Below are 271617 nucleotides of genomic sequence, written 5' to 3'. Positions count from 1 at the left end.
ATCGCTCATCGTCTGTGGAACGATGTTTGAGTGAAAAGGGCAAAGTTTGATCATCGATGAAATGATTTAAAGCATCGATAAGTTTGCCTAACAATGCAGGACGAGGGTTTCCACCGTTTGCTCTTGATAAACTTGAGATTTTTGTAACTTTTGTGCCTGCCAAGCGAGGATATAAGAAAGAAAAGATAGTTTGTTTCATCAACAATTTATCTCGCGGCAATATTTTCGGGAGCTTCTGAAGTAAATGTGAATAAACAGTAACATTCATCACATACCATGCATACTCGAAAACCTTTCGTTGCGTGTTTTCATGGTTTGTAATGTTTTCTTAAACCGTTTTGTTTCACCGAAGCGCAGGTGAAAAAGAGAAAACACGCTAAACTCCCTGCTCCTGCTCCACTTATTCATTCTCACGAAAGCCTTCGGGTATTCGGATTTTCCCGGCGAGGTTTGCTACGATATGGATACCGCCGTAGCTTGTCAGGTTCAGGATACTCACATTTCGGCTGTGGTTTGCTTTCCGCCCAACCCTGACGCCCCGGGGTTAAAAAGAAAAGCGAACAGAAACAACACAAATGCTGCTGATGGAAAATGGAATCGTTTTTCCATTTGATGTTCGGTGAAGGTAGATGCTGCCGGGTGGTGGGGACCTGGAGTGGTCAGTGGAACGTGCCCTTGGTCGAGAAGAAATGCTACAATTGATGGTATAATTTGTGCACAGATTTTAAAAATGAATGATTTTACCTTTCTCTTAAACATGTCCATTTGAGTGACTATCAAACAGATTTTTTCCATACTTAAAAATCAATTTTCAACCCTCTTCGATGCCATCAATCTGCGTTATTTATTCAACTATGTTTGTTCATTATTTTTTCTCGTTTTTTTCCGCCCATCTTTGCCTTTGCGCGTTAGGTACACTCATCCCAAAACCATCCCAAATATGATAAGAAGGTGGAAGCTAATGAAAAAGAAAAACGAAAGATCTCAATCGATTGAGCAGAGAACAGCGTTACATTCGTACGATTACGTTCCCCGGGTCGGGGAAAAAATAGTAACCGACCGATATTTTCATGCACAACCAGTATTATTGTGCTTCCATTACTCAGGCAGTCAGTCGGTTCCGCACGTTGTGCAACAAGCAAGCAGTGTTTTGTAGCTTTATTTTTACAAGAAAGATTCGAGTGGATTGTGCTCAAATTTGGGTAACAAAAAATCAAAAGAACACATACACCGATAAAAAAAGACTCAATCGTACGCTTTGAATTCGTTTTTAACACACTTTGTGTATGGCGCTCAAACTGAACGAACCACCCGAATGTATGCTTTATTAACCGTAACACACGTACCATTTTTTCATCCGCGTATGATGTTCCCGAGAACAAACGCTGGTTTATGAAGTCTCCATCAAGTGCCCGGGAGCCAAGGGTGGCCATTTTTTGCCCGTGTTACATCGGCAATGTGGTCTTATCATTTTTATTCCTACCGTTTTGGGTACCTTTTTTCCGTCCTGCAATGTGCTCCTCGTTTCCTCTCCGGTGGACTGGTTCCATTTGGCCAATTATGTTGATTTGATTGGCCTGCAAATAGGAGTCGATCAATCCAATGGCGGTTGTGGAACAGTACAATGACCGTTGGTGGGTTGTAGCGGGAGAAAGGATGCTGCTGACAAGACCATGCCATCTTGTCTTTTGCTTGTTGAACTGGTTCGCATAATATACCTTTCAAGCCGAATGTTAAAAATTCCAGTAAACATCGGTTTTCAATTGTTTAAAAATTTGTTCCCATTCGTTCGTTTGTTCATTTAAAAAAAACTTCAAAACTAGCTTACGAAAGTAAACAAAATGCTCTGTTAAATTATCAAAAACATGAGTAATAAACATTGGAATTTTGTGAAAAAATATTCAAAAAAGTACAAAACGATAGTAGAGTCTGTATTCCCGGGAGAGGAGATTTGAATTAAACTTCAAAAGACACCTCAATGCGGAAAACTGGTGTGTGCTGGTGTGGCAAACTCTTTTTCACTACCGAAAGGGAAGGCGAGTTTCCGCATAATTTCACTATCGTTCTACTTGTATGATTTTTTAACTGGATTTTTTTATTACTCAACCAAAATAAAAGCTGCCGGATGCTGATATTTCATTGCTTGGTTTATATGATTATGCTTGGCCATAATATTTTGAAATTTATTCTGTCAATTGAAATGTTACTGGACGAAAAGGAAATATTCTTGTCCACACACCCGAGTGCGAGTATTTGAAGTAGATTAAACTTTGATTGTAAAATGATGAGAAACAGAAGTACGCTAATGAGGCCACAATTGTTGAAATAAATTATTCTCAACGGTCGGAAAGCAAATTGGCTGTAAAAATTATCATTATTTTCATTCCAAATGATTTGGTAGCCGCGAAAAGATGGCCTCGCTGCTGAACGAGCTGAAAATGTGACATCGTAAATTTTGAAGCGCGTGAGACGAATAACTTAAAACACATCGTTTCATACGCTTGCAGCGATGATGGGCAACATTTGAGTCGAGTTTAACACACAAACACACGCTCGCACACTGTTTTGCTGCATTCGTTTACGAGTTTTCCGATTAACGCAGCCGTCGAAGCGACCGAGCGGTTATCTGTTGCCCGCCTCGTGTAAGGTTTTCCACAAATACTCCCCTTCCCGAGCGGACAGGTTTCCCTCGAACAAGTGGTTCCGTTTTAGCAGGCCTTTTGCATTTTCACTTGCACAGGCCCGCATAGTTCCGCTCGGCCGGGACGAATGACGGATGGTGGTGGATGGGCCGCACTTTTACAAGGTTTAGCAAAAATGAAATACATAACCATTGACATCAAAACCACCGACTGCCATCAGCCGGCTTGGAGGTTGGGGGGTTCCGACCGTACGTGCGTGTCGGGGTGGAAAATGTCGTATGTTCGCACTCTCGCACCTCTCGCATTCATGTCGCCCTTCACCAGAGCGCCAACGCAGGACAAGTGGAGGAGTGAAACAAAATTCCAACAAGTCCGTCGACAACGGTCCCGAGGAGCAGAAAACACCGGCGAGGAAAACTCGTCCTCGCCTAAATTTCAACCCTCAAACAGTCGCTACCTTTTCACGCCACGCGGTGGGACGAAGCAAAATTTTTGAAAATAAAAATCAAATAGGACAAAGTGGGGACCGCAAATAAGAAAAAAAAATACACACACAACCGCCAATCCGTCATGCCACATTTCGGTACCGTCGGTGGTACAGATACGCTTGAGTTTGAATATTTTTAGAGCGTAAAATTATGACAAGTAGGAAAAGTGAGGTTTTCTGAAGGAATTTTTAATCAACGATGTCGTTGTCTTTTCGCCGTGTCGTCATTTTGCTTCTGGCCGTTACGGCAGCCACACCAATCGAGCGTCTGTTCCCGCTGGGATGTGGTTGGGTTGTGGTACTTTAAGATACATTTGAAGAGCACTGTGGATTTGAAGTCGCTTTTAATTTTGGATTGTGATATATGTAAAGTTTAAATGTTGTTGTAGGAAGTGGGCTTACATCCAGTGGGGTTTAGGGTACAAGAAAATATTTTTTCAAATAAATATATTGTATGTAACGTAAATTTTTAACCGTTAACACGTTTTTAGCACACTTTTTTAGTACAATCTTTTTAAATAAAAATTGTTCATAACATGTATCAAACCGATGGTTTTTGAAAGCCAAGCAAAGATTAGGCTTGCCAAAGAATGAGATTTTAATATTTTTATTGTTTTTATGCAAGATTTTAATTTATTTATGGGTCAAACACTTTTTAGAACTTATTGCTGCTGTCATCCACTTTTAGGCGACGTGGCAGTCAACGTGTTAAATCTTGCAATTTTAGAACCCACAGACTCGTGAAATAGACACCGCTAATTAATCGTAAGGACCATAACACAAAGATGCGGTAAATTGCGTCTGAAATATATTCATGTTGCAAGACTTGCTGTCTTTGCCGTGCCGGAACGAAATATGAGTCCCTTTCAATTCCCAACAAGCCCGTGGGAGGAGAACTACATATCACTGCGCTAGGCTATACATTTGAAGACTCCTTTGTCAACCTCCTTACCGTTCGCTCGTCCTCGTATGATCCGCATTTTTTTCCGTCGAAGCCTACGCCAACAGACGCCAACAACTCGTCCCATGCATTTTGGTTATTGCCACCATAATTACCCGCCTAACAAGCGTCGGGTTGGCAAACCGGCAGCGCCTTCTTCGGTGGTGTCTGTCGCTAGACGTGAAACGCGCGATAGGATCGTGGCGTGACCCGGGCAGGACATAAAATTGGAGATCACGAGCACGGGCGTCGCGTGAAAACCCTTGTCGGAAGAATAGGACACGTGTATGTCCTCGTGGAGCACAAGGGTGATTGTGTGTGTCCCTTCAGCTGCGACATGGTGTACGTTATTAACACAAGATCCGGCGTTCACCCAGTTAGCTAATAATCAGATAAAATGGTGTAAATGGTGTCGGAGTACCGTTTGAGCGGCGCATGTCCTCTGGGGAGGAAGATTTTAATGCTTGCTGTACATAAAACGGCATGTTTAATCGGTTGCGAAGCGTTTTGTGGAGGACATTTTGAGGATGAACATAACGGTGGGGGAGGAGAGATAAAACTATCTGCTAAGAATGGGTTTATTACCATTTCGGACGATTTTGGGATACGTTCAGCACCAATTTAGTGATGGTACATTAAATTAATACATAAATGACTTGACACCCCCAGCATACTCACGGGTTGAAAACGTGGATTATAAATTGTTGAAATTTTTGAGTTTATTGACTATCTTTCATTACTGACTGTAAAATATTTGTTTATTGCATTGTAATATCGTATAGAGCCGTTGTACTAAATTGTACTAAAAAAGTGTAGTCCATGGAACTGGGAAAATGCTTCTAGGATTTCCATTCCATCAGCAGCAGCTCGACAGCGTCCTGTTACTCATTATCTCCTGCTGGACATCGGACACCCTTTGCGAGCCCCTAACGAGCTGCGACACTGTAAGACCACCTCCGTACGGGCAGAGCAATATGAAAGGATTTATCCTTCAATATATTCCTTATCTTTCCCCTGGCACACGACCGAATGGTTAGACCAACCCGATCGTATGCCATACACCAAGGATCTCTCCAAGGACATACGTCAACCGACGGCCATTACGCACGGTTCACGTGGTTTTCCACCGACTTTGGCCGCTGCTTGAAGAAAAGATCTGACGCTGCATACGTGTCGACACATTTGAAACCACCCAGGCGAAAGTAGGACAATTGGCCCGGCCCTGGCCGACGGTGGGCAAAACATATGACTCAATCGGCTGTCACCGGCGGTCATCTGTGGTTCGTCGTCCGGGCGGGAGCTTGCCATTGCGATGACGCGAAGGCGATGGAGGCGGCCGGTGCTTTGTACCGAGGATGGCCGATGAAATGTCTAATTAGCTTGTTCGTCGTTCATTACGTGCATGGGTGGACGTCGACAGGCAGGATGGCAAGAAAACCAAACAGATACACACATACACTCATCAGCGCTATTAAGCCAACAAAATCTCCGCAAGGAAAACCGTAGCGACCATCGAGTCGCTTGACAAGCCAGCACGAATGGATGAACCTGCTGACGTTTGACTTTTTGCCTGCCCTGTTCATAGCTCACGGTATGGTACTTTGGCTCTGAATAGTAAACGCTGATTAGCAATCATTAGCTGGCAGGGAAGATTGAATTTCGGTACGACTGCATGATGGTGATTCCGTTTCGTTAGCGACTTTAGGACAAATAAATGATAATCATTAACAGTGGTTCTTCTAATAGAGCAAAACAGTACTAGATAGTCGATAGGTTTCTAATCAATAATCTTATTTACATGTTTGCAATCAACTTCAAACGGTTCGCCTTTCCCCTGCGTGGGAGTTTAATGAGAAAAGTTTGCATTCTTTTTCGATTTTTCGCTGTGTTTCGATACCGATACGCTGTAGATGTTTACCACAATTTCAATTTACTCCACGCCAACTCGTGGACGTCTCGTGCCAAAGTGCCATTTAAGCCCACCGGGTAGGCAACACGAACAAGCAAATCCCCCGCCACTATTGGCGGAAAGAACAGCCACGAGCGCAAACAGCCGGTCCGCCGAGGCTGTTTGATAGGCAAATAACTATCATAGAGGGCGAAATGTAACGGATCAGAGAAACTGAATCCATTAATTTACATTGCCTCGCTCATCCCCCCCCACCCCCCACTCTTCCTGCGAGGGTTGGGTTCCCTGGGGTTGGGAAAGTGCACTGTTCCGCTCGGCGAACGGAATGGTGCTCGGGACGGCTCGCCTTTTATTGATTCCCAGGACACACTGCACAGCGTGGTTGCGTGATAAATAGTTATTGTTTTTCTTTCGGGCATTGGGACAGTGGGAGTGAGACGCTCGCACCAGGATCGATGTTCCTAAATCCATTCGGTTTCGGTTTTCTTTCCCGGGCACAATCGTCGTGAAACTCTGAACCAAATGAAGGAGACTTCATTCTATTTTGCGTTTGTTTCAAAAGCGGATTGTGTGTGTGTGTGGGTTTTTAAAGATTGAATTGTCTAGAAACATTTAAAGTAGGTTTTGTGTAATATGTTCGGAGTGTCTGCTTTTTCATCCTAATGTCAGATCCAAAAAAACAAATGGTTTCGCATGTATAGCTCAAAGTGTATCCATAAGATACGTACTTTGCTTTCGTTGAACTATTTAGTGGAAAATGTTTACCTCAACTTGATTCAGACTTATCCGAATCCGGGTGCTGATTAAAAGAAAATTTGTCTAACATATGTCACAATTATTCGTACTTCATTCGTTTGACTTTTCAATGTGTTACGGTAGGGGTTGGGGTTTTTGATTTATACTTGTTTTGTTTCTTTATTGTTTCAAACAATGAACAATTATAAACAGCGCTTTTAAAGTGCTCTTAAACTTTAACATGTTGAGTTTCATGGTACCTATTTGGTGGGTGATAGCAGCAATCAACACATCAGCCTTTTACACTAGCATGGTAGTTCACTAATATAGATGTAAACAAAACTCATTATTAACTTGCATGCTTCAAGAAGTTTAATCTTTCCTTGATTTACAAAAAAACTTTGGTGTTATAAATATTATAACCAAATTGAGTCAATTAAAAGGTGGATTGTACTAAAAAATGTACTCAAGCAGCGTGGTAATCAACGTCCGTAATAAAATTATCCGCTACTGTATTAGTTTAAAGGGCTGATGAGCTTCTCTTGGCTTAACCTTCGAAAATCGTCGTTTTAACAAATGTTATAAACATTTTGTACTAAAAATATGTATTAAAAACGCTTGGCAGTCAACGTTAATTGATGTCATGTATTTTTGAAGCTAAACGTCTGTAAATAATTTAGGAAAATGTTTTCTTTTACTTAAATGCCAAACATTCCCTTATGCTTAAAACGGAAAGTGCGGCTACCGTATGATGAGCGTTTCTTTCGGGATATACCTATCAGATGATTCTTCAATATTGCCGCTTGAGTAGATGCTGCCGATTGGATGGACACGCAGCAAGTGATGCATAAATAGATGGATGGGAAATTTTCCACGTGGAGACTGAAAATTGCTTTCTCATGGCGTCTCCCAAAGGACGGCCAGGCCTACTTTATCCGCCATAGCCATCCGCTTCCGGTAGTAGTTCGGCCTCGGGGTGTATGTGGCAGTGTGGAGGAATCGAACCATGCACACATATGCACACATTTTTGTTGAACGAAACTCAGCCACGTGGAGGAATATAGGCTGCGTGTATGCAAACGGTGGCATCTCTCCTAGTAGGGCGGTTCGCTTTCTTCGAACAAACAAAAAAAAAATGCGGAAGAAAGTTTCTCCGAAAAGGATACATGTAGCCACCACATGTTGCTGTCAGCCGGAATTCTATCACCGATCAATCACACATGCACGTAGGGAAGTTTTCTTTTTTTATATTCATTTGCGCACAATGTTGGCACATTGTGAAGGATAATAATGTGGTTTCCTTTCTGCCCGAGTGTCCTTGAATTTGGCAGGCTCGGCCGTCTGGCATCTGTTCGGTAGACGCTGTCCGTTTTGCGGCAACAGGTGATAGTGACACGCTGCTAGAACGATGTGGAGCGAGCGATAGGCTTATGATTAGGTTGTTGTGTAAGCTGCCTTTCATGCATATTGGATGAATTTTCTTTCACGTCTTTGTATGTCACTTAAGGGTATGAGAATTTTTCAAAACTTCGACTTTTTTCGAGAACGATACTTTAAGGTAAAGGTTCTTGCCAGCCAGAACTTCTTTGGTGCCGCACTTTTGACGTCACGGAATCGGCGATATTCTAAGCGGATTGAGTAGAGGCTAGAAGAGCTCAAAGTCATCTTATCCTACAATGAACAGACTGTCAAACCGTCACGCGTTTTGTTAGTGCATTTATTTCTAGCAATTCTATATCCTATAGCATCGTACAGATGTCACCGAAAGCCTGGCGATGGGAAGATTTATTTGTTACCGAAAACTGGATATTTTCACTCTAACACACACCCCTTGACGTAGCGCCCTCCGTTTCATCCGCAAAAAATGGTACACTTTGCATTTTTTTTTATTTTTTTTTCTTATGGTACCTTTATTGTGGCAGTGGGAAAGGGAAGTTGCAAAAGCAATTTTTTTGATAGTCAAGCTGATACCCTTCAATGTCAATTGAACTTCGTTTAAATTGCGTGAATGGGAAGATTTCTTGTTTTGTACCATATGTTGTCTACGACTAATAGGGCAAATTCTTCGGGGTAGCCTGAAAAGAATCAAGAGCAAAACATGGTTACAATTTTGCGAGACGTGATGGGAGGAAAAGTGACTTCTCGTGCAAAGGATTGTGTAGGATCTATTGGAATCGTTAGATACAAGTACCTATTGAAAGACCTTACTTACGGGAAACGAATACAAATCGATTTCTTTATGTTCTTTTTTCTTGTCTATTGTTTAGCTTTTAACATATCAAAGGACAGAAGTGAAAATGTAATACTTTGGAAAAAAAATTCAATTTTCAAATTTCTCATCTCTCAGCTGTGAAAAGTTAGCTTTTGTCAATGATAAAACAACCATCAAATATATTGAGGTCTTATTTTGTTTATTTTTTTGTGTATTTATTATAGTTATATATAACTCTTGTGATTTTTATAACTATAGCCTAATCAATTCAATAATTGGTGTTCATCCAGCTTTACACCAATGTATATCAATCTATTTTCCTTTAGATTATCACAACATCCATATCTTCATTTATTGCTAACATAATTTTGTATGAACGTCATTTTCGTTTTCGGGGATTTTCCTTCTCGCGACAGGTAATGAAATCATCTTCCATGACGAACTTTTTTCCGTTGCTTCCTACGGGTTTCTTTTCACATTTCCCACCCTCCCTATCCCCATTGCATTCGACCCGAGACAGCCTCGCTAATGCGCACGGTGTCATCCGTGGACGGTGTGCCATATTTCTTGCTAAATCCTGCCTCGCTGTCCGGAGGCTCACGTAGCAGTATGTGCCTTCCGGGAGCCGTTAGCCCCGGATGGTCGCCCTGTGTTCGGTCGCCCGGAGGCTGGCAAGAAGGACAGGCACCGTTTGGTTAACGTTTCTGGTGGACCTGTCGCACAGAGGCATGTAAAGCAAAAATTATGCATTCGCACTGCATACGGAAGGTGATTTTTCAAGATTTTCTGCCGTCTCACGATGCGTCGTTGGAGTCGGGGATTCTTACGTCGGTTCTGGGAGAACTTAGAGCTAGAGCACATGGTGGCATGTCTGGATAATATGTATGAATATATTCATGCATTCAACTTGATACTCATCGTGCAAATATTCTAGAAGGTGTCTTTAAATTCAATATTTCTTGAGTAAAGGCTCTCTAGATATAGAATATGCCACGCTAAATGTACACTTTGAAGATTTTAAAAGTCATATAATGTGCGCTGTTAGTCTATAATTTTACCGTTTTACCAAAATCCCATCCAAAGTCTCATCATCTGGATGGATTACCAATCGTAAACTTTGGACTTTGCTCAATACGTTCCCTGAACGCGTGTTAATTGGTACGTCATTAGCAGCCTTTCTCATGCGTTCGGGTGGGGGGGAAAGAATGCCTACACAATAAGCCATTTGACAGGCCTCCCCATTTTAATCATGTCACGTAAACCACAAAACCCGATTACAACGACATGATGACAGCGAAATTGTCATCAATGCTGCCGACCGGTTTTACGTCATCTGTACGCAATGAAAGCACGGTGGCTTGGCATTTGAAGGGTGATTACTGATCTTCTTTATCTGCTCTTTCTTTTTGTTTTTGTTTTTAATGATTTTTCATCAATTTAGTGTGTTTACCCTGATGCTTGATTTTTTCGTAGTAGCTTGCAGATATGGTTTTGCATTTTATTTTTTTTTACTCACAAGTTTATTAACAAACTTGTTTGACTTGGAAGATTGTTTGACCATTGAATGACTGTTTTAATGCATACGCAATTTTAATCGCTTCAACATTCCACCCTTGTCATGTTTTATCATGTTTGGATTCAATCCATTACGGTATGTAAACATTTATCAACTTTAATTCCACTGCCGGGCGGCATTAGGCTCGTGACGCAAATGAACATTGTTTTCATATCCTTTACACTTTGCATTTATCTTTCACACAACACGCCGCTCGTAAGGTTTGTTTGTTTTTTCTTTTTAAATAATTTTCCAAAAACTTTCCCCGTGCGAGGGTCAGTTGTTGTTCTTTCCGAATTTTTTCTCCCTTTCTTTCCCCCCCAGGTGTTCATACTATAATTTTGGGGAAAGAATTTCCTCGCCACACTCGTGAACCGGCGTGCTCCCAGTGCTACACGCGGCGTCACATGTCTCCGTTGGTTTAAAGATATTTTCATTTTGTTTAGTTTTTGCGCGTTTCGCCGTTGACGATGACGTCAATTGGAGGGGTTTTTGGTGAGACGATCCGTCGTTGTTGGCCCCGCCATATGAGGGGGACCGGGGAGCGGGAGGTGGGCAGTGATTTCTGCTTGATAATCGTATGCTATCACCAAGGGCGTCCGTGCGTCTTTTTGGGCCCGCGAAAGGCGACGAAGTTTGACGTCGCGTCGGACGCCGTATCGTGACTTGCAAAGCACGGCTGTGCGCAATGAGGGCCGGGAGAAGAGGTACCTATTAATCCACCGGTTGAAGTGGGCATTTTCCGGAACTTTGAAGCAACAGCCGGTAGATAATCGGTAGCATAAATGAATGTAAATGATGAATGCATGCGCTTTGAAAAAATGTTGAATGGATCAGGTAGAAGTTTGGTTTAACAAAAATATTGAGTGTTAACTTTTTCAATTTAGCAAAGAAGAATTTAAATTGAACAATTAATTTCATGTTTAACTGTACAATTTGATGATTAAATGTTTGAATGAAAATTATTGGTGCCTTATTTGATACATTGCAGTGAACGGAGCACAATTTGAATTCCTTTCGCCTCGACAACAATGTTGCTAGATGGCATTTTCTTTTTCCAACGCCCGCAACTACACAGGGACCTTTTCATAAAAGTTTCAATTTCAAAGCGTTCATGCTTGACCATGGCAACGTTGCGATTCCAATTTCCCCCCGCCGTCGGATGCCACGCGGCCGTGCTCGGATTCCACTTATTAAAAGGCAACTTCTTCGCTGACATTTTCATTTTCCCGCGAGACTCCGTGGAAGGAGGCAGTGGGTCCGGGCTTTGCTTTGGTGAAGTTAATCCTTTTCCCTCAGACGGGACTCAAAAGGAAGGAAGGCAGCGAACGAACGAACGAACGAACGAACGAACGAACTTCTCATCATAATCTTTCCTAACGAATCGTCCATCCTAATCTTCTCCGGGGCGGCTGGTTGGTCCGGTTCTCCGATGGGCAGCAAACGTTGGCGTCGGAGGAATCTGCGTAAATCACCTGATTATTTCCTGATTGGACCGAGGCGGTGCACGCGCGAGGGGTCAACTTGTGCCACATCTTGTTGCGTCCTTTCATCGACAAAAAGAGGTAAAAAAGTTTCCTCCGATGTCGGTGCTTTTCGCCCGTACGCCCGCGGGCGGTGGTTGGAATTAGATTCGACCGTTGGCGAGAAATTTCCCCGACATCTTCACCCATCCCGTGCCGCTCGCGAACCGGGTCGAATGCGGGTGAAAATGGCTGACATATGCGTTCAATTTGTGTCCACCGTGGGTGCGGAGTAAGTTTCAGTTTTTATTTCCCTCCCCAGTTGGTCAGTGGAAAGCGGTCCCGCGGTTCCCTTCCAGACATCTCAGCACTTGCTCGCTTAAATGATTGTTTCTTGCTCCCCAACCTTGGTTTCTTTCCACCCTACCTTTGCGCCCCCTTTACTTTGGCTGATTGTGGTAAGATTGTTTTTCGTTCATTTTTCTTCCCTACTTACTACCGAAGCTCGCGGTACAGTTTTCCCATCTTGAACGTCCGCCGACCGGGTCCGCGCACGGCGGGAGGCCAAAGTTTTTCCATCACTCTGCGAAGTAGTTTTCCAGCAGCACGTTTACCGCCTACGTACGCAATTGGCAGCAGTAGTTTTTTTTCCGTCCCATTTGTGTGCATGCCCGGGCATGCCCTATGGGAAAAGTTTTTCCTCGGCTTGCTGGGGGAAAGGTTTTTTTTTAACTGCGACGACAATAGAAAAATCCACACCACCAGCAGACAGATGGAAACCATGTTCCGTTTGAGTGTGTGTGTGTCTGGGGGGTGGAGGGAAAACTAAGTTGAGAAGAATAGCACCGAATAAAACTAATAGCCCAAACGTGGATGGACGAGCGCCAGAATGGGGACATCGGTAGAAAAGCACCATGTAAAAACGACCACCGACGGAAAGCAACGCACCGTGGTCTGGTGGAAATTAATTTCCCTTCCCCACCTCTGGGACTGGCTGGGAAGAGGAACGCAACCGGTAAAACGTCTCCGCGGGCAAGGCAGCAAGGAAAACCGAGTCGAGGCTCATCGGGAAACCACAGTATAAATGCGCCCGTTCCGCCCGATGTTGCGAAAGTTTTCCACGAAGAAAAATGGACATCCCACGCCCCACTGTCCGGTGCAGGGGTGTGGGTTATGTGGCCAGCAGAAAACGTGACATTCGGCGTACCGGGAGTGCGCCAGATTGAACTGTTGGTCAACCGTTGAGGTGAATTTGATTACTTTCGCTGCACCGTTCGTGGAGGTGGAAAATCACTTTTCCTTTGTTTTTTTTTTCACTTGCATTTACCGAACACTAAAAACGGCATTGAGTGTGCTAGGTCGCCGTTTTGTAGGCGACCCGCTCTGTACATCTCTGCTGGAAGAACAGAAGTCATGGTGATTAGGTAGCAGTTGGCAATAATTGAATTCACTTCACACCGTTTTGCAGCTGCGTTTGTTCCACGGTTTTCTTGTGGGACATTTTCAAAAGAGGGTTTTGGGAAAAAGGATGAAATTTATGTTTTTAGTTGAATTTTTATTTCATTTCAAAAATGTATTTTTTATCTTTTGGTCCTCCTCTCTAACTTGCAAATAATTTAAGTTATGAGGGTAATATTTTATTTATAAACAAAAGCCATACTTTAACTCAATTGAAATGTCTACCAATGAAACTACCGTTCCAATGTTTTAAAGCAAAAGATCTGAAGTTCTCTTTGCCGTTCCAATGCTCTTTTCGATCGATCAAGTAAAACTTCTCTCCAACCTAATGAACCCACATTAAACCAACCGTTTGTTTTCGCCATTATCGATAGGAGTCGAACAAATTGACACCAACAAGCTGCTTCGTGCGATGTTTACTGCCTGCTTCGGGTGGGAAAAAACTTTCTCTTACATCTCCCATCCACTGAGACGAAGACCGAGAAAATCATCGTAAATGAATTGAACAGCTTTCCGGTGGTAAAAGTTGTACCTTTACTCGCCCACAAATGGTCAAATATCGGTCTCTCTAGCTAGTCGTACCACAAGCAGCTGCCCAGCATGTCTTATCCCAACTCACTTCGGCTAAAGCCCTTCACAACAGGATCGCTTGGGCATTGCAGAACGTTGGCATAAACGGGATGATGGGTAAGTTCGTGGGCAAACGAAAACTTGCTCCGGTCCGGTGTCCAGGCGAAGTCCATTTTAACCCCAATCGGAAAGTTGGTGGAGAAGCGAGAAAATGTAAGAAAAATAAACTGGCCACACGGTGAGCTCTCGAATGCACGCGCTCGTAGGTGAGTTAATGTTTGCCTTGGCCACACTTCTCTGCACGTGCGATGGTTTCTGCTCAAGTAAAATCAATTTATTGCAAATGGATTTCCACCGGACGTTTACCTTCTGGAGTATGTTCCGAAAGAGCAGCTAAAGGCTATGTGAGAAAGGTTGTTCATTGATTGTTTTAATACTTTCTTGAAAGATAAGCAAATCAGTAAAGAATAATGGAAGGATATTTAAAGTATAAGTGAAAACGTTTAAAACATGGATTCGACTGGGTAATTATGAGAAATTTATTGTCTGCGCAAGTTAGTAGAAGTTCTGTAGTATCAGCTTTCTATGTTTTTTTTTAACATTTACATTGTTTTTGTCATTCACCTTCATAATTTTTAATTTATTTTAATTTTTCAAAGCACTTATCATGTTTCAAATGTAGACTTCACGTGTTTTGTTTTATTTATAGGATGATTTTTTCCTTTTTTCGCTCTTTAGTAGTAATATTCTATTTAATTTTCCATTGACGTTCTTCCTATTTCAGTTTTACCAGATTTAATAGATTAAATTAATCTACTATCTAAACTTCCCTGCTTACGATATCGCAGCTGTGCACCATAAAGTAACCTTGTGTTGCAAAAAGTGTGTTGCAAAGCCAAGAAACGCTGTCATAGTTGTGTTGAAAAACATTATTTTAATGTAATAACGTTGGCAAACACTTTGAATGTTCTTTCCAGCTAAAGTGTAATAGTGCCAAGCTGTCCAAGCTGGTGACTATCCTACTCAGGCTATCGTGCTTATAATTTCGCCCGGAAATCCTTGAAGTAGAACCCCTTCCAAGCAAGGAATCGTTTTGGCATCCCATGTGACAAAGCTGAACCACTGCCTGCGTCCATTATGTGGCGGAAGTGTATAACACTATCGTCCTAGAACTGGATGCTGTACGTTTGAAAATGATTGCAGCTTGTACAGGTCCGGTGGTTGAACCATACCACTTTAGGGTTGTGTCATGTGTCCGATGTTAATGAACAAATCGACGGACGGTCTGTAATGCGTTTCATTATGACACAATTTAGGGGAAAGGAAAGTGCATGAGAGCCACATTAATGCGCCAGTATGCCTTTTGTCGGTGGCATCGCATTTTAATTTGATCGTTTATTTTAATGCATAGCAACGTACCTCGTAGCGTGTCATTATCAATTTATGGATCCGTTCGCTCGGTTTTTAACACCGAAAATATCATTAATTTTCGATGGTGAGTCCTAGAATTGCTTCCATCTAGCTTGCCTCGGAACATACGAGGGGAAAAAACAAAACCCAACAGCAGCAGACTATCGAAAGACGAGTGGATACAGAACGAAATAAAACAAAAACAAACAGGAGGAGAAAAGAAAGCTAGAAGGACGCCTCCATCGGCTAAATAAACGGTTTTCGACGGAAAGCTCGGCAATTTTCCGGGAGCCATTAAAAAGGAGTGTCGATGGCTTGTTGAAATTCAATTACGTTGATAATGTTTACCACCGTGTCGCCGTGCGGATTGGTGCGAACGAAACGCAACCCCCGAGACGTGCCTAGAGTGTTAAATGGTTTGAAATGTTTTCTACAAAACTAGGCTACACCGAAGGACTTAAATCCGACAGCAAAGATGTGGTGGTGGTTGGTTTGGGCAGCATAAGCAAATGCATTAAGGTGTATGCAAAATTGAAACATTATCTGCAACTTGCTCCGGAGACAATTTTCAATCTTGCCAGCATATACCAACACACCACGCTTCTTTTAGATGAACGTAGGTAAGTCGTTGACATCATCCTTCTGAGGGGGTGAAGCAAATCCAAAAAGCTATGCAAAAATGCATCGCACGTATCGCATTGAATCCGTAAGGTCGCTAAAAGTCCACCGATATTAGTGGCAAGTTTTTCGAATTTTGCATCAACAATTTTCTGGGCGCGCAAACATTTGGAATGCTGCCAAGGGGGCTCGCATAAACTAGCGGGGACCCGCGAGTTGAAGGTCGGTACGGTCGACAATGACAGCCGGCCGGAGGCCAGCAAAATTGAGTGATAAACGAAGACGCCCGCGCTCGCGCGGGTAGAATAAAGCGCGGCGGAATAAAATAAAATAAATTAAGCGATCGTGGTATGCGCCTCAGCTGGATGGATTCGGTTTAGTGCTGCGACGGCCAGCGAACGCTACCGAGTGTCCGAACAATATGGTTTGTAATTTGAATAAATTACCAATTCGCCGCGCGAGACGGTGGAAGAAATTGGATGAATAATTCTTCTGGCAAACGCGCTCCAGGAACCGGCGTGGCTCGAACGGTCCACCACGCAGGACCTGCCGAGGTGGAGGACAGGTGGTTTCGATTCTTCTTTTTCCTTTTTCTTAACCTTTGTTTTGGCTTGCTTTGGCCATTCAACGAGTGTCCTACCGTTAACGGGCACAACGCGGTACGGTTTGCCTTAGTCCACGAGTCCTTCGAAATTGGGTCACGCGGGTTTTCGTTTGTGTTAAAGCACCGCCTGTCGACACGACGAAAGGACGGATTTGCTACGAATGCGATACGAAAGGAACGATTTTGGTTACAACACGAAGATGGCGTTCTAGTTTAAAGAGCGGGCCGTTTCGCGGGCTTTAAATGTTGGTGAAGTTCCTGCAGAAAACCCACGCCACGTTGCGAAACAATTCCACAGTCGATTGGTGAAGGAGAAAATAATCTTGATGTTTTTTTCGATGTTTACTGTTTTTAATGCTCCGTTCAGCGAATTTTTCGATTGCCTCTAGAGCAAATTGTTTTTACATTACACCAGTGATTGTCGCTGACAAACCGGTGTTACCAAATAGACAAATGACTATATTCCTTGATATCAAGAATATCTTGTCATTTAAAAGAAAAATCATTTATACTATGAAACATTTTATTCATGTTTGCATTCTTTCTTTTTGCTTAAAAACGGATATTTAATTGTTTTAAAACTTGTACCAAACGATAAATCACATCGCGTATCACATCAGAAAAACTTGATTCGAAATTTCAAGCTTAATAGATTTTATATTGTCTGACGCGAACGAATGTTCTTCGTTTTTTTATTTAGTTCACTTTGTTAAGATCAAATACTCATAGCGAGACTTGAAAAAAAACCGACACAAAAACCTTTTCTCAAGCGACTACTGTCTTAAAGACTAAAAACTCCTCTTCTGCTGATGGTTTTTCTTGGAAGGTCATACCGCAACTATTTTTTCTTTCGCTACTTATGCTGCTTAAGATACGAAAGAAAAACAGCGGGTAAACAGAACGAGTGAAAATCAGCGTCTCTTCCACAGGCCGCACTGGAAGAACGATGTCTTTGCGTTGTGCCTAGAAGCGGCGGTGACAGCATAAACAACTCATAATTAAATTCCTGGAAGTTAATCTCCGGGCCCGGGATGGAAAGATTGCGCCTGTTCCAGCCACAAACCGTCAAACGCCAACGCCATCTTGGCTTCCGCTTTGGCGGAGTCTTCTTTACACAGGGTTTTGTGTGCGTGTGTCTTGTGAGTTTATGTAAAACACAGTTGGGATTTTCGCGATCGTTCGGTTCCGTTTTTGGTGCCGATGAAGGGAAAAGGTGTAGGAAAATTTGGGAGAACCACTAGAATGGGGGGAGGCGTAAGCAGCCTAAGCAAATCGTCACGGCATTGACCGTTTATTGACGTTTGACCGTGCCGATTGGTTGTTGAAGGTGTAAACAATCGTGTCGAATCAATCTTCCGACGGCGAGGGTGGTCGTTTGTTACTCACGGAAGGTCAGGGATGTTGAAGAACATGTGTGTTTCTATAAAGTAACGATTCTTTAGTAATGTTGAATGTTTGTTATGTTATAAAATGAACCGTAAAGCACACATTAGAGGATTTTGTTGAACAAATATGGTTAGTTGTAAAATCGCGATATAATCTTATGGATATAATAAAGAGTTGTTGTACAGTGCGTTAATTTACACCGGCAACTTATGCACCGAAATTAATTTGTACTAATGCACTGCCAACGGAAGCATTTGATCTGCGGTAATTCCAAAGTTATCAGCACCCAACAGGCAATTTATCATCGTATAGAATCAATATTTATCCACCGCTTCTCACTGTATGCCGACCTATTTCGTGCATAATAAATCACGATTGGAAATTAATCTCATAAATCACACCGAAACGAGAAGTCAGGCGCATCCTGCCGCCATCCCGAAAAACCCTCCCGAACCGAACGCAACCTGCCAGCAAATGGAGACATAAATGAAGTGTGGCTCTAGATCATGTAATGGATACGTCACGCACGAGGGATACGAGCGGAAACATGGATTTCCTTTTCGGAAAGATCCCCGTTTCAATGCGCGGGACCTCGGAAGTACTCTCAATAACCTCAAAGTGACGCTCAATCATAGCTTATCGAACCGGGTGCATAAAACGGGGTCGATTTGGGAGCAAACCGATGGGCCATAAAGGACCCCTACGGTTGTTTCGAGCTGACGGGCGCATCCATCCCGTTTATCTCGCCCTCGAACGGGCAGCTTCCGGGTGGGACATTAAATGTTTACGAGGCTGATTACAAACGATGGCAGATATTGCGTCTATGTCATTTCTCGAGTGTTCGCTAGAGTGGTAAGGTTTAAATTTGCTTGTGTGAGGCTGCTCAATTTACTGTAGCTGATAGTTGATTTCGTTGAATACAAGGACATAGGGGAACCAGTCGATAGTTGCCTTCTTTTCAGTAATTTGTGAAGTTTCCTTTGAACATGTTCAAGATAATTAAATCAGCAATAACAAGAAGGATTTTCTTCTAGGCATTTTCCAGAAACAATGTATTTCCATCTTTAACACGTTGGCTGCTATCATTGGTTCTAAAAAGTTTTTGTTCCATGAACAAATGGAAATGCAACATAAAAATGATAGGAACATTAAAAACTGATTCTTAGGGAAGCTAAGTTTTAGCTTAGTCTTCGAAAACCATCAGGTTAACAAAATTGATAAGCAAATTTTATTAGAAAAGATTGTACTAAAACTGTGTACTAAAAACACTTAGCTGTCAACGTGTTGATAAAAAGTAATTCGAACGTTGGAAGATGGTTTTAATTTTAAGTACTTAATCCCTTGATCCAGAGATGATAGGTTTAATGAAAAGCTAACAAGATATAAGTGATGCTTGAACGCGAAGTTAATTCAAAACATTACTTCTACAAAGCAATATCAAGATCCAACAATTGAGAACAGGAATTCACAACAGGAACAAGGATTCACAAATAAAATAACAAGTAAACATGAAACACTGGGCAGCTTGTACGTAATAGATCCTTCCATTCATGGTGCCTTTGTCTTGTCTTACGATCCAACCAGCTGAGAACCGCGAACGCCTTTTCTTTTGTCCATCGTCATCCCCGGGAGTGGACAATTCACTGAGGACCATGTTTACTTTGATGACCGCAGTGTCCCACACCAGCTGAGACGGAGTTTATTGTATTCACGCAGCCAAACACGTGACTAATGCTTACCATGTAATACAGTCAACGAACAAAGCGAACCCGGACAGATTTCGTCCGTCTGGTTCGGCTCGGTAATTTCCGCTTCCTAAGGAACACCGCTCCAATGCTGCGAAGAAGCCACGATGGCATGATTCGATTTCGCCCTCGGATGCTTTTGTTTCCCAGCCGGCGTGGAAAAAGGAAGCGGTGGCGGCGAAAGTCCTTGGTCCTTTTTCACTGTGGCGAACCTTCCAATAGACGACAGGCCGTTTGGTGCCATCCGCTTCAAGCACAGATTTCCGTGCGGACAGACCTACCGGATGGCACTTCTTGCGTCGTCCTGTTGCGATTCCATTTCGCCAAAACGGCTGTCGACAACAATTCCAGCACGACGAAGGGTGAAATTATCGGAAGAAAATTGGCACAGATCTGAAGGCGACCGTTCCTGGCGTCGGCAGCGTATCCTTCCCGGTCAGGGACCGCGTTGATGGCATTCCAATATCTGTAACCGAACACCTTCTTCATGCTGTGTGCGTCGGCGAATCGATGACAATTTGTCTCGACAGCGTGGTTGGTGTTCGATCTTTCCTCGGCAAAGTTTGTGTGAGTGGGTTGGGAAATGGGGTATTCCTTCCAGCCGGAACCATCCGCTGACACTTTAGGCGATACGTGACGAAAGGCAACGGAAGGCAAAAGTGTCAAGAGTGTTGAACCGCGTACGAACCTTTCGGGAAGGGAAACTTTACGATTGACCGGCATGGTATGGACCGCAACCTGAAGGGAAAATCGATGGCATCCGAAGGGTTTGGCCTTTGGCCGACATTCGTTCACGGTTCGATGGACGCCAACGGGTTTTTGCAAGGAACGCTATCTTCAGTCGATTGGGGACGTCGGGAAAAAAGTTGCGTCCCACGGTTGGTTTCGATGGTAAATTGCTTGTTGGTTTGAGCGGATGATGTAAACGCACGTTGACGTGCATGTAGATGGGTATTTAAAATGGGTTCATGAGCGGTGAAAGGTATGACAGGCTCGCGGGGTGAGTCTTCCGTTGTCATGTGTGGTTAAGCGTGTACGTCAATATTTAATATTTAACTCGCTCCGGTCAATCGATACTTCTGGATGTCCGTAATTGACTCTTGAAACAATGTCAGACCGTCATCCAACGGCCACCAAGAAGGAAGTTTTCGCTGGTCACGGTTATGCTACGCATTCAAGGACCCAATTAAAACATTGTCGATCCCGATTACGATCTAATGAAGACGCTCTCACTTCCCATTACCAAGGTCAACGCAAACGAGGTCGTTTGTCATCGGCTTCCGAACGCGTGGGTGAGCGCAAGAAAAGTGAACCCCACAAACGACACCAGATGCTTCAAACTAATTGCAGTCGTCCCAAGCCCTTGGAGAATCGAGGACCCGGTCTGCGTTCGTGGGGTATGGATAGGATTACGATTTATCTTCAGCGTACCGCAGGGAGTTTAACACGCTTCTTGATCGCAACCCGGGAGGTAATTACTATCGTATCAATCGGAAGGGTCCTTCGCTCCTGGGAAAGAGCTCGAGCACGGCTGAAGACACGCTGCCTTCTAATTAGTCCCTTCACTTTGTGTTACTTTTATCTTGGTGGATCGAGTCCTTCAGAAGATAATGCCAAGAAGTCAACTGTTTAAACTTGGCTAGGTTTGGAACAGGGTAGGATAAGATCCACAGGAGATGACTTATTAAAGGTAGAAATAGTTTACCACTTAAAAATAATAGCTAAATCAAAAAGCTGGGTTGATATAAGAAGATTTTTTATTTGCGTGGAGTAGTCCCAGCAATGTTATTTTAATTACTTTAAAATTACTGTTGGCATAAACCGCTACATGAACTATTTGTTTCGTAAATAGTTATACTACTTTTATATGGCTGTCATTATGGATGTCAATACTTATATAATAATTTCCAGCTTTCCTGCAAAACTAAGCGCCTCTCGAACCTGAAACGCACGAGCGCCATTGATTCGCTTTGTTTGAAACGCTGAAATTTAATTTCCTTCTCTGAGGTTTCGCCTCAAACGAGAATATTCTTCTATCAGCGCCTTTTTATCGATGAATGCTTTTGGAAGTCTCACTTGTATGCTCAAGCTGTCATGACGTGGTTTCCGATTCCGTGGTCAGCAAAAGCAAAACATGTTTAATTAAGAGATTTCAAATCAATGTTTGATCGGAGACAAGGCAAGGTACGGTTTATGAAATTCCTTACATTTCGGACGATCACAAGCTGAGCACTAGATGTCGATGTTGGAGCACTACGAAGCAAACGATAGAACCGATAGTAGACGACTGTCAGATGATGAGTGAAATTAAATTTCCTTACACATTCCGGTTAGGTGTGATGTTCCCTGACTTTGCTATGGTACGCTTGGAATGATACCTAGCAAGTATATTTTCTCACATGACTGTTGTGATCTCTTTAAAAAAAATTAATTACAAACTCAACGTGTTGAAAAAATTCCAGTCGTCGTTTGTAACATTGTTCGTAATATTTTTAGTACAATAATTGTTGATAAAATTTTGTCAAACATTTATCGAAACAACCATTTTTGTATACTAATCAAAGAATAGACTTCCCAGATGATACATTTTTGTAGTTACTATAGGCTAGTGCTATATAAGTACACTACTATATTAGTGTAAAGGCCCGATGTGGATTGCTGCTGTCACCCGCTAAACGGGTTTTCTATACAACTCTCTGTATATTTTTGTCCCAGATCTTCTGATCTGACTTACTCTTTCTGTGCGGAAGCTATACTTATAAGCCACGGAATATTCAACCTCGTTTCGGGGAAAATCAAAAGACGTACCCCATAAAACACTCACCAGCTAACTGCGCTTGCACCCCATAACCATTCGATGCCGGCATCGAATAACAACAAACAGTGAGCGGGTGGAAAATGAGGTCACTCTCTTTGGTGGAGGTCTACGTGCGTTCCACCCTTCCGAGAACCAGAATTTCGACTTTGGAGAGGGTCACAAAGGGTTTTGGGTTTTATTTTTCCAAGCAGCACGCAAACTGGACGCCGCTTCCATTCCGCGCACCAGCCATTAGCGTTGCTGAGGGTCGCCAAACGGAGCACGTCACCCACCAGATAGGCGATTCAATGTAAGTGCTTGAGGTGCTCTACTATCCTCGCGACCACTCGGTGTCGGTTGAATTGGAAACCAAAGAAACTATTTTCCAACCATCGCGCGTGCCGCAGTGTATGGCCATGGAAATCGGGACGCTCGAATCTAGGCCGGCCGTTTCCGGGCGGTGGGTTTAGTTTTATGTTCTGCTTTGGTAATTAATTGCGCGAGAGGATGAATCGAGTATACGGGTTGCGTCGGTTAGTGGCTGGAGAAAATAAGGAGTTTGTGGTGTTTCTTTAAAGATACGATTTTTTTTTTCTATCTATTTTATTTCACACCTATATTTTTAAAACTTGTTTAAAATGTTATAACGACACTCGCTTCGGAATGTGTAAACTTTTTTTATCTATTTTATTCGAAATAGGGATTCTCGGCCTCTTACGATGCGCGTGTCGTTCGACCTGCCTGTAAAATATCTCTTTGGAAAAGGATCGATCGACTTTCCGTTTTAATTGAATTCCTTCAAACTAATTGATTCTTCCGGTCCCTTTTGCACCGACACCATGCTTGAGTATTACTCTCGAACTGGCTTCCCTCTTCACCAGGGCCATAAATTGCTACAGATTCCCATCGAATTCCAAATTCATCCTAAAATCGAAGGCAAACGAAGCCAATCGAAAGCATCTTAGGCTGTGCTCTTTAAAAAAAAAGAAAAAAAACAGCCTTGTTTTTCCATCTATCATTCCCTTCCACCTTCCCTCGGTAGCCTTTGGTGGGGATGGAAATGGCACCTTATGTTTTCCGCCAACCGCATCGCCGATCGGTCGTGTGCGGTTTTGCAAAAATCGATACGCCACGCGTTGCCCATAAGCCGTTTGGGATGGGTATGATGGGGCTTTTGTTATTAATATTGGGAAAGTTCATTCTTCCGGGAAAGAAAAGCAGGCCGTGACTTTGGTTAATGGGTACTTGTGGGCATTTGCAACCGGGGGCGGTTTTGAGAACGGTGCGAGACCCTTCGGTTTGCGGTGGGTTGAGTGGATCGGAAGATCGTGCTTTTTTGCCCTTGTTGGCACTGTTAGTGTGAAACGTCTTTGAAGGTATGTGTACTTGATGTGTGACTAGAAAACAGCGTTAGCAAAGTAACTTTATCCTAAATTTTTTTTTACAAATTTAAAGTTTCTGGAATTTTAAATCACCTTGTCGCCACAACTTTATCACTTATACTGATTAAAATTTGAATTTTTCCAGAATTTTTCGTTTCTTTAGCGGAAGCATAATTGTAAATTGTTTCATTTTACAGCAAAAAATTATTTTTCTTATAATATTCTTGACTCAGGTTTTGCGGTTGAATGTATAAATCATAATAATGGTGTTGGATGGTCAATTCCCTTATTCATCTGCATTATTATAAACAATCCTGGGCAACGGTGGAAGAATGCAGATTGGTTTGGGATGTGGTAAATACAGGGAATAATTAACATCAGCACTAACTAAATATAAACATCACGAAACACGCTTTTGTGTGCGCACCGAGACGTGGCTAGAGTGAAATTTCCGCTACATAATGATTGCAGCTACAGCGAAAAACAAAACATAGCACGGCTAAGAGATGCACGATGCAGCAGCAGTCGGTTGATGCATGTGCACGTTGCCGTGTTTGTTTGTAAACTGATTAATGCTTCCGGTTTGCAGATCCCGGAAAAGACTTTCGCTGTTTTTGTGTGTACCGTTTGTAATTCCATTTTTCGCTCGTGCTCCGCTCCAGAATGGGCATCCGCATTCTGTTCGTGCACAAGCACTCGTGCCGACACGGAAGGCCCACGTTTTTTTTGTGTGTAGCAGATTTGGGACGACGGAAGCGAAACAAAAAGGAAAAAACCCAAATAGAGCAAATTAATGTCAGGTCCGGAAATTCAGTATTTTGTGACTCTCAGCGGGATGAAAGATGGGTAAGCGCAAAAGATAGAGAGATACATAAGTGGAACGTGTGTGTGGGTTCTGTAAACAATGTTTGGGTAAGCAGAACATTCCCAACCATTTCCGCTGGAGCCATCGTTGACGGGGTTTTCCAGCAACGGAGGAAGCAATCGCTACAAGGATTTTGTTTAGTTTAAAAAAATATTGCTTGAAGTGTAAAATAAAAATCGTTGTAGCAAAGGCATCCCAATCCCAATTTGTTTCCCAATTTAAAAAAATCATTCTAACTTTACGGATGTGGGTAGTTCATTTCAGTTGTTTGAAGTATTTTTAAGTTATTAGGTATTTTGTCTTATTTGTGATTGGATGAAATACGAGTCTGAGCATTTGTTTTATAACCAAATTCCATCAAAAATGTTTGTAGTAAAACATGCTCTAAAAACATCCTCCATTTTGCGGGTGAAAGCAGCAATTCACATCAGCGCTTCACACTAATACAGAAGTACACTATTAAAGTAGTAGGTTACAGTAAATTCCAAAATATATCCTTTGTGAAGCTAAGAGTTTCTTTGTTTTGCGAAAAATGTTGGTTAATAAATTTTATAACCAAATTTAGCCAACAATTGTTGTACTAAAACATGTACTGAAACAGTGCCTCAGTTCACGAGTTAATTAACGAGCAGTATTGTTTGGATTGGATTGTTATCGTACTATTCTCAACATATTTTCTGCTAATGACCCACCGAATGGGTTACAGGCAATTCTGCTCTTCCCACGAAACTCATATCGTATTTAACTATTATGAAAGTAGTCTAGACTAAATGCATCGATTTATCCTCAGGGAAGCTCAGTCTATTTGTAATTTGTTTTAAAACAAGTCGTAGTACTTGTTTGATAAACATATTTCATCTAAAATGATTATAATAAAAAAATGTGTTAATAACACTTGGCAGTGCCTTATCAAAGTAATGATAGATAGGCAGTGATAAGGACACATAAGATTTTGTCCACATGGGCACTTCACACGTTGACTGTCATACTGTTTTACTACAGTTTTTTAGTACAATCAAATTTTTATCAATTTTATTTAACCAACCATAATCGATAACTGAGCGAAAACTAGGTTTCTTAAAGGATACATTTAGGCTTTTTACTGTATTTTGATGAGCGTTGGTGCTGTCACCCGGCAGCAATTAAAAAACCTATCCTACTAACTTCTATAAAAACTACAAAATTCCCACGGTCAAGGTACCTTAATAAATCTTACCCATGATCTTTTGTAAAAAACCTTTCATAAAATTGATATTAGCGCCAACACCATTGCTTTCTTGGATAGCTCGATCCTTCGCACTAATTCAGGAAGCTCATTTTCACACTTGATTTCCATTCTGCAACCATTCCTTCCCCCCGTCTGTATCTAGCGCAACGACCACTGTGTAGTTTTAAAACACGTAAAAAACCAAGTGAAACATATTCCTTTATCTCCACCTTTCCTGGCTTTGTCTTCCTGCTTCGTCGCATGTCGCAGGACTCCATCCCATTATGTCCCATTTCCATCATAACTGCAGCATTCGTCGAGCTGCAGCTGAGCAGCATTGTCTCGTAATATGCAGCTCGAGAGTATATCGAACATCCCCTGATGCGGCTAGTCTCATCTAAGTTTGTTCACGTGAGGGTATCCTAGTATCACGGCACGGTAGTAAAACTGCCAACCGTGTCGCTATGTACAGTTTATAGTTCCGTACTTTCTTTCCCGGAGGGACGGTAAACAGTGCCGTCGGGGATCTCAACCGTGTTCCTGCAGCTCACTCTGGCAGTGTGGTGTTCTGTTTTGAAATCCTTCCATTTGCCCGTCAGCGCTTGGCAGAATTTTCTTTACCAACTCGACGCTACGTTCCGATGATGCACTCAGCATGAACAACGCTCGCTCTGTGGGATGGTGGGAGGAATGCATTTTCTGCACAACTGTCAGAATTATGATGGAGCACACGTCGGTCCGTTGGAGGAGACTGTAGGGACCGGTGGGCAAATGGATCCACTCGATGACTGGAGTTTTCCTGCTGCCAGTTGTGTCGCCACCGTGACAGAACCATCAGCACTCAGGCCGGGACTACTCTCCATATTCTACACTCCATGTAGCACAATGAGGGAAAATTATCTTCTGCTCCGTTTAATGTTGCGTTTTTCTTTGTAGTGCAGACAAGATAACGCGGGGAAGGAAATGAAATTTTTGTTTCGGAAACTGTCGCTTTCTATATGGCGTTCTGTGTCATGCCGTTGCTGACGTTCGTCTTTTCGACACTCGTCTGACACTTCTGGTCAAAGATTATTCCTTCTTGCGGTGACTTTGGAATGTTCATTGTTTCGAAATAAGTTGATTGCCATTGAGAAATTGCGCTTCGTCGTGCATGGGCCGGGTGTGATTTGATTGTTATTTGTAGTCGTTGGAAATATTTCAACTCACTTAAAACTCACTTTACTCACTCACTCGTACTCAGCCAGCATTCCTTTCGAACTGAAACTGAAACACATTTCGTCTGCTTTAGAAATGTTTACTCCAGTACAAAGGGAACCATTACTTGAATTAGCTGTCGAGTGTGTCTGGATTTGGGTTGTCTCTTCACAAAACTCTTCACATTTTGTTTGGGGCAAACTTTATTAGTTTTACACCACGATTTACCGTCGTTCGTGCACGGATTTCACTTGTTTGTGCAGGATTGTGTAGAAGGATACGCTCACATCCAACCGACGACGACGACGAGCAATAATCGAATTAAAGCCAACCCAGTCAACCGGTGGGTTCAGTAAAAGCGCCACTTCGTCAATTTTCGCCAAGGAAAACGCCATTCGCATGTTTGTCGACGCTGGAAAGTAAAGGGTGAGAAGCTAAACCACACGAAAACGCAATGCCACCCGCAGAGTGAAGCGCGTCTACGGTGATGAGTCCCGCTTTGCTTGGCAAGTTCTTCTGGGGCAACCCACCGCTTTTCTTGTGTCAACTTAAAACATTAAAATGCTCAAACATCCGTTCGACGAGCAATGAATGGAAATGAGATTTTGGTTTTACTTTCTGTTCCTCCACCACCACCACCACATTCCGTTCGACAGAGTTCCCTCGGTTAAGGGCTAAATGAGCGAGTGATTGTGTACAAAATTTTCAAAAGGATGGCGCAGCGTTCATTAGCAACAGGCCGGTCGGGTGTTTATCGTGCGATGGAGACGATGCTGGCGCTTGTGAAGGAAGTATGATCGGTTGAGTTGCGGAATTTATCTGAGGAAAACTCTTGGGAGGTGAAGAAAGGTGAAAAGTTTTCGCGAAACTCAACGAACCGAAAGGATTATTCTCTCTTAAAGTGGATAGCGTTTTATGTTATTAAACGCTCGACGATTAAGCTTTAATACGGCTCCATCACTAAACGCGCTGTTATTTCTAACTTAGAGGACATCAAGGTAATGGAAATCGTAACAAGATCGATAAATTTTATTGGAAACGAAAAGGATATAAAAAGTCCTAGAAGCATTTTTCCTTGTTTAATTCTTTTTATTTCTGCCCGAATAGCGTTCTCGTTACGCCGGGTAATTCCATTTGATCATACATAAATGTGATTATGTGACGCCATTAATGTTTTTCGCTTTACGGCACACACTTTCGCTTCGCTACCCACCGGGGGCCATTCGGATCTTCTCTTCCGGCGGAACTGTGTGTTCGAGAGCGTCGTCAAGAGAAACCCTTCGCTACCGGCTCACGGGTTCATGCGTCTTGTGTTTTATGGCAATCTTGTCCCAAACCGTCTTATTGTTATTTGGTCGTAAAATCATTTTCGGCAACAAAATAGCAGTGAGCAAACACCTAGACGACGAGCAAATCGTAACGGAAGGGAAAAATCCGAGCCTCTGGTCTGATTTCGGCGAACGGGGATGAACAGAGAAAGGCTTAGAACGGAGGGAAAGCTCTTGTGGGATAAAGCCGAGGGTGACAATGGCTACACAAGAGAAAAGGTAAGTAAATCGAAGAAGAATCCCGCCACAGTTTGGAGGAGTTTTGGGACGAGCTTTTCCAGCGGGTTGCTTTCGGCTATCTCTAGTCTTCTTTACGATTTGCCGTTGCGGCTTTGGTGCGAAAACGGAAATGAAGTGGATACCGGGGCTTGGTGGAGGGCCCATGGACGCACGCAGAGCGCGAGACGAAGCGAAACCCCCCCCCCCGACCACCCCCGGATCCGGCCCGTCTCGAGTACCTCCGCCGAGGTTCGATTGACTGACGGCGCTGCCGGTTCTATTTGTGCCTCTGTTTCTGTTCATCGACCGGAAAAGCGGAAAAGCATACCAATTGGGCTGATGGGTTCTCGGTGGCGTACTTACGCCCTTTATCTCTTCATCCTTTTCCTTTTGCTCTTTCGTCCCCCGCATGACTTTTCACGTACTCTGGAGAGTGGTTTGGGGAAAACAGACAGGCATCGTATTAAAGTTGATAGAATGTTGTGAAATTTAAAAAAGTGAGCATGAACAACATTAAAACAGTTTTATAGAACCATGAGAAATTAGTTATTTTTGATTAGCATTCTTGCCAACAAAATATTTTTAATATTATATTATGAATATATAATATTCATAAAAAAAATACGTTCTTTATAAATATGATCAGTTCAGTACGTTATTCAAAAGATTTTTGAAAAATAATATTGTGTTGAACTAAATTTAGTTTTTAAATATTTTGTTTTTTGCTTTTTCTCATATAAAGGAGAAAAAAGACACCTAAAGTGTATTTTCGTAATCTCCCACCTAACACTGTTGAAAGTGATTGTTCGTAAGGGTAAAGATACACACCAAAGGATGTGTTCTACATTAATAAGCATTTTCTCTCCTTCTTATGTATTGTCCTAAGCGCAATCCCTTGTCAAAATGCAATCATGAACAGCAAAATTGGTTATTTTATCCAATTTGCAGACCTAATCGTAGGTACGATGTAGATATTAATGGCGTTTTTTTGTGAAAAATGGTTTCCTCATTTGGAAGACGTATCTTATGAACTTTTTGTTTTTTGATAGTCCTTTTTAAACAAAGACATTTAAACTTCAAGCGATAAATATTTCATGCATAATTCTACGAAAAAAAAACGCGAAAAAAATTATGCTTCAAAACGGTTGCTGTAAATGAATCTTTTTCCTATGTTACACAACAGTTACATCTTCTCTAGCCTTTGTCTTTATGACTATCTGCTACACAAAAATCTATACAAAACTTTGACAAGGGTTTTACGACTTTCACACAACTTTAGCAATATATCTCCAAGCTAAATAACGTCCAGAGCTGGTGTAATTTTTCATTCACTAGCCACTAGCAGGCGGACATCCTTCGTCAAACCGGGCACTTAATAACCCATTAAAGTTTCATCACGCTATCTTCCGTTGCTCGGTGGGCGTAGAATAAAATTAATCTACTTATCAAACGGTTGGCAAACGTATGGGTCCGCTTCCGGATTGTAGGAAAAAAAACGAAACAAAACGGACAGTAATAAAAGTAAACAGATTATGCAGCTAAAGTTTTTCTCGCTTCTGGGACCGCTTTCCTATGCTAGGGATTGGTTAAGGTCCTTTTTGGGATGGGGAAAAAATACAGGAAGGATTGTTCAATGTGTGTGCGTGTAATTGAAAGTACACATAATATAGTGGATACAAGAGGATTTGTGGGCTGAAATCCTGACCGAGAACAAAAAAGGAAACGAAGTGGAGATTTACTGGTAACTCATTATCGGCTTTTATCGAACGGTAAATCTGGTACCGGAGGCATTTGTTTTCATCGCCTCGTGGACTACATTTTAAGGGTACTGTTTGTTCGTGGCTCTATCGTGCTTAACCAATTTGGCACGCTGGTAGGTTGATGTTTTGGATAAAGAATAGGCATTGTAGCAATATTGGGGATTACTTTTAAAACCAACATGGATGCAAACAAAATGCTAAAGTTAAATTTCTCGAAGACTACTGTTTATTATCCCTCCCACGCTGTATCAGTTGTATCGATGGCGGTGTTTATTCTTTTCATCCCTCATTAAATATAATAAAGTTAAATCCTTTCTTTGCATTACATGATCTCAACACGAATGATGAATGTCTCATTTCATCCTTGTCATGGAATTGTAATCAACTTATCAATCGAAAAGTTATAAACCAATCGAACAGGCTTACGACATGTTTAGAAGTGCGATGTCGATACATTCAAGCTATTTTTAAGTTACCTTTCAAAAACCTTAGATTTGGATCCTAGGTTACCTTGGATTGTCGTTTTCAGCAAATTATGTTTATTTCCTCTACATTTACATGATATTTATTCTGAAATAGACATTACTCTTTTCAATAACAATGTTACTACGGAAGGATTAAAGCACTATATCGTTGAAACACTACTATCTACACAAGTTAATCTCGGATCACTCGCAGAGTTATTCTATCCACTGCAAAAAGGGTTCAAGTAGTTCACCGCCACCCAACCGAGCATCACACCCCCTCAGTTTCCCTTTCCTGAGAAACCAACCGAGCCCGTCGATCGATCGTGCACCGCGAAGATATACATCGCAGCACACGCATCAATGGCGGTACCGTTTCCATAATAATCTCGGCCCGCGTGCACGGGTGCAAAATTTCCATTGAATGGTTTTTAATTAACTAAAATGCGGTTGTTGGCGTGTGTAAGTACGTGCAGTTGCGGCCATCATCCGCTCGGTTGCCAGTGCTTAACCCCAGAGTGCCAAGGGTGGAGTATTACCAAGTGGTTCTCCTCATAATGGTGTTGGAAGTGTGTTTTGTTTCGGAAGAGTTAAAGTTGACTAGCTTTAAGCCAATGATTTTCTGTTTGGCAATAGTAAGCCAAATAAAATTGTTGCAAGTCCGGCCCACAAACTGATGTTATCCGGCTTGCAAGAATATATGTGTGCCTTTTCCAAAAAACCCTTCTAAATTTTTATCGGATTTGTTCACGAATGCAGTTTTTTTAATACCGAAAAATGAAGGTTAAAATTGTTGAACGAAGTGTTCGTTACCAGGTGACTTCCTCGTATACTTTATGTTTTATTTTTTCTAACGCAGTTGCATTATTGATCGTTCAAAAATTTCCTAGTCTCGAGACTTACAACTCTTTTATCCAGCGATAGAAACTCGCTTACTTTACATTTAAAATAGCAACATTCAAGGAATCAAATTTTCTAGCGAAATAAAATGATGCTCGAAATATTTATAACATCTCAATGGTGATTTATTTTAATCAAAGAGAGCAGTAAAAACAAGATAATTAAAAATACTGTAAGTAAGGAAAAAAGTACAAATAAAGAAATTAATTAACATCACAAAAAATCGAAATTAATAAGCTGAAAAAGATCAAAATTCAACAAAAATAAGAATAAAATTGTTTGAAACAGTACTACTTTGTACAAATGTACCTTTTGTACATTAACTTTGAATACATCGTTTTAGCTATTCGGTCCGCGCTTTCGATTTCGTTTTAATCATCCGGCCCTTTTTAGAAATTGTATGCCGACTCCTGCTTTAGAAGACTCTGTAAAATTCGCAAAGCGTTAAGGATAAGAATGTAAAATAAAAGATTAAACCTTTTTGCAATTTGTTCGATGCATCAAAAGGTTTAACAGATTCGTGCTTTGCTTAATCTCCGTCCGAGCAGCCTTTGCAATCTACTTTCGATCCAGTTGCTTGCCAACCTTGTTCTTGCTTCTAACGAATGTTCCGGCGGGTTCGACGCAGCAAGCTGCAAACGCGCAAAACGACGTTTTAATTTCATTCATCGACTTCGATCGGCGGTGATTGTGGTGGGGCATTGGTTGCTTTTGAACGATTCTATTTCCTCTATTCTTACATCAACCACGATTAAGCTTGTTTATTCATTCATTTTTAATCTTATGCTATCCTTCTTTTCGTTTTTATTTTTCCTACAGGTGGTTGGCTGGAAACTGTTTAGTACACACTCACCCGACTGGAACTCTCGACGGTGCGGGGCAGTACAGGTTCGTTAACGACGACCGATCACGCACTACCGGTTGATCTTGCGCGCAGCTGTTGAGAGCAGTTACCACAAGGGAAATTAATACCGATCGATTCGCAGAACGTGCATACAAAACTTGGCTCGACTTGGAAAAACCACGCGGGTTTCCACTTTTCTGCTGTACTGCCTTTTTTTTATTGTGTGTGCGGAGTTTTGCCGGTCTTTTGAAGTCACTATCGGAAGCCCACTTTGAAGTAACCTGGCCCGGCGCGTTCACCGTTCAAAAGCTGCCCAGCCTCAGGGTCAAACCGGACGGACTGGAATTGACGCATTTATGAGATCACGCGCCTAATGATATGGTTCGTGACTGATCGTGAAAAGAACCCAAGTGAACCGATAGGAGGGAGTCGCAGCGTTTCGAGCACACAAGATCACAGTTTCACGTAAGCATCCGTTGCGTTTACGACGTGTCGAAGACGGGAATTAATCCATCGTTTCGGTTTCATTAAAGTGACAAAGTGAATGTGAACAAAAGTACAATTTTATCTACCGAACTAAAGTTAAGATATTAACGATTGTCTATAGTCTTCTCCCAATACTTCGTTTTTCATTTGAAATTGAACACAATTCGTATCAATACTAGGCGATTTATCGAGTCTGAAGTAGAAGATAATCTCGTTCTACTTTCGTGCTGATTCGAGCGAAGTGAAAAATCAAAACGAAAAAAGATCCGACCCATATTTGTTCTCCCCTTGTTGTTTATCCATTTCCCATCAACGGTTTCCCGTGATCGGTGAACCATCTGTTCGCTGTTGGATTGCTGCTAAAGCTTTTTCTTTTCGTCCCTTATTTACGTTCAATTTCATCCCCCCGCTCCCCCTTTATTGTGGTGGAAAGGTTACGATGATTGGAATTTTTATTCACTTTTTTAAACGCTCCATTATGCGCAACGGTTCGCGAAAGTGGGTTGGGCCCCTTTTGGTCCTTTCTTCGCCCGTGACAGAAGTGACGGGAAAATTTTGGGACGGTCACTTATATTGTCCGGAAAATCCGGACAACAAGGGGCCACAACAAGACGGGTCGCCAATTTTTCACCTTCTTTGTCCCGTCAGCGTGTCCTACCGACCTGGTTTTGAGGAAACGGATTTGCTCGAGGTCGACTACACCCCACACGGACAGAGTGGATGTACCGGTGTATTATCAACGTGGGATAACCCCACTGGGTAACGTTGTCCATCGTTCCGAGGAAAACCGGCAATTTTCGGAAGGCCAGGTCAAGTGATCGATCCGTGGTTTACATGGGGCACATTTTGCGAAAGCCTCTCATCATACGCTCAATTACACCGTATAGCCGTCTCGAGATGTACGTCGTGTACCGAAAGGAACCGTCGGTTTACGTTACGACCTGCAGCAATGTACCATTTTTCCGATTCTTTGCCTCCATCTCGTGGCGTGTGCTACTAGGAGGTTGGCATCAAGTCGTCACCGCTTTAAGGACACGGCAGCCATTGTCGTTTCGGAGCAACGGGTGGCGAGTGGCTGGGCCCAGGTGGGGGTTGCGAGGAAGAAGGATATACTGCTAAAAATAAGTCCGTAAGATTAATGATGTGCAAAGAAGCTGATAATTGATTCCAGTGAGTTCATTTTAGCTTTTCGGCGGTGGCTTCGCGACACGACGCTGGCGAAAGCCAAACGGAAGAGGTGGAAATTTGCTAAATGAGCAGTGAGTGAGTGAGTGAGTGAGTGAGTGAGTGTGAGCGAATGCAACACGCGGCCGGAAGAAAGTAAAGTTGGAAGCGTTATGAGCTGTGGATATTAAGATTGTGAAGAAGAAAGGACCCACCATTAGACTAATACTCTCGGCCGTGTCCAGTTGGAGGATAATTTGCAGTCGTTCCGGCACGGTTTCCCTCACGGCCGACGTTTTCCCGTTCGGGTGCACTACTTGGTTCCAACTAATGAATAAATGATGAGCTGCTTCCGGTGAGAGAAAGTCCGACCCACTGCCTCGCGGGTAAGACACATTCCTATCCCGTTTTCCCCCCGTGCGAGGAAAACAGAAGAAGAAAATGTGCTGGTTCCAGTATGACGGTGTGCTGCGAGGAAAAATGCCAGCTCACGTCGCCACGTGGTCGATGCAACCGGTGTGTAAGGGGGTGAGCCGAGAGAATTCGGTTGCCTTCGTGGTTTGCTGAAGCATCCCCATCCCGAAGGATACGCCAACCCGAGTGTGCGTGCATGTTGTGATTGTGCTGTGCTGGAATGAGTGAAAATTAGTGGAGTTTCTGGCGTGTTACATTCCGGGAGTGGAAAAAAGTAAAACTCAACCCGGTCAACGGTTTGAGACTTGAGTGTTTTGCTCGAGGAAAGGAAAAGTTGTCGTAGAGTGTCTTTTTGAAACGAAACAAGCGTTTGGAAGGTGCTATCGTCTTCCTCTGTGCGAGCTGTCCTTCGGTGATCGGGCGTCGTCCTCCGTGCCCGGTGCATGTGGTTCACTGGATACTGCTGTGGCGTGAACGGTGCGCGCACGGCCGCGACAGGACACGGCGACGACGGCCAGGATCGCGCCGGTATGGGTTGCACGCCGAGCATCCTCTCGAACGGTAGCAACAATCAGCAGCAGCAGTCCCGCAAGGATAGTGGCCTGTACGTCGGCAATGTGGCGGCGGCTGCGGCGGCAACGAGTGGCAACGGGAGCAGCGAGTCCAATGCGGCCAACAACAACAAACTAGGCAGCCACGGCGCCGTCAACGCGACGATGGTCAATGCTTCCTACCCGGGAGCCGGCTCCAAGGATGGTGGTACGGAAAAGGTATGCATACAAAAACATTTAGTACAATATTTTAGTACATCTTTTGGGATTTGTTCCGTCAATTGTTCCATTACTACTTAACACGTTCCGTAGCTAAAATAATAACATCAACTGACCTTTAGTTTAGTTTTACCTCTTTTTTAGAAACGAAAAAAAAAGTGTGCTAAAGAAGAAGAAACGTTGACTGCCAAGCGTTTTTAGCACACTTTTTTAGAACAACCTTTTTTAATTTCATTTGTTTTAAACATTTATTAAACCGACCACTTTTGAAGGCTAAGCTAAAACTTCGCTTCCCAAAGAATTGATATAAAATATTATGACAATTTTTTTGTTGCATTATTATTTATTTATGGCTCAAAAACTTGTTAGAACTGAGTTTTGCTGTCACCCACTTTTGGGTGACATAGCAGTCAACGTGTTAATACAGATTTTTAGTACAAAATCGATCAAATTTGACTACCAAATTCATCAAGCCAACTGTTTTCGTAAACCAAGCAAAAACAAGACTTCCGAGAGGATACATTTTTGAAGTTGCTTTAGACGCATCAATAAATGAAAATGCAACATAATAACTATGTTGATATTAACAATTAATTCTTTGGGAAGAGGAGTCTTTGCTTGGCCTTCGAAAACCGTCGGTTTAATGATAAAAAAAAATGTATTTAAAAAGATTGTACTAAAAAAGTGTGCCCAAAATGCTTGCCTGTCAACGTGTTAATTCCCATTTAACATTTCAAAATTCTCACAATTTCTTTTGAGCGAAGCATTTTGGTTCCAACTCCCGGCAAATCATAAGATAAGAACACGTGCCTACGAAGATGTACATCGGCCAGATGTACACCGGAAACCGCAGCCTAGGGAAAACCAGATAGATAGAAACAAAGACAACTACAACAAAAAACAGAAACAAACATGCCGCCAAAGGTTTTTTGAAATTGAATGTGCACAAATTGAGTTGGGTTTAAATTGAATATGAAATCGCAGTGAAAGCATATTTATCGTTACCCCGTGCGCGCACAAAATCAATCACAAGCTGTCGGGAAACGTGATACGAGGGGGCTCCGGGATCGGCCCGTAGGACCGAAATAAGAAATTGGATTTTATCGCGGCGGGATGGTTGCCCTCGCCGTGGAGCAGGCTGCACACTGCAGAGACATCGACCTGCGGTGAAGCGTAGGATTGTTCGGAGTGCAAAAAAGGCGCCAACAGGAAAGTGGGAAAAAATAATAGAAGTTTAACAAGGTTAGCGCAGGTGAATAGATTTTCTGGAACTGTGAATCGAGTTACGCTAAACGTGTCTTTACCGGGACAATCTTTTTCTTTCTCCACGATCGAAGGGCGTACAAAACACGAACCGTAATCCCATTTGTCGAAACGCGAAGGGAAAACATTTGCCGGAGATGTGTCACTAAAAATAATAATTTATTTTGATTTGTTCTCACCCGCCCTCTGTGTGCTCTGTTTCATTTGCAGGAAAGTGCGAAAAAAGATTCCATCGTTTCAATATCCGCCACCGGTCACATTACAAGCTTTCCCGTCGTATCCACCACCGTGAGAAGACCGACCGCTGGAAGTAAGTAAATATTATAACGCTTCTATTTGGGCACCGTTTAGGGGAGAAGGGACCGTCGTGCCTGGCGTGTAGCTGTGCACAGTTTGTGGATGGGTGTTGATTCAGAATTGTTTAAAAGAAATGAAAGACATAAAACCAAATTGTATTTGCTGACGTCTGTGTTGAAACTTAATATCGAATCAATCGAATCGAAGCGTGTTTACCGTAAATCTTAAACCCTCGTGGGAGACTTTAGAAAACTTTTGCGTAAATCTTCTAGATTAGCGGCGGGAAGAAAAATGAATAGCGGTTGGAAAAGTATCAATGTGGCAGTTGGGTGCACAAAAACAAAATGATTTCTTGAACAAAACAAATTTTAGCAGTCAGTTTAATCAAAAACAAACTAATCAAAACATGTTCTGTTTTTCTCAATTTTTGAAAAGCAGCAGTTAATGCTGGTCCAATTATACTAGTGAAGTATAGAGACATGGAACAATTTTATGATAATTTGACTACTGGCTTGGGATAAGGTGCTATGTTGGGTTCGCTTTATTTCACCATATTTCTTGTTCGAAAACCTCACAAAACTATTTTGGTTAAGGCACGCGATTTCCTCAACTTGTGCATTGCGTTAATAAGTATAAGTAAAGCTAGAGCCTGCAGTGATCATATAATATAACCAACACAAGCGTGGTGGGAAACTACTAAATGTCAACGAGCTGTTTAAAACTAAAAATTTCTGCTTTGAAAGCATTTTGCCCCGGAGGTGCATTTTGTCCCTCGTTTCCCTAATGCATGTAGCGCCCAAAAGTATGCAATAAACACTCCTCAGAAAATTTTGAATATTCGTTAGACAAGCGTGTTCATAAAATCTTACGCTAGGCTTAGTTTGAGTGTATTTTGGGCGTTTGTATGAAACATGTTAGATATTGAATGTGGCTTTGTAGAACGGTAATGTTGCCATGCCATTGATGATGCGCTGTTGCCATTATAGAGCGCAACTTGTCAGATAAAACCTGCTACTTGTTAGTGTTTTGATGAGACTTTGGAATAAAAAGCCGGAAAATGCTATACGAGGCTCGTATTTGTTCTGTAAAGAGGCATGTAAATGGTTGGTGACATCAACTTAATAGACCATCAAACAATCACCAAACACTAACCCAATTCGCAGCGGTGTACCGTAACTCAAAAATAGGGTAATCGATTGCGAGAACCATTGTTGTGGATTGTTTTCGGTGCGCATCAGCAAACTTCCCTTGCCGAGCCTTGCTGTGTTTGTGTGGTGAGAGTAAACTGTAACAACAAACCGGCGAAGGTGTTGATTACACGTACTTATCGCCACACCGTACCGCTAGCCCCCCTGACGACCTCCGCTTCGTATCCAGGCTTCCGGCAGAAGTCACAGCATCGGTATCGGTCGCAACCGCAGTCACAGTGTCCGTCACTCGGTGGGCACATCCGTCCGGAATGCTGACAGCTGAAATACGCAACCCGAGTCCGCTTCGGCGTCCTCCGGTGACATGCTTGCGAGACAATTCACTGTGCGGTGCGGAGGGATTTGATTTGTTGTGGAGCAGCTCCGGCGCACAGTTGGAAAAGTTGTCGCACTGCTTTCCACCCTTCCCCCACCAGCCAACCAACTTGGTCATCAAACTCACACACACACACATACGCTCGCTGGGGCCATCGTGTAGGGGGATGAGGCCCCCGTACTAGAACTACTCGCCATGGCTACTAATGGGGTTGGCTAATTAAAAGTGACGCTTCGCTAACGAGATGAAGCCAAACAGTTGGCAGTTCGGTGGTGGCTTCGGCGAGTCGGAAGTGGTGTTGGTTGGTGCGAGCACGGGCCGGGGTGGACAAACTCGATCTCGTTCCGTCGATTCCGTTGGCAGCTGTCGAACAAATTGATATTCACACATCCAAACAAACAATCGACGTGCCAGGCGCGATGGCGTTTATGGAAAAAGGAAAATAGCAGATCGCTGGGCGGGAAGGAAGCGGCCGAGAATGACAAGTACCGGCTGCAGTTTGTTAGTAGCTAGTGGGCAGGGAATCCGATCCACTCGGTTCTACACTAGTACCGAATGTTGGATGTTAGTCTAGCACTTGTTTTAAGCTGGCAATATTGCGGGAAACTCATTGTTTTTCAATGCACTCAAGCGTAGTTTCAATCAATAGTAATTTAGTGCAAATATTAAATCATTATCAGCATAGGTCGACATAGGTTAAAGATATCTGACCATATTTTTTCCTTCGCCCAACATCTTCAAACATCTCCGAGAAGCTTGGAATTTGTGTTGAGATTGCATGTCTTCGCAGGGGCATCTTTACACAAATTTTTCTGTTATCGTGACGTCACCGGCAATCAAAACAATGGCGGTAACACTTGGGGACCGAAGATTATACGTCCGATAGCGTTGCGCGGTCGCGTTGTGGATTCTTATCTGCTTGCTGGGCGCTGTGTGCTACCACCGACCGTGAGAGGTATACCATGCTGCCCTTGTTCGCGCCCGTGTTTACGGTATTATTATTACCGTGACGTCTTGTTCGACAAGACCGTGGTCGCATCCGCGGTTTTCACTTCCCTATTGCGCTGTTCCCGGCCTCTTACGAACGCTGGGGCAGCAAAGCCAGCGAGAAAATGCGACTCGGCAAAGATCTGCCCTGAACATAACCTCCCTCTCACATCCCAACCATAAATGACGTACGGCGGGGCGCTATCGAAACCGCCAAAATGTTACCCCCGGGCGGCAAAGTCACTCCCTGTCGGCTGATAGTCTACTATAAGGCAAGTTTGGTTCGTCGTTGTTTGTACCTGCCAATCGTGCGTGATATGGCGCCACCGTTGTCAGCTGTCGGAACAATGTTTCTAGCCGGTGAAGATACGTGAAAACCGGTTACATGGAGATTCGCATAATGATCGCACATGTTAGAGCGATTTTTGGAAGAATAGACAGGGAAAATTGACATATTCCAAAATGTTTTCCCGTTATCATAAGTGTTTCAACATCGCTCAAATTTCTTTACACAAAGACAACTTTTTTTTCTCTTTTGCAAGTATATTTCATTGACTAACTATTTGATGAACTACTATCGCTCATCGTTATTTACACAAAGTGGACTGTTTTCCTCTTCTAAAATTGTATTTTATTATTAGATCTTTGATTATCTAACCAAGTCCATCGTCTTTCCCATTTCCAACATCGTTTTCGTGTTTGAGAATTGATTTAAGTTGTCTCCTTAATGTTGACAACTTAAAGGTTCCGACATTTGATATACACTTAACTTGTGATTAGAACCATTCTGATATATTATTTTTATATTTGTTTTTTTTACAACAGTTTTGCTGGGCCCAAATACGACTCAGACAAAGCTGTAAAAGGGTCAACTCGCAATTAAAAGATTGTTAAAGCTCTTATCTGGACTTTATAGACAGATATCATTGTTTCTGGTGCTACCACTGTTGTCAGTATCGGCCAACGTTTATAAAATTAATTAAATATTACACAAAAGCTTATTCTCAATCATAACCACGCCTGTTATGATGTTCGCTACTGATGGAACAGTCGGATGTGAAATCAGATTTCACCAACAAAAGATATTTAATTATTCCTCGATGTAACTCGTACTCGTCATTGCCTTTGGCTCAATCGACAGGCGAGGCGCATTTGTTCAGCCTTTAGTTGACTCTCACAACCAGCCAGCATGAGTGTATGTGTGTGTGTGTGTGCTAAAGCTTAATTATGTAATGTCTTTTAAATTAATTTTGCCTCCATTCACCAACCGAGCGCCTCGGGTGACATTGGGAAGCATAAGCGCGCGCACGCGTCCACGCTCAGCATCGCCTGCATCCAGCCTGTGAAGCGGCTCTAGAAGGAACCCAGAGGTGGGGCTCTCCCTGGTGTACCGGCTGCTGAACTGGTATGACTTCAAGCCGACGCGTTAATTGCATTGGGTTTCGGGCGAGCCCGTTTGACTGACATGTCAGTGGTGCCCTTGAACCGGGCGTCGTAGGAAAGTGAAGTTTTTTACCAGTCCTCTTGTGGCGGGAGCAAAACGATTCGGTAGATTTACTCCAGTTTTGCTAGAGATACTATTTTAAAATGAGATGCTCAAATAAATAGACCAGAAATTTTCCACAAACGAATCGTTTAGTAAGAAGTAACATTTCACTCCGTACAAGATTAACGATCCATAAGACCATAAGGCAATTATAAACTATCCTCAGATGTCGCTGCATGCGGGAGCTTAATGTTGCCACGATTAGCAAATGAGTTCGCAACCCTGCTCCGGCACTGGCTCGCACCCTGGCGTCAAATATAAATCATCCTTTTGGCTACTAATTTGCGTCGCCGCACACGGTCCAAGGTAATCCCGTGCGGCGAGCGTATTGACAGCTCGCCTCATTTTCGTCTCCATCATTTATCTTCCACCGAAAGGGTAGCTCCGGTGGCGTGGCACGAAGCCAGGCCGGACAGAATGTAACCGGCTGCCGAAAGTCATCTATTAAAAGTATATTTATTTAAAACAACCCAGAAACTACACATGTGCGATGAGATCGTGTGCGCGACAAGCAGGGGCGGATTGACGAATGAATCCACTTTGAGCGATAGCTGTCGGATTTCGATCCGGTGGATTTCACGAGTTCCATCCATCACGCCGGCGTATGTGTGTGTGTGTGTGTGTGTGTGCATGATCTCGTTTTGTGGCGCAGGGCACGCTGGATTAGGTCATAATTTATCGACCGAGCAGGTTGTTGGAGTCGCACCCAGTCTCGTTGGCTAGAGAGACCTCTTGCTTAGGCGACGTAAATCTCCGAAACTGCCGTGCACTGATTCGAGCCGAACGTCTACCGTAATCTTTCCCCGTTCACCAATGCCAAGCGTATTATGAGCTGTGGCGATCGCAGGTTGGATACGTTCATCATTTAAATTGAAAACTAATAATGCGTAGAAAATGTGCCACACATCATTTAAGAATAATCTTCCAAGCTAAACCGCACGTCTCAGTGGGTCGAATTAAATTAATCTCATTCATAAATTAAGATCCTGAAGGACTTCAACGGCGAGGGAATTTTAATGCAACAAAAAAACAACATTTTAATATATTTTTTAAAACCCAATCTCCATCACATTACATAATTCACTAAACCTCAACCTCCAACATTGCTGGGAGGTTTAAGCTCCGGCGTATTGGTTGTGGAGCGGATGTGCTTCGTGATCGCTTTCCGGCCCGATTGGAATCCCCGGTCCGGTTTTCGGCGTAAGCCCAATGTGGAAGGACCTCCGGGTGGGATGCTGACCTTCGCCGCCCCCTCACCGGTGGTGCCTTTTTAAAAGCCCAACTTCGACAAGAGGGGAAGAGTATAAGGTAAACACCTAGCAAGCAAGCGAGTAAGCAAGCAAGCTAGCAAGCAAAGGAGATGAATGCAAAAAAGACAAACCGGCACCAAATCGTAAACCCAACCCGTTTCTCCGAATGCTGGGCCGTGTGATGCAATAAAATAAAGATCGCTTCCATTTATGGAATAATTTACTTCTGTCCCGACCGAGAGCCAAACGACAATGGTAGGAAAAAGGGTAAAACACGGCGACAGAAATCGAAGTTTCTCGTGATTCGGTGTTCGTGATTGTGATAATGATTTTTGCCAGCCGCTGCGCGACGGAGCTCCTGCGTTCATCTTAAGCTATGCTTCAAAGGGTTGGGGAACCCGACGCGTGTTCCCACCGATCGATGGTTGCCGGTGCAGCTTATGGAACAGCTGGTCGAAGGATTAAAATGGGTTATTACTTGTGTGTTTTTGCACACCCAACACCCTGTGCTGCTGCTCCTTTTCACCCATCGATTTTTCTCTTTCGTGGGATAATTTTATTGCCATGGAAAGGTTATCCGAAACGTCTATGTAGCCTTCAACGTGCGGTAGAGAATGAATTTTTACGTCCATTTTATGGCAACCGCGCCGTTCCGCCAGAACAGAGCTCACAGTTCATCCGAATAACGATTCAGTGTCGCTTGTATCTGTAGGCTCGGTTCATGGGAAAGATGATAAATTATGTTTCGAAGTGTGGATGCTTTAACCTCTAAGGATTGAATGTTTTATTTCTTGAAATCATTTTTCCATTAACAAAAAATAAATTTAATAAAACCTAAGCACAACGCAATAAGCAATTAATTTCAAATAGTGCAAGGATGTAGATATAAATACAAGCCTTAAAAGTAAAATTTAAATTGCATTTCAAAGAGTCTGTATGTTCCTTATAAAATGGTTATGGCAGTTTCTCTTCATTCCGTCCGGAATTCTCTTTGATGTGGAAGATTTCTTTGATCTCACCAATGCAATAAGTTTCTCACTTCTTTCAGTAGTTTAGTTTCAACTTTTTTAGTTGTCATCGTAAATCTACCATAAGAATATTTTATCAGATATACAAATTTGAGAAAAAGCACAATATTTGACATCAAAATTTATATTTTTTTACCCTGATTTCATATCATATGAGGTTGTTTCTTGCCCCACGAAGGGTTAAAGTTGCTCTCCGTGATTTATGCCATCCAGATGTGCATTTTAGAGTTGAGCCAATTTGACTGCAATAAAAATGCTTCGACGATTTCGATCGTAAATCGAATTTAAAGACCTCCGTTAAGAAGACTTTTCCTCCGCCGGTAGAAAAAAACAACCATACCATAGTTGTGACTTTTGAAGCTGCTTTTATGACGCATGCTTTACTAATCCACTCTCGCTGATAATGCCATAAAAAGGTGTATCTAGCCAGCGCAGCTACCCACTAACCACTGAACAAGCATCCACTTTAACGGCAAGATGGATGAACCGATACGCGATAAGTGACACTGCGTGGTGGTTGGAATAAAGCTTTAATGTGGCGGTCACCCGGTGTCCCCTGACGGCGCTTGGCTGTTTCAGATTTGTGACATTTATCGACATCAGCCAGGCGCATTACGTTCCGATGCCACCCGTGTTTTCTTTTCGATGGCACCTTTAGGGCACTTTATCGGTCGATTTTATTAAAGGTTCGTTCCTCTCCGCAAAGCAGCAATGCGTCCGGTGCGCCGAGGGAACGGTTTAATTAATCGATTCTCATGGTTCATTTTGCAGCAGTGTCCCTTCGACGTCCCTTTCCAGCGTTTATTGGACATAAAAATGCAGTTTTTAACGGTACGTCACGGCCCGCCAGTGCCGGTTTACATTCATTTTATTGGGACATTTTTTCTGCGATGTTTTAATCGCGTGTAGGTAGGGAGTGGTCGATACTATGCAATGTCTACGTTGCCGGCGTTGTCGGGAATTCGAAAAAAAAGGAAGTGCGCTTTGGAGACAGGATATCACATATCCGGACGATGGTTCGTGTCCTGCTGTTTAGTACAATCGATTCTGCCCGGAAATGGCGATGGTGTTAGCCGGAGAGAAAGAACGAGAAAGGGTGTGTGTAGGACATAGCAGGAAGGGCTGGAGATTAGTTCCCGTCGTCGGAGAAGAATGCACCTTTATTGCAATTCTTTTTGTACTCCCTAACATATACTCCTGCAGGTCGTGTTCGCCAGGTCGCGTGTGCCATGCTGGCGATGGCGTCATGGCGACAAAAAGCCATAATTTATCAATTTTCTATTTCCATCCTGCGACCAGCGACGACCACCTGTACCCACAGTATGTGTGTGTGTGTGTGTGTGGTTGACCAGGTTGCCGTGCGGGTCGAGGGTAGAAAATAGTAGTAAGAAAAGCCATAAACAGGTAGGTTGGTTGGTTCAGGTAAGATGTGCTAGTTATTGTGCCTTTTCCCGGGGAAGAAATAGGACGAACGGTAATACTGCCGTGTTACGTTACGCTGTTTTTTCCTAAGCTTCCAGCACTATTTATGACCCCCGGCAACAAGCAGAACGGTTTTAGAAGTATTTCTGGGCGTAAGTAGATACCGGAGCGAGGATGTTGTTACTTGCAGTCAATCCCTGGTTCCGCAAATTACTGTTTGGTTAGAAAATACAGTCTAAAAGTAAATTGATCGTACATTGTAACATCTAGTTTCGTTGATTTTTTTTATTTCTGGTAGAACTACTTACAAATTTGTGAATTGTTCTGATGCAACATTAAATCAACATCTGTTTTTATCGTGCTCGAAGTTTGAAATCAACCAAAAATAGTAACTTTATTTATAATTGTTTGTGTTTTGTTTTCAAACCTTTCCACAAACCAATACTAATTGTATTTTATCAACACAATGTTTCGTTCAATGTAATGAAACGTTTCAATTGGTAGAGGGAATATTTCTAATGCATGGGGAATATTTTCAAATGGTAGAGAGAACATTGTTATCATATAGCGGAATATGCCAGACAGCTAGGAGAAAAGTGCAAACCCACTGTGTAGTTCTGCAACCGGATAGGGGAGAAAGATGGCAATCTCATAAAAAGCCTCGTTTATTGTCATTTGTTTGCATTGATCCGCATCATCCCTTTTATAATAATGATTGCACCGTTTCTCAACTAACGGAATCGATACGGTAAACGTGGAGAACTTCGAAATAAGAAATATTAAACATTTGGCGTGGAACTTCTTTGCTAAGAGCGACCTGTTCTTTGATAGCACGTATCGTAACAAGATAAAACAAGTGCGTGAAACATAGGTAAATATTTGTATTTTTAAGTTGGAAATATTTTTTGTAGAAAACGAAAAATTTAGAAAAATTGGGAAACATTTACCTCCACAAGGCGATGAGTTTTGTTTAATAAAAAAATTATTCCCCTAATCGATTGCAAAGTTTCCCGGTGAGTTTTCACGATTCTGCTTTCTTTTTGTCATATTCTTCTATATGATTGCAAAGTTCCCCGTTACCTCTGAAAATGTCTCCTATGTTGATGACATTTTCTCTCTGCAACTTGATGCATTCCATGGTATGGATCTAAATCCTGTAAGCATGTAACGATCGTGAAGATGCGTCCAACATTTCAGAAGTAAAATCAACTTTGTACTTTATTTCGAAACAGGTTTCTGCCAACTGCGCGTTGCTTCTCCAGTGTATCATTTCCCACGCTGCGGCAGAATACCGCGACACACACACACACGGATGGTTTCTTCCGCCGACGGTTCTTTATTCCCCGGGCGGCAAATGCCTGCAGCGTGACACGTTTTGATAAGATTGATTTAGCGAGCCGTGGAGAACCGCCACCGAACCGAACCCACGCTGGGCGAAAATTGGCGAAGCGCGAGCTACATTTTGCAACATTGTTGCAAACCGGCTGATTCCTTCTACCCGTAGTGGCCGAGCGCACCCCTAGGGCGAGACGATTCATTGTGCCAGCATTTTGGAATTCTTCTTCGTGACACGCTTGCAAACAAAAGCACGCCACCATTTGAAGGTGGAGCCAGCGTGGACCAGCGGATAAAATGGGTATGAAATTGACGCAAATGCATGTAATGCTCTCTTTTTCTTTTGGATCTATCCCGTCCGAGATGCGTCCGGCGAGCGGGTCCTTCGGTGGAGGGAATCGTGCACGTGCTGACGCATGCCGCATGTCCATTTGCATTTGGCGAGCGTCGGCTTAGGAGTGGCCAACCGGTTGTGGCCTTTTTAGATAGAGCCGGTTATTGTTGAGGTGCAATCGATGGAGCGCCTCGAACGCTTCCGGCTGCAAACTATTTAAAAGGAAAAACCTTTTCTGCGTCACAAATCCCAACTTAATTGTGGGTGGTTCTATCAACGGCCATTATAATGATTGTCGTTCATGTTATATATTTTTATGGTAATGGCGTATACAAGTATTACAGTTTTTACCGTAGCTTTCCAGTTTGATTTCCTTTTCAATTGCTTATTTGTCTTCATTTACTTACATGTCCCAAATAAAAAAATATTTTTATAAAATACATCAATTGAAAAGGAAAATGGGAGGATTAAATGAAAAGGCTCAATATAATTTAATTGTTTATGCCCAGTACAATTAAAATGTTTTATTTCACAAAAAGAAGATTTGGTAGGGCGTTTGCTTCCATTCGTTTATTGCCAAAAAAGGGAAAAATGTTCTCTTCCACGGTCGCAATCTTGCGCCGGCGGATCGAAGCAACAATCGGCTTAACACGCGCACGGCTCAGACGCCTACGAGCGTGAAGAGCCCTGCCCCAAGCGGCACGTGTTAATCGTGCGCGACTCTGCATGACGCCCACGATCGGCCTACCAACGCAAGGCCTAGGTCGACGGCGATGGCCGTTCAACTGGTTTGTGCGTGCGTGTGTTTATGTTCCTCGAATCGGCCACTCGAATCGCAGCCCGAGCGCGCGTGGGTGAGCGTGGCACACGCGCCTTGGATCACGATGACCGTGGATCCCAGCTTAATTCAAATGCAATGTGCGACCGCTCAATTCGCGTAGCATCTTGTGCGGGGGGAAATAAAACCTCCATCCTGATGTCATCTGCCCGCTACCAGCTATCGGTGCATCGGGTGCTTAATTTATGAAGATTAAAACTGCACAAGGTGTTTACCGATGCGATGAGTTGTGTTATTTATTGTCGAGAATGGTGTTAAGGTTTTGGATTGATTTGTCGGCTGGATCGGGTTAATTATTTCGTTGCCTTGCATATTGAAGCCGTTTGCTGCTTAACGCATGTTTGAGTTGATAATTTATTAATTTTTGGTTTTACTTCGTTGGATTCACGTGGATTAAGAATCATTTAAAATACGTTTTTTAAATCAATTCAAGTTTTGGTCAAGTAAATTCTTTTCATTTATTTTCAACATGTTCTTCTTATGTCATTATCTTTGTATCACTCCTGGCATTTGCATGTTTTTTTTTATCGTTAATTGGTTTTGTTTGCTTTCTTTATATTTTTCTACACAAAAAAACCAGAAAACTCATAAATTTTAAAACTACCGACGTATGCAAAGCACAAGTACGAAAACGCCCGTCAATGGAGTTGTGAAAGCAAAACAAAATGGCATTTTAGTTTATTCCCCTAATTGGGTCCAATCAAACCGATTGCCAGCGCTTACAAACTGCGTATTTGCGTGGATTCGGTTCTTGCGTATCGTTTGGATGGCGCATCGGCCTCAATTGAGTTGTGTTACAAAGGACGCAACATGGAAGGACTCCACGTATGAGCTGCTCGGATTTTACGCTCTTTACGCATATGGCATTATTTGCACTGGTATGCAATTAATTGTGACAAAAATAATTTTTGATTAGAATTAAAGCCATATCTCAATAATAATAAACTCAACAAAATGTTGAGTTATAATAAAAAGCCTGTGCTAAAGCAAGTTCTTTACAAGTTGAAACAAATGCCTTACGAAATGGAGACGCATGGTGCTCGAGCGCCCGTTTCTTCACGTTGAAGATGAAAATCCTGACGGACGAGATAATTATTTGCTGCCTGAACTCTCGTTTTAATGACTTTAAGCGAATCTTTTCTAGCCTGTGTACTTTTCCTGCTCGGAGCGCGGATATCTGTCGCGCAAAAAATTAATTTCAGTTTTCTGTTCCCCCAAGCATTCCCTTCCGCGGTGGGGTTTGAAATTGAAATGGAATGTGAAAAGTCGGACACTTTGCAGTGGCAGCACAGAGCGAATGATTAAGGATCTGTTAATTCAACAAAACGAAAGCAGAGCGAAGGGAGTGTGCTAGAAAAAAGAGCACACATAAAAACACACACGTCCATTTGTGAAATGGCCAACAGCTAAACATTTCTTCCCGCCGCGCCAAGAAGGGGAAAAAGGTGACGGTCGTCAACGGTCGTTTCTCGGTCAGTGGAAACCAATTAAATTGATTTAATGCTGCTGGCGGCGGCCGGTTCGTCTTGGCGTTTTCCGCAACCTACACCACGCGCCGCCGTGACCGGGACGCCACAGCGCATTTGTGGGTTGTTGGATGGTTGATGAATGGATTTTTATAAAGCACAGCTTCCACCGCCGGCGACCGCGTACTGGAATCGTTCGGGCGCGAATTGAGTTGTCGATGGTTTACTTTCGGGTGGCAGGAGGAAGGAATTTTGCAATTTGGTTTCTGTGAATGAAATGCCTGCGCTCCCAGTCCCAAAAAGGTTAAGCGTCACCTTGAGCATGTGTCGAGAGTGGTAGGATTTGTTTTGCTACTCCTTCGGGCGGTGTGTTTACCTTCGTGTGTGCGTGATATTTCACGCCATCTTAAGTGAGTTTTTGTGGTTGTTGTTGCCGTTATTGTTGTAAATCATTGCCTTACTCCCTAACCTCGGCGGAGGTGTAGGGAGGCGTGAGTGTCAAATGTCACACGGAGGAAATCCTTCCCCGGGTGCTTCCAAAAAATTTATTTCATTCTCACTTGCCGTCGCACGCGCCAAATGGGCAAGCCATAAATAGACATTAAGTGGCCACTTTTATGCGATGATACATTAGCGGTGCAAATTGTGCCAAATGGAAGTCAGTGCAGTTCTGCTACCGATGGAACCGCCATCGGTTCGATATTGCTCGTCGTTCGAATGGTCCTTTCCAATGGTGGTCGGCATGGTCGATTGTTTTTATTACTACGTTAAAAGCGTTCCCAGTGCGTTGTCTTTTGTGCGTGCAGTTTTTCACAACACAATCCCACTAATGGACGTCATCAACGAGTTTTCGTAAAAGGTTGTACAGCGTCAATAAATTATAAATGGTTAGGAACCGAACAAAAACGGTAGTGAATATTATAAATTGACCTATTTAATGGAAACAAAGGCCATGGATGCCACGGAAGCCACGTTGAATATAATGCACTGATACAATGAATGCTATTGACGTTCAAATATGTAATAGACTAAATAGGGAAAACTGACCGATTTATTGGGCTTCAATAAAATAATCCGGTACTACAATTTAAACTGCTATTAAAGCATTATTTAAAGAGTATCGCAAATCATTAGAATATGAACATTATAACTTCGCTTAAAATAATACAGTGTTTTCAGCTATACAGCAAATAACTGGAAAGCCAAATGCTAGCTTTAATCAATTTTCGAACAAAAGTTCTTACCGATACCAATTTTGTTTGATCGTATTTTTATTGAAACAACCAAATAGAAAAATTGATCGAAACAAGTTGTGTAAAGTTAAGCTATAAAGGGAAAAACAATTTATGATCGAAAGAGTAGAGAATGTAGTTATTTTTGTTTTAACAACTTTTAACAACCTGAAAACATTTTTTAGATTTTTTATCTTTCATTCATTTTAGCTATAAAGCATTTTCGAACGATTTGTTAACATCGTCGCTGTCAGTTTTACTTTCATGAGAAAACTTTTAACTTTTTGCTAATCGTTTTAATGATACAGCAATTTTAACGAACGAACGATTACTTAAAGCCGTCGGATTTTCAATTGATACTTCGTCAGACAAGAACAGCATCAAATTTTCTTCTGGTTTCTTAAAAGTCTGTCTTGAGACGTTTTCACGTGTTTGGTTAAATAAACTAATGTTTTTAATGAAACACGATACGATATTGTACCAACTTATAACTTATGTACTTGTGTATCACAAGGCACATCAAAGCAGTTTTACACTTTGCTTACTTCAGCTGCAGCTAACGTCGATGTTGGTAAAACAAAAGTGGGCAGTTAGAAGAAGCTAGAGGTGTATTTAAATTCATGTGATGCCCAAATCAGCTTTAAAATCCTATTTTTCATTTCCCTTTCCTTCATGCATTACTTCACTGCAGGAATTTAAATCCGATTAAAGTGACTTATGATGAATGAAGCAATCAATTAAGCGCGTTCAAAAGAAAATCATAAGCATGTCCATTTCAAGTAAATCTACTTGCAGTTGTTTCCGCACGCAACTCATGTGCAGGGTTTGGCTCGCTAGGACATCGTTTGTTCTTGTATGCCACGCAGCCCAAGGTCCTAGCAGCGTTCACAGTTTCGGCCATCACTCATGCACATCATCACGCCAATAAAGACGGGTGCGGGCATCGTTGAACATGAAGCGGGTCACGTGAGGATAAAAAGAAGGTGCGTCACATTCGCATCTCTTCGCCTTGGTTTCCAAGCAAGGTTGTAAGATTGCAACCCGTGCGTTATGATAACTGCCACCTTACGCATCAACAAAATGTGCGTTGCGAGAGGTGGCCACCCCTTAACCTTACCGCCGAAGGCATCGGTGGCATTAATTTCTTTGACAGACGAATGATGCATGACTCTGCGCCGCCGCATGCACGCGAGCTGCAAATTAATCTTTTCATCGCCGGAGAAGCGCGAGGAATGTAAAATTGGATAAACAATGTCGCCCGTCTGGTGGCGGGCGGGCCACGAGAAGGGCATGCAAGCGGTGGGGTAGGTTGGGCTGGCACATTATGTATGATTATTTCACACCTTCCCGCTGGAAATCGAAACATCGCTTGATCGACCCCGATCGTTCCCGGGGCGAATCATAACGAGTTCGTTGCCAATGGATGTCTTACGAACGAATGGTCAGGTTAGGGCTCCAGGGATGAGGTGGTGCTGATAATTTGTGACAATTTTTTAATCAACATAGCACGGCTTGCCAGGAGCGAACGGAACAATGTACCCTCGATGACGAGGAGTGTTGCATAACGAAGGGCAAAAGCCTCGGGGATGCAGAGACTGTGTAAAGAAGGTAGTTCCAACCTGCTACAGGGAAGCAACATCTCTGGGTTGGCAAAAGAGATCAAGATCCCAGCACCTGGTATATCAGAGCGGTCCTCTCGGAAAGGGTCCCCCCAAAATGGGCCGACCGCCACAACGAGGTCAGACCTGGATGAGAGATTTTGCCCCGTTCGGTTAATTACAACGCTCTCGGCCCTGGGCATGGTCTCGGGTGCGTGATTTCGTGCACCATTTGAGCACGCACCAGGGAGAACCCCAGCGGGTCCGGGTGCGTATCGAATGGCACAATGCAACATAAATTGCTCATGTTAAACGTCGCCCGGGAATAATGTAATTGCACGCGTGGTACTGTTGTTCCACTCGCACAAGCGGCCACTCTGGTCGTAAGCAATGGCGTTCCCGGCGACGCAGAGATATGTGCGACTACTGCTATTTACGAACCCGGCTACCATTGGCAAATGGCAATCTGCGTGCGGATCGTACGCCTTTTTTCGTCTTCCGTCGATTTCAGTTGTATCCTTTCATTTTGTTGCTCCTTTTAAAGAAAGGTCAAAATCATTATCGATCATAACTCTTCGCCGGGAATGTCTGCGGGCGGGTCGACAAGGCTTGTCTCCCAAGCGTTCCGCAAGCGTTTTTCCAGGTAGGGTCGGCCTAGCCCTTGTAGGGTATGTCTATTCCATCGCGGCACTGCGACCCACTGAACAAGGTGCATTCGATTGCCGACGGTGAGGGACGAAGAGTGATACGAGTGGAATGAAATCAATTCCCCGGGAAATTGGATCCGCTTGAACTTGGCTCCTTGCACTCTCGCCCGGGGATGGACCACCTGTGGCTTCGGTAATAATTGATGATTTTTAACGAAATTAAACAACGGTTCGGTGGTCCACCGCATGCCGTGTTACTGCAGTGAGTTATTTATGTGGTTCCTTTACGTGTACGCCGTGAACAATTTGCTGCCAGACTCATGTAATGAGATTTCGTGACTTGCTCTCTTCGGTGTAGTGAAATTGTCATAAGCTACCTTTTAATCATGCCTTTTCTTTGATTGTATTGAAAATGTCAAAATAACTGAAGTCATTTTTGACAATGTTTCGACTGTGTGTTTCTCTTTCACCCGTCACCATAGAATGTATTTATAATGTGCATGTCAATTTATTTTATTCAGTCACAAATTTTTACATACTTTGCAACCGATATAGCTCCCGTAAATTGATCATGTTTGTTTAACAGCGCCAGTCATTAATCGAATATCTAATTTATCAATTAGCGCTACGGCGGTAATGAGATTCAACCCACGTTTTGTGCACCATCGAGGATTACAGCTAAATTTCTGCCCTGACGGGATGACCTCAGATAACAACCCATCGCTCGATGGGCCCGCGTTAGCAGTGGTAAATAATTCAAATAAAATGAAAATTGAGCTCATTGCGGACGGCCCATCGGGGCCCACCTCCCGTGGCTTATCAAACCCACTGTCGGCGCCTGTTTACTAATTAAATGGCTTAATTATGGGGCACAAATCAGTACTCTGCCTCTTTACGGGCTACGCGTTGAGGGTTCTTCTTGTGGTCGAGTTCGGAATTCGACACACCATCGGGGAAAGGGATTCTGATTTCCCGGAATGTTCGTGTTTTATGGTGGCTTTAGTAATTTGATATCGGCCGAGTTACGAGCTAATGGTGCCCAGTGATGCTGGAATCAGTATTTCTACATATTTTTCCGTACTAATTTGTTTGTTCCGTAGATTTGCTCCGTAGCTTTCAATTGAACTATTTGAATAAAAGTCTTTTATGAAAATCCGATATAAATATCATTATTATTACGAATTATTATTTTGTGTTCGACTCCTACGCATAGCCAAAACAGAGCATAAACAAACTAAATTTGAACGTGGTTTTAACTTGCTGATATATATATATATAGCCCCGGCGCTCATGGGCCGATTTTCTAACCGGCGCTACTGCTCGGCGGTCGCGGACCCCCCTAGAATCTAGCTAGTATAATTTAGAGTATTTTTAAAATGCTTAATAGAAAAATTGCTAGAGATAGATTTTCTTACGATGGTTTATAGTCAGGTTAATAATCGATATACAATGTTAAAGTTACATTTCATTACTCGTATTAACTAACACTAGTTACATGTTACATTATAGATTCCACGCAATCTTCGTGCCCACTTTGCTCGCTTAATATATTCTTAAATTTTTACGGATTCAAGAATTAATGTTAAATGAAGATACTTGGCTTCAAATTAATTCCTGAGCTCACAATAAATTATCTTTTTATTAATTGATTTGTTTTCTGGTATAGTTTGTTTTGTTTGATGTTTGAAAAACAAACATGTTTTTATTTTTTATGCGGAACTAGGGGAATTCAAACACTATTTACTTGAAATAATTTCTTCAATGTGTCAAAGCGACGTAAAGTGGCGTTTCGCTTCGGTATTTAGTCATGGCATGTATGATGCGTTCCTACAATGTCGGATTGAGCTTTAAACTTTATTTCAATCGCAGAGTGGCCGGTCAGTCGCGTCCACGCAAGAATGTACCCATTAGGGCTATAATTTTCATGCACTCCACATTCGTCACATCCATCATCATCGTGGCGTGCTCGATGGCAGTGTGAACGACGTGAAACATGATCCTTTCGAATGTTTCGTCAGCTCCTCCCGAAAACGTCCACACACTCCCCGAAGGGTGTCGCCGACCAGGTAGCGTATGATTTGTTGCACCGACTCGCAATTACATAATAATTATCGCCCAACGTTGCAACTTCACGCGGGTCCCAGCCGCGACGGCTGGTTACTCTCCAAGCCCCAAACGACCGAACCTCCGCAACCCGGACTTGGAGGCAAGCGTTTCTTTACGCCCCTCGAGCGATGGGGCAACGCCGTGACAGGCACGTCCAAAGGGCTGCACCGGATGTCCATAGAGAGTCACGAGACGGAACGGTTCGCGCCGTCCGCAGGAGATGTCGCCGGTCGATTCCCAAAGCGCCCTAAATATTCACTTCTCATCGGCCGTCCGGTCCAGGCGCGCCACTGTCCATTTATGCTGGCGGTGCGCGAGCGAGGTTTGTTTTAGTTTGCTTTTTGAGTAGGAGAGTTTTGCTTCGTCGCGAAAAAGAAAACGGCAGTCCAAGTGAACGAATGCCAAACGGCTGCAATTCGCAGGAGACAAGTGCGTTAAAACCCGGTGGGTGCGTTTGGACTGTCCGTTTGATTTAATTTAATGCCGAGTGTGACTTCGTTTTCTATTTTGATGCTGCCGCTCACGTCCGCAAACGTCGCACCAAAACGGTTGCCACGCTCCAAAGGGAAGAGAGCTGTCCTTTTATAAAGAGGCAAAAAAAAAGGGAATCTCGTCTAGACCGCAACCGAACCATAACGATGGCGGGTTCCCTACCGTACCCTTTGTGGACCCAAGAAACCGTGCCACTGCGTCCATTAGGTGCAATGTTTAATAAGCTAACTATCTTTTCGCCATGCGAAAGCGAAAAAGTGGATCGAAAAAATATGTATTTATGCGAAACTATTTGCGGACCGCATCGGCTTCGACAACATATTAGTGCCACTCATATATTCATGCGGTGGTTCAAATCAATAACCATCGGGGTGGCCTTATTGGAGGGAGATAAAAATCGTCTGGCTTTTCGGGCCGGTACGCAACCCATCGAATGAAGGCGATGTTGGGCGGACTGATTCAAGGAAAACGAGAGGATATGCCGGGGCCTTCCAGTGCCTCCTCACGTCACTCAGAGTTCGTACGGTTCGATGGATCGCTTGCTACCGGCGGCGGCTAATAGACGTGACGGCGATCGATCCGGTCATAGAGATCGCACGCTCGCTGCCGATCGGAAGCCGTGGACCGGTTCTTGCGAGAATGCGGGTCGGGTTAAATTAAAATGATTAAATGTTAGAGCATGTGCAAACTTGGAAGTAGCTTTTTTTCATGTTGTGAGAGAGCTGTGGAGGATCGTATCGCCGATTGGTGCACTTGAAGTGCGCAACATGAGCTATATGGAGGTATTATAAAATCAATCACGCCGATAGGCATCAGCTCATGTTAATAGGGCAGTACCTCAGGAAAAAGTGTGCGTGGGTTATAATTTAATTTAAATTTAAATAGACTCTGCCAGCCAAAGGACAGCAGGGAAACGAAATGACCCAGCAAAGGTGACCTAACCATCGGATTGTTTCCTCTGTTAACTTGAAGAGCATGTTCAACTCTGCTTTAGAAAAAAATATATAATTGTGTTCATATTTGTTATTTGTTTTATTATTAATACTATTTTTTCAAATCTTAATTTTATTATAATTTTTTAGAACTATTAAATCAGTTTTGGAAAATATTTCTAAATTATGAGAATTTCAACCATGTACTTTATTTTTATTTTTATCTTTTAATTTAGCAGGTTTCTTTCAGTTTAATTATGTTGGAAAATTACTACTACTTGCACACAAACATTAATTTTGTAAATTTGGATTAGCTAAACAAGTTGTTTTTTTATTATTTGAAACAAATCCTATGCATTTAAGGGTTCAATGCAACGTTTTAATATAGTGGATGGCACACATAAAAAATACATTCTATTATATCGGATCGATATTGATAACAGTGCCGATCAGTCAACCTCTCTGCCTCTCTATTCCTAATTCACCACAAGCCCTCGGCCACGAAACATAATCATGCTAATAGGGCTATCAACTGGGCTCGCGATTGCTTTCCTTTTTTTTCATTCCTGTCTCTCCTACAGCAACCCTTCCCCAAGCGTTCAACGAACAAACCGCCGTCGTCAGGGTGGCTCGGCTCACACCTTCCGGTGCTTAACCAGCCGTCGGCATGAGAATCGGTTATCGATTTTGAATATACTATCATCGATATTGTTATTATAGGTTTTACGTCGAAGGTTTACCCTTTTCGCTCGATATCTTCCGATTACCCAAAGGCCCGAAGGGTGGTACGGCTCTGGGGTATTGTTTTGGATTTTTTTTTCTATAATCTTGCAGGGGGATTTCATAGTGGTTTGATTCAAAATAAATAAACAACTTTCGTTTGACGCTTTAGTGTCCCACAATTGTGGAGGCCACCGGCGTTTGCTGCTCGCGATGAATTAGAACGGACAAACCCAACACAAAGGGAAACGACGCGTTTTGACTCTATTTTTATGACAGAAACAAAACAACAAACCCCGCCAGTGACGTCAATTGCATCCAGCTCAAGTTATGTCAAGTTATGCAGGCACGTTTGACATGCCGGTTAAACGAGAAACCGAAATTCTTTGCCCCCGTTCGTCGGCGGTATCGATCATGACCAAAAAGCACTAAACCACCCCCGTGGGGATAATGGAAACACTTGCGGAGGAGTGTGCCTTCTCCGGTTGATTGGTTTAGTGTTGGTTGGGGTTTCTTTCGCTTTCGACCCCTTCAGCTGAAACGATGGCTTTGACCTGTGACACTCTTTTTTCCCCTTTCGGATCGGCCATCTTCTTCTCCAGACCGCCTGACCGAGGTCGAGCTAATTGGACGTTTAGCGTTTTTCTTCAGTTATTTTCTTTTCGCTTCGAAAACCACTCTCGCTATCGATTGATGGAGTAAGATGTTAACATAAAATTTAATCGATCGCGTAATTAATGAGCACGTCGGTTATCAATTATGGGCAATTAAATGTTGTTTTATTCGCGCTTGCTAACAGAGCGCTAAAAATGGTTTGCGATAATGATAGGCATAATTTTTTCTGGAAAAATCCAGAAACTATTTTCTACAGCCACAGGATCTTTCGGGGACGCTAAGATTAAACGTGATTAGTGCTTGAAATGAAATCTTTTTTGTTGTTTATTGAAATAGTATTCGATGCCCAATTTTTTCTCATTCAGTCTATGGCAACCTTTACTGATGAAAGGAACATATTTTTATTCACGAATTTACCAATTTCCTTCGAATGGCAGTTTATTTAATTGTAGTGGTCTATATTTACCAAATCATTATCTCATCCCCACAATCAACGTCCTTTCGGACCCGAAGCCCGTTCCATATTTAATCCCCCGAGGCGTGCACATGTAGATTATCCAATTATCACGTTAAGGTGAAACTCGAACGATTCAATTGGATGGCCAAGTTTAAGATAAAAGCCTTCGCGTTCGTTTTAACAAAAAAAAAAAAAAAAAAACAACATCCAAATAACAGACAAACCGACGGAGCCCACGAGGGACACGCGGTGGAGGGTGTTCGTTGGAAAATTATTGTCATGTTTACCGTTCCCCAAATATGCCTATCTGATCTCGCCTCGGACAGTCCAAAATACAAACCGCTTCAAGGCTGGAATGATTAAGAATTGAAAAAAATGTATTATGGCCACTAAAATGGAATACAACGTTGACTATGTCACATGCAAAACCAAATGAAAATAAAACATTGAATTGGTGGTTCAGTTTATGTCAGCCTCGATAAGTTTTCATTTTTATGTTTTACCTTTTAAAATCTGTTGGTTGCATTGCTCGTTTATATGAATGTGGGGTTCTCACTTTGTTGTGTTTTTTTTTATTCATAATTGCAGTTCGAAACATACCGCTCTCATTTACGTGAAGATATTCTTTCGATCTCATTTTAGCTGAAATCTCCAGCACTTATAATAATTTTTCTTATTTCTATAAATTTGAAAGTAATCCACGATTACACAATAAAACCCATTAACAAATGGTGTCTTATTTTTGATGACCACAAAATCAATAACTATGTCTTAGTTGCTCTTTGAATGGCTCTGAACTGAACTGAACAATAAAACAAGTGAAAATAATTCTTCTTTATTCCCACATACTTCGTAGATTGTGGTTGAATATAAGGTCAGCTTTTAGTGTCACAATATAAATCATAGCACAATTCATCTAACACCCTGACATTTAGCTGTCAATACGCTGGCCCACAGTTATCGTTCACTTTCGATGCACGCCATCCCGACCGTGGTGCAGGAAATGCACACAACGTCTAAAAATTGTCAACATAGGAATGTGATTAAACGTCGCCATGAACGCCATGCATCGGGTGCAATTTTTTCGAAGACAAAGTTCAACCGCTGGTAGTCGACCAGTGTCGGTGAAGCTGCATCGTCAGCGGGTTTGTTTTTGCCGTGTTGTTGTTTAATTTAGCTTTGATAGAGACACCACGGGACGCGACGCGGTTCAAAACGCGGTGCTGGTGATGGTGAAGGCAGTAACGCTGATGGTTGTTGATAATAGTGGTTACGATTGTTTTCCTAGCTTCTTAGCATCACGATCGGCTTTGCACCGTCGTGTGTGGGTTCTATCGGCAGGGGTGTACTTTTTAAATGTTACCAAAAGAAAAGTAGACAAAATAGACATGAAATAGAATGAGCAAGTCTTGAGGGAGCGAGAGTGAGACGATGTAATGCGAAGGCGGTCGAATGAAAATCGAACCGAGCGAACCCTTTTCGCGGGCAGCAGCGAGCGAAACGGAATCGATTGACGAAACGCCACCGAAACGAACGACCAAACAAGCTCACCATCCTTACTTCACCCCCCGCTAGGAGCGTTCCCCACCAAGAGCTCCAAGCCTCGTTGTTTGATGACGGTGGCGTTGGCGACGTAAAGCCCATTAGCACTAACACTGCCTCTCTTCGAAACTACTACTGCCACAGTAGCGGCTAAGGTCGTGAACGACTAGGACTACTAATGCGCTTGGTAGTATTCTACACTGCTCTATAAGTTTCGGGAATTGTGCAAAATTAGAAAGGTTACAACAGACAAGAAGTAACATATAATAAACTTGAAAAGCGTTTTCCAACAAAAAGTAATGTTTCCAACTTAAAAAGCTTTGTTGTACACTTACTTGCTCAATTGTTTAGTATCTTAACACTTTGACTATTACGTCACCCATTTTGCTGGTGTTAGCAATCAATATCAGCCCCTTATATTAACATAGTAGTGCCCTTAGATAGTATTAATCTATATTAACTAATATAGTATAGTATTTGCTAGGAAGTATAGTCTTTGTTTAGTTTTCGAAAACCGTTGGTTTGGTAAAATTTTTTTCCAAATTTTATCACGCAATCATTGTAATAAAAAACCTGTACTAAAACATTGTAGCAGTCGGCGTATTAACCTACTTCGACTATCAAGCGTGTTTTGACTATGTTTAGTACATGTTTCATTTTTGATACATTTTGTGCGCATGCTTAGACATGTTTTTAAACCATTAACAAATATTCTAAGCTTTCCTAAGGATAATTTCTTACAACTGCTACTGCCTAGTACTATATTAGTTCAATACTAAATGAGTTTCATGGTATGTTCAAAATTGCCTGTCACCCACAATGTCGATCATTGATATTTGAAGTGTTAATCAAGAAAGTCGTGGTTGGGCTTATGGAATGTTTTGAGTTCGTTTTTGATGATTATAATTGAGACTATATCAAATTTTGTATCCAATGAGTTCACTTCGTGTAACTAGGAACGAAAAGCGAATCAAATTAAATGGTAAAATATTAACAATGTTCCACATAGTGGGTTATATACAAACTCATATAGTATTGCACTAAGCATTTGTTTTACAAATGATTGTACTAAAAAATGTTCTAAAACGTTTCTCTGTCAACGTCTTAACTTTATGAAATTACTATAATCTAAGCTTTGTTTTGGTCACGGAGGACTAATCTTTCTTTTCTAGTTTTTCTTACTTTCTTTCCTATTTTTGTTTTCAAATTGACTAATATCTCAGAAATCTTACTATTATATCATGGTTGATCTTAATCCTATATCCAATCCATCCCCATTCATTTGGCATTATTTAGCAAATACTTGATGCTGGATTGAATTGCACCTCCCAAAACATTCGTGGTCATGTCTCTTTCTAAATAATCAGTAGGGCTATCGCCTTCGGCATCGTTTTCGTATCGCGTTTCCACGTGCCTATCAATTCGCTGACTTTTGTTAGTAGCTCAAAAGGGTAGCCGGCGGCTACTACGTGCACCACCTCGGATAAGGACCGCGCAGCACGCTCTCTCTCTCACACACAGAGACAGGACTCGACCGACGTCGACCTACGGGTTCCACCGCCTCGGAGCGTTTCGTTGGCGCGAGCGAGACGCGATAAGGCGCCCTCAAACGTATCGAAGACATATTGAGGGTTTGGTCGACGGAATCGACCGTAGTAGGGGTGGTGTGTTGGATGTTTTAGGAGGTCATATTTTATAACATTTTTCGTTGTTGCTTCTGCTGCCGCTCGGGCGCGCGCGAGAGTGTGTGTTTTTTTCTGTGTGTGGTGTTGATTTATTATTTTACTTGTTCGTTGTAGTTTTACCTTTTCGGTCGCTCCTTGTCCCCTTCGGGGGGCCGGGTGTCCATCGCAGTGTCTCTTTCCAACCGCCGGCCTGCGATTGTCTCGGGTGCTGCGCGACTCGCGGTTTTCTCGCGCGCTTCTTACGACGACGTCGACAACGACGACGCTGGTCTGGTGGTGGCTGCGAACCGTTTGCTGCATTGCTTCTGGCGGCTCGCTGCGTGGTGTGGCTGGTGTCAGCGAGCCAGTCAGTCAGTCAGTCAGTCAGTCAGTCGGTCGATGGGTCGGTCGTTCGGTCGGTCGGTCCGCTTTGGTTGTTTGTGGTCGCTGAAACCGCGGGTGCTGATCAGTCTTGCCACGGCTAAACAACTGTCATAACGCACGCGCTCGGCGCCCCCCCGAATGTACGAATACCATTTCGCAAGTGCAGTGAATTTCCCTGTGTCCCTTTCCGGTTCCCGGTGCTGGCAGACGAACGAACGGGTACTGCGCACTGAGGGTGTTTTTTTTTCATCCGCCCTGAATCCGATCTCGCTGGCGCGGATTCTGTTTTGTTTCTTTTTTTTCCCTTTCCTGCAATTCACGATCGCAACCGACTGCTCGATGGTTGTGGTGGTAGAAAAGTGATAGTGATCGGTGCCAGCTCTGTTCCTGTAATGTTTTGCAGCGAATTCCCCTTCCGCGCGAGCTATCCAAACAATCTTCCTAACCCCGTGAATGTCGTTCGAAAATTAACGTCGTATCTTACGCTCGATCTTATGCCGAAGAACGATCTAGTTCTTCGATTTATAGATTTATTTGAAAAGAAAAACGTATTGCTTAGCTTATTTAATCTTCTACTAAACAATCTATGATGATTTATTTTGTTTTGTTATCTGAATTTGAAGCTGGTGTTCTTACGTAACATTCAGGAATTAATCAATGCACTACAGGCTAAGTTAATACTTTACCCTGATTTGTGATACAATTACTTCCTTTGGGAATTCATTAGCTCACCAGCACACGCCATCTGTCTATTACGAAACCGTCGATGGCCAGTGGGAGGGGGGGAGGGCAGAGAAAAAAAAACCGGAAAGGCCACCATCATTATTCTAAACTAGTTCGTTCGCCATTTAGGAACGCCTCCGTCGGGACTTGAATCCACTTTCCAATCGGCCAAGTTGTGCTTCGTAGATGTATTATAGTGCGGTGTGTACGTGGGTACGTCCCCGTTGCTTGTGCCCAAACGCACTAAAGTGCCCGCGCAATGAATTGTTTCCCCCGCTCATGGAGTTGCGAGTGTCCGTTCTAAAAACGTATTGCCCGGGAAAACAACTGATTTGCAATAAATTAAACCAGAGCCTCCGAGGGCTGCAAGTGATGCCTGCAGAGCTTAGTGAGCTACTCTGTGCGTCGAAAGGTAGTCGAAACTCCACCAGCGTCGTGTTGGAAAACCACTCAAATACAATGAGTTCGCGCTAGTGCATGCCTTGTGGCTACAGTATCTAACTACTAATCATCCTGCTGGAGTGAGAACACGGTCAACCGGCCAAACAAAATACCGTTCCTATCAAAGTCGTGATAATGAAGCACGCTTTTTTGCGTGATAGCTTAAATCGATTATATCCAATAACCCCTCGAGGTGGCGCTTTAGGAGACGGAGCCGGTGGGGCAGACCGCGAAAAGCTTGCCAGCGATGGGAACCATCTGTAATGGACGATAGGTGATGGCCCTATCGATCCCGGTGGTCCTCCGTTTAATCTGTGATCGTGTTTGTGTGCGTGTGTGGAGTTTGGTACACCGTAGCCCGATTTGTGCAATGTGCTCAATGGGGAATCAATGTGCCATGATAACATCTCCATCAATGTTCCATGTGACGCTAAGCAAGGGGGCAAGCTCTTGTGGAGATTTCTAATAACCTTCCCGTGCATTAAATTAATTCTCTTGATTCGTTTTTGTTAAACATCAATGAAACCCAACAGGGGTTCACCGTGAATAGTGCTGTTTTGCGTAATTCATTTCTATGATTCGTATTTGTTGTATTTTGTCTTGCTAAATACACCGGTTTCTGCGTGTGTGTGTGTGTGTGTGTGTGTGTGTGTGTGTGTGTGTGAGTGTATTTTAGTGTGCTTATGATAGTGCAATCAACCTAATTACTTATCAAAGTCAGTGATCGAGTACTGTGCCCCTTCCGGCTTCACGGGAAGATTCCCCTGCCACGCCGGAAAACGGTTGGAAAAGTGATCCGCCAGGAGATAAGGGGTCCGTCTGTTTGCTCCTAGCCGTATGTGAGTGCTTCCCCGGCAGCAGTGACGCAGGCGGGGTGTGGGGTGCGGGTACCGGAAGCTAGCAGAAAACCAGCCCAGTTGTTGCCTCTGCCCGTGTCACTTTAAAAGTGTCGGCTTTGTTGCGCATGGCGCTCGCTGGAAGCTACACCGCATGTTTGACATAATAGAAAAGTTGTGTCGTAGTTTTCCACGCCCGATAGGCCCCCCGAGGGCGGAAGACTAGACAAGACAGCGAGCAAGTACCGGACTGATATCGGAAGGGCCCGAAACATGATTATTATTACGGGAAGTACACCGAACGGTGACGGTGAACTGCCGGCGCTGCCCGGCGAAGATGACGGACGACATCTGGCCACGGAGTACGCCGAACGTAATGGAACGGTGGTGATGATGGAAGCAGACGACGGGGAGGAGGAAGGGGAGGGCGAACAAGGCACATCGCTGGAGCTTTCACCTGTTGAGCCAGGCGTCGGTGGAGACGAGACCGAGAACGACACCGGATCCACCGGTGAAGAACGAAATCAGGGACAATCCAACGGAGACTGCCTGCTGGATGTGGTAGAGCAGCTGGCTAGCGACGACGAGGATCTGTTACTTCTTGATGGTAGGTTTTGTGAAGGGCAACATAGGACAAGCAGTCATCAGTTGTGAAATAGAAGTAAATGCTTGCAAGTGCACATTGGAAATTGGGCAAACGTAAAATTTGTCATGCCGCATCAAAGGTTTTAACTCTTTAGAATTCTAATGTTTCATTCAGCTCTACCTAAGTCAAATTTGCCTCAGTTTCTTTCAGTTTATGCAAACTAATTTAACCTAGCTATAAACATGGTGAAACACTCTACGAATCGATATTTGAAACTGGTATTTCTAATCGGGAGTATGTAGCTTCCGTACATACCAAAAATTATAACATCTCAACTCTGTTCCATAATTTGAATTAAATTTCAAACAAACAACATTACTCTACCGAGGGCTTAACAATTGGACAGCATGTAGAGATGGAAATCTCTATGACGTAACTACGAGAATCAATAGTGTTGATACTGCAGAAGAATAATCCAGTTTCCCATCATCGCAAAAGTTGTAATAAAACTTTTGCATACGTCAATTTCAAAATATTTGTGGAGGTATAAACTTTATCGAATGCAACAGCCTTAAGCATCGAGATTTACTTCACAACGTCAAATTTTCATGAATATGCGATGGACTTCGTTTAACAAAAGGATGACCTAGGTACCACTCTGAACGGTACGATGTAATTTTAAATGTAAAATAGCCATTACAATGTACCTCGTCTGTTGGTCCGTTAGTCCCTCTAGGATAAATGTGGGAATGGGATGTTTCCAATCTGGGTCAGCGTGTGGTGTTTTATCATCGCTTCGAAAATGCCCTTCATCACGAACGGTTGCAATTTTTGGGGCCAAAACTGTTCCACCTTCGCTATGCTTATCGGCGCCATTGTTGAGATTTTCATAAATTACACCACTCCTAAATCCGTGCTTCGTTTGTAAAGCACAATAAAGAACGGAGAGTGTTCCATTCCCGAATGAACTCGGTTAATTCAGGATCGGAACCTTGGTTCTACGGCTTGCCCACCAAAACCTAACAATTTCAGGGAAACTACTGCCGGAAAATATTGCTAATGGCTCGGAGCGGAAATGCTTGAATAGCACGAACTGTGAGTGGCTTTGGGGATTTTCTCAGCTGAAATTAAAGGAAAGGAATAGAAAAACGGGTCATGTAATATTAAAGTCAAAAGAGTTCGACCGGGAAGGCTCGTCTTTTGTACGTAAACCTTTTGTTATGGTGTTTATCACACAAAGCGCAGCTGTTTCTCAACAGGGAATTGACAAATTGGGTTAAATTTCGGGAAGGGATGAATTTTTGATAAACATTCCGAGATTTGCTCGACGCAGCTGAACAAAGAAACGAAATAAAGAAGAATGATAGGTGGTTCATGATTTATATGATTGAATGATACATCCAATTTCTAAATTATTAATTACTTTCTTCCTTCTCATTCCAGGTAAGTTGCGAAATCTATTCTCGTTGTGCCGTAAGTATGATTTTTTATTGTTTTTATTTCGGTTCGAGCCAGCTCGAACCTGTTGACTAACCACTCCATCAATCACATCCCAACAACTAACAAAACAAACAAAAAGTGAGGTAGGAATTTGTACTTTTTCGGTGGTGACTTAATAGGGAATACAGGCTCGAAAATGTTGGAGGCAATGATGACGGTGTCGTCGATCGTCACGTGACCGGCTCGGGCTGGCCCAACTGGTTTGCCATTTTATAGCTCTTCGCCATTCTTTACTGCATCTTCACACTACAAAGCCTTTTTCGGGCTGCGAACGTATAGCCGCTTGCCGGAAATTCCCGGTACTATCCAGTTTTGGCTATCCGCTTAACAAGATCCAACTTTGGAGCCGACTATTTTGTACCAGCAGCTTGTCATTATAGGCTTGCCCGGGAACCTGTCGGGAGATAACTTCTGTCGCGAACGAAAGGGCATTCGATTTTTGGAAGAAAATCAACATTGGACAACAGCTTTTAAATACACTCCCGTTCAACCGCAGCCGTTTCAGTTGATCCCGCTTGAGTGTCTCTCTCTCTCATCACCATCAACCAGAGTTTGTACATTGATTACCGCACGATGGCGGCAATCTTAGAAGTTCAAATAGGTTGGAAGTGTCACGATGTTGCTCTGGAGCTGTACTGTCTTTGGGCATCGTTGGATTTCTTCGGGTGACGTCTGCAAAATGGTGTGAATGAACGGAAAATATTTGAGATACTGTTTTGCATCTTACGAAAATATACTTATTTTCTGTTTTTGTTGATGCATCCAACCGAAATGAAACGCCGAGAAAAGGACACCGCAACTAATTGAATATTTCTGGATGTGTTTGTAAAACCAGTCAACGCTTCTCACATTATAATAATCTTGAAGCATGTTGATCTATAAACCCATAATTTTTTCCCGTTTATTATTACACGACATCTTGTGGTTTGAAGAATTCATTTCGGACGATCATTCAGCGGGAAACACTCCTTTATGCGGAATGTTTCATCTCACAAGTTCATAAATCTCCAAGAATAATTACTCTGCTTAGAATCTTTCGACTAATGCCCAGGAACGCGGTGCATGAAAAGAAACGTTCTGTGTTAATTTTCCGAGTGTCCGATAAGTAAATCAATCCCGAGCGATCGCTCCCTCGTGGAATGTCCTAAACAATGTTTTCGAAAAGATATCCCCAAATCTAAGCAAATAAATCTCCTCCCTCATGATCTTCATGATCTGCGCTTTGCCTTGAGGTGCGGCTGGTCCGGGGGACCCAGTTGGCGACGTGGCAAAGTTGTTTTTCACGAGCTCGAGTTTTGGTACGGGAAATCTGGTCCGGTCGCCGTACCGGCCGCGTACGCCTGCTCACGTGCGCACCAATTTCACACTTCATAATTTATTGAGCAGATACACATTGTGACTCATAAAAACATAAACCTTGCCGAGAGTGGGAAGTGGCGGGCGATACATGCTTCCGCCGACAGGAGAGTGCCCGGTTGTGGACGCACACGCTCCCCCCGGGGGGCATTGGCGTGTAATTTTAGCGCTCAAACCGGCCGGAAAAATAAAATTCCGCTGACGTTATTTATCGCCGTTTCATATTTGCATAATATGTGTTGAGTCAAAAAAAAAAAAAAAAATGAAATGCGGTTGTATGGGAGGACCAAAAATAAGCCAGGTTGTGCTTTTGGGTGGGTCAGTGATTTTTAGACTCAAGATCAACATTTTGAGCCAGTGGGATGAAGTATTTCTTGCACTTTCTAATTAAGGAATGTGCTAGAAATCTGCAAAAATATTTTGGGGGAAGATTCTTTACAAACGGTTAATGGATAGATTTGTCTGAGAAAAGGGGCCATTTTGTCTGAGAAAATGTGCAAATTAAATATAATGTATTTATTCTTATTTGGCTTTAAAATAAGTAATCTTTATCTTTAAATAAGTAAACTTTTCATGAAACTTCCTTGAAATTCATCAATCCAGGAATAGCTTTATCTGCTGTAGAAGTTTTATGTTAGTATTATAAATATAATTGAATACCTTCATGTCCAAAGGCTTTCTGTTCTTTTTTTGTTGAAAAATATCTGCATGCACAAGAGAGTGAATTACTATGGTTTCCGCAAGTGCAGTTCACATTTCCCCAGCCCATGAAGCCATTGACGCACAGGCCGAGAACGCGCCAAGTGGAAAACAACAAGCATAGTAAATCAATAAAAAAATCTTCCCAGCGAGCAACAACAACGAGTCGTAGATAAAATTGTCTCCTTTCGCGTCTTGAAATTGTGAAGAAGGCTCCCTGAGGTCGGTCCCCTGAATGCACTCAGGTGCGACTAAGAATGAAAATAAATGATTTCATAATAATAACCATCCGCTACGGCGATCGTCGCCGATCGCATATTCTATCATTTATTTCCCGCGGGGAGGATTGCAGTCTTGCAGCACGCATAACCATACCATCCGCACCGATAGACGTTTCGTTGCCATTGACGCAAGGCGCACAAAGGGATTTAATCGGTAACGAGTCTTAAAAGCTTCCTAGTGATTTACATTAGTCGGCTCGTATGTACTTTATCTTTCCCTGGATGTCTTTGGGTGGGTGCTTCTTTTTCACTTCCGTCATCACGATGGTTGATCCTTTTTATGGCGTTTTATTAGCTGGTGGTGTGCTAAAGAACGGGGGTTTTGTTTTCAACTCGATAACAAAATTCGTTCCACCGTTAATCCGCTTTTGATGGTGTCATTTTGTCTCACCGATGAACCCTTTGGTAGTTCAAAATTACTAGGGCGAATGCTCTCATATGTGCCATCTCATGTCGAGCATCTGACCACAGATGGCCCATAAAGTCTGGGAATGGGAAAACACTGCGTCACACAGGCGAACAGGTGGGTACAGTACTGTGTCAGTAGTGTGCGACCGGTGCGAACTCGCATCGCCTACTGGCGTCTCCATTTGTCGGAGATGGCGACCGAGCATTAGGTGAGTTAGGAGAGAGCGTGTTTAGTACACCCTGCCATCGAAGGTGGCGGCAGCATCCTGCGTTGTGAATGTCAGTGAGAGTGAGAGTAGACCCGTGGATGAGCACTTCTCACTAAGGGTAGCGCCCACCTGATCTCGCGCCGCTATTAGCAGAGAGATAATCGAGTGAATGAAACGGAGGACATACTCGCGCGTCCTAGCATTAGTATTTCTTATCTGACGGGTTGGTTTGGTGGAGTTCACGAAAGAGTGAACGAGATCACCTGCTGCGTTACGGTATATCGTTACTCCACCGTGTTTTAACGGGTGCGGCGAGGGTTGGACCCTCCGTGCATCGAACCGCCAATGTTCTTGTCCTCACCTCACGTCTCCATTCGAGTCACTCCAATATAAAGCGCAGGGTTTGTGTTGATTGTGATTTCGTGTGTTGCCCCAAACGTCGCACGCCATTCGGTCCCTTCAACGCCCACCCCGTTCACCGGGGGGTGCAGTGGGTAAATTCACCCTCCCCCCAGGTGGTACACCTGTGTGAGTTCCGCGATTCACCACCAGCAATTCTCGCGAGGTGATGTGTGTGTGTGTGTCTGTCTTTGAATCTGTACGCGAAGAGATATTTCGTGCCGTGTGTGTTTTTCCCTTTTATTTCGTTTGATTAATTCTAGGCCGATGTCGCCGTTGCTGCTGCTAGTGCCGTTGGCTGCTAGGGTGGTAGGTTCACTTGTTAGTAGTTCTATCGCGCAGCAACCCCGTCGCTCTCGTCAGTAGGGCGCTCGGCGTTGGAGTGTAACGAGTTACGAGCCAGAAGCGGCAAGCTGCAACCAGTGTAGTAGAAGCTCTTTCGGTCGCTTAGAAGCCCCAGTGACGGCTGACCTAGCGCGCGGTCCGGTACGTTGTGCAGTTCAACGCGGTTCGTTACAGCTACGGTCGTTACGCAGGGCGCGCGAGTTGCCATTTGACGAAACGTCGGACACTCCACGCGGAGCGGTGCATCCGTTTGCCGGTGGGTGGAGCGGGATGGGAAGGATTTAAATTTCGCTTTTCGTGTTTGCCTTGGACTTGAAAGTCGATACTGTGACGTCGAAGGGCTGGTCCGCGTGACGTTTGTGGTAGCGACTGTCTCGATGTACTTGAACTGTTTTTCAAGTTTTCAAGTTTGTTTTTCAAGTTTTGTTTTGCAAATTGTTATATACAGTGCAACGGTTTTTCTGTAATTGTTTCCCACAGTTTTTCCCCAAGTTTTTCATTTGAAATGACATAAAGACTATCTAATGTAAAGCATTTGTGCAGAACTTTATAAAAGGAAAGTTCTTCAGTTACTACTCCCTTACTTATTTTAACAATTTCAATAACTCAAACCCCAATAAGTGATAGTATTTTGCAATCGAGTTTAAAACCGTCTCTCCCCAGACCTCGGCGAACTGCTGCTGATCTTTGTGACATGAAGACATCTGCGTCAGTAGGGCAAACACAAACACGTGCGTACCAATAGGCAAACCACTAAAGTTTGCGGTTAGATAGAGAAGTGTGCGACTCGTAGCTCTTCTAAACACGCTTTCCCGCAAGGCCGTAACGGTTTGGGCCGAAGAGGCAGACGGAATTGCTCTATGGAGCAGTAGTACCATTGTCGGGTTTGTGATTTATTCCGTTGCGGTTTTTGTATCCGGTAGCGTTCTTGCGTGTGAATGTGCCTATTATGTCACCGGTGCAGTGAAGCTAGTGTTCCATACTAGTTCCGGACAGGCTGGGCCATCCGGCCATCTGGTGAGCTGTGGCGCTCTGGATGCATCTGTTCAGGATGCTGAATAAAGCAGTAATTAGTGCCCTCTGATTGCAGTGAAGTCGTTCATGGCCACCGGCTTGCACTCTCAAGGACAATACCCCGGGTTTGACTAGCTAGACTATTCCTGTGACCACCGATCGAGGAAGCTGCGAAAATCGTGGCTTCAATTAATTTGATTGAGTAAGTGGTTGTAAGATGCCGCAACGGCTGTACACCGCTGCACCGTCGTGTCGTGTTTATGTTCCTTTCACACCGTGAGTTTCGCCTTGGCTGCTGCTGGCCATGAAACAGACACCAACGGCCCGAGCAAATCAGTCACCGTCCGTGTGTGGGGTGGATTTCGTCTGAGCTGCGTTCTCCATTATGCAATTTCGGTACAAAAATAAGCCTTAACTGTCGGTTCATGATTCTTTCCATTTCGAGTCCGCACTACCTATACTAAGTGAAATGTCCTTCCGCAGCGCCGTACCCGATGGCTAGGGGTGGCGTACTCTAGTGAAAATGTATGTATTTTTATCCACACCTTTTATAGTGCTCCAGGGAAAATAGAACTGAAAAAAAGCAAGCGCTCGAACCCCTTCGGGCACGATCCTGCCTCCAGCGGAAGAAAACCTAATTTCAGGCTCACCGGGCGTTGGCAGTGGGTAGCCGTGGGCGGAAGTATCAACAGACTTCTATTTCCGCTGCTCTGTCTGGTGTGCGAGCGAATGTTTACCGATCGAAAAGTGTAACAAAAAAAAAAAAACAAGAAGCAAAAAAGTCACTCAAAATCGATCGTACTGCCGTGTTTCGTGCCGCGCACGTAGAGGTGCTAGTTCCGGCAGCGGAGGAAACCATTTCCGGTGGAGTAGAGCACCACATTCTGCACCTTATTGTGACGCGAGGGTAAACACTCGCTGGTACACACACACACACACACTTGGGCACTCCGGTGTTCCGAAAGGAGGTGACAAATCGTTGTAGGAAGTGGATATTGTGGATTTTGTTCGTCGGGCTTGGTGGAAACCCTGTTCCCGACAGGTGAACGCAATCGTCGGAAACAGCGAATAAATATTGCCATAAGAGTGCAATTCGTTTTCACCGGAAAGCAGGTGAACTTACGGCGCTGAACCTGTTGCAGGAATTTGGAAAAGCGAAAATGGCGCACCATAGTTCAGTAATGGATTATTCACGTAAGTAGACTTGTACATAATGCATTGCTATTTAACTTGTTGACTTGTGTTTTGTTTTTACTGCCGAACTAGAGTTAAAAGGAGTTAAAGTAATTAATATATCATTCCTACCAACACAATGCACGCCCGGAGGCATTGAAGTTGCTGAAACCCATTATCGCAATCAACACTTCCCATACGCTGCCTCATCCCATTGGCTCGCTCGACTCGAATGCCAATTGATGATGGTATTGAAGTATAATTCAACAAATCCGCCTCCAACGCGCCGCGTTGACATCCGATTTCCGCTATCGTTGTCGATTGTGTACGTCCGGGCGGTTCCGATCCGGTTGCCATTTATCGATGGACCTACATCTGATCCGCTTCCGGACATCCCGACGGGCGGAACGGATGTGTGTGTGTGTGTGTGTGGCTGCAAGGCCACAGCAAGGGGTTTGCTCCAGTTGTGATTGTTGTTAAACTGGGCAACCGTTTTGTTTGGACATTGTTCGGTCATTTTCACGATGGTGCAATTGACCCAGATAAGCTCCTAAAAGATTGATCATTCCCTTGTTCCCGCGTATCGGATGTGGAGCGGATGAGGAGCTTGTCTTACTGGCAAATGGAGCTACCAAACAGTCTGACACTTTTAGCGCCGCAACTTACCGCCGGTTTATGGCTACGGGACTTGCCGAAGCTCAGGTTCGTCACACGGAATGAGAATCTCTGCTACGTCTATCTTCTTTCCGTTTTCAACGGACCCTGTTCCGATAAGATACGGCTGTGGAAGCCACGTCTGTCCGTGTTCGTGAGGGGCCGACCGTTTTGGAGGTCGCTGAAAATCGCGTCTTCTGTTTCAACGTGAGAAGTTGTCCGCTGTGCTCGTGTGTTTTCTGGCCAGTTTAGTTGTACGGTAGCCATGAGTCTACTCTGGAACTATCGATGGGTGGAATTTGGGGCATTATAGCACGCAATTGGACACATTACGCGGAAAAGGGAATTTGTCTTAGGCCTGTCTGTCGTCGGTTATGCTTCAGTCTATGCCATCTCAGGGCTAGAGATAGCTCAGGATTTCCATGTTTGATAAGTAACCATGATATGCGGTATCGCACGCATCCCCGCAACGTATGCAAAGGTATTTTTCATGTTGGACCTACTATTAAACGGCACTTACCACAAACCTTGCACTTGCACTTCCCCGCGCCCTGTCCTAAACGTTGGCGCGTGACGTCCGCTCGTTCTTCTTGATGGCCCCCTTTTCTTACCCCTCCTCCTCACTTCGCTTCCCGCGGCGTCAACGACGGCTATTGTCAACTATACTAATGAGCTGATGATATCATGTCATGCGAGCAGCGGTTGACATTGACCGATGTCTATCAACATGTCTGGCACGCTGAATGACGATTTTTCTCCACCACCATCACCGTCACCAACACTTGTGGCGCGTACCACCCACCATCGTAGCTGTGCACCGCCGCACCTGTGGCATCCTTGGCGCTGAACTCATGTAAAAGTATCTAACAACATCCATCCGTCGCGGTGGTTCTCTCGCCGCAGCTAAGCTCGTGGAGTTCAGAACAACCCTCAACCCCTGGGGCGGTCGAAGTCACACATTGTATTTCTCCCAAGACGTGCGAGCCGACGGTGGCCTGGAGGCGCTTGATTGTTTGACTGAGCTGGGTGTGTGTGTGTGTGTTACCTTATAGCGACGGACGGACGCTAATTCTCAAGCAACCTACTGGCAATACCAAATCGTAGCTCCGAAAAGGCGCCAAGGTAACGTGCGGCGCGACGTGATAGTGAAGGTGATGACTGCCGAGTGTCCCAATTTGATACACTTCGTGCGTAGTTGGGTGAATGCGTGATTACATGTGCATGATTTCGTGGGGTACTGCTTGAACTTCAGAAATCCAACGGCGATTAGCCCTTCCTTAGATCTAAATGATAATTTTCCGCGGAAGTTACCCTGAAGATTGCTTCCACCTTAATGTCGCTTGAAATGTTTAAAGTGAGGTATTAAGAAGAACTTTGTCCACCAACCCAAGCACTGTTGGCTACGTGATTCAAAACACCTACTCCGCCGGACCAGAAGCCGCACACGAGCGGGGATACGTCACACAAAACAATCCTACAACGAAACCAGGCAAACAAACTCGCCACGTTCGTGGTGGAACATTCCAACATATTACTCTCGTTGGAACTGGCGCGCCAAGCTCTGGTGCGCAAGCAGGTGAAACGTAGTGCAAGATAAGAATTTTCGAGGGGGCATCCCCCGCGCGGACCCCTCCGACGAGGTATGGGGTTATGCAATACGCACCCCAGTTCCCAATTAGCATACCTTCTTCCACTTGCGTGCGAACCGCGAGATGGTGGGAAACCTCCAAGCCCCCTTTGGCTGAGTTTTGGTGTACAAGATTGAGCACGCTTTGTCGCCGTTTGGCTAGACCTCGAACGATGGTTTCCCGAGCGGTACCCTGCGGTTGCTTTCGCATCCGGGAGTCGGGAGCGAAAGGGGTTGTGTCCGTCTGCGGTCTACTGTTTAGATAAGCTGCAAACCCAAAGTGATGTGATGTTAGTTTGTGAAACTTTGCGAAACTTTAACTTCGCAATGCTTTGCCCGAGAATACAAAGAGAATGTCTGCACTGGCAAGCAAAGGAGGAAGCTTACGTTGGACTCCATTTGCAACTTTTACTATGGCGTTGCGCTGTTCCGTTCCCACCGGCATTGGCCCTTGAACTTAGTTCCTAGATCGGAGGACGCTTGCTGGTAAAGTTGGCACAATTCTTCTTTGAAGGAAACTTTCAACAAAAAATAAAAACCAAGTGGTCCTTTGCTCGGGTGCACCAATTCTTACCAACCGTTCCGCCGTTGGTTCGGGTCGTTTTTCGCTCGGCAAGCAGCAGGTGGACGATGTTACTACTCCCATAAACTCACCACGAAACTCACACGGCCAGCGGAACGAAGCATCGTGATAAGTATTCATATAGCCTGCTGTTAGTTTTCCCCTTGCCTTGCGTGTGCCGACATACCCACTGCCCTTCAGCGGACCTGGAGCTTATCAGCTGTGGCAACCGTAGGCAGGCAGTGTATGGGTATTTGTTGCGCAGCCTCAGCGAGATAGCATCTTGGGGCACGTTCGGTTGTGCCCGGAAAGTTTGAGATAGTAAGCTCGATCTTGGTTTTTGCCGTACGCTCGGGCAATGGTCGAGGAAAACTATCGTCGGTGCGCAAGGGATTCCAATTTACATTCCTGCCACATCTACACGCAATCGAGATTATCGACAACATTGACTAGTTGCTCAATCTTACGCACAATCAGATACCGCACCCAGAGTTCGAAGATGCACAGCCTGCTACGTACGGTTTTCTTTTCCGAGTTCAAACTGCCTGTAAAGTTATTTTTCCCAGGGTATTTAATCATCTTTGAGCCAATTGAACGAACAGCAATCATAATTCTTGACGTTCAATTGGTTCCTACATTCAATGAGTATGCACCGAATAATTGGTATCTTATTAGACACCAGCAACAAGAAATAACCAACCGGAATTGGAAGAAATGTCAGAATGGAAGCTCTATAGCCTGCCGCTTACAACCATTACCATATTGTAAGGCATTCATCGTCAAGAGCCTTTCCTCGGAATATACATTATCGTGAAGATCTCGGAAGTTCAATGCATTCCTATCCAAGTTCTGCTTGTATATATCAAAGAAGATAGTCTTGAATGTTAAATTCAATCTGGACTGAAAAAATTATCCATTTATAGTCTCACTAGCAGTAGATACGCCCCATACGATATTATATACACTCACAATATACTGCTTCATAAGTCCGAGAAGAAATTATAAAATCCTCTGTTGACATAGATTTTTCAACACACCACAAACATTTTGAAATTAGATTGTCTATTCACATCGCATGGGATATAGGATTTACCAGTAGGTACAACATACCGTTAATCAATAGGTCACAGTAACTCTCCTTGGAGGACAAGTCCCACTATAGGATATATAGTCATTAAAAAAACACATGGTATAGTAATTTCTACGAATTTGTGATTTAAAGAAGATGCATTGAGAGCGTGACTCTTGGAATATGCTAGACATTTACGAATTGCCGTTCGTGATTACTGCTTTCATATTCTCGTCGGTTTCTGTCTCCTGTGCACCTACGAACTATGATGCCAAAGTTCATCTGGACACCGATTCACCGGAACCACGGACCTGATAAATCCCAGAACCGATCACAATAAAATTACCATGGAGTGACGAGTCTACGGGTCTGCCTGTGAATAAAGGTGAAGGTTGCAGCACACAGATGACGCAGTTGTGGGTATGTGTGTTTGTGGTTGTGGTGAGCAAAAGTCAGTCGCCCTATTTCCCCTAGTGTTGCCGCTGCAGATGCAGCTGCAGGCATCGAAGGGTTAGCGCTCGGGAATTTCTTATCGATACCACCGGCAAAAGACAAGCCCACATCACAGCAGGAAGTCATCGAATGGTGGAACGCTGGAAGCAAGCGTTGCGGGGAAAGGGGTTTGAAGTAAACGGCTCTGACGTAGATAGAAGACTCAAGTACGACGAGCGCGGGAGTTCGGCAACGGTACGGTTCTATAAAAGCGTGTTATGGCTGCATTTAATTGCTTGTTAGCACGCGCAGCAAGGCCCGTTGAGCTGTGGAGCACGAAGCTACGAGAGTATATTTACCGACGGGCTAGGGAACGGATGGCTTCGCCGACCGGAGTCCACGTCCGCAGCCTTGGAATCAGGTCCCGCCGTTAGAGTCTATCTGGCACCGCCGTTCACTGCACGCCCGGAGAGTCGCGTTGTACGTACACCTTTTTTTTATCAGTTTTCACCGTCCCGAGAATGGAGTGGAGCTAAACATGCATATATTAAACCATGGCACCGATTGTTGAGAGCTTCATTCTATCAACGAGCTCTGCCGTTTCGATGAGATCACTTTCACAAAAACTTTGAGCAATACTATACTCCATCGGAAGTTCCCGGGAGTACTCTTTTGTCTTCGTAGAACTTTGCGCGACGCAAGCAAAATACCGTAGACTGTCGTTGTGTAGGATAAACATGGTGTACCATGCTTCCATAACATCCTTCTTAGTTATGCCTCATTGCACGATTGCCATTCTTGCCCTATCATGGGCCCCTTCAGCACACAACCTCTCTGCTTGGTTCCTGCAAATATTTAAACTACCTTTTTTTGCCCGCTTGGCGAAAGTGAATCTTTTGAATCCGAACAGGCTTCTACAATAGCGAAACCATCGGAGGGTCGTGGGAAAATAGTCCTTAAGGGCGGGTTTATATTTTTTCATTTATTTAAGACTATTAGCGTTTCACATGCCGCAATCGGTAGGATCGTACGGCTATGGAAAAGGGCGACGGGGTGAAACCGCCGCTGATATGGTTTGCCTTCCGGTTACACACGGTGGATGTAAGTCAAGTCTTGCATTCAGTTCAGCTACACGCTCTAACTACTTATCGGGAAGAAGGAATCGTAGCGTGACAGCGTCAATGATGTGTGTTAAAAGCCAGGAATAAACATAAAGTGGATGGATATAGCCTTCTAACTTTGGGACCGGTTGAAAAACATACGGAAAATATCTTCTTTAAAAGTTATACCAGCTTTTTAGAGGTGATTTTTAGTTTTGTTTTACTATCAACTAGCCTAATCTTCAGGTTCATCCGATTTTGTGTTGTTATCCTATCTACTATCTATGTCTATCTTCGTCTCCATACTGTCTAGCAGCGACTACACTCTGCTACTTCATACGCCGCTTATGCCCCCACGGGGCCCTTTAAAACCGCTTAGATTTTAATCAATCTACAAGAGCAATCGACTTTCAACTTGAGCTGAACCTTTGGCTTTGTAGCTGCCCTCAAGTAGTAGTCGACGAGACGCGCTGGCAGATTTTGAATCCCAAAGGCTAAGAGCGACCAAGCCAGCGGTTGGTTGGCGTTTAATTTGAACTCTGCGGCTAATCCATTCGTCAGCCATGTGCCCGGACAAGTGCCTGCGTGTCGGGCACTTCAAAGGATGTTTTACTGCAGGAAGTCATTCTAGGACACGCAGGGCGCTCATAAAAAGGTGGTTTGCTTTGCTGGTCGGTTTGAGCTATATACCGAGGATGAAGCAGTTAATTGCATCCAATTTGGTCGTAACAAGCTTTCAACATAGCTTACACAATCCATGGTGACAGGGAGTCGACTTAAGAGTTTTAATGCGCCCGCTTGTACAATGTCCCATACATGCTCCTCGCTCAATGGCAACGTGTTGAATAGCTGAATGTTGGTCGTATGTTGTTAACCTTTTTTGAAAGTTAGACCTCACTCCTGGCGGTTGGGTTTAGTTAAATTATGCACTGCAGAATTTGAACAGATTCCTCAATGTCAACTCACACTTGAAATGCCCCACAAATTCCTTTGTTTTATTCCCATTACATACCAAAATACCTATTCGAAGCGTATCTTTTGATTTGAATAAATATTTTGTAAAAAAAAGGTATTCGTCACATTCCTAACTTGCAAACAGTTTGCTCGTTGGAAATTGATCAAAGCAAGTTCCTTTCGGATCGTTGGGTTTCCCTTTTTCGTTCGTTAGCTGCAATGTACGTTGGTTTCCACTCGTATGTAATTTGTGGTTTTTCGTGCAGGGTACCGAATAACTTGAACCATTTTAAACCGTTGCCAAAGAAACTAGATACTCAAAGGGTAGTTGTTTGTCGAAATAATTCTCCTTTCCAATGAAAAAAGAATCACTACTAATTCCATGCCTATCAGAACTCAAATTTTATAGCTTGCCATTTGCTTAAAATGGATTTACAAACGTAACGTTCGTTTACAATGGCCTAGCTTATTTTTTTAAGCTTTACCTCTAGTTATAATAATTAATTTTAACCGGCCTTCATTACTCCCAAACTGAACTCATTCCATTGAAACGAAAAAAATATGGTTCATTGATGAAAATTTTCGCGGTTTGCCTGAAAGGTACTCCCAGTGCATACCCAGCTCCAGTCAACCGCACAAACGCCTACATTCACACCAACCGCGGGCTGAGCTCCTGCAAATATACTTTCTTCCGACACGCCACAAGCACGACCAACTTCGTAACGAACAAACTTCATGGCGCACGGATCAATCTGTTTTGAGAGGTCTCGTTCAGCTGCGGTCGTTGCAAGAAAGATTGTTACAATGTTGTTGAACTGTTTTTTTTTAATTAAATTTTTTAGTTTCATCTACCGGGTCTCAGCACAAGCAGGTAAAGTTAATCCATCACTTTAAGAAAAAGAAGCCGGGTCTTTGTTGCCTCGAGAAGCTAAAGATTGCAAGGTTTATCGAATATTGAACAAGATTAAAGGGAAAGATTGTTTACCCTTCATTCGAATCGCACCATGTCCAAGCGTAATGGGAGTGTAATCCCTTTTGTATATTTCCACTTTTCCAACCCGGCTCCGTCGAGCTGCCTTTTCCCGCGAATAAGCAAGTGTCAAACTTTTATCTGCTTACGAAAAGCAATCTTCATTTACCGTGAGCTGCTTTCATTCAACTCTCGGGCGCTCTTTTTTACCACTTACCTCTTACTTTGCGTTATTGACAGTGTTCGGCTCTTAAAAGTTTTGCTCAAATGAAATTTATCACGTTCGGCTGGCAGGGATTAATTTTTAAAAACCGAAGCTCTGAGCTCCAACCGAGCTCGTTCTAGGAAAACGTCATTCGGCCTCCACCGATTTATCGATCTTTGTGAAGCCTAAGGGCATGTTTTTTACCGATGAATGGCCGTGTATCGGGCAGATAACAACGCAATCATTAAAAGATACTCGAACTCGGGCAAGACCAGGACACGATGTAGACTCTAATGGGAGTGGAAAAGATATCCTTTGGTGAAAAAAAAATCGCAAATGAAGTCTGTGTCAAACACGACAACACAATACGGTTGGGTTATTAACTTTGCTGGCCACTTTTGTGTAATCAGCCGGAAAATGTTGAAGAGATTAAGGACTTGTCTTTTCTGTCTTGCTTGTTCCGAAAAGCGCACATTAGGAAATATTTATTATCGTTGGTGTCGTTCGCATCTAAATGTTAGAAATCATTGTTTTCAGATTTAGATTATTTAAAAAATGTGGTATACTTTTCTTTTTTTCTGTTATTTTCGTTGAACGAAAAGTTTGTGACCTACAACACGAAGGATCAAACATGGTTGATTGATCCGCTCGGTCCTTTCGGATGAGCGCGAAAAGGACAATATCTCGGACGTTGTGTGCCGGGCAGATAAAAATAAACCCACTCTCGGCCTTCATAAATCGTTCGGTACGATGTTTGCTGAGCTGTGAAAAGGTGTCCCTCTTCGCACGATACATCCGGGCGCATGGCTTTATGGTCGGTCCCTGCAAGGATGTAGGACAATATCCTCAGCAACCGGCAGTGCGGACAATCTACTGCCTCCGTATTGATTCTTTTCGTTCGAGTAAACTTACACACTATCCATTTGCCGTGTGCAGCATCCGATATTGGTCGTACGCTTCGGGGATGACAAGCATTTATTTGTTCCACCGGGTGTGGGGGGCGAAACGATCGGACAAAATCGATTGCGACCGAACCGAAGCAATGCTAATGATGCACATTTCAGCAGGCAATATTGGTGCCCTTTCGAGCAGGAACCTCATCGCCGTCGGTCGGTCGGTGCTTCTATCTGCTAGGGAGGAACATTCAAAGTAAAAGTTGAAGAAAATACTAGCCCTGTTGTTGGATGTCCTCCTCGTCCCTCGATCGCTCCCGCATCTCGTTTCGGGCCAAGTCCTTGCCAGTGCACTTCCGACACGAGCTCGACTCGACATCCAATTTCCATTAAAAAGTTAGCACCGGACCGTGGACTTTGGCACAATAAAAGTAAATGAAACTTCCCTTGGCTACGGGGATGGCGTTTGTTATACCGGAGCAACACGAAAACATCCTCGTGCTGGTGTCTCTTCGGAGCTTGGCAAGCTAGCAAACATCGGGGTGATAGAATTGATAACGCCTTCGAGACGAACGGTGCCAGGATGAGCCAGAAGTTCGGCTTGCCGTTGGTTCCGAGAAGAAAACTTAAAAAATACATAAATTCATTACTTTCCGCCAGCCGTTCGGACGTGGCTGACAGGAGGAAAATTTTGTTTGCTCTCCCGTAAACAATGCCGTACGGCCGGCGGAAAAGTCACCAGTGGATGGTTTTGCATTTTTATGGGGTTTTTCTTTATACCGATGATACGTCCTTTCTCGCCGTCCCCCGGATCCTGCCGCTACCAAGCACACCAACAGTGGTCGGCAGTTGTGTGGATATTGAAATGGATAAAGTTGCTAATTGCAGAATTTAGCGGCCATTAGTGATTGTAATTAGTTCCCGGTAGCATCTCGGTTGCGCCCGACACTGATGAAGATAAGATGATGGTGACCGATGGCCGGCCATTCTGGTTTCTGCACTGCAGCACGGGTTTGCCTCGTGAATTGAGTTAGAATGTCTTCACTTTGCAGCTTCGCACATCTCCAGTTCCGTTTGCTGATGATAGCTGCAGATTATGAGATCAGCGGTTTAGGCGAGTGACTGTAAATTAATGCGAAGGTGATGAACTTTTAATGAGGTCTCGCTGGGCACAGGATGAACTGGGTGAAAACACAACCTCGATAATCCATTTTATTCCATTCCCGTTGAGATTCAAACTTGTTTGGATCGGTAGATTGCGATCAAATCCATTTTTATGTTACCAACCTTTATGTGGTTGGAACTTCATATTTACATTGTCAATCAATGTTAATCAGTTGGTATTCAGAAATCTATTCAATTGAATCAAAAGAAGAAAATCAAAAGAATTAAATATTAATTAACTGAAACAACATACCCTTCTTAGCTAATGGAGAAGCTTTGTAAAATTTGACAACAAAAGAGTTTTTAATAATATCCTTTTACCAGCCGTCGGTAAACAATAAGTCTTTTGTTTCGTAACGTATTAAATCATTCAAAACTCGGGCGTTTTTTTTCACTCAGGGTCCATTAACACCTTTTCTTTTGTGATTTTCACTTTGATTGACACTAAGAAATCCCTTCTTGTTTATTTTAATCGATTTCGCCGATATCCAACTTTCTTCGCAAATGTAGAAAACAGTGAAATTATCACCTTCTGACTCCGACAGGCGATCGATTATTTTCATTCCTTATCCCAAACCGATGTAACTTTCCTGAACCAAGCCAACTTACCCTTCCGAAAATGTTATCACTGCTCTGACGCTGCCAGTTCGGTCGACGTTTAATGGATCAAGCTGGAAATTACCTTCCCCCGAAGGAGGGTTTTCTTTCGGTGAAGTTTTCCGCTCGGTTGGTGCTTGTTTTCTTCGTTCACTTCGGTCAGTTTCGAGTCGGTAGGAAGTGGATTGGGTTTTTGCTTCCCGACGACGAGCCGGTCTCGCCATCTGACAAGCTATGCCGCAATCGGGTCAGTTCACTTCGGCCAACCAATTATTGGATGCTGAACCAGAATGAGATTTGCAATTCGCTCCCGTTAATTACTGATTAGTTTGTGAAACCAAAGTTCGCCACAGATTATTCGAGCAGTCAGAAGGCGGGAACGTGGGTGCCATTGGGCTACGATTGGTTGCAATTATCTCGTTTTTAGCTGAACCGGCCACTTCTCAGGAAAGGGTTGTTAGTGCCCAGCACTTGGGATTTTTATAGCACTGAGATATTTCGTAGGGATGTGAAAATGCTCATCTAACCTTCGTTCTTTTCTCTTCGAATTTCCATCGCTGGCAGACGCCAGATAAGGTCTTAGTAAGTAAAATGAACATTGGAACAAAGGATTCTCGGGATTTTACTTCGGCGGTGAAAACCAGTGACGAAAACCCCTTTTTGTCTAGCCTTTCGTTCTTTAAATTTTCGTTTTTTATACCAAAAGAATGATCGAAGAAGAGAAACATAATTCAATTATAACTGCCTCAGAGTTAATCCCTTTTTTCAAGTGCTTAGTTTTGTTTATTTTTTTTAATAACGTTTTTAACGTAACTCGCACCAAAGTATATGCTGTTACTTACATTTTCAAGGTATGAAAATGAGTAGTATAAAATTATGGACCACAAATTTATTACGTTTAAATTATTCTGGAATTTATTGTAATGTTTGAGTTTAGACGAATTATTTGGATTTTGGTTTTTCTTTCAAAACAATACAATCACACTTTATTACGATCAACGATCACCATCAAGATTAGCGGAGCTCACTGGGCAGCACGATGTGTACGAAAACCGTTCCCTGTTGAGGTTAAAGTTCGCCCGGAACTCGCGGAAAAATGAGAAGAGAAACCCCCTGGCTAGAAAGTAAAAATGATGAGCCGAGCCGACGTGCATCTTGGCGTCGGGAAACAACTACACAATGGGGAAAAATCATAACATAAAGCGACCAACGCATGCACACAAACCGACCCTTTCAAGATCATACCATACAGAAACAGCACAACACAAAACAAAAAAAAGATGCGTGAGAATTCCTTCTTACATTCGCTTTCGATTTCGTTACCTTCCAATAAACGGTGCGTGATGAAAAGGAGTTGGGGCGCTTTTCTTCTCCACCCCGCGGATTCTGCGTTACTCCCGGAGCATTATGATAACCGCCGCCGGACGTAAACAAAGAAGAAACGCAACAGTTCCCATTCAATTTAATTTAATACTTTTGTTTCTTTTATTCGTTTCGGCTTTTCTTCTCCGATGTAAGTCATCGCTTTTCTTTCGCTGCCTCATCGTCGCAGCATCGTTCCCGACATGTTTCTTCGCTTTATTGTTATCACCACTGGTTTCAGTTTTCTTTCACCTTTCCATGGGCACCACACATTTTCCCACACCGATCTCTGTTTACCTTCGGCAAGTTTTTCCGTTTATGCGTGCGTTTATTTTTCCTACTCTCACTGTACGCCTTACAAGTGTGGACCGGTGGAAAACCTTTACGCAACTCAGTGTTAAGTTTTTGTTTTTGTTTCAGTTAAGTGTTTGACTCATGTCACGATTTATTTATACATACACCACTGTACACGGAGTTCACTATAACTTATTCCCTCGAAATTAAGTTAATTCTTTAAATATCTCTCTTCTCCCGCTGCCCTCCATCCTCGTGGAATGAAATAATGTACACAGTTTTCCCTCGACTTAACGATCGATTTGGGGAGGGATTAGGCCATATGAGAGCTTGCCCCAGCGTAATTAGCCTATCCTCCTTAACTCCAACCATCTTAAGCAACCGTTTGTGCCCGCTTGTGTCCGGGGGTTTATAAGGGTTCGATTTTTCCCCCGTCGATCGTTTAAACTCGTCGCTTTCCTTCTTACTTTCTACCACTGATTTTACCCCGCCACGCTATCAACCTACGGCACGTTGCACCTTGACACCTTCCAAACGCCGTACTCTATACAGTTCCCAGGGCACATCGCATGATTGTTTCGCTTATTTTTATTTTTCCCTTTTTTGCACCATTTGCTAATTATCCCTTTATTCAAACGCACTTTCATTGAACCCGCAGCTTGTAGTACCTTGTTTTTTTTTTGTTTCTTCCTAATTTTCTATTTTCTCTCTGCTTCGGTTTTGCTTCTCGCCGGTGATGACCCCGACCATCATCACCACCGCAAGCGGTCAATTAATCATTGGAAAGATGATGGCTCCCCGTAACGATGCGTTTGGCGAACGTAAAATCGTGCGAGGTCACCCTGCTGCCCGTGGGGGAGAAATTGTTTCACTAACTATTTCCACAGGATAGTTACGTTGGGTGGCGCTAACTTCTCATTACATCACCCCAACAAAATCGGTTTAAAATTAACCTAAAGGAATGTGCGTTTTTTCTGTTAAGTACTCATTAAAAAGGTATCGACATCTTTGTTTCTCTTTAACGATACCGGTAGTTTATCTAGTATGAGGTTTTTGTAGCATAAGTTTCCTACCTAACGATCGATCGGAATGCCCCGGGTTATCTAACAGCCAGCTTAGATACTACACCACCGATCGATCACAGACTTGCAAGGGTTTTTGGATGCAGCCTTCCCCAGAGTTTGCGGGAAGGACGCACTATGTTCTCTCCGATATATCAGATCGAAGTTCCAGACCGTGACATGGATGGGGTTACGAAAAAACGCAAACCATGTCCAATGACTCCATTTCCCCAGCCGGTTCGTGTCACACTCCACCGGCCTTCACCGGTGTGACGAACGAGCGCGATAAAGCGGCGTGAAACGACACACCACGCCCGTGACAAATGGCGACCGTCGCCCTCTTTGATACACTGATTTATATTTACCTAGTATTATTTATCTGTCCGCCTAACTCGCCTCGCTTATCTGTGCACATTTTGTTTCGTGCCGGCCTATTTCTACTGTTTCTCCTTCCCGGGAGACCTACTTTCGCCCTTTCTTCTGTACATTTGGGCCAGCATTTGCTTACGGGTGTGTCCGACCCTGTACCTCGTCCTTGCCCTTTACCTTACCCTGGCGAAACCCACAACAGGTATGGTATTGTGGAACTTCCCGTTTTTTTTCTTTCTTTATGTTTTGTTTATTATCGGCCTTTGGTTCCGGTTTAAAAATAATGCCTTCTCCCGACATTGGCGCAACTTCCCGACACCGTACGTTACACGTCATCCTCCCGGCTGGAACCTGGCCGTCCGGTTACGTAGGGCAGTTTCTTCCGCACGTACTTTCGCTGCTGGAGAAGGTGTTGCTTCCCCTTCGTCCCACTGGTTCCGCTCAGGTTCGCTCCGCCGCCGAGGCTGCTGAATCGATGCTTCGGTTTCTGCTCCAGGAGATCGTTCACTGGCGGAGGGAGAGGGAGGACAATAAAAAGGCAATGAATAATCAATTTTTCAATTTTCCGGAAAATACAAATTTCTTGTGGACCTCAATTGGATTGAAATTTATATCAGAAAAGCATTATTCATACGAAAATTTAGTTTGATATTTAATTTTTTTATGTTTTTAATGTCTATTTTAACATGCCCTCTAGCAGGATAAAACTGTCTTTTCAACAGTACGACATCAGACGTAGAACTACATAATTCTCTCCTAACTTCAATTTAGAAAATTTACGAATTTACAAAGTACTGAAGTAACACGGAAATGGTAACTCATGCTTTTTAGTTCACTTTTTTAGTCCAATATTTTTGTTCAAATTTGGTTATAACGTAGGCTTCCCAAAGGACACATTTTTTTCAGTACTTTAGCCTACTACGATATAAGTCCTCTACTTTATTGGTGTAAATGGCTGCTGTTGATTGTTGTAAACACTCGCAAAATGGATGATGTGACAGTTGACGACTTACAATGTGTTTTTCAATCAATTTGTAATTTAAATAAGTCATAATTTGTTATGAGATAGCCAATTTTCCACAAAAAATGGTTTTGAAATGACCATGTCAATGCTGCAAAAGTGAGCAAAAAGTTTTTTTTTGTATTCATGTTGTTCAGGTATTCTGTGCATTTAATCGTTTGTTTATTTAACTTTCGTTAATTATCGTCCATTTACATGTCACTGTGTGTCTATTGCTTGAGTGTACCTTCTCGAATAAAACTCCCTATTTTTGTTTTCTTTTTCTTTGCAGGTAAGTTTCACCAATACTCGTCAGCCAGGTTATGCTGTAAGTTACTGTACATTTTCTTACTGGATGTTAGTCCAAGCTAGTAGTCGTTTTCCGTAGTCACCTGAGCACCACCGTGGAGACCTGTAGTTAAACGGTAGTTCTAACCCCGTAGTAGTAGCAATTGATCATACATTGAGTGTACCTTGAAACATCTACATGGTAGCGTGAACGGGGATTGGACTTACCAGATTCTGGTGAAACATCCACCGTCGACGAGCCGGTCTGGAAGATGCCACCACCTTTGTAGTACAGCGGTGTCGGTCGCACACTGAACCGAGGCGTCAGGATTCTCGTGTCGTCCTGATCGATGTGATGATGGTGGTGATTGTGGTGATGGTGGTTGAGCAACGCCGCCGTCCACGGTTGTGGCGTCACGACGTAGATCTTCTCCTTGGTGATGGGTGATATGGCAATTTTTACGTTGTGCCAGCCGGAACGGGCGCCCGCTTTCCCGGGGCGGTCGTGCAGCGAGGGCAACATGGTCGACGTGAGGAACTCCCAGGGGATAGCCTTCGTCACCCGGTGCAGCGACAGTGTGCTGGACTTGCGCGCAAAGTCATCCGAGCCAAACTCCTGCTCGGTCCAGGTGTCGATCTTGCGCTGCAGCTCGTTCGGATCGATGTCCCAGTCATTGCGCTCGTAGATGGGCTCTACGGTGGACTCTTCCGCAACCGGCTGCTCGGTGGTGGTGGTGGTCGTCGTGGTGGTAATGGTCGTCGGGGTTGTACTCGTGGTGGTTTGTCGTGATGTTGTCGAGGTCGAACTAGAGCCACCTGAGCTGCTGCTCAGGAACGTGGTTCGGCGATGGTGAGCATACGTTGTCGATGCCGGAGATAGCGGAGGTCTCCTCGTCGACTCCGGAACTCGCAGGTCGTTGCCGAACAGCTTCGGACCTTTCGGGATGATCTTGGTCGTACGGAGCAGCTGCGAGATGGTGGTGCGCGTCTTCTGTGCGTACGTCGTCGGGGCGACCCGGATGCGCGTCACATTCACGTAATGTGGCGTGACCGGTTTAGCGTACTTGGAGAGCGCTATCAGGGGCCCGGCGGGCCGTGACGTCCCAAACTGCTCGGCCGATTGCGATTGTGGACCTCGAGTTCCCGGAGGAAGATCCGTCGGTAGCGGGGTTGTGATACGCTCCATACCTCCCCGCACGCTGGTCAAGCTACTAAGGCTCATGACCGGAGGTAACGGTGTCATCTTCGGAACTCGCACCGTAAACGGCTTCGACTCCTTGGAGATCTCCACCGGGCGTACCTTCTTCACCTTGGCCGGCTTAGGAGGCGTCTTGGTGGGAGGTTTCGAGAACGGCTGTGTCGTTTCCCGCTGCAGAATGTCTCGCAGATGGGCCGTACTCTGGAAGTACTTCACTGAGTCATTCTCAATGAAGCGCGTCCCATGCTTCGACGGTTCCGCATGGTCAATGGCGTTCGCCGACTTTGCGGGCGTCGGTCCGGCCAATCGGCCCGTGCTGCTATGCTTCGATGTCACAATGCTCGACTCCTCCGGTGCGTTGTAGTCCAGGTCGTCCAGGTGAACCGAATCCGGCAGCGGCCGGAAGGGTTCCGGTTTCTTGTACGTCTGATAAGGAATGATGATTTGGATCTGTTTCGGTTTCTTCGTCGACTGCTGCAGGTTCTGGTAGCCTCCGAAGGTGGCCGTCAGCGACGAGGGCAGAGGCGTGACCGTTGTGACGGAAGGTGTAGACAATTCTCCCACCGTTTGACTTGCCGGTTCCGGTGTTGATTGGCGCTGGAACTGCGCCGGTAAGCTGGAACCAATTCGGAACGGTTCCGTGTAAATTCCGGTGGGTGATGGGTCCGTCTCCGTAATCGTCGTTCCGGGGGTTGTCGACGATGATGCCATGATGGTCGGTGGACCGAGGGTGTTGGAAAGCACCTTTTGCCGCTCGGTCACAGCTGTCGGTTCTTCGACGTCATCGTCGTCGTGGTTGATGTCGTGATCACTCAATCCATTGCTCACCGGATTGATCGGAGAATTTGTCTGCAAATTGGCCGAGTAAATAATTTGCACACCGTTGCCAAGATCGGACGTGGACGATGGTGGCGGTGGAGGTGGTGGTGGTGATGATGATGGTGCTGGCGATCGTGGGGTCGTTTGGTCTTGAAATGTACTATACCACACCGTTGAAGGTGGTCTCATCGTACTGGTTGTCGTCGAGCCGTAGTACCTCGTCTGCGGCACGATGCTGGACACCTCAACCGTCGTCCTAGTCCGAGGTGGACTTCTCTCTGGTTCTTCCTCCGAATCGTACTCGGTATCATCATCACCGGCCACGTTGTTCGACGGGCGAAGATTGGCACCACTACTGCCATTGCTACTGGTGGCTATGTTTCGCTTCTCGGACGCCTCGGGCTTCGAATCTTCGCCCCCGTTCGAGTACGCCACCGTGGTGTAAACGGAGGAGGACGCTGACGAAGCGAACTGTTCCACGTCGAAGATGGAGTTGTTCTTCTTGGCCGGATCGTGCGGGTAGCGTGTGTAGCTGTCGGACATCGATTTCGACGAGACGGGATAACCGTGGCCGAGCTCTAGGATAGGCTCTACCGGGCGGTAGGGTCGATAGAACTTGTACGGATCGCTGTGGAATGAGCCGGCCGTGTAGAGCGGCGGGATTGGCGTCGCACTCAGGTTGGGCAGTGGAATCGGGGCTAGCGGTTTACCCTCGTCCTGGATCGGCAGCAGTTTGGCTGGCGGCACGTACTCCTTGTTGGTGAAGTACGATGCCGACACCTGCCTCAGCGTGATCGGTTGCAGCGTCGTTGAGGGGCCAACGATGTCCGCCGAAGCTTTTGTGATGAAGTGAGCCGCAATCGGGGGAGCACCTGTGTGGACGATGGGTGCCCCTGAGGTGGTAGTCGTTTTCAACTGCTGAAGCTCCTGATGAAGTTGCTGCTGCTGAAGCTGAAGCTGCTGTAGTTGGAGGTTTTGGAGTTGACTTTGTTGCTGCTGCAGCTGGAGTTGGATCAGCTGCTGGGCGTGCGGTGCGGCGGTGATGATGGCCGGCTCCGGTCCTCCTGCCGGTGCTGAAGGTCCGCCGTACGGACTCACCGACTGCACTTGTCCCTTTGACGCTACTTGGAGTTTGATCGGAGGACTCGGTCCACTTGGTGCCACCTTCGGTGGTGGTGCGACTCCAACCGTACCGCCGGGGTTCCGCACGGGTGGATACTCCGGTGGAGCCGCTATCGGCACCCAGGGAACGTTGTTGCACGGGTGGTATTTTACATCGCCAGGTCCCGCACCGGTTGGAGGTCTGCCGGTGGTCGGTTCTGGATCTCGGAATGCACTTGCCGGTGGAACAATCTGCTGCTGAAGCGTGGAAGGCACAAAGGGCGGCGCATGAGGTGGGACGGCCGCACCATGGTAACTCGAGCCGCTCTCCAATATCGGAGCACTCGGTTGAAACCCTGCTTGACCCACTATCAGCTGTGGTGAAGTCTGAACTTGAACCGGAGTTAGCTGAGTTGCGCGACTTCCATTACGGATCTGGAAGGGATAGGGAAACGGTTCTTGTTGTGGTTGTTGTTGAGGCACGTGCACCGGTTTTTGTTGCTGAAACTGCTGCTGCTGCTGTTGTTGGAATTGTAGCTGCTGCTGTTGGTATTGTTGCTGCTGATACTGCAGTTGCTGCTGCGTTTGCACCGATGGCGTAGGGTGTACTACTCCCGGTGCATTAAACTGCGCAGGACCCGATGGAGGTAGCCTTTGTTGTGGTGGTAGCTGGGCAACTTGCTGATATTGTTGCTGCTGCTGCTGCTGCTGTGGGTGAGGTTGCTGTGGCCTTCGCTCACCGCTGTCGTCCCCGAGGAAGGAAAACCAGCTGGAAATGCGCTGGAAAAAGGTGGGCGCTGGTGTGGTCGCCGGTGCCACCGGTCGAAACCGGGACGGCGACGGTGGGTATGGTCGGGGCTGTTGCTGCTGCTGCTGCTGTTGGTTGCCATTGTAGAGTGCGTTACCGCCTCCACCGGCACCACTGAAGTCGTTGCCACCGGGCGGCTGCTGCGGTTGATAATTTGGCTCGCCGTAGCTGCTTCGTACGATGATACATAATGCCACCAGCAGGAAATATAATTTTGCCATTTTCTGCAACGAGAACGCACGAGAGGAAAAAGGGGAGAACGGTTAAAAAATTTATATCTCTATCTCTTCTTCTCTATATCTATAAAAATGAATGTTTGTATGTTCGTGATGCTAAAACTCAAAATCGGCAGGACCAATCTTGATGACGTCTTTGTATGATTTGTTCCTTTTTACCCAAGGAAGGTTTAGGAAAAAAGAGAATTTGAAAATTCCCAAGGAAAAGCCGGAAAATGGGAAAACTCGGTATAAACGGCTTTTTCTTATATAAAAAAATAAAATTTACCTTCTCTAACGAAAACGGTTGGACTTATCCCAAGAAAGTCTCCTGATGATTTGTTTCTTTTGGCCCAATAAAAACAATGCAAGTTAGAAAAATACTTGGGGAAAACCAGGAACACAGAAAACTCGAAAAATATTTTTTTCCAAAAAAATTTAAACTTATAAAAATGAGTGTTGGTTTGTTTGACGCGAAAACCCAAATCGGATGAGCCGATCTTGACGATGTAATCAGATTATTTGTTCCTTTTTTTTCATGGATGGTTTAAAGAAAAGACATCTTTAACATTCCCTAAGGAAAAGCCGGAAAATGGAAAGATTTGTAAAAATAGCATTTTCCATACAATCAAATCAAATATACGATGTATAACTTAAACTAAAAAACTATTTGACCAATCTTTACGAAGTAATGGAATGATTTTTTCCTTCTTACCCATACCAATGAAAATTGTGACAAATCATGAGTCCGAATTCACAGATCATCGAATAATTTCATCTCGGTTAATCAACAAGCGATCCCCTAGATCACGTATCTGATCTGAGGTTCTGATAGGTGTTGAATGTATTTTGTTGAGTGGCAGCTGAGAGCTTTGTTGCAAAACACATATGAATGTTGAGTATTTAAGTTCAGGGAAATCTATCAAACAATTTTGCAAGTACGTCGCCGGAAAGGATATACCGGTTTTTGCCATTGAAGGTGATGAGATAAGTATCAAACGAACTGATGCGTTGTTGTGCATTCCACAGTTTTTGTTTTTTATTTCATCGTTCAGTTCATTTAAAGAATGGTTAAAGAATTCACCAAGGACTCTTGAGTCAGGAGTACAGCAAGCAAAAAAAAACCAAGAAGCAAGATTTCAACTTGCAGCAGCGATTCTATTCCGAGATTATTGCTTGATTCGCAGTTACTTCGCATATGAATTAAATGCATCCGAGAAATGATTATTCAAAAGCAAGGGGGCCCGGTACATGGACATAGAGATGTGTTTTCATTTTGCTTTAGAACAAATTTACACAATCCATCGAAAACGAATACCTCCGATTTGTTTGAGCCATTCCGGATAGCGATGAGTATGGTGTGCAACTTTGAGAGAAGCATGTACATGACAGTGATAATCACTGAAATTTATAAACGAACTGCAATAACTAAAGTGTCTATACTTAATATTAAGATTATTTCAATGAAGCCATAAAAACTCCTGTTGATTGTGAGATACGTATAAAAATGACATCGCCGAAGATATTTCACATCGCTTTTGAAAGGGAAATTTTGAACAAAAAATGAATGATCTAATGAAGCATTGGTGTTGGTTGAAACTGGGAGTTTGTTTATGAGTAGTAGCATTCTATTGACTGAAATTCAAATGCCAGCACCAATCTTCGAATTAAAAATGTTCTGTTCTGTGAATAGTAATGTGGGCTTGCAACCCGCTATTTGCCAATTCGGTTCAACTAAAACTGATTTATCACAAATGTGCTCCATAGTATCGAAACGAAGATTGGTTGAGTGCTCGTACAATATTAGCTGCTTCAAAACCTATGCTAATGACTCCAGCTGGACCATTGCGCTCATATAAATTGATTAATCGTATTGAAAATGAATCGTTCACTGGAATTTTAAAACATTCTTTCGATTTGTCTGACTGAAAGATGGATCTGTTATTGTTATGTGTCGACATCTTCAGACACCAAATCAATGGGGCTTCCCTTGAATTGTAATGCTTTGTTTTTTCAATATTAGTGTATTATTATTATTGGACGATGCGAAGTTCGTCGGGTCAGCTTGTCGTCGTATAAAATAAGAATTTAAGTATAACAAGGCAATGTGTAGAATAGAATAATCTCTAAGTTTAAAATGATATTTTCCTGCATAGGAAATGTAGTATCTTCATTAACAAAACAACATTGATTGATTTCCTTTAGGATTTTTTTCTGTTAAAAACTTTGCTAGAAAATTGGAAAACATTGTCTTGGTTATGAATATTTTACCGGAGCAATTTGATGTACAATATTCATAAATTGTTTGCCTACTACTCCCCAACTCCCCTTTTTCATATCATTTTTCAATCAGTTATTGTTTGACATTGAACATTTTCTCTGAGATTTTATCTTTCTGATCGCCTTCACAAACCAACATAAATACAATAATGTAATAATGTACAATTTACCGCACGTAATGAATTGAACAATTTCAGGATAGTAATCCTTTTTCGCGTTTGATTTACAGTCGTTGCCTCCTATCACTGCCTCCAACTCACCGCATCTGATAAAAGGTTAAAATAGCACATCAGATTCTATCTCTAATGCATCAGAGTTTGTCCCTAACTTATCAGCTTTTGTCTCTTGTTCATCTGGTTTTGTCTTCTGATTTCAATTTTGTCCCTGTCTAAAATAATTTTTATTTAGAATTAATGTAAATATGAAGATTAATGTTTGTTACTAAAAATTATTTTTAAAAGCTGTCTGAGTTGCAGGTGGATAGGAAATTGATAAACTAAACACAAACAAATAGGAAATTGATAAACTAAAAGTTTATATCTCAACATTCAACGCTTTTGTGCTTATTTCAAGATGCGTAATAATGCACTGGGAAAAACGATAAAAAATTATTGTAATAGTGACAAATTAGTTTTAAAGTATAAGTTAAATAATGGTTATTGTTGTTTCGGTGTAATTATCTAGAAAACCCCGAATTACCTTATTTATTTTCGGGATTTCTTGGATGCGTTAGAGACAATACTACCTTCTTTTGAGATAAAATTAAGTGACAACATTGAAAATGTAACTTTTTCGTTCATTTCATCAGTCTCTAATTTTTTTCTAATTTTTAAAATAAACCTACACAAAGACTTGATTTGTATCTTGTAATTGGCTAAATCAACTGTCAATCGGAAGTTCAACCTTTTCCGTGTCGGATTGATTCGATCAAACTAAACGTTCCTTTCACCCCTTGAGCGCAACTTTCGACCCAACCCACCACCGAGCGATCGTCACGTGATTCGAATGGGCAAAACACAGAAAAAAAAACCCACCAACGTCCCACTGAGGTAACCCGTCGCGGTCACACCCTTCGGTGTGTATCCCTTCCCGAAAGTAATTACACACCCTCCGCCGTAGGGGTCCAAAAACAACGGCCCGGACCCGGATCGGATCGCGCGATCGGTGAAAGAATGGTGGCAAAAAGTAGCATCGGAATAAAGTAAGAAATCAACCGACACCCGTAATTGGCTCATCAAACCTTCGCTTCATCCCTTCACCTTCTCCGAAAGGGTGGCGACCGTGCAGATGACCGCATCGGTTTGCCGTTGAAATACTTTCTATTTCAATTATCGAAATTATCTGCGCCAGCCCAAATGCGATGCGATCGGGATGCGGTCCCATCGCAACGCAATATAAAACACGAGGAAAACTGAGGAGTTTATTCGCGAAGTGTATCAACCTGCCATGCAATTTGCTTGGCGGGGAAAATTATGAACCCAAAAAAAAGGTGCACAGACAAAATACCATTAACATCGGTCACAAGCTACGGACGTCCGCCGCTCGGTAAAGATCATTTCCCCCTCGCCCGGGTTGGCTTTTCCTAATTTCCCAATGAGCGTAATTTGAGGCGAGAAAATTCCTTTCCGATAAAACCCATTTTTCAACCAAAGAGAAAATGTTGCTTGATGGGTTGTTTGAAGGTGGGTTTTTCTTTTTATTTTGCAAGTTTCTTATCTTACGTCTTCCCCAACCCCCCCCTCGGTATGGGAGTTTGACCCCTCCTTTCTCTCCTCGGTTGGATCGAAAATTACAAAAGCCGAACCGTCGTCCGATCCGATGACGGAATGATGATCGCACGCCAAGCCGTGGACTCAGCTTGAAATTACGCACTCGCCAAAGAGTGAGATCGTTCGCATGGTGAGGCAACTTCCGGTCCGGCGCAGCAATTGCGAACATTGGCTGCCCACCGCTAACATCCCCTTGTTGACTGTTTTTCCTCCCCTCGGAAGCTGTACGAATATTTCCTCCCATCGGGCCGGAATCGTCCATTTGGCAACAGGTTGTTTCGTGAAGGAAAGTGAACAAACCGATGAGAAGAAAACAAGCAATATGTACCAAAAGAGGAGGATGAAACAATGCGCAATAAGCCGAAAAAAATCATTACCAGTTGCGTAAACCGCGTGCCGTCTCCGAACGTCTCCCGCGGACATCATAACTTTCGCCCGTCCGCTGGGCCGGCAAAAGCCACTGAGGCTCGCGAGCTTTGGGTGGGACGGTCAAACAACCCGTTTCCCCTGAAAACAATGCCAGTTTTCCGCGGGAACCCAGAGGAAATGGCGCCGAATGCGCGTTTGGTGGGTCGCCTGGCAGGGAACCAACGCGAGAGGGGCTCAATTTTTCGCGTGCCAAGCAAATGTTTTACCGCTTCGAGGTGGCTTTCTCCGCGGGGAGACGATGAACAGAAGATCACGACATTGACCACCAAAGAATACCCCGGTGATGATGGGACTGAAAGGCAGGAAATGGGGAGAGTAGTGGTAGGTGATGAAAAATATTGCACAGCGGTCTCGCGCTTGTCTTAAAGTGTCTTGGGCATCACTTTCATTCACCGCCGTTTTGTTACCTTTTACTTCCCTTCCCCCATTTCTAACGTCCTAATAAAAAGGACGCTCTCGGGGAGGTAGGAGGAAGATTGATAAAAGCCTCTCGCGGGGAAAACGTCATCGTCACACCAAGGGTGTCTCGTTTTTTTGTGGTTTGCCCCTATCCGCATGATCTCGAAATGTTTCCAACAATAAACCACCAGTTTTAGTTTACATTTCCAGTTTTGGTAAGCTGAGAGGTTAAGGTTTTTTTTTACATTTCCACAAAAGCAATGCATTTGCAAACGAGGGATTAAAAACAGCAGGATATTTTCATTTTTTGTTGAAACTAGACATTCTGTCAGTTTCAATTCACTTCTCTATCATTTTTGTTTTCTTTTCAATAAAAATAAACAAGTTGCATAAAACACAAAGCCTAACATGCATAAATGAAAATAGAAAGTGTTTTAAAAATGATAAATGGTCTTTGTTCTCATTTTTTTTACGTTCTTTGTTGTTATCTTTTTGGTCGCTTCTAGTCTATTTCAATGCAAACTGTTTTTAGTCCTTCTCCGGCCTTTGCTTTTGTTTTTCCAGTTCCACTTTGAGGAATTTCGCGTCAGTTCCTTTTTTGAAATTCAAAAACTTCATGCCGAAACAGCCTTATGCGAAAGCGAAACAAAATGTTGGCAAAACCGGAACACGAATCAGAAACCGACACCAAACTCCACACTCCCTGCCCGCTGCTGCTGCTGCTGTGGTCGACGATTGCGATCGACGATTGCGAATCTCCGTGCGGAACCGATCGGATGCCCTCCGGAGGCGAATGAATAAAACATAAGTGATATGGTCGCCTTGGCGGCCATCGGAAGTTTGCTGATTTCACATTTTTGCGGGAAGCCCCTGCCTACGGTGCGTCGGACCGGAGCGCATTATGCTGCCTTTTGGCGACATTATCGGCCACCGATAGTGGATACTAGGACGCGATTGATGCGCGAATTGGAATTTCAAATCGAACCCGTCGCGGGTGACTTTCGGGGATGATTATATTTATGGTATATTTTTATCGGCACCGTTTTATCTTCGCCTGGTTTTGATGAGACTCCCGCCCGAATGTCACTCAAAGTTACGATGCGCATTCCTGGCATAATATATGCACATAATCGGAAGTTTGAAACTTGATGTGAAAACTCACTTTTATGAAACGAGAAAACGATTTCGACAGTTACGCTTTATTTCCTGTTGTGTAGGTATTTTTGGTAAATCATATTTTCTAAGTATATTATAATAATGTAGCATTAATCCACAAATACATCCTTTATTAATCCCTGAATTTCATACATTTTAAAATGTATTTCTTTTCCTCCATTTGAATTGGCAATGATGAATTATCCGCTCCACGCCCAAGATCCTTCAGAAACAGTAACATTGTAACTGGTCGCAAATTATGTTTGCATAAATCTTATGCTTTGACGCGAGCAGTCGACGTAGTCACGGCGCAACTTTAGTAATTGATTAACTGATTAGCGAAGGCCCGCATTTATCACTCCTTCAACACCTTCTCTGACCATCGCGATTCCGTGCCAGAGCAAGTGAAGGCTTTCCTTCCTCCTCCTCCTCCTCCTCCTCCTTCCCGGCTGCTGCAGCTCGTTGTGGGTGCAGCCGTGTAGAAACGGACCCAGACCACCGGACCCTCCCGGTCGCCCTTCGACTCGAACGCCCCCTGCGTCAGACACCCGGACCATTTATCATCCGCGTGTTTACGTTCGCTTGTTTCGCGCGCGGCGTCAAAGTGGAACGGTTTTTCGCGACATCAACGCGCCCGCTAACCGTCAGTCGGCTGTCTGGGTGTTCGTGGGCTGGGCCCGCCTGATGGCGACCTGTAAGACACCCTTATCGGCGAGCTGCGAAAGCTTCCCAGCCAATTTCTCCTCGTTTTCAGCATGATTAGGTTCTTTTTTCTCTCTTGCTCTCAATGTCGCACGCCACTTCGGTGAAAACGGCTCTATTCATTGACTTCGTAGACAACCGTTTCCCGGTAGCTTTTCTTTTTTTTTAGTATTGTTTTCTCAGCTGACCCTCCCGATGCCTAATGAAGCACTTTTTTTTTATTGAATTGATTAATGGAAAAAGTTTGCAATCGAGATTTGCTAAATTTTCCAAATCATAACACCGTCCATCGTCTTCCTCTCCGGGCGATGGGAAGCCCCAATGAGGGCCTTTGAACAATTGAATGAAAGTAAATTTATGGCGCTTTCCTTTATTTTTGCTACCATAATTGGTTGCTGAAGCTGAGAAAACTTCTCTGGGCAAATTGGAAGATTTTTAAATTTTGAATCGGTTCGAAAATTACTCGACTCGGTGATCTACTGGGATGAAGTAGACATTATGTTGTGGAAAGTTTGATTGTAGTATTAATGCTGTCTTGTGGTTTTACGTTGTATAATGCATTAAAGCTTTTAATGTATTTGTGACACTTTGACTCGTGAGATAAACAATTTATGTATGTTTCAATGTACTGAATAAAGCATTTTCTACCTCAAAAAGATAATTATAAATGTTATACCTATACATTTCATTATCAGCGAAAAAAAACAATTCTTCATTCTTCTTATGTACAAATTATGCGTGATCATGGTTCTCGTTTCTATGGAAATGTTTATGACTATGCAGACCAGTTCGTCTAAAAGCGCTCCGTAGAGCTTGGGTTCTCTTCATTTTTTAGTGACGGAAACGACGCATACAATATTCGAGAAGTCAGTTAAAGTTGAAAATGAAAAAAAAGTCAACCTCCACACATTTCCATCCAAAGCGAAAAGGGGTTCGGGTTGCAACCCTTCAAAACGTCACCTTTGAAGCATAAAAGCGCCACCCCCGGGTTCCGTTGGCCAATGCATGCAAATGATTTGTTTACATAGCGGGTGCCCACCATCAACACCGACCGTTGGAGGTGGGAGAGTAAATTGACTCTTTATGCTGGCACAGTTGCTGCAACTGTTTGCCACTCTGTTCTACGGTCGGTAAAAGGAGTAAAGTGGAACACTTCGGAAAATGCATGACCCGGAGCTAGAGGAAAAAAAGCAGGTAAACTCAAACTGACTTGGAATGCCATCAATGGCAGTACAATTGACCCATTCCTTGCACCATCTACAGAAAATGCTGAGGACCACCTCAAAGACTGCACGAACGATCCGAGCCGTACCGGAGTTCAAGCGTCTTACCGAGGCAGGCGACATCCCAACACTAAGTAGACTACAATTTATGCTAAAACCTCGCCCCGGGCCCCACCGATTCCGCACCCCCCAACGGTTGGAGGCCAATTTGCTCCGGTCGGGAATTGAACCGTCGGCCGCCCGCGAAGAAGCTGTTGAATGCTGATTTATGCAATCGTCAATCGATCGTGATCGTGGGTCGGTGAAAGAAACGCGCAACAAAGAGAAATGCTGGGAAACGGACGCGCGAGTGAGTAAGGCAGGAGCAAAAACATTCGCGAAATTGGCTTCCTCCGGCAAAGAAGCTTAAGTTTTTCCTGCCACTTTTCCTCCGCTAACCAGGTTCGCTTATGCTTTATGTCCGATTGAAGTGAATTAAAAAGAAGCGAGTTTTAATGAACCGTTTCCAACGAGCGCACGTTGTTTTGAATTATAACATAAACTTGCTTCCTTCGGGAGAAACCAACGCTTGCGGTCGTTGGAAAATTGTGCAACACAAAGCAGAACCCTTGCTGAGGGTGCTGGGTAAGATTTTCCTCGCAGCTGTGATCGATTTCGTATTGTTTTCCTCCAAACCCTTCCGAAGTGGAAGCCGAACCACCAGGAAGTGAAGCTATAGCTAATTGTGTTTATTTTTCCTCCTCCCTTTTCTCACCCGCTGGGGCGAACCTATTGAAAACTCACGTGCACGCGCACCAAAACCCCCATGAGATAATACCATTAGCTGCAGCGCAGTGGCAGCGAAGTGGCCAGCGAGAAAATTCAGCTCAAACCACCCACGTACCACGGGGTTGTTTGATTAATGAGGGCTCTTCGCGGCGATACCGCAGACTGTTGCGCATAAGATTTGCACCTGGAAGCTACCAGCGTCCCTCGACGATTTGAGGTCGAGCGAGGTGTGAAGTAATTGACGAGTGGGCGCTTTAATTGATTTGTCGTTCGCCCCGAGTGATGGGGAAAATCTTTACGCCGGTTCGCCGAACCGTCGATTGCATGATTGCACATTTCGTCTGTGTTGAATTGAACTTCGGGTGATGTAAGGTGCCAAACACGTTCGCACGTCACGTTTGCATCTTTGTCCCAAGCAAAGGCGGAAAACATCATCCCTTGTGCGCGATTTCGTCTTCAAAGGCCGCACCATATCAACCTGCTATACCTGTGGCGCGCGCGCTTTGTTGCACAACTTCAGCAGATTTATTTGCACACGCACGACGCTCCATTGGCTGGGTCAATACATTTGATGGCAACCGGAGCGGGTTCAAATTCACCCCTTGTGCGCTCCGGTTATGAAATGTTTACAGTGCATAATTACTGTGCACCCCCGCCGAAATCGGGGTCGTAGCCTGGAAAGGTTAAGCGACGCAGTAATAATTTCCACGCCGTGCCAAATATTGCAAACTGATGATGGTCCCAATATGTTGATGAACCAAATTTTCCATTTAATCTCCTACATTTGGCGCACTCAAAACATCCAACTACACTGGTAATAAATAATCTGTTTACAAATTTGCCAGACCCTACTGTTCGGTCTCCGGAAGGATTCGGCTACATTATTATCGTGATTTTAAATAAATTCAGCAGAATGGTATGGGATGTGCTCCGGATTAACTTTCGGTTCGCTGCGAAATATTGCATGATACAAAAGTTATGAAATTTATTACAAACGCATTTCCATAATCGAGATCGAAAATCGACATACAGAAACGCATAGACATTGTTGCATGCAGTATTGTATTGAGCTTCTGGTGTTTTTAGAAAAGAGTATTTTGAACGTGTTTTCAATGGAAAGAGCTCCTACCATACTGATACTGATTGCACAAACTAACGATGTATTGAAGAGGGGATTTTGCATTTAAGTTATTCAATGATATTTCTGGAATAATGGATATTCATATATTGCTGGATTTGTGGTTTAAAATGAGAAGCAAAAAATAAAACATCCCATCTCCGTCGTAATAATATGCACAGAATGTAATATTATATCTGCAGTGAATATACTTTACATCTGATTATTATCCTTTCGCATGCTGGGAAATGGAACAGCTTGTTAAAACCCGCTGCAGCAGCCTACTCTGATTTCATTTGTTTTATTAATTTTCACTTCATAATCAGACCCCTTCCCGATCTCATCGGTGGTTTTCTGTCAATCAAATAAAAAAAATAAAAGTAAACACTAACATGAAGCGATGTTGGTGTATTTTTTCTCTGTTGAACAAGCTAATTTGTCAACCAGCATCCATATTTGCCCACCAATCAACTCCGCTAATTTGTCGCATCGGTTCGATCCATCAAATCACTGCGGGCTTCAGTGGGGATGGCTTTTTCCCTTCTATTTTCATTGTTCTTTTGTTTGCGATAAACCATAGCCAACAATCATCTGCTGACCCGAGCGAACCCGTTTGGGTTTTCCGAGTTCTTTTTTCCATGCCCATCCGATCGCACCGACGTCGCACGGTCGGGGATGAAGTAGGCAAGGGACGTTGGAATGAAAAATCAACAACACGGCAAACATTAATCCAGCGCCAACGGCCAAAACGGCGATGGCCGGAAGCCGATATTTCATTATGGTTTTTTTTCCGCCGTAAAATCGAACCAAACATCCGTCGGTTTTGGGCCGGGATTTGAAACAGACGACAACACAGTCCCATTCCGTAGGAATAAAACAAGCGCCCTGATTGCATGTAAAACATGCCAAAAGCTAACAAAAATGCACTGTTGCTTTCTCCTTTTCTCACTTTTGGCTATTGCTTCTGAAGGTACAGGGTTTTTCCCTTCCGTGCCTCAGTGTTGCTGACTAAAGCATTGGATTAAAGTTTGTTCGACTTCGAATCGAGTTCGATCAAACACTTCAAAGTCACAACCGTCCGTATCCTTTCGAACAAAACACACACACAAAGGGAAAATAGGAAAGCGCAGGGCAAAAGCCCTCCCCCCCACCCTCATGAGTGTGCGTGTGTCCAACAAGCCAATACGCAGAAGGGCAAACATTTTAATTCCGAACTTGTTGTCAAACGGTCCACACGAATGCAGTGCAGTCGAATGTTGTTTGAACATTCAAACCAGAACCGTTTGCTTCACCACTGCCTGCTTCCATCCCGCAACTGGATGTACCAATAAACCGGCTCCATTTGGACAAAGATTGCATGTTGGTACTGCTGTTCCAGATGTAAAGGAATTTCACCGGTGCAACGCATGTGATTTTTCTTCAGCATATCTTTGCTGTTTGCTGTCGGAAGAAAATACTGGTGGATTCGTTTGGTTCTTCATTTAATGCTCGATTTTTAAATTTTCCTTCAATACCCATTTTACAATCATTCCAGTATTTTTGTTTTAAAAAATGTGTTATTTGTACTTCAAAGCTCATGTATAAAATTGCAAAGTTTGATTCAACTTTGTGAACAGTGAAATCCTCTTTTCCAGAAACCTTTTCAAAGGTCACAACTTTGTACACCAATAAAACCAATGATGTCCTCGACTTAATATTGAATTTCGTAAACACTCTCACGGTATTTCTCATACTTTAGTGCTGAACGAAGTATGACTGCCCCCACCGAAGTGCTTCCAATGCTTCTGAACGACAAAACAAAATCTTAAAAAGAGCAACAAGAAAATAAAACAGTTCACTCACCATTACCATCATGCTGGTGAATGCAGAATTTCACTCATGCCACCGGGCGGCAAAAGTGCAGCATAAAATCCTTCGCGAAAGAACGCGTAACGCTTCGATGGATCCGCAATCCTCCGGAACGTTTTTGTGTTGGTTTCCTTTTTTTCACTGCTTTACCATAAAACAAAACATCAAAGCGTTGCCAGGGAAATTGGATTGTGGCGGCGACAAGGCGCAATCTGGGATGGTACAATCTCATTCACTTCACGGACGGACGGTGCAGGACAGTAGAGGTCCTTTGCTGTTTGTTAAACGGAACGAACGGAAGCGCATGGTTAGTGGTGGATTTGATTTTCTGCGCGTTTCGATCTTGTCTGATCTTTTATTCCGTGCTCGAGCAACGTACACAATTTTACACCACCTCACACTACCGTTTCCTTTCCGGAACCACAAACAACACCACCACGTATAAATCGTGCACGATTCACGACACAGGCCACACTACTCCGGACGTCCACCTAGCGGGTCCACCGAACAGGAAACTTTCCGCAATTCACTTTTAGATATATTTATATTTTCACAGCAGCACTTACTTCTTGGGCAGTGAGCTTTCACTGTTTTCGGCCACTTTTCATTACGTGTTTCGGTGGTTATTTATTTTTTTATTATTTACTTATATTTCGGTTTGTTTCACGTTTCCTTGTCGGATGGGTGAGACACACGTCACCGTTCCTTTCCATCGCTGGAAGGATGCTTTCTTTTTTACATTACACACAGAATGCAGCTGAAAGTACTGTAAGAGATGTGTTGTTTAAAAAAAAGTGGTGTTTTGAAAGTATTTTCAATTTAAAAAGAATTTAAATCCAAAATTATTCAATTCGTTACACGCTGACAGTTACACTCTTTACCCGTCAATCTAAAGACAGTGATCGTTAAATCGATAATAATTGTAAAACTTGTCGTAACGATCGACACTGGAGATCACGACCTAGCGCGCCCGGCTCGATTTTCCGCCCGAGATAACACCAACTGATGCACGACGCACAAAATACCGATCGCGCCTCGTCTTGAGGTCTCTCGTATGTCTTCACCGTTTGGCACCTTCGAACGAAGTGACGGTAAGGCAGTCGCGCAGCCTACACCCGCGGTTTCAGCTTCCTAGCGGCGCGTGAGATGAGCGTGAGTTTTAGTGAGCAAGCGGCAGAACAATGGAAAGGGCACGAAGAGATGAGTTCGGCGTGTCACAGGTGAAGACGACGAGGTCAGCGCTTCGCAAAGGTTTCTTGGGGCCTCCTTGGCATGTCTTGAAATTCTTTCGTCTCTGTCGTACCGTTTCTTTGTTTGTTCCTTTCTCCATCACCATCTCACTGCCGGCCCATCTGCCAGCAGTGAGATGATCGTACTCACTATGCCTTTCGGAATGAAATCTCCTTTTCCGCTCGCACCTCTAATTTACCTTTTATTATTTTTTTGTTCTTCTGTTTTTCCCTTTGTATTTTCTTCACATCCAGTTTTCTCTCGCGCTCGTCACCTCGCCTTTGTTGCTTGGATGCTTTAGTTTCTTGGTTTTTGTTTTGTTTCTTCGTCACCGGCCCCGATCTTCCTCTTTATTGCCAACAAATTAACCAACCCCCGTGCTCGGGCGGGAGGAAAACGGCGTCGCCGGGCGCGTGTTTGGGGGGCTGACAATAAATTAAAAAATTCTCACACTGATGCTGCCGGTGGCGAATGGTTTGGCCGGGGATGCGCTTTCGTTTTCACTGCCGCCGGTACCCGGTGCCGGCGGTGTTTTCCCAGCAGCCAGCAAGCACTGTTTGTTAGCTAACGATCAACGGGCTCCGGATCCGGACCGTCGCCCCCCAGAGGGTGGTGGTTGTTCCTTTCCTGTCCGCCGGCTAGCTAACACACAGCCTGCAGCACTTTTTTCCACCCCGGGTAAACAGTTTTTCGTCTTCGTTTGCTTCTTACGAGCCGCACAGTTTTCTCCTCACCTTTGACATTGCTCGGTCGTGCCAGCGCGTTTGGGGTTGTCTCTGTCGTGGGTCGTGGACTCCGGTACCGATCTCACTTTTACACCCAATGTTTACGCTAATGATGAACCCACCACTAGCGGGCAATTAACGAGGCCAGCTAGAACTGGGTAGAGTTACGATCGGGTGATGAACGATCTCGGATTTCAAATGACCCAAACGAAGTTCTACCGTGCTTTACCGACCGCTCGAAACCCGTTTTTCTGATCGCTTGAAACGCTAGAGCTATCCCACAGGACGGAGCCTAACTAACCCTCACGTTTCCGATGACGTTCACTCGCGCTGTTCGCAAAACACCGACTGATCATGACCGCACCGTTGCTCACCCGGCATGATCCAGCGCCGGATCGTGTACTGGTGATGCTGTGCAGAAAGCTCCCCGAAGCGGGATCCGAAACCATGTTCCGGCGGCTCTCGCCGGATCGGTCTCCTTTCTCCAGGGGGTTGCTTTCTCCCCCGGTGCGTCATGTTTTTGTGCCCCGCACGTTCGTTCGTACTAGTCCGAAAAGTGACGGAATAGCTCTTACCCCCGTTAGCGCTTGCCAGCATTATACTTCTTTGGCCCATTGCTCTCGCCATTCTCACTGGTTTTCTGCAGCACGAACGTGTGGTGACCGCACAAACGAAAACGAAAGCCTCCCCCCAGCATGGAGGATCGCGCCCTCCTCTCCATACGGGACGGCGTATCAGGGGGGGAGAGGCTTGTCTTTTCCGCATACGTACACACTTGGGTATTTTATGTTTCTTTTTCGATCTTTTACTCACCACTTTTTTTTCGCAACTCATCATCGCCGAACCACTCGAGCACTATGTGTGTATGTATGTGTGTGTCGATTGTTCCAAAATTGTATACAATCTCATACGACAAGAGTTTTAAAAATGGAACAACGCGGGACTGGCCTAGAGTGATCGCTCACGTCAAGGCTCGTAAAGTCAGCGGCTCCCGGATGACATTCTCCGCCCGTTTTCGAACATTGTTCCCGTTCGATCACAGAGAGACATGCAGCAAAGGGCCAAAAAGGGGGCACAAATCAACATAAATATCAAATTGGACAACAGTGGGAGGAAACAATTTGATAGCATCAAAAAGTGAAGTGTACAAGAAAAAGGGTGTGTTGAGGACGAAAAAACATAACAAGCCGATGAAGATAATATCATTCACAGAGCAATTATAATTAATTGCCGAGGAGAACAATCTTAAAGTTCCTAGACCTAGGTTCAGGTTGACCATTGAATTGTTTACTGTGCAGTTAACAAATTAGAACAAAGCATTAAGCGGTTTTTCGATTAATTTTCTCGATGGAAAAATCAAAAGTTTACCATTAAAACACAGTCAAAAGCAGTGAGAAAAGCTCCACGCTTAATTTGCTCACAATCTCAAGCGCCGTGAGATCAGCTTGCCGCACAAGAAGTCGTACAAGAGAAATGAAACGGGAAGGAAAGGAAGGCCGTAGGCTCGATAGTGCGAAGACAGTCGGCGAAATGGTGAATTTACGAGCGTGTGGAGTTTGTTTACTTCGTTTTTCTTTCTTTCGGAGGGAAGCTGTTTACTTTCCTGTTTACTACGACGAGTTCCAAGTTCGCGGCCAGCGCGCGGGGTGTTGTAAATGAAAATAAAATAACAAACCGGTCGTGACAGCCGGAGCCGCATGGTGGACGGATAAAAACACCGAAACCGGACCAACACATGCAAAACCGCAACCGGCAAGCATATGATCATGATCTCCGCGCCGGCCAGTGACAGAAATGCTTTCGATTTAAACAAACCGAAATGTTTTTTGTTTTGTTTTACGTTTATTCCTTCCTTCCCATCGGTTAAGGCGATTATAAATTTCGGTACGCTAAATCTTGTCTTTCGTGTTTCTGGGCCACGCAGTGAACGAAAGTGGAATTCGTTGCTATCGAAATCGAGAGTTTCTCGGACAAACCTGTATCGATCTCGATCGATCTCGAGTTTTTATTTTTACGAAAAATCTCACATTTCCCACATAAATTCATCCTTCATCCCAACGGAAATTTAAGGTAGGATTCGCAAGTTATTTTTGCAACCCCGGAACTGGGGCCTGTGTTTTTGGGGTTAATAGGGCTCAAAGGAATATGTGTTCTCTTTCCCATATTTAACTAGAAAAATATCCCAGCTGTTTGGGGATGAAACACGACCGAAATGATTAGCATAATCAAACCCGCTTGTTTGACCGTTGTTCACGTGCGGTGACGGCACGTTATGAATATTGATCGGTTATTAGATTAGACCCTCCGAAAACACCGTCAAACCATTGGCTTCTCGGTCCCTTTTGATTGTGACACCTGGAGTCTTGATCAGGCTGACTTCATTTTCAAACCATCAAGACACCTGACCCAGTTGACTTCTCGGGCAATCTCGTTCACAAGCCGAAGTCCCTCCCCTATATTTTTTCACTCTTCCGATTTGAATCGGATCGGAAATGTGTTATTGAGTTGTCACTGACCTCAATTGAATCGACGGAAGCTGTCGGAATGAAAATTGAATGTTTTCCAATGGGGATTTTCACGCGTTACGAGCAGTTTGGAGTCACATAAAAATTGGTTCCCTTTCAATGTAGGGATTTGTAAAACACCCCACCTGATAAAAAGAACGGGTAAGGGTTGCCGAAAGTTGAGGGATGAAAAACGAATGAATGAGGCAAAACACACATCCTAACTTAATTTTGAGGTGGTTTCTCGTCCATTTGGGCACCGACTTGCATACTTTTCTTCGACCCTGCGAGACAAATTCCCTTGAAAAGGGAGAAACCAGCCACTAATGTATGTTTGGTTTGTTTAAATGTGGGTTTACATGCTTGAGATGCTATCGTTTAGGAAAAACAAAAGTAAAACTAAGCTTCTTGTTGATCAATCCTAGTACAAACGGTGTTCTTCTTCACGTCTGCTATAATCTTAGGGCTTCCGTTGGATAACATTTCCCTTTCGGGTGTATGTTTTGGGACTGTGTTTTGCTAGGGAAAATAGATGAATGATATGTTTCAACTAGCCCCAGGCACACGGAGGACCTTATTCGGGATCCGAGCCCTTTTCCCACCGGCGATCGCCGGTCAGCGATAGGAATTTTGGGCAATCTTTATTGAAATATGGATATAAATTCTTTCCTACATTTACGAACGTGCTTCCAGCGGCAAATTGGCAAACCCGGTAGCTATTCTTCTCCATTTCGTATCCCCCAAATGCGTAACGAGATCCATCATTTCCTGTGGCTGAAATGCTTTTGTATTCCACTATGTACGAGGATGCCGGCTTTTCTTCCGAGAAGGGCACGTTACCGATTTTCATCAAACCGAACGGCGAATGAGATTGGGGAAAAGGCATAAACAGTTTGACCCCTTCATTACCGGCCGTTCTCCATCGGTGAGGTTCTGCTGAACTTGCTAATGATGAAATCGTTTGTATGTTTTCTTGATGCATCGAAGTGACTCCATATGGAATTTCGAACGATCCATCGTAAGAAAGATGAAATAAATGGTATTATTAAGCCATTGCTCCCTGGTTGCGTTTTCCTGCAAACGCCGAGAAACATTTCGTATAATGATTTCAAAGAACATTTGAGTCATTCAACTCGCATCAGGCACAAGCAAGGGTACTTATGTTTTCTTAAAAAACTGTAACTTGTAAATAATAAATAAATATTTAATGTAATAATTTTTACCAACTGTAAAGGTGCAGATAGATGACATTTACTTTCATTTATCGGAAACACATTTAATTTGTCTTCATTTAAGTTGACTAAACGTTGCTGAACTCAGCACGACTGACAACAAATTAACGCCAACTGTCAACCAACAATCATGTGTCAATTGTGCCGAAACTAAGTTAAATTATTTCATCTCTAACATTAAGAACTATATTCATTTTGCGTTGGGTATGATGCGAGTGAACTTAAATCACATAAAACGACGCCATTTATTTCGTTTAACGATCATTTTAAGGCAGTTGGGCAAGTTGCCAAACAATTTTAATTGATAAATTTCTATTCCTTGCTACGTTAAGTGAAATGTTGGTTGCACAACTCAAATTGTTTGTTCATTTTGCGTTCAATCATGCTAAGTTAGGTTTTACATTAGTCAAATGAGTGTTTGACTGTTTCTGTTAAGTAGAAGTTGTAATCATTTAAAAGTGCTTTAAAGATTCGAAGAGATTCAAGAACGCTTAAAAAATCACAACAAACACAAGAGTTGAATTATTTTTTAAGATTGAATTTTAATTTCTTAAGTGCTCTTAAGCTGGAAACCCTACTGTTCTAGTGCTCCTTGAAGGAACGACGTTGTGGAATGCGATCGATAAGCCGACCCTGTAATTATACCCTCCTTCATCGTTTAACGTTGAAAATTCCTTTCCGGCTCAAGCATTCTTCTACCACGACCCGGCCGAAGCGGTGGCAGCGAGATCCTTTTTATCCTTTTACTTTGGCCGTTTGATCGGAACCGAAATCCTATCACGAGCTCATGCGTGCCGGTGCGATGGGTTCTGTTCTGTTCCTATCCTTTCCCCCGGGTCAATCTCTGACCTTTGGGCAATTGGACAACCATCAAAATCACTTCACGACGTGTAACTCTTACGCATTTCCCATTAACCCTTCGGCAAAGGGGTTCGAGTCCTGTGCGCCCCGAAAATGTAACAAGTTAGAATTGGACGCAATTAAGATTAGGTGAAAAGGAAATATTCTCCCCTGACACGTTATCGGCGACGGTTCCGACGGCCACGGTGTGGACCGAAATTGTCCAAATATCGCGCTCCCTTGACGAAACCCCCTTCGATGGCTTCGTTAGTTCGTTTCACATGTTTCCGAGCAATAATCATAACGACCATTCGGCGTCTTCCGTGGCCCGCAGATGATCTCCGGGCGACCCGAAATTATGGTATTCGAGAGCACTTGTGACTTTCCTCACCGGTCTACGATATTTACTGACAGAGGTCCAGATCGTCCAAAATTTCATCCCCGGTGCAGCACTTTTCCATCAATCTTTCTACCGTTTCCGACCATTTTTTTTTCTTCTCCTCTCTTCTTGCGGTTCGGCCATTCGATACGGGTGTCCGACGTGGTGATGACTGTTGGCTTTAATAGAATCGAACCTTAACCGACCCGCAGGCCCGGGGTAGACCTGAAAAAAGCAACGAAAAGGAAGGATAAAACCATTGGGTGCAACCGAACGTCAAAGAAAAACCCCAACCGAGAAGCTTAGAGAAGTCATTAAGAAACCATTCTTGCTCCTGGAGCGGTCCGATTCGTTCTGATTTCGATTTGATTTATTCTTCACCACCACCACCACCGCTTGCAATGCCTTTGGTCGACGAAATAAAAACGGTCGTACCGGCAGGTAGGAACGAAACGAATCTCCTGGAAAAGGGCTCTCCGGGGACGCATTGTAAGGATGCATTAGAGGAAACGTATGAAGTTAGCGGTCAGTAGCGATCGGCTTTCCGCCTTTCTGGTTCCTCCTACGTCCAGCCTGAAGGACGGCTCATTGGGCGGAATCACGAAATGTTCCTTGCCTTTTCAATGCCCGTATGGAAGCTCAATGAGGTTGCTCTCCACGGTACATTAGCGCAAGGATTTGACCCCATCACTCCCAAAACCATACCAAATTTGATTGATCCCGGCCGCCGGACTGGTTCTTTCCATGTTGCGGCCGGGACTAGAACCATTCAATGGGTGTGAATGTGTGGTTTCTATTTTTTTGAGCTTCAGATCTTACAACACGGCTCAAGGCAACTACGGGAGGTTTCGGGACGAATCAAAACGAAAATCCAATTCCTTCGTGCGTCCTTTTCATTGAAAATATTCTTTCGTTTTGTCCCTTTCAGCAGCCGGAAACTGTTTCTTTTTGTTTTTCTGTTGACTCATCGAAAGACAACAACAAACATATTTTTTTTATATCATAATTCCGAATACCTTCCATCCATCTCAAAATCACAATTTCTTTGCCGACACCGACTTTACGTGGACGCGGGAACGGCAGGCTGTCTCTAAACCGAAAGCGAAAAGGTTCGTTGGCAAAGCTGACGAGCGCCCACGCAGATGGACATCGGCAAACGGGCGTCAAGCTTTAATTATAACTTTTAATGAGTTTCGTTTTGCGCTCGCCGCAATGTCAATGCTGTCGCACTGAGGTCCGGAATCGATTCCCGTGCGGCCGGCGAAAGTTGAAGAGACGCACGTGTTGTTAGTTTTGTTTTGTTTGCACGCGATCATAATAAATCAATGTAGGTGGTGATATTACTTTCACAAGTCGATAAACCCGTACTGTTCTGTAACACCTTCCTTATGTTTGGAAATTTAATGTAACAACTTTAATGTGAGCTTTGCGGCATAAATACCCCTTAACATCAGTGTTCGTAGTTTTCCTCATTCAATTCACTTCCACCTATTTATCTGTTGTCGACAGCGACGATCAAAACAGGGTGATTTGATAAGAAACTCCACCGTTCGTTGTACCGCGTCTGTAGTTGGAGTCCTTCCTTATGTGGTTACGGTTACACTTCTTCTCTATTTTCCGCGCATTAAACATTTAAAACGAGACACTAATCTGAAGGGTTTAGCTGCAATTGGTTGGATCTTACAGCACCTCAGATCGCCGGACAGAGAAACCTTGCAGAGGCGAGCTGCTACCAGCGTATGTGGTTTGCTGGCTCCAGGAGTATGTTTTTACCGGTCCTCATTCCCTGCATCTCGGTCGGTATTTTATTACCCACCCAATGAAGCACTGTAGGAAACGACAGTGCATTAATGAAGCTGCCTAACCACCAGATCTAGTGGCCCATGGGTCGGTATGGGATAGTAATGGATATGGCAGTGGGAAAACCTCGGGCCTACATGCCTTAGCCAGGGGAAAACGAAAAAAAAAGAAATGCCGTACACATTTTCGTTCGGTGCACTCGGTACAACATGCCGGCCAGGAAAGGAACCAAATCCTGTTTAAACACCCACAAGTGGGCACTGGAATGGCGGGGGTTTGCTCTACAACGATTAGTTTATGCTCGATTTGACACTTTTCTCTGGTGTGAAGGATGTTAATGAATCCGTTCGGATGAAATTTCCAAAGTACACTAAACAAACCGACCGTTTGGAATGTATCAATTTTTGTTACTACAAAATGCTTTTTTTTAAATTAGCCAACATGTTAAAGCCAATATGTTAACAAATTATATGTCTTTATGTATATTTAAGTATGTTGTAGGTATTATGTATGTATTGTATTTTCCTTTCAATATTTAACGACTTTGACTAAACCACATAATGGAGCTTTATTTTGCATTTTGTCCAATTTTGAACATTATTTGTTTTTTTTTAAATGATTTTTGTTTCAGCGAAGCATTTATCATAGCGAGGTCAACTTTATCATACCTTCGATAGATAAATTCATATTTTCTAAAACGCAGTAGCGTATTTTTCCGTATCTAACGACCCACCAAAAAAAAATATTCAATGTTTATGGAAAAAATTTAAAAATTTTTTTCTAATTTTCATCAGTTGTTACAATTCGAACCTATGATCGAATTCTATGATCGAATCGAAAAGTTACTACCCGTGTATAACGATTCCCTTAATCGGACTTTGATCATTTTTTAACTAAAAGGGGGTCGTTATACGCGGAAAAATACGGTAATTTTGTTATGCTGAACCATTTACAATTCCAAATAGGAGTTCTGCCACCAACAAGAGTTGTGGTTCTTTATAGACACTACGTTTTCAATTCCATTACCTCACGCATGTTTACTCATTAAACTAAATGATCTATTTCTACCGGCAAATCGCCGTACAAATGGTTGCTCCTTCTAGTGTAAAACGTATCGTAGCCGAGGGCGCATTTGCATAGGGATCATTAATGAGCCGTAGCAAGGCCGGAAAGCAGGATACAGTTGTCAGTACACGGCCCTCGAGGCTAACAAGCGCACAGCAAAAAAAGGGAAATGGGACATATTCCGGCTCGTTTGAAATCGATCGAATCGGGGCGACCAATCGACGTACCCTTTTTTCCCCGAGCAGCAGCAACTTGTTGCTTGTTGCAAACCTGTACGGATATATCGATGGAGTCATTCGGTTGCGCTGGGGGGAACGAGTTTTGGCCCACCCGTTTCGCGCGAAACGTGCCATTCGAGCGGGTGCATCGGTGGATCGGTGTGCTATCGCCCGGGATCTCGAATTCGTAGCATAATCAACTCCTTCTGGCAACGATCCAACGATGCAGCCGTTGTAGATATGCAGTTCGTTGACTGTTGTTGGGTCGTTTGAATAAAAATAATATAGTGCACCGTGATGGCGAAAATGAAAGAGAAACACTTACGCCCGTGATGGCATTATCCGGTGTTATATGTGAGCTCTTCGATAATATTTGCTCCCGTAGTTTGCTTTCATTTTAACCCAACGGTTCGGTCGGGCATTCTGTGGCTTTTCACTTTGGTGGAGGGATGAGAAATCCCGGCTTGGCAGTTATGCTGTCTTCCCTGAGCGATGCTCGTTGATTATGCTCCATAGGGTGGAAGGAATGGCATGGAAGGTGAAAAGGCGGTGCGAGTGATATCATCCAATCGACCCCTCGGTACAACTCTTCACTTCACTTTCAACCGTTCACCACCGCGTTATGATTTAGGTGTGAGAATTTTCTAACGATCCGCACACAATTTTCCCGACAATTCAATAGGCGATAGTTTCGTTTGTCCGCCCCCCAGCTCGAGAGCTCCCACACCGCCCTCCGCTTGGGGGAAACCCGCCTCTCTTCCCCTCGGTTATGTGAGACATCTTCTTTTCCCTCCACGAACGCTCCTTCCTTTCTCGGTGATCTCTCCCAACGCCCCACGAGCCGTTCGTTTATATGGGGTGTGTGTTTTCCGTTATTACTTTTGCGATATTGTTGCATTCACCTACACCTCATACGGCGGGGGTTTTGTTTCACACGCGTGACGTGAACCCTCGATAATCATAACCCACGAACAATTTCCACTTGCGACGATTCGCCAGGTTTCACTTAGACCATTTTTCATGCCAATTATTTATTTGCTTCTCTGTGCGTGCGTTTGTCTGATTATTTTATTTGTGTTTTGTTTTTGTGCTGCAATACTTTCATTTCACTGCGCCATATTGAAAGTACACTTGTGTGCCGTCAGTATTTGCTCTTCCGCTCGCAGAGAACGAAAGAGGTCTCCCGGGGCTTTAGCTGGCTTGCCCAATAAATAAGCCAAATCCACAGATTTATCTGCACGACGCCATTGAACTCTCGAACTCGCGCAACGAGGCAGAATTTTTAATCTCCAAATTGATTGAGAAAATAAAAACTTATCGTCAAATTTTACAACTCATTAGATGTGGCAATAAAATTTGATTTCATTTCCCATCTCCCGCCCCATGCACAACGGTTCTGTAGTGGCTCGAACCGTTCCGTTCCGAAGAATTTACGATGGAAATGCAAACTCTCATTCAATTCGTTCTCAGAGGTCAACAGGCAATGGATGTAATCTCTTTCCTCCCGTCGATCGAACCGAACGAGAACGATTCTGATGTCACAATTCCGATAGCGCGATTCCCTTCTTCGGCGATGCAGCAGGGGGAAAAAGGATGCCTCATTTCCATCGTCCGCTCCCGGGGGCCAGTATTGATGTCGAGATATGGGATCGAATCTTTCCACGCGGACACGGGCACACAGAAAAGCAGCTTAATTCACATAAGTCATAAAAATGTGGGGCAGCAGAGTTTCATCGGGTTCTTGGTTTCCAGCCCGTCGATGGCGAAGAATTAAGATAGCGATGGAACAAGGTTTACGATTTACCCCCAAACCCCCCGGCCGATGGCGTGCTTTCCAGAAGCTTTCGATGGAGTTAATCCGTCCACTAAGCAGCGAGCGACATGGGCCAATAAACGGTCCGGATTGGAATGTTTCGATCAATTCCGGATTCCTGTCGACTGGTGAGGAGATCGCTGTCGAGTGGCGGCTGGCTCGTCTTCTGGTGCAAGTTTTCCATGTTTTGGGTTTTTTCAACACCACTTGGTTTGATGTTTCTCTCTCTTTCTTCAATCTTGTACCGATTGGACGGATGCATCTACCATTTGCGCTTTCTTTTCAACGCCCAGCATGGCCACTTTTCCTTTTATTATCGCCAACAAATGCAGCACAACCGATTTTCGGTCATTCGACTCATTTTTTAGTTCTTTGTCTAAATTATATCATATGGAAGATAGATTCTGGTTATCTGCTCTATTTATTTCATGGTTAAAATTTCATCAGATTGATTACCCATTTCTTACTTATCTTAGCCATTTAATTAATTTTTAATTGGCAACCGTTTATAAGCTTTCTTTGTGTGTCAGAGCCATTAATTTATTTATATTGTGACAGTTTAAGATTTAAAATAAAGGCAAGTTTTAGATGGCCCGCCCATTTAATATATCCATTTAATTCATTTTTGATGGTCTATTATTTATAAGCTTTCCTTTTTTGTTAGAAGATTGAATTTATTTATTTTGTGACACTTTCAAATTTAAAGTAGAGACTAGTTTTAGATGGCGCTATACTCTTACCGCATGTTTATAGTAACCTTTAAGAAGCTACACAACAGTCAGCTCGTTTCGTATCCATCGAGTCACAGTTTTGTTCGCCAAAAATGTGCTGCTTTGTTCCGGCGTCCGTTGTCGCATGGCCACCGTGAGCAAATGGACCATTTACGCCATGACTTATGACTACCATCTCCGGCTGTGGCTCCTAACATTTAGACTTTCGATTCTACTCACAGTCCCCGCTCCTGCCGGGTTGCTTTCGCTGTCGCATTTGTCTCCGCGTGAATGGCCCTTGACTTCCGTGACGCACCCGGCACCCGGGTGCACTTACGGCACCGGGAACGTAAATCCGGCGGTTAGGAGGATTAAAGTGAAAGAAATGATCAACCTCGCCGTCGTCATCGTGCGTACGGCGATGGGAAAAAAACTGTGCACTAAGTAGTAATGGAGATAAATATTTTCGGTACGGGCAATAACTCTATTACTCAAACGGGGCAGTCACGAACGTTGAACGATTTTTCTCAGTTGAATTTTTAGCTTTTTATTGTGTACCATTGCGCGGCCAATTATGGGGAACCTTTGTTCTGCTCTTTCCGAATGCCGCGCACAAGTTCAATGCCGCCTTCTAATGTGCGAGTTTGCTGTTTTCTTTCACAGCACAAACATCTAAATAAGCGAGAGGTTAAATTTTTGTCAAAAGGAAAAAGTTATGCTTATGCAAAGGAAAAGCTCTAGCAAAATTTAACTGCATACCCACAATGTGCGCAATTGCGTCCAAAACAGACCTTTGAGTTGATGCGAACAAACTGATTACTTTTTTTTTCGAAATTCAAATCACAAACATCATCGCCGCTCTAATCATAATTGCTTGCGTGTTTATCTTATGAAAGTCTTTTCTTCAAACCTCGCGGGAATGCAAACAATATCCTACCGTTGTCGCACGTGCATGAAGAAAGAAAGTGCGAAGTTTAGAGCATCGGCTCCTCTGCGCTATCGATGGGCTGGCCATAAAGTTATCTCGTCTTTCCCCCATGAAATCTCACACATTTAGCCGTCATCTGAAGAAGTGTGCCCGTCAGGGAACGTTTGTCCAGTCCGTTGTATGACTCATGATGTCCGGTTGCCGACAAACCACAGCGGCCCGTCTCCAAAAGACAGGTTAAACAAATTTCGTCCCCCAAACTGACCGCTCGCAAGCATACTTGAAGAAGCTCGACGAGTGTGTGTTTTTTTTTTTACTTCTATGAACCACTTTACTGTTTACAATAACCTGTTCGCTCGTCGCGAAGGTGACAAATTTTCTTAAATGTTCACAATTTTTTCACAATTTCGCTAAATATGCAAACTTTCTCCAAACTCACCGGTTTGGGGGCATTTTTACTTTTGTCTGTGTCCTTCCGGCTGAAATCATTTCTGTGTCTTAAAAAAACTATCAATAATTGAAAGAAGGATCTTAATTTATGATGATGAAGCGAAATTTTTACATCCAATATTGCGAGCGTCACATTTACGAAAAACAAGCGACTTTTTTCGTTTGAAAATATTTCTCAAGTTCAATATGAAAGTGAATTTGCAAATCTAATTTGCAAACGCCCTATTGTGTCGCCCCGCGGGGAACGATGTGGGACGTATGCTAATGTAAACGATGCCGACCGATAAACATTCACTCTCGCACTGCGAGCGCTGTGCAAGGTGTTCGGCGATTTGACCCACTTATCGGCGTTTCTTGGTGGGCTGACAGATTTTTGCTTGGATTTTCGACCAGGACTATGAATTCAAAGGAAATTCCTCCATTGGTAAACAGATTCAAAAATGTTATTTTCAACTGAAAAGTATCTTACTCTTAGATGTTTGTATTAGTTACATTAAAAGTTAGATTTTTAACAACCATAAATTGGTAATAACATGTAGAAAAGGAATCATTTCAACTCGTTTCTTTTGAAAACATATTTGATAGATGCTACAGTCAAAATATTACGTACGTAAACATTTTCTGATTAATCTTTCTGGGCAATATGCTACGATTGAAAACGCGCCGATAAAAGAGTACGGTCGTAGCACTGGGAAAACTTTTCTACAATATTTTCCCCTCAAGATGGGCACCGACGTACATTTCTGCTACCTTTTAGCTCAACAATTGCAAACACGTGCAAAAAAGAATCCTCGCGCGTTCGCCGACTGGACTGGCCTCGAGGGAGAAAAGCACTGGAAAAGCGAACCCCACCCGACGTGCGCAAAGCCAACCTCCAACCTTCGGAACCTTGTGCCGGGTCTCCCGCGCACCAGCTCTTGTGATTTATCTTAATGATAAATGATTGATTTTGCCCAACAGCAAAGCACGTACCCCGAGTGTCCGGGCCACATGCTGGGAAAATGATCGCCCGTCTTGCTGTGAAAATGGCAACGAATGGTGCAGCGAATTTCCACCGTTCCACCGCACCGTTGTTCAATTAAAGGTTCCGCACTGGAGAGGACCGTTCGAGTTGTGATTTGTTTAGTTTTTTTTTCGCTATGTACATTGGCTTTCCTTCGGTAGCAAATGTGGTCCGACTTCGAATTGAATGATGTTTTTTGTTTACTTGTTTGGGTTTGCTTTTTTCAACCGTAATTATTTCATTTTCATCCATTCCGGACATTTGCGGAACCCTTTGGAGTGTGATAGGTTTTCGCATGAAAAACACGGGACGGGTTTCTTTTGCCACCCGCCTATGCAGAAGGAAAGTTTCATTACCAGGGTCATATTGCATGGTGGCTTCGGTTGTGATGGAAAGTCTATTTCCCATTTAAATGGCCGTTATGGTCGAAGCAATTGTCTCGGTAATGTGTTTGTGCAGCAGGTGAATCACAAAATTCATGTAATTGTTTCAATAATGTTTGTGTATGAAACATAAGTAAAACTATCTCTCATTAAAATGCATACCTTTTATTTTTTATCATCAAATAATTTGTTTTGTTGTGATAAATTATTTCAAGGAAAAAGTTAAACATGTTTAAAATAAATCGAAAACATCCCAAGGCCATGCGTGTCATAGTGGTATATGGTAACTTTGGAATTTTACATTCTCTATTTATGCAAAGATAGAGTAAAATGAGAAACTATGCTTCCACAAGTCATATTCTCTAATACCAACGGCTTAGACTTCCCAGCGAGAAGGAAGCCATCGAAAGCAGCATCATCCAATTGAAAAAAATATCTAAACATCTCGTTGATCGATTTGCATTACCCGCATTGATGGGTCGTTTCCGGCTGGAAGGAAAAAAAAACTCCAAACTTCGCCGAAAACCGATTTGATAATCTTTTCCAGCGGGTCCATCTTTTCCCGCTTCGCGCGCTTCATCGTAGTCTCTCTCCTCGCACACTGTTTTTTTTGAGTGTTAATTTTGCCTTCTCTTTTATCCATCTTCTTGTCTCCCGCCTTTCTTGACGGTGCCTTTGTCTAGTCGTCCACCATTCATCGCGATTTCGCGGTTCTCATCCGGCTCATTAATTGCGCCTATCGAAAGCGAAAGTATGCGTCAAGCCGAACTCCACCTCCTCCCCCCCACTCCGAACCCGTCAAAATGTGGCAAAAAACCGTTTCGGAAGCAACGGGCTTCCCCCCCCCCCTCCCCACCCTCCTTCTCCACCTGCCTTTTTCTGCTTTGGCTCGTTGTTTCGATGTCGGAAAGCCAATTATCGAGCGCAGAAGAAAGGTGAGGAAAAATCCCCACGATCGCCCGATCATCCCCATCTTCCTCCGTTCGTTTTTATGTGTGTGTACCGCCAAGATTGATCTACAACGACACGGCAGCTTTGCATCCCGCGGTGATGGATCCCCGATCTGATCAGCCATCTCTAAGCGGATTGCGTGATGACGGTTGTGGTGCGGGGTTGGCGGTAGCCACTGATTTTCCGCCCGATTCCCAAACCCACCCGATAAGGGGTGCTTGAACTTGGGGTGAACTTCACGCGCTACCCCCTCCCCCCCATTCCGACGCACCGAAAGGAAAGACGAAAGTGAAAGACAACAACGATGCACTTCCGTTACGACATCGGCTAATTTCAATGCTCTTAAAGATGCTCTCAGCGATCGGCCATGAATTTGGCAATGTTCACCGGCGTTCACCGACGCATTCGCGAGAGATCACTTACCCTCCCGTTTACGATTTTGGTAGCCTATCATCGTTCGCTTGTTGCCTCACTCGTTTCCCGTTCCCAAAACCCCACCCACTGTTTGTAGTTTTGAATTATGAGAAATGTTTATAAGCTTTTCTAACTCACCTTTTTCTCACTTTCCCATCGGTACAGGTGGCACTTCGAGCAGCTCGGGTCGCTACGGTCATCGGAAATCGTCGCTAGCGCTAACACCGGAGGAGGAACCCTTGGACTCGTGTCCGGTAAGTGATAGTAAATGTTACAAAATGAAATAGTATAAGTAATGGATTAAAACTCCGAGCAAAGTTGATATGACGATCGTCAGGTATTGTTGGCCATGAACGTTTTGTATAAAATAACAAGAAATTTGTTCTAAACTGTGATGTTTTCTTAATGTTATCAAGCACAATAATTCGGTACACTTCATTCTGTCTGAGTGCAAAATCATGCCATTAATCAACTATCTCACTGCTAAATCAAAATCTGGGTTATCGTTACGGTGGGAAAATTCTTTCGAAAACGCCTCATTTTACTCCTTATTCAGAGGGGAGGGCAGCAATTATCGCACTGTAAACAAAACGTCACGACCAGCACCTTCGTCCATGACCATTATTATTAGTTCCGAGCTCGAGTTTGAACGAGGGTGAATTTGTACTGGCTCGTGTCGGAAAAATCGTTATCACGTTTCGTACTCGAACGATGTTCTCCGTGTGCGGAAAACTAATCTAGCTCGCGGCAGCGAGGGGATTCTTCTACCGTCGCCCCAAAACACATATCGATGTGCGTAGATTACATCCCAACGAGAACAATTTTCCCGCGAACCGATGATAGCGATCGTGTTTCATCGCACGGGATGGGATTGAAATTGGCGCACGCTCGCTAATGAAGTCCAAGCCGATGCATCGCGGGCAATTAGTCGGGAAAAGTTCCCGCCCCATGCTGTGAGACGAGCGAGCGGACGGAAAAGTGGACCATTTTGGATCGTGTTCGGGCTTTGCCCGATTAGAGTTGAAGCCCTTTTTTGCGCCACCAAATCAAACACTATCGATGATGGATTGTTTTTCTGGCTATTTAATATCGCCCCAACAATCGCCCCAAAAAGGGCTAGCTATAATAAATTATTATCACACGGGGACGTGGTGAATACCGTTTTCCGCTTCTAGCTGGATCGCGGTTCCAATCGGCTTTAGGGTCCCGGGTCATCAAGGGTTTTCGCCGATGTCTAGTGCGTTCTCGCATCCAACCGATGGAAATCAATATCGAGACTTGCGACGGTGGCTTAGCCTGTAGTGCCTTATCGAAAGGGTGTTGCTATCTGATAGTGGCAACAAACAAATCTCCAACCCACGGAAAACCCTTTCGCCCGAACGCACTCATCTTCCCACGAGGCGACACCTCTTTTATCGTTATTATTGTTGTGGCTATAAACGCCAAGAGCACAATCTAAACCCGTGAGTCAAGGGATGATGATACGAAGCAATAAATAAGGCGTCCTTTAGCAAAGAGAGGCCATTAGCTGACGTATTGGTAGGCGAAGAATAGTGAAATCTATATATGCATATACAATTCTTGTATCACGATATTAGTGTTTTAATTCCTCCTAAACGGGAGAACCATTTTTAATCAAACTTTGCTCCTTAGGTATGAGAATAGGTGTTTAACTATATCTCACGGTGGGAAACTGCAAACTTTTTTAATTAGTTACGATTTTCTATCGTCATATATTGGTTTGTTTGTTTACATTCAGCAGTGACATGTAAAAAGTAACCTTAACGCGCAAGTATAAACGGTTACAGCAGCATGCCTTTTCACAGAGCGTGGTAGTAGTAAAGCCTGTCTCATAGTAAATTGAGCCAAAGAAAGCGCGCTACTGTGGCGCCTCTAGTGGCGCCAGCGAAAAATTAAAATTTTTAGTAGTATAAGTAAATAGTAACAATCAAATTGTGAAAGTTTCAGACCTGGAATATTGTTTTTCGCTAAATGCCGTACAATGGAAATTGAACAGTCAGAACTGATCCCGCACAAAACACTGGAGTACCAAGGCAATTGAGTAAAATGGCCGAGAACCCATTAAAAAAAAAGGACCAGTATTTTTCTTTCGTACAATTATGCATTACGATTGTTATAAAAATAGGTTTTAAGTATTCTTGTGTTCTTATAAATTCACGTATTTTGTGTTTTGGTTCATATTAGCGCCTCGTATCGTGCAAAGAGACACCGTTTTCGCAACGTCCATTCTTCTTGCCACTAGAGGAAATATTGAAAGGTTTCGCCGAGCCAGCCAGTATTCTAATATATTTTAAGTACAACGTATTTGTTGTATTGATTTATGCTCTTTTTAGCTTTAAAGCGCACTTTGAAAACATTCTTATTTAGATTAATAAAATTCTACAATTTCAATTTCAATTTCAATTAACCTAAAACCAATCGGTTAAAGGCTACAACTGAGCTTCAACAACTGTTTATCTCATGCACTATGTTTCTTTCTCTACAACAAGTCTCTAAAACGTCATCAACCGGGTACTGAACGTCACAGGTTTTAAATTAAACTAACCTTGAAAACAAAACCAAACGGTGATCCAAGGGAAACATGGATGAATCCCCGGCGCCCTCACGCGTGATATCTTATCATTGCGAAGGATGGCCGCCCCCTGTTTTACCCAACAATCGTACTTCACGGGCGTACAATCGTGGACCAGTGCGCCACTCTGATAACGGCCCACGATGGCCCTTTTCGGTGTCGTCCGTGTGCTGCCTACACATCATATCTTGTGCAGAAGCCGTGGCGAAGGCGATTGACAACTTTGCCTCGCCATGGTGCGCTTTAGAGCCGCTCGTCCGAGCAAGAAGCGGAATGAAAAGTAGTAAAAGAAAAAACAAGATCCACACTTACCCTCTCCTGGCTGATAAAACGCAACCACCATCGAGTGGAATCAAGAGCGTGGCAATTAGACCGACGGCTTTGGTCACCGGGAGCCTTTCCGTACTGTAGCCCGATGGTCGGTTGACCAGTTCATCGTTAGGTGGAGCCTCGGCAAGAGTACCCCGACCTAGAGCCTAGTTTTGGTGTGCACAAATCTTGACCATCGTATCCGTCGGGTTCTGGTGTGCGCGCCCCAAAATCCCCGGAAAACACTGACGTCATCAGATGATGTCATGAACCATCCCGGGAGCCTTGTGACGTGCCGGCTAGTGTCGTGTTTACGAGAAAATCTAAATGAAAAGCGTCTAGTGCGGGCGATCTAAAGCCTGTCTCATAGTAAATTGAGCCAAAGAAAGCGCGCTACTGTAGCGCCTCTAGTAGCGTCAGCCAAAAACTAATATTTTTAGTAGTATAAGTGAATAGTAACAATGAAGTTGTGAAAGTTTCAGACCTGTACTATTGTTTTTCGCTAAATGCCGTATAATGGAAATTGAACGACCTAAAATAAATCCGCACAAAATACTATAGCACCAAGGCAACTGAGCAAATTGAATATACCGGGAACCCATTGAAATAACAAACAAAAAAATGACAAGTATTTTTCTTTTGTACAGTTTTACATAAGGTTTGTTATAAAAATATGTTTTTACTATTTACGTGTTCCCTGTTCTTTTAAATTCACGTATTTTGTTTTTGTTTCCTGCATTAACGCCCATGTCGTGGAATGGGACACCGTTTTCGCAACCTCCGTAAACTTCCTCTTCCCAAGAACATCTGTAACTGTTTCACCACTTTGTCTAAGACGAAGTTTTGTGATTGCACAGATTTTTTCGATGGGTTGAAACGCTGGGAAATTTGGTTTTGGTACCAAGTGATCTTATTGGCCCAGTACCACTCCGAGACAACCTTGGTATAATGGCAGGTCGAAAAATCGGCCAAAAAAAGTACGGTAATTTATAAGAACAGGGAACACGCAAAAGGTAAAAACCTATTTTAATAACAAACCTTATGTATAACTGTATAAATGAAAAATACTTTTAATTTTTCTTTGCTTTTATTATGGATTCCAGACCTTGTCAATCTGTCCACCGGCGCTCCAGTTATTTGTGCGGATTTATTTTGGGTCGTTCAATTTCCATTATACGGCATTTAGCGAAAAACAATAGTACAGGTCTGAAACTTTCACAACTTCATTGTTACTATTCACTTATACTACTAAAAATATTAGTTTCCGGCTGACGCTACTAGAGGCGCCACAGTAGCGCGCTTTCTTTGGCTCAATTTACTATGAGACAGGCTTTAGTGACGGATAAATTCCTGGAAACCCTTCCCGGAATGAAATACATCCAACCGAGTTTGACACCGACTGTTGGTAATATTACCTGTCCATCAAATGTTGCGGACTACGCCACACCACCGTAAAAAGCCAACACGACGTTGTCTGTTGCGAAACGGGCATCCTTTTTCGAGACGGAGGTTCTTACTCCCTTAGCAGTCGGCAGTCCTTCAATTTCAACGTCAACGAGTGTGTAATTTACTACCAGATCGTTCCTCATCCACCCGGGTTTAACTGATTCGGCCCACCTCAGGGACATGGGCCGCTGTTGGGCGAGCACATAACACATAAATCAATCCAACCAGCACGCACTGTTGGAGGCGGTTTCAGTCTTAAATTAGATCAGCTTGAGTGTAATTAAACCTGGATCGGTGCTGCAGTGCCATCAATTTAAGAATTAATTTTCCCGCAAACCGTTAAAAATACGGCCAGTGACTAACAACAACGCCCAACTGGAGGTCCTCATTGCCTTACACGAAGAGAAAATGATAGGAGAAACCATTTATTTAACTGGCGATTTTCCTAGACTCGCCGCGAAAAGCCGCTGTGCAGTAATTGTAAATGAGAATTAATTTAAACAAAGAAACAGGTATGCTAATCATGGAAAACGGAAGCGAAGCGTAGATCGCACTCGTTCGTTCCGGTGTGCAACGCTTTTTCATTACATTCAGCGTTCTACAAATTGCTGCACGTAGCGAAGAAAGTTCTACGCGTCCCATGGTTTCCCACTAGGGAATTGTTGCAGGTGCGCATTTTTCATACACAGAAACCCTCCGCCCAGGGTGAATTGGAGGAACGGATTCAATCTACGGCAAATAGACGGAACTCGGAAAGGATCGCATCTTTTTCCCCGGCCCATTTTCATTAGGGGTAACCGGAATACAACAAAACAACTTCTTCCGCTGTACAATTCCTTCCACCCCGTTGCGAAATGGCGAAGAAAGGATGACCGGTTCCCTCGGTGGGTTGGAAGGATACTTACAAGAATTACAAACTCCCAGTCCCCGGCCACCAGCTCGAGGCTAGCGAATCGCGTGGGATTGCAAATGGAAGAAATCCTTCCTGTATTGTTGACGGCTGCCGCTATTAAGCTCTTCTGTCCCACGTGGTGCAGTTTTATTGCAACCGCAGTGCCGCGTGTCGCGCGCTGATTGATCTCGGTCGCAAGTGGGACCAATATCAATTGTGGCCGCTAATGCCCACGCGGAAGGGCGGGGAAAATGTGATTCATTGAGCTTATTTTTCTAATGGTTCGCTGTCAGGCAAACGATAGCAGCCATTAATAAACGAGTTAGCAGCCACTTGCGGCGCAGTTTACCAAACAACCTGCGGTGGGAAGTGCGCATAAGAAGATAGTCCGGAAATGATAGTTTTTAATGCTTACTACAACTGTTCGATTATCCCATACAGCTTGGTTTTATGTTTGTTCTCTTCACTCAAGTTTGCGTTGTACTAAACTGTGTGTTTTTTGTTATTGCACACTCACTTGAATTGGAATGGTTTAGTTTTTACTACAATGTTTTGAATTTTACAATTCCCGTCTTTAGTTTCAAGATTTGTAACAAATCGTTATCATTCGAGTGGTAAATCCAACGTCACATCGGTAGCAACTGACGTTTCGGTTTGTGCGAGATTGAAGTATACGCAGTCCATATTTTGTAATCCCACTTTGCTTTTGCCTTAATGCTAGAGCACTACCCAGAGTCAGTATTTGCGTCCTTGTGCAATGTCCCAATGTGATCTACTCATCAGTTGGCTGTGAAGTGTTCGACGGTAAAATCTAAAAATAGGAAAAACGAAGTAATTACCGAAGTAAGGAATACGCATCAGGGATAGGCCATCTTTTGCCGGAGTTCACTCGTGGTTTTTCGAACACGAGTTTCATAAGAACCCACCCACATTGAATCTGGGGAGCGGTTTTTTTCTAGCCTTAAGGTCTACTCTTCCAGAGGTAAAGTCAAGTGCTGTAAAACGACTGCAAATTTGGTCCAATTACAGCCAATGATTAAAGGCAATCCATCAATTTCAATGCAGGGCACGAGCATACTGGAGAAGAAACCGCTCCATTGTTCGCGGATGAATTTGCATTCTAGACTGGCGAGGCGCGATAACAAATAATGGTTTAGGTAGTTGTGGCTGTTTAAGAAGGGTTTGGTGGTGGTTGTTGGTCCCACAAGCTCGGACCGTTTCGTCATCGCGAGAGATATGTAACGAGACGAAGCTTTTATGCTACCCACTTTCGGGTTGCTTCCACCGCGAAGACCAACTATCCATTAATGAGAGCATACTGCTGGGAATGGGAAGCGGTAGCACTGGTTAACGAGACTTTAGGACACTGCAGATGCATAAATCAATGGGAGCAACATAACGATGGTAGAGTTTCTGAACCAATCTCCGTTTACAGTCAGTACAGGAAGAGATCTCAACGATTGAAATGCACCGATAACGTCGAAAGATACCACGTTGGTATCGGAAACAGAATCAACTGAGTTCGGGAAGAAAATGTGAGATAGGATTTTTATTTTCCCAATTAATTTTGCGGGTTCAGTGGAATAGCAATACAATGTGGGTTCAAATCGACAATTCCAAAAATGTCCTAATATTTATTACAACTGGTAAAAGAGTTGAAAGTGTTAATTGTTTACCTGAGAAAGCAGCATTTTGATTGAAAATTGAAATGTGAACTTCTTTGCACAAGTACTGAACAGGTTCGGCAAAATATATTTAAAGAAATAATCAAAGATTTGTCCAACAAACGAAGAAACAGAGAGAACAAACGAAGAACAAACAAAATCAACCTTTAGAAAACGAAGAGACCAACCGATATCCTGATTTAGAGCGGTGTTAAAGTGTACACAGTGAGTGAGACGCGACAAACAAAGTGCTTATGAAAACTAGTCAAGCTCAATCAATCAACACTCGAGTGTCCCATACAATTGTCGACGGTCCAGAATTAATTGGAAAAGAAAATCGAGGTGCCTACCTGTGACTACTTTTGATGCCACCAACCTCTCACCTGAGTGACGTCGAAGGTTCAGCACACTGGTAATGGATGACGACGACGAGGTACCCGGATGCTTCAAGATGAAAACCTTCTTCCGTAAGTACAAGAGCAAGAGCATGGAGTCGCTCTACAAACCGTCGCTGACGACGTGCAGCGCCCTCACGATGAAGCAGCTGGAATCGCTGCCCGAAGCGGAACGGACGCGTCCAACCAGACGATACAGCCTGGTCGGTTGCCATCAGGGTACGCCGCCCGAATCCTATCTAGAGCGCAAGATGTCCGCCGGTCAGTATCGTTCACATTCGACACCGCAAGCCATCGCACCCTGGATCACGGTCACACAGCCATCCGAGGACGATAAGGAACCGAAGGACCTGTTGTCCGAGACCGTAACAAGCTCCGAGGACGTACCAGAAGGTAATGTACAATTACCGGAAGTTTCTGCTGGCCCAGAGCTGAAAAAAGACACAGACGAAGTGGTGCAATACCGACGAATCCCTCCATTGGAACGCACCTTCAGGACAAACCGCGATGGTATGGGACTTTTTCTACCAATATTCGTCATGCCCGCACTCTTTTATGCGAGCGAATCCTAACGAAATCCTTTTCGATGTTTTACAACATCCATCGGTGGATGTTTCAATCGGCAGATAGCGAATTTGAACCGCTGATGTACAATAGAATGAATTCGATGCCCATTATTCGGCCCAGATCTTTCGGATACCGTTCGAACGGGCTGAAGGTGTTCCGCTTCCCTGGAATAATGGAGGAACCAGCGTTAGATATGCCGCTTGTAAGTATATTATCATAGGACAGGGTTTGTGATAAAAATTTAAAAAAGTCTTGAATACTTACGACGCATTTGTCTTCAGCTCTGACCATATGAACCAGTTAAACTTTCAATAAACCGGTGGTTCTTTCTCCCGAAATGTTTTCTGCTCCAAATGTATCCAAGTAAACCGTGTTCATCTGAACGTCATTCGGCGTGCGAGTTACCGTGAAAGCTGTAATCTGCTGACTTTTCACTGTCAAAAATTACGCTTGCAAAATACGGAAATACGCTTTGCAAGTCGTTCGGTCAGTGGTGTGGTGGCTGAAATGGATGTTTCGAAACTTTTGATCCGCACCTTGAACGCCCGGGAGTGGCGTCGATTCGTTGCGTTTCGCAGTCTACCGGCCGACTCCATCAACCCAGCGTTCAGGCAACAGATACTGGCCGACTACGATGTGCACTTTTACGAGTACTCAGAGCCGTCGGTACGGCACGAACGGGTTGCTTTTACAGAAATCGATTCTGGGCCGGAATCTAGCGAAGAACGTCAGGAGCAGAAACAACAGCGTAACGAGCCCGATGAGATTGAACCCCAGTTGGTGGAGGTGGTGGTTGAAGATGGCCTGGATGAAGGTGGTAGTTTCAGTACGGTGAACCTTGCCGGGGTGTAGCTTTATAACATGTAATTCAAATTCCCAGAAATCACAACTTCCTGCATGTTTTTCGTATACCGTTCCTAGAAACCGAAGAAGAAGTACCGTTCTCCATCGACAATCTATCCGAAGAGAATCTAAAGGTAACAGATGGATACCCACGAATTACTCCATTTACCAACGGTGAACTCCAATGAGTGGAAGGGCCGCTCGAGAATCAAGGGCCTCGTTACTTTGTGTGTTCTCTTGTTTACTTGCTTTATTGCCTTTCGGTCATATCAACTGCGCTCGAAACCGGGGTCGAACCGATGAGTAGAACGAAGCCCGAAGTGATTCCGGCTAGGGTTACACACCCTCACCCCCAAAAGCCCTGCATACATCTAATCATTTGTCTCTTTGCGAACCTACTTTCAGAGATTAGTATCGGATCTGAAGTTTCCCAATCTGCTACCGCCGAATCCTGTGATTAAGGTAAGCCCGCCGGCCACTAGCGTTCATCCATCGCGATGACGGTTGATTAGCCCAGTCGTATAAATCTCGCTAACGATGTTCCGCTATTCTCGGTACGCACCTCAATGGCCCTTATTTTTCGTCCTCACGTCCTATTTACAGATTCTGATTGCCTTCTGCAAGAATGATCCCGTGTTCGAAGCCCTCGGTAATGCGAGCCATCGGCTCAGCCTCGAGCCCACGTTCGTGAAGTCCGCCGAGGCCGCCATCGAAGCGTTCCAGAGTCCCAACACCGGCGGCCATCACATCGTTATCGTGGACGCGCGGTATCCGAAAACGATCGAGGCGGAGGCGCTGGGAAGGTGAGCCTAAATGTAGACTGTAACCCGATGGTTGCTGCGTTTTTTGCTCCGTCACGTGGGTAACGTCATTTACGAACGCAATGGTTTCGTGATTACGCTGCCGAGAGCATAAAACATTTAATGTGTTCTGTTGAGTAAACTCTAATTAGCACAAACTGACGTCCGTAAAATAATGTCAAATTTGTCACTATTTCTGTTTTCTCCGTAGGTCAATTCGAAATTCAAAAGGCAGCCAACACACCACGATGGTTGCGGTTGTGAAAAAGAGGTAAGTTTGGCCAGTAGTTTGTGCGTCGTTGGAAGAACTCCTCTCCTGAACTCTCTGAACGGTCTATTAAAGAGTCTCAATAATTCATATCATTACGAATTAATAAGTTCTTCAGTTACCGACCGTAAATCAATCACACCTGTCACCAAACGGGCAATTGATTGATCCCTGAGCTACCATCTACCTCCATCAGCAAATTCACATTTCCATTACCACGCCCTCACCGGAACAAAGAAGCCATACTCAACAGGTCCTCGTCGGAATCGGTCGCAATGGGTTCGTACTGCGCGTAACAGGTGTCGATGGGTAATAAATGGAATCGTGACTCTAGCCACCTGGAGTGGCTTTCCCATCTTGCTTCTCCACTGCTTGCACCTTGGCGGATGGCCGGACAGGTATTTTCCACCTGTAAGCGCCATGCTGTTTGCTGGGATATATGCATAAGATTAAACGAATCGTCGAACGTTTCGTTCGGGCTACAGCCTGATGGAGTGGAATTATGAAGCATGTTGTTAAAAATAGCCATTTTTTCATGTTTTCCATTCTTCTCGTTTACAGTGTGTTTGAAAAGGATGACACGGCTGTGATTTCCCTGCTGGATGTCGGCTACAATAGGGTAAGTGTTAAAAAAGTATATCCTTCGAGTCTTCGTTCTTTTGTATTTTGCTGTGTGCAAGCAATCAGGACGATCATTGGACACTGTGGGTGCTTAAATTGTACAGGCGGGTATAATTTTTCCTTCCAACAAATCATACGAGGAACGTATCCTTGAACCTATTCAAAAGAAGACGCAATACAAAGGATTTTCCCCGGTGGGACTTTCCTTAATTGTGTCCCGCTGATTGACACCGAAGCAATTGACGTCAATCCGCCCAGCCTAGAAGGAGTTCAGTTTGATTAGTTCCTACAGAGCCGAACACAACGCCACTGACACCTGACAGTGGCGGACGCCATGACTTTGTGACCTTTTACATTATCATTCCGGGAAGCTGGCTGGTGACCGCATTAAATTGGTATCCTCGTTGTCGTGGTCTTGCCGCCCGGCCTCGGACGGTGGACACAATTACCCAATTGGCGTTTGACATTCAATCCGCCCCATATCCGCCGTCAAGTTGACGGCGATGACACTCGGGCCAACCGCTAGAGACTCTTCATTAACTCGCCTGCCAAAGCTGGCGCTGGATGGTGAAAAGAGCCCAGTCCAGTGTCTACGAGGGACATCGTGCCGCGTCCAAAGTTCACCATCACGGTGCATCGAGGTAGTTGTCACGTTTCCATCCCGAACCGAAGCGAGTTTGCTGCCTCTCGAACAGACAACGGTTCGTGGTTTGTCGCCCATCGGCGAACCACCGCACACGATTACTTTGGCTGTTTAATAGTGTGGCCCTAATGGTGCTGCCCGGGTCCAGTGTGCCTATTAACCGTGCGCTCTTCTGCTTCCTCTACTTTCAGTGCATTATTGAGTCTCCCCATGTATCGATTTGTTCGTCGGAGCTGCGGCAAATCCAGCACTCGCTCGTCCGGCCACAGAATGTGATATCGACTCAACAGGTAGGTTTTAATCCCATTTCCCTCGTTCGATCCCATAGCTCCAGCTGTTGCCGCTTGCAAGCCCCCACGGTGATCAGGATTAAACGTCCTGTCGTTCGTTTTCGTTTAAATTTTGCTTTCCGGCACTCCGTCACCATCGTACCCCCAGGGTCACACGTAGCTTTATCGTTGTTTATGCCACTGCTCATATCGTTACGAGTCCCGAACCATCAAGCCGAAGGATAATCGTTTAAGGACGCGCTTCCACAGTTCCGGAAATCCACGCCCGGTTGCAGGATACGGGAACTATTTTTAACCGTTATAACCGCTTCGCTCACTAAGGCCACTCCACTCTCGGGCGATGGCTGATGGTACGATAACCGTAAATTAATTCATCGTATTACGCCCCATTCGTTCCATTTCCCGCGAAGGCGGGACCATTTTCTCGGCGGGGATTTTTCTAGCTGGATTACCGACTACCTGCCCAGATTCAGGCTCGATAATTGGCCTGAGCCGGGTACGAGGAAAATAAATAAACCGGACAAGAAAGTCTATCGTCACCCACACATTTCCCGTGCGTTTGATCAAAATCGAGTGTCGTTATGGGAGAACGGCACAGTGCCATTGGATTTCCAACGGACACTTTTCATTTAATTTGATCAACGTCCCTGCATTCCACGTCTGCCGAATATCCGTCATGCACACGAGTGCACCATAGTATTGCATGGTCTTCCATTAACTCAATCAATCGTGTTTGCCTTCGCAATCGTGCATAACGGGTCCCGTTCTTGCGTCGTGTTTCTTGGACTGGAGCAGTACTTGAAGTACTTGAGCACATCTAACGATGCTCTATAATCGTTGAGTTACGTTTAACCTGAAGGAGAGAAAGCCTTCAGGCTGGAGGGAAGCTGTATTCGCTTCACTCGAGCGATCCTTTGCGAAAATCGTACCGTTTTGCCGGAAGACCGAAGGACAATTTGTTCGTGCGCTTCCATGCAGTTCCGCGGCTTCGGCAAATGGCCAATGGTGGCTCGATGTGCAGTCGCTCCATTGATCACTTGCATCATCTCCAGCCACGGCAGGTGGACGAAGATTTATAGTGCGCCATCGAGCCCCGCATGGGTGGCATTTTGTGTCCCCTTTCTCTTGCTCCACCCACCGATCTCATCTGTGTGATTTATAGAGCGCCGGCAGGTGAATAAATTGAATCATGTCATCAGTCGGCGGACTTTAAATGAATAGTTCATGCCTTCGCCGAGCTGGTGACATCTTCCAACGGTGCACACCCCTACCCCGGTAGTTCTGGACGTGTTGAAAAGCTTCAGAACTAAATGCAGCAACCCATCGGAGGGAGACGGTTTATAAATGTAATTTACTTTATACAAAATACAATTAACCCTACACAGCGTATCGGACCAACGGCGGCCGGTAGTTCCTTCGAACCGATCTAGATTAGTCGAAGCGTAATGATTTGGTTTAAAATGTTTAATGCCAAACAGAAAGCGTACATTTTTCTACACTTAGGAAGAAAGCATCAGGTGTGAGAATAAATTGTGGAAGATTTACTATCAGTAGTGTAGTGTAAAGGAAACATTCTTTTATTGCAGTTCATTATAAATACATCCCAAATTTGAATCTCTAATATGGTTTCCAATTGCTAAAAACAAGTCGAAAATACATTAAAATTCTTGCCGAAAGTGACTGAATTGTGGGGCGAAATAACCCACAGCGAGATTTATTGTTTTGGATATCTATTATTGCATAAGAGTGAAGAACATGGCCTAAGCGATTTAATTAAATTTGTTTGGAAGTTCAGCTAAAAGTTCGTTTTGCAGGAAATAAATTTTTCATCATACATTTCAATATGAGATGGGCACTATAAATTAAATGCGTTCGGCACCACATTAGTGAATGTCCTAATTGTCAATTAATTAATATTGTTTTCATTTTTCACCAAATTAAATGTGACATCGAAATTTGACACGATGGTATACAAAATTTGCTTAATTTTTATTAAATTGTGTCGTAAAGCTGTGAAACCCAGAAAACTCGAGAGCGAAAATATGCCATTACTTCATATAGTTTAAGTAATCAAATGAATCGTTCAAAACGTGATTTTCTTCATTACACACGAAACTGTATGAGAAGTATCATTTAATAAAATTTGTCATTTTAGGCACTGTACACGGCACTGCATCGATCGAGAGAAGCGGTCATCATCACCGACGACACGCTCCGGGCGCAGTACGCAAACCGAGCTAGCGAGCGTGTGCTGAACATGAAGATGGTGAGACGATAAATAGATAGTAACCCTCGGCGAATGGCCCAACAAGTAGCGCTAATGCTCTTCGACCTCCTTCTGCTCGCTGTTCTCTTTTCGTAGGATGAAATCGTTGGCAGATCTCTGAGCGACTTGGTAACGGCCGATATTAGTAATATTTTATCTCATACCAGTAGATATAAGGACTACGACGGTTACCTTACCACGCGGAGAAAGTCCCAAGAATCATCACAAATACACGTTCGCGCCGTACCTGTCTCGTGCATCGGAAGGTAACACGATGGTCCCCAGAATGTCGGATCATCCGTTGGTTTCTAATGGCGTTTCCCTCCTCTCAGGAATCCCACACACTTAGTTTTAATCCTAGAATCATCATCCAGCGCACTGGTGTCGTCGAACGCGATCGGTGAAGCGCTGCAGACGCTACCACAGGGCAAGGAGGTACCGCGCGGCTCGCTGCACTCAATCCGGCGGGGCAGCTTCGACGTCCGGTCGATTGCGTCGGACGGGCTGCGGCGGACAAGCCTGGCGAAGCTGTCCTCGCTGCCGCTCGAGGCGCCGATCACCAAAGTGCTGAGCCTGCTGGCACAGGTTCAGGAGAACTGCTCGCTCGAGGAGGCCAAACTGCTGGACCGCGTGATGGAGTTCCTCAAGCGGGAAGGACTCTACAGCCCGCAGATGAAGGAGATCCGCACCGAGGACCCGGTTGCCACTGATCTGATTGGTGCCCTGCTTACGGTAAGCAGCTCCGCAATGCCGTCTCCTGCTAGATAACTCACTTTGACTTTCCTCTCCACGGCACGCAGCAAGGACCCACGAACATCCTCTCGTCCCGGCGCAGCTCGAACGATTCCATCATACGCGGCGGAGGCCGCCCATCTACAGGGAGCATCGTTTTCACGAAAACCAAAGAATCTTCACTACTGTCCGACCTGCTGCAGACGGCCCTGGATTGGGACTTTGAAATATTTAAGCTAGAGGATCTTACCGAGAAACGTCCATTAGTGTGTTTAGGTGAGTCGGTGAACCCCTTTGGGCCCTTTTTCAACCAGCTTGACGAATTAGGGTTTCTACATTGTTATTTTTTGTCCTGTTTCCACCCACCGGTCTCCAGGATTAGAACTGTTCCGGCGGTTTGACGTGTACAATACGTTCAACTGCGACGAGATGACCTTCAAGCTGTGGCTCATCGAAATGGAGAAGTACTACCACAGCGAGAACACGTATCACAACAGCACCCATGCCGCTGACGTGATGCAGGTGAGTGGAAAATAATTAAAATTAATCCACCTCCACCCTCCCCGCTTCAACTCCTTCGAACCCTTCAACCCCGCCGTTCAAGCTCCTTTGCGTCTCGATTACTATTACCCCAACAGCTTTCGGGAAGCCATCCCTCACTTGCGCGTCCCCTATCACGAGGGAGACCGTTCGGATACCCGCCTTTAATCTTCGTGTATTCAAATCCGGTCCGCTTTAATCCCCCCGCACCAAGCGACACCGGCCGTTCCTCGGAATCCTTGCGAACACCCTTTTTAATGTGCAATCGTCTGGAGTGGTGTATTAATGCTTTCCCTCCAAGAAATTAACCATCCCTTTCCTGTTCGCTCGCTTTGCTTTCTTTTTGTTCCGGGCCCGGGGATAATCCGAACGGCCCGTTTTATTCCGAAACCCACGGACCGTACTTAGCGTGCCGTGCCGATTCTATTCAGCTCCAAATAATTAAACGAAACCCTTATGGGTGGGATAAGGGGGTGTGGGTGGGAAAACAAAAGCACAAGAAGGAGCAACTTTTTAAGCTTGTGCACACACTTCCTTCGCTATCTCGCGGCGAATCCATACCGGGGGTTTTTACTTACTTTTATTTGCTAAACTATGGGCGCTCATGAAACCGCAGTCTGTTGCTTGCTTTTATTTCTAAGCAACGCCTCAAAAGCTTGCATCGACTTGGGACACGGCTTTTAATTTATGTGTACGTACATAAGCCATAAAAAAGTAGTACAATTGCTCGCCAGTACACACCTCTTTTTGATGGTCTCTTTTCTAAATATTTTTTGCATGTTAAATTCACATTTGGAGAGGCTCAAACCTTTTTCCCTCGAACGGCGTAGGACAAACAGATTATCCCATCTCATACGGGGGTTCCGAGACAAAAAAGCTTCCGAGAAAAGTTGGTATTGTACTTCTGAGACGACCATTTTCTTCCACTTTCCTTTCCATGGCGTGGCTCGGGTAGGCTACGGCAGTTTACTTGCAGCAGCTGAGCAACCGGGAGTTGAAGATAATGGACCGAATGGACGAGGCGACCGCCCTTATCGCTGCCGCAACCCATGACATAGACCATCCGGGCCGCTCATCCGCCTTCCTGTGCAACTCGGACAACATGTTGGCCCTGCTGTACAACGACATCTGCGTGCTGGAGTCGCACCACGCCGCCACCACGTTCCGGCTCACGCTCGGTAGGTGGCCATCTATGCTACGTTTAGGATGTTTGTTTCTATTCTTGCTATTCTTCTCTGTTACCGACTTCAGGTGACGACAAGATCAACATCTTCAAACACCTCGACCGGGACATGTACAAGTTGGCGCGGTCGATCATCGTCGACATGATCCTGGCAACGGAGATGACCCGACACTTCGAGCATCTGGCCAAGTTCGTGAGCGTGTTCGGCACGGACGTCGAGTCGAAGGACCCACTGCCGCCGGACAGCGACGACAACCAGATACTGGTGCGGCGCATGCTGATCAAGTGCGCGGACGTCAGCAACCCGACACGGCCGCTCAAGTTCTGCGTCGAGTGGGCCCGGCGCATCGCGGAGGAGTACTTCATGCAGACGGACGAGGAGAAGCGCAAAAATCTGCCCATCGTGATGCCCATGTTCGACCGCACGACCTGCAGCATCTCCAAGAGCCAGATCGGTTTCATCGAGTACATCATCCACGACATGATGGACGCGTGGAACAGTGAGTGTCCCGTTCCCCGTTACCCGAGCGTTGGATCACAACCCCCTGTTTTTTCTGTTTTTTTTTTAGGTTTCATCGAAATGCCCGAAATCATACGCTACATGGAGTTCAACTACTCGCAGTGGAAGCTGTTCGAGGAGCAGGGCATCAACACGCTCAGCGACATCAAGCGAAAGCAGATATCACTGACGGAAGAAACGGCCAGTTCTATCTCCCTGGAGGAGAAGTTCTAAGCGGCATGTTCATCCGTCCATTACACACCCACACACACACACACACACACCACACATATGTCAAGGACGCTCGATAGCCCACCGCTTGCATTGACACGACGACATGTTGGTTCGCATCGGCCAGTTCTCAAGGGTGTGCGTGCGAACCACCAAGTCACAACCGACAGCCGGAAGTGGTCCGAACACCACCGGACTGGCAGAACAAACTAAATATGTGCACGAATCGAATCGAATCGAATCGTGCGTACAATGGCGGTTCTTCCTTCCATGATTGTAGCAGTATTGTTCTTATTTTGTTCGTCATACCATCATCGTTTTACAACACAAACCCCCCAGTGCACGACAGTAGTCTTAATCGTACGCTCATAAGCAGCTTAGAAAGCAGTCTCAAAGCTAGGAGAGAGAGAGTTAGAAATAATAAATTAAGGATGGTTAGGATTGCACACGATTGCATTGGTCCGCAAATCTATGCACGGCCTTGCCATACACAAATGCACTCGTTTTTTTTTCAAAAACTTTATTCTACTTCCCTGTCCTGTAACACCTTATTTTACCCACTTTCCGTTCCAGTTGTTCCGCCAACTCTGCGTCACCCGTTAGTGTGTAAGGACACGTACACCCGTTATCAAAATCAACGTGCTGAAAAGTGGCATCAACTATTGTTTAGCGTCAATTGATGTTTGTCCGTTGCAACCAAATTTCAAACACGCTTCACTTCGATAAACCTGTAAATGAACCGAATCCGAAGCAAAATAACATAACGGTAATAATTTGAAATAGATCAAATGAAATGAAAACATGTAACAAAATGGACTTGTTTATCGAACAGATGAACATTTTTGTGAATGTTTTACAAAGTATTGCCGCTCTGTTACAATTCCCCAAAGGTGGACCCAGTGGATTACAAACAAATGTTTCTGTGCTACTCCCACACGAGAACTTGTAATGAAATAGATACAAATATTTAACCCCTTTTGGTGCCACCAAACAAATGCGCAAAAAATTGACTGACTGAATCATTGCTTTCGAAGTGATAAATGTTTATGTGCAAGAGACCATATACGTACCATAACCAGTTGCGAACAAAAAGATGGTCACGAAATTAAAAAAAGAAACAAGCATATTAAAACATGCGCATCCGAATCAACCGGAGAAGTGTGTCCTATTTTCCTCGTGGAGGGTTGGTAAAACATTTGCTCATATACTAAAAAAATTAAAACGTAACCTGCATGTGTTAACGCGCACCGAGGCGTTATGAATTAGAGCTCAAATGGCGTATAACCCCCGGTTGAATCGCATATCAGTGTACATGTGTTTAGGTGCAACACGCAGTAGATGTTCTGTTTAGCGGTGTTAGCAAGGAATACAAAAGAAAACAAAAATACACGATAAGTTCCTTAAAGGTCAAACACAGGATAGAAACAAATATGACATGCTTTTAAACGTTACTAGCGCTGTTCAACCTTGTAAAATCCAGAGCAAGATAATGTTTATAACTTTGATCACACCCCTTGGAAAGTGCCCTTGGATTTTTACAAACCACCAGGCGGCTCCATTGAAAGGATCAGTTTTACTTTACCACTTGTCAGCTTTTCGTCTTGTTTTCACCATTCGGTTTTGTGCTCTCTCGGGGAACACATTGGGAGAGCTTTAACCAAATCCAATCCCATCGTAGCGCTACCGCTGAGACCTGAGCATAAACAGTGCAGAAAGCAGGACAAGCAGGACTCACATCCCTCCCACCCACAAACACGACACATCATCCCAGTGCTGGAACTGTTTCCATTGTTTAATGCGTGTTTGCGTGTGTGTTTGAATATGTGTACGTGTGTGTTTTTCGGTAGCGATCGAATTCCGGCTAGCGGACGATTTAACAAAGCAGCATTGTAAGCCGTATGCTTCCCCAGTTTGTTTTGCAAAGTATAAAGAGCCATAAAAGAGTGCGATAAAAATCCCTTAATAGAACCACGCGGACATAATGAAACAGACAAGGATCAACGGTGGTAGACGCTTGCTTGGTAGCTTATCTTATTCTACTCATAAATTGATGTGACAATAATAGGCGAATGGTGATAAAATGAGAGGGTATTCGGACCTGGAATCGGCACGATTAAACAACTGGAATGTTAATTTCAGTAAACGCAGCATGGCTGGTAGTTGTTCCACGGTGCACTTTAAGCCACGTCTACCTGCCCTTTCACTTTCCATCGCAACGCTAATGAACTCATACTCTTACGGTTTCAACGCTAGAATGTATGCTACCCTTGTAGCAGAACATAGATAAAACCATTAACACACCTTCATGTGGTCACAAATGCACAAACACAATTCTCTTTCTCTCTCTCTTTCTCTGCCTCCACTTCCCTCAATCGGCCTGCTTTCGAATGCACTCGGAACTTTACTGGTTTCCTAATGAACGGACTAATTTTTCAACCGACAACACAAGGAAGGAGGTCTACACTAACGAGAGTAACACTATTTTTCGGCAAAACACTGTGCTAGGGGGAGAGGAACGTAATGAAAAAAAAAGCAACACTACTATTTACTAGGTAATCGTATTTCTCTGATATGCTGGTCATATCTGGTTTTAAGGAGGGCGCTGAGGACAATGTTTCCACCATCTTTTTAAAAGTGTAACGAAGCTAGAGGAATAAAGGACAACAATACCTACATATTGCTTGTGAAGCTTAGCGCGGTTGAGATGAAATGGATGATTGCCAAAAGGCAACATGAAAACGTTATAAGCGGAAAAGCCGCAGGACTAACGATAGAGTCGTTGGGCGTTTGTTTGTTGATGTTCGCTGGATATCATCTTTACAATCCACCGTGGCGAGAAAGTGTTGTATGAATTTGAAGGAAAAACAGATTTTCAAATAAAAAATATACCTTAGAAAAGAAACCTATAGAAAAAGAAGCAAGGGAAATGTATAGCAAAAGGAACCAAACTTGTTCCATTAAAAAACCGCCTCCCCTTTGTGAGAGTGGAATGCTGTGTTTTTGTAGGACGTTCAGGAAACGGACACGCACCTGGAAATTATATCTCACCGACGCCTAACGTTAGCAAAACGCCCGAGGACAGGATCCCCGTGGAATGGGGAAAGCAAATGGAAACTAACCTAAACACATACCCTAGCAGCGAACGGAGAATGTAAGAGGAAATAGTAAGAAAAACAAAACCGCATAATACATGAATATATCTAGCGAATCGATGTGGTCTTCATTATACGTGTAAGCAAAACTAAAATAAAATTTCAAGCATAAAAAAAACCATAACAGAGAAAATATAGTAAAAGATGCCATGCTAGTTCTTCGATCTGGTACTGATTATTGGACAGGTGTTGTTTAGAAGAAATTGCAAAGCCCTTAAAAGCGATAAATGAATATTACCATAGCTGAACGCGCCATGCGCCCTTAAAACGTGACAAACGATGTCGAAAAAAATGAGCTAAAAATAAACCAAAACAAAAAACCCAGTGTAACGAATTGTTTCCGCCAATAAGTCTGTCTAATAAACTGTAATAAACGGATATGTCAAAGAATACAAATGGGCACCCATTATTTCAAAGCAATGCACAATCGACGGTAAAGCATCGATAAACGTAGGAGGTGATCTTTAGTGGCGATAGTTAACCACACGTTCGGGCTGCTTAGAACGAAGAAAAGTCGTAAGCTACTTGATCAAAATTCAACATACACCGTATTCACCTTCCCACGCACTGCAGCGCAAAAATAAAGAACGTAGGAAGCGTTGACTTCGGGTGAATCATCCAATCTTGATCGACGGGCGGCTTCTAGCGTGTTTTGATGACTCGGGAAATGGCGTCGATCGAGTTTTTCCACCAAGCGTCCGCGAGACGCGCGTTGTGCCTTCTAGCGTAACGTCACGAAGCGCCGAAACGCGCCCACCCTGGTTGGACGGCTTTAAATAGAACTGCCATTTGGTGCTATTCAACTCACGTGTGACACTAAATTGTGGCACGGTGCATTTCCAGACCTTCTCGGTGCATCGTGTTCCACTGTATAGACTGTGGGATCGATTCAATATAACACGGATGCTTAAAGGTTAATTCCATAAAGTTTTTACATGTTTCATCTCCAGGTTGGCTTCACTCCAATTTATATTTTATTCTTTCCTAGTCGTTGGAGTTTGAATTAATTTTCATAGTTCGAGTAATATTTTTTCAATAACCTTTTTATTTAATTAACTTATGAATCTAAATTGATGTTCCAACTTGATGCTTGAAGATGTTTCTTTTCCGTGATCAAAGTAACAGAAATGATGTTTAAAGATATTATTTTTTAATGAGCAACATCTCAGTGTATCGTTTTGCTTAGATGTTTTCATAAAATTGATGCCAAAATATTGAAGAGTCTTGTGATTTTATTAGTATTTTTGTGTATCTTTATGTTAAGAAAATTTTAGAATCTCTGTAATTTTAACTAAATTGTGTTCTGATAAAAATTGAGAACTTTTATAGATGAAAAGTTTTTAATACTTTTAGTATCATCTACATCAAATGGTTTAAATTTGACGGGGAATTGATATTCTTACCGATTGATTTGATTACTTAAAATAAGGTGTTTTAGTAAAAGAAAGTCAGCCCCCTTGGATTATAAACTTACGTTGCCAAATATTTTGTTCCCATTTTTTATAGGGACTTTATATTCGTTTTAATTTCGTCATCCGGCCGAAAAAAAAGCACCATCTCATCGACCATTCATTGAATTAAAATAAACAAACACTTGCGATTCATTAAGCGGACATAGCGTGAATGTCAATTGTCGTATCCCTTCGGTTCGCCGGTCGCGTCCCGCAAACATCTGATCCATTGTCAAAGGGAAGCCGATAGGAAGCAAACACCGCCGACGATCGCCGCCTCTCGAGACAATTACAAAAATAGTCTCGATGACAAAGCGATGTAATAATGCACCACAAATTGGACGGAATTTGTATTCAGGTAGCCATTAACTGTTCCTTATGCAGGAAATAAGCGTATGAAAACGTCACCAACGTTTCGTGGATGAGTTGTTGGGGCTGCTTATTTTTAGCATGCCAACGCAACGCCGCTTTTTTGTGTAAACCTCATTTTAATAACTCACCTTTACGCGCGTTGTTTTCTCGCGTTGTGGAAAATTGGTTGGTGGAAAACCCGTGCCGAACTGGCCGCACACCAGCACCGACCGGCGATCGTCCATTCTTAGTGGAAAAGCTATTTTCGGACGCCACTTCACTCTCCTCTCCCGATTTTCTCGCATTCTTCACTCTTTCAACCAGGTGATGAACGCCACTTTTCCTTTATTTTCCTCTAGTTTCCGGCGATCGTTATCCCTCGGAATGGGAGGAACGCTATGTGCCGGTTGTGTAAACATTCGACAACTCTCTCCCTCTCGTAGATGTAGGATTTTCTCGAATATGTTGGAATGTTCTCGCGAGTTTTCCATACAAAGACATAAACACATACTGACGTGCCTCTAGGATAGACTCTCTTTCTCTTAGAAGAAAATTCAAAACTCACCGATGGAAAAATGATGGCCCGGTGCGCCTTATAGGACCATGGATTTCATCTTTCCGTGCATTGGAAGCTGACTCTGGGAGAGGGCACCCTATAAAAGTGGATCCTCTTCTCACGACTCGGTGTCAGTCACCGGTGGAAAACCAACGATCAGGCAGCAAGTTTTAGCGAGTGGAAAAATTCCCAGTTTCGATCAGTTTTTCAGTTCAGTTCAATTTCTAATCTTCTAAAAGGTTAGTAAAAGTGGTGTTTCAAACCATTTGAAGTTATTATATTTATTTTCAACACAAATTTCATTCCAAGTGTGTCATAAATAACCTAACAAACATTTAGTTAAATAGAAGTTCAAGTGAAAAGAACAAAAGTGAAAAAGTGTGTGTTCGTTAAAAGAAACGTTCTTTTTTTAAACACATTTCCTCCAGATGTCTGTGGTACCGATGCTTTTCCGTGACTGGTGGGAGGATTTCGACACCCCACTGCGTAGTTCGCGCCTGCTGGATCAGCACTTCGGCACTGGTTTGCGGTTAGTACCCCCGGGGAAAATGGAAAACGGCTTTCCAACGAATTGTGAAATGTGGATTTTATTGGTGCTAATTTCACTCCTTTATGTTCTTCAGTGCCGATGATCTGTTCTCGTCGTTCTCGCCCCGTCCCGCGCCGCTCGCCTCTCCCTCGCTGCTCCGCGGAGGATACTACCGGCCATGGCGTAACACCGCCCTCACCCGCCAGGACTCTGGCTCTACGCTCAACCTCGACAAGGACCGCTTCCAGATCATCCTGGACGTGCAGCAGTTCACGCCGGAGGAGATCACGGTGAAGACGACCGACCGAGCGATCGTGGTGGAGGGCAAGCACGAGGAAAAGCAGGACGAGCACGGTTTCGTCTCGCGCCACTTCACCCGCCGCTACATGCTGCCAAGTAAGTGTCCGATCGCGAGACTTCAAAGTATTCATCATAAACCCAACTTCAATTGAACACCCCCCCCCCCCCCCCCCCCCCCCCCCCCCCCCCCGATTTCTTTTCCATCAAAGATGGCCACGACCCGAACGATGTCGTTTCGACGCTTTCCTCCGACGGTGTGCTCACGGTGACCGCCCCGAAGAAGTCCCTGCCGGCACCGAACCCCGAACGAAGCGTTCCCATCCAGCAGACGGGCCAGCCGGCGAAGGATAAACCGGAAGCGACACCGAGCGTCGAGCAGGCAAAGTAACCGAGCGAACTCGCTGTGTGTGTGAGTGTGTATTTGTGCGGTGAATGGTGCGCTGCTAACGCATGAGTATTAGATTCGGTGTTTATCGTCCTTCGTTTATTCTGTTCTGTTTCCGAACCGTGGCTGAACTGATGGTACAATAAAGCAAACATTTATTTATTTTCTACAACAAATGTTTTTATTCACAAACCGTTTAATAGTTAAGGAAACGAGCGAAGAAAGATCGGAAAGCTAGAGAAAAGCCGTTTCAATAACGAAACATTTTCGTATGATACAGTAACTAGAAACAATAGAAGGAAAACACAAAGCACAAAAAATAGAAGGAAACACAATTATCAATTTAATGAAAAATAAAAGCAATGAACTTATTTTCGGTTTGTTTCTTGTATAGCTATTAAAATATATTTGAAAAACATATCAACTTATAACTTAAACTTTGCACATAATACAGCACATATAAAAACTAAAGTATTTACTTCATCCTACATCTGGAAAAAGAAGGAAAACTAATAGAAAATACATAAACTGGAACTCACTTTGTTCAGTATATTTCAGACACCTTTGGCAAACTTTTCATTAAAAAAGGGTTCTTAAAAGAAGGCTTATTAAACATTTTAAAAAACATTCCAATGCCCTTACAAACAAACAAAAACACAAATAAACGACACAATATCGCATATGAAGCTCATAAAGTTTCTTTCGAAATCAGGCACAAGCACAAACAAACGGAACGGTTTGCTATGAAATAAATGGTTGCAGGGTTTAATTTTACACCACGTAACTTTTCTTCGCACTTCCTAATACTTCCATGCACATTTAGCTAATCACTTTGGTTCAAGGTACGTTCGACAACGGGAATAATCAAAACGTTGAGGTCGGCTGGTTCGTTCATTCTGCTGGCCCACCTTCCAACCTCCGCTCACTTTGCGCCGCACTCGCTGGACACACTTTCCGACGTCTTGCGCACCGTTTCCGTCGTTCGCTCCTCGATGCGCTGGATCGGCACCGTCCGCTCGTAGACGACTTCCGCCGGTGGGGGCTGTGCCTTCTTCGGTGCCACGATCGTAAGGACACCGTCGGACGACAGGCTCGATACGACGTCCTTGGGATCGTGATCGTCTGAACGAATGAAGATTAGAAAGATAAAGTAAGCCGTTATTTTTCGTTTGGTGATAAAACCGTTAGGTTTGAAATGGGATTTGTTGGGGAAGTAAAATACGAAGACTTAGGAATTGAAATTAAATAAATTACTAAAAATATCAAGAGAAAACAGTTCTATAAAATTTACTGAAAAATTATCCAATGATGCAATTATTTTCTAGTGCCCGCGTTAAACTCCCACCGAAAGGGCAGGCTTTGGCGTTCGCCAACACCGCGAGTAAACACTCACCCGGCAGAACGTAGCGACGGACAAAGTGTCGCGAAATGTACCCGTGCTCGTCCTGCCGCTCGTCGTGCTTGCCCTCCACCACCACCGAGTTGTTGACCGTTTTGACGGTGATCTCATGCGGTGTGAATTGTTGCACGTCCAGGTTGATCTGCAGCCGCTCGACGGTGGCGCTGGCGGCGCTGGTCAGGCTGCTGCTGAACCGCGGCGTACCGAAATCACTCCACGGCCGGCGGAAGCTGCCGAGGCGGGACGAGCGCAGGTTCGACGAGTGGAAGCTGGACGCCATCTTCTGCAGATCCTCGGAGCTGCACTTCCGGAGCGGGGGAAGAAAAGGTACGTGCGGTCAGAATTTATCGCTGCTCGCGAAAATGGAGGCAGGAAAATGTGTTCCCTCTCTGGCTTTCACACGTGTACGTACAAAATGCCGGTGCCAAACTGTTGATCGAACAGTCGAGAAGTTCGCCGGGGACTCTCGAACAGATCGTCATCCCACCAGTCGCGGAAGTACATCGGAACGGACGCCATTTCGAATGCACTCGAACACTTCCAGACAAATATGCACCCTCACTTCCACTTTCGAGAAACACTTTCACCAAACACTTAATCCGTTACCGTTTTTCCGACCACTTTCCACACTCACCGAACGGGGCTTCTACGCTGACTGAGCCTGTCAGCGTCTTCGAGGTGCGTTATTTATACACAGCCGGCCTCCACTTAGCACCCTCTCGCGCAATTGAAGAAGGCGCGACGATCTGCACCGGCACAGGCATGATCCGGTGCAATAATATTCTTGACGGCTTCTCGCAGAGGCCAAGAAGCTGCACGCTGGGATGGGTAAGTGACGATCCGACACTCTCATCGTACGTACGAAGCGTGATTTCACTACCCCAAACACAAATATCAGCGACATTCCCGGTGGTGGTGGTGGTGGTAAATAAACTAAAAACATAAGAACAAACACGATCAGCCGCTTCTTGAGCGTAAGTAAGTAAGAACGCTATTAACCCATAAAGGTAACAGTATTTAATGGAAGTGAGTTAAAGCACGTGAGAAAAGCATATAAATTGTAAGCTCTCTTTACTATAATCCCATCAAAACAGGAAACCTAACTGAAAATTCATTATTTGATTCAAAAGACATACGAAAGAAATATTCACATCATTATGACAAAAATTATCTGTTGAAACAATTTGGTAACAAAAATAAATTTATTTTTTTTCAACATGTTGGTATTAATATTATCCCAAAGACCTTCATCAAAACATTTATTTTCTCAGTTAAAACTGAAACCATCATAAATAACATTTCATCTGCTTGTTAAATGCACAGTTCAACTACATCCTCCAAACACCCGATACCTTAAAGGGTCTAAAATCGCCGAGGGATTCGGTGAAGCGCGTGAATGATAATTATTGACCATCCTTCAGTTCGTCGTCATCAGTTCGCTTGGTTTACATTCGATGACACAAGAGATCTTTCTGTTCGATCAGCTGGGACTGGTGAGAGAAAAAATCTAGAGAAAAATTTAAAGAGACTCCGATGGATGCGAACATGGGTTGTTTTCTGCTCGATCATGGGATAAATTTAAATTAATGATCAAACAAGCGTGCCGAGCGTAGGTGGTTGAGAAGTGCTCATCCTAAAAGAGGTTCTCGGGCAAGTGACGATGTGTTATAGCAATTTGGAAAATTAATAAATTGATCATGATCACCGTTTAATTGTTACGAACCCGCTCTGTCGATGAACAAACATAGACGAAAGGTCATATAAGTTTTTTTTTGGAAACAAAAAACGGTACAAAACTTTACCCAGAAAAATAATTCTCTAGAAAAAAAATACCAGACAACAAGATGCTGCTTCCGTGGTGATAAGTAGTTGTTTATTTCTCCACCTTTCCCGACTGAGGTGCTCTCTCGTGTCGTACTGTTTGCATAGCGCGCGAGACATAAGTGCTACGCCAACCTGTCCAAACCGTGGTTCTATGTTTGTCGTATATATTTTACCGTTTTCTACGGCTTTGAATGCTTGTTAGCTGTTGGTTCCCCGGTTGTAAAGGGGCGGTGTTTCTATGGCTCTGCTGCAGGTGCTAAGAAACATCCAACATGTTTTGGAAAAGATTTGATTTCGAAAAAAAACCTACATGATATTTGAAAGTGAGGAAAGCTATTTTTTAATCAACGCTAAAAAATCTTATGACAATCTAACATGTTTGAAGGATGGAAATAACTTTACCAATTGTTCAGGATAAAAATAACATTATTTCCCTATTCTTTTACCTTCAACCATGTACTTTCATTCAAAAACCCTTAAAATAAAATAAAATGAACTCAACCTGTTTTTTTTTTTTTTGTTTCAAATTGTATACCGATTTTTATCCTTCGAACTACTCATAGTGCAATACAAAAATAGATTTTCCTTTCTCACCACGTTTTAGTTCTGTTATACCAGCGTAGTGAATTGAAATTCGTTCTTCCTCCCGATGAGCAGGTTGCTGTGAGAAACGACGTGCTCACTTTCATCCGTGAAATGATACGATACTCCGCTAGCCGAGGGGATTGGAGATGTTCAAGCTACAGTTTGATCTTCCTATTCGATCATATTGATTGTAACCGATTGAATACCCAGTTTTGCAAAATGTGACCCTTTTTGGAATGTACGACATTCCTTCAAAGTTTGTAAAATTGAAACGTCCGGAAAACCAATCGATCATCCGCCGGAACAATCGCGCGTTGTTCGTTGAATGCACCTTAATCAGCCCCATCGCTCGGCTTGGTCAGAATTCCACTCGCTACCGATTGTCCGGCCGGTTGTCGAATGGCAACCAGCTGACCGCCTAACACAGATGTTCCCTTTTATGGCCATCGCAACAATGAGCGGTGTGTATTTTGCGCCGAAAGGCCGATGTGGTGTTACACAAAATAGAACCACGTGTCCGCAAATTTAAACGAATCTAGCGAGGGACGTGGTGGGGGGGGGGGGGGGAAGAATCGCGATCGCGCCGTAGCCCACGCATCACACCCACCCACCCACACACGCACACAGGGACACACGTGTGTGCACGAGCAAAATAACAATACCATACAAAGCGTTAACCCCGACGCTTAACGCTGACAAGCTTCCATCGCGGAAGTGCGGTTCCGATTATGCCGACCATCGCGTTCGGCACCGTTTCGTACCTGTTCCCGCGAGTATCCCGCACCCTGTTTTGCGCTTCCGGCAGCGCCCGGTTTTTGTGCCCTTTTTCAGGGCACCGGCCGCCCCTCCACCAGCCTGCCCGGTAACCTTGGAGTCCCCGCTTGCGAATGTCATCGTCACGGTTGATTGCACCCCAAACGCCATTGTTGCGCGATCGATTGCGCTGCTCCAATATTTCCTACGGGAAGACACCGAAAACTGCGCGGGTCATCCTACCCCAACGTCGTTCTTTCGGTTGTTCCTGCGTGCCTGTAGTAATGCTACAGCAGAGTTTACAAAGCGCAACTTTTACTCTTTCCAATCCGATAACCGTTAAAACGTTGACTGCCATGTGTTTTTGGCACACTTTTCTAGTACATCATTTTTTAATTAAATTTGTTCATAACATTTGTTAAACTGACGGTTTTCGACTTAGCTTCTCAAAGAACTTTTTTTTAATATTACTATATTTTTTATGTTGTATTTTCATTTATTTATGGGTCAAAAACTTTTTAGAACTAATTGCTGCTGGCACCCATTTCTGGATGATGTTTTTTTGGATTCAACGTGTTAAGCTTTGGATTCGTTTTCGAGCTAGTTCTAGGCCGAATCATAGTTTCACGTTGCGTAGAAACAAATATGTTTTCCTAGTTAAATTTATTTCTGGGCTGAAACAAGAGGAGCAATAAATTGTTTGATTTTTTCCCAAGATATCTTCCTAACAAAATCGAACGCTATGTCTTTTATTTGCTGTGTAGATCGCTTGCAATTGGTGAGTTTGTAAGTGTGTTGTAATTTCCTTACGCGAATACATACGATTAAAAATACACACAGAATCTTTATTATTAACTAAACCTGCATCAGTTTTACTTACAATTTAATCTTTTCTCTTATATAACTCTTCGATAAAAATAATAAGTGTGTATCAGACATTACATGATAACTAATTAAACATAATCGGTACCTTTACCACGCGCGGCTACTCTAGGGTACAGTTGACATTATGTGATACCCAAATGTGGCTGTGGTTGTGGTTATTGGTCTCCCGCCCGCTTTCCATGCCCTCCATACACCTCCCCCACAAAGGGTGCTGTTGTAAACAAACGGAGAAAAAGGGCGCACAAGCCAAAAATCACTGCTTCGTCCGAGCATCAACAAACCCTTCGGTTTGGCTCAACAACGGTGGGTGGCGAGGGGACACGGTGGCCAGATTAACGAGCCAAACCCCCATTCGCAGTCATCCCGCACTGCCTCCGTCTCTTCGCGCTCCAACCGACGTTCCAACGAACGAAACACGCGAGCTCGAGACGGAAAAATCGTTCCACGTAGGAGGAAGGGTGTGAATCAAAGGGGGAAGGGTTGTTGGGTGGCCAGGTGAGCTGCTCGCGAAATCAAAACAAAATTCAAATCCATCCGCCACGAGCCGCATAGTCGCGTCGACGCGCTCGTTGGAAACGGTTCAACTTTTGCAAAACCCTTCGCTGGCGCTCGCTCGCGTTCGTTCCCCGCCCCCCATCGGTAATCCCCCCCGAGAGTCCGCAACGTGTCAAAGACCCTTCCGTTGGTCCTGCCTGAAGGATTGATTCACCGCTGACGCAGGCAAAGCTCGGGTTCAGCTGCCAAAAGTCTTCGACGTCGGTGAAAGTGTTTCGCGAGGTTCAGTGTTCGTCCTTTCGCTTTCCGGTTCGCACATCCGCTCAGGAAGCGCCAAGCAGACGCGTTCATCGGCAGCGTTAACTCTTGCATCCAGTAAGTAGACCGCAGTAAGTGTAGAATATTGCAACGCGCAATTACGATGCGTAGTAGACGGTGCCCTTCATCCGAGATCAATATCAAGCCAATTTGGAAGTCGTCCAGAAATAACTGGCGTTTTAATACTCAAGGAACCGTGAATAATAGAACGTGGCAGAAAGGGAAACGAAAAGTAAAACAAGAGAGAAAGTTCCAGACCATCATTCGGGGACTAAAATTATTAATTACTGATATTGAGACATCAAGTTGGCAGTGAAAATTCAAAAGCAGGCAAAACCCGTTAATGAAAACAGACAGTTCGTTTTTAGGTCTATAATTTGGCAGTAAAATATCCTTGCTCTTGAACGGTCCGTGGCCAAGAGCACGCCAAGGGTAATTTTTCAATCGCAGTTGGCATTGCTGCTGCCGAAAATGTGCTACCAATTATGAACGGTCCGTTGCTTACAATCAAAGTCCAAGTGCAGGGTGAAGTCGTGAATTTTCTGAACCGTACCCATTTCTTAACGTGCCCTTCGAACGAAATTCGCGCACTCGGTATCGGCACTTGGTATGCGAACCAATCCGTCGCTGGCGGACTCGAACCGAAGGACGCGAACTATCAGGAAAATAAAATTCGAACATCCGTTAAGCTGGGGAGTAAAGGTAAAGGGAGCAAAGGAAACGAGAGGACGTCAGCCCGATAGCACCGAACTGCCTATTTTTATAATCGGCATAATCCGGCGTGACAGTGTTAAATCGATAAATTGCACTATCAGCCAGAGGTCGACCATGGAGCTTACGAATAGTTTACGAGTGGAACTCGGGGTGTTTTCCCCTTTGCAAAAATGTACCCTTGGCTTGCCCTGCACCTGGTTGACAGTTTAGCGTCCGCTTTCAGGAAAGGATTTTTTCATTGGAGGAGACCGCCAGAACGCAGGGTCATCGGGACCTTCGCATTGGAGCACGATAGCGCACACTTTTTTCGGTGGTTTTATTTCACCTCCAATCGTGGTGTTTGTGATTCTGTACTTTCTGTAGATTTAGAAGGCTTAACCCCTCAGCCAACACCACGATGTCGCTGGTTCCGGTGCAGTACCGTACCTGGTGGGACGACTGGGACCTACCGCTGTACACGCGCGTCCTCGAGAAGTCGATCACGCAGGAGGTCCTTGGGACAGATGACTTCTGGCGTGCGCCACCCCTGGCGCCGCTGCGCTGGTCGAGCCTCTACCGGCCCTGGCGCTACTTCAGCCTGCGGGATGTCGGCGCGAAAGTGGACACCGATCCGAACCGCTTCCAGATCGAGCTGGACGTGCACCAGTTCCTGCCGCACGAGGTAACCGTGCGCCGCACGGACAAGTACGTCACGATCGAGGGCAAGCACGAGGAGAAGCGGGACGAGCAGGGTTACGTGGCACGCCAGTTCTCCCGCCGCTACCTGGTTCCAAGTGAGTACAGCGCAATCTCCCCCGCCCGCTTAACGATCGATTCCTATTTTCACCAGCCCGAGCCGGCACAATCTTTTTCTTACCACTCACATCACCATAGCATATGCACCATCGTTGCACCCCTCCAATCATGGTCATCATCCCCCTGCCCATCTGCACCTGATCGCCGCGCGACTATCACCTGAGGCGAGGGTATTTCGGTACGGTCCTCCTTTAGAAAGGTGCTATTTATTCTGGTCGGGCTTATCTCTACGATCCCGACGGCGAAAGCACATGACTCACGCTCATCTCCCGTCGCCTGCCGTTACCCTATTGCACAATATGCGCTATATGCGGGTCGCTCGTAGTCCTTGAGACTTGAATCACACGCCCGACCGTTGCCCGACGGTGTGCCAGTTTCCCTGCGACCGATTGTGTTTGTCTGTGACGACAAAACGGACCAACGACACGGACTGATGGGTTACATGCACGAACTATATTGGTAAGTCATCGATTTGCACCGGAGAGCCATCCACAAGTACAACCGATGGTAGATGAACCCAAGTTGGGTATGTTATTTCAATTAACTATAAACATAGATTGTCAACTCTGACCACTCGATAACAGTTCGATTGAAGACAAATTATTTTGCAGATTATTAATTTTCTTTTACCTTATTTAAGAAGCACAAAAATACTTGGTAAATTGAAAATTGAACATGTACTATTTACAGTAGAGAACAACTATTTTAAGTCTGTTTAGTGCCCACAAAAAAACTTGTAAAAGGCTTAATATATTTCGACTGTAATTTGTTTTTGAAGCGTATTTCATGCAAAACGGCCAAGTTACCCATATACCAAAGCATTTTCCAGTGATTTATAGCCTTAAGGAAATCATGGCATACCTGATAAATTCTTACGGAATCCAGCATATTAGTACAACCTAGTAGGAAAATATTCAATTTGGAGCCTTAATTTATTACGGAGTGGAAAGGTTTATTTTTTTAATACTCTGTAGAAGATAAAGAACATTTCTTACTAGAACAAATAACGCTATTGCATTTATTCCTTCTTTGAGCTAGGATTTTATTCCACTACCACCACTGTTATTACTAGCACCACTATGGGAGCACTTACCCTAAGTGTACTTCAAATTTCAAGTGGCTTAGATACTTAGATTTTCAAACACTGCCATATACTCTACATCATAAAACTACAACATAATGCCTAAGAAAGTAAAAAATTCCAAATTGAGAACTCAAAAATAGAAGACAAGAAAAAATATTTCAAGAGCGTGTAATACAGTTTATAATAATTCAAAACATGAGTAAATTTGGAAGAAATATTTCCCCTTAAGCCTTCTTAGTCCATGCAACTTACACTTTGCATTCCTTGCTTTTACAGTCCTTACCGAACTTGCCATTCTTCCTTACTCTTCATTTATATCGTTGTTACACTTGCACATAATTCAACCATCTTAAACCGTATGTTGGCGTGTCGCCACCTTGTGTTCACCGCTAAACCATCCTGTTTGTGGTTCTCCTTCTACTTCCAGTCGGCTACGATGCCAACCTGATCGTCTCGTCGCTCTCGTCCGACGGCGTCCTGACGGTCACCGCCCCGCGGATTGGGCTGCCGGCGCCGAAAGTCGAAAAGTACGTGCCCATCTGGCACACCGGAAAGCCGGCCATCGAGGACAAGAAGTAAATCCCGGCGCGCACACACTCGAACCTCGGTCTCGCTCCGGCGGTGGAACGGAACGGCTGCACGGATGTTGCACTACTTGTGTCACACAAACGTCTTTTGCTCCATCCACACTGCCGGGCCTCCGTGCTGCCTTCTGCTACTGCCACCCTCCACCACCGAGTCGAGCCGATCTACGCTTGTTTACATGAGTTTTGATCCTTTTTCTTCTGTTTTTTTCTTCTTTTTTTTCTTTCGTTTCCTTCTTTTTCTTTTGTTTTACATTCTTTTTGCTGTTTTTCTTCTCTTGCCTGTCAACTGTTTTGTTTCTCTTTCACTATTCCTCAACCATATTAATTGTTAGTCGTATCAGTTCGCGACGCTGTTTGACTTACAAGTAACCAGATGGTGCGCCACTGCACTCGATCAGAACGTCTTCGACCGCAACTAGCTGCGCCGATGTGTTTCCAATAACTTTTTGCGCCCAATTTTCCACGCACCAACGAAATGTAGCACGTGTTTAGCCGCGAACGATGCACCACACATCTTCGGGAGGAAAAGTTGTTCACAGACACAGCAAACACCGCCGGTCGATCGATAATGCGTTTGCAAAACAGATAACTTTGTTCAAGTTTGCAAAAACAAACCCCAAAACTAACCTTATAAGTGTAAACCACGTTACCAACTAAAGATGTGATTCATTAGCGAAAAATTAACAAAGAAACAAATGTGGTGTTGTATGTTATGGGAAACGGGGTTCGAATGGTAGATGCTCGACCAACACGGACCAAAAAACGACCCTCCAACCTCCAATTCGGAAAAAACCCCTTTTCAACAGGACAGCAACGGTTAGTTTTATTGTAAATCGTTTCGATTGTGCGGCATATTCCGATTAAAAAACGCCCCAACTAGAGTAGTTTTGCGTATGAAACATGCAATAATAATAAACTAATACCAATAAAACTAAAAGAAATTACGAATTGAATCGAACTGACAGTTGTATTGTCGATTATGCTCCTGCTATGCCATGCCTATTGCCCGAATCGAGCATATCTATTGATTATTGATGACCATTTGGAAAATGTTGTTTGGAAAATCGTTGCGAATACCAAGGGAATGGATGGAGTACTTCAAAATGAAATAAAAAAGTAGGTGCGGCCAGATAGCGTGCCTATCGATTGATTCAAGGTCTCTCGGTTAAAAATCAAAATCGAAGGGCCTCGTCGTTTGAAAGATGTTTTTGTTTAGTTGATTGAAATTTCGACTTTGTTGTGGGAGAGTTGTAAATGTATGCGGAAAAGTATAGAAAACTTATTAACTTTATCTGCTACTGAACAAAACTAAGCTCATCGTGATAAGACGCGAAAAAATTGTTTTAAAATTTTGTATTAAACTATGTTAAAAACTATTTTTTCTCTTTTTCCGTATAGAGATAACCGTATAGAGCGGTTATGTTTGAACTAATATTGAATCAATTAACTGGGAATTACCATAAACAGTGAATTACACAGAACTGGTTTATTTGAATTTATTCTACCAAATGGCCACGTTTAACAATCTGTTAAATATATGTATTGTTAAAATGTTTATAGTTTTTCTTATCCTCTGTTCAAACGATCATCTTCGACCACAGTTTTCTTCTTGGATTGGTAGATTGTAAGCAATACTATTTATATTTTCTCACAAACTATAATTGAGAATTTATGTTAAACTTATTTCGCTTCTATAAGCTTTTTAAAAAATGTTGTTTCGTGACATGTCGTTTCGAAAGTGATTTAAACGACCATCGTCCCATGTTTTTTGACATAAACGGGCTCCAACAATGAACAGCATGCATCCGTCGCAATTTGGTACAGTTCTCCTAAAGACCAACGATTTTGACAAGCCCTCAGCTGGCGTGGTGAATCGTTGCTGCCCTTTTAAAACTATGTCTAGGTTCACATTCCTCAAACCCAGCGTACCGTCCTTATCCTTTTCCTTTTGGTTTGAAGCTCAAACCTTTTTTTTGTTTTGTTTCAAAGGGAAGGGGACGGAAGAAAGATTCCTGTCTGAAGCGAACGGCTGCCAACCTTTACGCCATCGTCAGTCTTTAAGAATTGCAAATATGTCCTATAAACTTTACTGTGTTACCTACTGCCCCGTATTGTGGTGTGTAGAGCCTTTCGTACCAAACTGAAACAAACAAACTTTCTCTCGCGGATGCGCTCAAGGAGCGGACATGGCGAGTAGTAAATACGTACCCAAAGGGCTAACCTATGAAGGGCTCGACATGGGGCGGTGAAAAGTTCAGCTCAGACAGCCAGTTCGTCCTTGGAATATCAATCATAACGACTGTTGCAGCGCACGTGCAGCGGAAGGTTGCCCTACGACTCGTGCAACTTTCTCCCGACAGTCGGGGAGAGTTTCACCCAACTTCTTGGCGCATTTTCCATACGTGGCCTATGTAGGAAAAGACAGGCCCAGCCCGGATATGTCAGAAATGTGGAGCAAAAAGTAGTTGGCCCTAGTCTCCCTGGAAGGCCGCGCTTGAACCGTCGCTCAAGCGAAGTGTAGTGAAGTAACTTTCGCGCTTCCGGCGTTCCTGGGATCATAGGATTTTGCATGGCGTATTATTTTATCCCATTGAAATGTACCGAAATTGGTTAAATTGCATTGTCACTCACTATGGACACATTGATTGGATATTGGCTGCATCAGTCTGGTTCGTAGCAAACGAAAACGAGTATCCTTTCCGCAAGTAAACTTGTTTGATCGACAGTACTACTCCCGTCTACCAGTAATGAGGCTGCCAAATGTGTCACGATTCATTGTTTCCAATGTGAATCTTAAAACCTTAAATAAACCCTGTTACAATATGCATAATCCGTTAAAAATCATTTTTGGCGCGCTATCTGTTTGAAACTGAAATATTTCCAGCATGTTCATGCAATATTTCATGAATGCAACTTGTTTGAAAGAGCCCTGCGCCGATATCAAGTGAAATATTGAACCGCATGGCATGGTTCTGAAAAACATCTATCTTGTTTCTAATCTATTTGAATTGTGCTATAGTTAGGAATCATAAAATCTCAACTTATCTTATCATTCAAATCGATATCGTACAAGTACCATTTATTGTAAATGACAGATGAACACGAAATTGAAAATCTAATTCGAAACACAATATTAATTTGATAGCAGTTTAACAAGAATTTTATTCGTATTTCAAATGTTTACACTAATCGTAAAATTAGTTATGAAATAAAAACTATTCTTAATTCTAAGTCTGCTGCGACTCTTTAGCAGATAGTCCGCCCTCCAGCTTCTTCATGGGCTGACCGGTGTGCGTGATTGGAATCGCTCTTTCCTCCTTCTTCTCGATCTCCTTCTTAGGACAAGTGATGGTCAGGATGCCGTCGGAGGAAAGCGAGGACACGATATCGTTTTCATTATGGCCGTTTGGTAGCATGTATCGCCGTACGAAGTGTCGCGAGATGTAGCCATGTTCGTCCTGTTTCTCCTCATGCTTGCCCTCGACCACAACGCTCTTGTCCACGTACTTCACCGAGATCTCCTCCGGCGAGAACTGCTGCACGTCCAGATTGATTTGGAACTTGTCGTTTGTGACGTTCACCGTCGAGCCGCTGTCTCGTTTAGTGGCCACGCAGGAGCTGTGCCAGGGCCGGTTGTAGCGACCCGGTTGCTGATTTTGATGAATACGATGCAAGGGATGATGACGGTGCTGATGTTGTTGATGAGCTCTGTGCTGCAGAATTCCTGTTGCGGCGGCCAATGCGGTAAGCAGGTCATCGTCATTGGCTGCGCTTCCAAAATGCGGATCCATCAAACGACTTGCTCGAAACGGACGATCAACCTCATCGTCCCACCAGTTGCGATAGAAAATCGGAATGATTGCCATTTTGCACGACACAGTGTCTTCACTTCTTACTTTGAAATATTCCTTCACAATGCTTTCACAATTTCACAAACAAACTTCGATATTCCTCTACACGTTTTACCTTAGGAGTCGCTCGTTCAAATGATGCGTTCGTTGCGTCCGCACCTGCGATTATATATTGCGCGTGCCGGAGTTCATGAACACTACAGATGTTTCCCGAAATGTCGAGATCGATGAACTCACGGTTTCGAGAACGATGAGCGAACATTCAAAATGCTTCTAGAATCGTCTAGAATGTTTTAGGAATATTGACAGCATACAAGAGCAACAAAGTAGGTTTAATGCAATTCAATTATTAATAAAAAGTGGAAATTTTTAATCTTTACATCTTTTTCTATTATTATTTCTTTACCGAACGCTTGTTGCGCGCGTACACATTTTTCTCACGAGTGAAATATTTCACATGCTTTTCAACCCCCAAGGAACTCACTACGCCTTTCGAGAATCATCCGCGTTGTTCGTGCGTCTAGCGCGTTCATCTATATAAGCGCCGCGATTTCGTTGGAAATTCATCAGTTTAATTCAAAGCAAGCGATAGAAAACAAGCAATCAAGTCAAACCAACCGATATTCGGGCGGAAATTCAGCGATAAGTTGTGAACCAAGTGACAGTGAATAATCGATTCTATTGCAATAACCAAAGTTAGAGTGATAATAGACAGAAGTATAGTAAAATCCAGTGAAAATGTCGATCGTTCCAATTTTCTTCCGTAACTGGTGGGACGACGAATGGGATCGTCCACTGTGGAGCTCCCGGCTTCTGGACCAGCATTTCGGAGGTGGTGTAAGTGCGGACGATCTGTTGAACGCCATGGCATCGGTCGCCGACTCCCACAGCCGCAGACTGCAACAGCAACAAAGCGCTGGACGCTACAACCGGCCCTGGCACAGCTCCTGCGTGGCCACTAAACGAGACAGCGGCTCGACGGTGAACGTCACAAACGACAAATTCCAAATCAACCTGGACGTGCAGCAGTTCTCGCCGGAGGAGATCTCGGTGAAGTACGTGGACAAGAGCGTTGTGGTCGAGGGCAAGCATGAAGAGAAACAGGACGAGCATGGCTACATCTCGCGACACTTCGTACGGCGATACATGCTACCAAACGGCCATAATGAAAACGATATCGTGTCCTCGCTTTCCTCCGACGGCATCCTGACCATCACTTGTCCTAAGAAGGAGATCGAGAAGAAGGAGGAAAGAGCCATTCCAATCACGCACACCGGTCAGCCCATGAAGAAGCTGGAGGGCGGACACTCTGCCAAAGAAAATGTAAAAGCTAAGGCCGAAGGGGAGAAGATGGAATCTTAAGTCTGATGATACAATGTAATTTATTTCAATAAAAAGAATAATTTTAATAAACTGTTACGTAACATTTCATTTTACGTTGTATTTTGTTTGAAAATTGCAAATATTCGACATATATTTGATACATATCTATTTACAGACTTCATCGTGTTAAAAAGTTCTTTTGTTATTTCTAATCAAAGAATGGCAATCGTCGCTTTTGTTTCGCTGCAAGTGTTCACATTTAAATTAACTATCAATTTTTTATTTCAATTCCCCGATGCTATGTGGTTGAAAAGTATTGGCCTTGCAAGCTGTTCGGCAGATATTTTTAATCTATTTATTGAAGAAACTGAACTACAAGGGCGACATTTGGTTTCATACGTTCGATGGATTGTGGTTTTCTGTGCGAATGCACTTCCATATAAATGGATATATTTTTAGGCTTTCGTGTAGGTTTAACACCGAAGATGTGTATAATCTGTCGCAAAATGTTGTATGCTATGCATTACAATAACTTAATTAAGTATTGTTCTTTAAATATCATTGATAGAAGAAGAAATATTGTTGTTTGCAGCGTATTACAGCTTAGCTTCAGTATTTTACTGATCTTACTATTTTCATATGAAAGCTTACATGATCGTTCCCCAATATTGTAGTAAACAAATGCTTTACTCATCGGGGATATCATCGGTCGTTGCCCTGAACCAAAAATAGGATCAAACTTGGCAGTGGAGTCGAAAATGGAACATAGAACTACTATTACTTATACTCTTACACAGAGAATTACGATGCAACGATCACTCTACGAGCTTTACACATATTGTTCTGCAAAGTTTATCCCTAAAAGGCTCATGAAATTTATCAATCATCCCTACATATGGCTTGTAGTAGCTTGCTACAAGCGTGTTTGTGATCCATTGCCCGGCGGTTGTGTTCAAGTTAGCATATGAACTGGGATCCCGGACCCGTTTAATCGGTGTGACTCGTAAAGTTTATTGTATATTTTTAAATAAATGTAATTAGGCAATCTTAGTAGAACCAATTCGAATAAGAAAGTTAAACGTATTATGATATTATCTTCTTCTTCTTCTTCTTGGCGTAACGACCTCTTGGTCATGGTCATGCCTGCCCGTTAAGGGCTTACGAGACTTGTTTCCCTGTTGTACGTGGATAGTCAAGTCCTCTCGTACAGGGGAGGGTCCGGTCTCGGTTGGGATTCGAACCCACGCCGTCGAGGTGGTGAGCCCCGGCGCTCATGGGCCGATTTTCTAACCGGCGCTACCGCTCGGCTGTCGCGGACCCCCAAGTTGAGAAAGTGTACAGTAGTTTTAAGTGGTCTACAATGTTCCTGTCATTTAGTTAGGATAGCTAAGATTGTGAAGAATCAAATTAATAGCGCACTTTTTTTCTCTTTCATGTTCAACAATATTTTTTCAAATATTTCATGGTTGTTTACTTGTCTTCTACAGTTAGAGCATTTTTGTGCAAACTCGCTTGTTCAAACAAATTCATCTTCAACTTGTACCTTGTAAATATTTTTTAAGGCACTTAGTTATTTTAATCCCTCTTAAAACATAAAAATCCTTTGCGTTTCTTTCTTTCGGTGACCTTCTAAACCATTATGTTTACAGGAATAATACAAGAAAGTTAGCTACTAAATAAAATGCCACAGGCTGTTGGTTTTTCAGACTTAAAGTTTTAAGCTAAAGAAAAATAATAAGATTTAAAACAATCTGCATTCTTTGTCCATGCGGAGTCTATGTGAACCTAGTTTTGTGTTTTTATTTTACGGTGATTTCAGAGTTTTTTTTGTGTTTACTTCTTTTGTTTTTGTTTGATACATAATATCAGGATCAAACTTGGCAGTGGAGTCGAAAATGGAACATAGAACTACTATTACTTATACTCTTACACAGAGAATTACGATGCAACGATCACTCTACGAGCTTTACACATATTGTTCTGCAAAGTTTATCCCTAAAAGGCTCATGAAATTTATCAATCATCCCTACATATGGCTTGTAGTAGCTTGCTACAAGCGTGTTTGTGATCCATTGCCCGGCGGTTGTGTTCAAGTTAGCATATAAACTGGGATCCCGGACCCGTTTAATCGGTGTGACTCGTAAAGTTTATTGTATATTTTTAAATAAATGTAATTAGGCAATCTTAGTAGAACCAATTCGAATAAGAAAGTTAAACGTATCATGATATTATGTATCAAACAAAAACAAAAGAAGTAAACACAAAAAAAACTCTGAAATCACCGTAAAATAAAAACACAAAACTAGGTTCACATAGACTCCGCATGGACAAAGAATGCAGATTGTTTTAAATCTTATTATTTTTCTTTAGCTTAAAACTTTAAGTCTGAAAAACCAACAGCCTGTGGCATTTTATTTAGTAGCTAACTTTCTTGTATTATTCCTGTAAACATAATGGTTTAGAAGGTCACCGAAAGAAAGAAACGCAAAGGATTTTTATGTTTTAAGAGGGATTAAAATAACTAAGTGCCTTAAAAAATATTTACAAGGTACAAGTTGAAGATGAATTTGTTTGAACAAGCGAGTTTGCACAAAAATGCTCTAACTGTAGAAACCAAGTAAACAACCATGAAATATTTGAAAAAATATTGTTGAACATGAAAGAGAAAAAAAGTGCGCTATTAATTTGATTCTTCACAATCTTAGCTATCCTAACTAAATGACAGGAACATTGTAGACCACTTAAAACTACTGTACACTTTCTCAACTATGAAACCAAAGTTTGAAAATAAAGTGTTTAATGGAATTGTTTGAAATCTTTATTTTTAACGAATACTTGGCATCATAAATAACTTAAGTTACAAATTACAGAAAGTGAATCATATTACATAAATTGTTTCAGTTTTTAACATTCATAGCTTCTTTGGCAGAGTGTCCGCCCTCCAGCTTCTTCATGGGCTGACCGGTGTGCGTGATTGGAATGGCTCTTTCCTCCTTCTTCTCGATCTCCTTCTTAGGACAAGTGATGGTCAGGATGCCGTCGGAGGAAAGCGAGGACACGATATCGTTTTCATTATGGCCGTTTGGTAGCATGTATCGCCGTACGAAGTGTCGCGAGATGTAGCCATGCTCGTCCTGTTTCTCTTCATGCTTGCCCTCGACCACAACGCTCTTGTCCACGTACTTCACCGAGATCTCCTCCGGCGAGAACTGCTGCACGTCCAGGTTGATTTGGAATTTGTCGTTTGTGACGTTCACCGTCGAGCCGCTGTCTCGTTTAGTGGCCACGCAGGAGCTGTGCCAGGGCCGGTTGTAGCGTCCAGCGCTTTGTTGCTGTTGCAGTCTGCGGCTGTGGGAGTCGGCGACCGATGCCATGGCGTTCAACAGATCGTCCGCACTTACACCACCTCCGAAATGCTGGTCCAGAAGCCGGGAGCTCCACAGTGGACGATCCCATTCGTCGTCCCACCAGTTACGGAAGAAAATTGGAACGATCGACATTTTCACTGGATTTTACTATACTTCTGTCTATTATCACTCTAACTTTGGTTATTGCAATAGAATCGATTATTCACTGTCACTTGGTTCACAACTTATCGCTGAATTTCCGCCCGAATATCGGTTGGTTTGACTTGATTGCTTGTTTTCTATCGCTTGCTTTGAATTAAACTTTTTTTTTTTTTTTTTTTTTTTTTTTTTTATTAAAGAGATTTTGCGCCTTAACGGCGACATTCATCTCTATCTTAAATTAAAGTTACATATTAGGGAAATGTTTGGAATCATGGGATAGTTTAAGGAAAGGATTGGGTGGGGAGGGGAACAATATTGCCTTAATTTAAATTTAAGATTAGGTTTGTTTTTCATTTTTATTTATTCTTTCCTTTCTGTTAAATTTCTTTATATATTTTAATTTCTTTCAAAAATTGTATGATGTTGTCTTCGCTTGTGGGGTCGTTGCTGAGGGCGGATTCTAGGTTTGGTGGGATGTTGAATTGCTGTCTGGCTGTAGTATGGGCTCTGCATTCAACTATGATATGATTGACGGTGAGCTGGCATCCACAGGTGATGCACATTGGTGGTGGGCTGTTCTTCGTGAAAAGGTAGCTATGAGTCAGTCGGGTGTGTCCTATTCTGATGCGGGTGAGGATTCGTTGGTCGCGTGGTTTGGGTGTGTCATTCCATGGTAGTGTGGTTGGTTTGATGCTGTGAAGTTTGGCGTCGATGAGCGATCTCCATTTGCGTTCCCAAGATGAGCGTACTTCGTCTTGGGCCCAGCGAAGGAGGTCTCTCTTTGGGAAAGGTGTCTCGATGGTGTCCGGTTTCGCTCGACCTTCGTTCGCCAATCGGTCGGCGGCTTCGTCTCCAGCGATTCCCATGTGACTCGGTATCCAGCAAAGGGTGATGTTCCGAGTGGCTAGGTGTTCGTCTATGGATTGTATGTAGGGATGTCTTGATGTTCCTTTTTCTATTGCTTGAAGTGCGCTTGCGGAATCTGTAAATATAACGTTAGGTTTGTTGTCTATTGTGGCCTCATCGGCCGCTATTAGGAGGGCTAAAGCTTCTGCGGAGAAAATTGATAGATTATTATTGAGTTTAAGACTGCTAGATGTAGTTTCCGAGTATATTCCACATCCGGTTTCATTCGCTTGAACGGAACCGTCTGTGTAGATGTGGTGATGTGTTTTGTACTTGCCATTGATGAGCTGCTGGAAGAGTTGTTGAGCAATGGTGGGATTGTAGTTGTCCTTTTTAATGTCTTTCATTGTCCAGTCTATGTTGGGTTTTGTTGCGTTCCAGGGTCTGTCTTTGAGTCTGTTTAGTTTTTCTATTTCTAAGAGTTCGTTGGTGGTAATTTGTTTGAAGAGGGTTTTGGTTCTGTTGGTGAGGGGCTGAGCTGGGAAATTTTTCTCGTTGAGTCGTGCTTGTGCTGATACTAGTCTATTGAGTAAAATGTGACTGAAAGGGAGCTGTCCGGATTCGCAGATTAACGAAGGTATGGGACTGGTGCGGAAAGCTCCTGAGATTTGTCTCAGGGCCTGGTTGTAAATTTTCTCTACTTTGTTTTGGATGTTAGGGCCGCCTCTAGAGTAGAGTTCGGCGCCAAATAGTATTTTCGGAACAAGCCAGCCGTTCATGATCTTCAGCAGGGTTTCGCGAGAAGCTCGCTTTTTACCGCAGCCTAGATACTTGAACAGCTGTAGTTTGTTTTTGGTGGAAGATTGGAGATATTGAGTGTGTGGTATGAAGCTAAGAGTTGAGTCAATGACTACTCCTAGAATTTTGGTTTTTGTTACGTTAGGAATTCTGGAGTTATTGATGTATAGTGGTTTTGAGCGGCGGGCAGAAAATTGGGAAAAACAGATAATTTTGCTTTTCTCAGGGGAAATGTCGTAGCCCGTGAAGCGGGACCACTGTTGTAATTTGTCGAGTCCTTTCTGAAGAGATTGTTGTGTTTGTTTCGGTGTTGAGCCGGTAGCTATCAGAAGGATATCATCGGCGTATATGAGTGGCGTGATGTTTTCTGGGAGTGAGTTTATAAGTGTCTGTGTTGTGATGTTGAATAGTGTAGGGGAGAGAATGGCGCCTTGAGGGACACCATTTTCTAACTGTCTTACTGATGATCGGGTGTTTCCTATTATTGTCTGAAAGGTTCGGTCTGAGAGAAAGCTGGAGATGAAGGAAGCAAGGTTTCCTCCGATGCCCCAGCGCGATAACTGATCTAAGATCGGGTATCTCCATGCTCGATCAAAAGCCTTGGAGATGTCTATTGTTGCACAGGAGATTTGTTCGTTTTTAGAAAAAGATTTCTGGATTATTGTTTCTAATGAGGCGAAATAGGATTCTGTACCGCGCCCTGCACGATAAGCGTGCTGAGCGTCGCTGAGCAGGTTTTGGCTTTCGAGAATGTAAACCAAACGACGATTTACCATTCTCTCTAGCACTTTTCCTACGCAGTTTAAGAGTGATATGGGGCGATAGTTTGTTGCTTCGTGTGGGTTTTTGTCTGGTTTGGGTATGGGGACTATTAAGCTATTTTTCCAGTTCGAAGGTATATTGCCAGTGTGCCAGATGTCGTTGTATATGGATAAGAGGGTCAGTTTTCCTGAATGGGGTAGATTTTGAAGCAGTGGGTAGCCGATGTCATCCGGTCCTGCAGACTTCCCTTTGCACTTGTAGAGTGCCCAGGTAAGTTCTGCAGCGTCGAAAGGTTTGTTGTAGGGAGCGTTCGTTTGGGTAGGAAAATTGATTTCGTGGAGTTCTGCTGTCTGTTTGGTCCTTTGGAATGGGATTGAGTATTGTTGGGTAGACGAGGTATTGTAAAAGTGTTCGTTGAAAGTTTCTGCTATTACTGCTGGGTCTGTGGTGTACGTGTTATTCAGGTAAAGGATTGGTTTGGGTTTTTTGTAAGTTCCGTTGAGGAGAGAAACCCGTTGCCACATTTCTTGACAGGTCATGTCTGGGTTTATTTCTTCAACGAAACGTCCTCTAGAGTCTTCTTTTGCCTTTTCTGTGATTATTTTTGCATGTTTGTTGGCTGTCCGATATGTTTCTGCTAAAGCAAGGATTTGAGGGGTTGTTGGAGGGTTGTTTTTGGTTGCTCGGCGGAGCATCCTTAGGGCTTTTCTACGGGATTTTATGGCTTGGGCTACGTCCGCGTTCCACCAGGGGTTGCGTCGTTTTCTTGGTTTGTTGGAACTTTGGGGAATGAATCTATTTGCTGTTTGTTGAATAAGGTTTGTAAATTGTTCTGCTGTCCAGTTTTGTTGATAAGTTGTGCAAAAGTCTATTTCCTTTTGGTAACCAATCCAGTCGGCTTGTTGATATATGTACTTTGGGCGAAGTTGGGATTCGGAAGGATTGTCGTTAAGTTGCAGCATGACAGGGAAATGATCACTGCCATACGTGTCGGTTTCTACGTCTGTTTGTAGTTGTTGTGTTAGTTGGGAGGATAGTATTGCCAAGTCGAGTGTGCTTTGATGTCCGTTGTGTGATGAGATTCTGGTGGGTTTGTTTGGATTGGTAATTATGAGGTCATTTCTGATGGAAAAATCAACTATCACCCTCCCCCGTGGCGTGATATGGCTACCACCCCAAATGGGATGATGACTGTTGAAATCTCCAAGAAAGACGACTGGTTTGGGAACTTTGTCTATTAGGTCTTGTAGTTTTGAGTTGAGATTAGGAATGTTTTGGTTTTGGAGATAGATGCTGATGAAGGTGGCTTTGATTGGGCATTTTAGTTGTACTGCTACGGCAGGGAGGTCTGTGTTGGTATTGAGTGTTTTGTGAGGATAGTCTTTGTGTATGCCTAGGCAGACATTGTGATGGGGTGGATTGGATTCTTTGAAATACCATTTGTAATTGTTGTTTATGTGTCTTCGGGGGTATGCTTCTTGTAATGATATAACAATCGGTGAATGTTTGTCAATTAAAAGTAGGAGGTTGTTAATATTCGAGTTGATGCTACGTATGTTCCATTGTAGTGCTAATTTGTTTGTCATTTTTAAAAAGGGGGTTGTTTTCTTATTCAGATAGTTTGTTTAAGAGCGTAGGTCCGTTAGAATGTGTCTTGGGGCTTGCTAGGGTCGTTTCTTTGAGTCTAACTCGTGTGTGTTTGTTAGCCGTTCCGCTTTTTGTTCTTTTTGGTGTCTTTTTTGGGAGTGTTTTGGGTGTCGCTTTGTTTGGGTGCAAGTTTCTGTGATTTTTTGTTCGTTAAGCGAAGGTCTTCTTCGGATGAGTTTGGTCGGGTGTTTCTGCGTTTTTGGGTTGTTTTCGTTTCGTGTTCCTGTGTATTGTTCGAGGTGGAGTTTGAAGTTTCGGAGTCAGATGTCGCGGTGGACATCTCTTCGTCGGATTCTTCAGTGTCTTCAGTTTCGGTGGTTGTGTTGTTTTGTTCAAGTTTTTCCGTAAGTGTTTTTATTTGCAGTTGGAGGGCTGCGACCAAGGAAGTAAGGTCAGCGATTTGTTGGTCTCGTGGGTCGATTTTCTTCAAAGCGTCAAGTCGGTTGTTAACTGATTTTCGGTTTTGTTCTTCGTACTGTTTCCGTGCTTCAAAAAATGTGATTCCACAGTCCACTTTGATATGGATGATGTTTTGTTCATCAACATATCTTGGGCAGGAGCGACTCAAAGAGTTGTGGTCTCCGTCACAGTTCTTGCACTTCGGGGCAGCATTGCAAGTGCCGTGCGCGTCCTGGTTACAGTTTGAGCAAACTGGAACAGGCGACGGGCATTTTGCTTTGCTGTGACCGAATTTGGCACAGTTAAAACATTGCATGGGTCGGGGGTAGTAGGTCCGGGTCTTTATTTGTAGTAGTCCAATGCGGATGTTTGTGGGCACGAGCACTGAATCTATAGTTAACAGGAAAGAGTTTGTCTCCGTTGTTTCGTTGTTGTTGCGTCGCAGGAATCGTCTAACTGCTGTCACTTTTTGGTCCACTAGGTTTTCCAGGATTTCTTCGTCCGTTAGTCCTTTTAGTTCCGGGCATGTGATGACACATTGCACGCGGTTTAAAAATGGGTGTTCCGTGATCAGTACGGGGGTATTGTCCAATAGCTGCGTGATTGTCTGTAGTTTGTCAAATTGGTTCTTAGATCTGGTTTTTAATAAATACCTGGTTCCTTTGTTGATCGGAGCGCAGGGTTCCATATCGCCTACAATGCTGGTTAAACTTTTGCTGATGAGGAACGGGTTTTTCGGCAGCTGGAGTCCTTCTGGTGCTTGCAGGATTAAGTAGAGGAGTTCGCCATTTACTCCTTTCGGGTCCATCCATTCCGGTGCTAGGCGTCCACGTTGATTTTCTCGGGGAGAAGGATCTCCCCAAGGCGGTGTATGACCCGCCATATCCTGGGCGGGTGTCAGTGACTTGGAGAAAATTTTCTTTTCACCACACCAATGTTAAAGTCCGTCCAAAATTCCACCTTCAGAGATTCACTTTCGTCACTCTCAATCTCACAGGTACTTGTACACACTCACAGGTAAAGTCACTTTCACAGGTACTTTAAGCTGTATGCTCGAGGCAGGTAGCTGAAGACACGACTGATTTTCACAAGCACTTTCACTGCACTGGATGCTGGAGGTAGGCTGCTGCAAACACGTCTGCACTGCTCGGTGGTTGAAACAAGAGTGATTAGCACACAATTGCTAGCATGCGACTACGATTTGAATTAAACTGATGAATTTCCAACGAAATCGCGGCGCTTATATAGATGAACGCGCTAGACGCACGAACAACGCGGATGATTCTCGAAAGGCGTAGTGAGTTCCTTGGGGGTTGAAAAGCATGTGAAATATTTCACTCGTGAGAAAAATGTGTACGCGCGCAACAAGCGTTCGGAAAAGATATAATAATAGAAAAAGATTTAAAGATTTAAAATATCCACTTTTTATTAATAATTGAATTGCATTAAACCTACTTTGTTGCTCTTGTATGCTGTCGATATTCCTAAAACATTCTAGACGATTCTACAAGGCGTTGAGCATTTTGAATGTTCGCTCATCATTCTCGAAACCGTGAGTTCATCGATCTCGACATTTCGGGAAACATCTGTAGTGTTCATGAACTCCGGCACGCGCAATATATAATCGCAGGTGCGGACGCAACGAACGCATCATTTGAACGAGCGACTCCTAAGGTAAAACGTGTAGAGGAATATCGAAGTTTGTTTGTGAAATTGTGAAAGCATTGTGAAGGAATATTTCAAAGTAAGAAGTGAAGACATTGTGTCGTGCAAAATGGCAATCATTCCGATTTTCTATCGCAACTGGTGGGACGATGAGTTTGATCGTCCGTTTCGAGCAAGTCGTTTGATGGATCCGCAGTTTGGAAGTGCAGCCAATGACGATGACCTGCTTACCGCATTGGCCGCCGCAACAGGAATTCTGCAGCACAGAGCTCATCAACAACATCAGCACCGTCATCATCCCTTGCATCGTATTCATCAAAATCAGCAACCGGGTCGCTACAACCGGCCCTGGCACAGCTCCTGCGTGGCCACTAAACGAGACAGCGGCTCGACGGTGAACGTCACAAACGACAAATTCCAAATCAACCTGGACGTGCAGCAGTTCTCGCCGGAGGAAATCTCGGTGAAGTACGTGGACAAGAGCGTTGTGGTCGAGGGCAAGCATGAGGAGAAACAGGATGAGCATGGCTACATCTCGCGACACTTCGTACGGCGATACATGCTACCAAACGGCCATAACGAAAACGATATCGTGTCCTCGCTTTCCTCCGACGGCATCCTGACCATCACTTGTCCTAAGAAGGAGATCGAGAAGAAGGAGGAAAGAGCCATTCCAATCACGCACACCGGTCAGCCCATGAAGAAGCTGGAGGGCGGACACTCTGCCAAAGAAAATGGAAAAGCTAAGGCCGAAGGGGAGAAGATGGAATCTTAAGTCTGATGATCGAATGTAATTTATTTTAACTGTAAGTTTAATAAAATTATAAAGTTACATACAAATTGTCAAACTGTGTTTTTTTTTCGTTGTGTATTTCAAAATCGATTGGAAATTTGTATCAATCGGACATTTACAAGCATATGCGTTAACATGGTCCAGTAATATCGAATCCATTTTTCGATATTTTTATTTGTTACTTCACTCACTAATTTACTCCAAATCGGATGGCCGACAGTCGTGTGCATTACAAACGCTTGGGACCAATGACCTCCAATAGTGGCCTAAAAGCAGTGTAAATGCGGAAGCAGTGAATTGATGTCCGCATAATAAGTGTAATTCCCTCCCACCAGGCAACTCGAAGGCCTATCATCATGCAACTGGATAAAAACTAAACTAGAGATTGGTAATGTTTCTTTTATATTTGTTTTATTTACGTTCCATGTCACTTCAATGCCGTCGGTAGATACCGTTCAATTCTACTCTCATCGGTGCCATGCAGTCACGCACAAACACGGACGCATTTTTGTTCTAGAGTGAGATTGTTACTAAATAAACCTAAAAACCACACTAACTGACGTACCGAAATGGTATGCACACCAAATATGAGATAGTATGTAAATGTAAGATAAACAGGATACTAGCTAAAATAAAATCCCCACACCAGGCGAATGCTGCATGAGATGCATGAGGACGTTTGGGTGTATTTTTTTTTTTAATCTTTGCTATCGTGTCTTATTATTTTTTTTATCCTGGACTGACAATAAAGCTCACCAACGAACCTACCTAAATTTGCAGAATAAAGAATAATGGAAATGCAATGTGTTATAGCTTTTGGTTTTTTTTAATTTCTCATTATTCGCAGATTTATCTGTCGGTTTCTATGTGTGCTGTATGAAGTACGCATTTTCTTCCTTTTCGAGAGAATGTACCAGCTTATCATTCTTGTTTTTATCTTAGCTGTTTGCTAGTTATCTAGAGTCTTTAAACACCGACATCGCCTGTTAAATTTCTATCTCCTCTGCACCTTGCAAAGCTGATGCATTGCAGCTGGTGCATTTCATATCTATTGTTCAAGATATTTGGGTGTTTTTTCATACTTGTTCCTAAATCGCTATTGCTCACGTACGCAGTTTCTAATGTACCAAAGAAAATAGCGGTTGAATAATATAGTTATAAAAAATCATAGCCCAAATACAATATATGGAATGAGCACAAAACAACAAATCTTTGATAAAAATGCAATTGTTTCTGACTCATCAGTTGAATGTTAGACGAGTATCGAGAAACACACAACTACTAATAGATATGACAATGAAGAAAGTTTGGTTACCGATAATGATACACCGTTTTTTTATCAAAAACATTTCACACATCTATCCCAATAATGAAAAAAATGGTAGATTCACAAAACCAAGAACATGCCTTTTTCTGTTCCTGTACTTTGAAACACTCCGGAAAATATGGGGTTTTATCCTGTAAATATCCGTTTTTCTCAAATCAATGCAGGCATCCCCCCATCACGGACTCTCCCTGTTACAATTTTGCATTCTGATCATTATTGTTTCGCTCGCTTTCTAATCCTTCCGGGCTTTTCTTTTTTTAACACCTTCGCCGCCTTCTACGTACTTACTATCTACCGGTGCGTCACTAGACGATGCTTCTTCTTCCCGTGCAGTTACCTCCGGTGCAAGTTCCACCTCCTCGTCGTCGTCCTCCTCTTCAGCTTCGTCATCCTCATCGTCCTGATCATCGTCGACTTCAGCATTGGACGATCCATCAGCACTGCTCGTGGATCGTAGCAATGGCGGCATATCGGTGTCTTGTTTGAGTTCTTCGTCCTCATGCTCGCCCGAAGGTATTGGACTGTCTTCCATTTTCTTCCTACGTCCAACTTCTGCCTTCGCATCAGCCTGTTAGAGTTGACATTACACATTGGTAGCAAAATAATTGGTTAGCTTTGTGACGAATAAAAAGTATGTTGCAACATTAACTAGCGGGAAAGTTTTACCTTGGCGAAGCACAAGAAATAAATCATGAGCGCAACTGGCAAACCTACGACCACTACCAACACTGCCCACATCCATGGGTTGTTATTGCAGTACTTCAGCACACGGGAGACGACTGTTTCCTGTAGAGGGAAATTGGCCAAAGGGAAAATATGTTGGGAGTGAACAAGCAATACTTTCATAGGAACTACGTCTCGACCTACGGGAAAGCGATGATTAAATTAAACAGTGTGGTCAGAGGACCTGCGACCGGGATACTTTTACACAAGCCAAAAACGGGTAATTTTAATGAAAGTCAGTAAAAAATTGTAAACCTCTTTATCTCGACGAGACCATAGAAACCAGACGTAGGCAATCAATGGAATTGAACAGTACACGAAATAAGCTGTCCAGTACGCTGGCTTGTAGTTGATATACTTCATCGTACGATCCCAAAGTGTTTGCTGCACGTATTCGTATACATATGACAAAGAAGGTCATTCAGATCATGTAAACCATATGACAAATAATTCTAAAACAGTTTTCTATCCAGAAAATTCAATTTGTAACTTCCTTTACACTTCGTAGTTTAGATGCCAATAGCATAGTTTTTTTTATCCTTTTTTGTAAAAGTTGTCTTTGTTGTCACTTTTATGATGAATATTATAAATCGTCTACCACTTTCAACTTACCGCTTGCCGATCGAGCGTCCTAACTTTGAGATCAAACGTTTGCGCAGCCCATTCATCAGCAACGGCCACATCATCACTTATGAGAATATTGTCGAAAAGAATATCATTCGACATCGACCAAATTTCAATACCGACGGCAGCCTAAAACAAAACAAACACATTTTCTTACAAGCTCTACTCCATCACCAGTTGCAGTTCACGCTTACAATCGAAATCATCCGGAAGGGAGTCAAATCCTCGAAAAAGTCTGGATTCGGTATCTTTCGCGGAGCCCACTTGCCCTGATAGTTGACGTTGGCAATAAGCGGCGGACGCCATTTGCCCTTATAGCTCGGGTTAGCAATCATCGGCGGTTTCCACAGACCACATCCGACCGCCTTCTCGCACAATGGGTTCGGGATGAGCGGAGGTTCCCATTCGCCGTCCATATCGTTATCCCAGTCGTCTGGTTTAACGGCATTGCTATCAGGTACCATTTCCTCGACATCGTCGAGCCAACCGGCAGGCTTGGAAGCCTTCGGATCCGCGATCTGCGCCGGTTCGTCTTCGTTCCAGTCGTCGGGCTTGGTTGCGTCCGGATCCGGTATTTTCTCACGATCGTCCCAGTTTTGTGGCTTACGATCTTCAGGATCGTCAATCTCGGCCGGAGGATTCACGGCTGGTGTAAAACTGGTCAAGAGCGATCCTTCATTAATGGGTTTATGGTCCACGTTTATTGTGTACGTATTATCCGGGCGTACGATCAGCTGGTATAGATGTGGTCGTTTATCTTTGAAAGGGTCATCTAGTCTGTCCCTAAAAACATAACACAGAAGTAAAAGTAAAATAAACATACTCAAAATAATAATGCAGGACACACACACTATTTACTTACTTCTGCTTGTTGCAATGTTTCTCGGTGATGGTACCATTCACAGGATTCACGTGGCGGAAGATGAAGTGAAGCTTAACATCGTTGCCGCACTTATCCGGCCCAAACATGATGGTGTATGGAGTCTTATCGTGAAACTGAAAGAAAAATGACTATCTGAATCTACCCATACTCAAATGTTACCCGTTCGTGTGCTTACATTCTTCAAATCTTTCGTTTCGTCTCCAGCTGAAAGCAGTTTTATGTAGGATCCGCCACATTCTTGCCCTTCCTGCAGATTCACTTCGTACTGCACGACCAGTGGTTTTTCATTGAACACAAAGGGGCGATTGAGACGAGATGATATAGCAGCATGCTTTGCTTTTGATTTCAACACCAGACCGAAGTCGTTCGATAGGATAGGCCGTTGTGGTTGCTCCACGGACCATTCGCCATCGTACTTGGCCACCTCTTCGGCTGCGTCATCTTTTATAGCTTTCGACTTGGTCCACCGTTTTTCTACATCGTCAAAGAGATCGTCGAAATGCTCTGCAAAGTACACACGAGATGCATCGACCTTCGGCGTTACGTACAGCTCCGCATCCTCCGAAAGCTACGGATAAGTAAAATGATATTTATTTCATTACCATTTCAGCTGCCGTTTACTTGCATCACACTGCCGAAACCTACCGCGTTTTCAACATCCGCAGAACCTTCATCGTCACCGTAAACAGTGGAACAGTTTAACACCAGTACGGCACACAGTAAAACGGCTCGGAACGGCAGTGCCGACCACCGAGGCCTGTGCAATTTCATCATGCTTGTGTAGACTATGTCGACAGCTTTGGCTTACTGCGCTGATTGCCCTACTAAAATCCAACCTATCCTCAGAACCGAATGACGACCAACTTCAATGAACACACAAATTCGATTAGTACACGTATGACAAAACTATGAGCGCATGATCTCTACGGCCTACTGTTCAGTGTCTACCGGCACACTCGTGACGATAAATTGCGGATGCAAGGGGGTGGGGTGAGAGTTTGTTAACCCGCTTCCCTGCCTCAACTGCCTGTAGAAGGAAAAGAACAAAACAGACCTCGCTTACTACCGTATCACACTTTGTAGGCTTCGTTTTTCTACATATAATCGAATTAAACCACCCCAAAATGGCACAGACACAATATTTAACAAATTTCTACATATTCCAGTTACCTTAAAATCGCTGCTTTGTAGGCGACGGATTCGGATATGTTTTGTAAAAGCTGGGTAGCAACGGAATGACTAGGGCCGACGGAAGTCGGTAATCTTCCTGCCGAGAGCAATTACTCTACTTTTCACTGACGAATGTAAATAAAATTCTTCTGATTTTCCGTGCTACTTTTTCCGTAGAACGTCGCCGACGAACAAACTAGTGTTGGCAGAATCTTGATTCGGAAGATTCGAAGCTTCGATCCCTAGACGGATTCTAAAGATTCGAATCCCATTTGACAGATTCTAAAGATTCGAATCCCATCTGACGGATTCTAAAGATTTGATTCGATTAGGACTCGAATCAGATTTGATTGTTTTGGGACGCGATTTGATTCGATTCTGACTAATTCAATCATTGATTGTACAATTGTTAAAGTCACAAATAATATGAAAGATCGGTAAATTTGGTAGGCACGCATGATATGATGGATTGGGACTCGGATTCGAAGATCCGGATCTCAGAATGGATTTGAATCGAAAGATTCGAATCCCTTTAGAGATTCAGTTTTCCCACCACTAGAACAAACGTCGTAGCTGACTTCTGTGACGATAAGCGGTTCTGCGTTTAAAGACTCAAGTCGGGAAGCTACATTTAAATTTAGCTCGCTAGCAAAATCATTTTAGTCAAAGCTTTTGCATACACAACTATATAAAAAGCATCGGAAAAAATGTAAAAAATATAAAAAATAACAGTTTATTTCATAGATTCTGTGTAAATTGCGATAATCGCGGCAGATGTTCAAATTACGATCACCTAAAATGACAGCTTAGGTTGGTAGCTTTGCTTGTCACATTCTCGCTGAGTTGCTGCTTTTCGATGGAGTTTTTCTGTATCGCAGAGTCGCGTTTTACCTGGCTACGATAGAAGCAGTGCTAGTTTACACGTTTAAATACCCCTTTTCATGAATAAGCTTTAACGTTATTTGCCCTCGATTGTTTTGAACGAGTCATCTATGTAGGGGCAGAGAAAAACATACAATTCTACAGAGAAAACATTCAGTAAATCTTATGAAAATCAACCACCTACTTCAGCCGAACTTTTTCGGTCCCGAAGCGTCCGTGGAAGATGAGAAAAACGCGGCAAGCCGCTGAATTTTCTGAACTGAGGGTAAGTAAAACAGCTTGCTTAGTAAACAAATTTACGTACCAGTGATTGTTGATCGTTTTTGTTTTAACTCTAGGGGCATTTAAATAATTGGTCCAGTTTTGTCTACTTTTGTCTTCCTCTATTTGTCTACCTTAATCCTATATTTTTTGGGTTAGATACAAAAGGAATGAGTAAAGCTAACTAGGTATGTTATGTATTAAAGCTAAACTTTGGAACTAATTGTATTGTACATAAATTGCATCAAATAAACAGAACGATTCCTGTGTCACAACGATCGAGTCGTTGTTTCATAGCGCTAGCATCAACAAGCGTTCAATAGTATGTGTGTATGTGTGAGTTTTTTTATTGCTATAGTCAATCTGCTAGCAGATATGAATCCATTTTATAGTTCTTTGGTAAATAGCGTGATAGTGTGCTCAATGTGCAGTTAGGTGATCTGTGTACATATGTACATGGTCCTCTAATGTGTGTTGCATTTCTCCAAGGGCTATTTTGTCTATGCCCTGCCTGGATTGTTCAAGGGTTTAGTTCAAAGTTAGTTGTACGTGTAAGTTGCGGATGATTGGGGTAAGAAATATGTTTTTTTTTTCTGTAATAATAATATTAAGAACAATAAAACCACATGGGCAATTTCGTTTGACAGCGCGCAAAGTTCTTTCCTGAGGAAGACATTTCGCAACTTTTTTTAATTTTTGATCATCCAAATTCCATGTGGTTGCATCGAAGAGCTTTGGTAGCCAACCGATCCTTGGTAGATTACTGATAGTCAATACTTCTGCAGGTAAATTCTAGAAACTCAAAATAAGATCAAATATCTATTTTCAGGATTTGGTGCATCAACTCAGAGTGTCAGATCTACAACAGTTGCTTGCGGAGAATAACATCAGCCGTAGTGGTCGCAAATCCGAGTTGATAGAGCGGGTTCTTATATTGCTGCGACAAAATATTTCCGTACTGAGGCATAAAGTGCGTGAGTTGCATCGTAAAGCGTAAGTTTGCAGCTTGGTCCCAAACCCTACATCTGTTGAGTTTATTGGTAGTTGTGCGTTGCAAGCTAACAGAGGAAGCTTCCCGGGGATCGTCTGCTGTCTAGTCTCACAATCAAAATTTCTTTTGCAGTCAACAGGAGGCGCAAGAGGTGGCGGCCGCGAACAGCATCTCGGCAGGGTCGGATCAGCTCGCAGCCAACGTATTGCAGTCGGTGCAAAACAATCCACGAGCAGTGCAAACGCTGTTAGCCTCTGGTGGGCCCCATCTCAACGCCACCACTAACGGTGCTCTCGTCAACAACAATATTCACGGTGTAAGCAACTCCCGTACGGTTCCAGGGATGTACCAGCAGCAGTACAATAACGCCGTAACAAACGACAACCGCGTCAGTACGGTACATGGCAATGGAATGGAAATTCCTCCTTACAATTTCCCAGTACACAACGATGTGAAGCTTAAAAAGCTTGCCTTTTTCGATGTCCTGGCCACGCTGCTGAAACCATCCACGCTAATGCCCAGCAATAACACGCAGCGTAACCAAGAAGGATCGTTTTACTTCCATCTAACGCCGCAGCAAGCGGAGGACATCGCACTTCACCGGGACTACCGTAATCTGTCTAAAGTTGAGCACGTCATACAAGTACAGTTGCGGTTTTGTCTACTTGAGACATCGTGCGAGCAAGAGGACTACTTCCCGCCGAATATTGTAGTGAAAGTGAACAATAAGCTCTGCACCCTGCCGGTAAGCTTAAGAGTGAACATATTTGTTGACTAAACAAACACTTCTTTCGCTAAAGGTTGCTTGGTCTTCCAGAACCCCATTCCTACCAACAAACCTGGCGTCGACCCAAAAAGACCACCGAGGCCAGTAAACATAACACCACACGTGAAGATATCGCCGCTGTTGGCAAATCACATCTCCGTCTCTTGGAACACGGAGTACAATCGGTGTTACGCGGCCGCCTGTTATTTGGTGCGCAAATTATGCTCCGTTACGCTGCTGCAGCGCATGAAGCAAAAAGGTGTCAAGGCAGCGGACTATACGCGTGCGCTGAGTAAGTGTTAAATTATAAAAGTAGATTGAATTGTATAAGCATACCAATTTGTTGGTTTTTTTAATTTTTTTTTTTTTTTACTTTTAGTCAAAGAAAAACTCAACGAGGACGCAGACTCGGAAATAGCTACTACGATGCTAAAAGTGTCATTGATTTGTCCTCTCGGAAAAATGCGCATGACTACTCCATGCCGGTAAGCTTTGAACGAAAAGGAGTTTAACTTATTGCGCCCCCCCTAACGTTCGATTTGTTGCATTCTTTGGTGTTTGAAGAGCTTCCACCTGCTCTCATCTTCAGTGCTTCGATGCTTCATTGTATCTACAGATGAATGAAAGGAAACCTACCTGGAATTGTCCGGTGTGTGACAAACCGGCGGTATATGACAATTTAGTGATCGATGGGTAAAACTTGTTTCTCTGCGCGCTCATTTCATGTTTCATGAATCTTATAATTGGTTTATATTTTATCAGTTACTTTCAAGAGGTACTAGCATCGACCAAACTTTCACCAGAGGACACGGAAATACAGTTGCACAAGGATGGATCGTGGAGTACGCACATCAAGCAAAGCGAATCGCTCGATGACTCGGTTGGTAAAGTGGTGCAGAAAGTGGAAGTCATATCGGACGATATTGGTGAGTGCCTAAGATAGGCAATAGGTATTCGGAGTAGCCGCTCGAACACTCATGGATTTTCTGCTAATTTAATTGCAGAAGTAATAACTACGGATCCTCCGAAACATAGCATTGTGGCACAGGCATCCGTCATCTCGACCAACGAACCCAGCTCGACGTCGGGTGAAACGGTTAGTGGATATCTACTGGTTCCAGCTGATCGAATAAGTCTTGATTTTCAACTTTTCATGATTTTTCATTTAACAGGTCGATCTTACAATCAGTGATTCCGATGACGATGCTCCGAAAAAAAAACCGGCAAACAATCGCTCGAACAGTAGCTCTAATAATCCAACATCCTCCTCATCTTCTGCCGCTCATGCTGGAACTTCCTCTGCTGGTAATGGTTCAGTTACTCGCTCAAAACTAAACGGTAAGTCTCAACGGACTAGTTTTCATAACAAACATACTCAAACATTTGAACAATACTTTGGCATTTTGAAAACAAATGTTACGTTCCGTTTTGAACTCACAAAAACCGTAGTAACGTTCCTTTCACTGTTTTTTCATCGGTCACAATGACGGATTGAAACGTATTGGAGGTGGCCTAGATAAAAGTTTTACTTTATCTTTGTTACACACTTTCAAATTTCTCCATTGTTGATGGACTTCGAAGAGTTGGAATCGAAGAATATTTTCATCCCCTGTTTACTATAAACGACTTAACTACATATCAAGAGCTCCAATATTTAACAAGTATTTATTATTCTTTATTGCATATTGAAGTTTGTGGCCTTTTCCTTTCCTAAATCCTAAATGATCTTTGTTTTGGCCCATCAAGTCCTGCCCCCCCCCCCCCCCCCCCCCCCCTCATCCAAATAAGTGCATTACGTCGTCAAGAGAAACTGAACATATTTGACTTTTCTCTGATTTATATTAAAAGTTCTCCATTGTGGCATTTTCTCAGACATCAGAAAAATGATATGTATAGAGAAATTTTGAAGTGATAAAAATATCAACTCAATTGGTTTTAAGTTGGTGTAGCACTTGTTTGGATTTTATTTTCATACAGCCATATTTCAAATTTGAACATTTCGAGACATTAATGTAAGCAAGATATGTAGTTATTTTGATGTATGTTGAGATTGGCACAATTCGAAGCCTAATTAAACTAATACAGTCGCTGTTCGATAGAGGCTCTTCTATTAGAGTTGAGTTTGATTTCTTTTGTTACATATTCTCTTTTTGTAAGTTTTATTGAGTTCTTTATATACTTTTATTTTTTATTAGCACATTATTGCGTACTATGTAGCTTGCACTACACAGCTACTTATTTAATCATTGTTTTGGGAGTTTCGTTAAAGAGTCTGCACACATTTTTCGTTTCCCTTAAAAACTAATATTCAATCAAAAAACGCATAAACTACACATAAATTATCGATTAGCTAGCCCTGGCGCTAACCGCATTTGCTAATTGTGGATTGTTTTCTTCGTGTCTCTTTTTCTCTTCCTTTTTTTCTTCACACATTCTGCCACCGCTCTTACGCACCCAGAAAAACACCACCCCGTTGGAAGCGAGAGTGTGGTCATCACCGAAGAGATATTAGATAGCGAAGATAATTAATCCCAGGGGAAATAGGAATGTAACGTTGAATCGCATAGCGATCACTACGATACATACATGTCCATAAAGTGGTGGCAAGAACTTCGATCAAAATGCAATTGAGCTAAAAAACAGCGCAAACGAACGTTCCAACTCCTAACGATGATACTCTTGAGGGGGAGCGTGTTTACGTGAAAGGCTGTGTTATAAAAAGGGACACTTTCCATTTCAACCACGCTGATACTAAGATAATAACTGTAAAAGGGGTACTCAAAAAACATATGATGCATCATTTTTATTACTATCAATAACTTGAATAAAAAACACTACCTTATAGTGAGCTAAAAATCCATGATGTGAATTATAATATTGTGCCAAGCACATTGTATATCGCAAACTATACACGCCAATGCCAATATCGAAATTTTTAAATTCTTTGTATTGAACCAGAGGCCTGCATGCAACACAGAGGGTTAAGAAGTTTAATTTACTGTTATTGTTCATGACCCATCGGTTGCATTTGCTTTGTGTTTGTATGATGTTGTTAAGTTAAGTATATGTTGCTATGCAATTTTTATTTATATATTTCATATTTTCGTCTATAAACTCTGGACAACGGTTGGTTTTTATTTAGTTTTTGGTTTTTCTTTGGACATATAAGTTTTGGATTTCACGAGGTTTAATAATACTTTTTTAATGCATGTTCCTGTTGAAGTTTGTTCGATGAAGAAACATAAATTTAATCCTGTGAGTGAGATGTCAATGCTTACAGCTATTTCTGTTTCCCAAGTTTCAGAGGATCCTTCATCATCAGTAATATCGCTTGATTCACCTTCCCCACCTTCGACACCGAATCCGTCACAAAATGGCAGCAATAACGGTAAGAGTATTTTTATCTGAAATTTACACTCGCATATTCAGTGGCTTGTATTTTTTATCGATTGTTTTGCTTACAGACGTTTCCTCGACCACCACACCGTCGTTGGCATACCATGCCCTGACTCAGCAGCAGCAGTCTGCTCTTGCTTCGGATCAGCTGAATTTCCAGTACAATCCTCTTGCCCTGCAAAGGTAAGAAAGCGGGCCGTCTAAAACTTCGCTGTGTTCCAGCAGCATTGACTACGTTCGCACGCCCTAATGCCACATATAGTTGAGTTACCGAGAACCTTTCTGACCGACCATTCCATTGACGGCTGACGTTGCCTCACTATTGAGGTCCATTCTTTTTATTGTACATATTTTTTTTACCAGTCATACTCATACTCAGTTTTTCTTTGCAAACGTACACCTCGAACTGATCTTCTTCGAGGTCTTCTTCGATTAAGCACGCCTGGAACTGATCCGTACTTCAGATAGAATCTTACTTTTCTCTGGTTGAATTCAACTAAAATGGACACAAGGGAGTGAAATGCAGGGATTTTTTCACTGTAGACGAACACTGTATTTAATATTGATAAACTAATGTAAACATAGCGGTAAAGTGTAGAACTTTGTAGTAATAGCTGTGCTAAAGAACGCAATTTACTTTCATTAAAATTGATTGATTTTCAACCTTACTTCGCAGTTTGTATGATTATATCTCAAGGACATGAGGAACCCTCCGGCCGCATATTTCAGTGTACAAATCCGTAAAGCTCAGCCAGTTCTTCTTCCGTCCTTTTCGGTCTGGCGATTTCGAACGCTGTTATGATTTGAAGAAGAGATTCAGAGATCTACTCTCGACTCACGCTGACATTCGGAGCTGAGTATTTCGGAGAAATTTAAAATTATTATATATCTACCGTATAACACATCTTCGAGTGCTCTCTTTTTTACCAAGCGGAAAAAGCTGTTTCCATATCCGGAATCCCGTATGTTAATTTCACGTTTGGCAGGAGGTATTTTTTCACATTTAGTTATTGTAAAGATTAATAAAAAATTTTAAACATGTATTTGGTGCATAATAGTAAATGTTTTCCGAAAGGGTTCGTGTTATTTTTCAAATGTAGTAGTTTTGGTTTTATCATCGTTCGAGTTTCTGCTTTCAGGGTGATGTCGGGTCACTTTTCACGGCGACTTGTAACGGTTTCTGTAAGCTACATTCAAATTTAGTCATACTGTTGCGCCCTCTATGTGGAACTAAATTCGACCGTTACGATAGAAGTATAACACCTAGTTGAAAGATTCAACACCTCCATCCTGGCTGTCATTTCCGTCAATTGACGTGCAATCAAACCGTATCCAGCATCAGTAACGGTCAGTGTTAGCTGACGTGAAGTGCTGGAGCGAAATGTGTAAACGTAGCACATGTGGTAAGAACGGCTGCAAGATGATTGACTGCAAAATCATATATCCTCCATATTTGTATTGGCAGTGGGGTATGTGCTCGTCGGTGATGGCTCAATCCGTAAATAAAGAGTGCAAAAATGACTGAAAAATACATTTAAAACAATGCACAAACGACGCTAGTCGGACGCTTGCTGCAAAATCAGTCAATGTTTCGCGGAGTGGCAGCGCTTCAGTGTATCGATTTTGCGTCCGGCAATCGTAAAGTAACTTCCTTGCTCTCTCGGCCGTGCACTTTCGGTGGCGACTGCGGTTAAGGATTCGGTCGTAAAAAATAAAGTGATCAAAACGCGTCCGTGGTTCGTGCGCGCACCTTTCCAGTGTAAAACGATTAGCCCGCGTTTAGCTGTGTAATATTCATATAGGATAGTGTGAAACGTTCGAAGGCAATGTTACATGTTCTTTTGGAAAGAGTGTAAACTTTCCTGCTCCATGGAACGTAGTTCGTGCGAAAAAAAGAATTGCCAGTCATATAACACTGTCCTCGCCAGCGAATGTAAGTGCTGAATACTGTTTCACGGGTGTGTGAGTGTTTTTGACGTGCGGAAATGCGTTTATGAGTATGTGTGTGTGTGTGTATGTGGCAACAACGTTGATCCTTCCAGTTTCCTACTAATGCCGGTGTGTGTAGTGTAAAATTATCGTCCTGGGGGAAATTAGTAGAGCCAAATAGTGTTCAGTTTACGTTATCAATTGTGAATTCTGATATAAATGCGGAAAGTGTTTTGAAACCCGTGTATTTGTTAGCAGATTTAGAGAATCTTAGCGGCCAGAATATAAATAATGTGGAATAGAAGCAGTAAATAAGTGCTCAACCTTATTATTCAGGTAAGGAAGAATCGTGCGACTGTTTTGTGAACTCGATGATATCAGTAAACATTGGATGATCGTACAGCGATTAGGCGGCTACTAGAGATTACTTATTCCATGCTGCCAAACAAGTTTTTTTGTTTTTTTTTTCTTCGAGTTGGGAGTTGTAAATAAGCTGTTATAAAGATCGCATGTTGTTATTAATTTGGTGCATGAAGTGCACAAGTGTTAAATGTATTTTTATTTGTGTTAACAGTTTTGGTTATTTGAATGAAATGGGCCCGGCGTATAACGTAACCAATCTAATGTTATTGAGCTTGAACGTGTGATAAATACGAAAATTAAAAATCAAATATAGAACTATCGAAACAATTAGCTATTCAATCACTGATTCGGCAAGATTGGAAAGCTTGGCGAGATCTTCGAACGCTTAAAGCTTAAAATGAAACCAAAGATTTTGAAAGAAGAGTACGATTACGTTGTCCAAATTACTTGTTTTTTACAGTTTCCAATGATTGCAATGAACTGTATGCTATCAATGCAATGATTAGCGTGGTAAAAAATGTAAAACTGTACAATTATTTTAAAAGTTAGTACCAAAGTCTACGTTGCTTTATCGCGTATTGTTTAAATTTGAACCATTCCTATAATACTCAATAATGATAAACAATATCAAAAATAAACAATATCAACAACAACAAAAACAATAAAATACAACTTAGAGAAATATTTTCTTCATTTAGAAAGAATAACACAAGTTCCTTGTTATATTATGTTATTTTTACAAGTTATGAAAAATTGTGTAAAAGGACTACACACCTAGGATTTTCAGTATGGATGGAAATTGTTTTCAATAAAAATAATATATTACTTATATAAAAGCAAAAGTAAGCTTGAACAAATGCTGCAAAGAAGGAAATGATAAAATTATTCTAAATAAATAGTGCAACTTTGATTATCATAATCAAGTCTAGTTAAAGTAAACTCAGTAAAAACAAACACGAAAAATGTGTAATTCATTTGTAATTTCCATATCTCTTAGTACTGCTACCGATTGTCTTCGAAACAAAAGATCGCTGACAAGGAAGGATACATGTCCTTTGGGGTCACCCTGTACTGTTGGGAGGTAGCCGGGAGAACATAATCGAGCTCTCTGAACGTGTTTGATTTTATGTTGTACAATCAGAATGAAGAGCATACAACCTGGTTTGAAAAAGTTATTTGCAAAATCAGTTATGTAGCAGGCGCGTGCCGTGGGAGCATTGGTGTGAATTTTCTTCAAATGTCATATTTATCTTAGTTCCGCGAACATATTTTGTTGGAATCTATCAAAAATGTTTAAAAAATGATCAAACGTCGTCAAGCGATTCCCCAGCGGTTCAACTCAACCCCGGCCGGCATCGAGTATAAACTCGAGGCGTTATTGTGTTGGTGAGCGGACTGTGTTTGTACAAGGAAAACAGAAACATAGAATGCACGGGTATCCATTTTTATTACAACACAGTTTAACGCGTCACTTTGGACGGCTACTTTGGAGGTTTAGAATGAACATATTTTTGACGAAAAAAAGTGCATGCAATGTAACAATACGGTCGCCAAAGTGAACAAAAACGGCGTCCGAAGTGTTGGCCGACCGTGCAAAGGTACACATTAAGGCGGTCGTGACAAGGAAACGCATTTTATCGGCTATCAAAGTCATGACGATCGGTGGGCTCGGTGGAAGAAAATCCCAGCGCGAATCGCTTCGCCCTCAAGTGTGTGGAAGTTGAAATTCGTTCGTATGTGCGGATTCCGCATAACGTAGCGAAATGTTGTGCGTGGAAAATGTATGCACGTTCGTTTCTCGTTGATCAAGCTGCTTTGAATCGTTTGCCTAGAATGAGGATTGTCTAATGTTGTTTGTTTGCTACGCACAAATTGAAATTGGTAGAAAATGCCAGGAAGAAGAGAGCAATCGTGCAGGAAAAGGAAAGAAGTGAGGGAGATGGGATGGAAAGGGGAAGACGCAAGAACGTGCGAGAGTGAGAGCGTAGATGATGAGTTTTTACACAATATAAATCAGCATACTCGTTGACTGCGCGAGAAACATCGTCCTTTCCTGTCCTGTCTCCACGCTTGTTGCGGTTCGTCCCCGCGCACAAGTCCTCGCGAGCACAATTGATGGATGGAGGAGTGTGTGTGCGTGAACCGTGTTTATGCTGCTCGGTTGAAGTGCGCTTGCAGTCGCAGCCGGGGACTCTTTGGCGACACGCTTGTGATGCTCTTCTTTCGCACGGCTAGTGCGGCAATGGTTCCTGCGTGTGCATGTGTGTGCGTAAAGATGAATGCAGTGTTGATGCGATTGTGTGAATCTACGCGTGTTCTTTAAAAAAAGCAAACTTTCTTCTCGGGGCCGTGACCGATGTTATTTCGTGTGGATCTTTTATCGGGAAGCAAACAGCCCGGCCAAGAAACATTAAACAACAACCGTTTACAACAATCGCACGTGCGAAACCGATTACAGAACATCCGTTGGGTCGCATATATTTCAGGCGGACATTTGGGCCGTGTACATGTTTGCATGCTTCGACATTCTCGGCATGCTAAGTTTTTTCCAAAACGAAGTGGAGATGATGGATGATAGCTCATGCGTTTCGTGTATGCGTGCCTGCTCGGGGTGCAGTTTGTCATACTAATACGTTTATCGAAACACACTGCCCATCTCATGCAGAAAGTGCACTTCACAGCCCAACACCATTCTACGCCGTGTGAAAATGGTTATTACGAGATTTATAATGAGAGAGGCAGGAAGAAAATCAACAAAAACTGTGCGAGAGAACGAGAAGGAGTTTCACTTCTAGTAGTAGCAGTTGTAATATTTAAAACTTGTTAAACTTTTGCGTGAAACTTGGTTAAAAACACTGTTGGAGATACCATGTTTTACGCATTCTGATAACGATTGTGCAAAAGATTTCACATTTAAAGTTTAAGTTGACCAACAGTTTATTCCATTTTCTGTACGAATGTAGTGTTTTGAATTTACCTTCTCATTATTATAGCAAACAATCGCTACTAAACTAAGACAAAGTACCTTAAATGTTTCGAAACAAACCTAGCACAGCGAAAAAGGTTTGCCTAGCGTGGACGAAAAACGAATTGTGTTCTACCGTGAAAATGGTTCAGAGAAATTAATGAGTTTATAAAATTTATACGGTAAGATAATTTTTTTCGGTTAAATCGAATCATGTTTACAACGTTAATGTTCAAATAAGAAATATTAATGGGTTAGAGGTAAACGGAGGTGAACTAGGAAAATTTCTTAAAAAAAGGATTAACATCACACTTCTTTGATTCTCCAATTTTCTTGCAGATTAAAATGGTATTGTTGGCCCAAGGGCCGTGGCCCTTCGATACTGTTGTGCAACCGCTGAATACCAGAAAGCTTGGTCAAGAAGCATCGTACGGTTGCCTTCGTCGCCTTGATCGTCGTACCTCTTCATCCGTAGTATCCGTCGTGGCTACCGGTTGCGATCGTGGCCAATCGATTCGCCGAAAGGTCCCAGCGAATGCAGGTCATTTTGACGAGAGTGAGATCCCGACTGCGTCCTATCGTGCTCCATTGCCGCTGTCTGACGTTGCCGTTAGCGTTAACGGATCTCACCAGTGGCAAGGATTGTTGATGGGCCCGCTGGTGGCGGACGCCCCGGACTCCTTTACTGCATGGATTCAATGAATCGCAACGAGGCGAACAGCAGCAGCCACCACCAAAGCAAGGTGGTCTTAATGAATCAAGGAACTGATAGCAATAACGAAGGAACTAATCTTACGAGTACCAGCGGTAGCAGCAGCAGCGGTGGCAGCAGCAGCAGCAGCAGCAGCAGCGGCAACAGCAGCCACAGTAACAGCACACGCGCCAGCAGCAGCAGCAGCAGCAGCAGTAGTGGCAACGGTAGTAGAAGCAACATTATTAGTATAAGCGGTAGCAAGAGCAATAGCGGCGTCGACTGCGGTGGCGCTTCGTTTAGCGGCAAAAGTAGCCAGCAGCAGCAACAGCAGCGTAATATTCATCATCATCATCAGCTTCAGCACCAGCCAGCCCCAGCGACGGGTGTGATCGGCCGGGGAAGCAGTAACGTCATTGTAGGTGGTGGTGGGGTATCGACCGCCGTTACGGCTTCGGAGGCCCCGTCGTCAGCAGAGACAGCGGTGAGCGATATAAAGGATTCAAACTTTGATGACGACAACGAGTGGGACGTCGGAATCGGCGATCTAATAATTGATCTTGACGCCGATATTGAAAAAACTGGTGCAACTCAACAGCAGCAGCTGCAACACCAGCAGCAACAGCAACAGCAACAGCAACAGCAACAGCAACAGCAACAGCAACAGTTGCAGCCAAATTCGAGCACCAGTGCACTATCAAACAACAGCCATCCATCGGCATCCGGTGGTGGCGGTGTATTACCGTATCTATCAACCAGTAGTGGCGAACAGTCGTCTTCAGCATCAGTTGGTGGTAGCCATAGCAACGCAACACGTGCCAGCAGCAATACTGCTCTCACTACAAAAAGCACAAAGGTTCCGGCAACAAGTGATACTGTTGGAGGAGCGGCTGGTTCGGGGAATAAGCTCGAAGTAGTCGCAGGCGGTGGTACAAGCGGCACCAGTTCCAAAGGTCATCATCATCACCATCACCACCACCATCATCATCATCACCATCATCATCGTCATAAACAACAGTCGGGAGGCGGTGGAACCAGCAACAGCAGCAGTAGTGCGAGTCCAGGAGGAAACAGTGGAGACGGATCGCAAACCAAAACACGCACCTCAAGCTTTTCGAGTGTACCTAGCACTCCTAGTACAGTAGCAGTTGCACCAAAAGCCGCCACTGCAAACAGTCTCATTGCTGTCGCAACAGTAACGGGCCCGGGAGTCAAGCCGCACGCTAGTGTGGATATCCCGGATTTCTCGAATACAACAAGCGGCGGCATACGAAGTAAAACTAGTAGTAGCAGCAGCAGCAGCAGTACCAGCAGTAGCAGCAGCGGCAGCACCGTTACCGGAACCGGTAGCAGCAACGTCAGTAGCAGCCATACCACCATGTCTTCGACTACAAGCAGCTCGGGTAGTAAGTCGACGACCAAGCTGTCCGTTGACCATCAGGCGACGCTCGACAAGGGGCTTAAAATGAAAATCAAACGCACGAAGCCTGGCACGAAAACATCCGAAGCAAAGCACGAAATCGTCAAATCGGACCAAAACGGTACTACGCCGACCACGGCCACACTGAGTACGGGTGGCAGCATCGCCACGCTAGGTGGCGGTTCGGTCCTAGGATCGTCTTCCGCACTGACCAGCACAACCGGTGTGACTGGTATGAGCACTACCACCACACTGGGTGGGTCGATGGCCGGGATTGCCGGCGTTGGCGGTTCTACCAGCGCCCTAAGCGCCACCGGTCCAGGATCACATTTAACGACTGATTCCGATAATAATACGGGTATGGGCGGTGGCGGATCCGGTGCTGGCAGTGGTGGCGGAAACCTTTCGGCAGGAAACTCCACATCGGGAGGTAGTCACCATGGTGGTGGAAGCGGTGCCGGCATCGGTGGAATCAATAGTAGCAACACCATCAACAGTACGTCAAACGGAAGTGGTGGTAGTAGCACCGGGCTGAGCAACAGCAACAGTAACAGTGGAGCACCGAGTAGCGGGAATAGCGTCATGAATAGCAGTACAGTCGGTGGAATGAGCAGCAGTTCCGGCAAGAAACACTCTTCACAGTCGACCGGTAGTGGCGTCAACAGTAGTAATCAGCAACAGCTAGGTTGCTCCAATAATCTTACATCTCAGCAGCAGCAGCAGCAGCAGCAGCAACATCAGTCCCATCAGTCGCAGCATCAGTCCCATCAGCAGCAACAGCATCCGTCGCAGCAGCCACCCCAAAGCTCGAATAAACGCGGCAGCAGTAGCCACCGGAGGGACAAAGGAAAGGACAAGGCCACCCATCACAACCAGCGCGACAAGAACGATCAGTCTGCACAGCAGCAGCATCAGTCACAGGGGGGTGCAGGTTCAGTAGATGTGGGGACCGGCATCGGCGGCAGCAGCAGTCGTTCAGCGGCGGGAAGCTGCAGTTGCGTGCATCACGATGTACAAGTTAATGGCATTCTACAGCAGCAACAGCCCTGCTCGAGCGCGTCGTGCATATACGCCAAGACCGGAAGCAACGGAGGTGATCATACGGGTTCTGGCAATATGGCACTCACTCCATCACATCGGTTAGGTCCCGGCGGAGGCAGTCAGGGAAATGCAAGGTAGGTTTAGCAGTTAAATGCCCCTAGTGTGATTTAACATGCTTCTTCTTAGTACTAAATCTGTAAATTAGGCTATTTCAATAACCTAACTAAAACTATAATAACTTATCAATACTTTCAACAAATTTATATCGTTCCGAGTCCATTCGGTGACATTCGTCCCGAGCTTTCTGGTCACTATGTTAAAACTAAGCAAGCTAACATTCAACAACTGATTTCTCATTTAAAAGTAAATCAATGGCTCCTACACCAAGTATGAAAAATAAATCCCACAGCAGTGCCTGTTGACAGAAACGATTGTAAATTATCTAGATTTTGGAAAATGTTAAAATTTGTATTTCACGGCTCCATTGGCCTATTATTTTTTGTAAGACTGACCATGTCTGGGCGCAGACGGACAATATCCATATTTCCTTTCGTGAATCCTTAATTGTTGTCGGGATTAAAATAAGTTATTGCCTTTTTCTCAACAGTGTTGGAACGAGTTCTTCGTCAACGCTCGGAAGTGGCAACAATAACACACCGAACGCACCAGGTCCACCAATGGGAAAGGATGTAAATAAGGTAAGGACTTCGATAGACAAAGTTTCTTTTCATTTACTAATCAAACCAATTGTCTCTGATTTTAGATGTTAAGTATTGCGATAGCCGGTCCAGGCGTCCCACACGGTGGTGCAGCCAATTCATCGAGCAATAACTGCATGACCACCAACACCGGTGGCAATATTGTGAACAATATCCACTCGTCCGGCTCGGGAGTACTGAAGGCACAACTGCAAGCAGTCTCTATGGCGAGCGCAGTTACAGGCGATATGGGGGTGGCAGGTGGTACTAGTTTGATGGGTAACTAACTGTTCGATCTAAGATAATAGGATATTACATTTATTGTCGTGTCAATAATATTATTTTCCTATTGTAGGTGTGAGCATGTTTGCCAACAGTGCTGCTACTACCTCATCCGCCAGCGGTATGTCCTCGACGACGCTTTCGACGCACGATGATAAACGGGGCTCGAGTCCACCGCCCGCGAAACGCCACAAAGCCGACCGCAAGGATATGGTGGACGTTTGCGTTGGGACATCGGTGGGCACGATCACTGAACCGGACTGTTTGGGACCGTGTGAACCGGGCACGTCCGTCACGCTGGAAGGTATCGTGTGGCACGAAACGGAAGGTGGTGTGCTGGTGGTGAACGTTACCTGGCGCGGTAAAACCTACGTCGGAACGCTTATCGACTGCACCAAGCACGATTGGGCGCCACCAAGGTAAACATAACAACGTGTCCCTGTTTAGGCCGCATTTCTCTTGTCCGCTACAAGAAAGAATCGTGTGTATTGAATGGTTCCTTGGTTTTTCAGATTTTGTGACTCACCAACGGAAGAGTTGGACTCGAGGACACCGAAAGGGCGGGGAAAACGTGGCCGCAGCTCCACACTGCTCCCGTCAAACGATCTAAGCAATTTCACAGAAACTAGAAGCTCGGTATGTATTATTTAGATGTATTTTTTTTAATTGCTAACGTTAGTGTCTCTTAAAGGCAATTCAAAGGACTGATCGTAATCGGTAGATAAATAACTGATCTGTTAGCAACGAGTTAGTTTCCAACCGCATCTAAACATAATTTTATAGCATGTTCGTTTCCTACTGTTCCGCTTCCTTCCCAATCAACTCGTTTAAGCTTGCCCTATCGATTGAAAAATCCTGTAAACTGATCTTCCCGACTCATTCATCTACTGATTAACATCCTTCACACTTCCGCTAGCGCGAAAAAAATGACGGTGGCCATCCAATTGCTCTCGTAGTTCGATATCGTTGCGTTCAGTATTTCTTGGGTTTTTTTTAAATACCCCACTCAATTTGTTTAAATTTACTGCAAAAACTCGTCACGCAAAATAAAAATCTCAATAACTTAAATGAGCGACATCGTTAGTTGGGAATCGGTTTCAGTTAGAGCGAAAAGTTTAAGTTACGGATCGGTTGTTTATTCAAGTGTGTTTTAGATAAGAGGTCACCCACTGAATAATATTCTGTATCTTCGCTTACCTCTTCCCCACTCTTCAACAGATGCACAGTAAGCTAAGAAACGGCGGTTCGAAAGGACGAGGTGGCCGAGGTGGTGTCATTGAGGCAACTGCAGCTACCAACGTTGGTGGCGTCGGTGGTTCCACTGGAGGCTCGAAGCTTCCGACCCTGACGCCGAGCGCAAACGCACTCGGGCCCAACAACGGCGGTGGTTCTTCAGCGGCCCTGGTCGGATCCTCGAACACACCTTCCACGTCCCCGGTCGCGTTTCTTCCGCCGCGAGCGGAGAAGCGCAAATCGAAGGACGAATCACCGTCACCACTCGGCGCCGGCAGTGGTGGTGGTGGTGGTGGTAACAACGGTGGCCAGGGCGCCACCGGTAACAATGTGATAAATCCCGCGTCTGTAAATATGGCCAGTGGTTCTTCCTCCGTCGGGGGTGGTGGCGGGGGCGCTTTTAACAACGGTTCGAATGTTGGTGGAAGTGACGCAGGAGGAGGTACCGGAGGGGGACAATCGAATTCCGGGCTCCAGGTCAATCCGGGCACGGGGTTGAACGTGCAAGTGGGTGGTGTCGGTGGTTCCGCTGCTATCGGAGGAGCGTCCGGTGGAGGTGGTGGTGGTTCGGCGTGTAAGAAGGCTAAGAGTAGTACTGCCGCGGCGTGTGCGATCTCCCCGGTACTGCTGGAATGTCCGGAGCAGGACTGCAGCAAAAAGTACAAGCACGCCAACGGGCTGAAGTACCATCAGAGCCATGCGCATGCGGGCAGTGCTTCGTCGATGGACGAGGATTCACTGCAGGCCCCAGAGTCACCCCAGCGGATAGCGCCGTCACCAACGACGGGTTCTAACACCGCCACCGCGTCGCCCCTGCCAATGAGCGGCAGTGGCATCCCGTCGGCAACAACTTCCACAACCAGCGAGCTTGTGCTAGCCCTATCCTCTACATCATCTTCAGCGCCATCACCGGCGTCGATCGCTTCCTCCGGTGGGCAGCTGGTGGCTTCATCACCGTCACTGTCTGCCGCTACTACTTGCATTTCAGCGATGTCTAGTCAATTGTCACAGCAAAATTTAGGCTCTAAATCACAACAGTCCCCCAGCACCACCGGCAGCACTGCCAGCACAATCAACAACAACAACAACAACAACAACCCTACCAGTGGTAACTCCAACGAAACCGTCGGCACAACACCAAATTCCGGCAGCATTTTATTACAAGCAACCTCCGTCGGTGAAGCACCTTCCGGTGGAGGTTCGACAGGAGCGGCTGCAACTTCCCAGGAGCAACAAGACTCATCCGGCAGTACTGATGGTTCAGCCGGGACCGGAGGTGGATCGACATCATTGAATGGTAACGCATTCCCTTAAGCTTAATCATGGCAGGCGATACTAAATGATTTGTTTTGTTTCTCCTCTTCTAAGACGATATAGATCCGAACGCGAACGCCGCTGTATCGGGAGCAAATAGTAGTGTTGTTGGTGCGACGGTCACCAGATCACCAGCCAACATCGCATTGATGACGAATCCTGGTACACCCTCTACCCCTGGCGATGGTAAGCGTGTCCGTCCTGCCCCATCCCGCCTTTGCACGATGTTTATTGTCATGTCAATGAATATTTTTAGTAACCAAAACACCGCACAGTTACGTGAAGCAAAAGAAAAGCCGCAAATCGCCCGGTCCGGCGGCTGCGGATTTTGACTCGATGGCATCGTCGGCAGCGAACCGGACGGAAGATGTGCAGAGCCCGGCGTACAGTGATATCAGCGACGATTCGACGCCCGTGACCGACGCCACCGATCTGCCCATGGGAGGAGGTGGTGAGTTATTGCAACGGTTTCTCCGGAAGACAAGTGAATTGACCCAACATTTTTTCCCGTTCCGTGCAATTGCAGAAAAATCCAAAGGATCTCATATTGCGGAAGCTACTAGAAAATCCATCGACCCACCAGCGGAACCGGGCAACAGTGGCGTTGTCAACAGCAATCCTACTCCGGGCGGTCCCTTGGGGCCTATAGCCAGCTACGGACTGTATCCTTATTATGGCGGATTGCCGCCGCATCAGCAACCACCTCCCCCACCACCACCCGGTGGACCGTACTTCCCATCGGCAGCCGATCTCGGCCCGAACAAGCCGCCCCCTCCGCCACCGATCGTTTCGCACGGTGTGCCGCCGCAACCGGCGAATCTTGGTGCACCCGGTGGGCCACCGTCGAACGTTGGCCCGCTCGAGTACAGTAAAAACAAGGAACCACCGCTGGATCTTATGAATAAACCGAGCAACGCCAATCAACACCAGCAGCAGCATCCTCTACACCAACCGCAAGGTCCTCCATCGTCGTTGCCACCGCCACCATCGCTTGCATCGAGTGGGCCACCTCCTCCGACGGACGGTGGACGAGGTGGCGGTGGTCTGATTATGAACGCTTCCGGTACGGGCCTCCCGCCACCACACGGTGCAGGGGACGTAAAGGATGGTTCCATGTTGAACGCCGGCCCTCCACCACCACCACCGGGTGGCAAAGTTCTGTCTCATTACTATCCGTACAGGTAAGTGGGGTGCCGCGCGATTTGACGCAAATGGATGAACAGGTGATCACACGTTTAACGTTTTGATATTTTATAGCTACGTACCTCCCGGCTACAACTACCCCGGCCTTGACCCCGGACCGTACGGGCCACTGTCAGTCATATCGGACGAAGCAAAGCACAGTCCCGTGGTGAAAGAGGAACGAACGAAAGAGAGCCAAAGTCCTAGCGAGTACAGTAAATTGGGTGGTTCACCGGTAAGTATTTTGTTTGTGATGGATAGGAGTAGATAATTACTATCGGAGTGATTCCAAGATGCACTATTCAATCGATTTGACCATCATTTTGTTTCATCTCCTTTGCAGCTCATGGCAACAAAGCTGATAAAATCAGAATCTACGAAAGATATAAAGACTGAACCAGGCCTAAGCAGTGGTGGTGGCAGCGGGCATCACGGACCCGGCCTCGGTCACGGAAAAGATCCTCAGCAATCCGGGCCGAACCAGCAGCCGCCGCCTCCATTGCCACCGCAATCACTCGGACCGTACGGAAGTATGTTCCAGAGACACGGCCTGGGCGTGGGTCCACCAACCGGTGGGCCACCTCCGTCCCACATACCTACGTCACGGGAGGACGATCTACGGAGGTACGGTTGGCGATGCGATTACTAAGGGCTTGCATGGGTAAAACATTTTTCTTCTCCATCTGCAGACTGTTTAGCTACTCGGACCAACGAAGAGGTTCAATGGGTGGTGGCAATCCGCCACCACCTGGGCTCCCCGGAGGTCCTCCAGGGCTGCCACCGGGACTCAATCCGAAGGACGAACCACATTCACCGCAGCAATCGTCCGGATTGCACGGGCAGTCGGTGGTCACCGTGTCGAACCAACCGTCGGGCAAGGGATCAAAGTCATCATCTTCCGGCGGCGGCTCATCTTCGTCGTCTTCGTCCGGTGGTGGCAGCAGCGGCAAGGGAATGGGCAAGGGATCGTCGGACAGAGATGGCAGTGGGAGCATAAAGCAAGAGGACAAGGAGAGCTCGCTAAAAATCAAACAGCAGCAGCAGCAGCAGCAGGAGGGCCAAAAGCCGACGATGGAAACGCAAGGTCCACCGCCACCACCAACGTCCCAGTACTACTCGCCGTCGCTCTACATGAGTGCCGCCCCGTTCGGCTTCGATCCGAACCACCAAATGTACCGGCAGATGCTCGTCTCGACCGGACCGTACAATGCGCCACCGTACCACTTACAAATACCACGCTTTAACCACCCGCCCGAGGATCTGTCGCGGAATCCTAACACAAAGGCGCTCGATCTGCTGCAGCATCACGCCAGTCAGTACTACAACTCGCACAAGATACACGAGCTTAGCGAGCGCGCACTGAAAAGCCCAACCAGCAGCAGCGTTAAAGTAAGCGTATCAAGTCCCAATCTCTCGCAGCAACCCGGTTGCCAAAATCCTAATCTATGCATTCCTCCACCAAACAGTAGTAGCGCAGGATTGTCTTTACAGCAACAACAGTCGGTTGCTGCCGCGCAGCAGCAGCAGCAACAGCAACAGCAACAGCAGCAGCAGCAGCAACAGCCATCTAATGCCGGTAGTGGTAGCGTTGGCAGTGGTAGTGGTGGTGGTGGTGGTGTTGGGGGCGGTGGTGGTGTCGGTGGCGGTAGTGGTGGGGGCGGCGGTGGACCGCCACCATTGTCGTCGCAGCAGGCCCCCTCGGCGGGCAATCATATGCAAGGTACGGCACGAACCTGGCCCTTTGATTGATTAACCATTCCCATACAGGTACCTTCAGGCGATACGAATGTTGATGAAAACAAGTTGATGGCGAATCTCGGTTGTTTGATGTTTTTTTTTGCTTTTTCCTCGTTCCGACATCCAAGATACCTGTTGCTAGTTCATTGTGCTCAAGATCGGTAAAAAGAGCTAGTCTTCCTCACGTCTTGCAACCTTCCTCCAGAACATATTTCGAACGCCTCAATGGCTGGTTCAGTTCTCCATCAAAGATTCGTATCGCCTGGAAGCACCTATTTGCTTTCTTCCCTCGATGAGATGCATTCTGCCTTTCATCCAACTCCCCTAGGTTTAGGTCCTTTCTCGGTAGCGTTGCTTTGGTACCGTCTCTCATGGTTTCGTCTTTCTTTTGCAGGATCGTCAGTCAATAGCAATAGTACAAGTGGCGGTGGTAATGTAAATAGTAGTAACAACAGTGGTAGTAGCGGCGGTCCGGTTGGTAATAATGGTGGCCCTGGCAGCAGTGATGGGCCGGGCAAGGAACAGCAATCGTCGGGTGGCAGCGGCGGGTCCGGTCGAAGCGGAGAAGGAGCACGGAGTCCACCTCCACAGCGGCACGTACACACACATCATCACACACACGTTGGGCTTGGCTATCCAATGTTTCAACCACCGTATGGAGGTAAGTACTCTCATTTTTGCATTTCAATTGCATCTCGCGTAAAATCGTGCTAACATGCATCCTTTTTCGTCTCCGCCCACAGCGGTTCTCGCGAGTCCTCAAGCGGCAGCCGTTACTGTGCTGAGCCCATTCCAAACGGGTCCACCGGCGAAGTGAAAGTAGAAACAATCGCCGTCGTCATCGGGTTCCCTTCAACAGTCAGCGAGTTGAGCAGTAGAAGCAGCGCAGATCCTGTGTGGTTCGATTATGTTTGATAATCGACTTACTCTTACTATCCTTCATCCAAACCCGATGTTGTCAGATTTTGCAAACGCGGAAAATGATTCCTAGAAAGCAGCTAGACACGAAAAAAGGGGCGACGGGTAGTCGTAGCCTGTAGCGTTTGATTAGTTACATAGGATAAAAAAACCGACACGGCGAAAGGAGATGGCGCTAGGTTACGATGTTCCTGTGACAGGACACGTGTAATCACCCTCTCTATAGAGATACTAATAGCACGCGACGAGTCCCTGTGATTTTCCTGTACGAGTACAAGAAAGCGAACATACTTTGACTGCTTCTTTTCCCCCTTCGCCTCTAGTTGCAGCCCGCTTGGATCGGGTGCTTTTCGGAGCACAAAACGGGTTTAAGATTGAGATCAAAGTAGACCTGCCCTCCCAACCAGTGTTTTAATCAAAAAGGAGCGGTAACGGTTTTTTAGAACAATCCTAGCAACCATCACACCACGCTTTTATGTTACCCTTTCGAACCTGTTCGATGTTGCGCAAATGCAGCGAAAGCCGATCGCCGCAGAGGAATACAACAACAAAAAAAATGTACATATACATAACATGCCGCCGGTTGGGTGCCGGCTGCCAAACATATCGGCTAGTCGATCCATTATGGTAGCATTCTATTGTTTTATGACTACGAGAAAAGAAACAGACAACCAACAATTACGAAGCTCAGATCGGAGGCATACTTTAATAATCGTTCGTTGTTAACGCTATTTAAGCGAGAAGAGAAATCAGCGTACAGTGATCAAAGATTGGAAAAGTTACAGATGGAGCTTTCCCAAATTAGCACCACCGCTTTAAACAGTGGGGTTGGTGCTTTCCGCAAACAACAGATAAGGATAGTTTTCCCCGAACTTGGGGAGGAATGTTTGAAAAGGCAAATCAAACCAAACCATTCGGTAGTCGAGTGTGTAATGCGTGTGTGTGTGCGTGTGTGTGTGTGTGTGTTGAACATGGTGGTAGTTGTTGTTACTACCGATAACATGGGCTCCCTGTTATACATATTTTTGTACAAAACTCTGACGAAACCGCAATGGTAAATATGACAGACGAACGTAGGCATGTGTCGACAGAAGGAACAAGGTGTGAACAAAAAGATGAGAGGAAAAAAACAAAAGTACACAAAACAGCATATCCTTCCAATGGGAAGGACAAGTAACGGTAGAAAATATACATATATACAGAAAACGAAAAGTAAACCATGGCCAACGGCAATTTCCGTGCATTTTGTTGTACAATTTTGTAGAAAGTAACTTTAGTGCAAGACCGGCGGAAGGAGGTGGGTTAGCTTTACGCGAAAGTGGAAAAGTAGTGAGTGTTATGGACTAAGCATACAAACAAGCATACATTTAATTATCAGGTGTAAAAAGAAAACCAGAAAATAAAGCCAACGCGCCCAACGTGCATTGGTTTTAGTGCGAGGGAAATATTATCGCACAGCCGGAGTAGATGACCGGAGAGACTAAACCGATCCAATCCCGATGGACGGGGGAATGCGGATAAACATCAACTGTGTATATTCAACGTCGAATTGAAAATCGAGCGCGCGCGTGTTAAGGAGCCAGATTGGTTTACATATAGCGAATAAGTGATAATTGCATGCAGGAATCGAATTGGTGTTCTTCTACTTTTGGGAATATTATCGAATGGGACGAATTAATGATGGCATACAAAATAAAAAAAACTAAGTTAAACACGAGGATGGGAGGGGATATGGCACGCAGCATCGGTTTCCGGAAACGCGATCAGCGGGCAGTAATTGAAATACTCGTGATTTAAAAACTTCCCCCCGTCGAGGCTCGAGTTGTGGAAAGCGAGAGAGCGATAGGTAGGGAAAAACAACCCATCTTGATCCTATTGAAACACATGAGGGTTTGGAGCTTTCCATCCCCCCATGTGGAGATGTTTCAATTTCGGCACCAATATAATTGGTGCCGTGATATGAAAAGGTGGATTGGTTCCAATCCGGGTAATGTGTATATATTGTATCATTAAAAATTTGCGTGTTTCGAACCCATGTTGATACTTCCAGCGACGAGAGTTCGGTGAAAAGCCACAGTGCAGGGTGAATGCGGATAATGTCCATGTTTTTTTTTTTGGTTTTGTCCTAAGTGCTGCTAATGTTTTGTTTCCTTTTGCGTCCCTCTAGCTTGGGGACAGAGTTTTTTTTTCCATCGTCGGATCATTGTCTGTTCTCTTTGGAAAATAACAACCATGGCAACGCGTTGCTGCAACAGAATTACACTTTTCCTGGGGAAGTGTTTTTTTTCCTTCTGTTCAATGCAATCCCTTTGGCCACCCACCCAGCGTTGTGGTCTGGTTGTGGGTGGTGCGAGTGCCCGATTTTAAAAATGCTTTAAATGTGCATGATGCGGTAGGGAAGGGTTCTTGAGAAAATCTTTTCGACCTCACCCCACAAATCATTCGAAAGGGGAGCTAATCCGTATAATTAATTTCACCTCCGGCTGAGAAAAAGAAAAGTTGCCCAGTATTCGTTGCAATTGGAGGGTGTTTATCTAGTGATAGAAATAATCTGCTCGCATTGTGTTGAAAGAGATGCACCGGAACGTGGCGAAAGTTGAAGGAAACCGGCATAGGGGAAAGGATGTTAAAGGAAACACGGCAAACGTTTGTAGATCAGCAGGCGACGCGTGAGTCAAAGTTGACACTAGTGAGAAAACAGACGAGTGAAGTTAATAAATTGAGACAAGTTGACCCAGCTTATATTACGAAAAAGCAGTAGGACAAGGATCGAGGAATCGCAGTAAAGAAGAACGCAACATATGAGCACACGGTGAAGTAGTATGTGTGTCCCCCTTCCCTTTTTATCAATGTAAGGACACAAGCAGCAGTAAGTGGTATGTATAAATATTAATGATAACGATACTATTAATTACGATGGTAATGATAATAATAACTATAGTTGGGACTAGTTATAATGAGTACGAATACACAACAACAACCAACAACTGAGTATAGCTTACAAATATTCGGAAAACGATAACGGAAAAGGACTACAACAACAAAAAAATGCTAAATGTGAAAATTGCAACCGTACGTATAAATATATATATATATATAAACAAAATTATATATATATATAGAAATATAGCTCCTATATATATGAAACAAAAACATACCTACATAATATATATATAGGAGGTTACATTCCTTGTATTGGAAAAAATACAAAAGTAAAGCGATCAGTGGAAGGTGATGAGTATGAATCAGAATAACAGAATACATGGGCAAAAAAACTGAATAAAATCAAAAGTTGAAAAAATTATACGAAAGTGTTACTTTATGCATGGGTTGTTGTTCGGCTTAATCATGGGATTGACAAAATGTTTGAATTTCTGTTTAAAATTTTCAAATGATCAAAAGGTGTGGTGCCTGTTATCTGTTGAGCTTTTCAGTAGCGTTAACCATTTTAATGGAACGTTGTTTATTGTTTAAGTAGGTAAATTCTCTGCGAAAATGGATAGGTGGGTGGCGTTAATCAAGCATTTTGTCTGCCACGAGACCTGCGTTGTCCATCGTAATTGCTAATCCTTTAAATTCGCTTCACTTCAGAATATACAAATACCAACAAGCAGATTCGATGTAATATTTTGATGTTTTATGATTTATCCTGTTACCAATAAGTGTGATCGGCAAATGGAAACGAAAGAAGAGAAAATCGAATGTTAAACACCACAAGCTTCTTGTGAGTAGCGTTTCGGGAAGGAATGTTCGTTCGAACCTTGAGGAGGGTAAATTAATTGAAAGAGAAACGCAGAGCTAAAAGGATATAAATAGTCACTGGTTTTACTGCGCTTGACAATAGGGTTACCTTCCAGCTGGATAATACGCAAGAAAAGAGATACAAATAAGTTTTGGTTTTCTGCTGCTGCACGTGCCAAAGTGGCGTCAGGTTTGTTGGTTCATTTTATTATTATTTAAAATAATTAACAAGCATTTCTTCACACATAATCGGGGGATCATAAATTATTATCAATACAATCAATAATCTTCTTCGTACGTTTCTTATTGAAATTTTTTCCTCTCTCTCTCTCTCAGTCCCTCTCTCTGTCTTTGTCTTTCTTCCACATATACCTGCTACAGTGTAAGTTACAAAAAAAAACACGGTCAGCACTGTACGCTGTGTTGTGTATGACAAGCATGGAGTCAAGGAAGGCAGAGGAAGGTCAATGATTCAATCGAATGATAAGGAAACAAAAAACAAATGATAAACCAACCCGTTTACGTTCGTTAACGGGACTGGAGGGGGGGCATTTACGAACCGACCATAAGATGCCGATCGTTCTACTCTTTTCGTTTCCTTGAGGCGCACATAAGTCTTTGTAGATGTGTGTGTGTGTGTGTATGTAAGTGTGTACGAGTGTGAATCTGTATGTAAGTCCTGAATTCATAGTTCATTGCGTGTTACGCGTCCCTGTTCCTCCCGGATGACGCGGCCCTTACTTTCGATTTTCCCGGAAGCCATCATCATCATGTAACGCGCGTTGAGGAAATGATGGTTTTGTTTTTTATTATTTTCTCTGCTCCCCCGAAAAGGTTCCGACCATTGGTGACATCTACGCGGTACTGCCGGTTCTGCTCCCGTCAAAACCCCCCGCACACCCTTCCTAAGGGGCCCGCCCAGCCTACCGGTGTGTCCCGATCGTTCCTTTCAGGTAAGAGTTTTTTTTCCACGCGGATCGTCCGGTCCCATTCGTTGCGCGCCACTTACGTTCAGTTGGCAGTTACTTCGGCCGGCGTGGGGCAGCTGACGGCGGCGGTGGCAGTGGGTGCCGTGCTGGTGGTTGTGGCGATGGGAACCGTTGGGGTGGTGGTGGTGGCGGCGACGGCGGCCGTGCCAGTTCCGGCGGCTGTGGTGGAATTGTTCAAATCCGTCGGCTCGGTGCACTTCCACAGACCGTACGTTTTGCCCACCGTCGTCTGCCACAGCCGGAGCGTACCGTCCTCGGAGCCGCTGGCGTACAGTTCGCCGTCCGGGCTGAAGCTGACCGAATGTACCGGACCGAAGTGGCCCTTGAACGATTCTGCAACAAAAGGACAAGCTCGTGAATATCAGCGTGAAATGTAAGCCCATCCGAGGAGGCGATAAATTATTGTTTTTTATTGTGGCTTTCAACAACTAAGTTAAGAAAACTTGCTCTCTAGCATGACAGTGAGAACGCGACCAACTCTACCGCATGTGGTCAAAATGACCAGACGTTTTTGAACTAAAAAGGAATTATTTGAGCTTTTAATGTTATCATGCATGACTGGAAATTTCATTGAATTTATGGATACATTTTGGAAAGACAACAAGTTTTTCTTCAAGCACTTGACGCCAAGTATGAACTTATAACAAATTGGTATGATCACTTCCTTAGCGCTGAAGAGAGGTAAAACAAGTAAGAAAGGTTGCTTAAACCAAGATCCTTTTTTGGGTCGAAGCTAAAAAAAAATTGCCGGTCATTACGAAGCACCAATCAACCGGGTCCGGATAAATACTATTTTGACAAACCCATTTAAAACATCAAGAAAGAGTGATGGATTTGCGGTGCATTGATGTTGTGATTGAACCGATTTAAGTTTATTCTACACTTTTCGTTACTTGCGTGACCCGAAAAGTGTTTATGCAATTTGGAATATTATAGATGTTGAACTCATCGGTGTGAGTTCCTGATGCAAGAATAAAATTACTATCACAAGAGCATCAAGATAGAGAAAAATAAAATCTAAAATCTGAGTGTTTTTCAAAGTAATGCTATTGAATTCCATAAACGAAACGATGCTGTGTTTAAATAGTTTGCCAAACTGATGTGGCCCTCCCCATTACAAAAGTCCTTAAAAATCCGGTTCAAATTCAAGTTGCTCTTACCGATCTCGTTGCCCGTAATGTAGTCGTACTTGTACATCTTGAAGTCCTCCCCACCGCACACGAAGATGTGCTTGTCCGGGTGCAGACTGGCCGAGCTGACCAACGTCGGCATAGTGATCTCCTTCAGCTGCTTGAGCGTATCCATCTCGTAGAACGCGGTGCAGTGGCCGTACGTTACCGTCAGGATGGTGCCATCCTTCGACAGCTCGAGCCCGTTCGGATGCGAACTGAACTCGACCCGCGAAACCTCCTGGCCGGAGCTGCGGTCCCACAAGCGCAGCGATTTGTCGTCCGCGCAGCTGATGACACACCGTTCGTTCCGGCAGAAGAGTGCCCGCTTGACGGCCCCGGCATGGCCCGCATACGACTCCAGCGCCTTGCCCTCCGAGTTGAGATCGAATACCCGTACCAGCTTTTCGTTGCTGCCGGTCACCAGGAAGCGGCTGTCGTGGCTAAACGAGACCGTTTTGACGATGTGGTTGTGCTGCAGGCTGTGCACCTCCTCGCCCGTGACGGCGTTCCAGATTTTGCCGGTAAAGTCGGCCGCGCCGGACGCCGCTAGCGTTGCCGAGTCGTTCAACGCGACGCCCCAGACGGCACCCTTGTGACCCTCGAACGTGCCGACCCAGTCGCCGGTGTCGCCCATCCGCAGCATTGGTTTGCCATCTGCACAATGGAAGAAAATCAACAATGTAATGTAATGGTTAACAATATTAGTTCATGGTTGAACTGAAGCCATATTTTTTTATTTAAACAGGGATACACAACACTAACAACAACGGAAAAGAAACGGAACAAAAACAGGAAGCCAGATAGATCTTCGTAAGTATAGGTCAACCGAGAATATATTGCGTGACATTGAATGCCCAAGTTTAGAAAGGAGATCGTGCCGTCGCGTTTCGCGTCGATCAGGGAAACCACTTCCAGGAGGTCACCGGACCCTTTAGCCGGGAGACCTTAAGGAGTGAGGGACGGAGCAATAATAAATAAGAGTGAAATATCACGAGGAAAGCGACCCCGGTTCCCGCCCGTCGCGGCGAAACGCGAACTAGTTCCTGCGGTTTCCGTACCATCCCTCCATTCCGTCGGCTGTCGCCTTGGACACCCCCTTCCCGCGGACGGTCCAAGCTTGGCTACTTGGATGTGGTTATTGGTTGTTCCTACTTCCGCATCGGTACACAGCACTGCCGATGTGCGTTGTACGTTCGTTTTCGGAACGCGCAAGTACAGCACCGCCGCCCGCCGACGGTATCGTTGTTGCTGTTTTGATTTATACATGACCAGCACGCGTGAAGGAGGACGGGTGGGTTCGCCCGGAGGAAATGTCTTTACGGATGCGGTACCACATAGCAGCACAGTAAAGGCCACCTGCGATCGATGCATATTAACGCGACGCCGAATGACTAGACGACGCCTGCTGAGAGATATTGTTATGCGTGCGAAACGGAAATAAAGGGAACGATCGATTCCCTGTATGCGATCGGGCTTTCTGCTACGCGTTTTTCCAAATCTTGGCCCTTTTCCGATACCAGACTGGTTTGATGGCTTCCCTTGTGTGAATTCGCTTTTATCGGTGTACAGTCTCGCGCTTAATGTGTGTGGTTTTGTTCCCTTTAGCGTCGTGTCATGTGTCTGTCGGCCGATGCGGTACATAAAAAAGCAAGCTAGTCTTTTCATATCGCGGAAGGACCTTGGCGCCCCAATGACACAGAGAGACACAAAGGCTAGTGAGAACGGGTTTTGGACGTGCCGCATTCGCCAATCGGTTTGGCGTTTGGAATCGCAAGGGAATACGGTGCGATCTTTTTTTCGTTCAACTATGTTTAGCATTGCTGTGAACCTTTTAGGTTGTGTTTGTTTACCAATAGAGTAACCGAAGAACGTACCTACAGTTATAGCGGTCATTTATGAGTATTTCTTTGATTGTGATTCATAGTAGGAAAATTAAATTTTCCCAACATGCTACTTGTGAAAACAATTAAGGGCTGCAGCTTGAAGTTGCAGAAAATATTACCTTTGCATGCCGATATGAGGAAGTATCCACATTCGGTCATCCCGCTGAAATCCAAGTGCACAACGGGACGCGTATGGCCGGAACAGGTCAAAGCGATTTGCTTCATGTTTGTAGATTGTGGTATTGCTTTTTCACGTTTTAAGCCCACGTACTGCACAACAGCGTGGTCAACTCCGTCACGGAGGAACAATTTTTTCTTCCTGCACACGGTTTCGTTTCAGTACAGCACAAACACACGCGCACAGCACCACATACGATTGGAATTGGAGTACGCGTGATTTTGGCAAAGGATGAAAACGAAGTTTCCTTTTGGTTCGATGCAAGATGGCACGGTGTACGGTTCAAACAAAAAAAACACTACAGCTCGGCAGGAGAGATGCACACAAGAGCCTGGACAAATTTTGCACAACTTCAACACTGGATCGTAAAAAATACACACACACACGCGAGTGGAGCGCACTTTCTTCCGAATCCGAGGAAATATCGAAGACGTTCGAACGCTGGAGGGCGCAGCAGGTTATAGATATCGTCGTGCGATAGCAGGAGACGCACGCCTCGAATATTTTTCGGACGATGACCAAGAAGAAAACAAGGTCAGCCTCGATTTAAGAAATCGATTCAGATCCCGAAAGAGTTTACGGTAGCGAAAGTCAAGAAGTGTACTTGACCACTCCGTACAAATGGCAGTTTCCTACTGCTGTGTCGGCTGCCATTTTGGACGTTGCTTGACGGATTGGCGTTTAGTAGGGATATTGGGGCCATACGCACTTTTAGTTGCAGAAAATACCTCTAAGTACGTACTGCTGTAAAGGATAAATATAGATTTTTTGAAGCAAATTCTAAAGGAATACAAATTTATTGTCAGTAAACGAAGCAGCGTTGAAATTATTACATATTTAGAGATGCATGAGTCATATAAATTCCTGAACTTGGTAAAACCAAACAAAGTTTATTTATCTATTGAAGCAGAGTGCATAGTACCCCAGACTTCTTAATGACACGAGACGCTGACGTTTAATTCGCCGGTCTTCTATCGTTTATACTTTGATGTTTACGGGTTCACAGGGAACACAGGCGAAATTCTTAAGGGTGTTATATGCTCAACCAGCATTCAATAAAGTTTTTGATAATATGTACAAGTTATATTTGAACTAAATAAAAACCATTATCCAATGCTAAACTTGCAGCATGGATTGTTTCTTCTTTTTTGATTTATTTATCTTTTTCGGTAGTACATAAAGTGTTCTAGTAGCCTGCGTTAAAAGATTTTGATCGTACACGTTTAGCTACGGTTTCAGATTGGTTTTGGTATTTCATTGACTTCATCAGATTTACGCTATTGAACTGTATTTCCGTCATGGAGTGGACACCGAACGACCGAATTACGCAATTCTTCAACTATACAAATTTAAGCAGTAAGTATCCGTGTTTATGTGATAGCAAATCGGTTATTTTAATGTAATGACGAATTCTATTTTCAGAACGCAACATCGAGTTGAACAGGCTAAAAATATTGTATGAAAAGGCGTGTCATTCAGAACATTTCGCACATGTTGTAAAGGAATTATTTGATCTGAATGAAACCCTGAAAAGAAGGCTGATCATAAATGAATCGAATATACGGAATGTTATCCAGCAAGATCAATTTCTACAAATTCCCACTGATGACATGAAGGTGTGGTAGTAAAGCAGATTTTGATTTGGTTGAATAAATGACTATCCTTTATTCTGCAGAAAATCCTGACAGATCTTGACGAAATGCGTTTTGCTAAACGGAAAACATTGGATTTGCTTCTAGTGAAAGTGAAGTTTTTGCGCGAACGGTATCATAATTTGTTGGTGAGTAATCAAACAACTGTTTCAAGCGTATTTCTGTTCGATCTTTTAAAATGGAAATGAAAATCGATCGATCATTTATGCAGATGAAAATATTCGCAAACAGAATCCACTTTGATACATATGATCCAAAAGCAACGGAACAAGAATCTCAAATAAGGTTACTGGCTGCAAATCTTAATCGCTGTGAGGCAGCTATTCGCAATGCTCGAAACGTGCATGGGTATTATTTTCGTATAGGAATGTACCTATCAAAGGTATTACTACAAAATACTTAACTTACCCGTCGGTCGACATAATGGTGAATGGTTTTTATCTTTCATTTGGAATAAGGACAACCTGGATAACAACCGATCGTTAGAAGCCCTAAAACAAGCAATTACAGAGCAAACGCAGCTGATTAAAAAAACAACACAGATCGGTCGGTCAATGATTAATAATGTAGCAAAGTTAAATATCGATTTAAAGGTACGTTTATCATCGGAATACGGGCCAATCTTCTTAATGCCCATTACTCTATCTCCTACCTGCTGTTATTTTCAGAAATCATCTTTAAAATTCGCTACACATCGAGAACTGACTACGACATCCCTGATTCATTATAAAACCATACTAGCAAAGGAAAAGTCTTCAATTGTTGATGCCACAATGAAAGACGTAAGTAAGAAATGCGCTTGCAAACAATCATATTACTAAACGCTGTTTATTTCTTAGATTGACACAAAACGATGGACTTCACGCTACGATTCTTTGACCCAAAGTATGGAAAATTTGCAAATAGAAAAGGAGAATTTGCAATCAACTATTCTTGAAATGAAGCAAGCTTCTTTTAGTATTTGTGAGGCTCAAATTCTTTACGAGTAAGTTTTTCTTGTATTGTTTTACACTTTATTATAGACGACATCATGTGTTTCTTTTGTTAATCATTCCTAGAATGAATCATAAAACAAATCAGATCATGCAAGTGGAAAAGGAAATTTATGAGAAGGAAGGCTCTTACAAGAAACTTAATGAAAGTATTGAACATATGAAATATTTTATCCACGAAGGTTCAAAGTAATGCACTACTGCTAGCCTAAACTGAAATTACTGATAGTTCAATCATTTAAATCTGATTGTCTCATGTGTCTTTCAGTTTACCACCAAAAACAGAAAACATTACACATGGCTTAGAGGAGCAAACTAAAATGCAAACCAAATTGAAAGCTTCTTTGGCACGACAAAATTCGTTGCATATGCTGTTGGACCAGTTTTTTGCGCACATAACCCAAATTATTGAACGAAGTGACTTGAAAGCAACTAATGTGAATATGCATGATTCGGAATATGAAAACATAGCAACCTTATCTGCTTTGTTGCGTTTGCTCAAATCTGAAGAATAAATAAGTTGTAACCTGTATCGTTGCACAACGCAATCCAAACCTGTTTTTGTCAATTAATTTTGAAAAAAAAACAATGGATTCCCATGATTATACCGTATAACCAGGAGTCTTGGTTTGGATTTTTCTTCTTCTCGCCATCGCCTATGTTTTTGACAGATATTGCTTGTTGGGAGCTGATTTAAATCTCAAACGAATCCGAATCTGTCAAGAACTCAAATCTTCGAATCTTCCGAATCATGGTTCTACCAACACTACTCGATGCGGCGAAGAAAACATTGCTCCGCCAGGATCGTTTGTGAAAGCAGTGAAATATTTGTGTTCTCAACATGTGCTGGAAAGTGTCTGAAGCATAAATACACAACTTATTTCCATTCGTCCTGCGATGGAAAATTCGCTGATGCAATGAAACGACGTGAAACGATTTGTTTAAGTAGAAATAGAAAGCTACATTAGTTTGTCTGAATGGTGAGTTGCCTTGTTGTTGATGTTGTTGGTGTTCGAATTGCCAAAAAATGAATTGAGAAAGTAATGCCCTTATTATCAAATTTCTGTTGGAAAGTTGGTGTGTTGCCATTCGTTCCGTGGAATAATTGCACCATTCCGTTCCTCGATGCACTGTGCTGTTTGCAGATGGGTGGGGTGTATGTTAAAATTATACCTGTGAGGTGTTGCGCAAATGTTAACTCCAACCTGTGCCTACTATACTGTACTGTTTGTTATGATCCCACGTCCCGTGGGAGTGGGTGGGTCTTGGACGATCGACAATGTGCAAAAAATCGTACAAAGGTGCCACAAATCTGAAGAACATTATCGTAAGCCGGGTTCAATACAATCGAACACTTGTTTCGTTAATTTTCTGTGTTAGTACAATGGTGTTATATTGTATGGTTACTTCTGTGCCATTTAAATCAACAACGAAATTAGAGCACGAACATAAAACTGCAACATTTAATCAAGTTTTGATAACCCTGTGCTTCATTAACTTGAGTTGTTTACAAAGGGCTTGGCATTGGGTGTGTAACGTTCGATTTTTCCAGGGGGGGGCGGTTATATGAAACGATAACAAAGCTATGACGTCATCGAATGGCACGAAATTGTGCCGTTCCGTTTTAACTTTCTATGCCTGTGTGTTACCATTTTTTCACATCTGTTTTCTTCTATCGTTGTTTTTTCAGAAAATATTTCCGTGCCGAAAACCATGAAAATGGGACTGAACACATCTTCCATGCGCAGGCGTGGCTGCCTGTACGGCATCGTACTGGTGCTGATACCGTGCACGGTACTGATAGTGGTGATCGGAACCGACTACACCTCCGAGCAGTCGATGTCGCAGCGCATGGCCGAGTTCCAGATGCGCATGCAGTATCTCGAGTCGATGTACCGCACGAAACAGGAGGACGTTGCGATCCTGTCGCAGTATTTGCGGCTGGCCGCACTAAACGGTGTGAACGCAGCCGGTGGCACCAGCGCCACCGACGGGGCTAACGTGTCGCTGACCAACCTCGATCTACTGGACGGTTTGAGTGCGGACTCGCGCTCCCTTATCCGAAACGTGACGTCAACGGCGCGGCTAGCGGAAAACCTCAAGCTCCCGACAGCATTTCACTTTTTGCCGCACCTGTTGGACGACTCCAGCTCGCTGCAACCGAGCTACATCGAGAGCAGAAAGCGACAGGGTGTCTCGATCGTGCTGGGCATTCCAACGGTGAAGCGCGACAAACAGTCCTATCTGGTGGAAACGATAGACAATCTCATCTCGAATATGGACGAGGAGGAACAGAACGATACCATGGTCGTGGTGTACGTCGGCGAGACGGATCTCGACTACGTCAAGCTGGTAGCGCACCAGATACGTACACGCTTCGGGAGCTACATCGATAATGGGTTCCTCGAGATCATCGCACCGGCCACCTCGTACTATCCGAACATGAACAACCTCCGGCAGACGCTGAACGATTCGCTCGAACGGGTCCGGTGGCGTTCGAAGCAGAATCTCGACTTTGCGTTCCTGATGGCGTACGCACAACCGAAGGGTGCCTTCTACCTGCAGCTGGAGGACGACATCCTCACGAAGAAGGGCTTCGTGACGATAATGAAAAATTTCGCCCTGGAGAAAACGGCCAAAAAAGAGCACACCAATTGGTTCGTGCTGGACTTTTGCCAACTAGGTTTCATAGGTGCGTATATGAAAGGGCGTCGGGTGACTAAATTATGCGGGACCCGTGGGTCGTAATCTACATGATTCTCTCAATTTCAATTTGCTTTTACTTCCATTGTCTATTTTATCACCATCCACTCTGGTCAGGTGAATCACAAGACTGACTCACGCATCCGCTTTTAACTATCTTTTTCTTTCTTTTTCTCGCAGTGCTCGTAATTCTTAAAAAGTATTTTTTTTCAATCTGTCCATCTGTCCTGTGTCTGTCTAGGCCATGCTTCTACCGATTTTTGTTGCCAACTAGCTTGCGAATTGTTTCGATTTTTTTAAATTGTGTTTGAATGTGACGTTGCGTTAGATCGTGTTATTCGACATTCAATTATCATTGCGCTAGTTCTTAATCTATTCGGCTCTATCCCTACTGCGTGTACTAATCGATGGGTTTTTTTCCTTCGTAGGAAAAATGTTCAAATCCGCCGATCTGCCTTGGTTAATAACATTCTTCCAGATGTTCTTTAACGATAAGCCCGTCGACTGGTTGCTGTACCACCTGATCTACACGAAAGTGTGCAGTGTGGAAAAGGATGGCGTAAGTAGAGGGGTCGAGATTTTCCTTGTTTTGGGTACTGTTGCTAATAGAACCTTCGATTGTTTGTTTTTACAATGATTTTACAGAAAAGCTGCAAGCAGGAGATGTCCAAACTGTGGATCCACTACAAGCCCTCACTGTTCCAGCACATCGGCACACAGTCTTCGCTCAAGGGCAAGGTGCAAAAGCTGAAGGACAAACAGTTTGGCAAAATACCAAACTTTCATCCACATCGCAATCCGCCGGCCACGGTGCGCACCGGCATACAGCCGTACAAATCGTACACCCTGCAGAAGGCGTACGCGGGCGACAGTTTCTTCTGGGGCCTGATGCCACAGCCGGGCGATCTAATCGAATTTCGCTTCAAACAACCTACTACCATTCGACGGTGGGTGCTAATGACCTTTGGGAGACGTGTGTGAGGCACACCGTTATTTACTTTCTCATTATCACTTTCCACATAGATTTTTGTTTCGAAGTGGGAATTTCGAGCAACCGTCTGACCGGTTCTACAACACCACCGTGGAAGTGCTCCCGGCGAACGGCAATGGTTCGGCGATCAGTGCCACGTTGCCTTACAATGTCACCAAGGACGGGTTTCTCGTGGTGGGTAGTTTCAATAACTACGGTATTGCGGAAGGCGAGATCGATACGAAGATCGGCAAGCTGAAGGAGCTCCGACTGCACGTCAACAGTGACAGCCAAAATTGGGTTATTTTACGAGAGGTATGCAATGTTCAACGCAAATTAAGCGAATTAAGTATTTACAGTATAGTGTCATCAGTTTAGTATATTAAATACAAATTATCACTGGCAAGTCAGACGAAATTACGGCATTTTGCCAGAACTTTAGCCATAGCCGACATTACGGTTTATATTGGCATGTTTTTCCTTGTGGCCATCATTCATACTTTGAAACATTATTTTTGTGTGACCGACCTTGATCTGTGCTTCCGTATGACAATCTCCATTTTTTTCTAGTTTTTCTTAAATTTTCACTTCATCTATAGCGACTTTCTGGTCGAATTTTCCTTCTGTCCGTTGCTTCGGCGTCTGTTGCTGATGACGCTGTCAAACTTGTTCTGAACATAAAAGAAACGCCAGATGATCCTTTCAAAAGAAAGTTAACTGTGGTTAAAATTTAAAACATTTTTGGTCAACTTAAAAAAGGAATGTTGTGATTGCGTAAAAAAACTCCAGAAAGATTGATATGATTTTCTAATGATTCTTTTATTTTTATTGCCTAAATTACCTTGTTGGGTTTCTGGCACGGACTACATGACCTTCATTTTCTCATTACTCTTTACAGATTTATTTGCAGAGTAACAGCGTTCGGTGACAGAAACACTATCGTATGCTCGACCCGTTCGGAGCGAGTTCTCACACGAAATCGGAAACGGTGGCATTCTTCTTGGGTGATAAGAAACAGATGCGTTCATCCGATAGAGGCACCACTTTCCGTCGCCAGCGGGTGAGTCGTGATAAAAGCCCCTCAAAAGCACCCAATCCGGGTGGTCGAAAAGATCGTAGGAAACCACCAAACGCAAAAATGAACATTTAAATATCGGTTAAAGGAAGCCGATCAAAGGAGGCGGCTTAAGAGGCGGTTTGGAAGATAGAAATGATCTGTCTGCGTATAATCGCAACCTACATCGTAATCTCAAAAGATCTGGGCATACGCCACGCGACGGGAAGAATCTCATGACATGGAATCATGTACTCGTATTGTTACGTATTGCACCGGCAGCGTTTGCGCATTTTGTGTCTAAATAATTGTAAGTGTTGGCAAATGTATAGGTTTGGTTTAGTATTCCCCTCCTTTACTCGAATGTAAGATGCATAAATGTGTACAGTGTTATCTACCGCGGCCAGTGTACGGTCGTCGTCTTCAATGTGATCCCGCAATTGGTTTAGCCACAATTGAATCGCACAGCTATTGGATATCTATATTGTGTAGGATTAGTTTTTACGCCATGTTATATGAAATTGGACAGTATCCGTATTATTCGCGCTATTTTTTATCGATGTTTGTACACGTGGGCGTAAGTAAGTGTGTGTTTGTGGATGTGTGTAATGTGTATTTTGATAGCTGTTATGTTACGGGTAACGTAACATTAAGCCTTATCGCCCAGGGAAATCGTTAGCGATCGTCAATAATGGTCACAAGTTAATTGTGAATGAATCGAACACTCGACGGCTACTGACGATCGTTAACTTGTTTTTTTGGTGATAAGCCTTATTCATAGGAAAACAAGGGAAATAACACATCCGGAATATTGAGATAGCTAGCCAGTCTAACAGTATCGTAAACGAAAGTAATTATTCAACCGTATACTCATTTGTGTCCCGAAATTATTACCAGTATATGAAGGATAGTAATGGAAGTGTCGTTAATATTTTTTACAAAATTTACTTCCTTGTTTCCATTCTACTGTTTTGTTTTTGGTTTTATGTTTAAAACATGGTATTGGAGCTTTCATCACGCTAAATTATGGTTCTGGTATTTTTTTACAAAATTTACGTCCTTCTTTCCATTTTTTATTTTGTTTTTTCATGTTTAAAACGTGGTGAAACTTTCACCACGCTAAATTATGGTTTTGGATTTAGAAAATTGAAATTAAAAGTTAGTATTAAAAGTTTTCGAACTTTGTTTTGAAAATTGAAAAACATATTGGGATATTTTTTAAAATCTTTTGAATCTAATTAGTAATCTAAGAATAAAGATCATCACAGAAAAATAAACAGTACGGCAAAAACCAGCGTTTGCAAGCTCTTACTCTCTTCTGTTACCCAGAGGAAACCTTGTGTGATGCTAGTAATATTCGACTGCTAGGGAGAGAGAATGAGAGACATGTACATTCATTTTTTACGCGTACTGTTTTGGAAAAGAAGAGCAAACAAAAATGCATTGAAAAAACCAGCTTAAAAATAACGGCTGCTTCCCGTCCCGTATGCTTTCACTGGTCGTAGCTTTCTTTCGTTTTGCTCAAACCCTACGCAGCCTTATTGCCCAAAACCGAAACCACGCAGCTTTCCCCGGAAGCAAAGGGGAGAGGTATGCCATACGTTACCAGTTTGAATCATTCGTTTGCTAATGTTTAAGAGTCCCTGCGTTATGGTTTCGTTCCTCGAAGGATACAATAGAAATGAAAAAAGCATAACGAGAGATAATGATACAGAACTTATCACTAATTGACAGCTTGGCAGTTGGATACGAAAAGGCACCCCTTGGCGGTGACAGGCAGAAGAAATCTCGAGTGTGGCCTGACCAGCCTGATATCCGTCTAACAATGTACGTTCCTAGTGGTTGGTACCGGTGGCGAGTAATCAAAATCATGTTTCTTTAATAATAGCTTTGTTCCTTGCTGAAGTAATGCAATGATCTGATCGTTTCGGATGATGTTGTCGCCACTGGGAGTTAACAAAAATCGTGTCCACATTACACAATAGTTTTTTCAGCAAAACGTCAATGAGTGAGAAGAAATGTTATGTTTTGTAGGCTCCCTAGAATGATGTGGCTGCAAACAGTGCATGAAAGCGGACTAACGAAAAAAGGGGCCTACAACCGCATCAGTACAATAAATTACAACAGTATCTCGACAGTTGATCGCGTCTGCCTACGTACTTGGGCTTGCTGATGAGCTAGCTTTGCGGTTGCACTCGCGTAACATAGTCAACCCATTCCAATAGTAAAATTATTAAATAAATGTTCCAACAGACACACACACACAACACACAAAAACCGCTGTAATGCTAAACGAAACAATTGATCTAGCACAATAAAAGCTACACTGCGAACTCTTTGTCAGCTGACCCTCACACGACCCACTCACACACACGTTATCGGAAATTGCAAAGCAACAATCTTGTAACAATTAACTACTTGTAAGAACAAGCGCAAAGGAGAGTGTGATTGTCAAATAAATGAGCTTTGTTTGAATATAAATATACATTTGGTATTATTAATGGCGGTCTGTTTATGTCTTCCGAAAGTATCATGTAGTAGTAGCTGTTTACAAAAGTTATTAGTTCGATGTCGAATAAATATCGTATTAAGTTTATAATATTTTCTTTTAATCTCTAATCACCAATTGCAAGTAGGAGCATAGAACAATTCAAATCATAACTACCCAGAGTTTTCCTATCAACAACTAATGGTTGAAGGTACTTTACTTCCTACTGCTTGTTTATTTAGTTCATAACATACCTGTTATTTCCATTTTTTCCGTTGTATCAGCCTTTAATTGTTTTATTTTGTTTTATCGACAACTTTGGAGAATGTTGCATTTTTTTGAACGGAGAATAAACAGTGTTTTCTTTTTTTTTTTTCGAATGTATTCTAAAAAAGTGCAAGTTTTCGAAGACTTGTTCCAAAATATTTTGTTTTATTCATTGTGACATGTAACATCATTGCTTTATCCTATTATTATTGTACTAGAAAATTATCACACAACGTAACGCAGTTGAACAACATATAATGTTTGGAAACATGTAGTCATGGCGCAATGCTCTACAGTTACTTCCCGCAGACCAAGAATCCGTTCAAAACGTGTTATTCTATGAAACTTTTCGCGGTAATTTTGGCGTTTATTTTACACTGCAGAAAATTTGTATCATGTTAAGTTTGGTCAAATGAAGAGTTAAAATTAAACATATCAAACAGAATGTGTAAAGTTTCTCGCATGCCTGCCGAGAAAGGATCAGGGATCCTGTTTCGTATTTGCTTTAAATTTCCGGTCCTCCTGACGGCGGTACGACGCTCGTTACTTTAATCGTTGTTGCACACTGCTAGCTGCCGGTTGCTTTTGTGGTCAACCGTGGATGGTTTCATCTATTCCCCGTGGCAAACTAGCACCATCCGGAAGCTGCTGTTAGTGCCCGCTCTGGGCAGGTCATTAGATTGGCGTAGTGCGCGATCCGATGCCGACACCGGAGCGGAACTTCGATGCGGCTTACAGATGCCAGGCTTCGGGCAAGCACCTGGAGGCCAGTAAAATGGATCGCACGTGGCGGTTGTTGTTAGGGCGGTCAGCTGCCAGCAACGAAGCAGGAGCAACAGCAGCGGCGCTAAAAACCACGCCATCGTCGACCGATCCCGGTAGGGAATCGTTGACGAGCTGCGGTGCTCGTGGTACATCGCGGCCGGATTATCACCTAGCGGAAGTGGGGTGGAAAAATCGACAAGCAAAATACAAAAAACACACACATCATTATTTCAAGCGCTTCGGAACGCTACGGCCAACAGCGTTGCTACGTAAGTGAACATGAAATATAACAGAGTGATAAAAAAAGGTATTTAAAAGAGGAAAAGGATGTAAACAAAAAAGGTGTAGAAATATAATTGTAATCACGGAAGATCCCCCCACGGCTACTCTTTTGTAAGGAGACATACAATAAAAAGGGATTTTATTGACAACAAAACCGTTCTACGAACGTGAAGTTTCAAGCCGTAATTACTGATCGCGGCGTAAATCGATAATTAACAAAAAAATATATAAAAAAATGGCCTTACAGATATGAAAATATGTAAAATAAATATGCACAACTGTACCATGAAAAAAGAACCCGAACAAGCACAACAGTGAAACGTAACAGAAAAAATAAAATTAAATCAGCAAACTTAAGTAGTACGTGCGTGTCGGAAATGAAACGCGACCAGAGAAAGTGGTAAAAAACGGCACCGTAAAATTTAATACAAAATGCGACGGAAATTAAAAATGCTTCCGCGTAAGCCACACCACAGCGTGGTGCGTATCCGATTTTCCCGCCTGGTCATCGGGATGCCTTTTGAAGTTGTTGTAAGCTTTGTCGCGGCCGTTCTTTTTTTTATTCGCTCTCTCTTTTTGAGTTGTGTGCTGGGTATAAAAATAATATTGACCTACCTTTGAAAATATGTACAACCACACTGGCGGGCTGTGAGTTGCTGGGAACGCAGGTGTAATTTCCCGAGTGCTCCTTGCTGGCCTGGTTTATCGTAAGCTCCGAGTAGTGGAAATCTGTCGTCACGGTCACGGTGGCGAAGTGAAACGGCAAAAAAAAAAAACAAACGAAACCCAAATTGAAACACATGACACAATCATGGTGGGTGGAGAAAATTCGGCAGCCCAGGATGAGGATGGGGCGTCCGGGGGACGCGAAGTAATCGGGGCCCGCCGGGATGAAAGAAAACAGATGAATTGGAGAAGATTGATGCGTCATGTTGTGTGGAATGAGTCGCTTTTGGCATGGGAACTTCTTGGCGTGAAAAATTACTTTAATTTACTTTACAACACACACAAGCCAAGCCAAATGAATGTTTGTTTCGGCACGTGGGCCGTAATAGGTACAGTCGAACTTAGCTCCCGCTGAATGGCGATGTTTAATGCTAGCTTATCCAAGTTTTTCGCTAATGTGTTCAAGATCTGTGTAACTTTTACTTTAATATTTTTAAACTTCTCTTTCATTTATAGCCCATTCGTGTTAAGGACTTGTTAACGTTTTGAAGTATTTATCTTTCGCAGTTTGGTGTGTTGTTGTTTGGAACATCATCGCTTAGCATTATTACTAAAATTTGATAGAATTTAAACTACCAACTTGCCACCGTTAGCTCATTTTCATTCCTAAAAGCACCAAAAAATAATAGAAATTAGATCTAAAACGAACATAAGCGCCATGCTTGGTAACAGAAACGGCATTATCCAAGTTTGACCGTTCAGTTCATTGTCCAAAAACCATGGGATAAAACAAGCAATTCATTTAAAATTAAATGACTGACGTACGGTAAATCATTTCATGAATGAACTTGGATGGTAAATGCAGTAAGTTTCTTGGTTATAATTAATTATACTGAACTATGCTTCGCCGAAGAGAGCATCTTAGTCATGTTACAAAATCCCAACGACATCCAGACAGATTTATTTTGATTTAATCTGATCAATGGTTATGAAGACAAACAGCTTTGCAACTGCATAGGAAGATGTACTACGATCCCGACGCTGTTTGTAAGGCTTAGATAGGCCTCATGTAAAGGAATAAAAAAAGCTTCAAAGGATTTATTACCTGTTTTCTTAGAGCAAGGACACACCTGCAAAAAGTGTCCTCTAAAACGACCGACCTGCACCTCATGCAGCGGCACTACTTCCGGCGGCCGGGACCGAGCAATTCGGGCGCATGGCAGCGTGATTGCATCGTTAATCCCGGGTAGAATCTTCTGGAACCTGACGGTGCGTCACCGGCCGCTTGACTCGTTATCCGGAGTACAGGCATGTCTTAGATGTGGCATAGTGTCTCCGTGCGAAATTAATTAAAATAAATGCGATATAATGATCATGATCCAAACCTTCCCGGGGCCGACCGGCGCCCGGATTACGGAAACTTGTAGCATTGGCTTTATCACGTTCAATCTGCATATTCAGTTTTTTCTCCCCAGCCACCCGCTCCCATCGGGCGCCTCGAAGGGAACGTAGTTGAATGCAAATTTCGGACAAAAGGCCATCATTTATTATAAAATCTGCACAAGACACATTGCTCCTGATGGCCGATTTTGAAGAAGGGTTCTTTTGCGACTCAAAAGGAAGTGGAGAGTTGCAAGAAGGAGCGACAAGACGGAGGCCAGCATCATCTGGAAGCTGCTCGTATCTACTCCAGGGTGGTTCTCCATGGTTCATAAAGTTACCCTTACCCGAGGGAGGGAAAGCCCCCCGGTCAGGATAGTGCTGCGGGGTGGCACGTTCTGGCGCACCCTCTACTATCTGGTCTTATCTGGAGTCGGTACAATATCTTCGTCGCACACTTCCGGCCCATTTGGATGGGGCAACCGATGTTGCCTCTTCCTCACAGATCCTACCCGTCCCGACGATCTTTCGCCGTGCTCGAAACACACACACACACACCCTGAATGCAAACGGGGATGCAAACTAACACTGGCAATATTTTACCGAGGCGACAGCCTGGAGCATCCTTCCATAGGCGCTTCTAGTAGTCGCTCGTCCTGATGCGTCGAGAGTAAGCGAAAATGGATGGAACTGCACTGCACAGGAACAAACGATCACCACATCGGCCATTGACGGCGGCGGCGGCGAGGTGGTGAGTGCAGGGTCAAAAATTCATTTTAATAAATGTGAGGAGCTTTCCCTTTCCAACGTACGTACAGTTACTCACAAACGTGCCTGTACAGTAACAACTTTTATATTTAAATAACGCTTTTGAACCCTGTTTTGGTTTTTGATCTTCTCTTATAGATGATTTGTAATCTAATTTTAGTTTTTTTTTCTATTCAATGTTTTTTTGTTAATTATGAAACCGTCATATGTTATTTTTTATGTTTCATTATTGGGTATTTAATTTTGACTACGTCAAGAAATTTATGTAAATGTGCTTTAAACGCAAAAATACATTTGTTTTCTTGCAATGCTTAGCAAATTTATGAAATATAAATTGATTATTTTTGAGTTGCAAATCCAGTAGAAACAAAACCTTGAGATAATTTACCTGTTCTTTGCAGTACTGCATTTTGAACCTCATATATCGGCCACATATTTACCCCAGAAGAGAATGTTTTGTTTTTTTAAACCTTAACCATTCCAAAACCATGAAATAAACATACGCTGTATAAGACACTGAAACAGCTTTGGTTCAACAAAAAGGAAACCAGATGCACCTTCGACTGAAAATTATAGAACAAAGTTGAATTTTATCCTCAAAATAAAGTTAAAATGTGTGCCTTTGCTAGGTTATGTAAACACGCGACACATCAGCACGTCTTATTAAAAAAAAACACACCTTTGTACGGAAGCTTTATTGAGTAGCTGTACGTTTGGTGCCACAAACAATCGAGAGATCGTAGTGGAAGCTGGAAGGAAAGCGTAGACGAGAAAATTCAAACCACTCCTGGATGCACATGTGTGGAAAGCATTAAGGACTGGAGTGAAGTGTGTGCGGGAAGAAATCATTTCCTCTTTGAGTCATACTCTGCTCCTCCGCTGAGGGCAAAGGGTGACCGGCATGTCGTTCGCCAGTATTCTTCGTACCGTAGAAGCAATCCCATCGAGCCCCAGAGTATGTGCATGTGGTAAACGGCGTCGGGTGGGTTGAGTTGGCCTGTTGTGTCAGAAACATGACCGGGCCCCGAGAGCACACCAGCTCACCACACACAGCAACGAAGTATTCAGACCGCCGTTGGATATGGCCTTGGGTATGGCGGGATAGGGGGTTCTCGGTATTTATTTTGATACTCTCGACTTCAACTTCAACGCGCCAACGGTGGATGAATTTGAATGATATAGAGACGTGTGCTTGAATGGCCCCCTCGACGGTGCCTTTCCCCGGGAGGGTCTATGCCATGTGAATGTGCCTGTGTTTGGGCGGACAATGCGCTGCAAGGATGGCGCAGCATCGATGGCGCTAACAGGCAGGCATGATTCACGATGTTTGCCCAACTCGGAAGGCACCCGAACTGGTTGACAAATGTTTTTCGCATTCGGCCTAGTGCTATATCGAGTGCGGTCGGGTGAACGCTTCGGGTCCTGTACAAGCTTGTGAAACTTCACAACAAGTTTGTTTGTTTATACCTTGGTTTTAGTTTTCGTTGTATGTGTACTTTTTATTATAGTGCAGATATCTATTTAACTAGCTGCTTGGCCTCAAGTACAAAGCACAATGGCGCTGAGTCAGCTAGATGTTTTTGTTTCCTCGTGAAAATGCATGTCGGAAAGTCGTTTTAATGTTCAAAGTGAACACATGCTTTAACACGAATGGGAACACTTGTCGCTTTTACACATTTCCCTTCAAGATCGTGCATAATATAACAATCTGCCTAAACAATAAAATAAAGGATTTGCTTTGTGATCCTTCCTTCGCGATATCAAGAGGAAGTAATAATTCCGGGTTAAAATTGATCTCTTCTGGTACCATTTCACGAAATAGTGGGAAATCATTTAGTAACTCCATCACCAACACAAACGTTTCTGTAAAGGAAACAAATTCCGCAAATCAAATTGAACAATAGATGCTCTAAACTACTAACATCAACAATTGTGACGAGTTTTTCTATCGACAAGGAAAAAACCTTAATCCGATAAACGAAACACTCAATGTAGATCAATTAATTATTGAACTGATCAAATCTGAGGGTAACGTTATGATTTGTTTCAGATCAGCAGTAATTATCCAGTTAATTTAATTATTAATCCAGTCTATTCCGTTTGATACTGTGTGTTTTGTTTCCATTCCCTTGCTGGTAATTAATTGAATCAATTTCCAAATTCTAATCTGACTATCGCGTTCCAATATCGGTTTACAAAAACTGTAACTGTGTTGGCTGGGAATTGGTGTAGATTCAACGAATTTTCCTCGCAAACCACCGGTTGAGGTGGTGCTATCACATGCTATCACCACCAACCGGTCGGTTATTCGATGCGTGTGCTCATCAATTCCAACGTATTTTCCCAGCGGTTCGATTTCAGCTTTTCACCAGCAAGCGTTAACCGCAAGTTAAGCGGGTTGTTTGTTTCCCTTGAAATAGTACCCTGTTCCGTGAGGATCCTCATTATTTTACGCACAGTTTTTCCGACAGTGATTCGCATCGATAGGAGAAGTTTGAATTTTTTCCTCGCCATCACAGGATTACCACCACCGTGCCAGCGTTAAATCGGACACCCTTTCGTGGCATAAATGTTCGGAAAATTGGATTCCTGCACCGCTAAGGAACACATGAACGGCGACGTGTTTCTATCGCAGACTTGTATGCAGGATAAAACCAAGTCTTTTCGTTGGTTAGAAAATAACAACAACACGTTTGCTGTTGTTACATAATTCAGTAGCCTTCTGCCGGTCGGTTGCAGTTTATACAATTGTAAATCAAATCCTCCACTTTTCAGGTGGGGTGAAAGCCGGGGCAGGTTGTTTGTGTCGTGTGTCGGGTTTTCTTCAGTTATTTTAAAGTGTCAATACCTTGCTATCTAATTTTGTTAAGTGCTCCGAAACATGGAAGTGTGTCTATATGTGTATGTGTATGTATGTACGTGTGAGTGTGTGTGTTTGTGTTCCCCGACAGGTATGAAAATACAAACGCTACACTCGTGACTAATGGATTGGAAATGAATGTTCCAAAGCGCGAAAATAATGGAGAAAGAAGCACCGTTTTGTGTCGTTTGTGCATAAATCAATTAAAGTGCCGTTCGTAGGGAGTGGTATAAATTGCATAATACCTAGCACGAGCAATGGCAGGGCACTTGATTACGGCGCGACTAATGTAATCATGTTTGGGGGTGTATTATTATTTGCTGCATTTCGATCGAAATCGAACGATGGTGCTGCATCTGTGCCATAATCCGGTGTAGATAAATGTCACGCTGTTGTCCTTCATCGTTTATTTATTTGAAGCACTTATATTTGGACGAGATCGATGGCTAAGAGAGATAGTTCATTAAATTATCGTACTAATCGTAGCCGTTGCAGAATGATATTGTTCCGCAAATCGTTGATTTATTGTCAAAACATATCGAAGCTTTATCGAATTGGTTATGATTTACCGGACTAGGGGAGTGCCGAATTAGATCGATGTGTGTATGAATTTTTATAAAATTTTTTAAGTAAAACTGAAATGAATCGGTGAGTTGAATTTTTTGAAAATATTTTGTAGTTTTTTTATACAGACGAACTTTTTGCAAATTCTATGAAATCATATAAGCAAATATTAAAATGTTTTTTTTTAATTACAAAGTTTAAATTACTATATGATGTCGAGATCTCGTAATACTTTACTCATATTGGATTAAATGTTACAAGAATTGCATTGAATGACTTCTTTCGGGAATCAACTTTTGATCTTCACGTAAATAAGCTAATTAATGAGTTAACATTAATAAATAACATAGCAATGAAAAACATAAATATAAAAACACAACTTAAGGGTTTACTCAACATAAAAGTGGTATTCAAAATACTTTTTCATTTTTAAATTGGGCGTGTAACATACGAAGCAAGACAAGCTCAGTAAACACTCGCACTATCCTTGACTTTCTGCAATTTTCCACAAAATCGACCCCGTCCGTCCCATTTCCCACCGGGATACGCTTAATCCCAGGGACTAACGGAGGTGTTATGATGGTGCGAAATAGGTTCCCGCGCCCGGGCCAGCCGCACCGATCGGCCTGTCAATCGAATTGTCTGGCTTCCGGTGTGCCTTAAGCCGTCCACCGTGCACCGTCGCTGGGACCTGTTGCCGCCTGTTGACGCAACGCTCTGTGCACATGGCGCTCACATTATAATGCCATTACGCCCGTGTTTATCCAATCACACCGCTCGGGAAAGCCATTTCGATCAACATCAACGACCCATCAACACACGAAGGCCGTGCGCGTCGGCGTGCTATCGGCAAAAGGTGCTGATGCCGCTGGGAGCAAGGCTGGGCGAAGGGATTTCCATTGCACAAAGGACTCGAGAGATGTGATGAGGGGGAGTGGCGAAGGAAGAGCGAGAAGGGAAGGAAGAAGCAAAACCACTACCAGGCACTACTTACCGGCTTCGGTGGAAACGTTGATGCCCCGGTCGAGGTCGTAGTTGATCATGCGGTTGTTGTGGTACCAGAAGATGAACGCCGACGCTTCCGTGCTCTGCACCACCCGGCATATCAGCTTCAGGGTGGAATCGGGTGTCAGATACTTCACCTGTGGTCCAACTATTTCCGCTCGAGCCGCTGGAGAAACGGGACGAGAAGGGAAGCGTACCGATAAGTAGTTGTTAATGGGTATATAAAACCAGTTTTGTGTGTGTATGTGTGTGAGAGAGAGAGAGAGCAGCCCGATGCTATGGCTACGGATACACATCACACAAAGTAGGGTCGGAAAAGTTTCGGAAAAAAACTATCTCAATGCCTGATGGCATCTTTTGCTGTAGAATTCCAATGAATATTGAATTCCTACCAAATAAGTGCTAAATAATACTTTTATATTGTTTTTTCGTTCTATGATTTTACTAACTTGCTTTCAAGGAGCACAAAGAAAATCTGCCATTATCTCTCATTCGCAGACTGCGAGCTTGCAAGGACTTCTTATGGCACACGGTGGAGCTACTTTTTACTTGAGCCAATATAATTTTCCATTTTCCCGGAAAGCTCGTTTTTTGTGTGCCACGATCCACGAGCATTTCTGCGCCGCGACGCCTGATTGCGACGCCATTATGTGCGGGACCTTCAATCAACTCCTGTCGACCACCCCCTCCCGGTCCCTCCTAATGCGAGCCATCCATAGGCTTTGATTATTTCGACCTGTCAAGTTTCATTTGCTGTGACTTTCGCGGCCTGTACTGTGAATTGTGCGAAATGACACCGATGGTGTTCGGATCGGAATCGCGGAGGGACTTCGACAATTTATGTCTGCAAACCGGCGCAACCGACACCGAGCCGGGGCGGTACGTCGTCCCCTGACGCTTGCGACATCTGGCTCCGCGGCTCGGCAAAGGCAAAGGATATCAATAAACTGATTACAGGGCATAAATCCTAATTTTTACTGGTGCGTAGATTTGCGTTTTTTTCCTTGCTTCTTCCCTCGTTTCAGTGGTGGATTTTACAATTTTGTTTCTTCACAACCATCGCTTGCGGACGGAGATTTGCTTGAGGCTCGGGAGGAATTGGGCCGAAGAAAATGGTTATCGTTCAGCAACGCGCACGTTAGATTATAATTTGCTATTACTATTTTTCGATTCTTCGGTGGGCAGCTGAAGAGATTTTCCAAAACAAAAAAAAAAAAAAAGAAAATGGCGAAAGCGAAGCTTCACAAAAGTGAACACAATTGACTCGCTAGGGGAGTTTGGGAGTGCATTGAGCAGTTCGTTGCTGGTAGCCACGTGATACGGCCGTTTGTTATTGTTTGGTGGCTAAGGGTTTCTGGAAATTTACTCTGATTTGCCTGCCATGCTACCGACCCCAGCGGGGTATCCGATGAAACGGGAAAGATGGGATATTTTTCTCCGAAGGTTCGGCGTTGGGACTTTTTGAACTTTGAACAAAATCGTTGGAAGCAAGTTCTGTTCAATTGCAAAATTAATTTAATTTGTGCTTTTCTTATGAATGGAATGCGTTATGCTGAAAATGGTAAACGAGACATTGGATATACTTTCATTTTTTTTTCTATTGATTTAAGTAATACTGATTTTATCATGTTAATCACGACAAAGGGCAAATTCTAAAATTATAATTGAAAATCAAACTAACATACTAGTTGATAAATTGTAATTGTTGTCGCTTGTATTTTTTTTTCTTCTTTTCATGTTTTGTATAGCCGCAGATGCTTCATATGCCATTGTTCAACCTCTGTTGCAATATTATGATATAATTTTTTATTTACCATTCAGACTCTTCTGTTCCACACTCAACCAAAGACTGCACCCAACCAAAGCTAAAGACTGAACTTTCAACATAACGCATAGCGTTGCACCATACATTCATTCATTCATCCATTCACTCGTTTTTCTTCGTTCAAGCGCCACCAACTTTCCCAACAATGAGTGGCCCATTAACGTCACAGTACACACCGGGCGGGGGAGAGAGGGAACGAAAAATTGCACAAGGATGTGGCCACTTCACTGAGACGGCCGTACGCACATACATACACACACCCATAGATCGTATGTACATACGGGATGTCCTGAACGGCGGCGAATGCGAGATGCTGCAATTTCCTTCGATTGTCTACCAACAATTTGCCATTGTAGTTGTGTGTTTATTGTTCCAGGTTTTTTTTCTTGGTTTTAGGTGTACAACATTTCCTTCCTTCCATTCCTCGTAGCTCACCATTTGGTGGTAATTTACGCGAGAGCAAGCTACGCGTGTGCATTAGCGGCAGAGCTACGCTCACCCTCGAGTTGTGCATGTGTGAAATTTTTAAAATTACGTCACACAAATTTCCGACCGGAAGCGGAATACAGCAACAAAGTAGAACAAGAAGTGAAAAATGGCTAAGGGTGTATCCTTCCAGTTGTTGCTTTTTTCCTTAACTAACCGAGTTTTGCAACCCTTAGTTTTATTTTGCTAATGGGTATATCAACTTTTTGCATAACATCCTAAAAAGTTTTCGTTAAAGTGAGCGAACGGTAGAATGTGCAGTGTAGCTGTCCCAGAGTAAATTGGTTTTCTTTTTTTTGTGGTAGTTTGTAATTCAATTTGAAACTTTAAACCATCCTCATGAATTTGCAATATAATAATAATAATCCATAATAATAAATGCATAAACGCAATTAAAACTTTCAGTGAACGTATTTTGAATCCATGCAAGTCAAGCCTTCATCCACAAGGAACAATGCAGCCTGTGGAAAATCGATTAATTTACTGAATGGTCGTTCAAATGTCGGTGAGTCGGGTTCAGTCGATCGTGATGAATCAGTAAATTAGTAAAGTGTTTGCAACTTTCTTCAGTTGTGAAACTTACAAATCTCGGTGTTCAGATAAAATTGGATTTTTATTCATTTACTCATCGCATATACAGTATTTTCTATTTTTATTTTATATTTTCTTGTAATTGACCCAATTTCGTTGGTATGAAATAGTCCCTTTTAAAATCATAAGTACATATACCAACACATACCATTACTATCTTTGAAATGTTTGAAAAAACTGAGAAAAAACTGCAAAAATCCGTATGAAGTAATTATTTTCAACGAGAACGAACTGTAAAAGAATATTAATCCAAGTACTATATTTCATGATCAGCTTGGCCGTGCCAGAACTGGTGCAGTTTCCGCAATCTCGAATCTGGAGTTATGCTATACAAAAGAATTTTTTATGGCTCGTCTTGCGATCCAAATAACGGCCTGTTTTTACTAAATCGTTTCGTATAAAATCAATCAAATGAGTGTACGTTTGATTTGCCACTAAAATTCACTACAAAAGTACACTTAAAAAATTCCATCATGCTGATCTTTCTTCGAGCCATGGTCGAAAAAACAAATCTTATTTAGGTATGTCTGGTTATTCAAGTTTCCTTTCAGTTTTTCCTACTGCACGTTCCTACTGAGCGTTACGACCATTTCCACACACTGTAAGATTAAGTCAAGAATTTTAGTACTAAGCAAACATATTCAAACAAACAGATACATGTAAGAGAATGAATCTATCAAAATCGAAAATTGTCCTCCTATCAGAACTATTTTCTTGTATATCTGTAAAACATCACCACTGTTTGGATCTGCTTTCCTTTTCTACGCACCTGAACTAATAACGACGTGTCTCAGGAATTCTAGTTCCAACCCTTTTTCTTCCACCCCAAAGTTGCTTAAGGGTAGAGCCGGCAACATTTAGGGACTGTGGTTTCAGGTCGACAGTGAAGTTCGGTTAATTAATTTTTCACTATACTTCGGCAAATCTCACCAATCTACCGCCTCCCCTTTCCCTCGTCCTTTCTCTGAATTTTAGGAAAACTCTTGACGTTCGGGACAGTAATAAATTAAATGCCCATCGCCGTTCATTGGCCCAGCTTCGCTAGTCGCATGTTTTTAATGCTCGTCTAAACCGATGAAAATGTGCCCGATTTTGTGCACATTTATTTGCAGCCTCAGGGAATCGATTCCGGTACAGGTAACTGCGCTGCTTGTGCTGTAGAATACTCTGAGTTTGTTTTATTTTTCACTCGAATGTATTTAAACATTTTCACAGCTGCCCGAAGAAAAAAAAGATTAGCCCTCGGAAGGGTGGTGATGATGGTGGTGAGGGAAATGGACGAGCGGTGTTTGAAAATGGGTGTTAATTGCTTCCAACAGTGCGGTGATTTTCCACGTTCACACGCTTGTTGCAAGAACGATGACGTGAAATTATGTTTGTCCGCCGGCCCGGGCCATGGCGTTTCCACATGAAACCCGGGCAATGTAACGGTGACGCGAGCTTCTATGCTAAATTTTCCATTAGGTGAAAAGTAGAACAAATATTCCCGTTACAATGTTTGGAAAGGAACAAAATGGAATGTTTTTGAATGGAACCTTGTGTTGAGTAAAACTTTAATGAATATTAGTTTTTGGTGAATATTGAATAATAGCGTTTGGATGCGGTTTAAGTCGGAAAAATAGTTTAAGAGTGCCCCTATTCGGCATTTGGCTGCTTTTGCTTTAAAATTAGTAACTAACGAGATTCCAGGAAGCTGGCTTCGATCCTATTTACAAACTTCGTCCATTCACATTTTAATCAATAGAAGAGTTTTTCCAACGGGAGTCCAGCTTACGGACAGAGTTGAGTTTTCAAAATATCCCAAATAAAAAAAATTCGTTCATGTTCGAAAAGTAGGGCTTGCAAAAGCACTTTCTGTGTCCCTTTCCACTCGTTCGACTCGGCCCAGACTTATTTTTATGCAGGTTTAGGTAGGTACTGTTTTTGCTGCTGCCGACGCTGGCAGGAAAATCGTACCAACGTCATCGTGATGGTTGTTTGTGTTACGCCCTTCCACGTGGGCAAAAGCGACCCCTCCATCACCGTGATGGCCGACGGAACGTCACGCTGTTTTATTGCCCCGTAATGATGAGCGTAACGCGCACAAACGGGGCGCTCTGATCCGGGAATGGGTAAATAATGATAGTCAAAAACAGCAATAAAAGCACACAAAAACATCGTTCGAAATCTGCGCAGAGTGAGGAGCTTAAATGCTCCCCAGGTGGCATTCGGGCTTCGGCTATCGAGAGGGTGGAATAACGAGCGAGAGGCTGGAAGTTTGCCGTATTTGCCCCAAACTTTCCCCCTGGGCCCTTCAGTGCACCAGGAAGTAGTCACCTCGCTCGGTACACGTGCCGGATTGGGTTTGGCATTTATCTTTGCGGTGATAAACGAAGAAACCAAACCACCGAAACAGTACACCCTGGTCAGCAAGGATTACTGTGCCAACGGTTTGGATTCTGGTGTAAGATCCTGTACCGTTTCGCAACCAATATTCCGTGTTGCCTGCTTCCGATGGCAAACCGAAAGTTACCGAAGCGGCACGCCGAAAGTTGTTGGACAGTTTCCCAACTAATTGCGTCGCCTTGAGGCACCGGCCAGCAAGCGGTGGAAAAACACGGCCCGAAAAACGGCCTGTCACAACGGCTTTCATCTTCCGTGTGGCCCGTACCGCAATTACTGTTTTTGGCCCACAAACCAAAAAAAAAAAAGGTAAGAAACCAGACCCCATTTCCGGCCCGCAGTGTACCCAGGAAAAACAAGGGAAAAGGACTTCAAGGGCTGGGGGGGAAAAGACTACTGCTGGGGACATTCGTTACGGGCGCTCGGAGTGAAAGGTCACATGCGAAACGTCCGGATCTACTGCTGCATGTGAGTGGCTTATGTACTTATCTCACATTATTTGTGTGGTAAGTATGGTGACGGGATATGCGCGGCCCTTATTGTTCGTATTTGGACCGTATGTTTCGCTTTATGCATAAGATTATCCTCGAAGGAGAATATTTTATTCCCTGCGAGTACATGTGCTCTTAGTACAATTTTGATCTGTAAAAATAACGTAAGAGTTACATTTTAAATTGCAAAATATGGCAATATCTAAATAAAAGCAAATTTCGAATGCAATCACAATCTCCATAAAAGTTATAAAAGCTTTTATCAACTAAATACTGGTTTCACATGGAACTGTTAACATTTAAAATATTGGATCAAATAAAAAGGTACATTAGTGTTGAATGCGCTAAAATAAATAACGTAAATATGATTGATCCGTTGTATTGATACAACGAAAGATGTCGTTAGAACTGATCCAGACTTTCTTCTCTGAACCGTTTCCAGTTATCTATTTGTCTGGCATATTTGCACTCTAGCATGAAAAACATCTCCATTATCTGGTTTTTAATGCTTGTTTTCGAACTGATAGACTAATTCGTTTGATATTTAACCTAACTCCAATAGTATTATATGTTAAATAGCTTTAATGTTTAATTATATTTTTAACAATAATGTAAACCACAAAAATTATGACAGAAAAAGCGTTCCCACGCACGTTGCTTTTTAGAGAAATTGCTCAAATTATTTTAACGAACTGCGTGGTAGAAATTAATCAGTGCTCTCGTCAATTCCCTTCCGACGGAACCTTGGTGCCAGTTAAATGCCACAACAGATTTTTCATCAACCGCCTAGTTCGTTAAAATAAAAACAAGCTCAAAAGTAACAACTCCCGAGAGGATGACAATTTGCTTGAACAAACAATTTGCCTTTACGACAACTGCGTCCAGCTAAAATAATCATAACCGCCTTCTGCGGGGATGTAAGTACCGGCATTTCTCGTTGCAGTTGTAAGAGCATTACTTTCATGCCATTGCTCCGCTTTGGACACGACGCGTAGAATTACACACGGTCAAAGACATACAAAATCTCTGGTGTCCTGTTGGGTTTTTCTTTCGGCAGTGTCGTCGGATGGAACTTTTCAAATTACAATATTAAAGTTTGAACAGGCACCGAAATGGCATTTTTCGTCCCGTTGCGTCGCATCAGAATGTTCGGTCTTGGTATGTTGTTTTTGCCCCCTTTTTTCTTCCCCATCAGGCCAACGCTCAGCCCTACGCAACTCTTGGTGGTGTCTTTTTTAAGCATCTGGAATTGAAGCGGATAATGTCCTTAAGAGATTGTTTTTCAGTGCAACTCTGTCTCTCTTTCTCTGCGGTTCGATTTGGCTGGCTTTTACGACACGGTTTCCTTCGTTTGCCCCATCTAGCCTACGAAAGTTGTGTAAACTAAAATGAGAATTTTGTTTTTGAGAATTTGGCCACCAAAAGAATGTCATTATCCAGTGCAAGCTGTCGGACGTTGGTCAATGGAATTTGGCTTGGAGTTTTAATGCGTAATAAAGCAATGATAGAGCTCAGGATGAACTGTAATAGGATTATACAATCAATTAGCTAGCAATTGACTATTTAACACCATACGTTTTATGTTTAAAACTCATTCGTCGAAACTCAAACTATGTGGAGATTTCTTTCAATTCAAATTAATGTCCTGGTAAATCGTTTATATCTGATTCTGTAAATTCCATAAGTGTTGTAACAAATGTCAGAATGTTTTCAAGCAACTAATGGCATTTTTTCCTCTCTGCTACCAACTATGGCTACAGAACGCCATTAGCCATATCATTCCGTTTGATAATATTGGGATTGTGCCACGCTTCGGTCGTTAACTAACGTCATGTTGTCTGTCGCCTGGAAATTGTCCTTCGCAGAATATAGACATCTTAGGTACTTTCAGGTATGAGTGTGTGCGTACTTAAGTAACCTGGTATTTTTTTCATGACGGCCTTTTAAAAAAAATCTCAAAAAATATACTCGAAATGCAGTCTCAGGCTAATGTGTTGTCAGGTCGTTTTGTCCGCATGAATCAACTGATGACATTTCGAGCACGAGTGAGTCCTCCATACCAAAAATGGAACTTAAGAAGAAATGTACAAATATGACTATACTAAAAAGGTTCGCTTCGGGTCAGAGAAGCTTTTCGATTTCCTTTACTTATGCCTTGAAGCCTATTTTCAAACTTCCAAATATTTGAGAGTTGCTTCGTTATAAAATTTATTTAAGAGAACTACCAAAGCTTATGATTTGCAAAGTAACGCCTCTTACTAATAGCTTGGTAGATTGCCGTCACAATAACAATTTAAAAAAGAAACTTAACTGGATTTCAACAAAATAGGCCTAGTGCTAAACAAAAATGCCTAAAGTACAGCTTATGAATATTATTCGCAATATGGCAAAAAGAGCAGAAAACTATTTCAGAAATGTTAAAATAGAACCATATAAAACATTACACGCATGTCATGAATGAATGCACGTATGTGGCCTTTACGTTTAGCTAACATGAGCTAGTCAAAAAGTTGGGAAATCATTTGGTCAATATTTTATCATTAGTTATTATAAAAAATAATGCAAACATTTTTATTTTGATTAAAATGTGGTTTTTAAAACGAAAAATGAAAGAATTACAAAAGAGAAAACTCACAATGTATAGTTTTGATCTTTTCAAGACATTTTAAATTTGTTAGCAGGTGCATGGCTCAACCCCACCGTGGGTATCATTAACCTGGAAGATGGCTCGTTTTCGGTACACTTTCGCACCACCCAGCATAGCCAGCCGTTCGCATGCCATCAATCACCGCTCTTGCAGTAAAGTTTTGTAATTTCTCGCCTCCAGAACACATCATGCTAATGAATTCCCGAAAGTTAACCGGCATAAGTAATAAATACCACCGCGGCGGTGAAGCAAGTGAAAAACAGACCCCTCCCCCCCATCCAAATGAGCTTACAATTTGAAAAATGAACAACTGGAAAAACTTCCCACTTGCAGTGAATTCACGCCACCATGTGATGACAGTTGGGAATCGGTTTCCTCCTCGGCCGTCGCCAAGTTCATCAACCACCCTTACGACGACATCATCCCCGAGATGAAGGGGGTAGTTAAAATCGGGCAACATTTCTCGTTATTTACTTTCCACTCTGCACTGATGGAAATTTCCATTCTGGTATGATAACCTGGGTAGGAAACCGTGAGGAGGGACGCGGAAGAAAAAGCTCGAAGCACGGGAAAAACTTATCCCAGGCCCCCCCACAAACTGTCCCTATCCGAGACGGTCGGCGCCCCGGTCGGTTACAAAGAGGTGAAACTTGGCAAACTTGCCTCGTTCGCACAACAAATATGAAGTGCCATCAATCTAACTACCCCGGCCGGTGCGCACACTTATGCCGAGAGCATAATGGATGGTGGTGGGCAACAAGGAAAGAAAGGAGCGAAAAAAAAACGGCTCCAAATTATCGCCCCCGGCAGGCGTTTTGGGTTTTTCCCCCGGGGGGAAGGCCATTCGACGGATCCAAATACCGGAAAGGATAGCGGCGAGGGAAGAAATCTCTCAAAGAGCTATTAATTTCAGGTTCAGACACACTCTCTTCTATTTGAGCAAAGCGCACATACACACACACACATACTTAGCAAACCCGTTTTTGATGCTTTTTGTTAGTCAAAGGTTTATGGAATACAATTCCCGGTTGGGGGAGGAATGTAGCAACATAACACAAAAATAAAAAATAAAATAAAACAAAAATAGCCCCATGGGATTGAGGTAGCATTCAAGTGGATGAAGAGCGGGGAGTATGTCCTTTTTTTTGCTCGTCCTAAAGAGTCACTGGATTATAAATGGACTGTCGAAAAATTCACCCGAGGCAAGCACCCGTTTCGCTGACAATTTTTATTTCTACCCAATTTCCCGCACCGGATGTGTTTAAGTGGTTCTTCGCGTCCCATGCTATCTCCAGCTGCGGAGGGTTTCCCGGGCGAGTTTCCGTGCTTCGTAAATTGTAAACCCCGGACAATGTCGCAGGCAAATCGGAGGCAGAGTGCATCGTGATTACAGTTTACTTACTTATGCTCCACGCGGTGCTTCCCGCTTGGATTGCGAGTGAAACTCATTGATTCTTATCAAGCCGAAAGTGGAAAGAAACGAGCGAAACCAGACTGCTTGCCCGGTTTCCCACGGGCATCCTAGAGAACGCCAACGCCGGAGGGGCCCAGGCTGTAACGTGGTGAATCCCTCCCATCGTGATTTGGGCGCTACGATAAGCTGTCCGAGCGCAGCTCCTTTGGAAGGCAACCCCCGGACTCGAAGGCACTCCCCGGAGCTTAGCGGAGCGAGACCGTAATTTTGCCACGGATTTCCCGTACCGGAACGTGACCGGACTGGACAAGGCTGCCGCGTCAGTGCTGGGAGGGGTAAGCTGCGCTATTTTGAGCAGAGTGTGTAAGCTCCGGTAGGTTTACCATCGGCGCTTCGGTGCCGGCTCTTCTTAATGAGAATTGCAGACGCACTGCCACGATTGTCTGCAGAGTCGTATGGGCGAGGGCGAGTCCAGACAATCGTAGAAGTCGCAGTAGAACAAAAAAAGAAAAAAAAAACAATCGGTTGATGATCGAGAATCAGCTCAGCTAGGGCTTGAACTCTCGAAACGATCCGGTATCATGTAGGTTGGGATTTATAGAAAGGGATTTCCAATGGGCTTCGATTGTGCTCGATGGATTCCAGACGTCACTACATCGGGGAGTTTTTGTTCACTCCCAGGGGTTGCTTGCGGAAAACTTTTGATCTGTCATGGAGTTAGTGTGATCTCTTTTTGCCTGTAAACAGTGATCAGCTATTGTACATTGATTGGACAAAAAGACACTGGATCGCAAATCCAGTATTGATAATTTCAATAAATGGTGTTGCGTAGAATACGCTATTATTTTAGAAATTTTAATGAAACGGTATTTTTGTATCAAGCGACATTAAAATTCTAAAAATTGGCAATCTGACGTTGTGGTTAAATTTTTTGTCAGTTTATGTTGACATTTGACTAAATATATGAGAGAATATTTCAACCACACAGCATTTTGGTAGTTCATTTTTACTTTTATAACACACTAGCTTGGGGCGATGCTCGGTGAAGAAAGGATTGAGAAAAGACGATATTTTTTAATTTAATAGTGGAGAGATGTGTTAATTTAATTTAATTTAATTTAATTTAACGGCTTATTTAAAATGTTTCGGTTTTCCCGTGTTGTACAACCTTTGTTGTAACTATGGATCGTAACTATTAGCATCGACGGTTCAGTACAGGCTGGCCCCGCTTTTCGTCAGCCCCGGTTTTCGTCGTTTGACAAATCGTTCGAAGCTGGTTTATAGTAGCGTGCTATGTTCTTTACTCATATGATTCAATGCATTTTGTATGACAGAAGATCCGAACATGGACTCATAAACGAGTGGTACAGGTTTTCTGCTTCAGACTGCTTTGCACAATTAAAAATATCTTTCAATTGAAGCACTGAATGTATTATTGTAAACCTACACGGCATGGAAACCCAAAAAGTAAAACGGAATATAAAACGGTTGATGGCCATTGATTTGATGATTAAACACACAAACTTTGTTATAGTTTCAAGAACACCTTTATATCAATCACTGAAAATTCATACGAAAAGAATGTACTCAACCAACGTTTGTTTTGTGTAAGTCAAGTCTTGAGTAGGTATTATAAACGTAAGAAATTTGGTCCGTTATCCCCGGTTTTCGTCGCTGTCAAAGTCTCGTTTGGTGACGAAAACCGGGGCCAGCCTGTATTGGTCGAATTTTTAGTGTACATAAAACTCCATACATAAAAAAGCTAAAATATTAATACATGACCAAATCTAAAATGCAATAAATTTTCTCGGCGTTTATGGAGTGCTCCTGAATGATTATTTATTGGATGTAATAAAATAAAAAAAGACCTATTTTTCAAGCATTACATATTCTACAACACGTAATAGATTACGTCATTTTGTCCACCAACTTGTCGTGGTCTACCCTAAAGTGCATCAAACCGTATTGGCGTAGGTCCCACCATATGACGACATCATGGGTGAAGATTCTTTTCATCTCCGTTTTTCTGCTTCGATATTGAACAGAATAAAAAAGCACACACTCACAGGACACGACAACTCACCTCCCATGTTGTTTAAAAATCAACGGAAACTCCATCATTCACAGCTAAATCAACATCCGCGTGACAATTTCAAGTTCCGGTTGATGAAAATTAACTACCCGCTTTCTTCATCCACCCTCCCGCTCGGCACCCTCCGCTACAATCGGTCTGTAGAACACATTTTTCAGCAGCTCGACACCATTTCAAACGCAAACCATTTAATTTCCTGTACCGATGAGTGTTTTCCTCCCGTGCACCTCGGTTTTCCCATTCCCGAAGCTCCATATTGTCGTTCCTTCACCGCATCGAATGTGTGATAAATAGGAGAAAAATGTAAATACCCACTCGTCCCCGATTCTAGCAATGGTTCCCCCGTGGAGTTCGGTGTCAGTCGGTTGACATTTTGTCACGGTTGTCATGTCGTACGCGTTGCCCAACAGAATACTACCGACCGACCGTGGGGATGCTAGCTGCTCTGCTATTTGCGATATGTACGTATGTTACGAGACGGTTCATTTGATTCTTCGGGAGCAGAAGATCCTCCCAGCGATCTGAGCCCGCCCGGGACGATTTCTTCTTCGTATTGGCTCGGCCAAATCCCTGCCATCGTTGGGTTGGAGGGCAAATGTTATGTAATTGAAATCAACAAGCTTCCAACAAGCTTCCCAGCATGCTTTCCACAAGGCCCTGGCGTTGCCTTCTTTGACAGCCATGGGTCCGGGAGCCCTTTCAAGAGACGGGGTCGCCTTCGATAGGCAACGGGACGACATCGGAAGGAAAACACACTTCGCACGATGTTCGCATGATGTTGCATGTCTTGAAGCACTTATTTTGCCAACCGAGCCGACCAGTTTTTGCTGCGTTCGTGGAAAAAAATTAGATGGAAACGGAAAATCAAGATGACGAATCATGTACTTGTGGGAAACGGATAAAGTAAAACGAAAAAAAAAAAATAAAAGAGCAACAATCGACAACCCTGTGCAATGATGGCGCAAGGGAAATGATGAACAGAAATCGAGAGAGAGAGAAAGTAGTGTGGTTGGATGGATAGCTATGAGATGTACGGATAGAATGGTCAAACGGTAAGAAAAACAACCAAACATGCGAAGCAAAAGCAAAGAAACGAAACCGAGGCAAACAAACACCGCAAACGAACACCCGCCGCTTGTTATGAAGCTTGCATTTGTTTTTCCCCCTTTTTTATGAAATTGCTTGCAAAATGTTTCTGTATTTGGTTGTTTTCCTGTTGTTCATTTTTGCAACACAGGACAACAGCAATGGTGGACTGATTTATCGAATTAATCTTAGCCCTTGGTGGACCCAAAAAAATATAACGAGGAAGCACTTTTTTCATAACCTCGACATTTTTCCGCACAATGCAAACGTTTACGTAAGAGGCTTATTATTTATCTGGTTGGTGAGCTCTCATAAACTTGGCGAAAATAATATTAGTTTTTTGCATTCGGATCAAAGCAATTGAGAGGACATTGGATTGATTGAGATCAGGGGTTGGCAATTTTTTCATTATTTCTAGTATTGGATTGAATGGAAATGGCCGCTTAAAGAATTTTGCAATTCTCAAGCATGTCAAAAATTGTTGGGATTTGTTAATGGAAATACTTTGCAAACATACAAGCACTTTGTTGTTTTGTGTTTTTGCTGCTAAGGAGCTTATTTTGGACTCGACTTGATCGTGCATGAATTTTTTCTTTGTCTGATACCCAGTTATGCTATTAATGTTGTATCGTTTTTTTCGCAAACACACCACAAATACATCAAATTCCTCCATTTCTTAAAGCTTCAAGATGACATTTCCAGAATCGTAAAATATGCATCATCCGGGCAACTCAACAGTGCTTATCGAAATGCCTACTCATATGCATTACGGAAATGTGATGTAATTCACTGCAAGCTACTGGCAATGACTTGTTTTCAAGTGCCGCAACCGATGTTCCGTGAAGAATATATGACCCATTCAAAGCAAACATACTTCACCCCCACTTGTGGCGCCGAACGGAACGGGAGCACGCGCTGCCGAAGGCATGCTTCGGCACAGAACAGAGCATGACAAAAGAATGTGAAATATCTGCTCTACCTGTGAGTCGACCCCGTACGATCACGTGCTCCCCTTTTTCACTCATCTAAAGGGGCAATAAAGAGCATATAAAATTGGCCATTACAGTATTACGTTACATGCAGCACATCGGTTACGCAACCATAGCAGCGATGCAATGGTAGCAATGCTCGAGTAGTAGCGTGAAATACCGTAAAATGAGATGAAATACAACAAATTGCCCTCCGAACTGTTGAGCTTTGCCTGTTTTCTGGCGAGGAAGATGTATGCTAGGTTGACGGGGAGATATTCTTCTAATCTTATGTATTTTGTTTAATGAAAATATCATATTTTCATGCCTGCATGTGTGACGTACGAAGGGGAGGTTAAGAATGCTTCGTAAATCGGTCAAATGTGGTGTTAAAGTCAACAGCTTACTTTGCGAACAAGTTGGTAAGCTCATATATTAATCATTCTGTATATTTCTGGTAAGATTCTCAACTATCCCAACTAAATCTAGTATAGAAAATATCCATGCAAAGTCGTTTATTTCATTCACTTTATTAAATGATATGAAAAGTGTGTTTAACATCCAAAATGCGTGATACTTCTTGTAACCCACATAACTCATTTAGAAACATTTCAAAATATAATTAAAACACACTTCTAATAAGTATTTTATTTTATCCTTCGTGATTGACGTTGTTTAAAAAGTAGGAATAAATTCTAAAAATGATCTATTCCAAAACTAATATGAACTTTTTTTTCGATGAATGTGACTTGTGGTACTACTTTACTTCAATGAAGTCAAAGTCATACCACTTTTTTAGAATTGTCATGTTACTGTTTCGAAAATACACAAATCGTGCTTTCTTTCAAATCATTTGTAAAGAACTATCGGGATTGAAGAATTTAACTATGAGAAACAGACTTGTAACATTATTTCGCATGTTTCATTCTTTAAGATATCCAAGACTCTATACCATGGGCCCGTACAGAAAGCATTTTTGAACTGTTCTAACATGTACGTTTTAGTTTACTAACATAAACTATCACTTCTTTTGGTACAACACTTTTTTTATATACATGCTGGGTCGTTCACTTCCTAATAAAAACACCCAAACCCCATTAAACTAGAGGCATAATTAAACGAACGTGCTGTCCCATTCTTTTCAATGGATGTTGTTTGGCTTGCTAATAGGTTGCTAGCATAATTAGACTCGTTTTTAACTATGGTCAACGCAAACGTGTTTTGGAAATCTCCACAACCACCGACATTTAAATACTTTCATTTTGTTTACATCTCCTACCAAACGCCCACTCATCTCGACGTGTTTCGGTGGCTTTGAGAAAAACCAAAAACCAGTTATTTACGACCGCTGTTCATTTCAAATAAGCACACTATTATAACGGAGCGGCTAAACGTCGCTCAACCAAATGAAATGGCTCGCTAGGGATGGGGAACGGTTGGCCAGCCTCCGTAGTAGTAGTAGCAGTAGTAGAGCTCGGTGCGACGAACCCGCTGTAATTAGGGTCGGAGTAATTGCAGTCGGGTCGGGAGGCCCACCATGGGTTGGGGGGGGGAGGCCATTTTCCCACCGTTTAATCGCCCGAGCCCGCCGAGTAGCCGTGTTTGTTTGTACACTCGCTGGCCCCACTCGGCTGCCCTTTTATGCCGTGCACAAAATGCCCTGCCCTGCGATCCTGTGTACTTACCGACCACTTTCAGCTCCAAAAATATTGACGTTGGCGGGTGTGTTGACACCTGACACTCGTACAATCCGGCGTCCCGGTCCTGGACGAACTTTATCTGCAGCGTCCAGTCCTGTAAGCGCACCAGCCCGGTCCAGCGCGGTGCCACGGGGAGTAGGTTGTGGGAGGGGGGCGGACGTGAGGGCGAGAAAGAAAACACACGTTAGAGGACAGAAATCACATCATTCGAGGCAGCAATGGTGGCACTTAGGAGGGAAGCAAAGAAACGAAAAAAAAGGAACCCGAATCCTCGGTGACGATTGCCGAGTGACAATAAAAGAAACGGCTTCCGGTGATGGCAACAGGAGGATGGAATGGAAAATAAACACGCCAAACGCAAGGGCGTTCCGTGCGGGCGGAAACAATAAACAGAAACGGGACAACGGTGCAATCGGTAGACCTCTGAATTTTGCAGGTGGGTTGCACTAAATCTTTCATCGCTGCTGTACGTCGTCAAGCCAACGGTGAGCAGATGGTAGTCCTTTCGCCGGATCCAAGACACCTATGTTGGTTGCGAGTATTTTTCCGTGCGTGTGCGTAGGAGAGAGAAAGATAGAGAGAGAGAGAGAGTGAGACAGGAAGAAAGAAAACCAAGAAAAGAAACAACATTGAGATTATTATGCAAGACTTTTTCCGCCTGCTCCGACGGAGTTGTTTCTCGGAACATCTCCGGGAACACGATGCAAACATGCAGTGACTTTTGTTTTTCCGGTGCGACGTCAATGCTTTTACGACGGTTTTGACTAACTTAGGGTTACCGTGGTTTGCATACATAATTCCGAGCCCGTACACTTTTCACCAACAGTTTCGCCGGACCGGTTGGTAACAAAATAAGCTGGTTGGAGTTTGGCATTTTTCGGCGACATTTCTAGCAGACACCCAATGCCTTAGCTTTGATTTGCTTCTTCCAAAATAAGTTATTTTATTTACCCAGACGAAAGTTATTCAAAACATGACAAATAGAAATATAGTCGTGCTTCGGAATGTTCATGACTACAAGAGTTGGAATGACTTGCTTACGGGGAATAGGATAATTTTGTATTGCCGGATAGGGTTGTTGGGGTTTAGCAGAACAATTTGGAAATGGAATTAAAATTTCAGATTCTTTGAAGTAAAAATAAAATAATTTTAAGCAGGAGACATCATCATTTCATCATTTTAAATGGACTTTGAATGTTGCCTTCAATTGAAGTCGTTTGAAACGAATTTCAAATTACTAATCAGAAATACGTTACAACATTACGTCGATTGTCCTTTACATTTAACTACTATAAAGACACCTGAAATGTAGTTCCTTTGTACTTACACCATTGGAAGTTATAACTTTCACTAGAATTACATCCCTAATGACCTTTACAATGTTTTTCCCACTAAATCATTAAATAGGCGTTTGCTATAGCTACAAGTACCTGTTCTAATGAAACCTATTGTACTCGAAATAAAATCCACCAAATGAACGTTGCTGCATTTAAAATGTGTTTTGCAACTCCAATGAATGTTAGCGGCTGAAACTGCCCACCGACAAAGCATTGGAAGGCATAGTGCGACCGCTTAGTATTCCCGTTTACTGGCGAAAACAATAGATCACCCACACGAGTGCGAATGCAAGTGGACAGTAGGACGGTTATGTAGAGTGCGTCTGCCAGCGGGTCCTTGCCAAAACTCTCCGCCTCTGTTCAGTTCATTTGTTCGTTGTCGCACTTCGGATGGGAACGGGAAATTCTGGAAACAGGAATTCGGACCCTTGTTCAACCGGTCGTAGTCGCAGGCGCAGCTTTCCCGCAGCACGAACAGACAATCGAGAGCACGGTTGAGAAAAAGTTTTGCAATTACACTCACCGCCAACGGAGTGGAGTGTTTGATGAATGCTTGAATAGAGATTTAAGCGGAACCGAACAGCGTCAACATTTTATCGTGCCAGTCTGTGCATTCAGCAGCAGTACCAGTTGTGTCCGTGCGTGTGTGTTGTTTTTTTATTTTTCGTCCCTCGATTGTGTGCTTGCGGACTTTGACGTCCGGCGTTAACTCTTGCGCTTCTTCAGCTCCTGTCAATCGGCAGGAATGGCGAAACCGGCGTTCGTCGGTAGATCTGCAAACTGTCCCTCAAATGCTCGTAAATCGCAACCGGTTGGGTGGATTCCTTCCCTTCCTGACCCTGTCTCGATGAACCATCGCCAGTGCGCACCGCGTTTGACGAAAGATGGTCCGCTGTGGGACTGCGAGTTTGCGTGACGCCGGACGCTTTCGACCGATGGCACGACGATCGTCATCGATGCCTCCTCGATGGGACTTCCGGTCCGACGTCGGGTGACAGTTTGAGAATGTTATTTATTCATCCCTTTTATCGTCTGGCAAGCACTGGCAGAACCCCCCGATCGCTAGAGCAGACGACGATTTTTCCGGCGAAACATGGCGAGCACGCGACTTTCCTCGCGTTCTGCATTATTCTGTTTGAAGGAACACAATGAAATGTAGCTTTTCCATTAGCCGTCGGTTCGGGACACGGTTCCTATCGACAAGGAAAATTCACTTTTATGAAAGTGCCATCGTTTCCGGCCGCCAGAGGCTATGAGAGCGATTCGAACAATTCGCTCAATATTGGTCTCTTTATTGGAAAACGTTGATGAATAGGATATGAAGGAGATTGTTCCCGTTCGGTTTGGATTTACACAAACCTTGTGGTTGTAAAAACTTGCCGGAAGGTTTGATTTTAGTTCTCTTTTTAATCCAAAGTAAGTATCCAAAAGAGTTGTTTTAGTTGGGAACAATATTGACAACTAACTTAATTACATATTTAGGAATATCACAGTTTTGATGTCACTTTTACTATGATATTAAAACATTGCAATATTGGAATGGGTTTCAAGATTATATGATTGGTTGTATTTTAATCAAACTCACAGTGAATCAGAAAAATAAGTTGTTCAGCTTCCTCGCCGCACTTTAAACTGGTAGCTCGTTTCAATGTATCATGGAACGTGACCCATTTGCATGTTTTAAGTGCAACACGTCTGTAAGGAACAAGGTGAAACCGAGCCCTCTTTTTACACCTTTTATGACACTAAATTATCCCGAACCGTTCTATCGGCCAAGGGCAGGCTAAAGCGAGCTCCCGATGGTCCGGGACTGAGAGCTAAGTAAACGCTAGGATAACAGGCTATTAACATAATAAATAGAAGCACAGTACAGAAATATCCATCAATCTATCAGGATTTGCCCGGTGTGATCCGACGCTCATTTTACCGTCGCCGATGGGAACATTCGTTTACGCTGCCGGTTGCTTTACCCCCGGGTCAAGGAAAAAAAGCAATTTAAGGACTAGAAAAAAAATCTCAATTTTATTTTTTAAACACACTCGTACGATGTGCTTTTTTTATAAATTTTCTTCCCTACCCCGTCCAGCGAAGATTGGCGCGGTTTCGTTCGAACACCGGCACCGGTTCACTACCGGAAGTGCTGGTTTATTACGCGCGTCCAGGACCGCCGGAACATTAGCATTCCGGTCACGAACGCAGGCATCCGGACTCCGCAGACTCATCGTTTTATCTAGCGGCTGTCCATCCGGTGGCGAACCTGCTGCCGATCACTTTTATCAGTAGTAATGAACCGTTTTCGAACGTTCGCAATCGCAGACATCGATGGTTCTTCGTAATATTTTATCCCCCAGTCGTATCGTATGCTTTCTTCACTCGTTTTGAGCGCGGGCCTTTTAAACCCTGAGTTCAAGATGGCCGAATGGGAGCACGAATAATATACGCTGAGGTGGCTTTTTCCCTTTTCGAACGATTTCTGATCAGCGATGATGGTATCAGTATTTTCGTTGGTACTGGGTTTATAGAGAATGGAATAATTTAATCATTTACAATTGATTTCAAAGCCTCATTCGAAAATCACTACGCATTTTGCATTTCTACTAGAATGTGTACTAGATTACAAAATTCACAATAAATTGGTTTATTTATCTAATACAAGGATCTAGCTTTGATATAGTAGTTAAAAACCGATATTTATTTGCAAAATAATTTATCGGAATTGGATGTTGATGTAAAATATTTTCTAATTTTTCGTGAAATAACTTTCAAAATCACAATGAAATTTTAACTCGATTGTAAACAAAAAAAACCAGTACATATCAAAACTTTTTTTGTATCTGATGCTGTTTAGGCATAAGCCTAGGCGTTTCAATCCAGAAATAGATGTAATTCTACTGCTCAAAAAAAATGTTCTGTAAATGCTTTATTGACCTATTGAAATAAATGAGACCAAGTCAAGCATTTCTTTTTCTTCAGTACCGAACAAAAATTCTCGCATTTTCCATCGCATTGCTCATGAGGAACTCTTTTCGCATTGTTTGAATATCAACCCGCTTCCTGATTGAGAGGGCTTTGTGGCGCAAGAGGGCTTCGTATGTCGGTTGAAAAATAAATTGCAAGAAACCCTTCATACCACGGTGCCATTTGCAAGCCATTCAGAAGAAATCTGCTGCCGAGAAGTGGATTACCATTAAACTCGTTAAGTCATTCCAAACGCACCAATTTCCCTTCGCCCTGCCCGTTGCGCACAAACTTACCACGCCCTCGCCGATGTGATGGATCCGGCAGGGAACGTGCGCCGTGCTGCCGATCTGTGACGTCACCTCGGTGTAGTTCTCCGTCCCGAACTGCATCGGCATCTTGTAGTACTTCAGCAGCTCCTCGCTGTCGCTGCCGTGATCGAAGTAGTTGAACGCGTCGGACGCGGCCCCATTTTCGCCACTGTCGGACGCCTTTTCGCTCCCCCCGTGCTGTTGCTTGTCGAGTGCGTTCGCCCCTTCGCCCCCCTTCGCTGACTTGTCCGGGGTGTGCGGGGAGAGGAGGAAAAAGGCTGTCCTGAGTAGCATATCGCTGCGGTCCATTAGTGACGCCATTCCTGAGGGAGAAATAGAGTAAACGAAAGGGCTTGAGAGAGCGAGTTGAAGCGTTGTACTTTGTCGTGTTACAACTATGGAAGCACTTCAGGCCAATCCTAGGAACATGTGTCAAGAGTGTGTTTATTTCCGTAAACCAAACATAAAGTGCGCAGTGATTTATTGATTCAACATCAAACCCTGGATGAGTAAATGGTTCTTTGATCATTAGTTCAAATATTCTTTACATCAAAGGTAGGTTTATTTTCGCTCTTCCATGTTTTTAATAGAGAGATTAAGTCTGAAGTAAATATCATACGAGCAACCTGGATCTATTATATTTGATTTCAGGTCGATCAAACTCCATTCATTAAAGAATCAGAGATCAGGATCGAATGGAAAGGATAAGAAAACCTTCATTTTTATCATGAATGTTTTTAATAGTATTTAATATAGGAAAGACTTTTCTATCTCTATCGTTTAGTTATTTGTTGGTTTTGTAATATTGAAACACAAAAAAGCGACTGTTAATTAGTTCCTCTCCGAGACTCGTTGCGATCGGACGCACTTTTACCAAAACAGAGTGTTAAAAAAAAAGTGCAAAAGCAAGCCACATCATGGCTGCTTCGAGAAGCACCCTGCGGGTGGATTTCTCGAAGCTCCCCAAAAGGCCGTCCTTGATGGAGGCCACAACCCTCGCCATGACCAAGCTGGGTCTAAGCAGCTCTTCAATCGTTTCAATCCGGACGAAGCCGGCATCCCACTTCCTTCACATCCGAGTGAAGGACCAGAGCCTTGCTCTAAGAACCGTCGAGGAGAACGACGGCAAGCATTCTCTCGAATGCGACGGGAAGAAATTCCCGATTCCGATCGCAATGGTCGACAATTCCGTGGTCATCAAAATCCACGACCTGTCCGAGGACATCACGGACAGATGCATTACGGATTTCTTTGCTCGCTACGGAGAAGTCCGGTCAATCCGAGCCGGAGTATGGGCGAAGCCATACCCGTGTGCCGGAATCCCTGACGGATACCGCTACGTCACAGCGGTCTTGTCTAAGCCGGTGCCGTCATACGTCTCGATTGGAGGGGAAGAGACGCTGGTAACATACCGGGGACAGCAGCAAACGTGTCGAACATGCCGTCTTGCTGCACACCATGGGATGACCTGCACCCAAGGCAGGAAACTGGTGGCTCAGAAGACGAGCGTCAACGAGAGGCTGTCGTATGCCTCAGCGGTGCAGAATGGCACCGAAAACCATGCTCCAGCAACAGTCCCCCTGGCGAGCACACAAACCGTCCGTGCACCGACCGATCCGGTGAGCACACCGACCGTTCCGGCAAGCACAATGCTCATCCCATCGAGCACACCGATCATCCCGGCGCCCGCATCGACCGTCCCGGAGAGCGCACCGGCCGTCCGCGCACCGACAGTCCCGACGAGCACATCGACCGTCGCGGCGAGCACATCGACCGTCGCGGCGAGCGCACCGGCCGGTGCTTCGAGCCTGACAATAGGCGCACCAGCAACGATCATCCCGATGCAGGCCACTAGTGTTGCGGCTAGTACACGGACCGTCCCGGCAGTAGCATCATTCATCCGGGCAAGTGCGTTGACCGTACCGGCAGCTACGACCAGCACCAAGATGGACAACGCCGGACTTCAGGTGGACGCCGATGCCTCATCGACGTTCAAAGCCCCTCGTGTCCCTTCACCTTCCGCTACACCTTCATCCCTTTCCTGGCAAACAGTGGCAGGTAAGAGAAAGACGGACGAACAGACGGACAGCGACGTGTCGTGCAAGTCTGGGGAGGAACCGATCAAGCGTAAGCCAGGTCGTCCTCCCAAAAAGACCAATGCCACGGCAGCGAAACCGACTGGGGTAATGGAAGTGGACGCACAGTAGTTTGGTGGAAATGGATGAGTTGATGACATCAGTGACGATCGCATCGATAAACATCAATGCGATATCCAATTCCACCAAACTAGATGCACTACGAACTTTCATACGCACTCTTGACACAGACATAATCTTCCTACAAGAAGTTTCTGTCAAAGACTTAGTGCTCCCTGGGTACAATGTTGTAACAAACATTGACCACACAAGGAGAGGTACAGCGATCGCCTTGCGGGTGAACCTAAAATTTTCTCACGTCGAGCGTAGCTTGGACTCACGACTAATCTGCGTCCGGCTTGAGAATTCTTCCACGCTATGCAACATTTACGCTCCTTCGGGAAGTCAAAACAGAGCTGAGCGGGAACTCTTTTTCAACCGCTCGTTGGCGTACTACCTGCGGAATGCACCGGGACCGGTCATCCTTGCAGGGGATTTCAACTGCGTGCTGAAGTCCAAGGACGCCACGGGTATGGGGAATACGAGTCTCACTTTGCAAAACTTTGTTGACAGTATGCAGTTGTGTGACAGCTGGGAGGCTCTCAAAGGAAACTTTGTAGAGTTCTCTCACATCACACGTGGTTCGGGCTCTCGCATCGATCGCTGCTACGTCTCTAAGGACATGAAGGATCAACTGCGTGCAACAGACATGCACGTATTGTCTTTCTCGGACCATAAGGCGCTCACGGTGCGCATCTGCCTTCCAAACATACCTCGCATGCGGCAAAATGGATACTGGCAACTTCGGCCACATATCTTGACAGCCGAAAACATGGAGGAGTTTAGATGTAAGTGGAACTATTGGACAAAACAGCGAAGGAGCTTTGGCTCCTGGATGGAATGGTGGATTCATTTCGCCAAACCAAAAATAAAATCGTTCTTCCGATGGAAAACGAATGAAAAATACTCCATGTTCCGCTTGCAGCATAACATTCTCTATGCGAAGTTAGAGTCCTCATACGGTCGGTATCTTTCCAATCCGATCGAGTTGGTCAATATCAACCGTATAAAAGGAGAAATGCTACTCCTTCAGAGGCGTTTCTCCGAGGACTTTACAAGGATTAACGAAACAAGGGTGTGTGGGGAAAACCTCTCCACCTTTCAGCTTGAGAAACGAAGGCGGGAGCGCACCGTGATCACCAGACTTACGTGTGACAACAACGTTGTTTTGGACTCTCCAAAACAACTGGCAGACTATATACATACGTACTACAGGGAGTTATACACCGACGAGACAACAAACGTTGACGATACTTTTGCCTGTCATCGTGTAATCCCCGAAGATTGCGAAATCAACAACGATTGCATGGATGAGATCACCTACGGTGATGTCCTTCATGCAATTGAAAAATCGAAACCCCGAAAGTCTCCTGGGCCGGATGGAATTCCGATTGAATTTTATCAGCGAACGTTTGGGATAATTTGGAGAGAAATCATATTGATTCTCAACGATGCTCTCAACGGTCGTTTCCCGGCGGCCTTTGTCGATGGGGTCATAGTGCTTGCGAGGAAAAGGGGAGATGGGTGCACACTATCTTCGTACCGTCCGATCTCTCTGCTTAACACTGACTACAAGCTGCTTTCCAGAATTCTGAAGCAGCGGCTCGAGAAGATTATTGCTAGGTGGCAAATCATTTCACCGTCGCAGAAGTGTAGCAATAAACCCTGCAATATCTTCCAAGCTGTGCTCTCTGTTAAGGAGAGAATATTCGAACTCAAACGGAAGAAGAAGTGTGCAAAACTCGTCTCTTTCGATCTCTCGCAGGCGTTTGACCGTGTTGACAGGGGCTTCCTGTTTGGAACGATGGATTCGTTAGGGTTTAATCCCGCACTAGTGCGGCTTTTGAGGAAAATTGGTGAGCAATCTTCGTCCCGTGTCATTGTAAATGGATCCCTATCACCTGCCTTTCCCATCCAACGTTCCGTGCGACAAGGAGATCCCTTGTCAATGCACCTGTTCATCCTCTACCTTCACCCCCTCATCAATAGACTCGAAGATATATGCTGCGATCAGGACGACCTGATCAACGCGTATGCTGACGACGTCTCCGTGGTGAGTACTTCCCCTTCCACAATCGAGCGGGTAAGAGCAGCAATTGAGGCCTTTGGAGTCACTTCTGGAGCGAAGTTAAACGTCCTTAAAACCACGGCTCTGGACATCGGAATGGTGACAACCGAGAACAGAATCAACCTGCCATGGCTGCACACCGTAGAACGGCTCCGTTTACTTGGAATTCTGTTCTCTAACAGTATCCGGGAAACAGCGGGCCACAATTGGGATACTGTTATCAATCACTTTCGTCAGTTGGTATGGCTGCACAGGGTGAGAGATCTAAACCTGCTGCAAAAGGTAACGCTGCTCAACTCATTCTTGCTCCCTAAGCTATGGTTTGTTGCGTCAGTCTGTGGCCCTCGCGCAATGGACATAGCCAAGGTGACAAGTTTGATCGGGTCTCTCCTCTGGAACGGATCTGGGGGTATACGTGTCTCGCTCCAGCAGCTGGCCCTGCCACGAGACCGTGGTGGCTTAAACCTACACATCCCAGCCGTGATGACAGCAGCCCTACTCACAAACCGCTATGTTGCAGAACATCAGAGCCTCTCATTTGGAGCCCAACACATCTTGTGTGCGGGAAACCCCCCAGATATTACATTGATACCGTCTACGTATCCGTGCCTTCGCAGTGTTGTCCAGCAACTGGCGTACACTCCATGTACGGTAAAAACACAGCTATCCACCAAGGCCCTCCGCAGGTTGCAAGTGAACAGACTACCCCCAGCCAAGATTCAGTCCCATCCGAAGGCAACCTGGAAAAAGGTGTGGAACAACATCCACCGAAGCAAACTAACAGCGGAGCAAAGATCCACCTTATATTTGCTTGCGAATGGCAAGATCCCGCACGGAGAGCTGCTTATGCGTATGGGACGCACGCCTTCGGCTTCCTGCATGTTCTGTGTTGAGTGTGACACCCTGGAACACATGTTCACCTCCTGCACTCGCGTTATTGCCGCCTGGGACCTGCTGCAGCAGTGCATCAGGAATGAAGCTCCAGGGTGTCAGTCGTCCTTCGAGTGTCTCCGATTCCCAGTGCTTGGGAATATAAGCATTGCGCAGCGGAAGGTTGTCCTTCGTTTGTTTGCAAACTACATCATCCACATCATTGGAAACAATGATGCTGCGATCGATGTAAATGTCCTTAAGTGTGCACTGTATTTGTGATTATAGAGTATAAGAAAGTTTTGTTTGTACACCTTATCTATTTATAAAATAAATAGTTTATATTTTACAAAAAAATTGTGGTTCAAATTATACAACACAGCATTTGCAGCATTTCCAGCAAATGAAATTAAGCACACAAATTTCAAAAACTTAAAACAACCGGTGTGTGCACATTTTTGAGTGTTTCAAATATTTGAAATACAAACGAAGCTTCAACAACAAAACGATAAAAGCAAAGAGAGTATAAATTTTTCTGGAGATTTTTACATTTGTATTTGAAGAGTATTGGTGATCTCGCTTCAGTATCCGAACCTTTTGTCAGACTTTCAAATATTGAAAATTGTTGTGTCTCAAACTTATGAGTTTTCCTTTGTACTTTTTTATCTCGCTGTTCTAAGTTCCTTGTCTAAGCTTTTGGATCGTCCTACTTTCCTTAAACCTACATCAATTGATGATAATGAATCAAATAGAAAGAATAAGTGGGTGGCAACAAAAAACACAGCTGTCGAGATAAAAATGGATGCAAATGTAAAGCAATCCATTATTCATGCACCTAAACGTAAAAAACAGAAAGTAAAATTTATTCATAACGAAAGCGATGAATAATTATCTGCTAATTGATAGTACGGTAAGATCATTCTCGCTTTCCGCCTGGGATGCTTAACGAACTCAAAAGATGGGCACCGAAGACAAACAAAAATTACGGGATCTTTTTTTTTTTAACTTGCGGTTAATGCCCGGTTGTAGGATTTTCTTTGCTCCAGTACTTTCTTTGACGCACGGCCTAATTATGCAAACAAGATGTATCTATTTTGCGATGCGTGTTAACACAAATTCCTCGGTGGGCAGGTATGCTTTCGGTCGAGAACTGTGTACTTGGAGTAGAATACTCCCACACTACAGTGTACGGGCTCTAATTCATCTTCTTTAACACCACGAGTGTCCTCGTCCAGGCGCCCGATACGCCACCAAATTGGCTGGCATTATTAACTTTCGTGCGTTCACGCGTGCGGTGCGCGTTTCAACGGATGAAAAATCACCTCCGGAAGCTGCTTCACTCTTGCATCGGACACCGCCAGGGATCCGGTAGACAATGCGCCCGCCCGGAAGAAGGCACAGATCGGTGCAGCGCCACAAACCGGCAGGAAAGCTTGCCACGGACCCTCGTCGGGGCAGCGAAACGTTGCTCGGTTACAATTTATGGCTTTACAGTCAATTAACTTCGAGCAAGCATTCCATAACCTTCGCCGTACACCACATTTGGCCAACCCGGGACGGAAGCGGGGCCAGGAGCACCAGAAGGCGCACTTGTTGGCGGATGGTGGGTGGACATATTTTCCGCCCTTATTACGGCAGTCCGGGGAAGAATGCCATTTTCTTTAAGCAGCATGCATGTACATCGCCGGCTTGGGTACTTTTGACCATGTGCGGTGGAAACGGCTCGGAAACGGCTTCTATTTGTTTCTTTTTCCTTCCCGTAAACCTTCCATCCAAACGCCACCATTGTGTGCGTGTGTGTGTGTGTGTGTGCCAGAGGGAGGGAAAACAAATATAAATTGTTGTCGGATGTGGATCAGCCCATACGGCCTGGTATGTGAGTTATTGTTTGCCAGCGCTGCCGACGTGGCATTGCTGCACGTCGTGACCTGCGTGATGAGAACCTTAAGGGAAGGTGGGTGAGAGCCGTGAGGGAAGGGAGTGGAGAACCTTATAATCGTCTTCGTGACACCATTTTTCACATTTATCCCACGTCTCGTTTGTTTGTGGGCGGATTTTGAGACCAGCATGTGTAATGTGAGGGAACAACGACAAAGACGCCTTCGACGCTATTTTCCCTTTCCTATTCCTACGCTCAGCCGTAGCAGGTTGCGGAAGGTGGAAGGGTTGCGAAATGGGGGAAAATTGTAAACCGTCTTGCGGTCTCGACCGTGGCCAAGAGTTTTACCCGGAAAAGCTTATAATTTATTCGCTACCAGCGCTCGGTACATTTCATGCATAATATGTGTACCGATATCGTTACCACCCGTAACGAGACTCGTAAAATCGGCTTTCTTGTGTTCGGCTCGCAAGAGGAGCGCAAAGGTCTGCCGGCTCCTAAAATAGTCCAGCAATGGGAGCTACTCTCGGAATGCCCCTGAGGATGGCCGCAACCATCCGAACGGCACGGCGACGGTTGGTAAGCTGATGGTAAGCGATTTGAAATTGCATCTGGAAGGATCTTGAGCTGCTTGGACTCTTCGGTAAAATAGTCGGTGGTTGAAAAAGTAAGGTGGAAGCAACGAGCACACGGAGCCGGGCGTTGATGGGATGCCTGCTGCCGACAAATGGCGCTAGTGATAGGGCCTGAAGTGGCGATCGATCGATGCAGAGCTTGGAAAATGCAACCCGAAGGAGGAGGACACCGCCGCTGCAATTTCCACCCACAACCGGTCGGTTCCTTTTGAATTGTTGATATTTGATAAACAAATCGCCGCAGTGCAGCGCCGGCGAGCGGTGGGGGAAGTAAATTCAATCGGAGACTCGGTCCTGCAGCCATTAGAAAATACCGATACCGATAAACAAGGTCTAATCCACTCCGTGTGGGTTGTTTCTTGTCAACCGAAAGCCGACCCTGGGAAAGGGACATATCTTTTGCTGCTAATGGTTTGTGTAAATGGTGCAATCGGTTGCCGATTTCACAGACCAACCAGTTCAATCGAACCGTTGTAGTGGTCGATGCTCGTTTCTTATTTACTTCTGCAAGATGTTTCATCTTGGGGCACTCTTGAGAAAATCACAAGAAAATGCGATCGATGCAGCATGGGATGGCTTGTTTCCTATTCATTCGGAATACTCATCGGAATCATTGCAAAAAAACATTAGAAAATAGCAAGGACAACAGTGTACTAATGGATGCTGGAAAGATGAAAAAGGGACCAACATTAGTAATGTGCTGAAAGGGGTTCTTTGATTACATGGAATAATTGAGCAATAGGATACCTTTACCGGGGTGAAGTGCTTTCGAACTTGATTTTTATGCCGGTTTTTGCTCACTGAATTAAATTCACGATCCATCTGCTTCGAATATAAATTGGTGTGTTGATTTGGGCTTTCCGATTAAATATTTTGTTACCCAATCATAAATATTAGTTGGAGTGGTACAAATACATTCTGAAGGAGGTTCGTTAAAGGGAGTGTGTGATATTTAAAAATTTAGGTTAAAATACATTTCATCAACATTTTCCGATACGTTTTTTTATGGAATGGTTACTAATTCTTCCTTTACCGTGTCGTTACCCGTGCATTTCTAGTTCAATTCATTGACATTTTATTTCTGTATGAATGGACAATTTTTCATGCTTATTCCTTTTGCCTTTTCTTTGCTACCCGAAAGAGTTTTATTTTACTCATAGAGAAAGCCCTTCAGCAAACGTACGAATCAAATGATTTTCGCAAACATCAATATCGCTTTTTTGTGCCTGTTTTTTTCATTTTCAGATAGCCCGCCAGTCTCTACCTGGATTTTGTTTGACGACTTTTTTCATAATCTCACTGCTTCATCGCTCGTGGGCCCGCATTCACCAACCGGAATTGTAACTGGAGGACATTTTACCGGTACGAAAAGAGTTCCATCCGTTCGATAAGCAAAAGGAAAGGCAAAATCTATCTATTGAATCCTAAAATAATAGCATCAAACAACGAAGAGCACGATTGCGAAATCCGAGTGAGAAAAACGAGTTTTGGTGGTTTTTGGATTCAATATTTACATGGCTTTGAATTTATTCATTTGTTGCACTCGTTTGCATACGCCACCCAATCTTGCCGACGGGTTGGTTTGGTGAATGGTTTTATTGATTTACGAACTCGGAACGTGTAAGCCAAGGCACTGTGGAGTCCATGGGAGGATTTGGTCCAAAAAGAAGTGTAAACAATTTTGGATTGAAGAACACTGATATAATTGTGTACCTTAAAGGATATTAAATACTATAGTACTGTGAGTAGGATTGATCGTGTAGCACTTCAATGATACGAATAAAGTATAAACTAGTTTTTCAAAGCATAAAATTGAAGCATAAAAAATATAAAGTACTTTAGAGCATACTATGGAGTATGCAAAAAACATAATTCAAAAGAACACCTGCTTCGAAAGCTCGTTAAAACTTCTTGCTTTCTTCGTTCGATACGAAACATATACAGAACCTTTTCTGGCAAACCATATTCATATTTCTCCGATAAGTGAATTTTTTCTGTTCAAAGCTTTCATTCATTGTGTAAATCACAAGCAAAAACTTTACCACCGACCGAAACCTCCAATTTGGTTTTTTTTTAACAGATTAAGGACAAGGAAACCATCGGTAGATTTGTTCATGCAGGAAATGGTGACCCGAACGTTTGGTTTTGCTCCACCCCGATTCCCAAACCTGTCATATGCAGTAACGCATGGCGTTGGCAATGTGCTGCTGTCGTTGTTGTTTGCGGTAGCTATATTTCACAGTAGCAAAAATATCGCTTTTGTGCTGTAGTAACGAACGAGGAAGACATTATGACATGCAACTGTGCTCAAAGTTAGCGTGAAGTGATATAACGTGTCAACCACAACGTACAAGCAACATAATTGGTTCAACATGTTATTTTGAATGGAACTAATGCATTCGGTGAACATATTCAAATAAGGACAGATTCTGTGGTTCAATTTTGAGAAGCGAAATATCTATGTTTTAGTTCTTAGAATTTGGTTTTGTGATGATAAATTATAGTTATACCTTTCAAGTTTGCTTCTACCCGGAGAACTTTAAAGCATCTTTGGCAAATACAAGAACAAACCACAACCCGCTTGCCGGTTGCTATATTTCAAAACGATCAGTTTTCCTAACCAAAACCACAACGCCCGCATTTGAGCATTTTCCAAACAACCCTAATACTAAATGACGCGTGTGTCGGGTTCGATTCGAGACCATGCGTGAACATTTCTGGGGCGTGATGAAGATGGTCGAAAAATTGCTGAATTGTCTTCCGGGAAGTAATGGAAGAAGAAATTGGATTCGCCGGCGGTTCGGTGCCGAGTTAGCCGACCCGTAAACAACCTTCGTCAATTCGGGACACCGAATGGATATTTATGGCCGAGTGGGTTGAAAAAAACGGAGTGCAAGGAAAAGTATTCAACCGGACGGAGGTGTTTCGTAAGTTTGGAATCTCTAAGAGATAACGATGAGTACGAAAGATTAAAAAATGGAAACACATTGAAACTCAAAATGGAACTTTATACTCGCACAACTTGAATCGTGGTTTCGAACAAGTTTTCTATTACATCTCAATAATGGGTAATAACATTATTACCAGCATGTATCTTTTTCCCTATTACGACTGCTTGCATCGAGATTTCTTCCTTTTATAACTGCACCGTAAAACGTTGCCAGCCCAGTCGGCGTCACTCGGCAATTAAATCGAAAAAATCGGACGCTAAATCACATTTGACAGTTTACCTCTTTTGCTCCGTTCGCTCATTTTTGCGCCATTTCCCAAATAAACCGGATGTCACGGAAGATGGGGAAATTTGGTCGTAGTTTTGGTGGCCGTAAAAGGAAAATAAAAAGAAGCCCCACACTCACAGTGACAGTGAAGTGTTGGTCAGCTAGTGGCGGGGCCGGGTTGGTGCGCCAGGATGGAGGCGAAGTGCAATTTCAATATCCTCTCTCGTCGTTAAATGCAAATGCTTCCTTCGATTCCATAAAAATCTGGCCGAAATAGATAAAACGTTGCAAAAGGTTTGCTCGCTTTCGCTCGGTCGCATGTTCAGTGGCTTTTTTTCTTTGCTTCCTCCGGTTGCACCACGCTCTGCTGGCTGGCAAACAATCTAATTTATTCTTCACTGTTTTCCACCCCTCGCTCCACTTGTCAGTCTTTAGTTCTTTTTTGTTTCGCATAATTTTTCTTCTACTGCGAGCAATGGCCTATCAAACCTTCCTCCGCTCTCGGGCGTTCGCGCCGTAAACGGGTGGTGATAAAATTTTCAGACCATGATGCACATCACCGGGGTGACAGTTTTCCTTCCGTTTCATGGCCTGCGTCGTAAAAGTGACGGGTATCCCCTCCGGCTTCCTACCGCCCTCAAGGCAGCCGAACTCGGTGCTCGGTGTCTCCGTGGGCCGAAGGGTCGGCACATTCGGCACGAATTGCAGTAATTAAACCCTTGACGGCGACCGGTTGACGGTTGCTTTCCACCGCGGAAGGGTGGCAGCGCAGAAGTGCTGTGTGCCGTGGTCGTTTCGGGCCGTGCCGTCCGAATGTAGACATTACGAGGCTTACATATTTTGGAAGGCATCATAAAGCTGACGTGATTGGTTGATAGTTTCCCGCCGAAGGTTGATTCCGTTCTGTTCGGTGTTGTCCTTGAGCTCGAAAACGGGTGGAAACGTTCGCGCGATGGGTGAGTGGCGGTATGCAAGGTTCACTCGGGTGAAACGTTAATTGAATTGCTTTGCATTTAAATTGAAAATCTCCAGCGTTTGATTAACCGTCTTGTGCCTTGCAGATAAATGTGGAACAAGGACCCTATTTAAGCACAGGAATCGAAATGGAAATGGAACTCATCGCATCCATTTTCGGAAAGGGCCGTTTGATGAGTGAGTTAATGTATTTCACCATAAAAATGGTTAATACATCTTAGAGGTTAGATGAACAGTTCAAACAGAGGGAAGTATACCACCTCTAAGTATACCACTAAAAGGATAACATTTCATTAAAATGATTTTCCAGTGATGGCTATAGAAGTGAATAGCGATAGGATACGGTACCCCAGCATATTTATACCTGTGGTAGATGCGTCCAGAGCATGGGCTATTTTCCAAGAAAGGAAACAGAGAATGTAAACTACGGAGTTGAAGATTACTTCACGCAGATAAAAGGAGATTCGACCGTAGATTTCACCGAAAAAGGGAAAGGATGGTCCTGAAAGTATCTTATGTAAAGAAAGTGCTTCCCTTGATTACTTGATATGTTTATATTTAGGTTTAATCTTATCAAGTAAAAATTGTGGAAAACAGACCGGACTACGAGTAGGTACACGATGCAAAAAAACGTGTTGAAGTGTACAGAAAAGGTTCATCGAGGTGAAAGGCTTTCGTGAGACGTAACTCTCTATTCAAAGCTCTGGATAGCATGAAAATAATAATACATTTTAAATGGACGAACTTTCTAGAGTTCATTCCCTTTTTCCTACCCAAAAAATGTTCATTTATATTGACAAACGAAAAATCAAAATTTAAAGAACGACAAACAAAATGGATTATAGGTATCCTTCAAAAATCATAACATTATTCAAAATGTCAAGCAATTAGTCATGCCAAACATTATTTAAACCTCGAAGACTACCTTGTTGATGATTAATGCCAAGAAGATAAACAAATCATGACACGACCTCATGCTGTTCTGAGATTATCGAAAGTTTCGCTCACTGGCAAATTGAATACAAACCTCGAGTCGCGTGGACCCTTTTTTAGACCTTATTAGCAGTTCATTTTAATTTGCAACAATTAAATTCTGCTTATCTGGCATTATAGCGCATCAAAACTTCATCAGCACGTATGATGTATGAACTCCGCACGCTACGGACGGCGGGGTTTGGGCGCCCACAATGTCTGCCCGGGGTTTGTTTGCTCGTGAACAAACATGTTCTGAATTATTTCTATCGACTGCGAGCCAAACACGATGCCAGACACACAGGACACATTTGTCATAGCGAAATAAGCAACCACAGGCCACCCATCATGCCGATAGCAGTATCCTTACCCAAACAGCACAACAACATTAACTTTCTCTCTTTCTCTATCTCTCTTTCACCCCCGTTTTCTCACTCCGTCTGCCATTTTCCGGCCTTGAGATAAAGAACCGGACGGGGAGGGTAACAGTAAAACGCTCTTAGCATTTATAGGGCTGGATTCTTGGAAGGATTACCCGGCTTCCGAAGCGGTCCGAAAACGGATGCGGACGACAGACAAGCGGGCCGGGTTCTACCCCCCCCCCCCCCTCCCCTTTCCCTTTCCCCACGAGGCCAGGCATCAGTTTTATTTATTGTGAAACTGTGTTGAATGCGAACGAAGCGAGAGCGAGATGAATGAATTTAGAAAGCTCTTCGAGGCTCCGAACGTTTGTTGGTGATGGAGCGAAACCGGAGCGGGGGCTGGAGCACGGATACCGCGGGACTACCCCGGGGGCTGAAAGACATTTGTGAGGCGCTTTGCCAGACCAGAAGCTGCACAGAAGTCGGAAAGCCCCATTAGATGGAAATAAATGGTCGGCGGGGCCCGGCCCGGAAAGCAAATATACGAACCGAACACTCGGGCTGGCGTCACTAAACGCATAAACGCCGGACAGTTGCGCTGGCAAATGGGCAGAAAAATTGTGACCGAACGTGGCTAAGTGTACGCGTGGCCTGTGCGTACCGAGTCTGTGCGCCAACGGTTCATCGACGATTGACCGTAGGCAGTGTAGGGGAATTTATTATTCATGCGAAAAGTTATACCGCCGTCGCCCGCGGTGGGATTTTCCACGCACGGAAAATCATGTCTCGCTTGATGAATTGCGCTCTGATATGAGAATAGGCTCCCCTTCTCAAGACAGAAGGCATTGAGATTTGTACCGACAGCGATTGTTATTAGCGTCTGGTAGGCCTTTCGGTACGATTCGCACAGCAGAACAAAACGAACAAAGTTATTTTCCTTCCCACAACAGGGGGAAAAGTTGAGTTATATTCTATTCCCTGTTATCTTTGATGATAATATAAATGTTCATTGGAAATTCTATATCATGGTCGCGCTCCTTCACTGGCGATGCTGTTCGATTTTAAGTGTTGCTTTGCATGCTCCGACGATATTTTACAGAGCAGCAATGTAGAAAGTTGAAGAAAATAAATACTGGGTTGAACATTTTTGGTAACTTTGGTACACCGCTAAACTCCAATGGAAAACGATAAATTAATAAGAAATTATTAGATTTGTAAGCATACGTTTTAAAATTTGAAATATCAAATAATATAAAATAATATGAAATTTGGAAAATGTATAAAAACCAATTTAAGTTAACCTGCTTTCAGCTACGAGGTTCTACACATTATGCTAGTACTCTCGTGATGAAAATTCATGCTTTCTTCTTTGCATTTTATAGAGACCGGAATGCACATTTTTCAGTAAAAATAATTTTTCACAAAACGATGCTCAATATAGAGCTCTAAGGAGCAATTTAAGAATCGCTGTAGGGTTAGTTCATTCCATACTACCTATTTCATTTTAAGTTCATTCAAAAATGCACTAAAATAAGTTAAGGCTTTCCTTTGATTGCCGTTTTTTGCACTTTTTACTGGTTGTAGAATAAATTCTCGATTTGTTAGAATAGTTTAGATATTTTACGTATAAGATGAGCAAGTCTCTACCCTAAGCTAGCATGTGATAAAAACAATAGTGATAATATGTTTTCTTCAAAATTTTCTCTTTACTAAGATTCTAGATCTATTTTTATAAGAGTTCTTATAAGTAACTGAAATTGCAGATTCTACATGATATGTATAGCGTCATGGCAACATACCGAAACCTGTATTAAATTCATATATTAGAAACTCAGCAAAAATAAAAAAAAACAAATAAAACTGTAACGCAAAATGTTCTGTTTATTATCCGGAAGGAAAACCAATTTTACAATAAAAACATACTTTATTAAAGCCGTGTCACAAGTGTAAAACAAAGTTTTGAAGCTTACGAAAAATGATAAAGAATGAATATTATCGACTATCAACGGGGATGTGTGAATTTGCGGAGTTGTACAACATTTACTTTCAATTTAAGGCCAGTAATAAGTTATCAGAGTTTTATGGTCAAACACACTTATTTCGCCAACAACATCACCTCTTCTACATACAAAAGCCAAACGTTCAGCAAACAGTAAACATGCTTGCGAGGCTAAAGTAAGTACCCTTTCCGAAACGGAACCCTATTGATGGTACTTACCCGTGTTAAGCTGAGGACAGCCCTGCAGAAAGTACAGCACAATAATCCACGTCCTAAACAGGCAGTTCAAGTTCGTCGATATCCTCAATGGATAAACGGCGTTTATCATAATTTAGAATTTTTATGACGTGCATCCAAACGCCCGAACTGGTGGGCTAAACTGGTTCCCGCCGTGCGTGCCGCTGTCTCTGCCCTAACCCTTGCTTAGGCCGAGTGGTAGTCGTCGGGTGGGGTTTCACTGTGGTGGGGGAAGGGGCGGGCGGGATCTTGAGCGTTTGCTTATGTGTATGTGTTGGTTTTTTTACCCCCTTCGCGTAGTCGTAGTCGTGGTGGTTCGTTTCGTTTTCTTGCGGTGATGTTGGCTACAGTCGGACGACGATCCCCGTGCTCATCAATTCGCACATGCTGGCCTCAAGGATCCACTTGGGAGTAGACGGTTCATGCGCGGGGAACGAGGTGGAAACCGCCCGACGAAGCGTTTTTCTTTAATATCCTTGTAACCGTGGGAAGGACGTGTGAAGATTAAAAAACATGATTATGTGCTTTGGGATTTCCGACGGCCTGCCACGTGCGCTTTCCTTTCTGCTTCCGATTAGTTTTCCCAAGCAGCCGGGCTCAATTCACTCGCACTCGGTCGCACTCAATCCCACTTGACTGGATGGGGTCGGAGGTTTGACTCGCTGCTCACACCCGACTGAAACAAACCCAAGTGTTCACAGTTCGCTTTGACCCGAGCTCTCGACATTCCCGACAGCACCCTTTCGCTCCAAGTGCGGCCACTGGAGAACTTTGTCAACTTCACACATCGGCACAAGGTGGCTGCCACCCGGAATCACTTCACTTCACTGGACACCAATCCTACTCACACACTTGCACGTGCACACACGATATCCGGACGCGACGATGACATCGTCCAGCCGGAGAGCCCTTGGCGCCCGTGTGTGTATTATATTATTAGTTCTGGGCGTTGTATTATCATTTTAATTTCATATTTTCCTGCATGCACACATACATACGCACATACACACAGGCACACCGCTCGGCCACGTACGTCCTGTGTAACTTTTCTGTGGGAAAGATAAGAGGATTATTTTCGCCTTTTATTATACAATTGATACTTGTGTTTCTCCGTCCCCGTAATCTGGCGAGTTACAATCACTTTCCCGCTGCCTGAAGGAGCTCCAGGTTTCGGGCTTGGCAATGGCAAACGGATGAACCAAGGCGAAGTAGACTGTGGCCAAAGAAAACATCCTGAAGAAGTGGCCTAGCAGAAGTGGGGAACGCTAGCTTCCTCACTTGCTAAAGTTCGCAGAGTTAGGCAAAAAGGGTCTGACTTTCCTAGTTCTGGATTCGTGAGATCGAAACAAACAAAAAACAACTTCACCACACTGCCACCGAAGCATTTCGTTCCCAAGCTCCAGAAAGACCTACCAATGGTTGCGATCGATAGCGAGCAGCGATGGTGGTGGAGAATTATGTCATTCTCTTTTTGGTGCAGAGGGAACTTTCGGCTTGCTTGGGAGGAGCATACAAGACACCGAAAACCGAAAACGTTAAAACACACCGACGGCCTGCAATGAGATTAAGATCCATGCACAAACAATGATCTCGAGTGACTCCGAAAATGCGATTTAAATTCCACAAAGTTTATTTTACCATTGGCGGTGGACAGTGATGGACGACCGAAAAGAAAAACGACGATCTCGCAATGTGTTTGCAATGAATTAAACATAGCTAGACCCCAAATCCTTCGAAATCATTACCTCACGAGTCTTGGCAAAAGATAAACAGATTAAGACGGGCTTTTTGGAATAATATGCAGAGGAAGTTAAAATGCGGTATGAACCATTAAATATTTGCTAGTTGCAGATTGTATAATGAAGCAAGTCTTGCTACCAGTTCTTCTGGCTTTTAATTCGGAAAAGTTGATAATAACAGGTCAAATTTTGCACTCAAGCTGGAAAAGTTTACCAAAATATTTAGCTTTTAGCAATAAGTCTGGTTTACTGTTTTGAAAATGAATGAATTATTCTACTTAAGGTGCTTTTCTTCCATCAAATACAGTTGATTTGATTCTCAGTTCACATTATTTACTTTTGGCTGCGTGTGGTTTTACTCAAAAGGGAAATAATTTTGTACGAGATGTATTGTTTCATTTTTTCTGTTCATTCTTCCAAACTATCACCGATCTTAAAATTCTCCATTTTGGATTATTATAACACTCGGCGTTTCAAAGTACTTTAAACATCTCATTTACAGTTATTGTAATTTGTTGAATTTGTTGTTGAGTTGTTTTTCAATATTTTGTATAATTTTGTTGTGTACTCAAACCCTCCATATAGTGGTAAGAGGAAACGTCCTTACAACCATCCACAAACAATACTTGTCTGCCATTTCATTATCTTCGTTGGACAAAGTACCAGTTGAATGAAATCTCATACAGTCTAAAGTCCCTCATCCTCCATTCGAACAATCGTGCATCGGGTATAGAAGTGGTATCATTTGCGATACACTTTACGATTCCCGCTGGAGCGCTTCTTGTCGTGCGCGACACGGTGAAGTTTGCACGGAAACGTATGCACTCTAGCACTTGCTGTACTGGCACGAAGCACGCGAAAGTTCAAAATCAATGCAGATTGCCTGCGGGAGTCATTCTGCGCCGGTTGAAGGGAAGCTGAGAATTTGATTTCCCCTACGAGATATCAGAAGTAGTTTGCATATGTTACGCCCGTGCACGGTGGCCCAAAGTGCTGTTTTTCAGATAAGCGAAACAAAACAGAGAAAGAAAATACGATCGCAAGTGCGGTTCACCGGATTCGATTGTGAAACGTGTGAACCTCGGAGGCAGAAAGAAAATTTGTCTTTTTTATGGTTTAATCTAACCATTTCGTTGGTAATCAAAATTCCATATTTCAAAATAAGGATAATACACAGCTATACAGCAACAAAAGAATCTAGAACAGTGTCGTAGCATAGTTCAAATAAAATAAACAACTTATTCCGATAAAAAATAATGACACCGTTTACAAGACTTATTTCCGAACCAAGTGGCCGATTCAGAATTGGTTCTTATCCTGTTTAATTGTGCGAAGATTGCAGCGAGGATACATGGTACCATAATCTGTGGTGGATTTTATTTGGTTCGCTAACGATAACCTTCGGTGTAATGACACGGTAATGGAGACTATAAACTCACCCTCATCGCTTTATGGTACCTACGTTTACTTGCGTTCTGCTTTCACGCACGTGTAACGATTTTTATTTTCGGGAAGCTTATGCAGAACAGCTCTCCTGTGGGTCGTTGGTTCGATGTACCGGAATTAAACAAACCAAATCTGGAAGCTGATGGGTTCAAACTCAAGCAAAATTCTTTTCTGACGACTCTGCAAGTCACCTTTATACTGAATCTTTATTTACAATCGACTTTTCATTAGATCTACATACAGCTACGCTTCTTAAAGCATTGGAAGCTATTTTATCTCAAACAACTGGTATTAAATCTGTTTTCAAAATGAGCGCTGCTCTTACATTCCTAGAATTCTCGTATCAGGCTAATAAATTAGCAAATTACAGTTTGATAATACTGATACCTCGACCATAATGCCTGAATCTGACATTGAGTGTGTTGAATAAATTAATTATTTGGTATATTTTTCGTGGAACTGGCACGCCTCTTGGATGGTTTCAGGTGCGTTTGTTTATTTTAGCTTTACCCTTGCGCTAGCTACCCCTTGCGTTGCCCTCCGAAACAACGTTTCCCATGAACCCATTGTATAGAGACAAACATGGACTAACACCAACCAACTTTTCCCCCTTATGAATATCGGTCCCCGGAAAATTAATTTCGAAATGAAGTCGATGGTTTGGACACTTTGCAAGAGGTATTTCTAATGAGCGATTGATTTTACATATTGAGGGATCAATTGGTTCATACTTTAATTTGATGGCATTTTTTGTCTAAAAATGTAAATCTCAATTGCTGCACTTAGGTGGTTTTAAGCATTGTATAATTGCCGTGTAGAACCACTCTGGTGTATTGTGTTTCATGTTAAAGTGAACTGAAATTGATATGAATTTTAAATTGTACAAATGCACAATAAATATTTGAAATGAAATCACGTAAATGTGTAAAATATAAAGATGTCAATTATAGAACATGTACTGTCAATTATAGAACATCTGATGTTTTATGAGTGATTTAAAAGTCAGCAAGTATATAATATCATTCCATACTTTTCTATAAAAAGTAACAAATTTCAACGAACTGATAGCATAAACTACAGAGTACCTAACGAAAATTTGTGCATATTAAATTTCCCTTTACAAATTTCTGGTAACGTAAAAGGCACAATTCCCTTTAACCAACAAAATACATCCAACGCGCAAGATGTATTGCCAGCCGGCCCGGCGAGCGATTTTCGGAAATGTGAAAAACCTTTCAACAATAACAACCTAGCAACGATCCAACAAGCGTCGAAAGGTTGATTAGCACAACAACGGTCCCAGCATAAAAGGGGAAGGGAGAAGCTGCAGCCAACAACCCGGCTCATAATAATAATAATAATAGTAATATTGAAATCCTCTTCAACCGCCATTCACGCCCGGGATGAGATCCTTTTTGGCTAATCTACTGCACACACGAATGACTTTCTTTTTGCTGGCGCTCCGATTCCGGCACACTTTAACGACGGGTCTGGTCTGGACCCAAAATTTGTTCCATTTCGTCCCGGTTCTTTTGTGTGTGTCTGTGTGTGGGTGGTCGGATGAAGCGGCACCAGCAGCATAAAAGACGACGTACGTAACAATCGGCGTACCCCGAACAAACCAAAGCTTCGAAATGCTTCGAAAGAACCGAAGCTGGTGCGTGGTGCAGAACAAATTGGTGAAGATGTTGCACGCGGAAGCCAACCGACGCGATGGAGGAAGGCAAAGTAACTTAACTATCAATAAATCATCCATTGTGTTGTTTGCCGTGCGAGCGGAAATCCGAGGGCTAGTAAATTTTCGCCGGATTTCCCTTTTGTCCCGGGCGAACGGGGACGTGCCACGGCTCGGCGATCCGGAAAGATTTCGCCGACCTTTTTCGTCCGGCCGGCGCGTGGTGGTTACGGTTTATGGTTTATGGCTCGGTTGGCCAGTCTCCCCCGCTCCCCCACAGGTCATCTGGAGAGTGTTTCTTCGCTTCCGTCGGTGGGTCACGTTTTCCCACGGTCCGGCCAACTCGCGGCAATGGAAATACCGAAAAGAAAACGCAGAAACTCATCCACGCTCTCGGATGTTGAACTTTCCCAGCTTCAGCTACTAATTTAAGCGCACTATCCTCGGGCACAGGTGCGCTCCAGTGTGGCCTTCGTTGCCCCTTCTGCGCTTGTGACGCTCGAAAGGATTCTGCTTACGTTTGAAAACTTGATGAACCCTTTGCCGAACTCTTTTTCCCTTCCAGCGTGCTCGAGCTAAGTGCTGAGGTTGGCAAACGGGCGCGCGCTTGAATGGTGGTCGTGCAGGACGCACACGCGTGGCGCTTTTTAACTCAACCAATTCAGCCCATGATTCCAGAGGATGAAGTTCTAAAACCACGATGAAAATGATAATATACCAGCAGTGTGGTAGCAAGTACTTTTCCTTTACCGTCCCCGGGGGGTTTTCGAACACGTGTGAGATTGACGACCACTGGCGGGCAACCGACACCGTTGGTTAGCGGGCTGGCACTCAGGGAAATTACCGCCGAACACGAGGGCACGGATATGGCCTGAAGATGATCGTGATTTTAGCTAATGAAGCTAACTTTTGCCCCCTGCTCCGGTTGCCCACGGGCCCCAAAATGGCGGTCTGCCGGAACCAACCGACCGAACCGATAATGAGCGTGGAAATCAATACCGCAACGCCCCGGTCGGGCTGCTGGTGTTTGCAGAATCGCCCATAGGTAGTAGACGACGGTAACTACCAGCCCGGGACTATGTGTTTTACCAAAGTTTTCCCCTTGCGCTTCGGAGGGCGAGCGCACAAAGCTGGAATAACTATAATTATATGCTAATGACTTTTCCCGAGATTCGAGCAGCCCGCGCATTCCCGTGATTCATTCCCATCGATGGCTATCGTTATCATACCGAATGCTTTCGCAAATGCCCTCTGGGCTGTGGTGGGAATATCTTCACCGGCCGGAACTTAACTTTTACCATTTGATGCGTGATCTGCGTCATGAGCCTGGTGTTTCTTGAAGACGTGATGCGTGGGATGAAATGAAGCATGGTGCTTGCTTGGGCGGGGGATCATAAACGGCAAGGTGATTGTGTTTCCTGCCCTGTTCGGGGGCCAGGTCAGGAAGCGCCAGGGGGCCGGGATGGTACCAGGGCCCGCGTTTACAGCGCACCGGGCCGGATACGTACCATTTAATGATCGACTGTTATGGCGTTCATTAAGGTTTAGGACGCAGCCGACACCCCGATGGGGCCGCAGGATAGCCCGCAGGAGCGCAAATAATGTGCACGATGCTGGTGCGTGCCAGTATCGAGTCGAGTCGTGTGTCCAGGGAACCGGAATGGAACGTATCCGGGCCGATCGTTTCCCTCGTAGCGGTTACTGACGCACACGCACATACTCGATTGCAATTGTGTTCTATGTCTGCTGCTTTCTACCGATTCTTCTGCCGGTGTGGGAGGAAAGTAAGTGTGTGTGTGTGATGCGGGGAGGCCATAAATGTCCTGCAAGACAACTGGCGCACGATGAAATTAACCATTTAATTTGTCCACCCGCATCGAATGTCGAGCGAGGACAGGCAGCGACGTGGGAAACGTTAGATAGTAACACAATTGTGTTAGATCCAATCCAATTTACACAGGCACACATGCTGAGACGAACCGGAGTGTAAAGTGAAGCTTCCAGCGCCGCTGGAAGCTGGCTGGTTCTGGTTTACAGTATTTTCCTGGTGTTTGTCAGTCCGTGTAGGGAGTTTTTTTTTAAATGGATTAGAGGTGATTCTCTTAGTTTACGCGCTAAACTCATTTCATTACATGCAGCGAGCTTAGGAACTTCCAAAGATTAATTTTTAATACCTTTTTATTATTCACTAGGTTTTTTAGGCCAGGTACCTGGCCCGTCAGCAGTTCCTGGCTCATCTACCGGCCCATTAAAGGTTCCATGTCGTCCCCGTTACAGTTTCTAGGTCTTTCTGCCGAAGGTATATTGTATTGACAATTGCCGAGCAGTTAGTGGGTTCTAATACAAATATGAATTGCAGGATCAAAACTAACGAAATAATCTGACCCGCTCCCTGTTCGACCAGTGCCTGATCTTGGCGCATAGAATTTATCCCTTTAACTGAAGCCCCCATCGACATAAATGTAAAAGCACTGTGTTGTAACTACTACTTTCGGATTTCGAAGAAGTTCGAAGCGAATAATTATTTTAGACTTAGTCAATTCGTCAAAATTAAGTTAATTCGTCCGTTTTTCTGATCCTAACCCCCAGTCCTTTTCCGGTTTATATATCGTCCCGGGCTCCGGTTCAAACATTTGAACTATATAGTTCTAAACTAATATAAGTCCCGAGTGAGCGTTCCCGTTCTCACTCCTCAATTCTCACGCTATCACGCATGCAGCCCTGTCGTTTTGACACACTGTTATATCGCAAAATGATACCAAAAAACTAAACGCGTCTATCAAACAGCTCGGTTAATAGGAAATTTTTCAAAGACAGATACTTGTACCGAGTTACAGCATATTGTACCAGTTTCTGTGCTCCAAAGCGCATGCCCTGTGGTTGCACCACTTTTTATGCTTAGCTTACATGAACCGCAAAGCAACCTTTGCAAACGGTAAAATGTTATATAGTGAGTCAGCCAACGGTCAAAATCTGCGCACATTTATTTTTCGGCCTTATAAACTAAGCATAACACTCTTACTACGCATGATAATCCGTAAATGTGAATTGCGATGTGAATTGCGCATTGTTTCGGCCAATAGTAAGAATCGTCTCAAACAGTATAAAAACAATTCAGAGATGTCAATTGCATGGCATCTCCTTCTCTCTCCATGCCATCCGTGCCGCATTCGCTGCAAATTCTGGGGTTCACTATTCCCCACGTATCAGTTTCTCCTTTCTTTCGTTTGTAATGGAGAATTCCTTCCATGTGTGTGACGATCCGCAAACACATGCATTGAGATTCGAGTACGAATCGATTGGCTGCGTTATAAGCTAATCCTGTGTGCGAGCGTGATTGTTCTCACTTCCTCTCACATAACCGCGGAACTCGTACATACCGTCCAATGCCGTTGGATTTCTCTCTCTATCTCTTTTCTCTCTTTCTGTCTTTCTGTCTTTCTCTCTCTCCCTCTCTCCCTCTCTCTCTCTCTCTCTCTCTCTCTCTCTCTCTATCTCTCTCTCCCTCTCTCTATCTTTCTCTCTCTCTCTCTCTCTCTCTCTCTCTGTCTCTCTCTCTCTCTCCCTCTCCATCTCACATTTCCCATTTCACATCTAACATCTACCACCTCCCACCTCCCACCACCCAACACCCAACACCCACCACCCAGCACCCACCTATCACCGTCCACCTCAAACCTCCCACCACCCACCTCCCAAATCTCACCTTTCACCTCCCACCAACATACCTCCCACCTCCCATCACAAACCACAAACCTCCTGCCACAAATCACCCATCTCCCATCTCCCATCTCCCATCTCCCATCTCCCATCTCCCATCTCCTATCTCCCATCGCATTCATACTGCCTCTCTCTCATAATCTCTCTCCCTTTTTATTCATCTCTCTCTCTCTCTTTCGCTCTCTGGCTATATCTATCCCTATCCCTATGCCTCACCTTGTCATACTTTCCATTTTTGTCTCTCTTTTTCCGACTATGACTGCCTCTATCTTTACTGTATGTCTCTCTCTTTCTCTCTCACTTTCTCGTTCTACCTTTCCCTATTTCTTTCTCTCACTCTTACACTCACTAACAACACAAAATTCCAACAATTACGCACAGAAGGGTCGGTTTTGTTTAGCAAGACCAGTTTTCTGATTTTGAATTAGTAGCGACATCGAATCGGACTTCGATCGAATAAGGGTTACTTTTCGCGCGCGTGTATGTTGGGCCATGGTCGACCCTCGGAAGGAAAATTATTATATACGACAAAGCAGAAATGTTATTTCAACAATCTGTTGCTAAAACTGCCCCTCGTTAAAACAACACAATATAAAAGATTGTTGGTAATGTTTTCAAAAACTAGTTTTAACAGCGAGATCTTAAACAGGGATAAAGGAATATTTTAATTCAGTGTATGAAAGGTGTATCTATTTGAATTCTTGTTTTTGAACATGAAACTTTTGTTAATAATAATTTACACATTTACTATTTTTAACAATCTCTTTTTGGTTAAAGGTTTACAATCTCTTTTTGGTTAAAGTCTTCAAAAAAATCTTCTATTTTATATTTTAGATTTTTTTATTATGAAGTGTTGTATACACCAAAAACTCAGCCGATACTAAACCCTTCGATTCTGAATTTTTTCCACAAGTTTTTGATGAAATCATCTAAATTTTAAAATTGAACAGTTTTTTAACAAAAAACAAAACAAATTTGTAAAAACATTCTATACTTCTAGACAAAAAAAAACAAAAACAACACATCATAAAAATGTACGAAATGTCTATCTGTGTTGCACAAACCAAAAGTTGTCCACAACTTTCTGCAGTTTTGAAGTAAAACAATAATCATTCTTACATTCTATCCGCGTATTCTGGCCTCTACTGTAATTCAAGGACAGCGACAGGGTTTATACAAAACAGGGGAATCGAAAAATATTAACCATTTTCAATATGCCGTAATTGTAACTAATAAATTAAGACATAACTCTTAAGTCTAAAGTAAAAACCATAACTCTATCTAGTTATAGTTTCGCCGGGCTGAAAAGTTAGTTATAAAAATGAAAATAAAGGTGGAGGAAGTAAAATTGTATGTTTATATTAATTTGAAAATAGAAACTTGTGAGTAAATTCGTTCAATTCTTTCTTGCGACTTAAGTACAACAATCAAATTACAACAAACATAACAATGAAACAGTAAACAATTGTTAGGTATACTAAAACGCTTTTAGAATTGCCATAACATAATGTACTTATTCTTAGATGAATGCATATAACCTTTTCTTAAGGTCCTTTGCATTTCCATAGTTGATTTAAAACAAAATCTACCAGAGTTCTCGTTAAATACGTAAACAGCTTTTAGAAGTAGAATACGTAAATCAACTGCGTTGGTCATTCTTCGTAGATGACACAAGTGCGACATTCGCGCCACTTCCATTTGCAATTGCATTATGAACAGTCAACACTGTCGTTGCACGCGAAAGAGCAAAATCGTGTCGCATTTTTGGTTTTATTTATCTCCCACCCTCTGACTGGGATGAAAGCTTTCTTCTGCGGGATAAGAAGGTTTATCAGCTCGTCGGATAAGCGATCTCGTGATTCGTGCGATGCGTTGGAGTTTGAGACGGAATCCGATTTGCCGGTGGAAGTTTACGTGTTAAATACTCTTACACTCTGGATGAGTTACCGTGAATGAAGATAAATTTCCAGTCCGATTATTGAGCAAGTTTATGAGAGATAACGGTAAGTTTTCTTCTTCGGTGAAGGCTTAACTTATCCATGGACATTGGGATTGGAGATGAACTCAGAGGATTTTCATTTTATTGAAAGTTAAATAGGTGATAAACCAACATTATTTGAAAGAAAATACACGTTTTACGATGTTATTAAACAAAATTAAAAAATCACTTAGACATGATAGTCCTTGTTCAACCCTCCGATTAAATTTTCATGTTGTCCGACAGTGTTTTAAGCTCTTTTGTCCACCAACTCATTTGAATGCTTCCGATATGTTTGCCAAAGGATCGTATGAATAAATTTACTCGCTTAAAAAAGCAATTCCACTTCAATTAGCAATATAAGTCACCCTCGAAATGGTGCACGTTCCCACCCCACGGGCCGATGGTGTGGCCATATCTACTCTCCGCAGCCATTTGCTGCCTCCGACCGCCAGCCAGCCTCTCATCACTGGCGCCATTCACAAACCATTTTTAATTGGTTCCTTCACGGAAAGTTAACACCATGCTATTCACACCATCGTCGACAGCGGAGGCACTCTTAATCTTTCCTCGTTTCCGGGCGTCCCCTGTGCCGGAACACTGCAACAAGTACAACTTATTAAATTTTCATTCCTTCGTCGCTTCCATTCCTCCCACGGTCCGGCCCAACATCTTCACGCCATGCGCGCTAATCGTCAAACATGGTGCTCTGCTCGCAAGCAAGCCACAATGGGCCGAGTGGGTGGGATGGGTCAGCTCGTAAAAGTTAACGAGGGATGATATCATTTGCCAAAGCAGTAGTAGCCGTCCCGAAGCCGAAGCCGAAGCCCGACATCGAAGCCAGGTGGTACAAATGATCGTCATTCCGAAACGATCGCTAGACTGCCGGCGGAAAATGGCCCCCGGTCACGCCAATAAATCCATTCGGAGCATAGTTTCGAGCCGGGAAACTGACTGCGTTAGTTTCGAGGTGTAGTTTGAGGCGAACAGTGTCAAGCTTACCGGCAGATAAACGACACAGTGGTTAGATATTGGTCCGATAAATTGTCAACAAAGTTTCAGGGAACACTGCACGACAAACTTTTGAAACCCTCCAGGTATGATGTTGTTGATTGTCTAAAACTTTCCCAACACACTGCGCCGGTGACCTTAATAATTTGTAATACATAGACAGCTTCATAATTGATCGTGTGCACCCACCTTGGTGATCTTGCTGCACACAAAAAATGGCGCTCGGAGATGGCACAAGACGGGACAAATCCAACCCCACCAATCAATTTTAAATCCGTTACAGCCACCCGCTCGTACACATCCCGTGAGATATTGATCGTAACCTCCGGGGGGCCCGAATCGGGGCACGGACTTTTCCTCAACCATCCGAAAGGGATTGTCCTGTCCTATTTTTGGGGCTTTTTGTTTCGGCCCGGGTGAAGCGGCGAATTTCTTCAGATCGTGAAAAGTTTTCTTATAAATTCCGATAACGGGCTAGGCGTGCCGGAAAGCGTTCAAAGCGGGGCGGGGGAAAACAAAACAAAGCGGCAAATCATCGGCTCTATGCTCGCAGTGGCACCAGTAAATCAACCCTCACGGCGGATGTGTGGACATTTATTTATGAGCCCGATTCCATCGGAGTAAATTGATTTTTGTTTTTATAGCGCGAAGGAGGATTTTATTTGTTACTTTGCAAAACAGAACGGTTCAGCAAAATGGATAACATTTGTCTTCCATTAAAAGGGCAAAGCAAAAGCCGTCTTAATACGTATAAGGGTAATGGTATTCAGTAAAAATAAATCAGAATTTCTCTTAATCCCACCGTTGTAGTATTCTCAATACTCTATTTCATTATAATTTTATTAAACAAGTTTTTCGCGTCATTCTTAAGAAGTAAAGAGTGCAAACAATTTCACAAATAAGATTCCCCGGAAGCAACCGCTCACGGAAGCCCCTAAATTTGCCCTCTTATCTTATCCATTATCCTTAGAATCGGGGAAGAAAAATTTGCCTTTGTTCGAGAGCATCCAATCTTGTTCGGCGGTAACTATTGTCGTTGTTCAAAATGGGAACAACTTTCCACCGCTTTCGTTCCCTAAACTTTCCGCTTTGTGCAAGTTGGTGTGGTTTTTTTCTCGTGCTCTTCTCCAAAAATAATAGCCTTTTTTCCCGCGAGGCACACTTTTCCAATCGAAGAGGATCGTAAATTTCACCCTTCCCGCGGGCACCCCCACGGCGGAAGATGTTTTCCTATCGGCAGAAGGATTGCGAAATACCATCGCAGCCAGGTTAGCCCGAAATTGCGCCGCACTGGCGCTGCGTTTAGGGCGGAGGTTAGCGAGAATTTCCCGGAGAATAAATTATGAACACTAGGTTGGCTGCACGATCAATAGCGAGCCGTTTCCGCCCGATAATTACATCAGGAAGCGTTTTCTATTTGCCTCCCGCACCCGGCCCAGGGCTCGGTGCGCCCCTCACCAGCGCGTGACTGCTGCGGAATGTGTGCGGTTTTTGCGCGGATCCGCTCCGAAATCCGGCACAAACCTACGGCGCACGGAGCGCGTTTTCCGGAAACGCGAAAATTTAATTTCCTCTAATCAAATGATGATAGATATTCGCAAACAGTCGACGCCTTCTGGGGCGTAGGCGTACGGGAGGAAGGATTTGTGAAAAATAAAATGATAAAACACGAAGCAAGAAGAGTGAACCGTGGCAACGGACCACAGTTCACGGTGGCGTAAATCTATTCCATATTTTATTTACGTTCGGGAAAATATTTAAACTCGCGTTCTTGCGCTCCACGTGAAGACAAGAGGGTGTTTTGTTCGGTATCTGTCGTGAACAGTACACCGTCAGCGAAGGAGGGATAAAAGGCATCCACGCGACCTTGGCAATGCTTCGGAGCGCCTTCGCAACGGTACGGAAAGTCATTCAACCGGGCGCTTTGTAGATTCGTTCAAGCACCCTTAAATTTATCTCACATTTCACTCATTTCCACCGACAACGGGGGCTTAACAGGGAACTGCCAGCGCCACATCACGTGCATTTCCATCATTGTCGGCTGCCGAAGGTTCATTACGGAGGGAAAAGTTTATTATTCATAAAGCAAATCGAGTAAACGTACACACCAGAGCGGTTCCGAAGCCGTACGCTAGGTGTAGGAAAGCGGACGAGCGGCTTAGAGCGTCTGCAAAACAACATCTCCAAAGTGGCGAAACGAAAGAAAACAAACCCGGCCCAAAAGGATGATTATTGAATTTGTACAGCTCTCGAGATGGCGTGAACCGTTGGAAGAAAGAACGGAACCAACGAACGGATGGCAACGATGAATCCCAGCGAATTGCGAACAACGTGAGCCCCCGGAAAAGACGGCTAGAAAGTAGCTGAAACGAAGCAATCTAGTTAGAAAAGTTCATCTAAAGATGGAGGGACAGCACGACGCCCGGAGACGGGTGATGAGGAGGAAGTGATAAAACCACCACCTAAGACATCGTCGCCGATCCGGAGCTCGTTATTGTCCCTCCGGTAGTAAGTGTTACTTTCTGTCACATGGAATAAGTCAACTACTCAACAACTACACTTCGTGGTACGTTTGCCGGGAAAACCACCAAATCCTACATGTCACCCACCCGCGCACACTCATACAAATACACATGGACAAACACATGGACACAAAGGATTAGTAACCGAATCTAACGCAAGGCTGACGACCGAAGATCACCAACGTTCATCCAGCTCCCGAGCGATGTCCATTGTGTGCGTGTGCACACCACTGTGGTCGGTGACTTTTCGGAGCGTTGTCCGTCAAATGCATCCTACTGTACATCACCATGCATACCAAACACACGTACACACACACGCACCAACGTGAGCGGCAGGCGTGAAATCCAATTTACCCAAACTTTAACCGCACCACGAAAAGACGGAAGTGCGAGTGGATGTAGCATGCTAGTGAGCAAACTTTATCGACGGCCACTTGCCGAGCACACATACACACACACACACACACACACACTTGGACAAGGACTTTGTGGTCCGCAAGGTCCACTCGGTACCATGTCAGTGCAGCACCTAACCACAGACACAGCGTTGGTGCGTCGGAGAGATCACTTCTCGAGAGCCAATTGGATGGGAACTTCATGCTGGTGGGCTATTAAATTTCCACTCCATGGCACACTCACACGCACATACACACACCCACACAATGGAAAGGCGAAAGGGGACACATTACTTCCGTTTGGCCGCTTCGTCACACTGCTTTGATGGCAGCAACCCGGAATGGGTCAGTGATCATTTGAAACACAAATTGGGTTCCTATGTATTATTCATTGCGCTGGTGGGTTTTCCTCCGTCTCTTCAATTATTCTTCTCTCTCTCTTTCTCTTCTTCTCATTATTCCATTCCTCGTTCTCGCTCCCCTTTCCTGTTCCTTTCCTTGTGTTCTGTTGTTTGCACGGCAAGTTTGTTTTCTTTACTTTCGCCATGCAAAACTTTACCGAACGAGTTTTCCATCATCTCGTCCTTCGGATTCGGCTAATTTGATTTTCCATTCGTAGGTACATGTTTTTGAAAAACAAAAAAATCACCATTGCGGTTATGTATTTCTGCGTCTGGGGTGTTTGGTTTTTGTATCGCCAACATTTTTCAACCACTTGCAGTTGATCATTTTATGCGACCCGTTTTATCTGCTATCGTATCCTTTTCGTAAACGACCCAAAAATGAGCAAAACAAGTTCGGTTCATTGGTAAGCCAGTTTATCATTTCATTCTATTGACGTCTTTCCACGCCGAACCCTCATCGTCGGCTATTTGATGTGGTTGTTCTTTTTTTGCACCCGTTTTTTTTCGCTTTATGTAAGCACACCCTTCCTTCGCGCCGAGATCCGGACCCTTCGGTAGCGTCGGTTTCTTGCACTTGCACGTTTGATAAGTCACTCATTCTTTATTGTAATGGTAACTTCATTGCTTTAACGGACTTTCTCACGGTCTTGTCTGGCTATCCGATCTTGCCCTGGTTACACACACATACATATAAACACACACACATACACCGCACCGATACTGGGTTGGGTAGGGCTGGGTTTCCTTTCCTGGAGGAAAGCATCATATTTGCTTTTCGATTGTCTTAGGAAAAAAAAAAACAGGGAAAACCACCGACCGATCGTCGGATGTCGTAACGTGCCTACGATGGGCCGTTGCTCGTCTCACGTTTGTCTACAAACCGTTTGCCTGTGACACGCTTGTGACCACCGTAGCCGCCGTTCGACAACTGATTTCGGCGTGCCACTGCACATTCGCTGGAAGCTGCCAAAAAATCTGTTTCGTCCTTCGGTCGAACCGATCGTGGACGTGTGGGAGCGAAGCAAAACAAACCCCGCAACGGAGGGGGTTGCAAAAGGAGTT

General features: G+C 43.8%; 15 protein-coding genes across 22 annotated transcripts; 9 read left to right on the top strand and 6 right to left on the bottom strand.

Annotated features, from left to right (window-relative positions):
* The first annotated feature begins 35201 nt into the window (after positions 1–35201).
* LOC131267650 (high affinity cAMP-specific and IBMX-insensitive 3',5'-cyclic phosphodiesterase 8) lies at positions 35202–136399 on the top strand. The gene is made up of 18 exons (XM_058270577.1): positions 35202–35528; positions 37002–37101; positions 65237–65266; positions 85783–85818; positions 118420–118508; positions 127369–127425; positions 127567–127766; positions 127975–128034; positions 128593–128650; positions 129487–129585; positions 131741–131851; positions 131948–132117; positions 132184–132583; positions 132652–132859; positions 132960–133105; positions 134079–134301; positions 134375–134806; positions 134876–136399. The coding sequence occupies exons 1-18, from the start codon at positions 35202–35204 to the stop codon at positions 135037–135039; spliced, it is 2910 nt and encodes a 969-aa protein (XP_058126560.1). The 3' UTR covers positions 135040–136399.
* A 4285-nt stretch (positions 136400–140684) lies between these two features.
* On the top strand, positions 140685–141907 carry LOC131263135 (protein lethal(2)essential for life-like). Its single transcript, XM_058265290.1, has 4 exons — positions 140685–140785; positions 140975–141075; positions 141170–141471; positions 141585–141907. The coding sequence occupies exons 2-4, from the start codon at positions 140975–140977 to the stop codon at positions 141761–141763; spliced, it is 582 nt and encodes a 193-aa protein (XP_058121273.1). The 5' UTR covers positions 140685–140785; the 3' UTR covers positions 141764–141907.
* Positions 141908–142506: 599 nt separating this feature from the next.
* Positions 142507–143864, bottom strand: LOC131263134 (protein lethal(2)essential for life-like). The gene is made up of 3 exons (XM_058265289.1): positions 143572–143864; positions 143154–143458; positions 142507–142882 (listed from the first exon to the last, which is right to left on the bottom strand). Exons 1-3 carry the CDS (start codon positions 143676–143678, stop codon positions 142683–142685), a joined length of 612 nt encoding a protein of 203 aa, XP_058121272.1. The 5' UTR covers positions 143679–143864; the 3' UTR covers positions 142507–142682.
* Positions 143865–148504: 4640 nt separating this feature from the next.
* LOC131265195 (protein lethal(2)essential for life-like) lies at positions 148505–152157 on the top strand. Its single transcript, XM_058267457.1, has 4 exons — positions 148505–148721; positions 149120–149506; positions 151040–151187; positions 151532–152157. The coding sequence occupies exons 1-4, from the start codon at positions 148505–148507 to the stop codon at positions 151566–151568; spliced, it is 789 nt and encodes a 262-aa protein (XP_058123440.1). The 3' UTR covers positions 151569–152157.
* A 2254-nt stretch (positions 152158–154411) lies between these two features.
* LOC131263131 (protein lethal(2)essential for life-like) lies at positions 154412–155174 on the bottom strand. The gene has a single exon (XM_058265286.1). The coding sequence runs from the start codon at positions 155063–155065 to the stop codon at positions 154427–154429; it is 639 nt and encodes a 212-aa protein (XP_058121269.1). The 5' UTR covers positions 155066–155174; the 3' UTR covers positions 154412–154426.
* A 451-nt stretch (positions 155175–155625) lies between these two features.
* LOC131263133 (protein lethal(2)essential for life-like) lies at positions 155626–156481 on the top strand. Its single transcript, XM_058265288.1, has one exon. The coding sequence runs from the start codon at positions 155789–155791 to the stop codon at positions 156410–156412; it is 624 nt and encodes a 207-aa protein (XP_058121271.1). The 5' UTR covers positions 155626–155788; the 3' UTR covers positions 156413–156481.
* Positions 156482–159166: 2685 nt separating this feature from the next.
* LOC131265953 (protein lethal(2)essential for life-like) lies at positions 159167–160032 on the bottom strand. The gene has a single exon (XM_058268267.1). The coding sequence runs from the start codon at positions 159871–159873 to the stop codon at positions 159271–159273; it is 603 nt and encodes a 200-aa protein (XP_058124250.1). The 5' UTR covers positions 159874–160032; the 3' UTR covers positions 159167–159270.
* A 5943-nt stretch (positions 160033–165975) lies between these two features.
* Positions 165976–166804, top strand: LOC131266087 (protein lethal(2)essential for life-like). Its single transcript, XM_058268441.1, has one exon. It carries the CDS (start codon positions 166109–166111, stop codon positions 166772–166774), a length of 666 nt encoding a protein of 221 aa, XP_058124424.1. The 5' UTR covers positions 165976–166108; the 3' UTR covers positions 166775–166804.
* Positions 166805–167408: 604 nt separating this feature from the next.
* Positions 167409–171700, bottom strand: LOC131266086 (calnexin-like). Its single transcript, XM_058268440.1, has 8 exons — positions 171520–171700; positions 170995–171376; positions 170525–170917; positions 170329–170462; positions 169661–170249; positions 169455–169595; positions 168786–168905; positions 167409–168687 (listed from the first exon to the last, which is right to left on the bottom strand). The coding sequence occupies exons 2-8, from the start codon at positions 171121–171123 to the stop codon at positions 168352–168354; spliced, it is 1842 nt and encodes a 613-aa protein (XP_058124423.1). The 5' UTR covers positions 171124–171376; positions 171520–171700; the 3' UTR covers positions 167409–168351.
* Positions 171701–172398: 698 nt separating this feature from the next.
* Positions 172399–178858, top strand: LOC131266602 (E3 SUMO-protein ligase PIAS1). 4 transcript variants are annotated; one of them, XM_058269188.1, is made up of 13 exons: positions 172399–172666; positions 173492–173655; positions 173786–173910; positions 173995–174398; positions 174471–174711; positions 174799–174904; positions 174984–175112; positions 175182–175345; positions 175424–175515; positions 175592–175757; positions 177718–177807; positions 177884–177998; positions 178492–178858. In XM_058269188.1, the coding sequence occupies exons 1-13, from the start codon at positions 172625–172627 to the stop codon at positions 178517–178519; spliced, it is 1866 nt and encodes a 621-aa protein (XP_058125171.1). In that variant the 5' UTR covers positions 172399–172624; the 3' UTR covers positions 178520–178858. The 4 variants fall into 4 exon arrangements, with proteins under 4 accessions (XP_058125171.1, XP_058125170.1, XP_058125169.1 ...); XM_058269187.1 differs by having other exon boundaries at positions 173786–174398; positions 177724–177807; XM_058269186.1 differs by having other exon boundaries at positions 173786–174398.
* A 439-nt stretch (positions 178859–179297) lies between these two features.
* Positions 179298–195206, top strand: LOC131266406 (mucin-19-like). 5 transcript variants are annotated; one of them, XM_058268917.1, is made up of 16 exons: positions 179298–179748; positions 180000–180080; positions 183412–186358; positions 186832–186922; positions 186988–187201; positions 187278–187623; positions 187717–187840; positions 188423–189734; positions 189806–189937; positions 190008–190202; positions 190278–190932; positions 191009–191168; positions 191277–191557; positions 191623–192653; positions 193065–193331; positions 193414–195206. In XM_058268917.1, the coding sequence occupies exons 3-16, from the start codon at positions 183762–183764 to the stop codon at positions 193485–193487; spliced, it is 7479 nt and encodes a 2492-aa protein (XP_058124900.1). In that variant the 5' UTR covers positions 179298–179748; positions 180000–180080; positions 183412–183761; the 3' UTR covers positions 193488–195206. The 5 variants fall into 5 exon arrangements, with proteins under 5 accessions (XP_058124900.1, XP_058124901.1, XP_058124902.1 ...); XM_058268916.1 differs by lacking the exons at positions 179298–179748; positions 180000–180080 and adding exons at positions 181584–181705; positions 183101–183254; XM_058268918.1 differs by lacking the exon at positions 180000–180080.
* Positions 195207–197479: 2273 nt separating this feature from the next.
* LOC131261929 (serine-threonine kinase receptor-associated protein) lies at positions 197480–202208 on the bottom strand. The gene is made up of 3 exons (XM_058263796.1): positions 201493–202208; positions 199479–200144; positions 197480–198651 (listed from the first exon to the last, which is right to left on the bottom strand). The coding sequence occupies exons 1-3, from the start codon at positions 201596–201598 to the stop codon at positions 198341–198343; spliced, it is 1083 nt and encodes a 360-aa protein (XP_058119779.1). The 5' UTR covers positions 201599–202208; the 3' UTR covers positions 197480–198340.
* Positions 202209–202849: 641 nt separating this feature from the next.
* Positions 202850–204710, top strand: LOC131266003 (uncharacterized). The gene is made up of 9 exons (XM_058268329.1): positions 202850–202907; positions 202974–203167; positions 203227–203331; positions 203415–203585; positions 203662–203796; positions 203872–203985; positions 204043–204188; positions 204262–204384; positions 204464–204710. Exons 1-9 carry the CDS (start codon positions 202850–202852, stop codon positions 204708–204710), a joined length of 1293 nt encoding a protein of 430 aa, XP_058124312.1.
* A 297-nt stretch (positions 204711–205007) lies between these two features.
* LOC131262664 (alpha-1,3-mannosyl-glycoprotein 4-beta-N-acetylglucosaminyltransferase B) lies at positions 205008–209869 on the top strand. The gene is made up of 6 exons (XM_058264718.1): positions 205008–205175; positions 205886–206887; positions 207327–207457; positions 207544–207845; positions 207922–208183; positions 208767–209869. The coding sequence occupies exons 2-6, from the start codon at positions 205909–205911 to the stop codon at positions 208794–208796; spliced, it is 1704 nt and encodes a 567-aa protein (XP_058120701.1). The 5' UTR covers positions 205008–205175; positions 205886–205908; the 3' UTR covers positions 208797–209869.
* A 1981-nt stretch (positions 209870–211850) lies between these two features.
* On the bottom strand, positions 211851–255775 carry LOC131263821 (uncharacterized). Its single transcript, XM_058266081.1, has 7 exons — positions 255648–255775; positions 240241–240578; positions 236071–236172; positions 235635–235743; positions 219957–220133; positions 213340–213453; positions 211851–212611 (listed from the first exon to the last, which is right to left on the bottom strand). The coding sequence occupies exons 1-7, from the start codon at positions 255754–255756 to the stop codon at positions 212289–212291; spliced, it is 1272 nt and encodes a 423-aa protein (XP_058122064.1). The 5' UTR covers positions 255757–255775; the 3' UTR covers positions 211851–212288.
* Positions 255776–271617: the final 15842 nt, after the last annotated feature.

Source organism: Anopheles coustani, chromosome 2, assembly GCF_943734705.1.
Source record: "Anopheles coustani chromosome 2, idAnoCousDA_361_x.2, whole genome shotgun sequence".
Taxonomy (NCBI): domain Eukaryota; kingdom Metazoa; phylum Arthropoda; class Insecta; order Diptera; family Culicidae; genus Anopheles; species Anopheles coustani.
The sequence above is the reverse complement of the archived record's forward strand: the minus strand, read 5'-3'. Positions and strand labels throughout refer to the sequence as shown.

What these genes read in the sequence shown, in the direction of transcription:
- LOC131267650 (XM_058270577.1), top strand. Translation starts at nt 35,202, where the DNA reads ATGTGGTTCACTGGATACTGCTGTGGCGTGAACGGTGCGCGCACGGCC. An exon ending in GTGTGCTGAACATGAAGATG is followed by an intron (nt 131,852 to 131,947) that starts GTGAGACGATAA and finishes CTCTTTTCGTAG; the next exon opens with GATGAAATCGTTGGCAGATC. An exon ending in CATGATGGACGCGTGGAACA is followed by an intron (nt 134,807 to 134,875) that starts GTGAGTGTCCCG and finishes TTTTTTTTTTAG; the next exon opens with GTTTCATCGAAATGCCCGAA.
- LOC131263135 (XM_058265290.1), top strand. Translation starts at nt 140,975, where the DNA reads ATGTCTGTGGTACCGATGCTTTTCCGTGACTGGTGGGAGGATTTCGAC. An exon ending in CACTTCGGCACTGGTTTGCG is followed by an intron (nt 141,076 to 141,169) that starts GTTAGTACCCCC and finishes TATGTTCTTCAG; the next exon opens with TGCCGATGATCTGTTCTCGT. An exon ending in CCGCCGCTACATGCTGCCAA is followed by an intron (nt 141,472 to 141,584) that starts GTAAGTGTCCGA and finishes TTTCCATCAAAG; the next exon opens with ATGGCCACGACCCGAACGAT.
- LOC131263134 (XM_058265289.1), bottom strand. Translation starts at nt 143,678, where the DNA reads ATGGCGTCCGTTCCGATGTACTTCCGCGACTGGTGGGATGACGATCTG. An exon ending in CAGTTTGGCACCGGCATTTT is followed by an intron (nt 143,459 to 143,571) that starts GTACGTACACGT and finishes CCGGAAGTGCAG; the next exon opens with CTCCGAGGATCTGCAGAAGA. An exon ending in CCGTCGCTACGTTCTGCCGG is followed by an intron (nt 142,883 to 143,153) that starts GTGAGTGTTTAC and finishes TCATTCGTTCAG; the next exon opens with ACGATCACGATCCCAAGGAC.
- LOC131265195 (XM_058267457.1), top strand. Translation starts at nt 148,505, where the DNA reads ATGAACGGTCCGTTGCTTACAATCAAAGTCCAAGTGCAGGGTGAAGTC. An exon ending in CGTTAAGCTGGGGAGTAAAG is followed by an intron (nt 148,722 to 149,119) that starts GTAAAGGGAGCA and finishes TTAACCCCTCAG; the next exon opens with CCAACACCACGATGTCGCTG. An exon ending in CCGGCCATCGAGGACAAGAA is followed by an intron (nt 151,188 to 151,531) that starts GTAAATCCCGGC and finishes ATTAATTGTTAG; the next exon opens with TCGTATCAGTTCGCGACGCT.
- LOC131263131 (XM_058265286.1), bottom strand. Translation starts at nt 155,065, where the DNA reads ATGGCAATCATTCCGATTTTCTATCGCAACTGGTGGGACGATGAGGTT.
- LOC131263133 (XM_058265288.1), top strand. Translation starts at nt 155,789, where the DNA reads ATGTCGATCGTTCCAATTTTCTTCCGTAACTGGTGGGACGACGAATGG.
- LOC131265953 (XM_058268267.1), bottom strand. Translation starts at nt 159,873, where the DNA reads ATGTCGATCGTTCCAATTTTCTTCCGTAACTGGTGGGACGACGAATGG.
- LOC131266087 (XM_058268441.1), top strand. Translation starts at nt 166,109, where the DNA reads ATGGCAATCATTCCGATTTTCTATCGCAACTGGTGGGACGATGAGTTT.
- LOC131266086 (XM_058268440.1), bottom strand. Translation starts at nt 171,123, where the DNA reads ATGATGAAATTGCACAGGCCTCGGTGGTCGGCACTGCCGTTCCGAGCC. An exon ending in AAACATTGCAACAAGCAGAA is followed by an intron (nt 170,250 to 170,328) that starts GTAAGTAAATAG and finishes TTATGTTTTTAG; the next exon opens with GGACAGACTAGATGACCCTT. An exon ending in GGACGCTCGATCGGCAAGCG is followed by an intron (nt 168,906 to 169,454) that starts GTAAGTTGAAAG and finishes TTCCCTCTACAG; the next exon opens with GAAACAGTCGTCTCCCGTGT.
- LOC131266602 (XM_058269186.1), top strand. Translation starts at nt 172,625, where the DNA reads ATGAGAAAAACGCGGCAAGCCGCTGAATTTTCTGAACTGAGG. An exon ending in ATAAGCTCTGCACCCTGCCG is followed by an intron (nt 174,399 to 174,470) that starts GTAAGCTTAAGA and finishes TTGGTCTTCCAG; the next exon opens with AACCCCATTCCTACCAACAA. An exon ending in GCTCGACGTCGGGTGAAACG is followed by an intron (nt 175,516 to 175,591) that starts GTTAGTGGATAT and finishes TTCATTTAACAG; the next exon opens with GTCGATCTTACAATCAGTGA.
- LOC131266406 (XM_058268918.1), top strand. Translation starts at nt 183,762, where the DNA reads ATGGATTCAATGAATCGCAACGAGGCGAACAGCAGCAGCCACCACCAA. An exon ending in AGGTGGTACTAGTTTGATGG is followed by an intron (nt 187,202 to 187,277) that starts GTAACTAACTGT and finishes TTCCTATTGTAG; the next exon opens with GTGTGAGCATGTTTGCCAAC. An exon ending in TGGATCGACATCATTGAATG is followed by an intron (nt 189,735 to 189,805) that starts GTAACGCATTCC and finishes TCCTCTTCTAAG; the next exon opens with ACGATATAGATCCGAACGCG.
- LOC131261929 (XM_058263796.1), bottom strand. Translation starts at nt 201,598, where the DNA reads ATGAAGCAAATCGCTTTGACCTGTTCCGGCCATACGCGTCCCGTTGTG. An exon ending in CCTCATATCGGCATGCAAAG is followed by an intron (nt 200,145 to 201,492) that starts GTAATATTTTCT and finishes TCCATTGTGCAG; the next exon opens with ATGGCAAACCAATGCTGCGG. An exon ending in CATTACGGGCAACGAGATCG is followed by an intron (nt 198,652 to 199,478) that starts GTAAGAGCAACT and finishes CTTTTGTTGCAG; the next exon opens with AATCGTTCAAGGGCCACTTC.
- LOC131266003 (XM_058268329.1), top strand. Translation starts at nt 202,850, where the DNA reads ATGGAGTGGACACCGAACGACCGAATTACGCAATTCTTCAACTATACA. An exon ending in TAGGAATGTACCTATCAAAG is followed by an intron (nt 203,586 to 203,661) that starts GTATTACTACAA and finishes ATTTGGAATAAG; the next exon opens with GACAACCTGGATAACAACCG. An exon ending in GAGGCTCAAATTCTTTACGA is followed by an intron (nt 204,189 to 204,261) that starts GTAAGTTTTTCT and finishes AATCATTCCTAG; the next exon opens with AATGAATCATAAAACAAATC.
- LOC131262664 (XM_058264718.1), top strand. Translation starts at nt 205,909, where the DNA reads ATGAAAATGGGACTGAACACATCTTCCATGCGCAGGCGTGGCTGCCTG. An exon ending in GCAGTGTGGAAAAGGATGGC is followed by an intron (nt 207,458 to 207,543) that starts GTAAGTAGAGGG and finishes ATGATTTTACAG; the next exon opens with AAAAGCTGCAAGCAGGAGAT. An exon ending in CAACCTACTACCATTCGACG is followed by an intron (nt 207,846 to 207,921) that starts GTGGGTGCTAAT and finishes CTTTCCACATAG; the next exon opens with ATTTTTGTTTCGAAGTGGGA.
- LOC131263821 (XM_058266081.1), bottom strand. Translation starts at nt 255,756, where the DNA reads ATGATAAACGCCGTTTATCCATTGAGGATATCGACGAACTTGAACTGC. An exon ending in ATCACATCGGCGAGGGCGTG is followed by an intron (nt 236,173 to 240,240) that starts GTAAGTTTGTGC and finishes CAACCAACATAG; the next exon opens with GTGTCTTGGATCCGGCGAAA. An exon ending in CAACGTTTCCACCGAAGCCG is followed by an intron (nt 213,454 to 219,956) that starts GTAAGTAGTGCC and finishes CCGTGACGACAG; the next exon opens with ATTTCCACTACTCGGAGCTT.